Source organism: Lissotriton vulgaris, chromosome 6, assembly GCF_964263255.1.
Source record: "Lissotriton vulgaris chromosome 6, aLisVul1.2, whole genome shotgun sequence".
In the NCBI taxonomy this organism is placed as follows: Eukaryota; Metazoa; Chordata; class Amphibia; order Caudata; family Salamandridae; genus Lissotriton; species Lissotriton vulgaris.
The window spans coordinates 728381620-728669977 of NC_141694.1; the positions used below are offsets into that span (position 1 = coordinate 728381620).

Sequence of the window (288358 nt, forward strand, 5' to 3'; positions counted from 1 at the left end):
AAAACCTATCAATGTTATTAAACACTTCTCTCAACGGGTGATATCCGATGTAATAGGGTGAAATCTTTCCAATGCTTCAAGTAATACACGTATTTGAAATTTGAATGCCCGCTATCATATTTTAACATGTTTCATGCACAATTTGGATGCCAAACAGATGTCTCGGTTCGTGCACGGGATCTTTAGAGCCTTCGCTTGGCTCCCCCTGCTAATTTGTTGGCTTATTTCCTAATTATGCAGCGAATTGTGCCAAATTCAATTAAAATAAATATATAAGACATGGAGAATAAAACGCCAACAAACATGGCGTTTAACAATGGCAGAAGTATGTAGAGCGATCACTCTACAGTTGTAGCATCTTATTTATGTCCTGGGCATGCGCTGCTTTGCCTGAAAAAAAAAAGTGACGCACGCAAAAGAATCCTGGTAGGTACATACATGATAAGCGGAAGTGACGTAGTGCGAGGGGTGGGGGAAGGGGAACTGACATTACGGGAAATCGAAAGCTAAGGGAAATAGTAAACAGCAGGGGCTGCGAGCTTCGGGGGAGTGAGTACCCGTGGGAGCTGCGACCTTAGGACGGCATCACAAGGCGTTACCGGAGCAGCAGCACGATGGGGGCGGCGTTGGGACTATGCTCGGCCGCCAGCTGGGTAAGAAGGGTGTTCGGTACAGCGACGGATGGTCTGTAAAGGGTGCTGCATTGACGCAACTCTGTCTTACCCCCGCAACGATCTAGCCAGTGGTATCCATTCTCTCACCCTTGTACATAGATATACTCGCATGTATATGAAGGTTTCCTTTGTGCGGACGGCAAGCAGAGCTGTATCATAAGTGTTTGTTTTGTTTTTGTTCCTGAAAAGGCGGGGCCTGATGACTGCATCTGAGTGTCATGAAGACACTGCAGGACAGCTGCGGCTTGCGCGGCCTTGTGAACATCAGTTAACGACTCCGTGGCCGCAGTGACAAAGCAGTTGCCACATGAGAGCAAAGTCAGCTGCGTGTTTTAGTTGAGCAAGAGCCCCGCAGGCGGATCTTGCCGTCTGCCGTGATTATTATTTACTACTATTGTACATTCTTTGGCTCACCCACCAGTGCTATGACTTTTGCCCTGAAGGGAGCCTGCACAGCAGTCAGTGCCATACAGTGGCACCTCGAGCTGTTGGGCTATAACTTGTTCACTTTGTTCAGTTGCCCAAGGTCAAGCCCGCAATATTACCGTCGCTCTGTCCTCATTGTAGGCGGTTCCTAATCAGGGTCAGACTGGGATTGAAGATAGGTCCGGGCACCAAAATAAAACTGGCCCTGTTAGCGATTCAGATGGACAAAAAGTGCCCCCCGTTTGCAAATCTGGGCACTTTTGAACTTTAAAAGACATGCTGTATAAGTAGGGTGACCAAGTGGCTTGGGTGCAAATTCAGGACAGTGAGTTTAAAAATTCAGGACAAAGGGTCAAAATTCTGGACAAAATTCAGGAAAGAAGGTCAGAATTCAGGACACCAATTTGGGACAAAAGGTACATTTTACATCAGAGGAGGTCGCACAATATTACATAGGTAAATTGACAACCAGCACAAGTCAAAATAAGTTTATATTAGTTTGATAGAACCTTGCACTGCATAGGTTGTGTGCCTGAGTGAAACTTAAATACCTGTGTTTTCATATTGGATGCACCTGGGTAACATGCGTCAAAATGAAACCTCTACCCACCCCAGAGCTTGGCCCCTGGTAAGGTGACAGGAGCCCATAAACAAAAGCAGTTTGCCATGCTCTGGTAGGAGAAGACCCAGCAAATGCTATCACTGGGACATTATCATTCTGTATGTGATCATTAGGCCAATTTACAGAATGATAATGGGCTAATAGCAGCCTGTGCCAGGTCGGGAAGGGGCTGCTGCAGGCCACTGATCACAGCAGGAGCCGAGCTGGCCCCTGCAGTGAGAGTTATAGGAATCTGACTGCTTGTAGGGGGCAGCTCACTCTAAAGTCTAAAATTACAGACAAAAGGCGTCCGTGGAAGAATTGTTAATGGACAAGAAGCCCAAATTAAGGGCAGTCCGTGAAATTTACGGATGGTTGGTCACCCTATGTATAAGTGTTTCACAGGGTAAAGAGGACTGCGTGGATTTCAGCTTGCTGCTGTAATCCATGTTTGCTTTAATATGAGAGACATCAACGTTAAAAACCGACCCAACAGACCACAAACAACCTAAGAACCGTCCCACACATTAATATGTCATACCAGCTCTCCGGGTACTGCCTGACTGCCGCTATAGGCAGCGCTGGCCTTGGGTATCGGCGAGCTGGGCCCATATTCCGCAGGGTCGCAACAGGGATATCCCTGACTTAATTTCATGCAAACAGCAGGGCATCTGTCCCACTTGGTCTCAATCGCTTCCCGTTAAAGACTTATAATCAGTCCCAAATGTAACTAAGCCCAATTGTTAGCATCCCATTAACCCCCTGCCCTCCTCTCATCTTCCTCACACTTCACAACAAACAGTAATTTTCCCGGTCAGTCGGATTTAGGGCTGGTCCTGTAGGCCAGTCCAAACCTTTTCAAATTCACTTATTCTCTCTGCTCCGAAATCATACCTGTCATTTCTTCTTAGGTTTTGAGGGTCCAATTGCCACCTTAAGGGAAGTCTTTTGTTGCAAACCTTTAAATGCAAATTTGTAGGGTTACTTGTGACCTCATTTATTTGTCAAGTGGCATACATTAAAACTTTGACATCATAGGAAAGAAAATACTGAAAGACAAAAATGCTGATATTGATTAAAAAAGAAATAAAAACTATTCAGGATAAATAATGCAGTCACAGGAAGTAGCTTCATAACCCTATTTAGTCTCTCACTTTAATGGGAACACGTCCCGATTTCATTCCAATCTGAAGTACAGCATTTGGCGTACTTTATAGACAAGTAAGCATACAATATGAATGTGAGTTCACATATAAACCAAACCTTGTCTCTTGATTCTTAATTTGAGAGTCGTTCAGAGGACGATTTATTGGACGCTTTTGATGTGGGTAACCCTCTTATCATGGAAGACAAGGTTTTGTTTGGGAGAGCAAATTGGCAGAAGGATGTTGTTAGTACCCTAATCTGTCACATACAGTCCCTTAAAATCCTGATGTCAGTGATGCCGCAATGTGACATTCAAGTGTGGTCTGCCTACTGGAGGACCGTGATTGCTTTGAACCTCAGCAGAATATCCAATCTATCCATAATGAGATGGTGTAATTTGTTGGTGTATCCCTTTGAAGGAAATTGGGACAGACCAGTTATTGAGCCCTTTATTTGGGTCAGTTGATGGCTATTTGTTATGATCCATCATTAATTCACCTCACAAGAGCACACTTGGATTTACAATATTGAGGTCTGAATATTTTGGTATTTCCCTATTTGTTCTTGATGGAGGTAACACTTTTTAGGTTGAGCATAGGCAGTGCATGCACTGTCTATTCGAGACATGCAGTATCCACTCTGTGGGCTTACAGTCTGTCCGCCCATTGTCTTTTCATTTGTCTCTTCGATTATCCTTCTAAAATGCTTGCTTGCTAGTGTTTAATCCCTCCTATTTAGGTCTTGCGCCTTGCGTTGCACTGTGCAGCAGTGCTTCGCGCAGCGCGAGGCATTTTGTAATCGAAAAATGGGGTTTCAGCAGTCACCTAGGACTCGCTCGTGTGTGTGCTTTTCCGTTTGTGGGCAGCTATTGGCCTCTGCGTGAGTCTTTTAATGAAAGACTGCACGCAATAGGCCACAGGCGGGCGCATTGCTCCACCCATGGCCTATTGGTGTCTATTACCTGCTTGGTGCGCGTAATAGACACCAATAGGCCATGTGGTCACGTGTGTTGCAGTGGCGCGCACGTGCACCACTCCTTTCTTTTGATTCTGACCTCCGTGGTTTCCTTTTCGTTTCTTTTGATTCTGACCTCCGTGGCTGCCTGTTTCCTTTTACTGTGTCCTACCTTTTAACTTATAATACTTATATAATACTTATTAATACTTATAATACCTTTTAACTTATAATACTTTTAACTTAGGCACCCCTCCCATTCCTTCCCCTTCAGTTAAAACGCTGGGCATTACTCTTAATCACCAACTCACCTTACATTCACATATTAGTTCAGTTGTTTCCTCTTGTTTCTTTTCCCTACGGACTATTAGGAAAATTTCCCGTTTTTTTTCTGTGTCAGCACTTAAACTGATCGTCATGGCCATGGTACTGTCAAAAATTGATTATGGGAACATCGTCTTCAATGGTGCCCCCGCATACGCCCTTCACCGTCTACAGCTGGTCCAGAACCAGGCAGCCCGCCTGGTTTATGGCCTGGCTAAGTCACACCATTCCACCCCCCTTTTAAAAAACCTTCACTGGCTCCCTATCAAGCAACGGGCTCTGTTCAAATTAGGATGCCTTACATTTCAAGCCCGAGCGGGCACAGCTCCGGCATTTATCAACTCTGCCGTTACAAACTATTGCCCGCCGAGAGCCCTTCGTTCCTCTTCTTTGGGCCTGCTAGTAGTACCCCGTTTTAAAAAGAAAAGAGCCGGTGGTCAGAAATTCACAGTTCTGGCCCCCACTTTTTGGAACGCCCTTCCCCCTTCAATTAGACTCCTACCATCCTATATGGAATATCGTAGGGCCTTAAAAACCCTCTTGTTCCAGCAAGCATTTACTGGTTAGCCGCGTCCCCCGTTTGTTTGTTTTTACCACTGTAGCTCCCAGCGCCAAGAAACTGCTTTAGTATACGAGCGCTCTATAAATGTTTTTAAATTCAAATTTATAGCGGGCAAATTGAAGGTTTAGTGTTTGCTTCCTGCCGCAATGTCATATTCACTGCTGAAGCCACACAGGAGGCGGCTCACAGCATTTGCAGTGCAATACCACTTGTAGTAGTCAAAATACCAGCTATTGACATTGCAAATGCAAATTTTTATTTAATTTCAAAGTATGCCGGTATTAGCATAAACAAAGAAATTATTTTCATGAGGATAAGGGTGCAGTAACACAGGCTGTCCCTAGGTGTACCTGGTCCTGCACCCTTTCCTTCGTGAAAGAAAATTCTTTGCCTACTGCTGGCATACTTTGAAAAAAATGGAGGGTGTATATATGACACAATCTCCATAGGGGATGTCCCACCCGCTGCTCATTTTGATTTCTTCTAAATAGGCTCACAGTGTATTAGAAATTGGATCCGTCACATGTCTCTCTGTTTTTCGCTCAAATAAATTATTTTCATGAAGAAAAGGGTGCAGTAACACAGGCTGTCCCTAGGTGTCCCTGGTCCTGCACCCTTTCCTTCGTGAAAGAAATGTCTTTGCCTACTGCTGGCATACTTTGAAATGGAGGGTCAATTCTGCCTCACACTATCCCGTGCACAAGCTGCTGCTGCCCTCCTCCTGTTGCCCAATGGCTTCGCTCTTACTGCGCATGTGCCATGTTGCAAGTTTTTCAGAGCTGGGGCGACTTCAGCCCTAGTTTGAATCGTCGGCAGTGCTTTAAAGGGGCCGGTACTCGCCGGTACTGAGTACCGGCACTTTTTATTTTTACTCAGCCGAGTACCGGCACTTCTCCACTGTACCGGTACTCAGGTTCTGACTGATAACGTGGGCACTGACTGGTGCCCAAGGGCTAGCCGATTGACGGTTTTTGGCAGCATGTTGGCCCTGAAATCTGTAATATTGTGTTGTGACAACTGACAGGCTGCCTGATGGGGCCTGAACGGCCAATTAGAGGCCTGACGCTGGTCCGTTGTTAGTGCCTTATAAGAATGCTGGTACAAAGGGCCATTTTCACCAATTGGCCTCCCAGTGGGGTCTGATTGTCTTTCTCCTCTCTCAGTTTCCCCTGCATATCCACCTCACTCCGCCCACCTGCTGGGACATTGAGTCCATGATGGGCTGGGACGTGGTGGTAGTGGGCTCCCTGGCACTCAGGTGAGGTGGGAGGTGAAATGACTTCCCCATGGGAGGCCAGTATTGTTCTTCTCCCTGACCGCTACCCTGCTGGACTCTGCATGCGCTGGGGACCCTGCAGTATTCACTGTCTGCCACTGGAAGCTCTACGGCCCTGGGACTTTCTGCCGAGGTGAGAGGAGAGAACATGGGGGTGAGTGAAGGTGAAGAGTGAGAGGGAAGGAGCAGAGAGTTTAAAGTAGGAAAAGGTAGAAAGGCAGAAGGGGCAAGCGCAGACAAAGATATGTAAGAGGTCCAGATGGTTCTGGAAAGAGGTAGAGAGGCGTGGAGAGGGCAGATTAGAAATAGGAGTAAAATATTTTGAACACAAAAAAAAAGAAATATAAGGAGTGATGGTAGAGAGTGATAGGATACAAAAGGGGACAGAATTAGCTACAAACGGGAGAGAGGTGAGTGTGGGAGGGATCGCTAGGTTTGAGATGTGAAGACAGATAGTGTGTGTTTGAGACGAACAGAATCGGGATGTATTTGAAAAGAAATGCAAGGAATGCTTTTTTGTGTGTGCACTCTTGTATATATAAGGATTACGCCAGATGCAAGCAAGTACTAACATTTAGAATTATTATTTTAAGAAGCTGTAAATATTACAAAACAAGGAAATATGAACATTTGACGTTTGGCCTTCATTTTGTGAAATCAGTTAACACATTTTGTTTAGATTGATACATTTCTCATGTTTTGCTCTGTCCCGCAACCAATGTAAGTGCCAGAGTGTCTCTCGCCCTAGAGCCTATTGATTATTAGCCTGAAAGTGCTAAAAGTACTGTTGATGGCTTCGCACATTCAGGGTTTTAGCTATTAATCTGCACATATGGAAAGTTTGAGACCACTATCCAGGAAATGAAATGGCAAAATTAATAGTCAATAGAAGTGTTTTTGTATCATGTCTCGCTCCGCCTCTAACCCCGCCCACTACCCACGCCTCTAGCTCAATTTAATGAGTACCTGCACTTATTTTTTCCCTTTTAAAGCACTGATCGTCGGTCAGAATGCAATGCCACTCCTCCTGCCTCACGTATTCCACCCTCGCTGACTGACTGCCTCTTGGGCGCTTCAGGCTGCAGCCTGTGAATCCCAAGAGTGCGTGTCAATCAGGTTCACCTTTCTTCCCAGCTCGTCACATCATTGGGTGGATCAGGAAGCCTCACTGATCCCACCCTACTGTGACGAGTTGGGAAAGGGCGGCAGCAGTAGACGCAGAAGTTAGTGACGGTGCTGGAAACAATGGGGAGCAAACAATGTTTGCTAAATGAGAAGAGAGTAATGTAGGGTGACCAGAATTTTAAAGCCCAAAACCGGGACATTTCACAAAAATAGAAGAAGGACTACAATGTTACTTCAAGCGATGAGAGCGCTCCTCAGCAGAGAATTACAGAACAGGTAGTAAGAACATATATAAAACGCCATTTTTTTAACCGCATCGATGCGGCGCATATTTCCGCTGTGCGCTAACGCTAAACGGAAACCTATGCGTTCATGACGAGCTCAGCTCGTCATGAGCGTACGAGAGGTGTACCTCATGACGAGCTGAGCTCGTCATGAGCGTTGAAGGGGTTAAACCCAGTAGCTTGCCTGTTAATTAAATTGCTTTCTTGAAACAACTGCTAACTATCTCTGCTTTGTAAAACATAAGAAACACCTCACAACGTTTTCAGTCGACCTCTTTAAAAACCGGGACATGAGCTACATTTCTTGAAATTTGCCGGGACAGCTGGTTAAAAACTGGGACCGTCCTGGCAAAACAGGGACGCCTGGTCACCCTAGAGTAATGCTACTGCATGTTCAGCTGAGGTCCGTACAGCGAGTTTGTCTCCAGTTCTCTGTAAAACCTGAGCAGTCTCTAAAAACGGAGGTGTTTTTTTTGTCATCCTCGGTGTCCGGTTGTGTATATTTCGCCTGCAGCTAAAGGTGGCTTGGGGGAAGGCAGGGCGACTCTTGGTGAGAACAGAGTTGGACGTGGGAAAATTCTTCTGAATTAATCAATTGCTTCAAGTTTTTTATGTTTTTTAGGCAGCAGCACACGTGGAATACAGAATTGATTCTGTATCACATCTGTGTTTTTCATATGCACCACGTACATGTCTTGAAAAGTGCATTGCTTTTTAGTACGTGACCTTTGCTTCCCACTAGTACGAATTAAGAATATAGAACTGGTGAGCAGTATTCTATATTTACTGCTGTGTTCCAAACCATTCACATTCCAATTCAACACGCAGTGACAGACTTTATTTGTTTAAGTTTTCGGCTTGAAAGCTGTAAATGTGAGGCAGATCTGAAGGACCTTTAGTTGTATGGAATGTGCTGCCAGTAGCAGTTACCTAGAAAAACATTTATTGGCCTGGAGTAGAAATATAAAAGTCTGTTAAATACTGCATTTTTTTCAGTACTAACAAAAGTAAATTTCGAAACGTTGGGCATTATCCTCGTAATTTTTTTTTTTTAAGTGACATTGTTCCCCACATTTCTATTTTTTAATACTGTAAGTAGTTCAAGGTAAATATTGGTTGCTATATTACCCTGGTTTCTTTGGTGACCAGAAACATTATACAGATTGTAACAATGCTTTAATCTAACAGTGGCTGAGAGTGCACATGATGGCTTTCTATTGTAGAAATGCAACTAAAGGACAAACGAATGTCCCCAAGAGTGCTGTGTTTGACTACTGACACATTAATGCTCTAGTGGGTGGATGAGGGGGGTGTTGGGTGGGGGTTGTGTTTGTGCACTTTTTATGGATCCTGCTGAACTGGATGCCTCTCTCTCATACTTAATCATACAGATGTAGCGTGCATGTTTCATTTTCACAGAATCATGCACACTTTAATAGTTACATCTAAATTTAATTCCATACTCTCTTACGGGTGTTTACCTGATGGACTAGCCTGGAAATAGCAGGCGGCGGACAGAGGCTACAGAGTGTTTCATCTAAGAGCAGTGGGATTGTTTTCATTCTCAAATTTAGCCAAAGAATTGGCAGCTCACTATCTGCTGCCCTTGACCTGCAGCTGACATGTCCTTGGGGATGAATTAATTACACCTTTTAAGCACAGATTAGGCAGATGTATGGGTGTTATAACTTAAAGCAGAACATTGTTATCATTAGCTCAAGTAGAACAGCGCAAGAAACAGTTAATTTACATGAATTACGATTCTGTTGCCAATCATATTAGGCCTAGCCATTTTGGCTTACGTTTTAAATAGTTTGCATTTAATGTTAAAATTGTTCTATGTCTGATGTGCAGCTTGCACATGAAAAGTTTACATTAATTTATGTTACAGATGAGAGGTAACTACATTGAACGTCTGTTCTTTAGAACATTGCTAAACCCAACTCAGCCTGATCCCATTATGCTAGTATGGCACATGTGTTATTTGCTTTGTTTAGCCATTGCAAGATAGTTTTTTCAGCGGCACTCCTTCCCTGGAGTCTAGGTCTGAGAGCTCATCACGGAGAAGGTGCATCATGGTGAGAGAAGTGTGAGGATGTAGGTAAAGAGTGGGAGATGTGGAAAGAGAGATTGATGGAGGCATAAGGCAGATGCCTTGACATAGATATAAGTGGACAGCAAAAGATGGGAAAGGAGAGAAAGAAGTGGAAATAAGGATGAGAACCGAGCTAAAAAATAATTGTAAGGAAGCTTTGGACATCCGAGAAACACAGGCGAATTTATAGCTAGTCACTGGTTCAATTGATTTTTTGCTTTAACTTTGAATTTTGGTACTCATATTTTGCATTTAAATTTCAAATAATTGAATACAAAGGAAAGAGGTCTGGATGAGCTACTTTCTGGTCACATCAAGCAATTTGAGAGTGAAAAGGTTAGAAATAAAGGGAAGGTCTTTGAAGGAAGAGGCAGCAAGCAGAAGAGAAGGATAGTGATGGAGATAAAGCAGGAGAAGGAGAGTAGAGAAGGAATAAAGGCACATATAGAAAAACCAGGAGAAATGAATGCATTGAGGGAAGGGAGACAGAAAAACAAAATGGGACTAGATGGAGGCAAAGTGCAGAAGAATACAAGTGTTACAGGTGATACTGGATAACATGAACTCTTTTAGGAAAGATGAAGGGAGGGACGAGAGAGGACATGTAAATGACAAACATGAGGGCGGGATGGGAAATTATACAGATTAGGCAAACAAAGATGAGCAGTTTCTTTATACAGTGTTCTGTTACCTATGGGTCTGCCGCATGTAACTATAAGTAAAATAAAGGAAGGCTAGTGAAGTGAAGGCTACAGAGAGGATAAAAGATATGAAGGACGAGGAGATGGAATTAGATAACTGTGTGGAGGGTTATAGAAAAAGGAAGAGAGTCATGAAGGGAAGAAAGGAAATAATAGCGCATAGAGGGCACGAAAGAAAGGATTTTATTCACAAAAATATATTGTGCTAAAGAAATATCATTGCCAGGATATTACCTGCCAAAATATACTTTGGGTAAGAATATATAGATAAATATACTATCCTTAATTCTAAACCTATATGCTTTGAGACACCCACACAAAGTCCTATGGTGACAGATGCACCTGCATACTACATTCGCTTACACAGTCTGTCGGACCTGCAATTAGCCTCACCACTTTGAATATTCACCAGCCGCCACTGGTGCTCGCACCAATCACTACATGAGGCGCACACTCCTCTGCAGGATGCACCAGCGCCGCTTTAGAGGCGGCTCTGGACAGCACCAGCTTTAGGGGGCAGCCCGTAGTGTCAGCTCGGGGTGTCTGCTGTAACTAGGTGGCAACACTGTTATCAGCTCTGCGGGCTATCTCACCATAACTGAGAGTGATTGTATAAAGGTAAGAATTCTGCCACCTACTACGGGGTGCACCGCACTGCCCTCTGTGCTGCTGCACGTTGTGTTGCAGTCCATATCATTTGTTTTCTACCAGTAGGTGCCTCGGTCATTCGGATACCGGGACTCCTAGGCCTTAGCTGTGCAGCTGTCTGTTTGTGCCCTACTGCCTCTGCCTGTATTTGTTGTGTTGCTCTCTGCGTGCGACGTGCTGCTATCTATATTTGTTGTGTTGCACTCTGTGTGAGTTGCCTGTATTTGTTGTATTGCTCTCTGTGTGCGCCCTGCAGCTGTCTGTATGTTCCTTGTTGCTGTCTGTATTTGCTGTGTTGCTCTCTGCGTGCTGCTATCTATATTTGTTGTGTTGCACTCTGTGTGTGAGTTGCCTGTATTTGTTGTATTGCTCTGTGTGTGTGTGTGTGTGTGACCTGCTGCTATCTGTATTTGTTGTTTTGCTATCTGTATGTGTCCTGCTGGTGTCTGCATGTGGCTTGCTGTTGCCTGTATTTGTTATGTTTTCTGTGTGTGCATGACACCTGTCTGTATATGTCTAGCTGTTTGAATCTCTTGTGTTGCTCTCTGTGTGTGCCCTAATGTTATCTGCATTTGCCTTGCTGCCACATATTTTTGCTGTGCTACTCTGTTTGTGCCCTGCAGCAGTCAATATTTTTTTGTGTGTATGTTCGCTGTTGCGGACTGTATGTGCCCTGCTGACTGTAGTTGTTGTGTGGCTGTCTCTGTGAGTCCTTCTGCTACCTTTCTTTTGTTGTGTTACTGTCTGTATGTCCTCCTCTACTGTCTGTGTGCACCCTGCTGCTGCCTGTATTTGTCTTGCTACTGTCTGTAGTGGCCTGCTGCTAACTGTATTTGTTGTGTTTCTGTCTGTGTGCGTTCCACTGGCATTTATCTCTTTTTGTGGTTATGCTGTCTGCATCTGCCTTGATGCTGTCTGTGTGAGCTCAGCTGCTGCTTATATCTGCCATTCTGCTGTCTTAATCTGCCTGGTTTGATCAGCCCTGGTGTTACTCGTGTCTGGCTTGATGCTGCCTCCATGGGATCTATGCACTCTCTGCTGTATATATCTGCTCTACACCATTCTTACATGGCTTTTGGACAGCCTACCACCGCCTTGCGTCTGGGTTGCATCCCTTTTTTTTTTTTTTTAACGCAGCCTGACACAAAATGGATTTCGTGATTTACTAAACCATACAAAGCTCAATTTGCGGGGCTTAGTGAAAAAAAAGTACCTGCTTAATGGGGAAAAAAGTACTACGTCCATAGCTCTGCCTTAAATTACCTTTCATTGCGGAGGCATTCCATCAGTGGAGCATGGACGTTCCTTTTCGCCCACCCATGAATTTTGACGCAGACCCAGATTTACTAGAGTTTGTAAACCTGCCTTTGCGCAAAAATGGTGCGCCTACGCGAGGCTAGCGTAGCAAAGGGAAACCTCTTTATTTCTCCTTGTCGTCTCTTTGTACATGTGCTGCATTTTGCGGTACAAAAGGGGGTGGTAAGGACGGAGCATCTGAACCAATCAAACACTCACACCCAGTCAAAAGATCTGGGTTTAATTCATCACTGTTCTTTAGCCCACTCCGCCACCCCAGTTCAGACATGGCTATATGCAAATCAGTCTGACCCTGTGCCTCATGGGAACAGTCCAGCCCAAACTGCCAAGCCATGCCTTCCCTGGACCGGAAACAAGCTTCCGAGGACCGGTTTCTGGCATTCCAGCCGTCTTCAGCCCGGCTTGCTTGAATCCAGTGGCAAAGTGAGCAAGAGACTCACGTCTGAGCATACCCTGCCACACTTATGGCGGCCAAAAGCGGTACAAAAGGGGGTGGTAATGGACGGAGCATCTGAACCAATCAAACACTCACACCCAGTCAAAAGATCTGGGTTTAATCCATCACCCTTCTTTAGCCCACTCTGCCACCCCAGTTCAGACATGGCTATATGCAAATCAGTCTGACCCTGTGCCTCGTGGGAACAGTCCAGCCCGAACTGGCAAGCCATGCCTTCCCTGGACCGGAAACAAGCTTCCGACTGGGTGTGAGTGTTTGATTGATTCAGATGCTCCGTCCATCACCACCCTCTTTTGTACCGCTTTTGACCGCCATAAGTGTGGCAGGGTATGCTCAGACGTGAGTCCCTTGCTCACTTTGCTACTGGATTCAAGCAAGCCGGGCTGAAGACGGCTGGAATGCCAGAAACCGGTCCTCGGAAGCTTGTTTCCGGTCAAGGGAAGACATGGCTTGGCAGTTCGGGCTGGACTGAGGTACAGGGTCAGACTGATTTGCATATAGCCATGTCTGAACTGGGGTGGCAGAGTGGGCTAAAGAACGGTGATGGATTAAACCCAGATCTTTTGACTGGGTGTGAGTGTTTGATTGATTCAGATGCTCCGTCCATTACCACCCCCTTTTGTACCGCATTTTGCAGCACACATACAAAGAGGAATACGTGTCTAAAATAGTTTTTGTGCAGGAAGGATCTGCACAAAAACTATTCTGACCACATAGCAGGCACCCTTGCATCATGGTGCAAGGGTGCCTACATTGTCGCTATGCTCCCACAAGTGCGCCTATGCAAGGAGACCACAGAAGTGTGACATACCATTTGTAGATATGTCGCATTTCTGCTCTCTTCCTTTCACGCAACACAGTGCAGCAAGTTCCAGTTCTGCATGTCGTTGATCAAGGTAGGCCATTGTATGCTTCTCTCAAACCCACACCCTCCGGCTCCCCGTCACTTTTGTACCATGCACTTTTGTCCACCCAGCGCTATTTTATTGTCAAAAGCACCAACAATCTACTCTTACTCTGCACCCACACTTTTGTAAAGCAAAGGAAAAAAAACACTCTGGCAAAGGCAAGACCTATTAGCTTTGCCAATGCTTGTTTCTTATTATGGAGAAAGGGGAATTATTGCATACGGTGCCTATATGTAATGTTAGGGGCTTTGTGATTTCAAACCATACAAAATATTTTTCTTTCCCACTGCCGAGTCTTCTAAACTGCATACTCCAAATTGTCATGTGGGGCCAAATGTGCTTGCTGGTATTGGCTTTCATCATTTTTTTTTAAAGTAGATAATGATGAAGTAGCAGCTGCGCTCGTATTGTGAAATGGATTTTTCTTTCCATCAGGACGATTACTTTGATTGCAGCACTGATGTTTGCTTCTCTTTTCGGCAGCACCCTACCACTTAAAATAACCAATTTCAGAGCATAAAAAAGCAAGTATGACATACGCGACTGAGCTCTTTGCACAGTCCCTGCACCCATGTAGCATGCTGAAAAACAAGGCACTGACTCCAGCCCATCCATCGCCTATCGCGTGGGATCTCCAGTTTTTAAGTACATATGCCTGTACTGCGAGGGCTGGCTCAAACTGGATGTAGAATATCATTTTTTTAATGTGGCTTTAATATGAATGTTTAATTTTTAATCTCCATTAATTTTTTGATTTACGGTGTTTAACGCCACTTCCTCTTCTTTATTTCTAGTGTAAGTCCTGGCCGTCTCAGCGTAGATGCATAGGCACACAACATGTTATATTTTAGTTCTTCTTGCACAAACTAGTTGCTTGCTAGACTGTGGTGCAGCTCTGAAAAATGAAGTGCTGAGGCCCAAGGTATTTCACATGGGTACACTGCAGCTGGAAAAAGCCCATGTCACTTTAAGCCTGAGTTTGATAATGTTTGCATATATATAATAATTATTTAAATGCTTCATAAATGATTTTTGCTTAAAAATAGACAAACCGCTTCACCATGTGGTGGATTCTCGTAACTCTGTGCCCGTGATTAGCAAAAAGTGCATAGTACGGGCACAAAGTAAGCGCTACACTAGGTAGCTCAGATTAAAGGCATAGTGTTAGACCTGACACCCTTGGCGTGGTTTTCCCCCATCTTTTTGCCTCTGCCTCCTGTATTTTTGATGCTGTGCTGGATTTCGTTTTTGCTGGTTTAGATGCTTTGGACACTCTGCCACTGCTGATCAGTGCCAGAGTGTAAGTGCTCCCTATGTAAATTGTCATACTGATTGGGTATACTTGATTGGCATATTTGTATCACCATGAAGTCCCTAGTAAAGTGCACTGTGTGTGCCAGGGCTGGTGATGACAGATGCTACTAGTGGGCCTGCAGCGCAGATTGCGCCACCCACACAAGTAGCCCTAAAATGGTGTCTCAGGCCTGCCAGCGCAGGGCCTGTGTGCAGTCAGTGGACTGCTATGTCCGCCTGGCCAGTGTTCCCATAGGAACAAGATGGGACATAAGTGATTGATATCCCTGTACTCAGAATTTAATAACACATCTTTTAGGAAGGGTGGTTTTTAAATTCTGTGTTTGAGAATAGTACTTTTAGAAAGTGGCTGTTCTCTTGTCTAACCTTTCTGTGTGCCTGGGACTGTTTGTGGATTGACTGTCTGGGTTGAGGGTGACGGGGCTGCAGAGCCCCCAGGGGGTTATCTGAGTCAGCCCGTGGATGAAAGGCTGCATCTGCTGCCAAGGAAGTGGGAGGAGATAGCACCTGGGAGTGACTAGGGCTGTGCCTGCCTGACCACAATGCTGGCTCCACCTCCCGCTGGGCGACTGTCACCTCTGTCCCTGATACTGAAAGAAAGAAGGAAGCCAGGAAACCCCCAGAGCCCCAGCAACACCCAGAACTGGTTTAGACCGGGCTCAGGGCCCACTTGCACAAAGACTTCAAAGGACTTCAAAGACTTTTTGGGGTATAAGAGAAGGACCCCTGACAACAGAAAATCAGATTCTACAATCAAGAGGAACCTCTGCTGGAAGAAGGACTGCTGGAGAACTGAAGGAAGATTGCCTTGCTGTGTGCTTTAAGGGCTGACCTGTTCTGCTGTTTCAACTAAAAGCTGAGGAGAAGAAAGGGACTCCCCGTGTGCTGTGACCCTGCCTGCTTGAAACTACAGATACTTTGCTTTGTGCTGTGTCTCCTGAACTGAATCTCCAAGGGCCTGAGAAGAGCCGGCCTCCTGTCTGGGAACCCAGGGTCAAAAGGTTCCCCTGTAACTGAACTACGCCAGAAAGATCGGGCTCTGACTACTGCTGAGAGCGTGGCTTGCAATTGTGGCCGTGGAGGAAGATCGGTGTGCTCATCGGCACATTTATAGCGAGGGTCGGAGGTCTGTGGTGCCTCCCCTCGTGAATCCTGCTCTAGCACAGTTGTAAGGCCGAGAGGGCGGTTTTCCCGTGACCTGCGCCCTCCAAACTCATCTGCCGCCTGATCACCGCTGCTGCCCGGGGCCAAGAATATCCCCAGAAGTTGCCGTTCGTGAACGGAGGCTGCCGCGGCGAAGATTGGAGCCGCCGCGCTCTCATTGGCTGGAGGAGCCGAGCCCCCTCACTGACGCCGCGACGGGATTGGCCCGTGTGCCGCAGCGTCATAGTCTTTGCCGTGTTGTGGTTGGCTGGCGGACGGAGCGTCATCGCAGGCCTACCTCGGGAGCCGCACTGCCATTGGCTGACTCCCGGGTGTGCAGAGAGGCTCGCCCCGAACGCCGTGACAGGATTGGTCCCAGTCATCGGGACCTCTGGAGGTGCTGCACGATCACCGCCGGGACCGGGGAAGAGTGACCCGACCTCGCCAAGGGAATTCCTGAAGTGCCCCCAGCCCCCGGCCTGCCTGTCTCTGCTCGGAGCGCCGAGCTAGCTCCCCGCCGCTCCCCGAAGGACTGAGAGCGGGCGGAGGGCTGCTGAGACCGGCCGGGGCTGGGAGCAAGTGTGCTCTACTCGGCGCGGCGCGCCTGAGGCCATCGAGAGTGTGAGGCAGTGCCGCTCAAGAGAAAGGAGTCCCCAGTGGATCTGGTGAGGCGCGCTTGCAGCGCTTGGGGCCCATTGCTTTGCGGGCTGATTCTGGCTGATCACACATCCCTGGCATAGTTTGGTTTGCTTGTTTTTAGAGCCACGAGGAGCTAAATCAATAGTATTATTTTTAATACTGGTTTTCAGAGAGACTTGAGACTATTTTTATTTTTAATAAGAACTTCCTAACAAGTGCAACCATAAGATTAAGTGCAACATTTACCTGAAGAAGAAATTAATGTATATTGTTGATTCTTACTGCTACAACCTAGATAAAGATATATTTTTATAAATATACTTACCTGTGTGGTCTCAGTTTGTGGTGGATTGGGGATCAATGTTTGTGTTAAGTGCAACTATTATACACATTGCCTTGGGGATAAGCCTGCCTGCTCGCGCCAAGCTACCTAGAGGGAGAGCGGAGGTTATCTACTGTGTGTATTCCTTCACCCTGACTAGAAGGAAGGGTCCCTACTTGGTCTAAGGTACTTACCTCTGCCAATTAGAGACCCACAGATCTAACACATAGATTTTTGGATCGTCCAGCAAAATTGCACTTTGGTTACTCTCCCCTATTAGCTTGGCTAGCTTGGCACTGAGAAGTCAGCCTTACCACAGAGGCAGTATTGTGAAAACATAAATTCAGAGGGGTAAAAATAAATATACCCAACAAACTTAAGATATATGTTTTGTTTGTTTTCTCTAAACCTTGGAGAAAAAAAGTGAAGTGTGGGGCCAGCAACTTTTGTATGTACATGTGATTTCTAGTAGTGGCATTCCCACATGAATTATGACAAAGCCAATGATAGGAAACATCATGAGGCTACTTGACTGCAATCTACTATTACAGCCTGAAGTGATTGCCACCATTTCCCCATGTTACCCAATGGGAAAAGCAGACCTCGTAGGTAGTGAAAACACGCATGGGTATTCCTCACTACCTGGGCAGGGGACACACACGTGTACCGGACTTGCCTTTCACCTATCACTCAATTCACCCCTTAAAGCATAACTTTGGGGAACTCAGGTGGCAGTGAAAGGTACTCACAGGAAGGCTAGTGACTGAAACAGGCCAGTCTGAGTAAACACGCAATTGCACATTAACCTGCAAAGGCAGGCTGAACATGTATTTAAAAGCACTATCAGTGCAAAGTGCCCACCAGCCTGCAGTGGCAGGCTGGGCACATATTTTGGAGTACCACTGGTGCAAAGCGTCTACCAGCCTATAATGGCAGGGTGGACCCAGATCTTAAAACATCGTAGGTGCAAGTGTGTGCACCCACCGGCTGGCCATGGCAGACCTGACCAATGTTTTAGAAACCCTTAGGTTTCTAAAACCACTTCCTATTGTGTTTAGGAAGGGCACGTGCTCACTTTCACACTGCACTTACATTGGGAAAGAGCCTCCGCCCCTAAGGCCCTAACGAGAATCTGCCATAGGTATGTGGTGGTTTTTAAAACATTTTTTTTACAGATCACTCACCAGTATGACACTTGAACCAATCAAGTAAACAGCCTATCCTGATGTGCAGGAAGGAAGTGCGCACTTTCCCGCTGCAGTACAGTGGAAAAGTGGCTAGAGTCCAAAGTTTAGGAAAAGAGAGTTGGCAAAAACCAGGGGGACCACAAGTTTTGGGGGAAATCCCCCTAAGAAGGGCCATGTCCAACAGCGACATTCAGGTTTGGCCCTCCAGTAGTCCAAGGTTTTAATTTAATAGATTTATCTCTGTTATAGACAATATTACTTAGTTGAGGCCACATACAGATGATACATTATATATTTCACCTTTCGACAAGGCGAAAGAGAGCAATTCCTGCTGGGACCTTCCAATATCCTGGTCAGTTTGCAACCATACTCTAAGGTATTCTTTCTTTAGATATTTTCTATTTAGAGTACAACACTAGTACAGTATGTGCAAATGAGGTAACCATGTCCATGATAATTGAGATTAGTTTCTTTGAGCGTTTGACGAGATTATATACTAAGTACAGAACAAATCCAATGAGGGAATAATGTTAACAATAATTAAGCAACTTTTTTCACAAATAGGTAGAATTGATGTATTTGTAGATGTAAGCCTTAAGACAAATTAGATTAATTCCTGCCAACTTCAAATAATCATAAATTTGCAATTTGGATTTTTTAATTAATATTAACCCCTTCCGTGCTCCCGTCGGCCAACGGGAGGACTCCCTCCCTGGTGTTGCGAACGACCGTTGGCCGTCACAACCCCGCCCACCCTTTAGAACGCCCGCACCACGGCGGAATTGCTGCTGCGGTTAAGGTGTTAATATTGGTATTTATACAAGTTTGTAACGTCATGTGAGTTAACTAAAAGGATTAAAGGTTTGAATGTCTCCCAATTTCCAGAAACTTTGTAGACCAATTGATAAGATCATGGAGATTTAAAAGAAACACCCAGTAATTATACTGATATTTATGCACAGTGAACATAACATTGTTTTATGTTTATATATAAGGATTATAATATTTTAGTATTTTATGTGATTTTCATGTATTATGATCATCACAATGGGGTCTTGTGTCGAAGAAATGTGCAATAATGATTTTAAAGTTGTGTTTTCATTATTTGTATTTTGTAACCCTTAAGAAGTCTTAGTTAAGGGACAAAACGCTTTGGCTACAGGGAATTTTTTTTAAAAAAGCAGAAGATATAAATAAATGAAATTCTGATGAAAAAACGAAAAGGAGTCTGTGCCCTACATAATAATTTTGCTCCACTGTGAGGTTTATATAATGAATTGAATGTGGTGGGTGCTGATTGATTTTTGCAAAAATCAGATTACTTGGTGATATTCAAATGTATTTTTGCTGAAAGCCGATTTCCACACATTATTCCACATCGTGCTTTAGTAATATATTTATTAAAAGTGAAAGTTTTTAAATATGAACTGAGAAACATTCTGGCCCCTGCCCTGATAACAGTGCTGTTAGTGAACACTTCAGGGGTCATGCGTACACTGTATGTGGACTAGATTTTAATTATACATGGAGCAAATGTTTTAAATCTGTTAAACAAACGAGATTTTTTGTACAGCGGATGTGCTGAACTCCCTTATTTAAAGTACTTGTATGTGATAATGAAGAAAAAGGCTACTCGGTGAAATAAAATCTTTGCCTAGGGTCCCACAATTTGAGACAAGTTTATTGGTCAAGCACATTACAGTTAGAGCCAGTAGATTATTCAAGTCAACAGACCTGCAGGTCTGGTAAATTCTTTCTGATTTTTCTGGGTGATGTCCACTCACCCTGCTGGGAGACTGGCAGGCCTGCTTGTGACCAAGGCTAGGGGCTAAAAAGTCTTGCAGAGCTTCTCCTCACCCAGCCCAACTGGCTGCTTGACAGGTGACAACTTTGGGGGCCTTAAGCTCCCCTTCTTATAGTCCATTTCTGGGACCAAATGAGATTTTGGGTCTGAGTCATTGAAGCGTGTGTTATTTTCCAGCATTAAATATGATTTAGGGTCCGAGTCATTTAAGTTTGTGTTAGGGGTCTTCTTCCTATTGAAGTGCCCACTCCACTGCCTCCAGAAAGCGGTCTGTGTCAGCAGGATGGACTCCAAATCTGATAGCTCCACAGCACAGGCCATGCGAGTGACTAAAGGTTCACACCTAGATGTCGGCCACAGTGATATGCAAATCAATAGTTTGCCACTGGATTCCAGCCATACACTTCATGATTCTCTAATAAGCCCTATCTCCTTCCTGAGATGTGCCCCGGCCTATTTTCAGTGGCATTTTCTGAATCGGAGCACCCTTTAAACAGTTCTAAAGAGCCTGGCCCTTACTCCCCCCCCCAGTGGGTGTCCCACCCAACTCGCAGGAATGCAGCAATCCACAAATACGTCTAGGGTTCCTATTCTACCTCCTCATGCTCCTCCAGTCAGCCCTGGGTTTCTTAAAGAGGAACCCAGAATGTTCTGTTTATTGTACCATTCACAGGCATACAACACCAGGTGTGCTTCACAATGCTACATACTAACATGATGAAGGCCAAGGGTGAGTTGAGCACCTATCAAAATAACTTTACATGAGTGACCCTGTAGGCTTCCCTCCAGTGACACGGGTCAAAAGACCTGTTAATTTCTACTGATCCTACACAGTATGCTGCCACCACAGCGCTCATGCTAGTTAACTCCAGGCAAAAGCAGTAGCCTTTCATCACTGTGAGGGCAGCACTTTGGGTGCTCCTCCCGCTCCAACAAGACCGCAGTCCATGAGACAGACCTATGTTATGGGGCCATGCATGATCGTTGTTCGCCCATGACAACAAAAATCAGCACCAGGAACCCAGACATCATGGCAGCTGGAGCTTTCAGGGCAGGGCAAGGTGTACGTCCATTACCGAGGGACTTTTCCTTTCCTAACAATGCTTAAAGAGGTTGTAACGTTTCAGACTTCGTAAACTTGATTTAGAAATGTATAACCCAGATACAAAGTTTAAGTTAAAAACAGTTCTTGCATTACCTTTGACTCATCTGTGAATGTAGTTTAAAACTCCTCTCTCCAATAGAATTTCCTTCATTTGCATACTTTTAGTCTTCCTTGAACCATTTTATTCCTGCTTATGGGTGTGCAGTACATCTCCCTAATTCTCAAATCCATGTTTTGGATTGCAAATATGATTTTCTTCCATCTTCATTAAATTTGCCAGGAAAATAAATGAAAAAGTAAACCGCTTGACTTATAGATGATGTGGATATTTGAGTGGTGTAAATATATATATTTTTATTTTTATTCTAGATCCCTTGTTTATGTGGAAGTGCACCATGTTTGCTGTCTCGCTGCTGCCCAAGTGGGAACAATTCCACAGTGACCAGGCTTATCTATGCCTTCTTCCTCCTCCTTGGGGTTGCAGTCGCCTGTGTGATGCTCATACCTGGAATGGAGGCACAGCTAATGAAGGTCTGCTTTGCTTTTAGTTTATCAGCAGTTTTAGTTCAGATTTACAAGGCAATGTAAATATCTTCATGTGTTGTACTGTGAAGCGCTCCCCATTAACCTACAAATTTTGCATTTAGGGAAAACCTAAAAACTCTGTTGCACGGCTAGGAAATACAAGAGGACATACATTGAGCCTGAAATTTACCATGTGATGTGGAAGACGATCCCCCCCCCAACTCGCTTCTCTAAGTTCCCATTTGATGACGTAGCCCGAAATGGTGTGGCACCAAAGAGCTCACCTTTCAAACTCAGACCATCCCTGTATTGTATTTAAATCTTTGAAACTGCTTCCTATTGTTTCAGTCTGCTCATGGATCCCTATGCACGTGCTCTGAATCACATTTTGCCTTAATAGCTCACACTTAATGATTTGTGGCTAGGACTAAATAAAAGTACTTTCTATTTTGTAAATCAGTTTCTCGGACACTAGCTGGACAGTTATCAGTTCGAGGGATTGAGCAGTTGAGTGTGCTACTTCTTCAAGTACTTTTAGCCACTCTACGCATTTTAAATATGGCTGGATCCGTCCCGTAAAATGGGATCAGGGTGTTGGAAAATCGAGCAGTATGGTTTGTCGTTGTCTCCTACAGAGGTAAGGGGTCACTAAGCAAAATATCTAATGTGAGCACAACCTAAGCACTATAACATTATCTTGACCAGTCCTTCTGTAGCTTTAAATAAGCTAGGTAATCAAACAATCAGGTGGCAACCTTAAGTTCTTGTGGCTTTTTTTTTCTTAAAAGACGGCAGTCTTGAGCTGGCAACAAAATAACGCAAATGTGTTTAGTAATTAGACCGAAGACGAGAAGCAAATCCAAGCTGAATTCAGACCACAAGTATTCTAATATTGGAGAGACAGTTGTTGCAATTTTTCCAGTAACATCAACTGCCAGACTCTAACAAACCATTCATCTCTGAGTGGAATCATTGGCACACCCCACTTATTTAATAACAATTGTTGGGAAAGCTAGTAATAAGATCGTTGCCATTCTGACCGTGATGGTATGCAATGGATACTTAGTCGTGCAGGGAATGCCCAAGAGTACATACACCCGATCCCTTGGAATGCTAAAGCCTACCACATTTACTCTGTGGAAATGGTTTACGGTTGACAGGGCATACTAGAGTTCCTGGGCACCAGTTTTGTCAATTGGGATATTTATCTCTTATGTCCTAAGTCATGATGACTGATAGAGCCAAAGCTGAGCAACAAGTATATCCTTTAAACAAAGAGACCTGTCGTAAAAAAAATATAGTCACAAATTGAGTACAGACTAATCATAACTGAATCTGCAGCTTAAGTACTAATGGGTAACTTTGCCGTAATCTCTAGTCACAGAACAGCATGACTAATGAATATTAGTCAGGCAAGTTCCCACTTATGATCCTCCTGTGTTCGCTGTAAATGCCAAGATGGTGAACAGCAGACCACCATGTCTGTGTTTGCATTCTCAAATATAAAGCATTTTTAAAGTAGCCCATTTTCTTTGAAGAAACCCCACGTACTTTAAAAAACAAATAAAAAAAAAAACTCCTGTTTGGGAACACATTGGCAGAAGCAAGGTCCCCAGGTCGCATGCCTAGCTGCCTTTCAGCCCCCTTTCCTCCCACAACCATCCCTACCTCCCAAGTAGCCAGACACAATTTCCAAAGGGGTTGCTTTCCAATTTCGACAGCTTCCTTTTTACGTATGGGTTGCCACCTCTTTTAAGGTATCCATCACTTTTCAGTGGATTTGACTGCAGATGTCGTCCAAGCATTTACACACATCATTGCAGATTGCAATTAAAAGACAACCCTGTTGCGCTTCTTCTAAGTGGAATTCAGAAAAAATATTAAATTCTTTTTGCAATTTGGAAAGGCTTTACTGAATTTTAAAATGGGTTTAGTAGACCTTTTGTGGTCCCAAATCTTACGATTTTATTGAATCACAATGTATGCGATAGCAAAATAGATTTGTACATCTGGTCCCTTATACTCATGATAGGAAAGTAGGGGGCTCCGCTTACTCAGGGAAGTAGTGAGAGGGTTAGTGACTTGGGCCTCAGCAATATAGCATTGGTAAGTCTTTTGCATGAATTATCTGTATCATAAATGGAAGTATTTTCCATTTGACCTACAAGGTTAAATAAAGTTTGCATTAGTTAAACTATAAGCTGGTCATAGCGTATTGGAAAGAAGAAAGATTTGCACTCATCAAAAAATGCTTTCTAGTCTGCTGTCCTTGATTTTTGAGGATATGTTGCTGAACAGCATGCAATGAAAACGTCTGTTTGTAAAAGAACTAGTTAAAATGCTGTTACATTTAAAACATACCATCTTCATTACTTCATTAAAAAATATACTGTTTTATTCGGGGCACTTCCCATGTATAGCGGTTGAGCGTAGTGTTGGATTCCTGATGGTACAATAACCTGTCTGAAGTATCTGATGGACTGCTAGTATACATAAACTGTCCTACCTTTTAACACTCCGAGGCCCTACTTGGTGCCTTTCTAGTTGTTCACAATTGTTTTTAGTTTGTTGAAAAGAGTGCCTCCTGTCTTTTTTCCCAGATTCCTGGCTTTTGTGATGGTGGGCTTGGGACCTCTCTTCCTGGAGTTAGCGGCCATGTGAACTGCGACGTTCTGGTGGGCTACAAAGCAGTGTATCGTGTGTGCTTTGGTATGGCTATGTTCTTCCTTCTGTTTGCCTTAGTCATGATCAAGGTGAAGAGCAGCCAAGATCCCAGAGCTTCAGTGCATAATGGGTAAGCAACAATTCATGGATGTATAAGAATGCTTGGTGTCCCATATTTTCTGCCTGTGTATTTGGTGTCAATTAATAAGCAGTTGGTTGTGGTGGGTTTACATTGTTCTATAGCTGCCCAAATGTTACCACTACTACTTCATTTTACCAGCAGCCTTTGTAAAACTCTTGTTGTGTCCTCCTGCCGTGGCAGGTCAACGGACTCTAGAAGACACTAAAAGGACATGCTTAGGGGACAGAGGCCATTTTTAGGTCTCATCTACAGCCTGCATTTAGCCATCTGTTGTCAAAGGCCTATTGTGGAGCATACTAAAAATTACAGTGGGCTTCAGGTGAGCCCATTGCTTATCATTGGTTGGCTTTCTTGTCAATCTCAAGTGCTACCTTCATACTCAATGTCTTTTCGCTCTTTTCTAGTATCTGTCCATTCTCTGGTGCACAGCTTTGTTACCATTGATTTGATTGAATGACTTGTCTCTTCACACCTGAAATTCTGGAACTACTTTTTAGGTCTCATCCAAACTGTGCTGTGCATGTGTCTTCTGGAAAACGTATTGTTATCTTGCAGTGGGCTAAGACCCTACCCATTGTTTACTATTGTTTGGCTTACATGTCACTCTTGTTTTTTTCTTCCTATTTGATATCTGTGTCTCCTTTCCTTTCTCTCTTTGTGTTTGTCCCACCCTGGAGCATGCCAGCATTACTATGCCCTTCTACATTTTCTGGTGCTACTTTTTTCTTTGTGTAAGCATTCTATGAGAGTACACGTGTTTTACAGCTGTCTGTGCTCTATGTTCCTTTCTCTCACCTGTGTGCTCCTCTGTACCCTTGTGTTGCCTTTTTGCAGAAGAGCTCTCTCTCCCTTAACTCTTTCTCCCATTAATTCTTCCACCCGCTTCCCCGTGTTGCTTCTGCCCCCGCCCGCGTCTTAATGTTGGTTCACCCACCATTTTTTCCCCTTTTTCAGTGAACAATTCAACTCTGATCGGTAACTAAAAAACACAACGAAAAGTTCCTGTGTCATTTTGTAGGTGTTTTGCATGAGCCTATAAAGTCCTGCTGCCATCCACTTTAAAAGTTTTTCAGTTTTTTTAGCCATATGGCACAGCATCAGGAATCCTGGGCCACATGGCTTAAAACAATTGGGAAACTGTTAAGTCCCAAAGTCGAGACATATTAGATTTGCCAATGCTAATTTTTTGGGAATTCAACATTCCATGTGAGCTCAGGTGTTTTATTGCTCTCTCCCTATGTGTTGCTTCCTCCCTCTCCCATATCCACCAACTCTCCTTGTTGTTCTCCAATTCCCCAGCTCATGTATTGCTTCTCTCTGCTTTGGCGTTTTAGTACTTGTTCACTTCTTCCAGATTCACTTTATTATTCTGCTTTTTAGGTCTCGTACTAGCGAAGGCTGCTCTTGCGCAGTCTCGCTCCGAGACTTTATGTCTACAGTGTGGGGGCTTGAACCCGCCCCTCTTCTCCATTGGCTGGCTTCCTAAACAGAGGCTAGCCATTGGAGGAGAGGGGCGCCACTCCGTTGAAGACGGGATTCGGGGGTGTGTTTTTTACTTTCTTTCTGTTTTCTTTCTCTCCTCTTCCCATTGGCTGGAATTTTACATTCCAGCCAATGGGAAGAGGAGAGAACAAAAACCACGCCCGAATCCGAAAATGTCTGGGCTTTTCGGAAGCCATTTTTGCTGGACCGCCGCCGGAAGGAGTAGAGAAGCTGCCGAGTCCTCCGGTGAGTGTGCTTGCTTTCCGGCCCCCTCGTTGTGCTTGCTTTCCGGCCCCCTCGTTGTTTTCCTTCCCTCAGCTGCTCCCTAATCCCTCCCCCCTCCCCGCCGTTCCTGCCATTTGGTATCAGGGGCCAATTCTATCACGCCAGTAGTGTTTCCATTCCACCCCCGCTCTCGGTATGGCCCTCCCCCGGAACTCGCAAGAACACTTTCTGGTTGTTTCCACTTTAAACATTTTATATTTTGCCACCCGCGTTCAAAACTCCAAATCTGATTTCGAGCACAAACCACCAAGAATGGACACGAGACAGCGGAAACCAAAGCTGCAGAGCAGCCTGTGGAAGGTGTGGAAATCGAGCTGACACTCCTAGAGGCCAACTGCGCCAGCAGGCTCCATAAAGACACAGGGGTTCTTCTCCTTCAGTGAACGGAATGTTAAATGGGCTTTTTATTAAATTTCCTTGGGTGCTTGTGAGGGTCTGGGTGGTGGGTTACATTGCTCTAGGTATGCGTTATTTGCCTTGTTTATACTGACCGTGATCCGTGCTGGCTGGACGCCGGCAGCAACAGCCTCAACTGACAGGTAACCTGACACCGGCCGGCTGCCCTTCGGAGGCCGGTCTGCTTTCCAAACCGAGTCCTTGGAGACCGGAACGACGGAGCCCCGGTGCCGACGGCCCACGGTCTGCTGCCTCGAGGAGCTGGACCGGACCGAGGAACCCAGGAGCCGGACCCTTCGTGCCCTTGGAGTTCCGAGTCCCGTCTCCATTTTCCAAAACTCCTCGCGTCCTTTTCTACTCTTTTTTTTAAACTTTTTTTGTGTATTTCCATAGTTACGTGGCTGTTTTTCGAGACTTCGAATTGTTAGTCCAACTCTTCAGAAGGAGCAAAAGGAGATGATCGGATTTAAAAACACACCTGCAAAGAATTCGTTTTCGCTCGGATTCCAGCTAAGTGGAGCCTTTTTATGTTGTTTGTTTGCTTTTTCTATTGTTTTATTTATTTTTTAAGTGTACTTTATCTCTGCCGGTGTGTCTCGCACTCTGGTAAGATGTTCCCCTTAAATAACCCAATGGCTCTGGTGGTGTCGAACCCAGAAGGATGAACGTCTGAGCCCAGATTCGAGCTAGTAAGTGACCTTTATGTTCCTCCGATTAGTGCAGCGGGAGCACTGACCGGCCGAGCAGTCCCTACTACGGGATCAACTTCCTTCAGAGTGTAGCTCAGTGAAGACCGGTCCTACAAAGAGTGGGAGGAAGGCGGTGCTCCTGGGAAGGCAGTCCGCGGGCCGGAAGTTTTGGAAGGGCAGGGCCCGGGGAGCGCTCGTGTGCTTGTAGGTGTGTGACACACGGAAGTGGAGCACCTTTCGGAGCGGCTGGGAGTCGGACTTCAAAGCTCGCCCGCTTGCTCGGCGCTGAGCTTGTGCACATCTACCCTGACTGACTGCAGAGGGATTGTGGCAGGGTTGCGGGTTTCTGCTTTGATTTTGACCCTGGGTGGGCGCCGGCTTGCAAGCGGGAAGGCAGTCGATGCTGTGATTTAAACCTTTGCCACGCGTGCTCATAAAGGGGGCGAAGTGCTGTAAGCGAAGGGGGCGCCCTCGTTTCCAAGACCGAACATTGCAGATCTGAAAGACCGAAATTACCAGAACTGATACCTGTGTCAAGTGCTCAGTCCTTGTGGCTGTCTGGCCAACATGGAGGCCAGCAGTGACCCCCAGACAGTAAGGACCCACCTGCCCCATAGACCTTTAAGAAGTTCTCCATGAAAAACCTTTTTGGCCGGAACCCTCACACACCCTCTCACCCACCCTCACCCTCACCCACCCTCACCCTCACACCCCCTCACCCTCACACCCCCTCACCCTCACACCCCCTCACACCCCCTCACCCTCACACACCCTCACCCTCACCCCCCCTCACCCTCACACCCCCTCACCCTCACACCCCCTCACTCTCACCCCCCCTCACCCTCATACACCCTCACCCCCTCACCCTCTCACGCTCACACCCCCTCACCCACCCCCACACACACCCTCACACCTTCACTCACCCTCACCCACCCCCTCACACCCCCTCACCCACCCCCTCACACACCCTCACCCTCACACACCCCCTCACCCTCACACACCCCCTCACTCACCCCCCCTCACCCCCCCTCACCCCCCTCACCCTCCTTCACCCTCACCCCTGTCACCTTCACCCCATCACCCTCTCACCCACCCTCACCCACTCCCTCACCTCACCCACCCACCCCCCTCTCACCCCCCTCACCCCCACATACTCTCACACACCTTCAGACCCCCACACCCTCACACACCCCAAACACCCTCACACACCCCACACACCCTCAGACCCCCACACCCTCACCCACCCCCTCGCATCCCCTCACCCTCACATCCCCTCCCCCTCCCTCCCCCTCACACACCCTCTCACTCACCCTCTCACCCTCACCCCCCTCACCCCCTCACCCCCCTCACCTTCACCCCCAACACCCTCACCCTCACACACCCTCTCTAACTTAGCAGCATGTATTACTGCAATGGGGACAACTGTAACCAAACTGACAACGCCAAGTTAGGAGACCCTGGATGCAAAATGCTTAACTGGCTTTCTCTGAACCATGCATGGTTGCTCTACACGATCCACTGGTCGGTCAGTAGGAAGTTGGTGTGGAGAGCTTGGACTGGGTGTCTTATTCTCAGGGTGATGATATGCTGAGCCTTAAAGTCCTTTTCATGTTAATGCCACACGTATCCACTGCTTCAATGGAGAGGTGATACGGGGCACAAGTTTTCCATTGGCCCTGATTTTGCAGTGAAACTCCGCCCAAAATACTTATAAAGGCGGCTGTGTGTTAAGTGTAAGTTATTTGTGGGGCTCTGTGTGTGTGTGTGTGGGGGGGGGGGGGGAGCTCAGTGTGTGTGTGGCTCTGTGTGTGTGTGTGTGTGTGTGTGTGGGGGGGGCTCTGTGGCTCTGTGTGTGTGTGTGGGGGGGGGCTCTGTGAGTGTGTGGGGCTCTGTGAGTGTGTGGGGCTCTCTGAGTGTGTGGGGCTCTGTGAGTATGTGTGGCTGTGTGTGGGGGGGCTCTGCGTGTGTGTGGGGCTCTGCGTGTGTGTGGGGCTCTGCGTGTGTGTGGGGCTCTGCGTGTGTGTGGGGCTCTGCGTGTGTGGGGGGCTCTGCGTGTGTGGGGGGCTGTGTGTGTGTGGGGGGCTGTGTGTGTGTGGGGGGCTGTGTGTGTGTGGGGGGCTGTGTGGTGGGGGGCTGTGTGTGGGGGGCTGTGTGTGGGGGGGCTGTGTGTGTGTGGGGGGGGCTCTCTGTGTGTGTGTGGGGCTCTGCGTGTGTGTGTGGCTATGCGTGTGTGTGTGGGGGGCTTTGTGTGTGTGGGGGGCTTTGTGTGTGTGGGGGGGCTGTGTGTGGGGTGGGCTGTGTGTGTGGGGGGCTGTGTGTGTGGGGGGCTGTGTGTGTGGGGGGCTGTGTGTGTGGGGGGCTTTGTGTGTGTGGGGGGGCTGTGTGTGGGGTGGGCTGTGTGTGTGGGGGGCTGTGTGTGTGGGGGGCTGTGTGTGTGGCTCTCTGTGTGTGTGGGGGGCTCTCTGTGTGTGTGGGGCTCTGCGTGTGTGTGGGGCTCTGCGTGTGTGTGGGGCTCTGCGTGTGTGTGTGGCTCTGCGTGTGTGTGTGGCTCTGCGTGTGTGGGGGGCTGTGTGTGTGGGGGGGGGGCTGTGTGTGTGGGGGGCTGTGTGTGTGTGGGGCTGTGTGTGTGTGTATGGGGCTCTCTGTGTGTGTGTGGCTCTGTGTGTGTGTGGGGGGGGGTCTCTGTGTGTGTGGGGGCTCTGTGTGTGCGGGGGCTCTGTGTGTGTCTCTCTGTGTGTATGGGGGCTCTGTGTGTGTGTGTGGGTGGGGGGCTCTGTGTGGGGCTCTGTGTCTGTGTGTGGGGCTCTGTGTCTGTGTGTGTGGCTCTGTGTGTGTGTGTGGAGCGCTGTGTGTGTGTGTGTGGAGCGCTGTGTGTGTGTGTGTGTGTGGGGCGCTGTGTGTGTGTGGGGCGATGTGTGTGTGTGGGGCGCTGTGTGTGTGTGGGGCGCTGTGTGTGTGTGGGGCGCTGTGTGTGTGTGGGGCGCTGTGTGTGTGTGGGGCGCTGTGTGTGTGTTGGGTGCTGTGTGTGTGTTGGGTGCGGGGCGCTGTGTGTGTGTGAAGCGCTGTGTGTGTGTGTGTGGAGCGCTGTGTGTGTGTGTGTGGAGCGCTGTGTGTGTGTGTGTGTGTGGGGCGCTGTGTGTGTGTGGGGCGCTGTGTGTGTGTGGGGCGCTGTGTGTGTGTGTGGGGCGCTGTGTGTGTGTGGGGCGCTGTGTGTGTGTGGGGCGCTGTGTGTGTGTGGGGCGCTGTGTGTGTGTTGGGTGCTGTGTGTGTGTTGGGTGCGGGGCGCTGTGTGTGTGTGGGGCGCTGTGTGTGTGTTGGGTGCTGTGTGTGTGTGTTGGGTGCTGTGTGTGTGTGTTGGGTGCTGTGTGTGTGTGTTGGGTGCTGTGTGTGTGTGTTGGGTGCTGTGTGTGTCTGTGTGTGTGTGGCTGTGTGTGTGTGGCTGTGTGTGTGTGGCTGTGTGTGTGTGGGGCGCTGTCTGTGTGTGGGGCGCTGTCTGTGTGTGGCTCTGTCGGTGTGTGTGGAGCGCTGTGTGTGTGTGTGTGGCTCTGTGTGTGTGTGTGTGGCTCTGTGTGTGTGTGTGTGGCGCTGTGTGTGTGTGTGGGGCGCTGTGTGTGTGTGTGTGGGGCGCTGTGTGTGTGTGTGTGGCTCTGTCTGTGTGTGGCTCTGTGTGTGTGTGTAGCTCTGTGTGTGTGGGTGTGTGTGTGTGGCTCTGTGTGTATGTGTGGCTGTGTGTGTGTGTGTGTGTGTGTGGCTCTCTGTGTGTGGCTCGATCTGTGTGTGTGTGTGTGTTGGGCTCTGTGGGTAGATTTTTTTTGTAGGTGGGTCTGTGTAAGGGTGGCTCTTTGGTGTGTAGGTGGCTCTGTATGGGTGGCTCTGTGTGGGTGGCTCTGTGTGAATGGCTCTGTGTGAAAGGCTCTGTGTGAGTGGCTCTGTATGAGTGGCTCTGTATGTGTGTGTGGGTGCAAATGCAATAGGTCTCACATTTGCGAGACATTAAGCTATTGGCATTCTAAATGACAATGCCATTTATTTATGCTTTAAAAACAAAAACATAAATAAAAATGTCATGAGCAATGCCAATAGCTCTAACTTTAACAATGCCAAGACCATTGCATTGTAAATGCTTGTTTATATTGTTGCTGTGTGTGTGTGTGTGTGTGGGGCGCTGTGTGTGTGTGGGGCGCTGTGTGTGTGTGGGGCGCTGTGTGTGTGTGGGGCGCTGTGTGTGTGTGGGGCGCTGTGTGTGTGTGGGGCGCTGTGTGTGTGTGGGGCGCTGTGTGTGTGTGGGGCGCTGTGTGTGTGTGGGGCGCTGTGTGTGTGTGGGGCGCTGTGTGTGTGTGGGGCGCTGTGTGTGTGTGTTGGGTGCTGTGTGTGTGTTGGGTGCGGGGCGCTGTGTGTGTGTGGGGCGCTGTGTGTGTGTTGGGTGCTGTGTGTGTGTTGGGTGCTGTGTGTGTGTGTTGGGTGCTGTGTGTGTGTGTTGGGTGCTGTGTGTGTCTGTGTGTGTGTGTGTGGCTGTGTGTGTGTGGCTGTGTGTGGCTGTGTGTGTGTGGGGCGCTGTCTGTGTGTGGGGCGCTGTCTGTGTGTGGCTCTGTCGGTGTGTGTGGAGCGCTGTGTGTGTGTGTGTGGCTCTGTGTGTGTGTGTGTGTGTGGAGCGCTGTGTGTGTGTGTGGGGCGCTGTGTGTGTGTGTGTGGGGCGCTGTGTGTGTGTGTGTGGCTCTGTCTGTGTGTGGCTCTGTGTGTGTGTGTAGCTCTGTGTGTGTGGGTGTGTGTGTGTGGCTCTGTGTGTATGTGTGGCTGTGTGTGTGTGTGTGTGTGTGTGGCTCTCTGTGTGTGGCTCGATCTGTGTGTGTGTGTGTGTGTGTGTTGGGCTCTGTGGGTAGATTTTTTTTTTTGTAGGTGGGTCTGTGTAAGGGTGGCTCTTTGGTGTGTAGGTGGCTCTGTATGGGTGGCTCTGTGTGGGTGGCTCTGTGTGAATGGCTCTGTGTGAGTGGCTCTGTGTGAGTGGCTCTGTATGAGTGGCTCTGTATGTGTGTGTGGGTGCAAATGCAATAGGTCTCACATTTGCGAGACATTAAGCTATTGGCATTCTAAATGACAATGCCATTTATTTATGTTTTAAAAACAAAAACATAAATAAAAATGTCATGAGCAATGCCAATAGCTCTAACTTTAACAATGCCAAGACCATTGCATTGTAAATGCTTGTTTATATTGTTGCTGCCATCTGACGCTCTTCTGTAGCAGTTGCATTGCGGGCCATCTTTCTTTGTGTTACAGCTTGTTTTGACTCCATTATAGCGCAGATAATGGTGGGGCTCATCTGTGTTTCTTTGGAGTTAGTGGCGCCACACAAATATCTTGCTAACTCATGTATAATTTCCATTTCTTCCAGATAATGCGGCCACTTGATTACAAGTTAATTTTCTAGTGTTTAGAATACTAATCCATTAATTATGCTCAGTGATCAATTATTGATATAGTCTTTTGTGATGTCACTTTTACAGTAGCCAATGCATTTATTTTTGTGTTACTGCTGTTTTTTTCAGAACTTGGTTTGAACTCAAGGCTTGGCTATAATGTTTTTTCCCCACTTTTTTCTTTCGTTCTTTATTTTTTTTCTTCTCTTTTTTTAAATTTTATTTACCTTTTTCGTGTTCCTGCTGACACTTTAGTTTTATCACTTGATGGAAGGGCATGGTGTTTCATTTTAATTCGTTTTTTGTTTCTCTTTTGGCATGATCCTGTTGGCTTGTGGTTTTTGAGCATAAAATGGGAGCCCATAAGAGATAATTTAGTTCAATTTGTGTATAACCGTTATTGCTTGACTTTTAGCACTTTAGAAGCATGTTGGATCATTTCAATATTTTTTTGTTCTGGTTTAGTCATGTGACTGCTCCCATTTTACATGCTTCTATTGCTGATAAATGTACTGCTTGACTATGCTTTGGTTTGAAAGTGTTTTAAAATGGAACTGTATTGTCTGGGTATTGTTATAATTTAACATTACTTCTGTGTATGCATATCAAGTACATTGTAATGGCAAATTGCAATTTTCTTAAGAATAACTCAACAGATAAAAACACGTTCATCAATACACAATGGCGCTGACGCTGTTTCAGAAAGCATGACAATGCAAAATTCTCCTCCCATGAATTGAACGGACACAAATATTACCACCACATTCTACTCGGGTCTATGTTTTGTTGTTACCTTCTTAGCTCCTCTTCTCCCCCCCCCCACTCAGTGCTGAACTTTTTTAAATCATTTTTTTAATATTTTCTGGAATGGCAGTGCCTGCTGTTGCCAGACAGTTACGTAAGCATCAATAGAGAGAGGCTTAGGCTTTGCCCACATGTTGATATCCAGGAGTACATGTTTTGATAGAGCAGAAGTTGTGTGCTTCCACAAAAAAAGAGTTTATACTTTAACACTGTGCTCATATTGTTTATTTATTCAGCTGCCTGAGTTTTAACTTTCAGGGACACTGACATGATATTATAATGCTATTCAAGTGTATTGGATAACTAGATAAGTTGTATTTTTTTATCTGGCAGCTGTAGCGATGGGAAGAGGGCAGCCAATAACCTACATGGATGTTTAGGTCTGGCCTGACAGTGCATTTGTCACATGACATCATAACCCACATCGATATTATTCTACAGTCCTTTGCTTCAGATAAATACAGATCAATTCACATGATATTTCCAGATAAAGTTTACCATATAACATTCTTTTAAATACATATCTATCGGCATAGTCAATGGTTGTTTTTTATGTTTGGGTAGTTAATGCAAAAGCTTGCATCAGCTTTTTATCTACATAATCTATATAGGCCAAATTGGCGTCCTTGTTTTCCCATATTTCTTGGGTTTGAAAGGTACCTAGTGTCTATAGATTTCCTTTAATGTTGGAGGGTTAGGAGGAGGGTGGTTGAGAAAATGACCAAAACCTTTAAAGATTATTTTTTAAAGAAATTGGGGTGGGGTCGGAGGGGGGGGGGGAACACTGTAGTGCAAGAAAGCATAGGTTTTTTTCTAAAAATTATCCCCGCAAAAGGGATTGAAGGGCTAGGATCACTAGCCCAAAAAAAATAAGTAGAGCTGTAAAAATCGTAAAAGAATGTTCGATGAAGTGTGGCTGTAGATACACATGCTCTGCATACTCCTGCCATCCAGTGTTGGGTCCAACGTGCACAGGTTGTTTTTCTTCAAATAGGTCTCAAGTCACAAGTTAAAGTGACTCCTCCTGTCAATGATATTGTGTGCATGGGCATCGGCTCCATTGTTAGATATTTTTTTCCGCCATTGGGTTTGGACCTGTTTTGTGCTCTGGTTTAAGATCACTTTCGGGCTCCCTTCGTTTGTTGTTCACTTCTGAATTAATTGGTATTGTTTTTCAGCTTGTGGTGTAGGATGTGCAAAGGATTTGCTTTGGTGGCTAACAAGCCGCGATTGGGTCAGAGGCAGACCCCTCTTCTTTCCCGAACCAGATCTCACAGTAGTGACAGATGCGTCGCTCCTGGGATGGGTGGCACTCTGGGAGAGGTGAAGATCAGAGGACTTTGGTCTCCGGTGAAATCCAGACTCCACATGAACCTGCGCAGAGGAATCTGATTGGCATTGAAAGCCTTTCTACACTCCATGAAGATAAGGCTGGTACAAGTGCTCATAGACGACACCAACGCTTTGTGAAACTACAACAAACATGGCAGGGTGAGGCCGTGGACCCTTGTGTCAATAGGCCCTGCGTCTCTGGACATGGCTGAAACAGCAGGGCATTCCATGGTGATTGAACACCTGGCAAGGTTTCTGAATACCAGGGCGGACTAATTCAGTCGTCTATGCCTAGCGGATCACGAATGGCATCTCCACCCAGAGGTGATGCAAGGTCTCTTTCAGCAGTAGGGAGCGCCTTGGTTAAATGTGTTCGCCTCAGCCAAGAACGTGCAATGTCAGCAGTTTGGCACCTGGAAGTTCCAAGACTGCTTTCGCTCGGCGACGGTTTTCATCTCCAGTGGAGCTCAGGCCTCCTGTATGTTATGTTAGTATGAATTTGTAGAGCGCACGTTCACCCCAGGGTTTCTTGGCGCTGTGTGCCGCTGGGGAACCCGTCCTGGCTTTCCCTGTGAGATGGTCCCTATTGGGCATCCCCAAGGTGAAGCCAGGCATCCCCGACAGCGAGGGGGCAGTTGTGGAGATTAAGCAAGCTATTGCCCAGAGTTGCAGCGTGGGACCCATGGTTAGAGAGGCACCGAGGCGAGATTTATCGAGCCCGCTGACATTGGTTCCGTACCCTGCCGCGTCAGGAATTGAACCCTGGTCCCAGGTCGACCTCTGCTTCTGGGTCTGCCGCCTCTAACCGGTGAGCCACACTTCTCCACACTATGCCTTTCCACTCATACCACTCTTGCCCAGAGCTCTCAAGAAGATCAGGAACGACCGAGCCCATGTCATCCTTGAGGTTCCGGACTGGGCACAGAGAGTCTAATATCCTGAGCTACTTTTGCATGGCCATCAATACTCCCTGATCAGGCTGCCTGAGCAACCCTCTTTGTTTATGTCCCCTATTGTAAATAGATTTTTGAAGGGCCTTGTACATATTTTCCCCCTTGCCTCAGCAGGACCTTAATTTGTCCTCACATTCTAGATGTATGCTCCTTTCAAGTCTCTTCACAATTGTACCCTCCGGAGGCTCACGATTAAAACTGCCTTCCTTGTGGCAATCATATCTTTTTTTTTTTTTGTCCTCATACATGCCATCAGACTTGATAAACTCTAGATGGGGTCCCTCTGTGCCTTCCACACAAACAAAATCGATGGCCGTCCTGGGTATATCTGTGTCTGGCAAACAGAGTTCACCCAGAGGAAGGGCTGTCTCCTGGTCCCACTCCCGTTCTCTTGACTGAACAAGAGGCAACAAACCTCTGGCATAATCATAGGACTGGTGTTATTTTATCCTCCAAGTCTCCCCATGCCTTATCGCAGCTAGATTCATCGCAGGCCATATCAGACTGACTTGTCGTGATAATATTTTTAAGACCGTCCATAAATGTGGGTGGGGCCTCTGATTTACATGCCCTGCAGATTTCCCTCCTGGCAATAACTATTATATAGAATAGCAATTTTGCGGAGGAAGAATTTATGCAATGATCCGATGAGAGTCCGAAGAAGACCAGAGTAGTGGTAAGTTCAATTGGTCTTAATAGAACCTCCTCCAGGAAGATACATACCCTGGCCCAGTATACAACATGCTTTGGACACCCCATGAACATGTGTTGATCATCCACAGCCTGATCTTTACATCTGGGGCAATAGTATAACCTTGTGCTCATCTTGGACAGTTTTCCCGGTGTCCAATACACTCTGTAGGTGGTATAGAAATGATTCCTCCTGAGATTTGCTTGCTTAAACACTGTCTGAGACAAAGTTTAGGAATCGCACCAGATTTTCCAAATTTCCTCCCTGTTTTCTGTGAGAACCGGGCCCCAAAGATTTTCCAGCTCTGAGTCCAAACAGGCCCCTGCTTCTATAAAAGCTTTATACCAGAAGGAAACCTCCCGTTTCAATGAGCCCACTCTACAGCTAGAATAAGAAAGCATAGTGTCTTCTTCGTTACCCCATGATTGTGTTGCCCACCAACCAGAAAGCTGATACAACTCAAACCTCGTTAAAGTCCCATTAGTAAGATTAGAGAGGGACTCCCAACTCATAAGCTGTGAACTTTTACATAAATCTCCCTACAGTCCTACCTGCTAGTTTGAGTGGCTGGGACAGTTGGTCTAACAAACAATCAGGGGTCCCGGGGGAATCCCAAATCGGGGCTTGTAAGGTATAAAATGGAATCCCCAGTATTCTCTTAATATGTCCCCAGTTTTTAACAGCAGCCAACAATATCTTCAGTCGGACCTTCTTGCAAAATTTGGGGTCCCCAATCTTATAAAGAAAGAATTCCTGTCCTTGTGGTATATCATATAACATTGCCCTAAATACCATGACCTGCGCAGATTAATCTAGTTTATTTGCCAGAAATCTAAAATTCTTAAAATGGAAGGCCTAACAGTAGGATAGTGGGACAGGTAAGGCTAAACCTCCAATCTTCAGCCCACTCCTTACCTTCTTCCATGCTATCCTGGGTCTTTTTGTTGCCCATATAAAAGAACCAATCTTCCCTTGAAGACTGGCAATATCTTTAGCGTTAAAGGATAATGGTATTGTGTAGAACAGAGAGGTTATTTTCGGAAGTATTGTAATTTTTATAAGATTAACTCTCCCATAAATATTCAATGGCAGGCTCCCCCATTTTAGTAATAGTTTACAGACTTCCTTCGATACTTTCTGCCAACTAATCTTTGGTATATCCATCAATTTCTGGGTTATATGAATCCCTAAATATCTCATCTGATCTTTAGCTCCCTGTATGACATTTATATTATTCCACCATATTACCTCGGTTTTTTCCTTGTTAATCCTGTATCCTAATATTTTACCAAATTCCTCAGCTAGTTCAAATAACCGTGGTATTGCCGTAATATGAGTTGAGGTATAAAGAAGGAGATCATCTGCATATAGCGCTGTTTTAAGCTCCAAATCTGCCAAATTAAAAGGTGAAATGCCATGATCCGTTCTGAGTGCGCACACAAAGGGTTAAATGTAAACATTGAACAATAGAGGGGACAAAGAGCAGCCCTGCCTAGTGCCTCAAAATAATGCTAAACCACCCTGCAAGGACACCATTAACTAGAACTTTCGCCTTGGGGTTCAGGTACAAGGATTTAACGGCTCCGATGAAGTTTAATGGGAAGCCAAACTTATTCATAGTTTCCCATAAGTACTCCCAATTAACCTGATTGAACGCCTTAGCGGCATTGATTGCATTGATGGTAAGTGGCAACTTCCTCTCCTCCGCGAAATCAATTGCGCCGATCGCCTGAAAAGTGAGCTCGTTAAGCTGCCTCCCTGGTATGAACCCTCTCTGATCGGGGTGTTTGATTGTTTTAATGATTTTAGCCAACCTGGTGGCCAATATCCCTGAGAAGATCTTCAAGTCCGCATTTAAAAGTGAAATCGACCTATAAGATTCTATTTTTTGAGGGTCTTTATTTTGTTTATGTATTAGTGTTACCGTCGCTTCCAACCAAGATGAAGGGATACTTTTCCCTTGTGTGAATAATTTATTGAAAAGTTTTTTCAATATTGGCACCACCTTCTCTAAAAGGCTATGATAGACTTCAGTTGGTAGACCGTCGGGGCCAGCGACTTTGCCCCTACTTATTTTCCTCAACTGGTCCCTAATCTCCCCTTCCGATATGTTGGAAGCTAGATAAACCTTGTCCGATTCAGACAATTGGGGTAGATCTCTACTATCTAGCCAGGCCCTAACGTCACCTTGTCTATGGGTAGTATCATCTTGGTAAAGACCTTGACTCTTCTCTGATTTTATCATCATCTGATAACACAACATCTGACTCCCTCTGTATCAAGCTCTTAATGTTATTTCTTACCCTTTCTGTTCATGATTTCCAAGCCAGGAGGGAGCCGCATTTTTCCCCATAAGCGAAGTTCTGTAATTTACTTGCCTCCCACTGGTCCTTCATGGTCTTATCTGTCCTTGCGTTAAACTCAGCCTGTAAACTCACCAGCTCCTTCTCCAACTGAGGATTAAGCCCCATGGCTGATAAGACCGCTTGTTGCAATTCCAACTCCATCTCCTTGATATTATTAAGGGCCTCTAATTCTATTTCCTTACTGGCCTTCCTTTTATGGATCATCATGGAGCTCAACACCCCCCTTAAGTAGGCTTTGAAGGTTTCCCAATCCATCTGCTCAGTGGAGGTGCCAATATTAAAGCTAAAAAAAAAATCAGCTGATCTTTCATTCAACTCCACCTTCACCCTTTCGTCTAACAGCAAGGTCCTTTCAAAGGTCCACTTTTTCTCTGTATTTTTCATCCCGAGACTAAGGATCAACACCACAGCAGAATGATCTGAAATAATTTCTGGGATGTGACTAACGGACCCTACCTCTGTGACCAGACCCCGATCCACTAAAAAATAATGGATCCTTGAATACTGCTTATACTTTTTACTATAAAACGAGAATTCTCTAGCAGTATCGTTTTTTACTCTCCAGATATCCGACAAGTTATATTCCTTCATAACATTCCTGAGCACTTGAAATGTTCTAGTTGGTGCGCTATATCTTGCTTTAGAGGTCCGATCTAATTGTTTATTGAGTACTAATTTGAAATCTCCACCCAATATAACTGGGGCTGACTTATGCAACAAGCTAATCTGAAGTTTCAGGAGCGGACCGGAGTGGTCTTTATTAGGCCCATAATACACAGCACAGGTGATCAGTGAACCCCATAAGGACAAAGTTGCCACCAGCCATCTCCCTGACTGATCGGTGTCGCACTTCTCTATCTTGATCCCTTATTTGCCCTTACCACTATTGCGACCCCTCTCATGCACCCTCTCTGTCTGGAGCATACCACTTCCTGTACCCAACCGACTCTACTAAAGACTTGCTTGCATTCAGTAGCTTCCAGATGGGTTTCTTGTAGCAAAATAACATGTGCTTCACTTTCCCTAAGAATTCACAAACCCTGGAAAGCTTCTTTTCTTCCACCTAGTCCGTTAACATTCCAGGAGAGGAATTTTATACTGGGTGACCCAATCATTTCCTAATAAAACATATCCTGACCGTATGTATCTTCCATCTAGAACTGAACAAGCAAAAAAAAAACCTTTTTTAACCTTGTATGAGGACAATTTTCCAAATTCCCCCCTCCCCTCAGGAACCCACCCTTAATTTAGGTGTTAGAGCCGCCTTTTAGGAACCCTCCTTAGGCGGCACAGCATCTTCTCTCATTGTAATAGAAAAGAAATACACCCTTCTGGCCTGCTGGAGCTCGCCAGGATAATTGAATCGAATGTGATTTCCCGTTTCAAAATGACGCTCATTTTGGGCTAATGTTGATATATGCGAGACTATCATCCCACCATATACAAAGTAAGCCTTATGGTTTTAGTATTATTCACAATTCTCAAATCATGATTATGTTTGTTTGAATTTTCTTTTAAATGATACAAAGCCATCGTGTCTATAAGGAACCCATGAAAATAAGTACGTTTAACAATGGCCGCCAAAGTTTCCTTGGGCATAATGTACTTCCTTTATGTTTATTACACACTGTGATCGGTTTGTTTGTACTTAAAAACTGTTCCTCACTCTGATAAGGTTAAACGTGTGAACAAGGCATTTCGGTGCTGAAACGCGTAGCGTGACTTTGGAAATAAACCTTCACCAGCTGTACCTTTCTGAGTGCGTGTGATACTTACTACGGTAAAACTTGCAATTAATTGAATTTACTCGGCGGTGGGGGCCGCCGGGTCCGACACGCCACCTGACTACGGGAATTGGATCCCAGGAATCAACCCTCTTGCAGTACTTATATATATATATATATATATATATATATATATATATATATATATATATATATATCTCTGAAGGTCACTGAACCACGGACCTTTCAGCGCAGTGGGAGATAAATGAAAACGAAACAGCGCTTTCACCTCAGTCCATTTGGATTTCACTTTTTAAAGAAAAAGACTGTGCTCCAAACTGCATCCACATGGATAAAAAACATTCAATTTCGCTGTAATGCAAACTACGGGTTCCAGCATGCCTGGTAATGAACTCACCTGCGCAAGTCACGTGGTTATAATAGAAGCATGCAGGCAATGGAGCCCGAGCGAAGCAACCAGTGGGAACACAGACATCCTCTTAGGAAGAAGCCTTCGGGCTTTGAAACGCGTTAGGAAAGGAACTTTGCTTATGTGGTGAAACCTGGCTGGTTTTGAAAATTAAAGCTTTTCAAGCACTCCTCTGCGTGGGCGTCCTTGCTGCAAGGCAACTCTTTGATTGATTTTACTCGGCAGCCTGGCCGAGAAGGATGCCCTGCCATGGAAGTATGAAGCTGAAGGTCACTGAACCACGGACCTTTCAGCGCAGCGGGAGATAAATGAAAACGAACCGGCGCTTTCACCTCAGTCCATTTGGATTTCACTTTTAAAAGAAAAAGACTGTGCTCCAAACTGCACCCACATGGGTAAAAAACATTCAATATCGCTGTAATGCAAACTACGGGTTCCAGCATGCCCGGTAATGAACTCACCTGCGCAAGTCACGTGGTTATAATAGAAGCATGCAGGCAATGGAGCCCGAGCGAAGCAACCAGTGGGAACACAGACATCCTCTGATGAAGAAGCCTTCGGGCTTTAAAACCCGTTAGGAAAGTAACTTTGCTTATGTGGTGAAACCTGGCTGGTTTTGAAAATTAAAGCTTTTCAAGCGCTCCTCTGCGTGGGCGTCCTTGCTGCAAGGCAACTCTTTGATTGATATATATATATATATATATATATATACATATATATATAACTGGCCACGGCATCCGGGGACTTCAGAGAAAGAAAGCGGCAAAAACACTTGAGAAATGGAACTTTCCCTGTCCGCTTTCTATTGCTGTAACATCCAGCCAATGGGAGTCCTCGGAAGGACTTATGAAAAAGCCCCGCGAAAGATCATCACTTTGAAGCACACACAAGACACCCGGCACTGAGGAAGGCAACCGCCGAAACGTGTCTGCCAGGGACAGAGAACTGTGTGCACAACGCGTTATTGATGCTGTAACTTGGAGGCATTAAATTATTGTTGAGCAACCCCAGCATGTGTCGGACCCGTTCTTAACCAGGGCGGGATTGGAGGAGTATGGAAGCAGAGGCCGGCTAGGCATTTCCGACACGCCCCTCGGTCAGGAGCTCCACGTATGCCGGCAATTTTTCTGGATTTGGTGCACGGACTGCACAACATGGCGCCCCCCCAACCTGGACTGTCGGTAAAGGTATCCGGGAGAGGGAGCAGATGGTCTGCTGACGGGGTTGCCTGGCAACGATGCAATCCGCCAAGCAGATTCCGCTAAGTTAAAGGAGCGCCACATTTGAGAACATTATTGTATGCCAGGGTAGGTCAATGTACCTCACTTTGGACTCTTATGGCATGTTCCAGGTAGCGGGAACTGGCCACGGCATCCGGGGACTTCAGAGAAAGAAAGCGGCAAAAACCCTCGAGAAATGGAACTTTCCCTGTCCGCTTTCTATTGCTGTAACATCCAGCCAAAGGGAGTCCTTGGCTGGACTTATGAAAAAGCCCCGCGAAAGATCATCACTTTGAAGCGCACACAAGACACCCGGAGGAATGAATATATATATATATATATATATATATATATATATATATATATATATATATATATATATTTACCTTTATACTTTCCTCTTTCCTTCTCCCTCATCTCCCTCTATCTCTTCCTCCCTCTATTTTAGTCCTCTAGCGTATCATTTCAAAACATTTCATCCCACCTCCTTTCTCCTACCCTGTCTTCCCCTTCTCCTCCTTTATAGAGTACTCTACACTACATATCCTCTACCCTCTCATCTGGGACAAAAGGTCATCAACATCTTCCGGTTGACTGCAATTATACAATTGAGCAGGTGTAGCCGTATCCGCTACCCCGACAGAACCCACTACAGAACCCACAACCTGCTCCATGATTTTAAAATATGTCTTGAGAGATGGAGTATTCTTTTGAAGAGGTGGAATTACCTTAGGGCCTTTTAATTTTTTGATGTCTCCAGGCTTTTTCTTTCTTTTATATGGAGTTAATGGTGTCAGACCTTCCCCCTCCAGACAGTCCAGACCTCCCGGGGACCTCAACTCTTGTTGAGATCTCAGTTGACATCTATTTCTGTTTCTCCTAGAGGGTGATGACGGTAACTCACTCAAGTGGCCCAGCGTACTTGGCACAATAGGACCTTTGCTGCATTTCCCTTTAGACACAAAGGCCGACCGTGAACTAGGCTTCTCCACCCTTCCTGAATGCTGTACAACGGGCGCTGTCCTTCCTCCCCCTCCCGCCCCCCCCACTCGAGGGATTAACTAAATGAGCCACAGCAAACTCCAGATCCATACACTCCAATGTCAGCTCCCCCACTACTCGGAAGCTCCTTGCATCATTCCCTGACGTTCTTTTTCTGTTTCTGTTTGTATGCGCTATGCGCTGTGCCGCCTCACTGAGCTCCTGCGACCGGTGTCAGCCTGCCGCCGCCATGTTCCTCCCCTTGTGGCAATCACATCTGTCCGAAGGGTGAGTAAGCTGCTGGCTTTATCATCCTAGTCTCCCTTTTTTCTTAGTTTACCCTGACAAACTGGTGCTTTACACTAGTGCCTCTTTCTTGCCAAAAGTGGTCACACTATTTCATGTTGGCCAATCAGTCACCTTGCCTACCTTCTATTCTCCTCCACATCCTTACAAATAATAGGAGCCACTCCACCATCTGGACTCAAAAAGAGCACTGACATTCTTTTTGACTGCACACGAGAGTGCCAGGTGGACGACCAACACTTTGAGGGGTGTGTTGGTGCAAAGAAAGGTAGGGTAGTGCAGAGGTTTCCAACAAACAATGGTTATTAGACTAAATCTGGCACCCTACAGCCTTTCATTTCACACTCTTTGTACAGCACTTCAGACAGGTCACTTTACAAAACCCTGGAAGTCTGCAGTCTGAGAAAGAAAAGTAATTGTAAGAAGACATAAACTCAGCTTGCCAGAACGAACGTGTAGGCCCTAAATATAGCTCACCCTGCTAAAATCTGACTCTCCATAATGGGCAAATAGATTTCTCGGGCATTTGTGTTAACTATCTATCATCAAATAGTTGTTGCTAGGTAGAATGCTGAGGTAGAGGTAGAAATGGTAATGCATCGAGAACTGTGTGTGTGAGATCAGTTGAAAGTGAGAACACAATGATGTGCAAGTGAGAGTATATTAAAAAAGTAATTGAAAGAGCGAAAAGAATTGGCTGAATCAAAACAGCTTCTCCGTCCAGATACTATGTTCACCAATTTCGGTAGAGAAACTGCATGAGAAAAAAAAGACCAAAAATGACATCAACTACAACGCACATAATTAAGCAAACTAAAATACAATTACAATGACAAAACTGTCATTGTAATTGTATTTTAGTTTGCTTAATCATGTATATATTTTCCCTTTCCTTGGGTGAGGGAGGTGGGGTGACCACGGCTCAATCACCCTCGCCCCACCCCCCACCCCCCAGTGAAGGGAAAATGTGAACAATTAATTATTTCCTCCACCCGCCTACCATAAGCCCCGAACACCCCACCTACGGGTGAACGACTACATCAACCAAACACATTTCTGTTTTTTGCACATATTTTGTTTTGGAAAAGCTGCAGGGCCCCCGTCAGCCTAAAAAAAACAATTGTCTAAAAGGAAAAATATTTGTGGGTGTCTCGCAAAAAAAAGCACTTTTTCACCATGTTAGTCCCTGCCACTCAGGGGGAACTACTTTGTATCAGGATGTACTCCTTGTGAAAGTGAAGAATACCATCACTCACAGGCTGAATATACCTATAGATGAAGTGGACACCACAAAACAACAATAGGTGAGCAGAGCTGGTAATTTCTATTCCCAGCCGCGAACCATGAGCAGGAATCAATGGTAGAGGCATACCATTGAACACGAGGGGGGAGGGGGGGGAACTATCTCCTTTCTAGTGGTGTCCCATATGGAGGGACCCTAGAATTATGCTGCAGAGGAGGACCAAATTAGCAATGTTTGATCCATATGAGATTGAAACATTTTTTTCATTTCCTGTGTACTTCGATTTGAAACATTTCTTTCATTTCCTTTGTACTTCGATTGATGATTGCGCCATACTTGGTTTTGCCACTAATTCTCTCCCTGGCCTCTAATTCTCCCCCAAACCGCAAGAGGGAAACATTTTAAAAACTTTTATACCCCCTGACAGTGTTAACCCATGTCCCAAGGAGCCGACACATTCCCCGTCCCAACCGAGACATGGTGTATCTAAATCAATGACTTTTCCATGCCCATAAGCTTTCCATTGGCTGCAACCATTTTGCAGTCTCACCATTTGGCAAGGAATGCATAAGTGATGCCTCTTCAGATTTTTAGCCCTGCCCAAGCGACCGCCCCAACCACTGTTGGAGGGGTCATTATAGGCATTGTTTCAGGACTACTTTAAAAAAAAATCTCCACCCCGAATGCAAAAGGGAGAAGGCGCAGGCCTCCTTCCACCTGGCTCCCACCCTAATGCGGCATTGATTACAGTTACCATTGATCTGAAGCTCCTGACCCTCCCTCTACACAGACTTCATACAAAAAGACTTGTCGATTCTGCCCGACACTAATTAAAATATCTTGCAGAAGCGATGCTGCCCCCTGCACTGGCCAGCTGAGCTCAGAAGGCTAGAGAACCGTAGCCAGCTCCCTTCTGCACCCTCTTGTTTCCTTTCAAAAGCTGCATAGGAGGTACCGCAGCCCATGAGGTCACTTTTCCTATTGCAGAAACCGGCTCAGCTCTCAAGGGTGTAGGTCTAAAGTGCAACCTTTCGATGAGTGTACACTGAAGCATCATCCTCCAAACAGATAAGGTAATCCTGACGTAGGCAGCTTTTTATTGTGCCAACAGACTACCCTTTCAAGGCCAACAATTTCCTCTTCCTCAAATAATGAGGACACAGCCGCCTACTCCAATATAGAATGGGATGTGTTCAAGAGAATTATGTATTTAGACCTCTAACAGTGTTAAGAAAACACTGATGAGGGAGGTTTTAGACATGGAGGCTCATCAGCTGCACAAACAGTTTTTAAACATGGCCATGGAGGTGCAAGAAATTAAAGTGACAATAGATCAACTTGCAAGGGGAAATCGCCAGGGATAGATGGACTCTTCCAGAAATTTTTATGCCACCTATCCATCCTGACTAGTGCCCTTGCTTCACAAGATGCCTTCTGAGGCATTTAATATGGGTCTGCTCCCAGACTCTACCAGGTAGGCTGCTATTGTGATTCTCCCAAAAGGACCGGGATTCATTGACTGTCCGATCATACCACTCACTATCCCTGCTAAATACCGAAAATAGAATATTGGGGAAGATTTTAAATCAACTGACTAATCCCTTATTTATCCGGGCTACTACATCCAGACGAGTTTGGATTTTTCCCGGGTCCAACTTACATTTGAATATCAGACCATGGTCTTTGGACATCCACTGGGGCCAGCAGTGGTCTCCTTGGTCATAGAAAAGGCCTTCAACACCCTCATGTGGCCCTACATGTTCAAAGTGCTTTTCACGGGGGGAATCTATGGTAACCTTTTGAAATGGATACAGCTGGTATATACCAAACCACTCGCCAGGTGAGACATTCACGGATAGTGGCCAGTTGTGCGGGGGCAACCTCGGGCATATCCCCTGTCGTCCATTCTTTGTGCTGGCCCTCGAGCCAGTGGCGAGCCTTCTGAGATTTAAATGCCCGATATGCAGCATGGTACGCAGATGATTTAAATGCCCGATCTGCAGCATGGTACGCAGATGATGTGGTACTGTTTGTCTGAGATCTATCAGGACTCCGAGTCAACTGTGAGAATTCTGGTATGCTCTCACTTAAAAGCAAGTGCCTAGCAGACGTCCCCTTTCCCCAGGAGACTCTCTTAAATGGGTGCCCACCACGTTTAAATATTTAGGTGTCCAAATCTACCACATGGATAATGATCTGAAGGGTCCCGCTTGGGTAAAAGTGTGTTCAAGATCTGTCAATTCATTCCTTTGTGGTACAATCTCCCACTCTCCCGCTCTCTCCTCTCTGGAGAGTGACTACCACAAAAATGATAACTCTCCCCCGACTACTAAATCCCTTTATGAACTTACCTTAAAGCCTTTTACTGTGAACTATCGTCCATACATTGAAACCTGATCTGGGGAACTACACGCAGATGTCTGATAATAGACGAAGTGATGTGCCCACTGGCTGAGGGTGGAATGGTGGTTTTTAATCTAGAGTCCTATTACATGGCAGCTCAGCTAGTGTGGCTGGCAAGGTGGCTGGTGGTAGAGACAGGGTCTGAAAGAGTAGACAGAAGTCACATCTTGGGGAAAGGAAACTTTCTGGGAGTGCTGCTGCACAACGGCAAAAAAAAAAATGCCCTTATCCCTGCACACTTGGGGCTGTCCAGGCCTGTTGGGACGCCTACATCAGAGCACTGGTAGTAAGCACACTATACTCCCCAAATTTCCCGATCTGGGGGCCCCCACAAATAGCGACGGAATCCACTAGCCCCGTCATATAAACATGCACCAGGCAGAGATCACCACGATTAGTAACCTTTCTCCGAGGGTAAATTCATTGCTTTTGACCGCCTGGTGGAAGACTATGGCCTGCATAGGACAATTACTGACCTGTTATGAAGTACAGAAAGTGATTGACACGTGGGAAAATGTCTTACTGGAACAAACGAAGTTGGCGGTCTTGACTACTATTTTGACGCACATATATACAAACACCCCTATACTCAGTTTTAATGTTATAAATTCCCTTTCCACCCAAAAACCTACACCCACCCCAAACCTTAAAAATTCCCTTTCCACCCAAAAACCTATACCCTCCCTAAACCCTAAAAATTCCCTTTCCACCCAAAAACCTACACCCACCCTAAAAATACCCTTGCATTCCCAAAAAGCCATACCTACCCTAAAATTAACCTTGCCACCCAAAAACCCATACCCACCCTAAAAATACCCTTGCAATCCCAAAAGCCTATACCCACCTTAAATCCTAAAACTACCCTTGCCACCCAAAAACCATACCCAACCTAACTTAAAAATACCCTTGCCACCCAAAAACCAATACCCACCTATAACTTAAAAAATACTCTTGGCACCTGATAACCCATACCCACCCTAAAATTATCCTTGCCACCCGAAAACCCATACTCACCGAAAACCCTAAAATTCGCCTTGCCACCCAGAAATTAACGCCCACCCTAAACCCTAAAAATGCCCTTGCCACCCAAAAAACCCATGCTCACCCTAAACCCTTACAAATACACTTGCCACCATATATATGTGTGTGTGTGTGTGTGTGTGTTGGGTGTGTGTGTGTGATATATATATATATATATATAGTGTGTGTGTCATGTGATCAAGTCCCCTGTGTATGACGAAACGTGTCATGGCTGCTGCTGCATCGCAAAAGGGTTACCATTAAAAATTGCAGCTGATTTTAGCCCATGTGGTCCACGTTCTTTCTTTCACGCTGGATGTGAAATATGGGGGAGAGTTAACTGATATATATATATATATATATATATATATATATATATATATATATATATATATATATATATATATATATATATATATATATATATATATATATATATATATATATATATATATATATATATATATATATATATTACCTACTGGCGATAGCCAGTAGGTATATATAGTTAGGATTTTTTTCCTATGGGATTTCTGAAAATTCTATGTCTAATAACTTTGGCGTTTGTGGACGGAATTGGCTGAAATTTTCAGGAAAATGGCACATTTTGTTTCTGAGCAGTCCCTGAAAATTTGGGGGGGTTTCGTCAATGGGGGGCCGAGAAAAAAGGGGGGGGTCCCAAAACACGTTTTTCCCATTCATTTTTCCATAGGGCGGTTGGACTCACTTTTAGCTCGAACGCCTGAATGGATTTACATGAAACTTGGCAAAATTGTAGATATGGTTTGCCCGACGTGCCTTTGCTATGTCTCAATATATGTGCTCCAGTGGATTTTGAGAAATTAACGTTTTAAAAAATATATATATCTGTGACAGCGCTCCGGTTAGCGCCCCGGTTCGCGTACCGGGCGCGTCACGGAACTTCGCGAAGCGAAGCTGATTGGCTCTCCGGTGTCTGTCAACATTCTAAACAGTCCGGAGCGGCCGCCATCTTGTCTCTCGGTAGGATCGAGAGACAAGATGTGGTGAAAAACGAAGGGGGAAATGAAGGAAAGGGGGCAAGGTAGACCCCTCCTGACCCCCTAGGATTGATGAGGGGGATATTAAAGTGCCCCGCGGGGCAAAAAATAAAAAAAAGCTAACCGGCAGCGTAACGGGAGTCCGCCATCTTGTGTTTTTGGAGCGTCCGGTTTGCGTACCGGGTAGCGTCCCGGTAAGCGTAACAAGGGGAAAACCAAGAGAAACAGTAAAAAAAAATTTAAGGGAATAGATTTCCACCAAACTTGGCAAAATTGTAGGGACTGTTTTGTTTGATGTGCCTTTGCAAGGCCTCAAGATATGTGCACGTGTGGATTTTGTCTAATTAAGGTTAAAAAAAATATATATATCTGTAAGCGTGCTCCGGCGCGCTTACGTTACGGGTTTTGTTTGCGCTGCAGAGCCGATACGTCACGGTTATGAGACGCGTCATGAGGCGTCTCACGTGGCTACGTGAAACGTCACGTAATAAAGAATATATTTTTCTGCTATAGATATTAGCTTTTAAAAAACCAATGAAATTCACTGAAAAAACCATAGGTTATAGACCATATATAGTTAGGAATTTGCATTTACAAAACCTTGAAAATTCACTGAAAAAACCATAGGTTAGAGACCATATATAGTTAGCTGGACATTTTATTGATATAAAACCAATGAAATTCCATATATAGTTAGTTGCACTAACTATATATTTCGCGCATCCGCATTCCAATGCTGATGATGTCACATATTACATCATTCATGACAGGGTCAGTGACATCACTGATGACATCACTGATGACATCTCAAATGACATCACTGATGACATCACTGATGACATCTCATTTAACATCAATGATCACACCACTGATGATATACTTCATGTGATAATACAATGCACCTCCTTACACTCTAATATAACCACTGTTACACCTAGTGTAAAATACAGAGTATAATTTTTGAAACCATTGACACACGAATACCATTTACTACATACGCACTCACTAATTCCTACGTCTACACACACATTCCCCCATACAATCACTTGTACATACAGTCACTCTTCATTACAACACTATCATATGCACTCCTACACCTATGCAGACACTCACACACTGCCACTCATCCATGGAGTTACTCACACACCTAGTCAGTCCTGTAAAGAATCAATCACACTTTGATTTCTTCATCTATACAGTTAAACACAGAACAGCTTACATTTTCACAGATATACTAACACATACTTACTCACTTATACAATCAAATCTTTCATCCATACTCTTATACATCCACTCATTCTTCAATATGTAAAACATATTTAAACTTTACAAAAACACACAGACACTGGATGATGTCATCAGTGATGTCATCAGTGATGTCACTGACATGTCATGAATGATGTAATATGTGACATCATCGGCATTGGATTGCGGATGCGCGAAATATATAGTTAGTGCAACTAACTATATATGGAATTTCATTGGTTTTATATCAATAAAATGTCCAGCTAACTATATATGGTCTCTAACCTATGTTTTTTTCAGTGAATATATATATATATATATAACGTTATACTTATCTTTCATACTTACCAAAATACCTACATTTAAAGGTTAAGGCATTCGTGGTAAAGGCATACACGTAAAAACAATCTTTGTAAAAACATTTGTGGAAAAAACGTTGTCGTTGTTCTGCCTTCGTTGTAAAGGAATCTCTTTGTCCAGCCTTCGTTGTAAAGGCTGATTCCCCTGAAAAAGAGTGGGTACGTGTCCTGGAATAAAGTACAATTTTGCAGTAATCCCAGGATCAAATGCACACTACTCCACTATTTACTTTGCACCTGCCTGTCACCGGTGAGACTTGCAAAAATGTGCTCGGGGCTTTCATCAAGCCGTCAAAATGCCAAGTCGCCTCGGTGGATTTCTTCCATGTGGTATGAGGCTATCCACACATATGCAATTTCCTGGACCTGATTAAGTGGAGAAGTGCAGAAATCAATGACCATACACAAACAGATGGGACAAGGGACACTACTCAGAGTGAGATGCACTGCAAGCGAAATTCGCGAGATGCACCCCTGAACAGACAGATGATATGACCCACATCTACCATATCGTAGGTCAGGAGGACACAAGGCCATGGCAGAAGAACGTAGCATACCCCACGTGGACCCATACACCCAAACCTATATCGCGCACTGGTCTAAAACGCATGGTTAAATGGCATCTCAAGCGCGACAGGCCTATCATAGGGCCACAGAAGTCACTAGCATACCAATAGGACGGCTGACATGGGAAATGGGATTGATCATAGCACAAGAAAGAAAAAATGTGTTGCTGGATGGGACTGTACACAATCTATGCCCAATAACAATACTACGAGTTGCATGTTCCTTTGTTACCGTTAAACTCTTAATTGCTGTGAATAGTAAATAAATAGATGCCAATATTATGTGCAATACAGACATTTGAATGTATAAATCACTTTTGTACGGTATGATAAATATGACTAAATCTAATAAAGGGTATTCTAAAAAAAAGGCTACAAAACTTCACTCTATTGAAATGGAAATGCTTGCTAACAGCGCAGTGTCACAGACACAAGGAATTTGACTACCGTTCAAAAGTAAAATCCAATTTTTACTTTCTATAAAGTAAATCCGAGTCGTCTGGGTCCTACCCTAAGAACCCATTCTCCTTTTGTATATTTTTTAAATTTAAAGATACACGTTCTTCCATCTTAAAACAGTAAATTGCTGTGGTCTTGTGACTTATACAGGTGGTGGGAGATACAGGTACTCGTATCACATTAGGCAGGAGCTGCCCATTTTGGTTTTTAATTTTTTACCTATGCTGGCCAGTATCGGTAACCAGCATTGGCAAAGCCAAAACGACAGTTAATGCCTTTCAAAGGCGAGACTTATTTGCTTCGCCAGTGGTCAATGTTATTTTAATTTGCATCGTCATTTTGTAGGACCATGCATTCCTAATTCACATCATGGTCCTGAAAATTCTGTATACCTTCTAGATTACCTTTCCTCCTCATTGTGACTTTCCTTTCATGAAATCGTCTCCATTGTTCAGTTATTCTACGCTCCTTTACCTCCTGGTGCGCTAGAAACGCACACTTTGTTATTGCAGAATAGGTATAGATATCAGATGCTCTTGGATATCTAGTTAGGATTATCGGGACAGGAGATCGATGCTGTAATCCAACGTAAGGAAGCAAAAGGGTGTATGTAGAAAAATTGTTTTTTGAGGCCATACACGTTACTGTTACAGCAAGGTGTGTAAATTGACAACGTCTTATTTACTGAGAAGAAAGAATCCATTACTACTCCTTTGTTCCGTTTATTGAAAAAAATCAGTACTATTTTTCACAAAGTAGTATTTCATGTAAAACCATTCAGAACAGAAATCCTCAGGCTGAGCAGCCAGTTCGCCTTTCCCAACACACCAGGATTCTATTCACCCACCTTGCATAATGGTTCTTACCATGATGTGACGTCAGCTAATTCATAGATGTATCGTATAGGAAGCTTCATTTGTGATTATGAAAAGTGGTTTGCAGGATGAAACACCGTATTTTGTTAGAAACTTTGAGCACATATTAAATCTTGCTCATGTTTTTAACCACTGACTGTTGAGAAGATATTGAAGCTTCCATATAGCTGAGGTAGATTGTGTGTTGTAATGCAGAGACTTGTGGATTGGTGCAATAAAAATATGCATGGGCACTAACATTTTGCACCCAACCCCCAAAACCAATACAGCCTTGTCATCACTGTAATGTGTAACTGGTTCTCTTTCCTTTTTCTTTTTCTAGATTCTGGTTCTTTAAGTTTGCTGCAGCAGTTGCAATTACAGTTGGTGCCTTTTTCATCCCAGATGGACCCTTCACTACTGGTCAGTTGAAATGGGTGGCTTGTTCTCATTTAATGATTTTCTTTATCCTCCTTAAATAAGTCTTCATGCCAGGATGGTGTCATCTGTCTAGGGCTGGGCATTTACCAAGCCTACAAGAAGAAAACAACCATTTACAATGCAATGGTCTCGTCTTTGTTAAAGTTAGAGCTATTGGCATTGCAAATTGCATTTTTTTCATTTTTTTTAAAAAAAACATAAATAAATGGTATTGTCATTTACAATGGCAACGGGTGAGCATTAGAGAGTAGTAGAGAGTATTAGCAGACACAGAGCCACACACACACACACAAACACAGCCCCCCCACACACACAGAGAGCCCCCCAAACACACACAGAGAGCCCCCCAAACACACACAGAGAGCCCCCCACACACACAGAGAGCCCCCCACACACACAGAGAGCCCCCCACACACACAGAGAGCCCCCCACACACACAGAGAGCCCCCCACACACACAGAGAGCCCCCCACACACACAGAGAGCCCCCCACACACACAGAGAGCCCAACACACACACAGAGAGCCCAACACACACACAGAGAGCCCCCCACACACACACTCACAGAGCCCAACACACACACACTCACAGAGCCCAACACACACACACACTCACAGAGCCCAACACACACACACACACACACAGAGCCCAACACACACACACAGAGCCCAACACACACACACACACACACACACACACACACAGAGCCCAACACACACACACAGAGCCCAACACACACACACAGAGCCCAACACACACATACACAGAGCCCAACACACACATACACAGAGCCCAACACACACATACACAGAGCCCAACACACACACACAGAGCCCAACACACACACACACAGAGCCCAACACACACACACACGCGCTCTAGTGCTCCGTTTGGAGACCAGGTGAGGCTGTACTTAAAGCTCACCCCCCGCGCGCGGCGGTGACGCGCAGCGGTGGCGCCTGACTCGCGCCTGACTCGCGCCTGACTCGCGCCTGACTCGCGCCTGACTCGCGCCTGACTCGCGCCTGACTCGCGCCTGACTCGCGCCTGACTCGCGCCTGACTCGCGCCGGAGTCAAGCCAGAGTCAAGCCAGAGTCCTGCCCGTCTGCGCCCGTCAGCGTCCCGGAGGCGAACGGGGCGGCGGGTTGGGCTCAGCTACAGGGCACTTGTACTCCTGGGCCACCCATGCTCCGATATACTCCTGAGGAGCTTCGCTCACTTCATAATCTAGCTGGCGGCTGCTGCACTGTCTATCCCGGTCGCCACAGAGGTAAGTCATGCTGCCCTGGCTGTGGCTGGCGCCCCAACCGCGCTTTATCATCGTCTCTCAACAAAAAGATTGATAGTGTTGAGTATCTCTGCATGCTGTTAAATACTAGATCTGCGTGCAGACACGCACAAGACATTTTTGAGCTCCTTGATATGGAAAAGCCACTTTGTCTTATGCTTACTGAGACGTGGTTGGGAGAATTTTCAAATCCTGATGTTGCCATGGCTATTCCGCCTGATTATAATATCTTCAGGAAGGACAGAGCTAAGGGAAGGGGTGGTGGAGTGGCACTGGTGGTGAAGAAAGGCACGCCATGTGCTATCCTGCCAGTGGATGATATCCGCGGCTCCGAGACCCTTGCTTTTTCTATCACTCTGGCTCCTCACCAATCCGTTAAAGGATTATTAGTATACAGACCGCCTGGCCCACCTGGAACCTTTTTTGAAGACCTTGATTCGGTTTTGCTGGGACTGGCCCTGAAAGCAGAATATTGTATAGTAGCCAGGGATTTCAACTTCCGTATGGATGATCCGTCGGACCCGGACGCTATCAAACTATTGGAGGCTACGGCCCCGCTGGGCCTGATCCCCTACCTTCAGGGGCCTACGCACGACAAGGGACATACTCTTGACCAGGTCTTCTCGACATCTCTTCTCGAGGTGAAAGAGATTATCCCGGTGCTATGGTCAGACCATCGGCTTGCCAAATTCTCGATTAGAGGCACAGCTAAATCGTCTACTTTTGTGTCCCAGCAGCAGGGACGAGTCCCTAGGGCATACCATCGAGTGACCCCTGCGATGCTGGCCCAGGCCGCCCTGGATCACCCTTGCCCCCTCTCAGGCGACCTGGAGAAGGATTTGGAGTCTTTGCAAGCATGGCTTTTAGATAGGCTGAACGATCTTGCCCCGGTGTTGGCCCCCGCTTAACTTCTAAACGGGTTTCGGCTCCCTGGTTCACCGCAGCACTGTCGGCTACGCGGCAGCAGTGTAAGGCAGCCGAAAGAGCCTGGCGTACACAATACGACTCTGTGGCTAGGCTGACCTATAAGACGGCGGTTAAGGCCTATCACCGGGACATTCGCCTTGGAAAAAAAGCCTACCTTGCAGGGAGGATAGAAGCCGCCTCCAACTCCTGTAAGGAGATTTTCACCATAGTGAGAGAATTCATGGCTCCGCGGTCCAATACATCTGAAGAGATGCCCTCTGAATCCTGGGCTTCTGATCTTGCTAACTTTTTTACTAGCAAGATTAAACTTATACAGGACTCTTTTCCACCGGTGGCTCCTGCGGGGCTGACCAACCCCGAGGATGACATGTACCCTCTGGCCCCGCCCGGTCCGACGTTGGCTGTGTTTCCACCTATCTCAGCCCCTGCTTCCTTAGCGCTTATGGGCAATCTCAAATCTGGGTCGCCTCTGGACCCTTGCCCGGCCAAATTTTTGGCAAAAGTCGCGGAAGTGATAAATCCGCTGGCGAATCCTCTCCTGAATCTCTCGCTGAGCCAGGGAGTGGTTCCGCAGGCCTGGAAGCAGGCAATGGTCATCCCTTTGCTTAAGAAGCCTGGTCTCGACCCGAAGGCCCCAGTCAACTATAGGCCTATCTCTCTGTTGCCGGCTCTCACGAAAATTTTGGAGAAGCATGTTCAGACGGTGCTCTCCAATTTTCTGGAAACACACGAGATTCTCCATGCCACCCAATCCGGCTTCCGCCCAAATCTCAGCACAGAGACCGCGCTCCTAGAGGTTTCAGAAACCATTAAAGGGGTTCTGGACACTGGGGGCAAAGCCATGCTGGTGATGTTGGACTTGTCGGCGGCTTTCGACACCGTCCCCCATGACGGCCTTCTCGCAAGACTCTATGAGATTGGCCTACGGGGGACGGTGCTCAGCTGGTTTTCTTCCTTCGTAGCGGGCCGCCGGCAAACGGGCTGGGCCTCCCCAGATTCCGCCGTGATGCCGCCTCTGGGAGTCGGGGTTCCACAGGGCTCTATACTGAGCCCGACCCTTTTTAACATCTTCATGACCCCTTTGGCGGCGCTGGCGGAGTCGTTCGGGGCCCAGATCGTATCCTACGCACACGACACCCAGCTCCTCTTCTCTTGTAAGAGAGGAGGAGACTTTGATGGGGAGAGTATCCGGGATTGCCTTGGGGCTGTTTTCAAATGGTTCCAACTGAACAGCCTCAAGTGCAATTCCGATAAGTCCGAGGTACTCTTCTTTGGGTGCGCTACGGAGCCAGACTGGCAAGCTTGGTGGCCCATTAACATGTTCCCTCCGTCTTGCTCATCCCAAACTGCTAAGAACTTGGGGGTCAAGATGGACAAGGGTCTGACGTTGAAATCCCAGATCCTTGGTGTGACGGGCACTTGCTTCGGCCTCCTTAAGATGCTGCGGAGGTTTTTACCTCTTTTGTCTGAGGAGCATAGGAAGCTGACTGTGCAGGCTCTGATCGGCTCTAGGTTAGATTATTCCAACGTTCTTTACCTGGGCCTGCCAGAGTACCTGCTACAGCGGCTCCAAGTCGTGCAGAACGCTGCCGCGAGGGCCATTTTCGGTCTGAACAGACGAGCCAGTGCTGCGGGCCTGCTGCAGACGTTGCACTGGCTTCCCATCCGCAAACGGATTGCTTTTAAGGCATTAACTTTGGCCTATAAAGCTCTCCATGCGGTGGGAGCGAAGTACCTCCAAAAGAGACTTGCCTTTTATCATCCGGCTCGCTCTCTGAGGTCAGAATCTCTGTTCCTGGCGGCTGTCCCGCGAGTGAAGAGAGCCCGCATGGGAGGCCGCTCCTTTGGACTGCTGGCGCCACAGTTGTGGAACTCATTGCCGCTCACACTCCGGGGAGCCACCAGCCTACTTGCATTTAGGAAAGGCCTCAAAACCTGGCTGTTTACCCAGTAGGCCGTCCCGCTGTTCTCTCTTTCTGTATCCCTCCCTCTTTTTTTACTGTGTTATGTTATTGTGCTGTAGGTCTCCTTATTTAAAGCGTCGGGACACTCTTTTTGAGTAGCCGTGCGCTATACAAAAATAAATATAACATAACATAACATAACAGAGCCCAACACACACACACACACAGAGCCCAACACACACACACAGAGCCCAACACACACACACAGAGCCCCCCCACACACACAGAGCCCCCCCACACACACACACAGCCACAAACACACACATAGATGCCTATCATAAACGTGTAATGTTTCTAATCTCCTAGACTGTTGTAGCCATAAAGCTACTGACCTCGAAGTCTAACCTCTCAAGAGCCACATTGTCGTCCAAGATGGCCGAGTGTTTTCTGAGTGATGGACAGAATTGGAGATAAAATAAGAGAAAACATCTGTGGAGGAGAGCATGACATTTGTATCAGATGAAGGCCCCACGGATGTCCAACTCGAGCAGCTGCAGGAGAGTGTGTTCGTCCCCTGTAGTGCTAGACATCAGGTGTGGAGTGGGAGCAGGTGCTGCCCACCCCTGCAAGAATCCTAAACCTTCTTGTGATTTGTTGGGCCGGGACATCGTCATAGTTCCCAAGCGGCGTCACGCCATGCGATACCTTTAAACAGGCTTGGCTTTTTATGCTGACAACACATTGCGTTTTCGGACTCGTAGTTTCAAGTTTAGCAATATGGGCTCATAAATCCATTGTGCTGAGAACTCTTGGTTAAATAAGGCCTGGTTGCTGCTGGTCTGAAGGTATAACTGAAAGGTGCCCCCTCAGGAAAGTGGCTTTTGGCAGTCCATACTTTGTAGCCAACTAGCAATGAGTGTGCTGGAACCTGTAGGCCTGTATTTACTATGAAAATCCTGACCCTGGCATAGCAGCTGAGTTTCTTAGGCCCCATGAGTTAGTAGTTAGTCCAGGCCCGCTTTTTTCTTAGAATTCTGTGACTTGTATTCCTGGTTTGACGCTGCGTTTAAGATGACTGCAAGTCCCACAATTCGAAAAAATAGCACAGGACCGACCCATCTAGTCACACATGGATTTGGGAAACTTGGCAGCTGTGAAAAGGCCTCACAATAGTGACAATGAGGAATAGGCTTGTATGACTGTGTTGAAAAGTTACACTAAATATTGCGGCGAGAGTCACCTATTTACCTGCACTTCACAAGACTATTGTTTAACAATACAAAAGTAAAAAAATCTTTTGACACTCAACTTGGAGTGGTCCACCACAAAGGCCACTTGAACAGTTATACAGATACACAAAACCAAGGAGTATCATATATTCAGAAATATATTTTCAAAAGGCCCGATGTAGGCACAGTTCATGTTCAAAGAAAAACTCTTCAGAGCAGGCTTTGCTTCTTCTTGTTTAATTTTTATTCGTTCTTATTTTCTTCAATCCAAAACAGTCACTTCAAAGGTTGATCATGTATATTATTTTACAGCATTACAGCCTACGCGTTTCGTCCTCACAGGGACATCATCAGGGCTGTAAAAAGTGAAAGAAAGAAAAGGAAACTATAACTAACTGTTATTCATGAACAAAAAATCCACTTTTATTTCTAGCTTGCTTGCTGGAAAGGTTTCTAATACATAAATCATTCCCCAATAGTTTCCCAGCCGCTAACTGTTAACACTCTATAACCATTATCAGAGTGAGCCTGCCTATTTGACATTCTACTCAACAGATAAATAAATCAATTGAAACATATGACAGAACTCTATGTACATACATTCAACAACAAAAAATATGTTATATGCCTGTTCCTTGCATTGTTGCCATGTGCAAAAGAGAATTAATTAATTCTCAAGTATGGCCAGTGTGGCTGTGACCCCCATCTGGAATGTTAAAAAATAATACAAAAATGCTCACCTCAAATTAAGTGAGAATTTGTTTATCATGAAACTCTTCCTTAAAAATTAAGTGATTGATACCGGATGCGACTGTAGGGGTCTCCAGTAACGATAGCTTTTAAATATCTTGTGTCAAAAAATCTAAGAGAACACAAAAGGAGATTCTATTTTATACTAGGGTAGGTTAGTTTTAGTTATTGACAAAAGTTAAGTTTCCAATTCAGGAGAGATGACAATATAACACTCTCTGATGCCAAAAGTAACTTAAGCAGTTACTTAAACCACCTAGTAACAAAGAATTCCAATGCATCCAAATTTACCCAAGGGCCCCAAAAGAACTATTATACATAAATCCTGCCAGTCAAAATTCTTTCCACGATGTCCATCCCTTGCTTTGGTAATGTCCAATATGTGATTAATCTTTCTAAAAGCAAAAGACAAGGTTTCCCATTTGTGAAAACCATACACCGTCTATAGCACCTAGCCCTAGAGCGTAAAGAAAATCTCTAGCGATAACCTACCTCCGTCTGTAAATATCGGGTTTCACTTGCATCCGTACTCCATGACGACCCGCCTGGTAAAGAGTCGACAATGGATGGACTGTTAACAGCGTTATTTAAATCATTCTGGAACCAATGGGCGTATAGCTAATTTCGCGCCAAAGCGCAGCAAGATCATTGCTCAAGGTTCCCTATAACGTCCGCATGTTGCGTTACCTATTAGAGAGGAAGAAAAAACTTGTTCCGCTATGTCTAGAACGGAAATCCATGCAGTGTTTCTGGTTTAGTCTTTATCCAATGCAGCCTTATTATATAGTAGATAGCTGGTCTGTCCATTTTGTTCTCTCCAAGGTCCGCATATTACGTTGCGTCCTTAAGCCTTGGAGAACGGTCCCGCCGTACACAGGGCGGAAATCCAGGTAGTATTTCCGGTGTTTGGTATTGTACACCAATCCACATTAAGCGTTGCGTTTGGATAGCAACTGGTCGTGACTTAAAACGGAAGTTAGAAATAGTATCCGGTTTCTAGCGCACTCGTAATGATTGGCTCTAACCAAGTTGCACGTTGGCCAATCCATAACTAAAAATGTTTCTTTAGCAATATTAAAAGTAAAGCATGTAATACACCTTGCTCGAGGAAACAATTTGTTACTAGTTTTAAAAAACTAAACTTAAAAATCCACTTTAACCTGTTTTATTGCATGCTCATATATTCTTTATAAAGACCAGCAATCAGTGATTGATATGCATCGCAAGTCTGAACGAAAATCACTATTATTTACACGGACACAAAGTAGTGCTTACGTTAGGTGTCCTAGATTCCCATCACTAGAAGCATCCCAAATGGGGGGTAGCCCAACTGGCTTACAAACCTTAATACAGATGTACCCAACCACCTAATTAGTACGTTCAACCATATATAAAATATACAATATCAAAGTGACAAAGTCGCTTTTAGTGTTGAAGTTAATATTTAAGGAATAGAATTATTGAAATTCAAGAATTGAAGTAAAAGCGAGTATCCTTTAGTAAGTTTTTCATCTTTAAACAGTGTATGAACCATATATATCTTATTATATATTCATCTGTTATTCACTGAAACATCCTAATTATTAATATGTTGCCCATCTCGTCTCTAAACCCTTTGGAGTTGGATACATGTTTTCTTCAAATTTACATTTACCAATGTTGCATTGTAAAGAGATCGCCCTTTTACCACAGTTCATAAGAAAAGAAGTGGGGGTCATCTTATAACTGATAAGTGCATTTATTAAAGACTGCTTGATAGTCCTATAGAAAGTAATGCATTTCTGAATCGCTGTTTAACCCTTCTTTCACGCTTCTGCAGCGACTAATCCATCTCACTTCCTCTTTCCTGATACTTAATTCCCAGTCTCCCCCTCTTGCACTGGGTTCAATTTTTTGGAGACCATGGAACCTGAAATCTTTTTGTCCCTCATGACATTTTTTTATATGAACAAAGATTGGTGATTCAACATCTTCATTTAGAATCGCCCTTCTATGCTCCTGCATGCGAATCTTTAGAGCCCTCTTGGTGCTCCCTATGTATACTTTATTGCATGCGCAGATCAATGCATAAACTACTCCTGTAGTATTACAGTTAATGAACTGTTTGATTTGATACATTCGAGTGCTGTTGTATCGAAATTCCTTAATCTTATTGAGTCCCCAAGGACACATGTTGCACCCACCACATGTGAAAAATCCATTAGGGGTGACAGGCATCCAGTTTGGTCTAGAATGTTTGATAGGCTGAACATAATTTCTTGTAATGAGATTACTAATACTGGGGCTACGTCTGTATACAATTTTTGGAATTGCTCCAATCTCTCCCAATAAACCTGGTACACCCATTGGCAAATGCCAATTCTTTTTCAAAATCCTAAAAATTTTGTTTTTATCAGTGTTATATGTTGTTACAAATGCCACGGGCCTCTTTAGTTTTTTATCTTTAAGTTTAGGTGCTAATGTAGTTTGTCTATTTAACTGACCTACTTTCTTAGATGCAGAGTCTAGCAATTTTTTGGAATAACCACGATTTTTTAATCTGTTCCTGAGCTTTTTAATTTCAAATTCGAAATCATCATCGTTAGTACAGTTTCTTCTGATTCTAACCATTTCACCAAATGGTATGCCCTTGATAACTGATTCTGGATGTGAACTGTCTGCCCTCAAAATAGAATTGGTTGCGGTCTCTTTTCTGAAAAGTTTACTACCAATGGAATCTCCCACTACAAAGAGTTCTACGTCTAAGTATTCAATCTTTTCATGTTGAAAATTCATAGTTAGTGTTACATTAAACAAATTGTCATTCAGGAAGGTTAGATACTCCTCCATCTGCTGCTTGCTACCTCTCCACAAAATTAAAATGTCGTCTATAAAACGACCCCAGAAAAGAATATTGTCGGTCCAATTGGCGGCTCTCCGGTTGAAAAGGTGCCTCCGATGCCGACCTCACTTGTATGTGTCTAGTCGGCACCTTCAGCTAGTCCTGTTTTAGGCAACAGCCTTTTATATACTGAGATGTTTGAGTGAATACGTACACATTTAAAAATAAACCTACAAGTCCCAGAATGCAGTTCTGATCCAGATAAATTCAGGGCTGGTCAAAGGGGTTGCCAGATGACGTCACATCAACCCAGGCGGCAGCTCTGCTCACTGGTGGTTATTGAGTCGACCCTTGAAGGATGAAAGGGAAGCCTCCATGTGACGTCACGTGCAACGCGCTGACTCTTGACCTAGCACCAGGCCCGTTGCGTTCTTTCTGCGCCCACATCATTTGTAATCCTGGAGAATGCAAATGAAACTGCTTGTCCCAGAGTGCGCGTGCCAGGATTTAGTGATCGTATCCCACGTGACTCCTGGCGACTCGTCACACCTGGGTCACCTCGTCAGGACTGAAACTAGTGACATGCCAGGAATGCGGCGCGCTGAGCACCTTCTCCGGCATCGCTCTTTAATGACATCTGACGCGGCCTCGCGCGCGGTGATAAAGCGCCTCTTTCGACGTCCTGCGTGAGAGTAATTGATCCGCTGCCAGCTTTAGGAACGCGATCCTTTCCGCCACACCCTGCGCTCCTCTGAAGCCTCGAGAGGGATGTGTGGAGGGCCCGACTCACCTTTCTGCTTTCCCGCCCCTGGGACGGCGCCCGGTACAACTGTCCTTTGGAAGGGTGCGGTAATCTTATCACTGGAGGTGTTGACTTACTCTCGAGACACCATGACGTTTTAAACGAGACCCTTTGCAGTGACTGCTGAGTGACCCGTATGTCATGCTTGACACACACTACTGGAACTTCATTTTCAGAGGACTGCGCTGATATCTGAGATTTGGGCCCGCAATTATGTTGAAAACAAAACGACAAGTCCCAGAATGCAACATTCTGTCACCTAAAACCCAGGAGTGACTGATTGCAGCTCATATGACATGCCACTGTTTGGCGCAGTTGGTAAGTGCTTTTTGGGGGATGTGAAATATTATCTACACAGGCCTCTGAAACCCTTATCCCAAACCTAGCGAACGCATCCTACAGTCTGCCCTTTCCTTTCTGGGACTTCCAGCCCTGCATTCGTTGTATGTTCATTCAGGATTGCATTTACAAGGGCTTCAGAAACCCTCTATGGGGTAAGAGACACTGTATAGAAGCGACTACCGCAAGAATACATTGAAAAAAAAAGGCTGTTGCAGTGAACAAAATCTTTCTCCGAGGTCATGCAGAAATGCCTCGGAGAAAGGCCCGTCATTTTCCGACTGGAGGGCGTGTTTTTCTTTCTCTCCTCTTCCCATTGGCTGGAATGTAAAATTCCAGCCAATGGGAAGAGGAGAGCAAGAACATGAAAAAACACGCCCCCGAATCTGAAAAAGACGGGTCTTAAACAGACAGACGGCCCTCTTCTCCAATGGCTGGCCTCCGTTTAGGAAGCCAGCCAATGGAGAAGAGGGGCTGGTTTAAGCCCCTACTCTAGAAAACATAAAATCACGCCAGCGAGACTGCGCAAGCACAGCCTACGCAGGCCGAGACCTAAACAATCCAAATCGACATATAAATAAAGAGGGAAGGCTTCATTAATGGATGCACAATCATGAGACAATGGTTTCGGACACTATCCAACTTAATCTGCAGAGTCCTACATTCACTGACCTGTTGAGTGTTCAAATAATAACGCTTGCCTCTTGCCATGTAGGCCATTGCCAAGTAGCAGAGGAAGTTTTCTCTTTCCAGCTTTCTGAACTCTACTATCCTTTAACTTTCGTGTTCCACTTAGGCAGCCTTCCCTGTTTTTACCCTATGTGTGCCAGTGAACGGTCGGTGTGCCTTGCAGCCAAGGCCGTGAGTGCCAAAGACATGTGACAACTCACTAAGTAAGCAAGTGAGTGAGCTACCATAATCACTGGTATTTGTGACACCACAGATTTGTTTGCAGATGAAAACAAAAAGGTGCATTTCACTATATTTTAGCTGCATGAAAGAAATTGATAGCTGCAAGTTTGCTTAGACGACTATTATTTTGAAAACGTTACCACCCTATGACACCACTTAAAATTAATGAGCTATTTCATTGAAATGACTACCATTGTTCTGCATGTTGTTTGGCAACAGCTGACTTTCTCCATATGTTTGTTCGATGTCCAGTAATTGTAAAGAGTTGGCTTGTGGCCCTTTTGAACTTTACTTTTTTGACTCCATAGTGAACATTACTTGACTGAGCACCAACATTTTGAAAGTTGTTAAATGCAGAAGCATTTATTTACACGTTAACTGAAGTAAACTTAAAGAAGCGTAGGTGTCCTGCACACCTTATCTTTAAAAACACCTTTGTGTTTAAAGATGATATGCAACAAGTAAGCAAACGTATGACAAGCCTCTTTAAAACTGTATATGTATTTCTCTAAAGTCTGAACTTTATTAGAAGTGATAGTTTTCAAGCATAAACGTAAAAACCTTGATACCTCCCCTCTGCCCTGACGACCACGCCATTAGTGAACAAAGAGGCAAGGAAGTTGTCGCATACACACTCTATGGTGCCTACATTGTTAATGTACATAAAACAACATTATAGTCTATTAAATGAAACTCGAAGTTTTTGTACAGTGCATATCCTGAACTTATGTAATTCAAGGTGCTCTCCTATGTAATAATGAAGAGAAAGGAGACCAGGGGAAATAAAATAATTGCCTAGGATCACACGATTTGGTCAAGCGGGGAATCTGGGATTGTTCCCAGGTTTGGTTTTCTGGTTTCTCAAAGTGCAAATCAGTCTCTATAGATGGGTATCTTTCTCTCTCCTTTTACATCAGAAGTTAATGCTTGGTGCATAAGGTTAGAGCGTGGGTGGCAGACAGAACCCACATGAAAGCCCAGCTTGTTTTGGGCTTGAGAACCCAAGAGAACCTTGAGGTAAGCCAGAGCCAGGCATCTGGCTCCTGCTTGGTTCGATCCTTTAGTGCCTCCCTGACCTCTGTCACATAAAGAGAATTTAGGAGTCCAAGGCATAGGAACAAAATGAGTTGGTCATGCTCAAAAGATTCGGTAAAACAGGAGTACTAACACTATACTGCAGTGCCCTTTCTTTCAAGGTCCATAACTTTCTCACTACACCACATTTTGGTGAGTGGACTATGAGACTGGGTATTCTCGCCCTAGTGGGTAAGTGCAAATTGCTGGGTGTAATAAAAAGCAACAACTGGGTTGCGAGAGAGTCTGATGGTGAGACTCTAGGGACTACTTTCATCCAATAAATACCACTGAGTTGTGGAACTGTCCCAGACTTTTAATACAGAGTTCACAGCCAGTGTATTTTGGCAAAGTGGTAAAGCCACTATTAAATGTCGTCTCCTAGTGCCATGACTAAAACGTTCCTACTGTACCACAAGTAGCAGTGGAGATTGGGTATTTGGGTTGCCCACCTCCATGACTTGCACACCTTGTTGATTGGTACTTTTTCAAGCATTGTTTATCACAGACACTACATATTAACTGAGCCTGGTTCTAAGTACTCCTTATGTTTGCAGATAAGAGACTAAAGGTATACACAGACTGTGAGGCCTAAGATTATATTTAATTTCAGTACTTCCTTTGTATGCTTGACATCCCAACGCTAGTGATAACAAGCAGAGAAGGCTTAATCAATGTAATCAATGTCTAAAGACTAGTGGCTTATTTTAGAGGGCAGTGTGACATGAAACCCTTAAAAGAACTACTTGACTCTCAATTCTAAAAATGCACATGCTTTGCTACTCCTATGCCCACCGAACACATGCCCTCCCCCTCCCCACACACACACCTTCCAACCCTCACTGCGGTGGCATTGGTGCAGCCCCTGGTCACACCATAGATTGTAGTTTTTGGCCTTTGGGAAAATATTTGCAACTACCCATTGTGTAAAGCATTAATGTGAGATGGCTTTTATTTGCAGCCATATATGTGAATCTCTCCTTCAGCCTGTTGATATACTAATGTACCCAGTGCTTGTAGTGATGTTACAAAGGTTTGGAGCCTCTGAAAAGGGACTTGGCACAGACATGTAAGTAGAAATCCTTTCCAAGAGCCCTGGCCTACGTGATTAAGGGGTTGCTTAAAACATGACCACTAGAATCCTGTGCTTCACCCAATATGCCTCCTCTCTTGTATTTGGGTGCCTCTCTTAGTTTTCTGATACTGTATCAAGGCATATTGCACATTACCCAAAACAAGACCGACTTATTGGTTTAGTACTGTTCGATAAATGAGTAAAAATATTAATGGTGCAAATAATTACAATGGAAAATGTTTAAATGCTGAAAATATGACACTGTGAATTAAACATTAGTAAGGTCTGTGGAAGGGGTAGTGATCCTTGGAGTATTCAGTCACTCCCGTTCTCTCCTTCACACCACTTCCATTCGTAATCGCTCACCTGTAGGATACATTTGCCTTTTACCTCCCCACATCTTTCTGAAGTCCTCCATCTGCATATCTAACACATCATCACCTTCACATCTGTGTTTTCACTCTGTCCTCATGCATGCACTTCGTGATGTCACTTCTTATTCATTCTCCATCTGTAAAGTCAGCATTTTCTTTTACTATAATGCAGTCAATATTTCAAAGCTGTGCATATCTCCTTCACACACTTTCACATAAAATGGTAACTACGTTTTGACCGTGTGTGACTGTTGCTCTTTGCTGAAAGGCCATGCATTACTTTGGCATGACATTTTAACACCTGACCCAGTAACAGGCACAATTCGCTCTGCCATCAGGTTCATTTCCAGAGCTCTCAGTTGTGCCCTGGCAGGAACACCCATCCAAACCTAGGTATCTGCATACTTTCTGGAAGTGACTCACTTAACAGTATGCGCTATGCAAAGCTCAAATGTTGTTTGAAAACCAACTATGGGAATGCAACAAATGGAGAAAAACAACTATTCTTAGTCAATGTAAGATGAGGTAAAGCAGACATTTTAAAAGGGTCTGCATCACTGACATTTAAAATTTTGAGGTTTTTTTAAACCATTGTTGAAAATTCGATCAGTCGTTGTGCTTGTAAAGTTAAGAACGTAAATATAAGGCCAGGTAGAGAGCTGTTTCGAAGTTCGTTTTTAATTACTGTTGGTTCTTCACACTAGTAGGAACAGTCCACTTAAAGAACTGAATATGGCTATCACCTTTTCGAATAAACAAGTATCACCAGGCAATATTGAAAGCATCCAAAGGAGATGAAACGGTGTTAAGTGCATTAAGATAAATACACTTTACTTCAGGCGGATAGCAGGTGGCATTGCAAATAGATGCCTGCTCCCATAGTCACACTTCTATGAATGGCCCCCATGAAAGTTGTTGTGGAGATAAAGAGCTGCTCACTGGATTTCCTTCTCCTCCAATGTGTGCACCATGAGAAAGCCTCCTTTAGCACCACTTCTTCTTTTAGAAGGAAAAAAGCTAAGGAGGTCTTCCTCTTGCCACTCTTGCAGAGACCTTGCATACTGGGAAACTGTATGGTGCGTGCATGCACAGGTAGGTACCCTTCAGGGAACATAGCTCATAGGTAAGATAATCCAAATGTGCTTAGAAGTGCACTTTCGGGCCATGACCTTTTTAGGGTTCTTTCTAAAGTTATGCTCAGTATGGCTCTGCGCTTAAAGATCATGTTTGTTGTAATTTGATTAATTTCAACTGTGAAGTTGCCTCTTGTTCTTAATGGAGTTTTTTGGTTTTCAGTGTGGTTCTATGTGGGAATGTCCGGTGCCTTCTGCTTCATCCTCATTCAGTTGGTCTTGCTCATTGACTTTGCCCACTCCTGGAACGAGGCTTGGGTCGAGAAAATGGAGGAAGGAAATTCAAGATGCTGGTATGCAGGTAAGAACTCTCTCTTCATCATAAGGGTCTTCCAGATTGATGTTATAAACAGTGATTTAGAGATGATTGCTGAACTTGGGTTACTCCAGTATTGGAGTATCCCGGTACCATAATTAGTAATACAATATTAAAGATAGAGCATGAAGGCCCTCATCCCTTCAATATTGCAATTTATCATAGTCTATTTAAAAAAGAGACCAAACTTATACTTTAGCCAATCAGGCTGCTTTTGCCCTTTAGAACACTCCTGAGAGAAGCTCCAGTCCCTCAGATTTTCTTCTGCATGTCCTGCTAGGGAGGCTCAACTCTGCTCACTTATTTCTTATTTTTTAAAGAGAATAATTCCAATATTTTGGTACTGTGGAAGTATTTACCTTCTGCCCACAGTGTTTTCAGCCATATAAATCTGACTTAATTTTTACCATCATGTCAGACAACGAGAAGAAAAATCTCTTCGTAGCTTGCAATACCTGCTGTAAAAAGAGATTACACTCTGAAGACCCGCACTAAGACTGCATTTATTACTTCTACTCGAATCATTTCGCCAAGGACTGTACGGTATGCCATACCTTTTCAACCACAACTTTGAAGGATAGAGAAGGAAGGTTGCTTATCTAGCTTTAAAAGCTCAAAACTAGAAAAGAGTCAGTATGGGTCTCTGATAGTGAGGACTCCTCTTCGTTCTCTAGATGATCCCATAAGAGGGAATGACCTCCCCATTCCTGACCCTCCTCTGAGCAGCCTAGAAAAGCCTTAAAAAAGACCACTCATAGGCCACAAATCTAATTCTTCTTTGAAGAAAGACACTTTCTACCTCCTAAAAGAAGGCTAAAAGGCCATAATCTGAGCTGCCTACTCCACCTCCTAAGATCAGTCACTCATTCAAAAAGCCTTCCTACGGTCTGCCTGCCGACAGATTGTTGATGAGCACCCTACAATCGATGAGACATCATCGTCCGCGCGATCGACGATGAAAACGTATACGTCCATTATCGACGACCGGTACAAGCACTACATTGTGTCCACGCCTCCTCCTCGATAACTACATCAACAGCATTTATGAGCCGGTATCTATTGCCTAGCTGAAGATTTCGCTGATCTCATAGTTGGCAACACCGTTGAAGGCTACTCTGTCTACGCCGATAACCCCGCTGACTGTGATAACGTCGACAACTACACTGCCAACGGTTGATAAGATGTTAGCGACACCGTTGCCGGTCTCAGCGATGTCAGGAAAAAATGGCAAAACATCACAAAAACATGTTTAACCCCTGAACACACCTCTCCAACAAGGTGACACACCTAATTCCAGCTCATCTCTTGGAGGATGAAGACTTGGATGATGACGGGCCGTTTGAGGTCGCACGCAGTCCCTCCGAGTTGCTTGTGAAATGCCAAGAAGAAGAGGAGGACTTTGATGAGGAATATGAACAGCACTATTATTCTTCCCATGACCAGTAACAGCAGACATTCCAGGAGGACATGGTTTGTCTGGTTGCTGACTTGCAGTTCATGCTTTCAGATTATACAAAGTGATTTCCATCAACTACAGCTACTTCATCAAAGGCATCCACGCCTTCAGATGGATTATCCTTTCAGTGCAAGACTTACAGTTTTGAGACCAGCCCTACTTTGTCCACAACCAGGTTGACTCCCCAGACGATTTAGAATATAAGCTTATTAGTCCTAATTGTTACTCATTGGTCAAACATTACGCTGACATTTTTGATCTTAGTCATGAACACGCTCCAGACATTTTGTTTCTCATAGATACCTGGTTGACCCAGGTCTCTGTGGCTAAACCTGCCCTAGTGCTTCCCCCCCGTCTAGCATCTGAAGAACTTCAACAGTACTAGTGGCAGAGGAGGTGGCATGGCAGTGATATACAGAGAGAGCTAGCTATGTAGATTCACTCTTTTTATCATCCCTGGCTGCGAAAGCGCCCTTTTCAAAATGTCTTAGAACAGCAATTTTACCCTATAAGGAATCTTAATCTATCATCCTCCCGGACCATCTAAGGCCTTTAGGGAGGCGCTAATCAATCTCACTGCCTTACTCTCTATTAATCAGATAATTTTAACATCTTGGGAGATCTTAATCTCCATTTGGAAGACTGCCAAGAGAGTGACATTGTCAATGTTATTGACCATCTCTTTGTGTGTCAGTTAATTCTCACACAGCCAGTCACCTCCTAGACCGTGTATTTTCTAATTCTGCTCCATGAGAGTAGCAGCCACTCTCCCCATGCCCTGGATTGATCATTTTATGACTTTGATGTCCATTCACTTCCTCTGAGGCAGACACCTGGTCTGGACCCAATCATCAAAAACCCATGGCACAAGCTTGATTTCCAAACATTTGAGGATTTTATTTAGACTCTGCCTTCAGTTGGCCCCTACTGTAGAGGCAGCAAAAAAACTCTCTACAATCTTGGCTGACTTCAACCTTTTGACACTTTCATTCCTGATAGACCGGTCCGAGGTAGAAAAGAGTACGCAGCCCCCTGGTTTAACGAAACCCTGTTCTCTACTGGAAAACATTGTAAGCCCTTAGAATGCCGTTGAGAAAATCTAAGGACCCTTCTCTAAAAACACAAAACAGCTATTAAGTCCTACCATAAACAGATTTGAATATCCAGGACAGACTATTTTGCAAATAAAATAAAGAGCAGCAACAGCCCTGCAAAATACATTTTTAACCTTTTTAAACAGTCTTACAAAACCAGTACTTTCAGCAGACTTCTCTTAAGCCTCCAATGCTCATTGCAAGAAGCTAGCAGAGTATTGTACTGGCAAGAATTCTGAATTTTTCCCCCAATGCTACTTCCATGTGATCAGATGGCTTCATTAGCACTGCCCCGCCCTTGCTCAATTTTCTATCCCCTCTGCGTTTGTTTGAGCTACATATTCTATGTAGCCAAGGTAAATCAGGCTCACCTGCGGACCCATTTAATCCAGATGTGTTCCTCAAACTTCAAGAGTTTCTGCTCCCACCCTGCCTAGGACTGATAAATCTCCCTTCGGCCTCAGCATCTGTACCTGATCCCTGGAAACATGCCAAGGTCATCCCCTCCTGAATAAACCTTATTTGAAGGCTTCAGAACCTGAACATTTTCGTCCCACCTCTCTCCTGCCTTTTCTCGCTAAGGTGGCAGATAAACATATCAATGTCATTCTAAGTAAGTTCCTAGAAGAGAACCAGATTGTGGACACCTCTCAGAATGGCTTTAGGCTGATGCATACCACAGAATCTGCACTTCTTGAGGTTACGGAACAACTCTGTTGCACCTTAGATTAAGGCAGATCCGCTGCTCTGATTCTGCTCTACTTAAGCGCTGTGTTTGATACGGTGTCTCATAAAAACCTGCTTCAGTGCATACAGGATATTGGCATTAGCAGATCTGCACTGTCTTGGTTTGCGTCTTCCATTCAGAGCAATCTTTCCAGGTTATCCCCCTTACAGTTTCCAATTGCATAATCTGCATCACAGCATTCCCCAGGGCTCGCCTCTGAGCCCTACTTTGTTTAATATTTATATTCAACCTTTGGCTCAGGTCGTGAAATCCCTGGGGCTTGAGCTGGTGTGTTTGCCTACAACACCTAGCTCATGCTCTACGTCTCTGACAACCAGAGGTCAGACCTGGGCAGTTTTCAAAGGGGAAGGCTTGTTGTTGCAGCGTGGTTGGATACCAACTGCTTACATCTGAACTCGAGCAAAACTGAAATTCTCCTATTAAGAAAATATATCTACTCTTGGAGCGATAACTGGTGGCTCCCCTCACTTGGGTCCCCCCTCAACCTTAAGAGTACTGTACAAAATCTAGTTAGATAACACCTTAACTTTTTAAGTGCAGGCGAAATTGGTGGCAGGCACAAGTTTTGGGCTTTTGTGAACTCTCAAGCCTATTCTTGGATTTTTCGACCCTTCCACCCGTCAAATCATCATTCATGCCGCAATTTCATCTCGGTTAGACTATTGCAATATTCTATACTTGGGAGTCAACAAGTCAGTGGTTAGAAGATTCCAGCAGGCTCAAAATGCCACAGCTAGACTGCTGTTTTCCCTTCCAAAATTGTGCCCTGCCTCTGGTCTCCTTCGTAAACTGCATTGGTTCCCTGTGGGGAAGCGTCTGCACTTCAAGACCCTGTGTTCCGCACATAGGATTTTGCTTTCCCAGGGGGCCCCCATTTTGTTTAACCTGCTATCCATTTATCATCCTTCACCCCACCCAAGTTCAGCCAACCTTAACATGGCTACTGTCCCTCGTGCCAAAAGAGCAAGAGCGGGAGGCCACTCGTTTTGTGGAAAAGCCCCAGCTCTCAGCAAAGCCCTTCTCCCTTCTATCAGGAACATCCAGAACCACTTGTAATTCAGGAAGACTCTAAAGAACAGACTTTTCTCCTCTTAGAATTTTTTCTTCTTGTGGGTATCCTCTTCTCTGGTCGTTACTGCAGTTTTTTAGGTCTCGCCTACACAGCGCGCATGCGCTGCATAGGAGGACCTTTAGCCGTCGTTCTGCTCTTTTTCAAAGCACATACTTGCGCTTGTGGCGGCATCCACCTTGCAGGAGGGATCAGGGGCGCGCCACAAGCAGGAGTATGTCCTTTGAAAAAGAGCAGACTGCGCGGCACGCACACACGCAAACAGCTGCTGCTTCTTAGCGCAATCGCCTTCACTTTCGCGGCCGCGCCGATTTCATGGCATTGCAGCAAATGCTCGTTTATTTATGCTGTTTGCATGCCCTGGCCTATGTGAACCTACACATGAACACATGAAACTGCTTACCTGTGTAATTGCTGTTAGACCAACTACATTATTGCATGCTTGCAAAGCAGCAACAAAGTAGTTATTCCTGCGGTCGAGCATTTGTTTAAAATAATTGTGTAAATAGAAAGCTACACTTTGGTGAAATAAATATAACTCGATTCACTGTTCATCTATCAGGTTCACTGAATTTGCACTTGTTATGAATAAACCACATTTTATATATTATAGTGGTATGCTAGCTCAAGACAGCTGGGTAATACAACTGGACATTTACGTATGCTCATGTGATGTGAACTTTTTTAAATTAAACACGCAATATGACCTGTCACAATGTGTTTAGATATTTGTAATACTCCATTTAATTCTGGAATATCTATATAAATTTTTCTTGAAATTTCATGGTTAATTTCAGTGTAAATATACATGTAGGTAGCCGATGGGAGACTCGTTCTTATGCCCACGCACACAAATCCAGCATTGTAAAGCAAGCCCCGGGGACACGCTGTCAACCCGTGCAACATACCGAGTTATATTCAAAAGGAATTCCTCCAATCGGCATTATCACAGGGCGGGTTAAATATGCAGGTGACCCGGCTCGTCTTCCAATCATGAAGGGAAGTCTGTGTAATCGTTTCAAAAGCTTCCAATCAGAAGTCCGCTTTCATTATCTCCTATGCTTTCATGGCAGCTAACCAATCCACTGCTTCAGCCCTCCTGAGTTTTTTTAATGGCTTCCGCGGGTAAGTGAAGAAGGTGATCTGTGGGAGTGAATGGAGGAGACCCTGTTGCGTTTAGTACTTGGGCTAAGAAGCGACTATTGGTGTTGTCAGGAGCGGGCGTGGAGAACTCGCAGAGTTAACCGGGAGTTCTGACCCGCTCCGGCAGCCTTCCAGGAGACCTGACCCGGTCATGCTGCTTGGTGCCTTCTCATCATCGGATTGTTGAACTCGTGAGTATATCGTTGTCTATTGGTGTATGTTATAGTGATGGCGAATATTTCGGTTTTCTAGCTCCGGCAGTGGTAAACTCAGTTCAGGGTTTTGCTTTGTACTCTGGGACTTGTAGTTCTTGCTATAATAGAATAAGCAGGTCAACTTGCATAAAGCAAAAGCTGGACTGGGTAAGCGGTTCAGACATGGGCCTGCAGAAACCCGAAGTCTGCATTCATTTAGTGCACATCCCTTGTCGTTCTATAGCTTCTTAGCGATACCCTAAACTATGTCCTGTGCATGCACACTTTTGTGAAAACATTAGAGGCGTTATGGGCGTAACCCGAGGCTTTTCATTCACCCATTGTTGAAGTGGACATCAGAATCTCGTAGGACTGACATGTATGCAAAGTAAGCTTTAGCAACAAGTTTGCCATCACAAGTGCTCCTCTTTAGAAAGTTTAGCCGTGCATGTGACCGATCAATCCAAGTCTGGCTTTGCATGCTGGGACTTGAAGGCCCTTTATTATCCTAACAAGAAATGTAAAACGAAGTCCTCTAGAAAACTAAAGCCTGGAACTGGTTCATTGCCTTACGAAAGCTTGCTCCATTGGAAAGCAGTCATGGTGCACTATCGGTGTCTTCTTCCAACATAGCAGACTGTGGTTCTCCCACCTGCGCAGTGGTATCGTTCCATATCTCCGTCTCATTTAGTTTTAAACACGGAGACTGTGAGTTGTGCCTGCTCCGCTACAACAGTCAAATGGTGCATTATAAATGTGGACAACTGTATCAGGCCACTTAAATGAAATACTTCGCTGTAGGACTGGTGTTAACAAAGACATTACAATGTTACTAAAGTTATATGTATTCCAGGCAACCGTTTTCATCCATTGGTCTATTTTTGTCATTCACATTTTGTTTCACCCACCACATCATGGGATGATGGATGAGCCACCTTCACTGTGAGTGAAAATATTTTTCCCTTTCAATAGGAGCACACATACAAAATAGCTCCCTGTGCCGGGGGCTGTGATTTGTGTTTGATTGAGGTGCCAAGAAGTTTACCCTACAATACAGTTTGCAAAAAACATCTCAAAATGAGCATTGACAGCACCAACTTTCTGGAGGCCAACGTAGACCTATTGGTTTTGCCAATGCGTGTTGGTGGTGGGTTAAGCAAAAAGTTTAACTTCGGCTTTTTTTTTCTAGAAGCATTTTCTTTTAATTTGCCCTTCAAATCAGTACAAAGTTCCTTAAAACAGCCTAATGTGTTTTGTGGAATAAGGTCTTTGTTTACTTCAAGTTGTAATAAAGTGCAAAGCTTTTATGAACAATAGTGAACGTTGAAAGGGACACCAGTGAGCTGACAAGGTGATGGTTTTATGTTCCAGAAGGGTGAATGATCAATGTAATTCCTGTTGGAGCTCTTGATGGCAGTACTACTTGATACTTATTAGGAGTGGCAAGGAGTCTCCTATACTTCAGAAACAAAAGATGGGAGCAACTGACAGCCTAGTTGGCCATTTACACAACAGATTATTGTGATAAATGTTTTTTGTTAAACCGTTTTTATTGCAGAACCAAATGCACAGCACCTCAATCAGGAATATTGTCATCAGCGCGGAGTCCTCGCCCCCTTGTCCATGTATCTGCATGTTATACACAGCCATTCAGCAGATTATTGTTATTCATCTACTAGATTAATACAAAAGCGTGTGGTCTGCGGGTGCAGTTTAAAGTCCATAGTTGACCTGTAAAGCGCACAGCCATTAAACTTTCAAATTTTCCATTGTCAGCATACTAATGTTCAAGAATGGTTTACAGCAATGAACCGGAAATGTTTCAACCCTCAACCTGCACAGGTACCTTTGATTCTATGTTGGCAGTCACTGCGTTAAGGATTGAATCTCTCCACAAAAAACCCTTAAACCACCTGGACCAGTAGTTGCGCTGGAAAAATCCAGCTATGTCTCTTAGAACCAATACTTCCATTTTGGCAATGGTCCTATCCCGTCTCGATGGCGGCAAGGCTTTGCTTGCTGCCATTCACAACAGCCACCTAGCACTACTAGAAATGTCCTCCATGTGACTCATCAAGGGCTTGAAGAAGTAATCTCATATTGTGCATATGCTTCAGTTACTCATCTTGCTCCCTTTGCCAGCCATATTACCTGCTGAATATTTTTTAAATTCTTCAGAGCAGTTGCCTCCACTGCATCCCCACCTGACTGACCAGATCAAGATATGGTAAATGAGAAAGCAACATAGCCAGCCTTGAACCCACAAGGAATGAAACTAGGAAGTAATAGACCAAAAACTGTCTATCTCCATGCTATACGCCTCCTATCTGATCCATCAGACAAACATCCTGCCACCCACCCCCCTTTTAAGGAAGCAGCTGAAAATTCATCTCTTTACGAATACACCTAGTCTCTGGTAGCTAACACTGCCCCCACATAGGAGTCATTAGAATAGAGCCCCCACTTTTTGGGAGGTTACCCCTCCCATCATTTGCTTTTGGAGCCTTTGACTTGTACAACACTCTACTTCGTACAGCTGATTTAGCATGTTAAAATCAATGCATACTTGTGTTGACGCATATAATTGGAGCTTGCAATACAATTGATGGTCTAACTTCCTCATGAACACCTGAAGGTAGAAGCAGTAGGTGGGTGGCATAATGGGGTTGCTTCTTGTTAGGGCTAGCAACCATGTGACTTGTTTCTGTACTTGGGGAAGGCCCATGTTTCTTCTATTGTTGGAGTTTGCCTCAGTGGAATATAATCTGAAGTCAGCGATTACTCTAATTGAGGCTTCTTGCAGCTCCTTTTAAATTTAATCTAACATGTAGAAATTATAAACCATACCTTATTTCTAGATCATCAGATTTCCTTAAGGAAATATTTCATCTTAAAATGAATTCACATCACACCTTCTTTGTCATGTTATACAAATCCATCTTTATTCATTTACTGAAAAGACAGCCAGCCATCACTTGTTTTGAGGGAACAAAGCCTCCTCAGGGTTTTGTTTTGGTGGATCCTAGCAACGGGCACCTGGGTGGAATCACACTCCTAGCCTTCATCTCCTTGCAACCCAGTCCCAGCTCCATCGGCAAGTCTCGGCCAGTGTTTAGACTGTTTTCGCCCAGGCGGAACATGATGTGAATGAATTTTGAGGTTAAGTATAACCATAAGGAAATCTGATGAGATAGAATTAAGGCATACTCTATACCTCCTTCGGTGTAGGATTCAACTTGAATGTGACCCTGGGGCTGGTCATGGGTCCCTAACCCCGAATCTTTCCAGGTGCCAGCCTGCCAAGTCTGACATTTCGCATATCTGAGGCAAATATTTCATCTTTTTTTTTCTTTCTTTTTTTTATGATCTTCTGATTCTCGTGCTCTTAATTTTCTAATGTATTTAGTAAATAGAATACCAACATGTCATAAAAACAGGGCTGAAACCTAATCTGGGAAAGCTCGGATCGCCACAATTATTGGTCTTCTGCATGTTATCGCTTTCATTCGAGTCCTTATTCCCCTTTGATTAGGGAGAAATATTGTTAACAGTTGTTGTTTTTTTAAAAATGTAAGTTCTACCGGCGTTTGGGCACTATTTGGGTAAGTGCACCGAATGGTTACTTGTTTCGAAACGTACCATCCCTTAGAATCTGGGCAGGTATAAACACACACTGTGTACGCTTATAGGTACGTGGTGTGGAACAGGCGCCCTTTTGGTTGCAAATGATAGCCTCTGTCTCTTACATACCACAGGGCGTGCCACTACAGTTATAAATGCTGTAAGTAAGTAGTCGGTCATAGAACTTAAACTATTGTGTATTAGGAGCGTTTGCGCAAAATATGTAATTTTTATGTTTTGCTTGGGCTGTGCTTGTGAAATCTCTTTTGTTTTAATATATCTTAAAAGGGGACTAATATCAGTTCCCCCAGCCGAATTACTGTGTTCATTCGCTTTTTTGCAGAACTTTTTTTAATAACTTCCCCTGGCTGCATGCATTTACTATACTTCTACTAAAGCTGTTCACATTGTTTAAGGCCCATTCACTGTTAAGATAAGATCTTTTTCCATGGAAAAGGCAGACCGCTTCTAACAGTATGCTGGAATGTTTGCTTTTTAGGTCTCGCTGAAGCAATGCATAAGCATTGTTTTCGGCGAGATTATAGTAAGCTGATTTCAAAACTCTACCCACTGCGGATCCCATACAGTTCATGCGAGAGCCAGGCGCGTGCACAGCAATTCGCTTCCCCAACCCCTCCCACAAAGCAAGACAAGAACATCAAAGCCATTTGCCAGCAGCCACTTCACACGCTCCGCAGGTCATAAACAGGACCATCTGCTCGTGCCCAGCCCCCTCCCAGCGCTGCCTTTTCCCACATGTAGGAGACAAGGAAAACACGTTTTCTTACGACTTAAACCAGACCAGACATTTACAAACGTTACTTTCAATTAATGCACCTCTTTAAGGCAATTGACTAATTTAGCCAAATAAATGCAATTTATGCCAGACACAATCGTTGCCCCTCCATATTCATCTTCTAGTTATTGATGACACTTTTTTATAGCTGATAATTATGTACTTTTGACAAAAATGTCCAACTTGCAATCACTGGTTTTGCCTGATCTTGGTATTCGTTTTACCCAGCAGGCTATTCCTTCTTGTCGTTCTGGTGCTTCTTCACTTTTCACTCACCCTCACACTCTCACCCTCACAATGCTCTCACACCCCCACACACCCCCTCACCCTCACACCCCTCACCCCCCTCGCCCTCACACCCCCTTCACCCTCACACCCCCCATCACCTTCACACATACCCTCACAACCCTCTCACCCTCACACCCCCTCACCCACACAGCCTCACCCCCCTCACCCTCGCCCCCTCACACCCCCTCACCCTCACACACACACCCTCACCCCCCTCTCAACCCTCTCACCCTCACCCCCCTCACACCCCCTCACCCGCACACCCCCTCACCCTCACACCCACTCACCCTCAAACACACCCCCTCTCAACCCTCTCACCCTCACTCACCCTCACCCCCTCACACCCCCACCCCCTCACATCCCCTCACCCCCTCACACACACCCTCACACACCCCCACCCCCTCACATCCCCTCACCCCCTCACACACACCCTCACACACCCCCTCACCCTCACACACCCTCACCCCCTCACACCCCCACACACTCTCAGACCCCACACCCCCTCACCCCCCCTGCCACTCACACCATCACAACCCTCTCACTCAACCTCACCCCTTCACACACCCTCACACCGTCACCCTCACACACCCTCACACCCCCTGCCCCTCACCCCCCACCCCCTCACCCCCCACCCCCTCACCTCCCACCCCCTCACACCCCCACACACCCCACGACCCCACACACCCCACGACCCCACACACCCCACGACCCCACACACCCCACGACCCCACACACCCTCAGACCCCACACACCCTCAGACCCCACACACCCTCAGACCCCACACACACCCTCACACCCCCTCTCTCACACCCCCTCACCCTCACACCCCCTCACCCTCCCTCACCCTTACACCCCCTCACTCACCCTCACACACCCTCTCACCCTCACACACCCTCTCACCCTCACACACCCTCTCACCCTCACACACCCTCTCACCCTCACACACCCTCTCACCCTCACACACCCCACACACCCCCGCACACCCTCACACACCCCCGCACACCCCCACACACCCTCACACACCCCCACACACCCTCACACACCCCCACTCACCCTCACACACCCTCACTCACCCTCACACACCCTCACCCTCACTCACCCTCACACACCCTCTCACCTTCACACCCTCTCACCTTCACACCCTCACACCCCCTCACCCTCACACCCCCTCACCCTCACACCCCCTCACGCCTCACACTGCTGCATGCCTCACACTGTTGCACGCCTCACACTGTTGCATGCTGCACTGCTGCATTACTCCTACTGCTGCCCACCTCACACTGCTGCCTGCCTCACACTGCTGCACACTGCTGCATTACTCGCACTGCTGCATGCTGCACGCCACACACTGCTGCACGCCTCACACTGCTGCGCGCCTCACACTGCTGCACGCCTCACACTGCTGCACGCCTCACACTGCTGCACGCCACACACTGCTGCACGCCACACACTGCTGCACGCCACACACTGCTGCACGCCTCACACTGCTGCACGCCTAACACTGCTGCACGCCTCATAACGCTGCACCACGCCTCACACTGCTGCACGCCTCACACTGCTGCACGCCTCACACTGCTGCACGCCTCACACTGCTGCACGCCTCACACTGCTGCTCGCTGCACACTGCTGCCTTACGCGCACTGCTGCATGCCGCACACTGCCGCACGCCTCACACTGCTGAACACCTCACACTGTTGCACACTGCTGCATTACTCACACTGCTGCATTACTCACACTGCTGCACGCCACACACTGCTGCACGCCTCACACTGCTGCACGCCTCACACTGCTGCACGCCTCACACTGCTGCACGCCTCACACTGCTGCTCGCTGCACACTGCTGCATGCTGCACACTGCTGCCTTACGCGCACTGCTGCATGCCGCATGCCTCACACTGCTGAACACCTCACACTGTTGCACACTGCTGCATTACTCACTGCTGCACGCCACACACTGCTGCACGCCACACACTGCTGCACGCCACACACTGCTGCACGCCACACACTGCTGCACGCCACACACTGCAGCACGCCTCACTGCAGCACGCCTCACTGCAGCACGCCTCACTGCTGCACGCCTCACTGCTGCACGCCACACGCTGCTGCACGCCTCACGCTGCTGCATTACTCACACTGCTGCATTACTCACACTGCTGCATTACTCACACTGCTGCATTACTCACACTGCTGCATTACTCACACTGCTGCATTACTCACACTGCTGCATTACTCACACTCCTGCTGCACGCCATACACTGCTGCACGCCACACACTGCTGCACGCCTCACAATGCTGCACGCCTCACACTGCTGCACACCTCACACTGTTGCATGCTGCACTGCTGCATTACTCCTACTGCTGCCCACCTCACACTGCTGCCTGCCTCACACTGCTGCACACTGCTGCATTACTCGCACTGCTGCATGCTGCACGCCACACACTGCTGCACACCACACACTGCTGCACACCACACACTGCTGCACGCCTCACACTGCTGCACGCCTCACACTGCTGCACGCCACACACTGCTGCACACCTCACACTGTTGCACGCCACACACTGTTGCATGCTGCACTGCTGCATTCCTCCTACTGCTGCCCACCTCACACTGCTGCCTGCCTCACACTGCTGCACACTGCTGCATTACTCGCACTGCTGCATGCTGCACGCCACACACTGCTGCACACCACACACTGCTGCACGCCTCACACTGCTGCACGCCTCACACTGCTGCACACCTCACACTGCTGCACGCCTCGCACTGCTGCACGCCTCACACTGCTGCACGCCTCACACTGCTGCACGCCTCACACTGCTGCTCGCTGCACACTGCTGCATGCTGCACACTGCTGCCTTACGCGCACTGCTGCATGCCGCACACTGCCGCACGCCTCACACTGCTGAACACCTCACACTGTTGCACACTGCTGCATTACTCACACTGCTGCACGCCACACACTGCTGCACGCCACACACTGCTGCACGCCTCACACTGCTGCACGCCTCACACTGCTGCATGCCTCACACTGCTGCCTTACGCGCACTACTGCATGGCGCACACTGCCGCACCCCTCACACTGCTGAACACCTCACAATGTTGCACACTGCTGCATTACTCACACTGCTGCACGCCACACACTGCTGCACGCCACACACTGCTGCACGCCACACACTGCTGCACGCCACACACTGCTGCACGCACTGCATAACGTCACAAACTGCTGCACGCCTCACTGCTGCACGCCACACACTGCTGCACGCCACACACTGCTGCACGCCTCACTGCTGCACGCCTCACGCTGCTGCACGCCTCACGCTGCTGCACGCCTCACGCTGCTGCACGCCTCACGCTGCTGCACGCCTCACGCTGCTGCATTACTCACACTCCTGCATTACTCACACTCCTGCATGCCACACGCTGCTGCACGCCACACGCTGCTGCACGCCACACGCTGCTGCACGCCACACACTGCTGCACGCCACACACTGCTGCACGCCACACACTGCTGCACGCCTCACAATGCTGCACGCCTCACAATGCTGCACGCCTCACACTGCTGCACGCCTCACACTGCTGCACGCCTCACTGCTGCACTCTGCATACTGCTGCACGCCTCACACTGCTGCACGCCTCACACTGCTGCACGCCTCACACTGCTGCACGCCACACACTGCTGCACGCCACACACTGCTTCATTACTCACTGCTGCATGCTGCACATTACCACACAACTCACACTCCTGCATGCTTCACACTCCTGCACGCCACACACTCCTGCACGCCACACACTGCTACACGCCACACACTGCTGCACGCCACACACTGCTGCACGCCACACACTGCTGCACGCCACAAACTGCTGCACGCCACACACTGCTGCACACCTCACACTGCTGCACGCCTCACACTGCTGCACGCCTCACACTGCTGCACGCCTCACACTGCTGCACGCCTCACACTGCTGCACGCCACACACTGCTGCCTTACTCATACTACTGCATGCTACACACTGCTGCACGCCACACACTGCTGCACGCCACACACTGCTGCACGCCACACACTGCTGCACGCCACACACTGCTGCACTCCACACACTGCTGCACGCCACACACTGCTGCACGCCACACACTGCTGCACGCCACACACTGCTGCACGCCTCACACTGCTGCACGCCTCACACTGTTGCACGCCTCACACTGCTGCAAGCTGCACACTGCTGCACGCTGCACACTGCTGCATGCTGCACACTGCTGCATTACTCACTGTGCTGCACACTGCTGCATTACTCACACTGTTGCAGGCCTCACACTGCTGCACGCCCCACACTGTTGCACGCCCCACACTGCTGCACGCCCCACACTGCTGCACGCCGCACACTGCTGCACGCCGCACACTGCTGCACACTACACGCTGCACACTGCTGCATGCTGCACACTGCTGCATCACTCACACTGCTGCATGCTGCACACTGCTGCATTACTCACACTGCTGCACGCTGTACACTGCTGCATTACTCACACTGCTGCACGCCACACACTGCTGCACGCCACACACTGCTGCACGCCACACACTGCTGCACGCCTCACACTGCTGCACGCCGCACACTGCTGCACGCCGCACACTGCTGCACGCCGCACACTGCTGCACGCCGCACACTGCTGCACGCCGCACACTGCTGCACGCCTCGCACTGCTGCACGCCTCACACTGCTGCATGCCTCACACTGCTGCACACTACACGTTGCACACTGCTGCATGCTGCACACTGCTGCATCACTCACACTGCTGCATGCTGCACACTGCTGCACGCCGCACACTGCTGCACGCCGCACACTGCTGCACGCCGCACACTGCTGCACGCCGCACACTGCTGCACGCCGCACACTGCTGCACGCCTCGCACTGCTGCACGCCTCACACTGCTGCATGCCTCACACTGCTGCACACTACACGCTGCACACTGCTGCATGCTGCACACTGCTGCATCACTCACACTGCTGCATGCTGCACACTGCTGCATTACTCACACTGCTGCACGCTGTACACTGCTGCATTACTCACACTGCTGCACGCCGCACACTGCTGCACGCCACACACTGCTGCACGCCACACACTGCTGCACGCCACACACTGCTGCACGCCACACACTGCTGCACGCCACAAACTGCTGCACGCCACACACTGCTGCACGCCTCACACTGCTGCACGCCTCACACTGCTGCACGCCTCACACTGCTGCACGCCTCACACTGCTGCACGCCTCACACTGCTGCACGCCACACACTGCTGCACGCCACACACTGCTGCACGCCGCACACTGCTGCACGCCACACACTGCTGCACGCCACACACTGCTGCACGCCACACACTGCTGCACGCCACACACTGCTGCACGCCACACACTGCTGCACGCCACACACTGCTGCACGCCACACACTGCTGCACGCCACACACTGCTGCACGCCTCACACTGTTGCACGCCTCACACTGCTGCAAGCTGCACACTGCTGCACGCTGCACACTGCTGCATGCTGCACACTGCTGCATTACTCACTGTGCTGCACACTGCTGCATTACTCACACTGTTGCACGCCTCACACTGCTGCACGCCCCACACTGTTGCACGCCCCACACTGTTGCACGCCCCACACTGCTGCACGCCGCACACTGCTGCACGCCGCACACTGCTGCACGCCGCACACTGCTGCACGCCGCACACTGCTGCACACTACACGCTGCACACTGCTGCATGCTGCACACTGCTGCATCACTCACACTGCTGCATGCTGCACACTGCTGCATTACTCACACTGCTGCACGCTGTACACTGCTGCATTACTCACACTGCTGCACGCCACGCACTGCTGCACGCCACACACTGCTGCACGCCACACACTGCTGCATGCCTCACACTGCTGCACGCCGCACACTGCTGCACGCCGCACACTGCTGCACGCCGCACACTGCTGCAAGCTGCACACTGCTGCACGCTGCACACTGCTGCATGCTGCACACTGCTGCATTACTCACTGTGCTGCACACTGCTGCATTACTCACACTGTTGCACGCCTCACACTGCTGCACGCCCCACACTGCTGCACGCCCCACACTGCTGCACGCCCCACACTGTTGCACGCCCCACACTGCTGCACGCCGCACACTGCTGCACGCCGCACACTGCTGCACGCCGCACACTGCTGCACGCCGCACACTGCTGCACACTACACGCTGCACACTGCTGCATGCTGCACACTGCTGCATCACTCACACTGCTGCATGCTGCACATTGCTGCATTACTCACACTGCTGCACGCTGTACACTGCTGCATTACTCACACTGCTGCACGCCACACACTGCTGCACGCCACACACTGCTGCACGCCACACACTGCTGCACGCCTCACACTGCTGCACGCCGCACACTGCTGCACGCCGCACACTGCTGCACGCCGCACACTGCTGCACGCCGCACACTGCTGCACGCCGCACACTGCTGCACGCCTCGCACTGCTGCACGCCTCACACTGCTGCATGCCTCACACTGCTGCACACTACACGCTGCACACTGCTGCATGCTGCACACTGCTGCATCACTCACACTGCTGCATGCTGCACACTGCTGCATTACTCACACTGCTGCACGCTGTACACTGCTGCATTACTCACACTGCTGCACGCCGCACACTGCTGCACGCCTCACACTGCTGCACGCCACACACTGCTGCACGCCTCACACTGCTGCACGCCTCACACTGCTGCACGCCTCACACTGCTTAATGCCACACAACACCACTACATCACTCTAGGACACCACCATATCACTCTAGGACACCACCATATCACTCTAGGACACCACCATATCACTCTAGGACACCACCATATCACTCTAGCACACCACCTTCTCACTCTGGGACCCCACCTTATCACTCTGGGACCCCACCTTATCACTCTGGGACCCCACCTTATCACTCTGGGACACCACCATATCACTCTGGGACACCACCATCACTCTGGGACACCACCATCCCTCTGGGACACCACCACATCCCTCTGGGACACCACCACATCCCTCTGGGACACCACCACATCCCTCTGGGACACCACCACATCCCTCTGGGACACCACCACATCACTCTGGGACACCACCACATCACTCTGGGACACCACCACATCACTCTGGGACACCACCACATCACTCTGGGACACCACCACATCACTGCCCTTGCTTGCTACCAACAGGCATTCTCATAGCCAATAGGACTCGCATTAGGAAAGTGAAAGCTATTGGCTTTTGCCTAGATGCATCAACCTATTTAGGAAGTGCAAACGGTGCGAATCGCAAAATTCGGCCGTTTGCACTTCCTAAATAGGTGTCTGGGATGCATCAAGCATTTTTGGAAAATCGCTATTTTTAGCGAATTCCAAAAATGCGATTGCTTTTAAGGAATCTCAAATTTGCGATTCCTTAAAAGCAATGCATGATTATTTTTAAAATTGCAATTTCGCAAATAGGGGGTGCAAATTACCACGAGGTTGAACCTCGTGGTAATTCGCAAAAATGTGTCAAAATGCCCAAAGATGCATTTTAAAACACTGCCATGTTACAGACACACATGTCCTTAGGACATGTGTGTGTGTAACATGCACTTTAAAATACATTTCAGGGGTGCAGGGGGGGTTTCTTTGGACCCCCCCCTGCACCCATGGAATGCATTAACATTTTGTGAGTTCCAAATTGCGAATTCGCAATTCCCATTGATTCCTATGGGCCTTTTGGCCCATAGGAATCAATGGGAATTGCGAAATCGCAATTTGAAACTCGCAATTTTATTGCGATTCGGTAAAAATTGTGATTTTTACCGAATCTCAATAAAATTGCGAAATAAATAATGCATTGCCATTTGCGATTCCTTATTTGCGATTCCTTATTTTTCGCAAATAAGGAATCGCAAATGAAAACGTTGATGCATCTACCGGTTTGTGAATAACAATGCTGTTAGAAATGGGATCCCTGGCTGGCCAGGGCTTGCGCTAAAGTCAGTCAGAGACCACCACTCCTAAGTCAGGGCAAGGGAGTGACACGCCAAGATAACCCCTACTCACCCTCTAGGTAACGTGGCGCGAGCAGCAAGGCTAAACTTGGAGGCGATGTGAGTTAAGTATTTGCGCACGCACCCCAGCAACAACACCCAAGGCCCACCACAAAGGAAACTCCACACAAGGTTATATATAAAAATAGCCTTTGTATTACACCAAAACACATTAGATAAAACACACACTTTACAATGTGCCAACAGGCACGGGCAGAATTTACAAGGGATATGTACAAGACAGGGCCACCTTGACCACTGTCAGGAATCCGCACTTTTAGAACTTAGAATACAATACTTGTAGGCCTAGAACTTAAACATAGAGCCTAACGGACAGTACCTCCCGACCTGGTTGCAGGGATAATGCGAGTGACCTCCTCAGTAAACTTGAGCGGGCGGCCCAGCGAAGCGGCACGACTCAGGGGAGAGTGGTGCGGCTCGAGGCTTGGACGGGCTGCCGTGCACGAGTTGCCGAGGGGAATGAGCGAGGCACATTTCAGCGAGGCCCCAGGGGCCCAAGAGAGATCAGACAAGTCCCAGCAATTTGTCAGGGCAGGCACAATAGAGTCCACTGGTCCTGGGACTCTGGTCAGGGGGCGAGCTCAGTATAAAGCCCTTGGAATATCACTTAGCACATGACAGAAAATCACTGTAGCACAAAACAAGTAACTACTGGTAATCAGGTAAGTACTCCCTACGCAATCCTAACCACCTTAGGAACAGGTCACGCAGGGAACCAGGACCTCACTAGCACCACCTATACTAGCAAGAACAACCAACTAAATATCACCATACATTTAGGGGTATAGACCTGGGGACAAAACACATGATGTATCAACAATACATTCAGCGGTGTAAGGAACACATGACGCATCAACACACGTTCAGCGGTGTAAGGAACAAAGCACATGATGCATCAACAACACATTCAGCGGTGCAGGACAACCCAATAGCGCAAAAATCACATTAGCCACCACCTGTGGCAGTCCCTAGGCCAACTGGCCTCTCCAGGGCTAGGACGCCCTGTGTCCAAAGTCAGGGTCCTAAACGTGGCAGTGGCCCACAAAGTGCTGGGCAACTGTGGAGCAATGCTGGTGGGGACAACGTTGTAGCCTCTCAGGCTCTGAACAATTACACTGTCCCCCTGAGCCTCTCAGGGCTCTAAACAATTGTGGCACCAACGTTGGCGTCCCCCCTCTGGGGACTCGAAATGAATAAATGCCCCCTTGAGCCTCTCTGGGCTCGTGAAACACAGATGCAGCCTCACTGGGCTGTGGGGGTCCCTCACGGGGGACCCGGAACACTGGGAGTGCCTCAAGCCTCTCTTAGGCTGGGGCACAAATGCGGGCATGTTGGAGTCCCCCTCCTGGGGGACTCGAAGCACAAGGAAATGCCCCCTTTGCCCTCTTAGGGCTTTAAACAATAACTGGCTGCCTAGAGCCTCGCAGGCTCTCAATAATCACAGGCGCGAGGTCGTGCTGCTTGGGGGGGGGGGGGGGGTGGACACCGACAATGTGTCCCGGCGCCCCTCCCTCTGACACTGCCAAACTCACCGGGTCTCTGGCGGGCGGGGGCTCGTCCTCGGCGCGGCTCCTCTGCTGTGTCTCCCAGGGACACTCCTAGGCTTCCCCAGACCGGGGGAAGCAGAAGGGAGACTCGCCGGTCCTGCCCTCGTCCGGGCGTCTTGTGCCTGTCTTCCGGGTCGCGGCTGCAGCCAATAGCAGCGCGGCCCTGGGAGACTGGAGGCGGGACTTCCGGGTCGCCTTAGGCAGCGCAGCGGCCCGGCCGGGTCTCTCGGGCTGCGGCGGCGATTTCCACGGGGCAATGCCGGGTGGGCACCGGCTTCAATTACCATAAAGCGCGGTGGGCACACGCTCGAAAGGCGGCAATGTCCCTGGCAGGGTGGGCACCTGCCAGAGGACTCGAAAAGCGGCAAGGAGCGGGGCAAACGCCGGGTGGGCACCGGCTTCAAAACAACAATAAAGCGAGGTGGGCACTCGCTCGGCAAAAACAGCGGCAACCTCTGGGCCAATGCCGGGTGGGCACCGGCTTCCAAGAATACAGCGCTCCCAAGCGCTTTAACAGCTGATCAAGCGCTCCCAAGCGCTATAGGTAAACATCCAGCACTTCCAGGCGCTATAAGGGCAAGACACAGCGCTCCACAGCGCTAGGGCAAAGAACAAGCGCTCCCAGGAGCTTTAGGGCATTCCACAGTCCAGCAAAAGTCCATTAGGAGTCCAGGGGCTGGGCAGGGCCCAGGGAGGCAAGCCTTCCCCCGGGCCGCAGCAGCAGCATGCCCCTGGTCAGATTCAAGTTGGGAACAAGAACATCTTCATGGGGTCACAGCCCCTCTTTTATACACCTTTCCCTTTGTCTGTAGGTGCAGGGTGGGGGCATAACCAGTCGCAGCTGGTCTGTGAGCACTGTTGATGACTCAACCACCCCTTTCATTCATCAGGCAGGCTAGGGTCATCAGTCGCACCACAGGGGGCGGAGCCAGCATTGTGTGGGGGAAACCCAGCCTCATTCAGGACACAGGCGCAGCCCCTCCCTCACATCAGCATGCTAATCTCTCCATTCACCACCGGGGCAGACCCACACAGACTTCCTGGAGCCTGGCATCCCAGCCAGCTCCAGCCAATCACACGCCAGCACCTTCACAGCACATACACAGCCATGTCTAGAAGTGGCGCTTCCGCACAAGACACATACACGCCGCACATACCATTGCGCAGCATTCACTCTCACGAGTTCGCACATACCAAACTTGACCATGCACGCCTCAAGCATCAGGAACTACCAGGGACACAGACATTCCCCATGCATTCCTATGGGAGAGCCGGCCAATCTCACACACGCACTCAGGGAGAGCACGCACTTTACACTGCGCCATAGTGTCAAAGTGCGCAAAGACCAGAAATCACTAGGCAAAAAGTTCAGGGGTGAACCTGCCAAAAGGGCCAAGTCCAACAAATGCTATTAATTTATATATTTTCAAAGCCAACACATATTAAAAGAAATTGTAATTTACAATACCAATAGCTCACACTATCCTAATGCGAGACCTATTGCATTGCAAATGCTTGTATTTAAAGGTTGCCGTACTTTTAGGTTGAGCCTACTAGACAGCGCATGTCTATTGTGAGGCATATTATAGCTTACCAAGAACATGGAGGGGCTTGGAAGCCACACATTAGTTGCCATTGGTTAAATTTCACTCTGGGACCCCAACACATCTCTCTGGGACACCACCACATCTCTCTGGGACACCACCACATCACTCTGGGACACCACCACATCACTCTGGGACACCACCACATCACTCTGGGACACCACCACATCACTCTGGGACATCACCACATCACTCTGGGACACCACCATATCACTCTGGGACACCACCATATCACTCTGGGACACCACCATATCACTCTGGGACACCACCATATCACTCTGGGACACCACCATGTCACTCTGGGACACCACCATGTCACTCTGGGACACCACCATGTCACTCTGGGACACCACCACGTCACTCTGGGACACCACCACGTCACTCTGGGACACCACCACGTCACTCTGGGACACCCCCACGTCACTCTGGGACACCCCCACGTCACTCTGGGACACCCCCACGTCACTCTGGGACACCACCACGTCACTCTGGGACACCACCACGTCACTCGGGGACACCACCACGTCACTCGGGGACACCACCACATCCCTCGGGGGCACCACCACATCCCTCGGGGGCACCACCACATCCCTCGGGGACACCACCACATCACTCTGGGACACCACCACATCACTCTAAAAAAAACACCACCACATCACTTAGTCCAACCACACCACCACATCACTCTGGGACACCACCACATCACTCTGGGACACCACCACACCACTCTGGGACACCACCACACCACTCTGGGACACCACCACATCACGTAGCCCAACCACATCATCACTCAGCACCACAACAGCATCACTCGGCACCACAACAGCACTGCCCTTGCTTGCTACCAACAAGCATTCTCATAGCCAATAGGACTCGCATTAGGAAAGTGAAAGCTATTGGCTTTGTGAATAACAATGCTATTAATTTATATATTTTCAAAGCCAACACATATTTAAAAAAAAATGTCATTTACAATACCAATAGCTCACACTTTCCTAATGCGAGGCCTATTGCATTGCAAATGCTTGTATTTAAATGTTGCCGTATGTTTAGGTTGAGCCTACTAGACAGCACATGTCTATTGTGAGGCATATTATAGCTTACCAAGAACATAGAGGGGCTTGGAACCTACACATTGGTTGCCATTGGTTAACTTTCCTGTCTCACTCATTTGCCTGCTACTGATTCATGACCCATGTTAGACGGACCGGGAGGGTCGGCCGAGGTTACGGGGAGAGGTCTCCAGGGAGAGCCGTCTCCAACGACTGTACAGATAAGCAACTTCCCCCCCACAGACGGACACCACACAAGGTTGAAGGTTAACGAGACTTTATATGCAATTCTTAGGTTACGATGATGGATACAAGGAGGTCTGGACTCAGGGGTCCCCTCGGTTCTAGTCTCTGGTTTAGGAAAGGGGTAGCGGGACAGTCTTTGTTACCAACGAGTGGAAAATAGCTCTCAATCCTCGAGCTCGGCGTTCTAGATGATCGGGCCGCGGCGGCGCCAGGCAGGTCCCGAGATGGACGAAGGAAAACGACGGTCCGCGGCGGAGCCTGCAGGTCCCGGTGAAGATGGCGGTTACAACGGTCCGCGGCCACGCCAGCAGGTCCCGACGACGATGAAGGTGATGAAGATTACGACGGCTGCGGCAGCGCCAACAGGCAGGACGATGGTGCACAAGACAGAGCTACGGCAGCGCCAGTAGTCCGTCCAGGATGAGTTCCTCTTTACGTCTCTCGACTCCAAGATACAACTGCCTTCCTGCTCTGGAGCTGCCCCAGTTATAGGGCTGGCGTGCTTTGATGTCCGGACCCTCGCACTTGGAGGTCGGGAGGTCCGGGATGAGGGAGTCCAGACACCCAGCAGGGGGGTGGAGCCAGCGCCCGGGGAGGCGATGGGCGAGCGGCACTTGGTGGGGGAGAGCCATCGGCACCTCTTTCTCCCATTGACTTGCCAAGTAGCCCGCTCACCTCCTGGGTGGAGGGTGGTGCCGGAATGTCTGAGGCCGGCCCAGGCCCAGGGTTGAGGTCGATCGGGGGCCAGGCGGCCTCGTGGTGGAGTGTCCAAGATGGCGCCCCAGGCTGGGCACGTGGGCCGGCAGTGGATTGGACCCACGAGGTCGACATGCTCGAGGGCAGGGGTCCCTGAGGGGACGGGGGACGTGCAATGGTGGTGTGTGGTACTTGCGGGACTGGACTCAGGCCTGGTTGGGCCGGGGGAGAGCGGCCCTTCATGTGGCCTGTCCAACATGCGTCCCCCCCAGCTGAAGGCGGGGAGAGTTACCCATCCTCTTGGGGACTCTCCTCGTCGAGGCGGAAAAACCGGGACAGGCCATCCGCGTTGGCGTGATCTGGCCCAGGCCGGTGTTCGACTGTGAAGTCCATACCTTGCAAGGAGATGGACCAGCGTAGCAACTTTGGGTTCTCCCCCCGCATATGCATCAGCCACTGCAGGGGTCGGTGGTCGGTCTGCACCCGAAAGTGGGTGCCAAAAAGGTAGGGCCGGAGCTTCTTGAGGGCCCATACCACAGCGAAGGCTTCCCTCTCTATGGTGCTCCAGCGTTGCTCCCGTGGTAGGAGTCTCCGGCTGATGAAGGCCACCGGTTGATCAAGGCCTTCGGTATTCACTTGAGACAGGACTGCCCCAATGCCCTGGTCGGAGGCGTCCGTCTGGACGACGAACTCCCGGCTGTAGTCTGGGGCCTGGAGCACAGGGGCGGAACACATGGCGGCCTTCAATTGTTCAAATGCAGTTTGACACTCTGGGGTCCAGGTGACTTTCTTGGGCTGGTTCTTTGACGTGAGTTCTGTGAGGGGCCCCACTATGGTACCATAGTCTTTCACGAACCTTCGGTAATAGCCCGTGAGGCCCAGGAAGGCTCGTACCTCGGTTTGGGTGATGGGGGGCTGCCAAGCCTGGATGGCGGCAATTTTCAGCTGTAGAGGGGCCACTAGGCCGCTTCCCACCTGGTGTCCGAGGTAGGTTACAGACCCTTGCCCAATTTGACACTTGCTGGCCTTGATCGTGAGGCCAGCTCGCTGAAGGGCTTGCAGCACTGCTCGGAGGTGGTGGAGGTGCTCGGTCCAATGGTGGCTGTATACAGCGATGTCGTCTAGGTAGGCGGCGCTGAATCCTTCGAGCCCCGCCAGGACCTGATTGACGAGCCGTTGGAATGTTGCTGGGGCATTCTTCATGCCGAAGGGCATGACCGTGAAATGGTAATGGCCATCGGGGGTGGAGAAGGCAGAACGTTCTTGCGCCCGGGGTGTGAGGCCGATCTGCCAATAGCCTGCTGTCAGGTCGAAGATGCTGAGGTAGCGGGCAGCTCCCATTCGGTCGACTAGTTCATCTGCCCGGGGGATGGGATGCGCGTCTGTTCTGGTGACCGCATTCAAGCCCCGGTAGTCGACGCAGAACCGGAGTTCTGGTGTGGTGCCGGGGGCAGCTGCTTTGGGGACCAGTACGACAGGGCTGGCCCAGGGACTGTCTGAGGGCTCGATGACCCCGAGCGTGAGCATCTTGGCTATTTCTTCCTGGATGCAGGCCCGTACCCGGTCTGGCACGCGGTAGGCCCGGTGGCGGATAGGGGGGCTGTCCCCGGTGTCCACATCGTGCACACACCAGGAAGTGACACCTGGGGTGAGGGAGAACAGGCTGGCGAACTGTGATAGGAGGGCTTGACACTCTTGGCGTTGTTCTCTGGTGAGGGCCTCTGAGAGCTGGACCCCATCCACGGAGCCGTCTTGCTCTTGAGTCCGTAGGAGGTCAGGGAGAGGCTCGGAGTCTTCTTCAACCCCAGTGTCTGTGGCCATCAGGAGGCTGAGCTCTGTTCGCACAAAGTGGGGCTTTATTCTGTTAGCGTGGAGGACCCGGAGAGGGTTCCGGGAGGATTCCATGTCGATGAGATAGGTGGCAGGACCCTTGCGCTCTATTACTTTGAAGGGCCCCGTCCATTTGTCTTGTAGGGCGCATGGCTCAGTGGGGGACATCACCCATACCTGTTGGCCAGGTTCGAATTCAATGGATGAGGCATTCTGGTCATACCATTTTTTCATGTCCTCTTGACTGGCCTCTAGGTTGGCCTTCGCTAGTTCTCTGAACCGCCGGGTCTGGTTGCGGAGGGTGAGGAGGTACCGGAAGACATCTGGAGGGTTCTTTAACGGAGGCATCTCCCAGCCTTCTTTGACGAGACTGAGCGGCCCTCGCACTGGGTGTCCATATAGCAGTTCAAACGGGCTGAAGCCCAGGGATTTCTGGGGGACCTCTCGATACGCGAAGAGGAGGCACGGCAGCAGCACATCCCACTGGCGACGGAGGGGCTCTTCCAACCCCCCGATCATTCCCTTTAGCGTGCGGTTGAACCGCTCAACGAGTCCGTTCCCTTGAGGGTGATAGGGGGTTGTGAATCGGTAGGTAACCCCGCACTGTTGCCAGAGGGACTTCATGTATTTGGAAATAAAGTTCGTGCCTCTGTCGCTGACGACTTCTCGGGGGAAGCCCACACGGGAGAAGATCCCCATCAGGGCCCGGCCGACTACCGGGGCTGTCACAGTTCGCAGGGGAACAGCCTCAGGGTAGCGGGTGGCGTGGTCCACTAGCACCAAGATGAATCGATGGCCTTGTTTTGTGCGTGGGTCCAAGGGCCCCACAATGTCTATTCCGACTCTCTCAAACGGGGTAGTGACCACGGGAAAAGGTTGCAGGGGGGCCTTTAGTTTGCGGCCGCTCTTTCCACTGGCTTGGCACGTGGGGCAAGATCGGCAATGCTGGTGCACATCGTTCCTCATTTTGGGCCAGAAGAAGTGGGTCACTAGGCGACTGTAGGTTTTATCTTGTCCCAGATGTCCTGCCAGGGGGACATCGTGGGCCAGGTTTAACAGGAAGTCTCTGAAACGGAGGGGTACCACTAGTACTCGGTTGCTCCCCAGCTCGGCGATTCTTTGCTCGCTGTACAGCAGATCATTGTCCCAGTAGACCCAATGAGTTCCGGAGGTATCCCCTGCGCTTTGGGCGAGCGCTTGCTGGCGGAGTCCCTCGAGGGAGGGACAGGTCTTCTGTTCTTGGCGAAATTGTTCTTGCGTGGGCCCCCCTTCTTGAGGCCACTGGTCGAGGTTAGCGAGGTCGGTAGGTTGAGCTGGTTCGGAGGGAATGTTACGGTCGGTGTTTTCGGCTGGGGCGACCGGAGGCGGTGGCGCCGGCCATTCGGGTTCTTCTGGCCGGTGGTTGGCACGGGCGGCCATGGAACGGGTGGTGACGCACGCCCAGTCCGGGACGCCCAACATCCCCAGGTGTTCCTTTCGCTCCACGGCGGCCCACTGAGAGCTTTCCAGGTCATTGCCCAGGAGGCAGTCTACGGGGGCATCGTCTCGGACCGTTACTTTCAACATGCCGGAGACCCCCCCCCATTCGAAGGGGACGCAGGCCATCCGACACAGGCTTTCCGAGTTATCGGCTGATCGTACAGGGCAGAGAATGTTCGGTAGATACTGTTCTGGGGCCACCAGGTGACAGCGGACGGCTGTTACACTGGCCCCGGTGTCACGAAGGGCTTCGGCCTGGCGTCCATTGATGCTCACCCATTGGCTGTACTTCTGGGTGTTAGCGGGTAGGGGGACCCGCGGGACCATGTCTTTCCCCCCTAAGCAGGCTAGAGTCATGGCGGCTGGCTCCCACTCTTGATGCTCTTGTTCGTATTCTTCCTGTTCCTCGGAGATCTGTTCTTCCCCTAGGGCTGCAGCGGCCACTTGGCGGGGTCTTGGGCTCTGGTACTGCGGGCAGTTTGGGTCGTTCGCATAGTGGCCGACTCGTTGACATCGGTGACACGTGACATTGGCTCTGTACCCTGGTCGCGCTGGGGTGCTGCCCCGGTTGGCCGGGGGGGTGGTGTTGGTAGCGGGGGCGACCGGGGCGTTGTCTCTTCCTCGCCCTTGGCCCCCTCCTCCTCCTCTGGGTCGGTGCTGACCATTGTTGTTCCGGTTCTGTTCGTAGGACCCATTCCGGCCCACTCTGGTGATCTCCCACCAGTCAGCTTCGGCTGCGAGCTGCCGGGGATCCGTTAACTTGCTGTCGAGGAGGTGCTGGCGGAGTTCAATGAAGCAATTGTTCGACAGATGCTCCCATACCATCAGATTAAATAGTTGCTCGTAGGTCGTGACGTTGCTTCCTCGGATCCAGCCCTCGAAGGCTCGGCTAAAGTATGTTACATAGTCCACCCAAGTTGTACCCGGGATGCGGGTGCAGTCTCGGAACCTCTGACGGTACATCTCGGGCGTGAGACCATAGCGGGTGAGGAGTGCCGCTTTCATATGGTCGTAGGAGGTCATCTGGTGGTCCGGGAGCTGTAGCAGGGTGTCGCGGCCCTCATTGAGGAATCTTCCCCAGAGACCGGCTCCCCAGTCGCTTCTATCGATCCGGTGTGCAGTCATAGCGATTTCATAGGCTTTAAACCATTGCTGGATGTCGTCCTCTCTGAAATATTCTCGGACAACATCCTTGGGGATGTGTACCTTTTTGTCTGTGGCCCCGGAGGTGGGGGGTCGCTCGGGCACCCCTGCTTCTTTATTCTGCTTGCGTAGGTTGATCTCGGCTAGGTTCCGTTCGTGTTCGTACGCTAGTTTCTTTTCCTCGAGCTCCCTTTGTCTCTGTTTCTCCTCTCTTTCTTCTCGGAGACGCAGGTGCTCTAAGTTGATTTTTTGTTCGGCCAACTTAAGTTCAACGTCCATTTTGAGTCGGGCCATTTCTAGTTCGTGTAGTCGGGTCCTTTCTCTTTCCTGGATCTCGTCTTGCGAGAGACCCGTTCTTTGCCCTTCAGGGGCCGTGGTCGTTTTTTCTACGGTGCTTTGATCAGGGGTTCCGGCAGCCCCGGTCTCTGCCCAAGATTCTAGGGCATGCTTAAAATCGTCCTTGGTACTCAGTCCGGTGGTAGCGATACCCAGTTCGATGCAGAATTGTTTTAGTTCACGATGGTTGTACTCCTCCAATTTCTCCATTTGGAATTTCTCGGTTGATCCGCTCTCTTTCGTGGTCATTGTGACTTCGTCGTGGGGTGAGCTACTCTCTGTACGTTTATGCGGTGATTCGGATCGCGCCGCTGGCCACCAATGTTAGACGGACCGGGAGGGTCGGCCGAGGTTACGGGGAGAGGTCTCCAGGGAGAGCCGTCTCCAACGACTGTACAGATAAGCAACTTCCCCCCCACAGACGGACACCACACAAGGTTGAAGGTTAACGAGACTTTATATGCAATTCTTAGGTTACGATGATGGATACAAGGAGGTCTGGACTCAGGGGTCCCCTCGGTTCTAGTCTCTGGTTTAGGAAAGGGGTAGCGGGACAGTCTTTGTTACCAACGAGTGGAAAATAGCTCTCAATCCTCGAGCTCGGCGTTCTAGATGATCGGGCCGCGGCGGCGCCAGGCAGGTCCCGAGATGGACGAAGGAAAACGACGGTCCGCGGCGGAGCCTGCAGGTCCCGGTGAAGATGGCGGTTACAACGGTCCGCGGCCACGCCAGCAGGTCCCGACGACGATGAAGGTGATGAAGATTACGACGGCTGCGGCAGCGCCAACAGGCAGGACGATGGTGCACAAGACAGAGCTACGGCAGCGCCAGTAGTCCGTCCAGGATGAGTTCCTCTTTACGTCTCTCGACTCCAAGATACAACTGCCTTCCTGCTCTGGAGCTGCCCCAGTTATAGGGCTGGCGTGCTTTGATGTCCGGACCCTCGCACTTGGAGGTCGGGAGGTCCGGGATGAGGGAGTCCAGACACCCAGCAGGGGGGTGGAGCCAGCGCCCGGGGAGGCGATGGGCGAGCGGCACTTGGTGGGGGAGAGCCATCGGCACCTCTTTCTCCCATTGACTTGCCAAGTAGCCCGCTCACCTCCTGGGTGGAGGGTGGTGCCGGAATGTCTGAGGCCGGCCCAGGCCCAGGGTTGAGGTCGATCGGGGGCCAGGCGGCCTCGTGGTGGAGTGTCCAAGATGGCGCCCCAGGCTGGGCGCGTGGGCCGGCAGTGGATTGGACCCACGAGGTCGACATGCTCGAGGGCAGGGGTCCCTGAGGGGACGGGGGACGTGCAATGGTGGTGTGTGGTACTTGCGGGACTGGACTCAGGCCTGGTTGGGCCGGGGGAGAGCGGCCCTTCATGTGGCCTGTCCAACAACCCAGCTTGTCAATCCTGTGTTTGTCCTTCCCATGCAGTGCTGCCTCTTTGCCATCTCGTTAATTGGCTGTCATCTCTGCTTCTTTTGCTTGCTTTTCAAGCACTACTCTTTTGTGTCTCCCTAATGTAGTTCTCTCCCACTGCACTCCATGTTGCTCTGTTGCCTGAGTGTTTCTCCTTTGCTCCCTCTCTTGTGTTCACCCGTGTGCTTCTCCCCATTGTTTTCCTGTGTTGCTAGCCCCATCACCTGTGGCCTCTGTGTTGCTTTCACCAAACCCTTGTATTGCTTTGGTGTCCCTCCCCTTGTTGCTTCTGTGCCCCTCTCGCCTTGACTTATTGCTTTAGCAACACCCCCACTATCCCCATTGTTGCTCCCGTGTGCCCCCGCCCTCTCCTGTATTGTCCCTGCATCCCTCCCGCTTAAAATAAAAACACACTTTTGTGCGTATTGTTTTTTTTTCATTGATCCAACTTGTATTGGTAACCAAAAGGGAAAAAGAAACCACCAGTTTTATTTGTTCGTGACTGCATGGTGCTTGTAGCTTGTGCTTGTAGCTTCAAAATTATTTGGGTGGGTAATTCTTTTTTTTTTTTTTTTTTAATACTTCAGTCATGCTGCTCAACATTGCAGATGCTCAGCAGCGTGGTTAGAAATCTTTGGCAAAGCCCATAGGTCCCAATAGTGAGGCGTCCTACTAGGTCTGCTGGTGCTTTTTAGGTCCAGCCTGGGCAGCGCATGCGCTACCCTGCTGGGCATGCTGTATTTGGTATATGGGCTATCGGGGACTTTGGGCATGCCCACCGCTTTTGGTTGGTTTGTTGGCTTGCTTTTTTAAATTCCCTTTCTCTGGTTGGTTAATATTGCTCATCTGTCCTGCCTTTCCAGTGGACATAGCCAACTGTTTCTTTAGGTTGACCAACTCTGGTCATCTCTTCACTCATGAGCTCTCCCCCACCATCCTAGTGCAAATGCAGCGTCCGTCCATGTCATTATCTGAAAGGAGAATATTTAGGCTCTTTTCTACAGGACACTGGCCTGCTGTTAAACATCATGGGATCCTGAGGTTACTCAGCTTATAGTTTGTCACTGTTTTATGTTGATCACATATTCCGACTGTTATTTTGTTCACCAGTACTGTTTACTTTTTCACTCTGAACACATTCATTATTTTTGCTGGTGCAGTCTGGTTGTGAAGTTCCTGTACAAGAAGATGACATTTTTTTTTTTGAGATGGCAGTAATGAGTTGCTCACCTTATACTAACCCCACCCAAAAGAAGGCACAGGTTTACTTTTCTGTTAAATTTTCAGTTTCAGATTCTTGTTTTAGGACAAGCCTGGGCAGCGCATGCGCTGATGTGCAATGCATGATGGATTTAGGTAGGGACTTGAAGCTCCGCCCACTCCCCACCCATATTTTTTATTGGCTTGTCATTCTCCAGCTGTAAACTGTTCCTGCACATTAGTCAATAGGTTTAGTACTGCCTTGTCTCATTTTGTAACCTCCCATTGCTACATCCCTTGTCACGTGTGTTGTTACTCGGTAGGGTTTAATTACAGGCTCCGCGCACTACTTTCTCAAATAGCTTTGTACTGCCTACTATTGCAGGCAGGACACGCTCTCTCCTAACGCTTAAAAAAAATATTTATAGCACAAACGTATTTGCAATGCAATTGGTCAAGTATTTGCGAGATTTTAAGCTATTGGCATAGTAAATGACAATGCCTTTTATTTATCGTTTTTAAAAACACATAAGTAAAAGGCATTGTAATTTACAATGCAGATAGCTCAAACTCTCGTAAATGTGAGACCTATTGCATTGCAAATGCTTGTTATCATTTAGTTGTGTAAAGCAGATTATGTAGCCTTACAACCTTCGTGACATTTCCTGTTCATGCCTCAGTGCCTTTCTTTGAACTTTGTAGGCATTATTAGATTACTTGTTTTCAACTTAATCTCTTTTGCTCATAATGCTCAAATTCTAAATGTTGTAATAAACAGTGCACGTTAAAAATAAAGTTAATATACAAGAGCTATACTATATGTTCCTACTAAACATGCAGCTACTAGTGCTGTTACATTGCAGATAACAGGGTTATGATTTGAATGGTGCCGCAGGTGCAGTGGCACCGTGCCCAAAAGTTGTTGAACGCCTCTAAACACATAACATTGATATATTTGACTATTAAACAGGGAGTCACAAGTGCAATTATCTAGCAAGTGCTAGGGTCATGATTTGAATGGTGCCGCAGGTGCAGTGGCACCGGGGCCAAAAGCTCTAGCACCCCAATAAACACAGAATATTGCTAAACTTTATTACTGAACACAGTCACAAGTGCAGTTATCTAGCTGGCACTAGGACCATGATTTCAAGGGTGGTGCAGTGGTACTGAGTCCAAAAGTTGTCGGAACTCCTCTAAACACAATATTGCTAATACATGAATTCTATTTCCTACTTTATTTTTCTAAATTTTGCTATTGCTTACCCATACAATACTACTAGTAACAGCACAATATATTGCCTTTTTGTACATAGTCATAACACTTTAACAGACTTTCTGTAACTTATATTGTACAACTACTCAGCAAGCTGCAACTTACAACAACAAGCATTGGCATAGACAATAGGTCTCGCAACAGTTGATGTTGTTACACCAAGGATATTGTGCTGCATAACTAAATACTTATAAGGTCCCAAAGGCGAGACCTATTGGCTGCGCCAATGCTTGTTTACTTCAGGACCGTTACTGGGGCAGCTGTGCGCTTTATACATTTTATAACATAACAAATTGCTGCATTCAGGTTTAGCTCATGCATCCATTGGGAGTTCACCTGGCGGTCATTTATTGATTCAGACCATCACCCACGTCACCCTTATTATGGTCCTCCAGAATATTCAAACAGTTCCTCAAAGGCTTTTCTTAGGGTCTTCCCTCCAGTCAGACCTCCACTTCCATCTTGGCATTTGAACATGGTACTATCACAGCTCATGAAGCACCCATTTAAGCCCATTCACAGAGTGAGTTTAAATTATCTGTCCTGGAAGGTTGATCTACTTGTGGCCCTGACGTCTGCCAGACGTGTCCGTGAGATTTAAGCCCTCAATATTCAAGAACCCTTCCTACAATTTAGAGAGGACAGGATAATTCTATGTACAAACCCGAAGTTTATCCCTAAAGTCCCTTCAGACTTCCACTTCAATGAGCTGCTGATTTTGAAGACCTTCTTTCCAAACCCTTCAACGCAGGCTGAAAGGGATCTTCACTCTTTGAACATCAAGAGGTGCATCAAGTTCTACATAGACCGGGCCAAGACCTTTTGTAAGTCTAACCAGTTGTTGTTGGGTGCAGCACACCATGGAAGAGGCAACCCCATTCCAAACAGAGCATAGCTAAATGGACATCTGCTGCAATTCACTTCTGTCATCAAGCAGCAGGAAAACCATTACACACTTCTGTGCATGCTCACTCTTCAAGGACTGTTTCAACCTCAACAGTACTGTTTGCAGGTGTGCCTCCATAGAATATTTGTAGAGCTGCTACCTGGAAGAATAAGCATACCTTTACGCAACACTACTGCCTGGATTTGACTCCTCAAGGGAATGTAGCAGTAGGCCAAGCAGTTCCAAGATATCTTTTCCTGTAAAGGTGAGCTACCTCTTTTTTTCCCACCAACATATTACTAGTTCACACATTGCCTATTATATAATATGTTTTCTTACTTTACATCAAACTGAAATGTTTTCATATGTTCAACGAGATATTATAAGAAATGTTCATGGTTATGTCTTCGTTTAGTCTATGTAACCGGAATATCTCTATAGAATTGCATTCTTAACAACTCTCAGTTTAATGTGCCTCACTACTGCTTTATACTCCGATTCAAGCATGTGAATCTATGAAAGTTTTGATACTGGAGTAGAAAAATAAGTTACTTACCTGGAACTGTAGTTCTCCAGTATTGGAATCTTTCATAGAATCGCATGCAACCCACCATCCTCCCCTGAGAGGTTCACCTTTCCGTCCTTTAAGTGGTTCTCTGGCACTCGTGCTATAGAAAATCTGAGGGACTGGAGCTTCTGTCAGGAGTGTTTCTAGAGGACAAAGCAGCCTTACTGGCTGAAGTATAAGTTTGGTGTCTTTTTTTTATTTTTATAATAGACTATAATAGGTTGCAAAATTGAATGGTCTTTATTCTCTATCTTTAACATTGTATTACTATTATATGGTACCAAGAACTCCCATCTCGACGACGGGGAATTCAAGCATGTGCATCTATGAAACATTCTGATAGTGGAGAACTACAGTTACAGGTAAGTAACTTATTTTCTTACGTAACTTATTTTTTTTATGGGAAGCACTTGGATATATGATAAATAAGTCATTTGCTGTGCTGGGGACCATTTATACGGAAGGAATGTGCTCTCTGCATATTATTCAGAACAGTAGAGTGGATATCCTGCGCAAGTCTCACCCACAAATGTCAGTTTATCCGGCTGACACATGTTACATAATCATAGAAAGTAGATTATGGGGGCTATAGGAATAGCAACCAAAAATATAAATTATTGACATAAAAAAACTACTTAGTCTAATATTCTAAAGGTTACTTAATATTAGCAAATTATCATATCCATAATTGGAATTGACAGTGACACAAATTATATGTCAATCATTAATCAATGTCTAAGGGTCCAAATGCCCAAATTCCGAAGTACGGAGTCTGAAAAAAGATGAAATTGACATAGCTTTAGCCACGTGTTTCGCGGAATAAACGCTTCTTCAGGGCTCATTAACATTTTATGTGCTGTATATTGATTTTACTGATGCCCATTGTATTATGCACTTGACCATCATTCCTTTAGGGCCTAATAGCCTTGTAAGTTCCTCAATTATGAATGTTGCTAATTTCTCATTATTCACGATTGTTCCCAACTCCTGTAATTTTTTAAAAAGTTGATAATGAAAAAATATCCAGCTACATCAAGAACTGGGTGAGAGGTTCATAATAGGACAGTGTATCTTGGATAGTGTAGCGTCGCATTGCGATACTTGAAACATTCTGGGGTCACAGAGACCAAAAGTATAAAGTGACTTGAAAGAGGTACACACTGGATAGTGATTCTATCAGTGGGGGATCATTGTTCATATTTTGGGGGGCGATAATACCAAAATAGTCCAGACAGGGACTCTAAATCTTCTGGTGCTTGCACTGACATCCCTGCATCTTATAGATTGGTGCTTCAGTCAGAGAGCAAATGTTGATGCCTCTCGGCCATTCTTGTAACAAAGGTGACATAACCAATGTCTAGCTCTGTTGTGTTTAGCCAATAGAAAAGGCTTATTAACATTGTTGCCCCTGTACCAAGTTCATACTCTCTGACTAAGCCTGATAAGGCCATTTTAAGGTTCACAACCACGGGAAACCCAGCTTCCGGCAATAGGGTACATAACACCCCTTCCAAATATTTCTAAATGACTGGGCATGACCATAAAATATGTAAGAAATCTAAATACTGCTAGCACTTTGGCGAAGCCCCACGCTGCATCTCCCACAAAATCAGGAAAGTCTCAAACGCCACTGTCTTGTGTCAAATGCACCTTAGCTGAGTTTGAGAAAGCAGCTCTGTTGAGAGAGCTGAAATGTGGGTGTCTCGTTGTAGGAACTGGGGCAGGGGGCTTCAAATTAGCCAAGTCTTTTTTTATGTATTTTGCATGGTCAGTAATGTGGGACCTCTACTGCCTAAAACGTTTTCTGTAGTTCTTTTCAAATGATGTAGTGCACCCCTCTGATTTACATTTTGAAAACCTTGTCTCATCACTTCAGAAGTCTTACTAAAAATGGTGTAATATTTTCAGTATTTCAACCCAATTAAGCCTAAAGAAAAAATAGTTTGCCATGTTTGCGATTGTATGCTTAGTGTCTACAAAGTGTTGTTTTTAACCCCTTCCCTGCTCGGCACATTCCCCTGCTGTGCTGGGGGGAGGGGGGGGCACGCAGCTCTCCCATGCTCATGAGGAGCTCAGCTCGTCATGAGCTACAGTGCTCCTGTGCTCATGACGAGCTCAGCTCGTCACAGTCGCACCCGTTTCTTTAGAACGCTCAGCACAGCAGGGAAATTTGCCCAGCGTGCGAGCATTCTAAAGGCCATGACGAGCTCAGCTCGTCATGAGCACCGGAGCACTGTAGCTCATGACGAGCTGAGGTCGTCATGAGCATGCAAGGGGTTAAAAGTGTCTGTTACTTTTGTATGATCATGTTTTCAATTGGGACTCCAAAGTGAGATTGGTTTGCATATCATGTAGCCGTATTTGAGCTTGTAATATTTAATGGTAATGTTACATTCGATTGCCCCTGTATTGCCAAATGACTTGCTACATTTTGCTACATTTTGAAATCTATTTTGTTTTATGTGTGGCATTTAAAAAAGCTAGCGTTTGTGTTGAGGTGTTTTTAACCTGTTGAAAATTAATGCTTGCGTTTTTATTTTTACAGCACTGCTATCTGCAACAGGCATTAACTATATCCTGTCACTGATTGCTGTAGTCCTCTTTTATGTATACTACACTCACCCTGAAGGCTGCTCTGAAAATAAAGCTTTTATTAGCGTCAACATGCTGCTGTGTATCGGGGCCTCCATCTTGTCAATTCTGCCTAAAATCCAGGTATGATTGCCTCATATTCAAGGTACAATCGCCACAACATTTTGTTGATGTTTTCCTTTTTATGTGGCTGATTCTTGAACAATCAAACGATTTTCAAAACCGAATACTCCTAAAATTGATATAGATTACCAATCTGTAGGTTGGTTATTTTCAAGCCCCCATTCATTCAGCAGTAATCTTAAACATTCATGCAAGTTGTAGATTTTCAAGAGTTCCACAAGATCTATTCCTGTCAACTACTAAGTCTGGGTTGGAGAAGGTCATTAAGTACCCTTTAGTCTTTCAAATGGAAAACCTTTTCTGCTAAAGGAGAGATCCATCTTTTCACACTGCCGTGAATAATTGTGTTCCTTTCTCTGAGAAAGTGCCTCTTTTTGCATGGTTAACCCCTACTTTTTGCCTGGTTTTGATGTGGTTCCAATTGTAGTGTACAGTTTCCCTGCCAGCCAGGTCCCTTCTGCCAGTGCTTCTTCCCTAAAACATATCTCCAAATGGTACTTCTGCCCCATGTAAGTCCCTAGTAAGTGATACCCTGGCTACCTAGGGCCTGGGTGCTAAAGAGGTTCCCCTGCCCCGCCCCCCCCCCCCCCCCCCCCCCATTGGGACCATGCCACTGCCCTTGCAGCTTTCATGCCCCTGTGAGGGAGAAAATGACAAAGTCAGCATGCCTGTATTTTGCTCCACATGAGCAGAGATTGTAGTGCCCCTTTACTGACTACCCTGTCCTGATGAAGACCCCGATGTAAGGCTATAATTACGCCTACAAGTGTAGCGTGGGGTCGAAACGTCGACGGCTACTTTCATATTTTGTTCTGTTGGCACTCCCCCACGAGTCTGAATATCACAGCGCCAACAGAAACAGTTTAATTTCGTTGGGATATGTTATAATCCTAATAATTTTTTGGCTCAGAGATCTGAAGCCACAAAACCGTATTGCATTCAGAAATTACTTTGCAATAGATGATTTGTCACCAACTCTACTCTCTCACTGTCCTTTCCCTCACAGCATCACGCTATCCCACTTTCCCTCCCTTTTCGGGGCACTTTTATATACTAAATAACGTAGCCCATGCATTGTGATTGATTGACATTGCGTGTTATGAGATTTGATTTTTGTATAATAAATTTGAGCAAATGTTTCAACTTCTACTGGGACCCTTCTTTTCCAAACCATGGGTGCCATGCTAGCCAGCACTGCCTGAAGGTATAGGTAAGTCACCCCTCTAGCAGGTCTCGCAGACCTAAGGGTGCACTATACCACAGGAGAGGGCATATCTGCATGAACAGATCTCCCCCTACAATATTGGAGTCCATTCCATAATATGGTAAGTGCCAGTGAAGCCATAAAGAGTACATGGGCTGGAAACTGGACCGCTAGAGTTCCCCAGCACCATGGTGGCTTCACTGAGCACAGGAGTGTTTGGTACCAACCTACTTCTCTTAATAAATCCACACTGATGAAAGTGTGTGATTTATTGTCCCATATACCCAGACGGCACCTCAAAGGTGCCCCCTGAAAACCCACAAACACTGGTGTGGTCTCTGACCGGCTGTAGGCAGCCAGCCAGCCACCACCAGATATGTTGCTGAACCCCTGTGTAGAGAGCCCAGGCTCTCTGGGATCAGATACAATGCACATCATGGGCAGAGGTGTCCCACCTCCCCCCCAAGGATGGGCCAGTGCTCTAAGGGGGATGCTTCAAAGGCCTGCCGCCTATGTAATGTGATCCCCAGCCTCTGCTGCTAGCAGCAGGTTGCAGCTCCTGGTTTACACCCCCACTTTGGGCAGGAAAACTCAGGAGAATAGGAGGTATGCCCACCTCTGCCATCTCCACCCCTAAAGTGGAGGAGGTGAGGTGAAACACATCTTTCAGTCCCCTCCATCTTGAAGATGGAGAGACCACCCCCAATCAATGCTAGGTCTATGCTGCCTCCCAAAGGAGGGTGGCATTACAAAGGGTTTAGTCATACCAGGGAAGGTTTCCATTGGCCCTACCTGCTACTCTCCTAAAACGCCCCTAAATCTAGTATTTAGGTGGCTCTCCCAGACCTAGAAACTAGATCTGCGATGACCTAAGAAGCAAGAAGACGTCCCTGCAGAGAAGACTGCCTTGGCTCCAGCCCTGCCGGCCTGTCTCCAGCTTCTGCGAACCTGCGATCTGTCTTGCACCCAGCGATCTCTGAAAATCCTGGGAGGACTGCTGCCTTTGAGAAAGACTCCAGTCTCTCGGACAGCAGACTTGTCCAGAAGAAACCGACTCCAAGGTCTCTGGATCCTGGTGGAACCACAATCCATGCCCACTCCGCAGTTGACGTCCAGGGACTGAGTCTGAGTGGCTCACCAGTGCAGTGAAGTCTCCCCAGGAATCCTGACCTTGTGTCCAGCGTTTGTGATCTCCATGGCGGTGCCTGCCGTGTGAATCCAGACGCTCCCTGACCGATTCTAGTATGAAGACTCCGATGTCAAAAGGCACCCTTGCACCCGAAGCCCCTGGGTCTTGGTGTGCTGAACCGACTGTGACCCTACGACCTCCTACATTTCTACTTAGCCCTGTTGACGTTGGTCTCCCTCCTGCAATCTCCAGTGCCACACCTGCAACCTGTTTGCCAAAGGAAGAATCCCTATTGAAAAGCATTGAGTGCCCAATGTCGAAATTGCTCCCTGCACCCGGCCGCCCCTGTGCCACTGGTGGTGTATGTTTGGAGCTGCTTTGTGCCCCAGTGCATATACTAATCCCCAAAGCTTGGCCCCTGCAACCGATCTACTTACCTGCAAGCAGTGTGGCTCCAGGCACCCCAGTCGCCATTGAAAAGCATTGGGCCACACTCCGATTTTAACCTCTGCACCCAGCTGACCCGGAGCCGCTGGTGGTGCAGTTTTCGTCCTCACCTGATCCTTGCCCCTTGCTGGCTGACGGCCCCGAAAACTGGAATTGTAAGTGCATTACTTACATGTTTAACCGCAATATTGTTTTCCCTATAGGATAACATTGAACTGTGCTGAAATGTTTGTGTCAATTTTTTACAGTGAAAAGTATTAGTTCGAGGCATATGAGCTGCAGATCATACACTTGGCAATAGATCGCCACCTGGTGTTGGGCTCGGATGATTGCAGGTTGTTGTCTTCTTGGAAGAATTCTTTGTAGTCACGAGATAGGTGACTCCTCCCTTGGACAATACTGCGCATGGTTATCGACTCCATCCTCAGATTGTTTTTTTCCGCCACTGGTTTCGGATGAAAGTTTTCCGCTCTGGATAGAAAAGACTTTTTCAGCAACTTCGAAGCGTGAAACTTTATATAAACAATTTTCGCCATCGAATAGACTTTTCGACATCACCAGCTACATTCCGGTGCGTCAACCCGGGCCGTTGGGCCTATCGGCGCCGTGCGGCCTACGCCTCATGGAAAGAACTCCATTCAAGAGATACCCGGTATGTCGAGCAAATTTCCCTCAAAGCGACCATCGCGAGGTCTGCAACCTCTGTCTATCGCCGGAACACGACGAGTCGACCTGCACAACCTGTGCCTCCTTCCGATCGAAGAAGACCATTCGGGATCGGAGTGCCCGTCGACACGAGATGAAGAGATCAGCGCCAGCACCGGAGGCCATCTTTGAGGGGGAGATTGTCGGAGAGGACGTCTCCGGGGACGAGGATCCACTCGAAGATATCTGAGGACGAGGCTTCACTCGTCGCCGAGGAAGACTCGCCTGATCTCCGGATCATATCAGGGGCAGAGGACTCGGACGACTCGGTTCCATCTCGACAATCCGTGAGTACCCCTGCCCCTGCACAACATACACTACCCAAGACAAAGTTAACGGTCGGCACTCCGCCCATGGGGCCAAGTCGAGACTGAAATTTACCCTCAGACGCCCCGCCTTCAGGCTCGGCTCCGAGGAAAAAGACTACGCCTTCCGGTGCTTCAGCACTGAAAAAGCCACATGTGCCAATTCCAGCTCCTCCATCGGCACCGAAACATCCTTCGAAGGACTCTTCGACACCAAAGCCAAAACGCCCTTCGGTGCCCAAAGACAAAGACCCTTCGGCACCCGAATCATCGGTGCCGAAGCCAAAGACTGTACCGGATCCGAAAGCTTCGACTCCGAAACCTTCCGGTTCCAAAAATAAAGTTGGAAAGACAGATTCCGGTGCTGCAGGCCCAACGAAACCGGTCTCCACGCCGAAATCGCCAACATCGGTACCAAAGACTCCAAGGCCTGATACAGACATGCCTAAACCCTCTGACAAGCCTACCAAGCCAAAACCACCTTCGGCACCGAAGATTTTGCCACAGGACTCGATAACTCCTCCTAAAGCAAAAAACACTAAACAACCTCTATCGGCACCGAAAAAATCAACGCCGAAGAAGATTGTACATGAGGAAGAACTGTTTAGACCAGATCCTAAACAGAAAACGGTCTATATCAATCCAAAGACTGGACATGTGGAAGCAATTCCTCACAAGAAAAGACCAGCAGACACACCACTTCCACGTGTGGTTCCTGCCAAGAAGAAGGATTGTGCAATTTCTCCAATGCACACTTACTCTCCTTCACCTTCTTCCTCTCCTATCCCTCCTTATATTGAACCTATAACTTCTCCTGTTCATTCTCCTGCATCATCACACCACACTGACGAGGAGTATGATCTAGGTGGGGGGAATGACGTACCAGAGCCACATGCATACCCTTTAGATGAGGATGTCAATCCAGAATATCCTAAGGATGACGACATATACAGTTTTCCACCACATAATGTGCCAGACATTCCTGATCCTCAGTACTACCCAACAAAACCTTCCCCTCCAGAAGATAGTATTGGGTTTAATCATCTTTTAAATAGAGCTGCCCTTTACCATGGATTCTCAATGCTCTCTGATGCCATTGAGGAGGATTTTTTACTAGATACATTTGAGCAGTCACAAAGAGCTACACAAATACTACCCATGATCAAAGGAGTCATTAAACATGCTCCAGACATATTTAAAGACCCGGTACGATGTAGGGTGTTAAATCCCAGAATAGAAAAAAAGTATAGACCAGCACCATCGGATCCAGTCTATATTAAGGGACATCTGCCACTAAACTCTTTGGTGGTGTCTAATGCACGTAAAAGAGCCAATTCCCAGACCTCTGGTGATGCACCCCACCTGACAAAGAATCTAAAATCATTGATGCGTCAGGGAAACGGATTGCTGCGCAGGCCACAAACATATGGCGCATAGCAAACACACAAGCCTTACTCTCACGCTATAACAGGGCTCACTACGAGCAGCTAGAAAAACTAATGGAGCACCTCCCAGATCAATATAAGGATCAAGCAGCAGAGCTCTTACAAGAAGGCAAATTAATATCCAATGCCTCAATTAAATGTGCACTAGATGTAGCTGACACAGCATCCAGAGCAGTCAATACTAGTGTTATACTCAGACGTCCTGCATGGTTACGCATTTCAGGTTTTAAACAAGAAGTACAGACTACCATCTTGAACCAGCCCTTCAATCAGAACCAGTTGTTTGGGCCGAAGTAGACCACACACTAGAAAAGATGAAGAAAGACACGGACACAGCTAAGTCTATGGGTGCATTACAATCCACGCAGACTAGAAGTTTTTTTTCGCCGCTCCTTTTATCGAGGAGGCTCCAAGCAGACCGGTCCAGATACAACATCATCTTTTAAGACGCACACACAGACCTCCTCTAACAAAGGCTATTTTAGAGGAGGATACAGAGGCAACAATAATAAGGGAAGAGGTAGAGGTAATAACAACAACCGCTCCTCTTCCACTCCCAAAGAGTGACTTTCCTCTGCCTCCCCAACAGCATTCCACTCCTGTGGGGGGCAGATTATCACAGTTACTACCTGTCTGGAATTCCATCACAACAGACAGGTGGGTAAGACAGATTATCCAACATGGCTACTGCCTAGAACTCACAGCAACCCCCCCAAACATACCACCCAGGCAGCGTCCAATGTCCACAGAACATATTACTCTGCTTCAACAGGAAGTTCTAGCACTTCTACAAAAGGATGCTATTCAAGTAGTTCCTTTAGAGGAAAGGGGAACAGGAGTTTACTCCCTGTACTTCCTAATTCCCAAGAAGGACGGGACATTAAGACCAATTCTCGATCTCAGGCCCCTCAACCATTACATACAATCTGATCATTTTCACATGATTACTTTACAACAAGTACTTCCACTACTACAGCAGGGGGACTTCCTTTCAACACTAGACCTAAAGGACGCCTATTTTCATGTTCATATACATCCTGCGCACAGGAATTATCTAAGGTTTGTCATGCAAGGACAGCGCTATCAGTTCAAAGTCCTTCCATTCGGGGTCACAACAGCACCACAAGTGTTTACAAAGTGCTTAGCAATAGTAGCAGCACATCTCAGAAGACAACAGATACATGTCTTCCCTTACCTCGATGATTGGCTCATAAAAGCAAAATCGTTCAACCAGTGTGTACAACACACAAAACAAACAATTCAAACATTGCACGACTTAGGGTTTACAATAAAATACACCAAGTCTCACCTAGAGCCTTTGCACGTTCATCAATATCTAGGAACTACCATAGACACATCTACAGCTCTAGCGTATCCCAGTCAAGCCAGGATACAGAGCATTCAGACCTTAGTCTCCCTCTTTCAACATCAGCACTCTCTCCAAGCCAGAGTGTTCATGAGATTAATAGGCATGATGGCGTCTTGCATCTTAATAGATCCTCACGCAAGATTGCAAATGCGCCCATTACAAGAATGTCTAACACAACAGTGGAATCAGGCTCAAGGTCAGCTCACAGACCTGGTGTTGGTAGACAGCCGTACATATCGCTCTCTGCAATGGTGGAACATCAAAAACTTGACAAAGGGACGGCCGTCCCTAGATCCTGTTCCACAGATAGTGCTCACGACAGATGCATCCCTCACAGGATGGGGAGCTCATCTCTTGCATTATACCACACAAGGCCAATGGAACAATCAACAAGGACAGTTCCATATCAACCATCTAGAGCTGCTAGCAATTTTCCTAGCACTCAAAACGTTTCAGGTACAAGTACGAAACAAAGCTGTCCTAATCCAGACGGACAATAGGACAGCCATGTATTATATACAAAAACAGGGGGGGACACACTCTCTGCAACTGTCCCAGCTTGCACAGAACATTTGGAGATGGGCCATTCCTCAATTCATACACCCGACAGTAGAACACCTTCCAGGAATTCACAATCAGATAGCAGATCTGTTGAGTCGTCAGTCACAACAGATTCACAAATGGGAGATACACCCACAAGTTCTTCAACCATTCTTCCAAATGTAGGGGCATCCACAGATAGATCAGTTTGCCACCCACGAGAATGCAAAATGGCCAACCTTCGCCACCATGGTTTCACACCCACGGTCGGAGGGGAATGCAATATGGATGAACTGGTCAAGCAGATTTGCGTACGCTTTTCCGCCTCTCCCACTCATTCCACTAGTAGTACGCAAGCTCAGACAACAGTCTCTCAAACTAATACTAGTGGCTCCCACATGGGCACGTCAGCCGTGGATCACTACACTACTAGATCTCTCACTGGTTCCACATCAGAAATTACGGCTCACGCCATCCCTGTTAACACAGAACCATGGACAAATAAGACACCCAGAACTAAGCCAACTGATTTTGGCGATCTGGCTCCTGAAGTCGTAGAGTTCAGTTACTTAAACCTACCACCAGACTGTATGTACATAATTAAAGAAGCTAGAAGACCCACTACCAGAGCATGTTATGCGGCTAAGTGGAAAAGATTTGCAATATACTGTAACAATAATCATATTGATCCACTGTATGTTTCCATCCAAAATATTATTTGCTACCTTCTACATCTACAGAGGTCCAATTTGGCTTATTCTTCCATACGCCTGCATCTATCAGCAATTGCAGCCTATTTACAAAATAGGCAACATCTATCTCTCTTTAGAGTACCTGCGATAAAAGCATTTATGGAAGGATTAAAACGAATAATCCCACCTAGGTTACCTCCTGCTCGAGTATGGAACCTAAATGTGGTCCTTACAAGACTTATGGGACCCCCTTTCAAGCCTTTACATAAGTGTGAATTGCAATTCCTAACATGGAAATCTGCTTTCCTTGTTGCCATCACCTCTCTAAGAAGAGTTAGTGAAATAAAAGCATTCACAATAGAAGAACCATTTTTTCAGATACATCCTAACAAAGTGGTTCTTAGGCCCAATCCGAAATTCCTACCAAAAGTTATTACTCCTTTTCACCTTAACCAATCAGAAGAGCTACCAGTGTTTTTTCAAAAACCGGACTCTAGTGCAGAAAGGGCTTTACATACCTTAGATGTTAGAAGAGCTCTGTTATACTACACAGACAGGACTAAATCCTTCAGAAAGACAAAACAACTATTTGTATCTTTCTCTCCACCACACTAGGGCAATCCCATCTCTAAAGGAGGAATTGCCAGATGGATTGTAAAGTGTATTCAAATATGCTATCAAAAAGCTAAACTAACACTAACGGTTCCTCCTAGAGCGCACTCCACTCGCAAACTAGGAGCCTCTATGACTTTCTTAGGAAATATACCACTAGAAGACATATGCTAGGCAGCAACATGGTCTACAATACACACCTTCACTAAACACTATTGTGTTGATGTGCAAGCCAAGCAGCAAGCTGCAGTAGGCCAAGCTGTCCTTAAAACACTATTTCAGTATGCTGCAACGGATGCAAGCGACCACTGCTAGGGGAGACACTGCTGCACAATCGATGCTGTGTACGATCTGCAGCTCATATGCCTCGAACGGAAAATGCTACTTACCAGTATGCATATGTTCTTGGCATGTAAAGCTGCAGAATCGTACACGCCCTCCCGCCTCCCCGGGACTTGTATCCGTTCCAGTACTCATCTTACTTAGATGCACATGCATGTATATCCTTTCTCTTTACTTCTACTAACTCCGTCATTTCCCATCATGGCGAAAAACAATCTGAGGATGGAGTCGATGACCATGCGCAGTATTGTCCAAAAGAGGAGTCCCCTATCTCGTGACTACAAAGACTTCTTCCAAGAATACAACAACCTGCAATCATCAGAGCCCAACACCAGGTGGTGTTCTATTGCTAAGTGTACGATTCTTCAGCTCTACCTGCCAAGAACAGATGCATACTGGTAAGTAGCATTTTCCTTATTTAAAAATGTACTTGCCTTATTGCGAAGATCTTGGTCTTAAAATAAATCACAAACAAAATAGATTTATTTTTTATTTTTAATTGGTCTGGATCTCCTTCTTGAGTTGTGTGTGCATAATTGGTCAGTGTTGTGCAATAAATATCTTGTACTCCTCTATGTTAAGCCTAAGGCTGCTCACTAACACTAATAGAGCCCTTTGTGTTTTTGTTTTTTTAAACAAATTTTATTAGTCAAGTTGCATAAAGAATGCATGACTCTGCACACCAGAGTCTACTGCAGTATCACGTCGCATAGTTAACTGACAGCAATTAACCATTTTGTGGAGTAAACTAAACCAGCAATACCATGAGTATCAGAAAGAGTAACATCCCCCCCAACCCCAACCGTCCCCCCTCCCACCACCCAGATTGCGCTGCACCACCAAGCCCCATGCACACCAAGCACATACACTCCCCTGACCACCCTCCCCTCCCCCTGAGCCTGGCCCGCCCGCCTCATCCACTCCCTCAATCCAATTCAACATCATCTGGTTCGACCGGTGGCTCCAGCCACAGGCCCCTATAGTCAGGCCACCGCTTCCAAACTTTGTAATGCTTACGCGGGCGTCCCCGTGCCATAAAGATAGACTGCTCCAGCCCCATGTTGAAATCCAACCTGTTTTTCCAGGCAGCCACAGACGGCGCACGTGTATTCTTCCACATCCGGGCAATATCACGTTTCGCCAATGTGAGGCCCAGCAGGAGAAGGTTCAGTTTATAAATGTGGCCCCTGATCCTCTCCATCACATGTAATAAAGCTAGCTGGGGCGTACGTGGGGCTTCAGACAGGCAAGCAAAGATACTTCTCCAGAACCGGTCTAATGATAAGCATTGCCAATCAGAATGTAAAAAGTTGCCCTCAGCCCCGCGACACCTCAGGCACTCTGGGGACGCAACCAACCCCTCCCGGCACAACCGCACCCGGGTAAAGTAGATGCTGTGAAGATATTTAAATTGGATGAGGCGGAAGCGAACAGCTATCGCCGCCCCACAAGGTGCGGCGAGGGCTTCCCTCCAGTCCTCCTCCTCCAGAGCCCCCGCATCCCCCTCCCAGGCCTCTGGTAGTTTCCCCAGGGGAGTCGCGCTGTGTGTGACCGATGTCTGGTAAATTCTCGATATCTTTTTGGTTTCTAGGTCGCCCATGAAAACTTTCGCTTCCAATGGACTGAACTGGGGAATAGAGTCCAGACCCTCCAGGCTGGGGGCGAGTGCGTGTCGGAGCTGGAGGTATCGAAAAAATTGTGACTGGGGCATGCCAAACTCCACCTGAATGTCACGAAACGACTTGAGGGAATCATTACTACCAACATCCCCCAAGGTGGAGACGCCGATGGCATCCCAACCCCGGAAGCCCTGCAGAGCCGCCAAAGCAGGAAGGCGTCCATTGTGCCACAGGGGGGTCTCCTCCTTGAGAGTGTTCCACCACCCCATACGCCTCAGGGCTTGTCACCAAATACGGAAGACTATCGCCGTCACCGGCGGCAATGCGCCACGCAACTCAGCGGAATAGAGAATGGTATGAAGAGTGGAATGCCCCATCAGGTGTCACTCCACAGCATATGCCGGGTACCCCCTGTCCCCGTACCACCACTTGTTGAGGACCAATAGATGTGCGGCTTGATAGTAAGACAGGATATCCGAGGTCGCTAGCCCTCCGCAGTATGTAGAGAGGAAGCACGTCCGCAATGCAACACGCACCGCTCCCCCCCCCCCCCCCCCCCCCACACCCCCCAAAGGAACCGCACCAAGGTCGAGTTGAACAGCCAGAACCATTTGGGTGCGATCGGGTATGGGTGATTCTGCAGTTGATAGAGCAGGCGTGGGAGTGCAACCATTTTGAATATGGCAGAGCGGCCATAGATTGCCAGTGGCATACAGGACCAAATTTTAAGGTCTGCCTGAACATGTTCCCAGACTGGCACTACATTCCGCTCCCAGGATACCGCCGGTACATCAGAGAGAAAAACGCCCAGGTATTTGAGGCCTCCTACCGCCTCCTGCAGCGTGGAAGCCCAGGCACGCACCCACCCCATCTCGGGCTCCCAGGACCCATAGCGTAGATTTACAAGGGTTCATGTAGAGCCCAGACGTCTCCCCAAAGATCCGCATGATCTCCAGAATCCGCGGCCCGACGTATTCAAGGCGGTTAAAAAGAAGAGGACGTCGTCTGCGTCGAGCGCAATCCTATCTGAAGGACCCGCTGCCCACTCAAAAACCTTCAATTGTGCACCAATGCGCGCCCATGCCGCAAGCGGCTCCATAGCCAGGGCGAATAGGTAGGGCGACAGGGGGCACCCCTGTCTGGTGCCACGGTGGATGGAGAACTCAGACGACACTGCACCCGCCACTCGGACCGACGCCGCCAAGTCAGTGTACAGCAGCCGCACATAAACAAAAACCGGGGGTCGAGATTAAGCCGGCGAATGAAGGCAAATAGATAGACCCAGCTCAGGGAGTCTAATGCTCTGTCCATATCTGCCAGCAAGAGCGCCGCCTGTACCCCCATCTGCCGGACGACTGCTACGGCCACGTGGGCCCTCCGTATGTTATGCCTTGTTGCCCTCTGGGGCATGAACCCTGCGTGGTCCGGGTGAACCAACTCAGGGATGTGCAGCAGAAGGCGGTTAGCCAGGGCCTTGGCCAGAACCTTCGCCTCCACGTTGAGGAGAGAAATGGGGCGGTAGGAGGCATGTCGCCCCGGAGTCCGGCCCGGCTTATGAAATACCACTACTTCTGCATGGCGCCAATCTGGAGGGAGACAGCCAATCTCCCTAGCCTCCTCCACCGCCGCCCGATAATAAGAGGCCAACTGTAGACTGTAGCGACGATGAAACTCTGCGGGAAACCTGTTGGGGCCTGGGGCCTTCCCTACATTGAGCTCTCCCAGGGCTGTACTCAATTCCTCCACTGATAACGGGAGCTCAAGCCGCTGGCGCGCATCGTCAGACACTGCTTTGGGTGGGAGATCCGCGATAAACATGTCGACTGTCTTCTCGGGGAGGCAATCCCGCGACGCTTATAGATCCGCATAGTAGGCGGCAAAGCTTCCCGCTATGTCCCCGGGGTCTGTTAAAAGCGTCCCATTCGCATCCAGCACCCTAGGAAGGGCCTGTGCATGAAAAACTCCCTGGCAGAGCCGATGTAGCATTTTTCTCGACTTGTCGCCCCACTGGCAGATTCTGCTCCATGTCGCCAGCCAGACCCGGCGGACCTCATCTAACAGAGCGGCGTACGACTGCTGAGCGTATAGTAGTTGCCGCACCACCCGGCCCCCGCTTGCCCCTTGACTGCGGTGCTCAAGTGACGCCACCTCAGCCTCTACCCTGACCAGCTCCTCCTGAGGTTTTCGACGAGCCGCCGTACACCACGCTATGTCCACCCCACGAAAAGTGGTCTTCAGTGCCTCCCAGAGCATGACTGCACTAGAGACCGAATCGTCATTGGCGTGAAAATAATCTGCGATCACCTCTCGCATATGTCTCACATAGTCGGCATTTTGCAAATGCCACACCGCCAAGCGCCAGTGAAAGGGCTGTCGCCCCCTCCCTAGCTGCAGCTCCACAAAGACCGGAGAGGGGTCTGACAGCCCTCTGGGGAGAATCCCAGCAGCCGCCACCGTCGACACCCTCGTCCTAGGGGCAAAAACGTAGTCAAGCCTGGAAAATGAGTTGTGCACTGCGGATAGAAAGGTATACTCCCTCTTGTCACCGTGTAGGTGTCGCCAAGTGTCCACCCAATCCAGCCCGGCAACCAGGGAACGTAATCTTGTGGGGTGTGTTCTTCCCGACCCCCCTCCCACACTACTCCTGCCACTGTCCAGATCTATAACATCGTTCCAATCCCCTCCCACTATCGAGGCCACATCTGGCATGTCTGCCCATATCGAAGTCAACCATTCAACCAAGGACCACTGGAGAGGGGGAGGGGCATACACACAACCCAGCACAATGGGATACTCCCCAATTGTACCCCTAAGGAACACATAGCGCTCCTGCGGGTCTAATCACTGTTGTGAGTGCACATATGGGACCCTACGGTGGATTAATACCGCTACTCCCCTGGAGCCCTGTGTAAACCCGGCATGAAACACTTGCTGAAAACCATAGCGTTGTATGCAAAGGACCTTGGAGCCCATCACATGGGTTTCTTGCAGCAGGAGGACATCAGCCCCGGCCCGCATGGCTTGGCGCAGGACAGCGTTGTGTAAAAATAAAACAATTGATAATATAACCAGGGAAAAACAGTATGAAAAGCACAACAACCAATTAAAAAGTACAAAATTAGATTTATTCTTAAATGTACATCTTCATATTAAAAAACAATCAATGCAAAATCATGTGAACCAAATGTTTATAAAAAACAATCAATCATATATAAATAATATATTCGTAACACATTTACACAAAAAGTATATATAATAAAATAGTGGCGAACAATATAAAACATCAACGCGCGTTTCGGCGTTATCAACAGAACGCCTTCATCAGGAGCCACAATAAATCTGTAAAACATATATAAAATAAATTAGAAACATAAAGGAGTCATATGAAACTCCCATTATTCAATAAACATTACATATACATATTGCTGTGGCGCAGGACAGCTCCACGTTTAATCTTATCCAAGATCCCCCGTACGTTCCAGATCACCACCCGCAGGGCACCCATTGAAGCCCGAACATCAACCGCCCAACTAGCCATCAGGCCCCTTGCATGGCATAGTATGGACAGGAGGACCCGGAAGAGCGTGTGCGTGCATTAATGGACCCAGTGTATAAGCGCAACCCAAAGCCCCAACAAAACCCCAACCCCGCAACAAACCCCCCACCTCATACCTCAAAAACACTGAAGTACCTGTCGCGGTGGGATCAACGCCATACCCCCAACAGGGAGGCACAGCCTGTACCCACCAATGGATCCCCAGCTCACAGCCCATAACCCCCAGGCACCCGCCATCACACACCACAAAGGTCGGGGTGCTCAACTGGGCTCCTGCTAGCTTCTCCCTGACGGTATCACAAGCCCAGTTCAGGACAATCCGGTAACTGTCAATTGAGACTCTGCCCCACTTATGGCTCTAAAGTCTGTTCTCCCAGGGCCGGCCCCTCTCAGGAGGCTGCACCACTGGACTGCGAGCGCCTCCTGGACCTCGACTGCCGCTCCCTGCTCCTCCGCCAACCACCGGGACCCTCTTGGGCCGCATCTCTCACAGAGTGTTCAGAGTCTCTTCTCGGTGGGATATGAGGCCTCACCTTCACTGTCTCATCCGTCCATCGGAAGACCTCTTCGGGACTGTCAAAGGAGCGGGTGCGCGATTGAAAGACCACCGAAGGCGCGCAGGAAACAGCAGAGCATAGGGAAGTTTGAGCGCCCTCAGCTTCGCCTTAGCAGCCATGAATGATTGACGTTGCTGTTGAACTTGCCGCGTGTAGTCGGGAAAGATCAGGATAAGAGCGTTGTTATATAGCAGCGGATCTTTGGCCCGGGCCTATTTCAAGATCACGTCCCTGTCCATATAATTTAGTAACTTGGCAATGACAGGCCGCAGGCGGGCCCCCATAAGGTTTCTGCATGAGTTCTCGATGGGCCCACTCCACTCCACTACAAAACACCTAGACAGGAACTCGGGCGGAAGCCAGCCCTCCATCCAAGTGGTGAGGAAACGCTCCATGTTCCCCTCCTCACATCCCTCCAGAAACCCAACAAAGCGGAGATTATTGCGTCGGGCCCGTCCCTCCGCGTCCTCTGCCCCAAGTACCAGGCCCCTCTGGACAGTTTCCGCCGCCACCACCTTCCGCTTGAGTTCCGTGACATCGTCTTCCACACCCGATATGCGGATCTCGGCCTCGGAGATGCGGGACACTTCGTTGCGTAGGTCCTGATGCAACAACATGACGTCCGCCCCTACAGCTCCTATCTTTGTGTCAAGCATGTCCCTGGCCTGGGTGGTGGCGGCCAGGAGGGCCGCATTGTCCGCCACCATCCCCTGCTGACCCCCGATTCCGCTCCGGGACCAGTGAATTTGTATATAAGTTCAAGTTCAGGAATTTATATAGCGTACTACTCACCCGGAGTGTCTCAAGGCGCTTGAGGGAGGGTGGGTGCGTTACATATCGAATAGCCAGCATTTAGTTGTTTTCTGAAGGAGAGGTGGTTCTGTGTAAGTCGGAGGTGAGTGGGGAGGGAATTCCAGGTTTTGGCTGCTAAGTAGGAGAAGGATCTTCCTCCCATGATGGATCTGTGGATGCGTGGAATTGCGGCGAGGGCTTGATTGGATGAGCGTAGTTGGCGGGTGGGAGTCTAGAAGGACAGTCGTGTGTTGAGGCATTCGGGTCCTAAGACGTAGAGGGCCTTGTGTGCGTGGGTGAGGAGGCGGAACGTTATTCTCTTGTTGACGGGGAGCCAGTGGAGATCCTTCAGGTGACCGGAAATGTGAGCCTGACTGGGAATGTCCAGTATGAGTCTGGCTGAGGCGTTTTGGATGCGCTTGAGTTTTTTTCGTAGTTTGGCTGTGGTCCCGGCGTAAAGGGTATTTCCATAATCCAGTCGGCTGGTGACCAGTGCGTGGGTGACTGTCTTTCTTGTTTCGGTGGGGATCCAGCGGAAGATTTTTTTGAGCATGCGTAGGATGTTGAAGCAGGAAGATGAGACGGCGTTGACTTGTCTAGTCATCGAGAGGGAGAAGTCTAGGATGAAGCCAAGGTTACAAGCGTGATCTGTAGGTATGGGTGCTGTACCCAGGGCCGGTGGCCACCATGAGTCTTCCCAGGCAGAGGGGGATGCTCCTAGGATGAGGACTTCAGTTTTGTCCGAGTTTAGTTTTAAACGGCTGTTCTTCATCCATTCGGCTACTTCTTTCATTCCTTCGTGTAGATTGGTTTTGGCGGTGTTTGGGTCTTTGGTGAGGGAGAGGATCAGCTGGGTGTCGTCTGCGTAGGAGATGATGTTGAGGTTGTGTTGGCGCGCGATGGATGCGAGGGGACTCATGTATACGTTGAAGAGGGTGGGGCTGAGTGAAGATCCTTGTGGTACGCCGCAGATGCCTTCGGTGGCCTCTGATTTGAATGGGGGAGGCGGACTCTCTGGGTTCTTCCGGCGAGGAACGAGATGATCCAGTCCAAAGCTTTACCTTGTATTCCGATGTTTTTGAGGCGTTGAATGAGGGTGCTGTGGCATACTGTGTCGAAGGCGGCGGAGAGGTCGAGAAGGATGAGGGCAACTGTTTCTCCGTTGTCCAGTAGCGTTCGGATGTCGTCTGTAGCTGCGATGAGGGCGGTTTCGGTGCTGTGTTTGGCGCGGAAGCTGGACTGAGAAGGTTCGAGGGAATTGTTGGATTCCAAGAAGGCGGCGAGCTGATTATTGACGGCTTTCTCAATGACTTTGGCAGGGAATGGGAGGAGTGAGATGGGGCGGTAGTTCTTAAGTTCACAGGGGTTTGCTGTGGGTTTTTTCAGAAGGGCGCTGAGTTCGGCATGTTTCCAGCTTTCAGGGAAGGTAGCGGAGTTGAAGGAGCAGTTGATGACATCGCGAAGATGGGGTGCGATGATGGAGTCTGCTTTGTTGAATATGTGGTGGGGACATGGGTCAGTTGGCAATCCTGAGTGAATGGAGTCAACAGGCGGGATGGTATCTTCAGTGGTGATTGGGTTCCAGGCGAGAAGGTTGTGAGAGTGCTGTTTTGGTTCGGAGGTGGGTGGAGTGGGCTGTTCGTCGGACTGGTTTTCAAAGCTATTATGAATGTCGGCGATTTTGTTGTGGAAGAAAGAGGATAAAGAGTCGCAGAGGTTTTGAGAGGGAGTGATGTCGTTGGTGCCGGCGGTGGGGTTGGTAAATTCTTTGACGATGTTGAATAGTTCTTTGCTGTTATGGGCGTTTTTGTCGAGTCGATCTTTGAATGCAGATTTCTTGGTGGATCGGATCAATTGGTGGTGTTTGCGGGTGGCGTTCTTGAAGGAGGTTTGGTTGGCGGTAGTTGGGTTTTTTCTCCAGGTTTTTTCGAGAGTGCGACATAATTTCTTGGATTTCTTAAGGTCGTCGTTGAACCAGGGGGCCTTTTTGCTACCTTGTTTGATCTGGTGGTTTTTCAGGGGTGCTAATTCGTCAGCGCAGTGGGTGATCCATTGTGTGAGTTTGGTGGCAGCTTGGTTTGGGTCCGCTGATGCGGCAGGAGGGTTTTGGTTGAGCGATGTGAAGAGTTGGTCGGTGGTGATTTTGTTCCAGTTTCTTCGAGGAATAGGTTGAGGGGGTTGTGGGTCGTGGTCTTTTTATAGTTGAAGTGAACGCAGTGGTGGTCCGTCCAATGAAGAGATGTGGTGTGGTCGAAGGAGATGTGTTTGCTGGAGGTGAAGATAGGGTCGAGCGTGTGTCCGGCAAGGTGGGTGGGGGTGTCAACAAGTTGTTTGAGTCCGAGATTGGCCATGTTGTCCAGAAGGGTGGTGGTGTTGTTGTCGTTGATCTTTTCCAGGTGGAAGTTGAGGTCTCCCAGTAGAATGTAGTTCTCAGAGGTGAGGGCATGTGGGCTGATGAAGTCTGTGATGTCTTCGGTGAATTGTGTGCGGGTTCCTGGTGGTCTGTAGATGAGGGTGCCTCTGAGTGTGGTCCTGGGGTCGGTGTGGATCTGGAAGTGGAGGTGTTCGGCGCTCAAGAGGTTATCGTCGGAGTTGGTCGTGATTTTGATGGTATTCTTATGGACGATGGCGATGCCTCCTCCTGTTTGGTTGATGCGGTCTTTTCGGATGATCTTGTAGGTGTCCGGGATGGCTATGGCGATGTCGGGTGCTGATGAGGTGTTCATCCAGCTTTCTATAAGGAAGGCGACGTCCGGCGATGCAGTGTCGAGTAGGTCCCAGAGTTCCATGGCATGTTTGTGGATCGAGCGAGTGTTCAGCAGGATGCACTTCAGGTGGTTGGAGTTGGAGCTGTGTTTGGAGGTGGAGGAATCGGTGTGAGTCCTTGTGCAGGCGAATTTGCAGGAGTGGCAGGCGAATGGTCCATGGGTGTATCCTGGGGTGGCTGTGAAGCATTGTCGTGTGCGTCCGGGGTTGAGGGCGAGAAGGGAAGCGGCGTTGTACGTTAGGCGGGTTGCGAGGGTATTGCGTGGCCACCTCTGTCTCTGTTCTTGGCCTCTTCACTGGCTCGCAGGCCCGGTCCAGCTCTCCCCGGACAAGAATGGGCTCTGTACCAATCGCACAGCCTTGCTCAGGGCCCATGTGCCTCCCGGGTGTATCAGCTGGTCCACGCTGCCCGGCCAAGGCCGAGCCCCTGCCGCACACCGACAGCCACTCTCACAAGTCCTGTCTTTCACAAGCAGCCTGTGGCATGCCCTGGGAAACATGTCTCAATGCGGGCCAGCAACCCAACCACTAGGGCCCGCCTCGCAGCCCAGCAGCGCCGCCAGTATCCTGCCCTCACCGCTGCTCCAGAGGCCTCACCAGGCCCAGACAGTGTCCTTGAAGCGGGTGCCCCGGACCGCGCCCCCAACTCGCCGCCAACACAGTCCGTGGGGGGGGGAACCGGGCCGCACCAATCAACAGCTCACAGGCCCAGCACAGATGGCTCTCACCCACAGGGAGGGGCCGCACAGCCTGCCACGGTCTCAGGGGCCTCGCTCGGCCCGGCCAGATCTCCACACGCCTCCAATGCCAGCCGGGGGGGGAGGGGGGCCCTCTACTCCACGTGCGCTGCCACCAGCAGACCCCCACGGGGCCCACCAGACTCCCTAGTCAGTTGGGAGGGGCGAGATCACCAGATGTTGGCCCCCCGCGGCTCGACAGCGCCGCCGATCCCCGCAGCCACCCCCCAGGGGAGAAACTCTCGGGAGCTAGGCCTGCCGCCCCTCTCGCCGGCCGCCTGGTCCCACTCACCTCGCCGGCTCTTTCAGATCTCCCAGACCGCCGGGCCTCTCCGCAGCTCTCCCGAGCAGACTGTGGGTCCCCCAGAGCTCGGAACCACCGGACGACTAGCTGGCCCCTCGGCCCCACTTCGGAGCACATACCAACTGCCGGAGCATCTAGCAACCCGGTCCGGCACCGCACTTCACTCCAGGGCAGCCGCAGCCTCGCGGCCACGCTCTCTCAGGGCCATCATTCATCCCCAGGCCGCGCAGCCGCCTCCACCAGATCACCGCTCCACGGCGGTCCCCGCTGCCAGGAAGGGTGGCGATCGACGGGGGAGCCAAAGTCGCACGCAGGGTGCTAGTGTTACAGGCTTAGCAATACCAGATTGCCATGATAAATGGTGGCTATTCGGCGGGCTGGACGGAGCCGGCTCAGAACACATCCGCCATGTTTGGCTACCAAGCCACCGAGCACTTTGTGTTTTACATTGAGCCCTGTACACTTTTTGGGAACTCCTGGACTCTGTGCACGGTATAACCACGTAATGGTAATTCCATATACAGAGCCAGCTTCACACACTTTCCCATTTTTATCCTTTTTAACTGTTATCCTGATGGTGTTTTTGAGTTGATTTACAATTGTTTCCAGGTTGGAAATGATTATCTAAAAAGTTTGTGAATACCCACTATGTTCATGTTTTTGTTGTTCTGCCCCAGCTGAATTTACAACCTCTGAATGCACATCAGTTGGGAGTTCATCTGCAAATGTAAATCCCAGCAGATCTAGATTCTAAGTTTTAGGACATGAGATGTTGCACCTGCTGTTTTTTTTTCTCTTTTATTTTTCCACTTCTCTGTTAACCATGGTTAGTGAAAGCAAGTTTAAAATCTGGCTCCTTCTGTTTAGATCTTGAAGCATTACAATGTGTTTCTCTCTTTCTCTTCTCCCTGTCCTATTTCTCCTCATTCCTGTAATTAGGAGTCACAACCACGATCAGGATTATTGCAGTCTTCGGTGATCACAATTTACACAATGTATTTGACTTGGTCCGCTATGACCAATGAACCAGGTATGTTTACAATTTAAGTTGGCTACATTTTATTTTTCAAAATGGTATATTCTTGCTGCAGTAAACGTAATTTCACTGCTAAGTTTACTCAAAACCCTGTTAAGATACAGTGGTAGCTGCAGACCCTCCTGGAAATCAAATGTGTAAAAGGAATAAATAGAAAGACAGCACAGCCATAAAACACTGTTTTAAACAAAGAGTTATGTGCACTTTTCACATAATTCTGGACATTGTGTTTCTGCACCATGCTGGCGGACAGATTGTAAATAAAGTTGAAAAAAATCATGTCAGATGCATGAAAACGACACAACTTTTCGGGGAAAAGAAGCCACGTTCTTAGTGATGACACTTCTTTGTTTTGGAATAAAAGACTTAGGAGAGAATTGAGAATATGTTTCACTTATCTTTCTGGACAGATGAAATGGCCGATAAGTCTACATTCCATGACTTGTGCTGAAAGACCGATTTTTTCATTGGCTCAGATAAAACACCCATCATCTTGGATAGCACTACATTGGCTGATGGACAGCATTTGCAAAGCTTGTACACCCTTCAGGGTCTCTTGGTACTGATCCTAACAAAATAAATTCCAATATCGAAGAAGTCCTCCGCTTTATCGAAGGTTATAAGTGAAGATGAGTCTAATGTCCAGTGGCAATGCTTGCTAAATCATAGGAGCTGTACCGAAAATGATAGACCTTTCTGCGTTGTGAGATTGAGATTGCGATTGAGATTGCGTTGTACAATCAGGTGTACTTTACATTAAGTTCTTAATTCGAGATGTGAAAAAAAGGGGGGAAGATCCCTTGGTGGACACCACTAAAAGTCAATACTACGCTGTATTGATAACACCAAAGTTAGCCCATATATTAGCAATGGTCTCTAACACTATATACTGCACAAACAAAGAATTCTATAAATCACTTTTTTTTAATTATTATTTTTCTGTTAAGAACACATCATAAATATTGCAGATCATAAAAACAACAAATTGTAATTTCATTAAAAACATACACAATATCATCACCATCATATTTCATAAATCTATTGCAGGCAAAGAAAATTATCAGACGACAACTTATTTTCACGCTATAGCATAAAAAAACGAAGAAGGGGAGAGACAGACACTTCTATTTGTCATATAAATGCACATCAGGAAACCCAATATTCAAAAAGAACTAATCCTAGACCCGCTTAGTTTATCTTGTCTGCAGGATAGACTTTGTGCCTTGATTGTGCGAATGTAGGCGTCAACGCGTTTCAATGGCTTTTAACAATAATCTGCCATCTTTTTCAAGACAGAATGATGGGTCTCTCCTGCTATAGGGCACTGGTTGGTTGCCAATAAAAAGAATTCCTGTAGATAAACCTATTTACATGAGTATTTTGCATAAATGCCACATTCGTGTTGTCTTTTATCTTTAACATTTCAGTTATTTCTCTGAATGCCTAAATACTATCCAAGTGCATTCACAAGAAATCCTTAGTACACCTCTTTAGGATCCAATAGTTGGTTTTACCAATAGCGTGTTATATTCTGAGAGAAGCAATAATAGTTGTCATGTATACACATATAAAATCATACTTCTCCAATTCTAATATATGGGCTTCTAGGATCATACTCGAAAATCCCTACATGCTCCTTTTAAGGATTGTGCATGTAAATGTCTCAGCCTGATTCACCACCCCCCTTAGAAGTTACACAATGAATGCTTTGATTCATATCATAGATACTATTTATAGAGGGATTTGGTTTCTTAATTTTTACTTTATTGCATATTGCTTTTTTGCATTTTTCCTGATTCTCTTGTTTTTGTTTATATAACCATCGTGTCTATACGTTGGTTCTGTAACATAAATGTATTCTGTTGTTACTGTTTTGTGTTTATTTAATTGTAGCCATTTTAATTGTGCTACATTTTGGGCTTTATCAGACAATTACTTCAATCTCTTATAGTTTTTCGGAAATTACTTCTGTTCGGCAAACACTTCCCATCTGCGGTGTCCTTTCGTATTATATAGAGGGAAATATAGAGTTTGGACTTTATCTCATCCCTAAATGGACATCTCTTTATAGATTGTCCTAGCCATAAGGTATTGCTAGTATACCTACTTTAAAAACAACCCCGTTTGGTCTCTTTCTCTTCGCAAGAAGGCGGGGAGCTGCACCGGCGGGTGAACCTTACTTCTACTTATGGAGTTGCTGCCCTGTTTCTCTCCTCTAGGGGGTGAAGAGAATGGGACGCTGATCGTTATAGGCATATAAATATACTCGCAGGTAGATCTATAGTTTAGAAATGTCCCTTACCAAAGTCCATACACCATTCAGATCCTTGGTGTGAAATTAACCTTCTGTCCCTTGTTGGTTTTACTTCTGTATTAAAATTAAATATACAGAAACAATGTTAGTATTCTATCTATTACCCCAGATTTCTGCTTCTGACCTACTCATATTTGGGCAGAATTACTATCTATCCTCCTTACCTCAAAAGTACTGGGACCGCTCTTTTTCACACCAAAGTAGTCTGTCACCGAGTCGTCTGCAACCAAAAAAACAGCTCTAAACCTTCCGTTTTTGGTTGCCTATTTAAACCGTTCTTACCTTCTTCGACATATGCCAATTGATTTTAGTAAATGGGTAATTAGTATATGACTGACTTAGGCACTTAAATCAGGCAGTGAACACAATCTTGGAAGTAATGTTGTATGTTAGCAGAAGAAAATATAATGCTTCGAAGGCAAATGGCCTGCAGTGCTGCAATCCAAATATTTTTGGAACTGATTCAGGATGGTCTCGGGAATGTAGACATGAAGAGCGCTATACAGGAGTGCACTTGGGAACTACTACAATGAAGCCAGTTAGTGGCCAGATTTCACAACATCAGTAGACATCCTCTTCTGATATGGTAGCTTTTTCAGGTTACTTAAGGACTTGGCACGGCTGTTTCCTCCCCCAATAAATCCAAATGGGGAGGGAATGGATGTGCATGTTTGTCTGATGATGAAGGATGTCGATGGGGAAAGTATATTGATCTCTCCACTAGCAATTACCTTTTTTGAAAACACACTAAAAATCATGTCACTAGCAAATTAAAAAAACTATTTCCTAAGGGGACCTATCCTGTGTGTAACATTGACTGCTAGATCAAATTATGGAAGAACATCTGCAAGAATTTCTGCCATAGGAAAAAAGAAGCTAAAGTTAAAATGTCAGTGTTCTGATCTAGATACAGTTAGCTTGAAGACTTAAAAAGACCAAGTGGGAGGATGGCAGGACTTTTTCAGAATACATACATGACCAACTGATCAAATGAACATCTCCTTTTCAGTTAGGTCCATGGATGCAAGCTTCTTACATGTTGTATTTATTTCTCTGGCAGCAAGGCCCATTTTGTGATCCTAGATGTTTCACACACTGCTTGATCTCTCTCTGTGATGCCATCTATACCACTCCTTCGGCTACACCATTTTAAAATGTGTAAAGAAAGCAATTACTTTATTTTTACATTTAATTCAACCTCTTTTTAAAATAAACCTGGGTTTTTCAAACTTTAGTTTGAAGATTTCTTCATGTTGCTTTGAAGTGATGATCGCTCGAATATGTCTGACTAATTACTGAGGTTAAAGGCAGTTGAAATAACCTGCATTTGCCATTCAAGCTCTTTCGATCTCTACTCCTTGTCCTGGGTTTGTGAAAGAGGAACATTTGCAAGATTGCATTTGATGCAATTGAAGTGTTTTAAAGTCTTAAGTATGATGATATTTTATCACTGTGAAGTTAATTTTTACAATGTTTTTATTATTTTCGAAACAGTATTGCAATGGTTTTAAGTAACTATGCAAATAAATAAATTCAGTATTTGATGCAGTAGAGCTGACCTGCTGGTTCCTCTGCTGAAGCACGGTTCCGTGACGGAACAGTGTTCACATTTTATGAGTCTCTTGTTTTGAGGGTGAATATTTTAGAATTAAAGTAATAAATGCATAATTTTTAGTTATGTTCTTCTCACAGCCACGTCATCTATGAAATGGAGAGGCATATTGGCGTTCCTGCTACTTCGCCTGTCTTGATTAATCCAACCACCATATTTGTAAGACGTTGATTTCTGACTTAAGGCCCCAGCCATTTTCCTAGCGGTACACAACTGCACCGTTTCTCAGTCATCCGGACGGGCTACTAATCTTTACGCTATAAATCCATATATGTAGGCTTTCTTGTCATATTTCTCTTCTCTTGGAACACTGGTGCTTATACTCTTTTCCTTTATATAACTGTTCTCTGTGAGGCGAGTCTGTTTTGCTGCTAAGAATGTGTATTTCTGTGTTAAACTACTGGTGTTGGTATTATGCCGTTTCTGTGCGAATAGCACATATAGTGCTGCTGCCGTTACTGTGTTTCTTCTGTGTGTATTTTTGTAAAGGTAAAGGACATTCTTCATTGTACACAAAAGCCAAAATGTTTATTTTTGTGAAACCTTGTTTTACGTGCATTTTACAGGCTTAGGAGCTGTTCCTTCACTCAAATGCCTCTTAAAAGGCAAAGAGCTTTTTTAGGTCTCGGGACGAAGCTGCGAAGCAGCTTCCGGTCAGAGAATTAATGTCCTCTAGTGGGGCTTCAGAACCCGCCCCCCTGCTCTGTCTCTCCACCATTGGCTGGCTTCCTAAAAGGAGGCCAGCCATTGGAGGAGAGAGCCGTCCCTCCAAAGAAGCTCCGTCTTTTTCGGATTCGGGGGCGTGATTTTTTGCATTCTTTAGCCCTGTGACGTCGTCTGTCACTCAGGGCGCAAAAAACACGCCCCCGAATCTGAAAATGGCGGCGCTTTTCTTCATGCCATTTCGCAATGACCGCCGCCCCAAGAAGTCGCCGAGTCCTCGCCTCTGCTGCTGCCACTGAGACAGGTTTGGTTTTCCATGTACTGAGAAGTTGTCGCATGTGTGTGCAACCACCATCGCTCATAAATGCACACGCGTCTGACACTTCCACACCCGACGCTCGAGCAGTGCCTTCGCAGCAAACACTCGCTCCCCGACAGACGAGCTCCATGCCCGCCCCGTTCCCTACACCCGTCGGTGGCACAGGCAGCCCATAATACTCTCGTGACGTAACTGTCTTTGCCAGCGCCGTTGCTAAGGTCTGGGCTCCGTGCACAGCTTTACATTTTGTGTGTTTTCTTTCTCCTACCTGCTCACTCTTGTCCGGGACAAGACTGGAGGGGGGAGGTGAGTGGGACAAGTTCTCCCGCTCACCCCCCCAACCCCCCCATCCCATTTTCCAACACACCCTCAATTGAAAGCGGCAGGTGGGCAGGGGCCAGATTTGCTTTCGCCCAGGGCGCTCTCTTTGCAAACTCCATCTCTGAAAGTGTCGACGTACATAAAAGTCCAGGGAGTTCCTTCCCTGGAAGACACACCTCCCCCCAACAGAAGCATATTTATTTGCACAGAAAGCTCATCTGAGGCACATCTTTTTAAAGATTTTTTTGCGTGACACTCCTGCGTTACTTTCTGTTTCCAGGGGGAGAGTCTCCTCGTGACGTCACCGGTGTTGGTGGTTACTGCCCCCCCCAGCACGTGCCCGCCTATCTACGTCTGTTTGTGGCTTGTAGTCCCAGCAACCGCCCAATCTCCTCAACTGGTTCCTCTCACACACGGTGTTGACACAACAACCCTCGGGAGTTATCTGGGCATCTCGGCTTCGCTTGGAGGGAGTGGCGACCCGGGGCTCCCGGCTGGCGAGCGCCCTCCCTAGGGCCCAGGCGGCGGGAGGAGGGGTGCCCCGTCTCCTGCACGTTGTCACTTCACACACACACGGCCATGAAAACAATGCATCGGCAGTGACGCCATGTTCGAGTCATGTCTCCCAAGATCGCGTTCTTTTAACCCTCAGTTGACCCTCAGGTTCTTTCCCTCTCTTGGGCCTTGTATTTCTCAGAGAGGAGTTCCAGTTGCCCAGTGAACAAATGGCTCCCACTGGATGACGTTGCACCACATGCAGTGATGAACATTGGATTTGAGTTATATTGTGCAAATTCATCTACAAATTAAAACCAATGTCTTGTCACCAAACAACAAATGCAAGGTAAAATCACTGAACAACATTAAAAAAATGTTTCCAAGGTAAAAGAGGCTTGGGCAGGAGTTCCATCCCAGATTGACCAATCTTAAATTCTTTAGGTATCTTTAAAAAAAACGACTTTGTAAAATTTAAAACACAATAGGTTCTGCTCTTTAATACCCCTCCCTGCCCACCTCTTTTCAAATTCTACATGTTCATAAACAGCAATGCTCTGAACAGACTTGTTATCTTTGATGTGAACATTTTCTGTTGTAAAGCGCTCTGATGCCTTCAGGTCGAGCTAGCGCTATATAAAAAGCTCAAATAAATAAAGTAGCTTTACGTCATGAGGCATCTCTTTGCTACGCGGTTCACATCCTTAAGTACACAGTAGTCAATGCTCAAAGCTATAAGTGGCAGCGAAGAGGTCTGCCGGCCACCTTGTTCTCTCTGCTTATACCCTTGCAGCAGGGGTGTCCAAATAGGGAACCAGAGGGCCATATCTATGACAGATTTTCAGGCTATACATATAAAGAGAACTACATACAGGGAAATTCAAGTGAACTAATTTACATAGTCAGAGGTAGTGGGTACAATTGTAGGTAGGCTTCCAAGACCGTTTCAATCAGCCCTCCTGGGCCCGCATTGGACACCCCCGCCTTCAGGTCCAGTGGTCTCCAGACATACGCGTCCACAAAACTATCACTCTGGATGGGATGGGTGAAAGAGACTATGCCTTCTCAAAGGGACTGTGCTGCCTCCCTTCTTACTGTGTGTTAGTTGTACAACAGTCTCTGCAGTAGCAGCTAAACCCGCTGGGCTATCTTGTGGCCACAGAATGCATGGAGTGCGGCTCAGTGGACCTACTGGTGACACTCCAACAGGTATACTATAACCAGATGAAATCTAGGCTTTTCAGGACTCAGTTTCCCACTTCCAGCTCTAGAGCCTAGACCCAAAATTGAGATGGCGATTTAAAAGGCAACATTCTGAGAGGACTATTTTGAAATTGTATATCAAAAGTGAGACTTATTGCCACATTTATTTAATAACTAAAAGGGACAACTGGTAGGAGCATCTGCAACCCCCCCCCCCCCCCAAGCAGTTTATTTGTTTTTAAAGTTCATTAGGCATTCAAACACATTTTGACAAGCAGAGGTGTAGCGATCCATAGTGCAGCAAGTGCAGTGGCACCAGGGTCCAGGGCTGTGAGGGTCACACCGCTTCACAATTATGGATGCTTTTACTTCTCGGCACGGGATCAGAGGGCTCATTTTCCATGGTTCCAGTGGGCCCTATGGCACCCTTGCTACTCCGCTGTTGACAAGCCCATGATTGTTATGTTAAGTTGTGTTATGCAGATTCGTAGAGTGCAGTATCACCTGGGACGATATCCTGGCGCTGAGCAGCTGCGAGTCTAGACACACCTGGAGCCTTGTGGGACTACTCGAAAAGCCAGGTCTTCAGCTTCTTGCAGAGTGCAGAGTGCAGCAGAGTGCAGCAGAGTGCAGCAGAGTGCAGAGTGCTGCAGATTCAGAGTGCAGATTTAGAGTGCAGAGTGCAGAATGCGAGTGCAGAATGCAGATTCAGAGTGCAGAGTGCGGCTCTGTGTGGGTGTAAAATGCAATAGGTCATGCATTTGCGAGCGATTAAGCTATTGGCATTGTAAATGACAAGGCCATTTATTTAACGATTACGCTATCGGCAATGTAAATGACAAGGCCATTTATTTAACGATTACGCTATCGGCAATGTAAATGACAAGGCCATTTATTTAACGATTACGCTATCGGCAATGTAAATGACAAGGCCATTTATTTAACGATTACGCTATCGGCAATGTAAATGACAAGGCCATTTATTTAACGATTACGCTATCGGCAATGTAAATGACAAGGCCATTTTTTTTTTTTTTTTTTTAAAACACCCCAAAAAAAATGTCATGAGCAATGAATGCCAATAGCTCTACCTTTAATATTGCCGAGACCATTGCATTGTAAATGCTTGTTTATAATGTGTTTCAGCTTCGGTTTCTAATCAGGAAGCATTGTTTTCTTGTTTAATATCAGTGAAACGTTTTTCAGTTGTTAAAGCACATGTTACATGCTCCAGTCACCCTACATCTTTGTTGAATGAAAAGGTCTCAAACTCTAGTCCATGGCATTTATCAGCAGTTTTCTGCACTTTTGGGGTAATATATGGCCAAAACCTGGATTTATCTGAACGCCCTTATGAATACCTTCTCTCACATAGTTAAGTCTGTAGTACTTGAAAGATATCCTTCACTCTCATTGGAATTCATGCTCAATCTCTGTACCATACTTGTTGAAAGGGGTCTTAAGATTTTGTCTGTTTAGAGCTGCGTTTTTGGGAATGCCATTGAACCACTTGTCACCTAATGGGAAGCCTCTTAGATAGTATAAGTTAGAGGCCTTGATGGACACCTCTATCCACCCATGAATGAAACATTACTAGAGACCTTCCGTAAGTAAGAAATTTTCATCCAAGAGTGTTTAAGAGAAGAAGTTGTGCTGCTGGAGATGAGCCCGACCATGGGGCACCTATGGTGCACCCCCTACGGTCCTGAAGATTTGATAGCTTAGGACTTTGAAGCCCCCATCGATCTTTGCTGTTTGTGCAACTCTGGAGATACCAGAGCTGTGTTTTTTGGGAGGGTGTCTTAATAATTGTTGGTTGGGCCTGTCTTCGGCAATATAGAAATCTTCCTAGCAGAAGAGGCTATTTCCACTGGCAAATTCCAAATCTAAAGAGCACACTACTAATTGTAAATGCTAGTTCCATCTTGTATATCGGGAAGGCTACAAACCTTAGTCTGCTGTAAGCTCTAAAAGTGTCTGGAACTGACATGCAATATACATTACCTGAACAGACCTCAAAGGAGAACAGAAAGAGGTATTTGGTTGTTTAAAACATTTTTTTAACTTGCGGGACTACGAGGAAAAAGAATGAGTGAGGGACTTCTCCCCTTGTTGACCGTTACAGGAGCATTCCTAAAAGAGAACATCTGTGATGTAGATGTTATAAAGAATAGACAAACCATCTCAGTGATTCTCAATTTGACAAACTGTTGAAATCTGATGGACCTAAAGGGAAGGTACTACGATTGGAGATGGGGAAGCCACGTCGACTTGCCGAATTAACTGGAGACATGGTTGGTATAGACAGTGGAACTGCTGCTGGAAATGATCGGGAAGGATCCGTACATGTGGTTTCTGAAGAGCAGCACAACTGTGAGCTTTGAAAGGGACAGCAGGCCCTGGTTCTGGCAGTCGAAGCATTGATTGATGAAATTACTGATGGTAGCCTGTTCCAATATCAAAATTACAATTCGAAATTCCTGGTTACACATCTTCCCTGTTGTATACCAAATTCTACACCTCTTCTGTGTTGTATACAACATTTTAGAGTGGAGTAGGAGCAATGTATTAAAAAACGAATTTGCCATGTAGGGCGCAAGGTAAAATCTCATTCCCTGTAGAGGTGAGCATCAATTTGGGAAATGAGTAGTACCTCTTTTGGAACAGATAGTCCTCAGCAGTTACCAGCATTTGACGAGGAAGGAAACTATTACCATCCAGCCCCTTCCCCAGATGCAGAGAGTCTTAATATAGCTGACACAGCAACAAGAAGAATCACCCTTATCTGCCCTCAGAGTTTAAAACTGCTACATGGGATAAGAGTAACTCAAGATTATGTCTTTCTCTTGAGTATTTCCTGAAGAAGTCCAGCGGGCCCTGTATACACCATTTCTGCACAATGTGACCCTATAGTCACCATTATAGTCACAATATACCCTGTAACATCTATTCCTCCCTTCTTCTACTGCCCCTACACAACTTTAATGCTCCAGCACCTTTTCTAGTCATGCAACACAGTAAGCATTACTCTGCAAAATTGAGTTTTTCTTTATTTCGGTACACATCAGTTATTCACCCAGTTCACACAGATCTTTTTAGACAGCAGTTTTTCTGGAGCATACCAGAACTTTGCACTGGTCTGCTGTTGCTGCTTCACATCAAGACAGAAACAACCAATCCAGAGAGGATTCCAGTGAACTGGAACCTCTTCCTCTGTGTAATGAACATCTTGCGAAATGTTGATTGCTTCACGTTGGAAGAGCAGTTTGAGATCAATCCCACTTGATAAAAGAGGAGCAAATCTCACCATGATATTTGAAGTAAATCCTTTACCCTTACTTGGCGGAGAGACACGTTGTGGACTTCACGAGGAAAGTGCAGGAGGAGTCCTGCCGACCCACGCCACGCCGGATAGCACCATCTTCAGCGACCGCCATCACCAGGCACGCCACCGCCGCTCCGGGACTCCAAATCCCGGCAGCCTTTGCGGCGGCAGCACGTTCCCTGACGCACGATTAAGGCGCCAGGAGGGGCTATAAAAGCAGCAAGATCTCGGTGGAGCGGTGGGAGTCAAACCTTTACCCTTACTTGGCGGAGAGACACGTTGCGGACTTCACGAGGAAAGTGCAGGAGGAGTCCCGCCGACCCACGCCACGCCGGATAGCACCATCTTCAGCGACCGCCATCACCAGGCACGCCACCGCCGCTCCGGGACTCCAAATCCCGGCAGCCTTTGCGGCGGCGGCGCGTTCCCTGACGCGCGATTAAGGCGCCAGGAGGGGCTATAAAAGCAGCAAGCCCTCGGTGGAGCGGTGGGAGTCAAACCTTTACCCTTACTTGGCGGAGAGACACGTTGCGGACTTCATGAGGAAAGTGCAGGAGGAGTCCTGCCGACCCACGCCACGCCGGATAGCACCATCTTCAGCGACCGCCATCACCAGGCACGCCACCGCCGCTCCGGGACTCCAAATCCCGGCAGCCTTTGCGGCGGCGGCGCGTTCCCTGACGCGCGATTAAGGCGCCAGGAGGGGCTATAAAAGCAGCAAGCCCTCAGCTCTGCGGGACGCGAGTGGGACGCCCGGGGCTAAGCCCGGGCAAAGGGCGGGCCCTCTGTGGCCCTCAGAGGCCTGAGGAGGCCGGGCTGGGCCACCCCTCTAAAGTCTTCTAAGGCACTGCGCATATCAGGTATTTAATCGTGACTTAACTTAGTCAAATCCATCCATCGCCGTCGCACCCTTTATCATTAGACTATGAGGAAGACTGTTAAGAAGCCCAAGATGCCCACATTAAGATCAAGCACAAAACCCAAAGTGGATCCTCCTCCACCATTACCAACTCTAACTGCTATCGATAAGATGCTTAAACAAACTATAGGGGCGGTATCCAATGCCATCGCAAACACGGAGAGAAGGCTGTCTCTACCACCCGTGACTATCGTCCAAGACACCCAGGAAGCTCTTATCAATTTATCTGCAGTTTCCCTAGACTCAGCAGATGACCCTGACACCAGCCTGGCCATTACCCCCTCTTCTTTCGTCGATCTCCCATGTGCCCAGGCGCCCGCCGAAATTAGCAGGGAGCGAACGGATCCACAAACAAACAACAACAAGAGGAAACTAAATACCACGGAAAAATTTTGCCCAAGGAAGGCTTTAAATGCGGAGGTAAAAAAGGCCCAACTAAAACTAGAAATCACAATCTGGTGACGCCTATAAATCCATCTACACCAGGAATACCCTGTTGGATCACCAACATGGTGGCTGACCTTAAAACGGACCTTGAACACTCCATCACTGTGCTGATAAAACCTCTTATAGCCAAGATTGACAGACTAACATCACTTGTAAACAACAAGGGCGTTGGCCTTAAAGGCCAACCAGCACAAGAGGGTGCCTTAACAAAACAGAATGAGGCCATACCTAAAAGACCAACCAAAGATAAGGCCACCCCAATATCTGACACGGTAGCAAACAACCCCACCAGAGTCACACAAAAAAGTATCAAAGATACACAAAAGGTCGTTACCACACCGAACACAGGCAAAATCAATAAACAAACAATTACTGAAACTAACAAACTACCCCTTGGACCCCCTCAAATATCTCAAGGAAATAACGTTCAAACTCCCAAAGCGACTTCTAAGACTAATCCGACTCCATCTGCAACTACTAAAGAAAATAAAACAGCAACCCGCTTCAGGACAATTAACCTCCCGCCTGAAGCTTTACCCTTCGTAGTTGTTTTAACAGGAGTCCCACCTTTAAGAGAGGGCAAAAGGGAAACACAAGTAGAGTTAAAAAACAAATGTGCACAGTGGCTACAAATACACAGACCACTACCCCCCAACATTCACGGGGAGATTCTCTCAGTAAGAAGGGGGGAGTGGATTGGTAAAGGCACAAAGACTATAGCAGGGGACATAATCACGGTAAACTTTAGAGACATTGCAGCAGTCAATTTTATCTGTAATGACCCCCCCCCCCCCAGCTATACCCACTCACAAATTCATCCGGTACACCTATCCTACTTTTACCCATTTGCACCTCATAGACCCATGCAGAGCAATAGACCACCGACGATCAGAATGCCCCAAATGGATTCCCAATACAGACTACCCCAGTGGCAAAGGCCATATCATGTGACCCCAAACTACGACCCTTTCCTAATGCAGCACGCACATTGGAACAGGTTTAGCGTACTTGAAGAGGTCGACTGACAGGGACGGGAAAAACAACCCTCCAATTACGCAAGGCTGAAGGAGGCAAGTCCACTCATAACAGGAAGGAGTACGGGGGCGGGAAATAGATCAGAACCCGCGCCCAGCAAAGGAGGTAGCAATAAGTCGCCGAACAGAAGTAGGGGAAAAGGCGACTTGATAAAATCCCCAAAACACAGGTCAACCATCAAACAGAGTAGATCAGCTATCCTTTGCAGCTCACAACCTAGCCTCGACATATCATCTAAAGTGGAAAAACAGGCAGTGCCCCCATCAAGAGACCTAATAGGAACTCTAAAGGAAAACACTTATGAAAACTTACAAGTTGTATCCTGGAATATAGCAGGATTAGCGGCCAAATTTGAATCCCAAGAATGGCTTAGCTATATAAATAAATTCCAAATTATATGCCTGCAAGAAACATGGGTCACCGAACTAAACGACTATAGCCTAGAGGGCTACAAAAGTTTCTCTGTTCCGGCCAAAAAGGTATCCTCGGGGAGAGCCAGTGGGGGACTTGTAATATACGTCAACCTAGACATCCAGGGCACCTGGTCAAACATTAACTGGGTCTCACACAACCTCCAAGTACTAAGGTTCGTCTCCACAAGACTAAACTTTTTTCTAGTCAACTGGTATAACGCTCCTGGCATGATGGAAAAGGGAACAGCCGTAAACGAGCTGGACGCCTGCCTAGAAAATTTGAACTCCTCAAATAAGACACCAAACCCCCGAAGTTTAATACTTACGGGGATTTTAACTGCCACCTTTGTGAAAACTAAAACCCTTTAATAAAGACTGGTCGAGATGCACCATAATGAAAGGCCCACATTTCACTCACTCAAAAGAGGGATGGGACCTGGAGAGACTAATGAAAAGGCATAACCTGATTCAAACACTAGATCTTGTTGTGCTGGGCGAAAAAGGAGAATTAACCCCAACATACAAAGGAAGAGGTTGCCACTCTTACATTGACTATATTGTGGAATTCTCTCCCTTTGTACTTACGCTCGGAAGCGAGCCTTCTTAGGTTTCGTAAACTTTTAAAAACCTATCTATTCACTGTCTAGTTCTGGTGTTTTTAGTGGCAGTGTCTCCTTCTGGATCAGCGCGGGGATGCCCAAGGGTAACCAGGCGCTATATAAAATTCATTAATAATAATTCTAGTCTCGCCCATATTAAAAAGAAATATTAGTAAAATTATGATAGATACAAGCATCTTTAGTGACCATAATCCGGTTATTATCACAACAGAAGGCTTTGATTTTAATCTGGGCTCTAAGAGATCCGACACCATAGAAAAAGCAGTGGACCAAGGAAGAAGAATTAAATGGGCCAGGATCGACGGGGATAGATTTTATAAAAGACTGATAGCAGAGGGCTCAGAAGCAATAAACATATGCCTTGACCCAAGCGTGGATGGAGCTTTGGTGGTCAAGGCATTTGAAGAAATTGCGTCACACGTAAACAATTTCTTAAAGACTACTGGGACTAATAAAGTGCCCTCAAATCCACGTTGGTTTGACTCGATCTGTACCAAGGCGCTTAAAAAACTGAAAGTCAGCCTCCATGCCAAACCAAGGGATAAGATCATGGTCGCACAGAAAAGAGCCGAATACAAAAAAGCTCTGAAGAAACGTAAACAAAGCTTACAAAATCAAGCCTGGGAGGACCTAAGGGACGCTGCTGAAAGGAAAGACTCTGCAAGTTTCTGGAAAGTTATTAACTCCTCATGTTTCCAGGACCAAGGGGCACCAAAAATAACGAATATCATCTTGCCGGAACAATGGCAGAACCACTTTCAGAGTCTATACAACCACTCAAGCTATTCAACCCAGGGGGACGTACCAAGGAGTTTTCAGCCGGCTAAATTGGACTTCTCCCTGAAAGAAGTCGAAATGGGAATAGCAGGGCTCAGTAAAAATAAAGCACCCGGCCCGGATGGAATTCCACCTGACTTATTCCTAAGTAAACCCGAGCTATGGGCCCCGCTACTCACCAGGGTTTTGAACGAGGCAGTGGTGGCAGGACTGCCTCGTTCCTGGTCAACAGCGACCATAGTTCCTATTTACAAAAAAGGGAATCGTGACGACCCTCAATGCTACCGACCCATTTCACTCATTGATGTGACTGCAAAAGTATTGGGGCGAGTCATTTTACAGCGGTTACAAGATTGGGCTGAGGAGCACCAGGTCCTCTCGGAATTCCAATATGGCTTCAGGGAGGGTAGATCCACCACCGACCAATGCCTGAACTTATATCTTCTGACAGCTAAATATACCATCGCTGGGAAGGGGTCCATTTATATGGGGTTTATGGACCTTTCAGCGGCTTTTGACCGCGTAAACAGAAGAAAGCTCTGGTCCATGCTGTTAAATTTAGGAGTGGATCAACCGCTAGTTGATACCCTGCAAAACCTCCACTGGAATACAACCGCAAGCGTGAGGTACAACCAAGAGGGAAAAAAGACCGATCCCTTTGCTTGCACCAGTGGAGTAAGGCAGGGATGTATCCTCGCGCCCTTCCTTTTTTCCATATATATCAATTCGCTGGAAAAAGACCTCCTCAAACTAAAGGTGGACTCACCCCAAATTGGTCATCGTGCAGTGCCTGTATTACTACACGCCGATGACGCGGTATTGCTTGCCAGAACCCCTCTAGGATTACAAAAACTGATCGGCTTTGTCAGGTTCATGGACAAATTGGACCTAGCGACAAACTTGGAAAAATCCTATATTATGTCATCAGGGCAACTGACAAAAGGGAATTTTATCTACCACATTGGGTCACACAAGATAGACCAGGTCAAGACCTTTTCATACCTGGGGGTACTGTTCGATAACCACCTCAACTTCAAACCTCTGGTAGAGAAGCATTCAATGAAACTGGCAGCATCAGTAGGAGCCATCATGGGGTACGGTCAAAGACTAGGAAGATGGTCTCCAGAGCAAATACTGAACCTGTACAGGTCAATTTGCTGTGCGAAGGTATCCTATGGGGCAGAAGTGTGGGGCTTCATGGATAACAAAGCACAGCAAATACAGACAGAAGAAAATAAATTCTTGAAGAATTCTGAAAGTGCCCCAGAGTGTACCGGCTTACATCATCCATGAGGAAGTGGGAGAACCCTTCATAGAAGACCGGATTAAAATTAAACCTCTCCTGGCATGGGTCAAAGTATGGACCAACCCCGAGGCGGCCTTAACAAGACAAATTATATTGGATTGCCTCAAACGAGATAAAGGTCACGACATACCCTGGTTGAAGTACGTCAAGAACTCACTAGCAGAGATTGATTGTATAAACTTCTTCACATCCCCAGACTCTCTAACCATCGAGAGTAAAGCTTTGGTGAAAAAACTTTTTCCTGTACGGCTTCAGACATTAAGGGCTGAGAAAGAAAGTCACAAATCCACTATCCTATCTTACAGTGAACTCACAGCGAAGCAAGGAATGGAACCTTATCTGAGGGTCATGTATAATGCTCAGGACCGCTATGTCATGACCCGTTTTAGATTGAACATGCTCCACCATCTTTTTGCGGTTCCGGCTGGGTTCACTCATACAGTGGCAGAGAAGGGTACCTGCGGCTGCGACCACAGGTCTCCGCAGGATACCCTTCACTTTGTTTTATTGTGCCCATTTTATACTGTACCAAGACGTAAGTTTCTGGTGGGGATTTTGAAAGACTTAAAGTTTAAACAAGCAAAATTGGCCCTGAAGTTCCTACAGGAAGCTGTAGACGCTTATACTCTTTTCTGCACTATAAACTTTATCCGGATGGCACTACGGCTGAGGAACACCAGAGAATCTGGACTCTAACATTACCTGACCCCTTGGATAATTAACTCCTGCTCCCCTAGCTTAATGAATTATGGTGTTAGAAAATTTTAACTTTTATAACTTTTTAATGGAAACTCACTTTTTTAAAATATTTTTTGTGTGTATATTGTATATGTGCTTTTATGGTGTCTTTTTAAGAACCGAATAAAGATAACAAATTGAAATTGAAGTAAGCGATTTCTATTCATGGCCTTGTCTAGTGAGTGTTAACTTGTAACTTGAAGCCAGATGAGGAGAAAGTCGTTCTTAGACCCTGGTACTATTTATCTTTGAGTTGTAAAAATGTGTTTTCAGATAAACAAAACTAGAAGAAACTGAATAGTGTTAAAACAGTGAAAATCCAATGATTTTTAAATCCTTTTGGCCTCCACAAAAAACTTTCTTTCCACAGGATTCAGAATTAATGTAAGCAAACATTGTTTCAGATGGTGTTTTTTCTTTCTATTCCTTCCAGAGTTATTTGGTTCATATTTAGTCCTGTGGGTGCTGGGGAATAGTTAGTTATCTAAGAGAGGAGTGATTTTCTTTTTTTTGTTATGTTTTTAAGCACACATGATTTAGTTTCTTGCAACAATTCAGACTTCATTAAAGTTTGTGATGTACGTTCATTCTTGTAATTAGGTACTGAAATTGTTGCATAACAAATAATGTTGTATTTACAAATTGTGCTTTCTTCCAAAAGATAGGACATGTAACCCAAGTTTGCTGAGCATCATCGGATACAACCGTACAAGTACTGCTCCAGGACAGGCTCAAGTTGTGCAATGGTGGGATGCACAAGGAATTGTGGGACTGGTTCTGTTCTTGCTTTGTGTTCTCTACTCCAGGTGAGCCTGTGTTTCTGGACTGCCCTTTTAATAAGAAGGTACAGCCCTTTTTTGTGTATTCAGTCCTTGCTGATTGAAAATGGGTGAACCACCTGTAGAAGTTGTGATCTGTCAGAAGAAGAAAAATGACAGAGAATAAGGAATATATTTAACGGTCTTCTGTCCATTGAGGATGTCAAGCTAACAGGGTCCTAGTTCATAGTTTTTAGGGCATGGTCCTTTTTTTAAATCTTGTTTGGAGAGTGAGCATATTCTACCAGAGAGCATTCTACATACAAACTAATATTTTAAAAAAATGACCTAAACAGCAAAAACTAAGAATAGTCTATTTACCTGCAGATTCTACATCTTGTGGTGCCTTCATGGGTGATGGACTTGATCTAAGTAGCATAAACAAGTAAATGCCAAATGAACACATTACTTCTGTTGGGTAATATTTTTGACTATTTTCCTGCAGATTTACCATCATCCTTTACATTCATGGGCATTATACTTGATATTAATCAGTTTACTCCAAGCAGTAAGTGTTAAGTGGCTGAACAATTACCCTAGTTGTCCACTCCACCCCTATGTGGTCAGATGCCTTCACAAAGGTGCCAACTAGAACCAACAAGGTTAGAACTGCATGATATTCCCATTCAACTGGGATAATCCATGGTTAAATATGAGTCTCCAGCATAAGAACATTACCCAGTTATTGACCGTTCCTCTTGTGGATTCACTATCTTTAGAAACATTCTACTAGCAGCAAGTCCCATCAGAGGTGCCTTAGTTGTACAGCAAATAGAAGACTTAAGGGCCCTAGTCTTAATGGCAGATATGCATGTGACTGCACTGTTGTTTCAAGAGGACTGTATGTTATTCCTGCATGTAATTGCTGGCTTTTCTGTGTACATGTTCTGTTTTAAAACATAATAAACAGAATTTGAGTTAAAAAAAAGAAAAACTAATGGTCTTGCAACAATAAAAAAATGCTTTTGCACCACACAGTCCAATCCAGTAGAGCCGAAGTAGCCACACTTCTTCCTAGTGGAAAGATTGCGGTTACATCCTGGGGAATGACAAGCTCATAGCAAAGCTTTATGTAGAGGATGATCAACTAGATCTAATTTGCATTGCAACTGCTCTCCCATTTTTCATTTAGAAAAGACACAAGACAACAACTAGCTATCCACATGATATTCCTTCTTCAGCAAGTGAAACTCTAAAACCACCTTTAGAAAAATGGTCTAACTTGTAATGACACTGTATCATGGTGTAAAGGAGATGTGCATGCAACAATTGTAATTTACCACTGAATTAGTGCCCCCACGCCCCCATACTGCTTTTACCTTTCGGATCTTTCTCAGGCATGATATATGGGTTCCAATGAAACTGCATTCATAAATGACTGAACAAATTAAGGACCCAATTGAGAGAAACACACTCATGGAGTTAGGCAATACTTAGTAAGTTTTGCACAAAGCCTAGGGATAAAAGATCTTCAAAGGTTGAAATGGCGACTATGTAACACTTCTCTGTGCCAAGTTCCATGTCATATTTTGGTACAAAAGGTCCAAATTCTCCTCCACTCATAACCATAAACACACTTGGTATCACAGTGCCTAGCTTCAAGGTGAAGCACCTTTTTGGAGAGAGTCGCACACCTAAATGCCTCTCAGCCTCTATGAAATCACAGATAAGGTATTTATTTTGGAACAGTCATTGCGCACTTAGGAGTGGGCAAACCAATACTCCCCAGCTCTTTTAGCAGAGCATCCCCACCCACCTTCCTGCAAAGGAAACATAAAATGATAATAACTTGCACTTATTATTATTTTATGTTTTTGCTTCTAGCACTGCTTGAAAGCAGTTTGGATGTAGCGGAGGAGCTGTCACTGAAATACAGAGCGGCTGCTTCAAAGTCGCTCCTTGTTTCACTGTGCAGGCGGCAAGCAACCTGCACTTCCAGGAGGGGTGCAGGATACCCTTGCAGGCAGTTGCAGTCAGTGACTGCACCCGCCTGCAAGGCAATGACTGAGAGGTCTCTTGGATCCCTTGTCTCCCCTCTAGAGGGCTGCCTTTAGGAGGCGCTCTGAAAGTGTGCCCCTGTTTTTGGGAGCACTTTCGGTTTGCCTCCTAAAGGCATGTTTGCCTCTGCATTCATGTTCATAATACGGCGCAGAGGAAAAGTGATTCCCTCATTTGCATGGGACCACACCTCCATGCAAATGAGAGAACAGCCTCATGTGTACCAACGCTATCAGTATTACAGAAGGGGCAGCACAAGCATCTGCGGCCCGCATGCCCGTAGCACCCCCGGTTCACTCTCTGTAAAAGTGCCCCTGGTGTATTGTACATGGAGGCAAGACAAGCAACTCCGTCCAAGAGACATCTTGCATCACATGTGCCTATATAACCAGGCTCTTGCTGCAGAGCTGAAAGAACCCTCCACCCCTCTATTATTGATATGGCGGTGTGCAATTTTTGCATGCACTGTGGGTAGGAAGGAGGAGTGGATGCTAAGGGGACAGTGAATTTCTTTAAGCCTGAAGCGGATTTGGCAGTAACACCACTGTGGACTCATCCAACTGCTAATAGAGAAGTATCTGTGGGCTTTACAGCAGAGGTGGAAAGTATCTATGATCACTATCACCTGAAGTGGGGGTGCAGATACCAAAACCTGCCCCTAATGAATTGGCTTACAGAACCCAACACAGCACTTCGTCACATAGTTATTACGAGACTGGCTTGACAGCTGGCACTTCCCACACTTCAGCAAGCCCCCTACGTTGCTGGCTGTAGTAAAATGCAGAGACATGACTCCAAGATGGAGAGGCAGCACAAACCTTGTAGACACACTCTAGTCTGAAAAAGGCAGACTAGCCATTCAATTGCTGGTGGCTAGTGGAGAAAAGTTTGCCATGTGCTGGTTGACAATCCCAACTCATGTACAGTAGGACACAGTCCCAGCAAAGATGGTCATAGGTATTTAATAGAGAGTTTACTTTGAACAGCCAATCTAGCTGAGGGTAAAGGTGGATTACCAGCCAGGTAAGAGTTGCCACCTGTACCTTGTTAAAAAACAATACTGTGCAGAGGGAAGGTTGAAAGGAAATGAAACAGATTGAAAATTATTTTCCCTCACTATGAACCTGAAGATCTTTCAGTGACAGGCTGCACATGGACATGGACGTAGTTGTGATGAAGGTTCAAGGACACCAACTACTCTGTATATTATAAATCCAGAAGCACACAAGCAAGACACAATACCTCTTAATTACCTTTGCCTAGGAATGTGTTTACGAATTGTACACTATCTGAAAATGTCTACCCTTGAATAAAATCATGCTGTAGCAACCAAAGTCATGGCCTTTATTTAGTAAGACCAGTATTTTTGCCAGTTTTTGGACCAAGGTGAAGATTTCTTTGAAGGGGACCTCCAAGTGGTAACAGTTGTAAGAAAATTGAAATTTTGGTACTAGAAGTTTCTTTTTTTTTAGGAAGGGAAAAACGATTTACGAGTCTGCAGGACACCATCGTCCAAGGTCACTCTCGTCCAATTCTCCATAGTGTAAGAGAATCATCCCCACTACTAGTAAATGGTAGGAGGGAAAGCAATCTACATCAAAGTGGCTTAATTGCAGGCGTTTAGAGGAGAGTTGTTGTCTTCCTCTACTCATGTGTCTTCCTATTACAAGCTTGAAAGCATGAGGTTGGGACAACTGCTGCGTTGCTTGGCACCAGCGCTATCTACTATACACCCTAAACCTATTGTACAACTGGTGAAAGGATCTGGCATGTCATGAAAAGCTATGTGCCTCAGCTGTCAGCCAGGCCTGGGTGAACTTCTCCAACCGCTCGGCCTAAGTTTAAAAAACTTTCTCACATCAGTGTCCTTGTCCTCCGGGGCACCTGGGCTTAGCCTGAAACCCTTTCAAGAGCATTCACACCCATGGAGCAGAGTGAAGGGTAGAACATGTGGCATGTTTGGAGCAGCTCTACTGGTATGTAAATATCAAAACTCCTCTACAGAGACAAATTGGGTGAAAGGATGGCCATTTTAAAACCAGGAGGCTGTGTTAATTGCATATGTGGTCAAACTCACTGGTACTTAAATATTTATTTCCCAGCTGATATATATTTACATATTTTATTTCATCACTTTGTTTGGGGATCAGAGGTTGGAGCCTCAGTGCAGCTACAGAGTTTGGCCTAGCATTAGCCACAAACACCTTAAAGACCATGCTCTTTGGCGCAGCATTTGCTTTTCAGAATGCAGAATCGGATGGATCCAGAGGTGGCTCCCTGCTCGTGAACAGTCCAGGCTTAGGAGGGCTTTTGACAAAAGCTAAAATATGCTCCACCACTGCCTTATCAAAAACATGCCACTATCCAGCTTCACAGTAGAACACCACACAGTCTTGGTGAACGCACTTAGTCTAGTCTCTGCCATGATGAGTGGAATGTAAAGAGTTTCTTCTGTATTAATCCCTACTTTAGCAAATTCTGCCAAATCATTTGTGGCTGTCCAGGAGCTAGAAAATCCACCTCTGTTAGTTATTGAATCTGCTGGCTTTTTTCAATTGTGTTGATGAGGCTGTTTTGGTATCTAAATGTGGAAAGGGTTTGGAACTGTTTTCTTTCTAACTGGATACTTGCAGTTGCCCTCCTATGTCCATAGATGCCCCCAGCCGCGGCCGGTACAGGTAAGAGTGGTGGGCCTGGATGAGGAGGGGTTTCGACGGACGATGACCAGGGCAAATTAATTATTTATTTCATTTTCCCTGGTCATCGTCCGTCGAAATCCGCCCTCACCCGACTCCACCTCTCTTACCTGCACGGGCCATGGCTGCCAACCCCCCCAAAAATAAAACATTTTTGTGAAGCACTTGGTAACATAGTGCCAGGTCTCCAATTTCCTGACAATCTGTAGTTTGTAGCTTTTTTCCTTAAGATTGTCATGCATGTTCAGAACAGGCACTGGTTCTGGTGCTCTTAAGTGAGTTGCAGTGTCGGCCGCCTCAACAAAGACCTTAAATATCTTGGGACTGTAGCCAGAGGGTCTCCCACTGAAGGTGAAGCCAAACTTGATTAATAAAACTGCACTGTGTTCAACAAAGAAGTGTATGAGGCCACAAGAGCTGACATGAAAACTATAAAAGTAGGTTTCATTCTCAAATACTCAATCACATGTATTGAAAAAGAGAAAATAGTTTATTTTATGAACTCAGTGTAGTTCTCTTTGTGAAGTTTAAAAATGATTTATATTTCTATGTTATATATGTATTGTATTAAATTGAAATAAATGCTATCAATAGATTATTAGTTATCAATAGATAATTATCAATAGATTAATTCAAAAACTCAAAGACAGTTTATGCAGATCAGAACTTGGGGTTAATGTTTGCAACTGGTAGCACACACTCTAACTCGTATTGTTAGTTTGTAATTATTTTGAAACAGCCAAAGCCTCTTTGATTGCACAAAAGTAAAGCCCGTCTTGATGGAGTTACACGTGTCTAAATGTGTTGCCACATGTTAGAATTTAGATTTCTGGTTGGCTAAGGCTTGCGCCAAAGCCAGGCAGAAACCACCACTCTAGTCAGGGCAAGGGAGTTACACGGCAAGATAACCCCTGCTCACCCCCTTGGTAGCTTGGCACGGGCAGTCAGGCTTATCCCGGAGGCAATGTGTAAAGCATTTGCACACCCACACAGCAACAACCTCCCAGGCACACTACAAAAGGAACTCCACACAAGGTTATATATAAATATCTTTTGTATTCTTAAAACACATCAGATGGTAATCACACAATATACATTGTGCCAACTGGCAGGGGCAATATTCACATGGGATTATTTACACAGGACAGGGCCACGTGGGCCACTGTCAGGATCAGCACTTAGTAGAAATAACACTTAGAGTAACTGTAGCACCAAATAACAATTATAGAACACAACCAGTAACCACTGGTAAAAGGTTGGTACACACTACGCAATACTAATCACCATAGGCATAGATCACGCAGGGAAACATAAACTCACTAGTATAAACTATACTAGGCAAAACAACCTCCTAAGCATGAAACACAGTTAGAGTTATCACAGGCATAAAGGCATTGCACGTTACGCATAAATCACATTAGGCCTAACCAGTATAAATACAGTAGGCAATCTCCTCACTAGTCTAAACACATTAGACCCTACCTCCTAAGTATAACTGACATTTAGGGGCGTAGATCACAGTGAAGTACAATCTCACTAACACAAACCTCCATAGGTAAAACCATCTCTAGAGGTAGCAACACAGGGTGCGTAAAACATACTAGATGCATTACATTTCCTAGCACCACATTTAAAGCACACATCAATTTCATTAGGGCCTTGCGCCCTATACCTCTCCAAGTCCCCCTGGCCAACTGGCCATCAAGAAGGGGCTCAAATGCCCTGTGTCCAGAATGTCAGGGCGCGCTGCTTTCGCAGCGCCAGTCAGGGGTGCGCCACCGGCGCAAACCTAAACGTTGCAGCTGCCCACTACTTGCTGGGCAGCGGAGGACAAGAACCGGGCCTAAATGCTGCAGCTGGCACTAAGTGCTGCGCAGCTGTGGAGACCAAAGTAAGGGTGAAGGGAGTGCATCTCACTCCTGGGTTCACCAAGAACATGTCCCCTGAAAGAAAAGCCTAAACGGTGCAGCTGCCTCCTACTTGCTGGGCAGCTGTAAATCAAATCTGCGTTATGGGCTCTCACTGGCCCTCAGGAACAACTGCGCCACAGGTTTGGAGCCCTCTAGGCTCTTAGAACAAATAATGAGCATTTTGGAGCCCTCTAGGCTCTGCCAACCAACATGCGCCATGGTGGAGCCCTCTAGGCTCTAAAAGGAATAATGCGCCAAACGGTGGAGCCACACGGGGCTCAGTGACTAAATAAGCTACCTCTGGGGGCCATCTGGCTCCGAAAACAACTGGGGCCTCGTTGGAGCCCTCTGGCTCGAGACATGACTAGTAAGACGTTGGGGCGGCCCGCTGCCATCCGGGGCCGCTCTACATGCCGCCAACATTCAAATAATGGGAAAGAACTCGGGCCCCCCAGGAATGGGCCTGCTGCCTTCGTGGTCACCAGTGCCCCCTAAAGATCAGGGAGCCTCGTGGGAGCGGCCCGCTGCCAACCGGGGCCGCTCAGACTGGGTGCCTTGACCCAGCCCCAACACCATGAGCCATTACTCACCGGCTCTCGTGTGGTGCTGCTCCGGTCCTTGGCGACGGCAGCTCTTCTCTGGCGGGGCTCCTGTGGACTCCCGGGAGTTCCGCACCGCCCGCCTCTTCACCCGGTCCCCCATCTTGGGACCGGGGTCGTCGCCGGCACTTAAGGAGGCGGGGTGGGCACCCGACCTCCTCGCTCCCGCACAACTTCCTTCTCTCGCGCTAGGGCTACCCAATCCCAGCGCGGCAGGCGGAACTTCACTTCTAAACCGGAAGTCCCGCCCACCGTCAGGCACTATGGTGCCTGACTTCCTGTTTTCGCCGTGGGCCGCGGCGGTGAATCCCGGGGGCAACAACGAGGGGTAGGCACCCTCGAAAATGAAAAGGCACAGCGGGGTGGGCACCCGCTCTTGAGGTAAGACAGATGCGGGCAAAGTCGCGCGATGGGCACCCGCGCACTTAAATAATTATATAAGCGGGGTGGCACCCGCAATAAGCAAAATAAAGTGCAGGGAATCCCCACGAAGGGGATTGCAGCCCGACGCTGCGAGGCCAAGGCAGGAGCGCATCCTTCTTGGCAACCAACAGCGCTCTGCCCAAAAATGAAAGTAAAGCGCTCACGAGGTGCTGGGGGCCCAGAAACCACCCAGCCCCCAAGGAAATGACCCCTACAACAAAAAGGGTCCAAAGAGGTTTTCCAGCATCCAGGGGCTGGGCAGGGCCCAGGGAGGCAAGCCTTCCCCTGGGCCCCAGCAGCAGCACGCCCCTGGTAGATTCGAGTTGAGCACAAGAACACCTTTCATGGGGTCACATCCCCTTTTTATACACACAAACCCTTTGTTTAACAGGGTGCAGGCAACAGGAGAACCAGCTACAACTGGTTCAGAGGAACTCCTGAACACTTTGTTTTGCTCAGCCCCTCTCTCCCTTTCACTGGCCAGGCTAGGTACATCAGACGCACCACAGGGGGTGGAGCCAGCATTGTGGAGGGAAGGCCCAGCCCTATTCAGCGCCCAGGTGCACTCCTCCCTCCTATCAACATGCAGATCTCTCCACTCACCACCGGGGCAGACCAATCCTGACTCCTGGAACCAGGCACACCAGCCAGCTCCAGCCAATCACAAGCCAGACAGTCAATTCACATTCACTGCACAGACATGCCAACTTCTAGAAGTGGCACTTCCACTCTAGACACAATAAATCCGCGCACATCATTGCGCAGCATTTAAGCACACGAGTTCGCACATACCAAACTCGACCCTGCACTCCCCACACATCAGGAACTACCATGAACACAGATATCCCCATGCATTCCTATAGGAGGGCAGGCCACTCACACCATACATACACAGAGCACACACACTTTACACTGGACCACAGTGAAAAAGTGCGCAGAGGCCTAAAATCACCAACACTAGGTTATGGAAACAGGCTAGGCAAATGCAAAAAGTTTCGGGGTGAACTTGCCAAAAGGGCCAAGTCCAACACCACATTATTGTGAATTAATCATTGAAGCATGTGCAGTGCTTGCAGCATAGTTCAATACTAAACTGAATCCTGACTGGCTTGCTTTACTTGTAGTCAGATTGGGCTTCCAAATTGTGCATTTCAAACAGTGAGATTAGGTGAATTCTGATAATAACTTTATTGACTAGCTTCCTCTTCTGCCATTTTTCTGACACAGACCAGCTTTATCCACTGTAGATACCAGGCTAGTCTCACGATCTTGTGCATACATTATGGTTGATTGCATTTAAATGACATTCTTAGGGCACTGATGTTTATATCTGCATCTGTCGCAGCCTAAAGGTCTTACCTGGCTTGTGAAAAATTGGTTTGTTTGAAACACTGAAGCGCTGAGAGACTATTACCATGTCATCTTTCACAATTCTTTCTGGAGTTTTACAGTATTCGTAACTCCTGCAAGTCATCAAGGATGATTCACTAGTACCCCTTGAACAGTTGTCTCAATGTAGAAATATATGGTGAGTATTCGTGATTCTAGACATGTGCTTGTGCTGTGTACACAGCAGGGCATTTTTCATGTACGTTGCCTGTTGACTCCTTGCACACGGCAAATGGTGCCGCTCGTGTAGGAGATTGGACCTTGTGCTGCTGCCTGCGCTCTTTGAAGTATCCAGGAGGACCTGCCCAGGGAGTAGAGTGCTCGTGACCAGGAGGACGGGACTGCGAGGACCAACAGGCTGTGCGTGCAACACCTAGCACACCTGCCGCCTCTTCCCGTGTCTCCGCCTCCCGCCCAGCGCTTCAAAGACTCCTCGCGGCCCCCGCTCCGCGGGTGCCGCTCGTGTAGGAGATTGGACCTTGTGCTGCTGCCTGCGCTCTTTGAAGTATCCAGGAGGACCTGCCCAGGGAGTAGAGTGCTCGTGACCAGGAGGACGGGACTGCGAGGACCAACAGGCTGTGCGTGCAACACCTAGCACACCTGCCGCCTCTTCCCGTGTCTCCGCCTCCCGCCCAGCGCTTCAAAGACTCCTCGCGGCCCCCGCTCCGCGGGTGCCGCTCGTGTAGGAGATTGGACCTTGTGCTGCTGCCTGCGCTCTTTGAAGTATCCAGGAGGACCTGCCCAGGGAGTAGAGTGCTCGTGACCAGGAGGACGGGACCGCGAGGACCAACAGGCTGTGCGTGCAACACCTAGCACACCTGCCGCCTCTTCCCGTGTCTCCGCCTCCCGCCCAGCGCTTCAAAGACTCCTCGCGGCCCCCGCTCCGCGGGTGCCGCTCGTGTAGGAGATTGGACCTTGTGCTGCTGCCTGCGCTCTTTGAAGTATCCAGGAGGACCTGCCCAGGGAGTAGAGTGCTCGTGACCAGGAGGACGGGACTGCGAGGACCAACAGGCTGTGCGTGCAACACCTAGCACACCTGCCGCCTCTTCCCGTGTCTCCGCCTCCTCTTCTACTGCTGGTATAAGTACTGTTGCACAACGCGTTAGCGGGACGCGTGTGCGGGACATCGCCCGGGACAAAGCCCGGACTAAGGGCGGACCCTCTGAGACCCTCCGAGAACCGAGGAGACCGGACTGGACATATAATCCTGGTATTTATCCTGTGACATTTTGTTTTTAGATTGTTGTGTCTCTGTGCCCTTGGATTTCACGTAGTGCTTTATTATTCGTGGCAGATATGTCTGAAAAACAGGGAACCCTGTTAAACAAAACTCTTGATGATTATTTTTCTAAAGCTTCCCCAGACATGCCTTTGGAAATAGTCTTGGCAGAGCGTCGTGCAGAGCGTCGTGCAGAGCGTCGCCGCTCTGTGGAAAGCTTAAAAAGTCGGCTATTGTCGCCAGTATCTACACCTCTCGCGAATATCAATGTAAACTCCCAGCCAGCTGACGTCATAGTCCACACAATGGACAGCCAACATGTGGTATCAGTAGTTAGTACCCCCTGTATAACTAACTCTCCCCAACTGGATACGATTGGCCTTGAGGGCATTACACATACGAGTACCCCTAATGCCCCAAGACCGTCCACGCCTAAACCATCTAAAGTAGTGCATAGTAGAGCTAAGAAACCGTCGTTAGTTTCAAGGGTACATGGGCCACCCCCATGTAAAAAACGACGGAAAGGTGGGGCTCAAGTTCAATCAAAATTAAGTCACTCAGATTTTGGGAAAAAGGCCAAAGGCCCTGCTGTCAGCACCATCATTACACCTGTTATTACACCTGTTGACAATGAAGGGCCTATTACAATTGCCTCTCTGCCACCTACTGCTGTGGCCATAGACACGGAGGATATTATGGAAGTCTCTATGCAGTCTAAGGCGCCTATTATAGCCTGCGATTCTGCTACTTTAGATTCCATAGAAAACTTAATTAAAACCTACTCTGCATCTATCTTGGAGAGGTTGCTCGAAGTAGAATCTAGACTAAGCTCACTTGAACATGCACTGGGAAACAAGGGTGAACTGGTTGTAAAAACACCAAACATAATAAAGCACATAACTTCTAACGTGACCAAGCCCAGCATAGTTGCCCCAGTTCCATCAGCTAGTCTTACACCGTTGGTGAACCCCCCTAATTTGGTGCCCAAAGGGAACACTATAACAACTGTCCAATTAATCCCACCGCCAAAAAATCTACAAAACAAATCTGCTCCTAAGTCAGCTACCGTCACAACCAACTCATCCAATGAAGTAGCTAGCATTCGAAATGAAAATCATCGGATGGAAGCAAGGGGACAAAAGCCAGGATGGGGAAGGCCCAAATCGATTCCAAACCCAGAATTACCACCAGAGGCAGTGCCCTTTGTGGTAGTTCTAACGGGGGTTCCAGTGCTACCAAATAACAAAAGGGAGGGCTTTGCACAACTCAAAAATAAGATCATGCATTGGCTAGGTCTATATAGGCCCATAGCACCTCATATAAATGGAGAAATTGTGCATGTCCGCCGCCTCCAATGGTTGGGAAGTCGATTGAAAAATATTGAGGGAGATGTGGTGGTTGTAAATTTCAGGGATCCCAATGCAGTACAATTTGTACTAAATTGGCCCCCGGGAATTACAAATAATTGCATAATACCCAGGCCATTGACATATTTCTACCCTAGGTCTGTGGTTTTTTCCTCTCAGCAACAACTAGCCTCCCATGTAACACCCCAAACTACATCCTGCACTTATCCTCCAGTTATGCAGAGGGCTGGTAACACACAACAAATGATGCAACCACTTATTAGACCCAATCCCATGGAGCCCTTTTATCCCCCAAATCCTCCACCTGCACTTGGAACTTTTGGTTGGAACTATGTCCCGCAAAGGCAAAATAACCCCAACAGAAGAATGGACCACCTAAAGCCCTTTACCCCTTTAGAAACCTTTAACAGATTTGACATTTTCAACGGTCTAGATGACTGTGATTGATGCCAGCAGTCTAAGGGGTTGGATGGAAATGAATTGTTGACTGTTAAACTGTTGGGGGGGGGGGGGGGAATAGGGAGTGAACCCTGTATTCAAAGAACTGATGTTACCACTATTGAAACTATTTTTCCGGAGGATGCAATCGTATTACCTGTGTTGGTCCCCATAACTGGGGACAGCTTAACAATAAGGGGAGGTGTTTTACCACAAAATGATTTGTCTTTAGAATCTGATGTAACCAGCCAAGAATGTCATATCATAGTGCCTGAGGTGGTGGGAGATGTATTGACGCAACCAACTCAGGAACCATGGCAAACTATCAAATTGGTTTCCTGGAATATAGCCGGGATTACAAAAAACCTAAGGGACCCGGAATGGTCAAGTTTCATTGATACCTTTGATTTCTGTATGATGCAAGAGACCTGGTCAGTTGAAATTACTCACAGGCTAGGCTATAAATCCTATGGTATCAGTGCGATCCCCTCCAGAAGTGGAAGACCCTCGGGAGGGTTGTTGATTTGGGTAAAGGTTAATTTAAAAGTGAATATAGAAGTTGTGGACACCAATTCCCCTGATATACTAATCTTGAAAATTAATGCTTCCAGAGGGAAAAAATTTATTTGGTGAACGTCTACAACAGACCAATTCCTAAATCAAAAGAATCTCCCTTACTAACCCATTTAGATCTCCTACTGGGTAATTTAGACACTAGAGAGAATTACGTGATCATGGCAGGGGATTTTAATTGTAATTTTGAGCCTGTTGTGGGGTTCAGTGATATCTTTTTAGAAGAAGACGAGGCAAATGGTATCCCTGTATTAGATAATATTAAAACAGTTAAATGCTGCCCCCAGGCCCTCCAATTGAACAGGCTATGTGCGGAATATTGCACTAGAGCATGTAATGGGCGGTTACCTTCAGATGCCAAGAAAAAGTCTACCTTCTTTAGAGGGAACTATAAAAGCAACATAGATTTCATCATTGCCTCGGTGCCATCTTGGGAATTCCTCCTTGACATGGAGGTAATAGAAAGACTAGAAAGCGACCATTTCCCTCTAGCTCTCCAGATCAAGGACTCCCTATTAGGGGATTCAGTTTTTCCTTTGACTAGAGAAGCAACCAATTGTGACCAAAATGAGATACATATTAGCAACAATAGACGTTCCCTCAAATGGTCACTAATATTGGATAATGGTGAAATTATTGTTGAAATCTATAAGCTTTTTGCTAGCATCTTTGAAGGATATTTACATAACAGCCCAAAGGAGGGGAGTGGTGGTCTTTTCACGAAATTACACCAAAAATTTTTTGACGCCTTAAAACCCCTAGTCACTAAGATGCCCAAGAAGGGGCAGCAAAAATTACAAAATGTGCCCCATAGTAAACCCTGGTATAACAGGGACTGCAGGGAGTCCAAGAGGGCACTTTTAACCGCAATAAAATCAAAGGATCGTTTAGACATTCTGTCAGCCAGGAATAATTACAAACTGGTCCAAAGAATATGTAAAATGGCATGGGAAGAAGCAAAATGGGCAGATCTCCTGCATGCAGCAAAAACTAGAGATAACATAGCGTTCTGGAGGCTGATAGCTAATGGAAACCATCAAGGCAGAGTGGTCAAGGACGTCTACCTAGACGAACAGACATGGGTAAACCACTTTTCTAACCTTTATAAGGAATATGAGGCACCCATTTTAGATAGAACTCTAAGCAAGGCTATCCCGGGGGATACCCTGGATTTTACTTTAGGTGAGACAGAACTGGCAATAACCCAGATTAAGTCGGGTAAAGCCCCTGGGCTAGACAAGATTCCGGGAGACCTATACAAGCATGAAGTAGAAATTTGGGCTCCATACATTAACCATCTGTGCAACGAGCTATCCCGGAGTCTAGAATTCCCAGAGAGCTGGAAGGGGGCTGAAATAGTTTTAATATATAAGAAAGGCGACAGGATGGATCCCTCAAATTATCGCCCAATAAGCCTTATGGATATTTTACAAAAAATCTATTCTAGACATATCCAATTCCGAGTTAATGATTGGTTGGAGGAAAAGGCAATCTTGTCTAGATATCAAGCGGGATTTAGAGCCAAAGTGAGTACCATTGATCAAATTTTTCGCTTTTGCTGCCTTTATTGGAAGTATATCAAGATCAAAAAGGGACAACTATATGTCGCGTTCGTCGACTTAAGGGCGGCGTTCGATTTAGTCCCACGTAATTTACTGTGGGAAACATTAAGCCTAGTAGGGATGCCACCCACCCTGATAGCACAAATAAAAGAACTCCATAGAGGCAATTTTGCCAGAGTACGATGGGGCCCTAAAGGCGAACTAACTCCAAAAATCCCAATTGAACGTGGTGTGCGCCAGGGGTGTGTACTGGCCCCCACTTTGTTCTCGCTATTTGTAAATGACATCCCTACATACTTGGAGGGATGTAAAAATGATTCCCCTAAGCTGAATGGCGAAAAAGTTACTTCCCTATTGTTTGCGGACGATACTATTTTAATCTCCCAGACAAAAAAAGGTCTCCAAGCCCTTTTAAATTCCTTTAATGACTATTGTATCAAGAAAGGATTGGAGATAAATGGGAAGAAAACAAAATGTATGGTCTTAAATCCAACTAAAACTGATAAGGGCTGCCTAACTTTGAATGGACTAAAATTGGAATCAGTCCCACACTTTGGATATTTAGGCGTAACCCTGGATTCCAATTTTACTTGGAAAGCCCAATTGGAAAAATGCAAGATGATGTTTAACCAGAACGTAAAACCCATTCTTAGGGAGCAGGGCAAAAGTACAAGCAAGGCCGTGTCCCCTGCAGTTGAACTTTTTAAATTTAAGGTCCAACCTGCAGTGCTATATGGCTCGGAAATTTGGGGCCCAGGGTCTAAAGATACCTTTAGGGTCTTGGACAATAACTTCTTGCGAAGTTTGGTCAGAGTCCCTAGAAGTACTCCGTTGGTCCCACTCCAGCTCGACCTAAACTTTCGTAGAACGGACCATCATATCATTCTACGTCCTTTACTGTTATGGATTAGGTTGTGGTGTGTACCCGAGCTGAAAGCATATAAGGATGGGTTAGTAGAAATTATGGAGCTTGACATCTTTAAGGTGATACCCTGGTTTAAACATATTAAATTCTGGCTTACCTTATTAGGTTTGTCACATTACTGGGAACATCCTGATTCACTTTCGTCCCAATCAAAAACCATGGTAAAAAAGTGTTTTTGGTCGTACATTATGGAAATGATCAAAAACGCTTCTTCAAATGGGTCACTCGTAACAAGGTTTCTTACCTTTAAAGATGACCCATCCTTCGAGACCTTCCTTGATGAAATAGAACCACCCTTAGCAAAGACCCTATTCATGAAGTTCAGATATGGAAATCTTCAGATTGGTTCTACACTAGTCCGTTGGTCTGGTGGTGTAAACTCGGAGAATTATGTAGAAGATGAACTGTGTACCATATGTGGATGTAACCAAAAAGAAAACGAATCACATATCCTCTTCTTCTGCCCAGCATATGTCCAGGCTAGAAAAAGATGGATTAAACCTATATGTTTAACATTAGGTGTAAGATCGTGTTCCCAGGCTTTAAGGATTCTTTTGTCTAATACCAGCCAACCTATTGTATTTAGCGTAAGCAGATTTTTGCACAGTATTTTTTTCCTAAGAAGAAAGATGGGCTATAAACTGTAAAATGTGGTTATGTTAAAAGCGCTGTCCAGTATTAATTGAGGGTTAATTAATGAAATTCTATCCATGTTGCCCATAAATGTTCTCACCAAGTATTAGGTATGCTTTGAACATCTTGACTCAACTGTATGTAATCTTAATATCGACATGAAAATTGATTGTTTTTATTTAGCACGCTGTGCATTTTTAAAAGAAATGTTTTATTATATTGATGTATTTGTTCTTTTATGGTATTCATGCCGAAATAAAGATTGGAAGAAGAAGAAGAATAAGTTGTGTGCAGTCCTAAATCATTGGTTCCCCAGATTGTATTTGTCCTTCTGTGGACATGACATCATGCACCAATTTTAAAATCAAAATAGTAAAAGAGGGTGGGGTGAACAGCTGAATGTAAGTTTGACCTATTCTAGCTTGCCAGGATAATGGAGCTGCTGTTTGATCTAGGCTTGTGGGGATAAGCATTGAATGTCTAACTTCTAACACTGTTGATTCTGAAGTGTGATCTTCCCTCCCTTCTTGTTACACAGCATCCGTACTTCAACAAACAGCCAGGTGAATAAATTGACCCTAACTAGTGACGAGGCTACATTAATAGAAGATGGTGTGAGTAGGAACGATGGTTCGCTGGATGATGGTGATGAGGCCCACCGAGCTGTGGATAATGAAAAGGATGGTGTGACTTACAGTTATTCCTTCTTTCACTTCATGCTGTTCTTGGCATCACTCTACATCATGATGACCCTCACCAACTGGTACAGGTATGTGTTTGACATTCCCATGTGTCCTGTCCTCCAGTAGAGTTGGTACAAGTGTACTGGCAAAGTGACATATGTTTATGAATGGTACAGAGTGATACATACGTAGGTAGGTTTTATCACAGCTACTTGCCAATAGTGTCCAGAAGTGTTGTTGCGTTTATGTGCTATCCAGTTTCTGGTTGCAACAAACTACTTGCCCATTTATTTGTCTTGTATTTTGCACTTTTAAGTACTCTACAATGAAACGTTATGATTGTGCGTGTGAGATATATTTTTTAATACAGTGAGTATGTTGTCTGCCTTCTTTCATTAAAGATGCAGTTGGCTAACAGTGGACTAGAGCTGCCTGAACATTCATACATGCATGGGTCTGGCCCTTCAACAGTTTATTCAAAATTAAAATGTGTAGGTTTTATCTTAACCTGCACCTTTTCCAGAATATTCATTTATATGGCTAATAGAACTAAAACATGTTGGCTTTGACCTAGCATTGTTGTAGGAAAGAAAATAATGCCCTGTGAAAGATAAACATTACATGGGTGGACATTAAGGTGAGACCAAAGCAATTTGTGAGTGATTCACCACTATTCTATTGGTCACAACAGCTAAAATAGTGTTATAGGCTGTGCAGCTGTAGATAAATATGTTTTGATTACTCCTCCCATCTTGAGCTCAAACATTGTTTTTCTTCGAAAAAGCTTTGAGCCACGAGATGCCGTGAGATTCCTCCCTTAGCGAACACTGCGCATGGACACAGACTTCACTTTTTTTTCTGCCTGCTAAACTACTGCTCCGAGACCAACGCATTTGCTTGTGGCGACTTTGGGCCTGTTTCAGTTCTTTGGTTCTGGTGAAATCGAACAATAAAGTTGTGCTATTTGAACTTCGAACACAGACTAACTGTTCAGCCAGTTACATGGTGCATAGCACTCCCTCTTTTCAGTACTGAAGAGAATGTCCGCAGATGTAGGGTACTCCTTTCTGATTGTGTCCCCATTTTCAATAACCCTGAGTCAATCACCATGAGGTCTGTAAACTCTTGTCTGTGAGTAAGGGAAGGTGAGATCCACCAGGAACCCAGTTCCTGTATCTTCATGCGCTTTGGGGGAAAAAAGTGCTCCCTTCGGAGTCTACACCGGCAGGTCCACTCACAAAGAGTCAGCAAGGTCCATCAGAACCACTCCAAGCCACTGACGTGTAGCATGCTTCATCAATGAGACCTACACCCGGGACATCTTATATTACCAAGCAGGCTCAACCTCATTTTTGGAGGGGACTCCTTGATGTTGCTCACAGTGAAAGATCTGAATTTTAAAATGGCATGCAGGTAACCTAATGTTCGAGGCATATGTGGCTGTAGATATACATGCTTTGCATAGGCCTAACATCTGGTGTTGGGTCCGTATGTTTGCAAGTTGTTTTTTTTCGCAGAAGTCTTTCGAGTCACAAGGTAAGATGACTTCTCATTTTGATTTTGGTAATAGTGCGCATGAGCATCAACTCCATTGTCGGATTGTTTTCTTTCCGCCATCGAGTTCAGACGTGTATTACAGCACTCCGGTTCAAAACTGTTTTCGGAATCCTTTTGTTGCATATTCCACTTCACCCTTGTCTGTTTTGTTCCTAATGCTTTTTCCATCCTGCGCGGTTATCAAAATTTGGAAGACTTTCCATAATCGGTTCAAAAGACTCCAACGACGGACTTCGGGCTTAGCCTATTTGGTCTAATTTACACTTATTACCAACTCCATCCATGCTAATCTGCTGATGGAACTGACTCTGTTTTAGTTCTGCGCTTGGTGCCTTTTCAGATACCCACACTCCGACCTGCATAAAGTCTGAAACCTGTGATTGTTCCCCAGGTACAAACAAGGAGATTGTGAGGCCTGCTGGTCATTTCGATCCAAGAAGACCTTGCAGGATCGTCGGGCTCGACACCGCAAAATGCAGAGACAGACCATCGCGCACACACCCAATATCTTCTGCCAACAAGATATCGAACAGGAAAAGGAAGATCTGGAAGCTTCAGCTGCCGAAGAAGGAGCCTTTTCTGTTCCAGATTCTGACTCCGACCTAGAGAGCGATCTGGAGTTGAATGATCTTCCGCCTGGTCAAAGTGCAGTGAGTACCTAAAGCCCTCACCTCCATACACAAAAATCTTCAATTCCTCTAAAAGAAAAGGCTTCCGGTCACCACTGCCATCTGGCCATTGTAAGCACTGAGAATCTGCTTTGGCTGCCAAGCCCTCTGGTTCGCCACCGAAATCACAGGCTTCTCACCAAGCCGAGTAACACCTTCTCGGCTTCCACCGCATCGGTTCTGAAAATGAAACCAAGTTGAGCTCTAAAACCTTAAGCACGGAAATAGAAATCGGCTCCGTCAACAGCCCCAGAACCGATTTTGAGACAACGCAAGAACAACTCAATCCCAAACAGAAAAGGGTCCATATACACCCAGAGACTGGCCGCATTGTCACAGAATCTGCCTTAATAACTTCTGCTATGAGAAAAACCTCTTCCCAAGAACATATTCACATTCCAGTACCTTTAAAAAGGAAGAAAAAAGACAAAAGACAGTTATCAGTCACCTGTACCTTGTCCCTCCTCTTTCTCCAGCTCATATACCTACATCTCGTTTAAATGTACCTTCAGTACCTCATTCTCCACACAATCCTTTAAACGTCACTCCTCGGGGTTCTCCACATACAGACACAGATGCAGATGTGGGGTATTATGACAACTATGGAGCACCCCAGGATTACGACCCTCCATGGACACAGACTGTGAGAAAGTGCCCTCTTTCTGCATGGTTGCCCCCACTTTTTAGGTCTCGGACCTAAAGGCTGCGCTTGCGCAGTCTGGGGTCGGAGATTTAATGACCCTTGGTAGCGCTTTGGAACCCGCCTCCCTACCCTGTCTCTCCTCCATTGGCTGGCTTTTTAAACGGAGGCCAGCCATTGGAGGAGAGAGCCGTCCCTCCAAAGAAGCTCCGTCTTTTTCGGATTTGGGGGCGTAAGTTTTGCTGTTCTTTAGACAGTGACATCGTCCGTCACTCAGGACAGCAAAACCACGCCCCCGATTCCAAAAATGTCAGAAGCCTGCAGCCGCCATTTTCTTTCTCCCGCAGTGAAGGTGAGCCTCGAGCCTCTGCCCCAGTTTGTGCCGTTTTTAGTGCTCCTGCACCTCTGTTTGTGCCGTTGTTCTAGCTTTCCTTTATTTATTTAATTCACCGGGAGCCGGCCGTCTCTTCAGCGTTGGGCTTTCCGCGAGAGGGCCTCGCTGGGGGCAGTCCTGCAGCGAGCGGCAGAGGCAGGGGGCTCCTTCGCCTCTCTCCGCTTCGATAACCTGGCCCTGCGCGCACTGCCGGTTTTGTGTTTTTATTGGAAAGTTTATCCGAGCGCTCAGAAGTGTGACTTGACTTCTAGGAGCAGCCGAGCATCTGTTGGTGGCTTTACCCCCACACAGGGCAGGACTCCTTTTACCCTCTCTTCTTGCCTCATTTTAACTGATCCCGGCGCTGCCGCCGACGCAGCCATGATCTTCGACAAGGTGAAGCGGTTCGTGCTGACCCTGGACTGCTCCCCGCCAGTCTTCAGCGGCGGAGACACCGTGACGGGCCGGGTGCTGCTGGAGCTGGAGGCCGAGGCCAAGTTGGAGTCCATCAAACTGCACGCCCAGGGCCTGGCCCGGGTCCACTGGGACCGAGTCCCGCAGCGCCGGCTCCAGCACCACCTACACTCAGAACTACTGCGACGAGGTGGGCTACCTGGAGCACCGGCAGGGCCTGCTGCAGACAGGTGAGCCCACGCTGCGCCAGACAGCAAGCACCTAGAAGCCGTTCTCTCTGCAGCGCTATGCTACTAAAGTTTCACTAAGTGCTAGAAGTAAACTGCGCGGTTGGTACACCTCTTACCCAAAGCACTTAGAGAAAGCGAAACAAGACGTGGTGCATAAAAGCACTTAGAAAAGCGAAACAAAACGTGCTGCATAAAAACAACGTGCAGTTTTATTTACCCTCATTAATCCTTTCACCCTGCTGCAGGCATGAGATGGGAAGGGGTTTATTATGTACAGGGGACAGATCATGTTTTGGGATTGGAAGTGCATTGATGTGATTCACTTTGTGGTACTGTGCTGTTCATTCATCTGTTCATCCTGAGCTACCCGAGGTTTTAACTCCTTTTACGCATGAAGCGCATAAAGACGATTCAGTTCGAAGCGCTATGAAGGATACATATGTTATCTGTTCATCCACCTGCAGACTGGGCTCTGCGTAAAGGGAAGCAGTGTGCAGTCATTTTCTTACAACTAGGAGGTGCCTAATTCGCAGTTTTCTTATCAGAAGAGGAAGGTAGCGGTTTCCGGGGGGTGGGGGTGTTCATGACGGTGACCTGTAGAGCCAGGGTCATGACCTTGCACGGGTCTGTGCAGCGCACCTAGAAAAGCCCAGCTTCGCCTTAATTCTCTTCCCATCAACGTCATTAACTAGCTCAGTGGGTTAATGCATTCACTGCAGAGAGGTGTGTACAACCTGCCGGTCGCAGTTATGAATTTTAAGGTTAACTCAACATTTCATCATTTAAAAGGCGATGAAATCAGTATCCATTCTTCGAGGATTAGTGGCCTAGTTACAGCGCAGAGAAGCCCTAGACCTAGAGTGTAGCCACCTCCTGTAGGAGGACAGAATTTATTAAACTATTGGGACGGGGTCTATACTTCCGTGCGCAGCCTCTTTGTGTTTCTTTATTCGCATTTGTAAAGCGCCAACCACCATTATCAAGGCACTTTGAGCACATGTTCTATTCGGGCGCCCTTAATTTCAGGTCTGGGAAAGCCATCAGACTGCAGGAAGTTTGGTTGACAGGGTGTGTTTGGTTTTGTGTTGTTGCAACATTTGTTCTTTGTTTAGAGTTGATGGAAGTGTGTGTGTGTGGGGGTGGGGAGGGGGGGGTTAGCTTAGTTAACGTCACCAGAACACTGCGTTTTAAATTCTGAGGTGTCCTTTCAACATTAATAATACACCTCCAAGGAGCAAAACAGAGCGTTGCACAGAACATATTGTTGCAGCCGAGGCTTCCAAACGCATGGGGTTGTACATGGAACAGCTGCTGCGCGGTACCCGCTCGAGACCACATCACAAAAACAGGATGTGGTGGGCGGGGCCGGGTCACTGCTGGACAGCACACTAAGCAGTTTCATTTTTTGATATTTACTTTTTGAGGCACCATGAGTTTAACTTGCCAGAACCCCTTGCAGTTCTTGTTTTTGGGGAGGTTTAAACGATGAACTGGCCACAGTTGATCTGGGGATACCCGAGATCTCTGCAGAAGGCACTGAACCCCACTCCAGGCTGCCGTGTTTGGCACTTTGAATCTGACAGCCACGCTTCAGTTGTTTTTGTTCGACTGTACAAAGCTGTCTGGCATGACACTGCTCTCTTTAAATATAAATATGCATTTTTCTGAAGAGGAATTTGAGACTGTGGAGATTTTAAGGGCTCTAGATTTGGGAAGATCAGGAAACTGGCTTGCCCAAGATCACACAGTTTGTTCAAGTGGCGCTTCCGAAATTTCGCCAGGTATCACCTGGTTCCACAAATGTATCCAAATGTCACATCTTTCCCCTGCTTCTCTCGTGAGGCTTGTTTACCCAGACACACGGCCTATCCTCGCCTGAACCCCCAGATGCTCTGTCTTGCCATGTGCGACTGTCACATGCGAGCGGCCTTGCGTTCTTTCACAGGGTGACCGGCTTCTATTTATGGGAACGTTAAGTGCCGCTAACACCCCTGACAAGCAGACCCCCTGAACATAAGACGTCCAGGCTGGGCATAAGAAACGGGGGCAGGGAAGGGTTACGCTGGGATGGGTATTTGTGTGACGAGGTCCTGGCCCCAGTCCGTCCTTGAAGAAACACAGAGACGGAGGGCAGCTGGCATTTGAGGATTCTCAAGGTTTAATTGAAGGTTGGCAGGGCTGGAGCAGAGTCATGCACAGACTGGCACACCAGTTATTTATAGTGCTTAGAAACCATGCTGGTGGCACTAAGTGCTGGTCCTAGCAACCTTTAACCAAACCGCATGTTTGATTGCAAATGTGGGTTTTGCCACATTTTCCGCATAATTATTTTTAATCACTTTTGTTGAGAAAATTCTTTAATTGCATGGGCAGGGTGCCTCAAAACACGAGAGCCACGAGACGGCAAGCAGTGGGCAACTGTACACCAAACAATGGTTATGCGCTTCAGCACGTGCGTCTGTGCACGTAACACGCACACAGGTGCATCAAATAGTCTATCCAAGACCAGCCAATATCAAGTATAAACCATAAACTGCGTAAAGGAGCATCTGTTATTTACAGCGCTTAGAAAACAGCACAAGTGTGGTATATAGTGCTATGCAAAACAAGGAGTTATAATTCTCTCTAAATGCATTGGTCTACTCCAAACGTACAGGCCACTCTGCGAGATAACCGACCTCTAAACCAATGCAAAAATACCAGCCACCCACCAATCCTAGAACCGAGGCGAAGCTATTGGCAATGTAAATGACAATGCCATTTATTGATGATTTAAAAAAAAAAAAAAAATGTCATGAGCAATGCCAATAGCTCTACCTTTAATGATGCCGAGACCATTGCATTGTAAATGCTTGTTGCTGAACTGCTGATGTGCTTTGACTGAGTGTGCCCTGGGCTCCTGCCAATGAGGTACGCACGGCTTATGTTCCTTTCCTAAAACAGCATTGGAGACTAAATCCAATTGGCACTCTCTGGCCACAGGTCAGTCCCTGGTAATTGGTACCACAGGTCTCCAGGGCACTGTAACCAGGGAAGGCCTCTAAGGGCTGCAGCACTTATTGTGCGGCCCTAAGAAGCCCTGTCCACTTTACACTGGCACACTGCCTTTGCAGGCTGCGTGTTTTGGTGCAGAACAAAGTGAAGTCAACTTGGCACACATCCCTGTGTGCCATGCCTACAACCCACTGCCCTGGCATAGATCAGTCACCCCTCTAGCTGGGTGCTCTTTATCAGTGGTGAGGGTACAGGTGCATGAGCCCTGTACCCCTACAGTGTCTTAGTCAATTCTTACACATTGTAAGTGCAGTGCTGCCATTAATAGTATATGGTGCTGGGATTATGTCATTACGGACTCCACTGTACCATAATGGCTGCACTGAAACTCAGAAGTTTGGTATCAAACTTATCAGCAAATTAAACCCACACTGGTACCAGTGTGGGATTTAATGAAAATGATTTAATGAAAAATGCACACCTGAAACACGACCTACCACTAGTGTCCAGGCAGAGTGGCTGCTTTCAGCTGCCATCACCAGACATGTTTCTGGGCCCCTGGGTCGAGAGCCTGCTGCTCTCGGGGGACTGAAACAATGCACATACTGGGACGAGGTGCCAAGCTCCTCCCCCAGGATGGGCAGGGTCCACGAAGGGGAAGCTTCAAAGGCTTGCCACCTTTTTGAGCTTACCCGGGCCTTTTGCTGCTTCCAGCAACTGGCCACTCCCAGTTCTGACCCCCACTTTGGGCGGGGGAACCAGCAGGAAAACCAAGTGAAGAAAGGAGGTGTGCCTACCTCTGCCAACCCCACCCCTCAGCTGGGGGAGGCGAGGTGAAGCACAACTCTCATTCCCCGCCATCCCTCAGATGAGAGGACCCAGCCAACCAGGATAGGCTTATGTCTCCCTCCCACTGGAGGGTGGCATATTAGGGAAGGGACCCATTTGTCCCAACTTTTTACCTACCTTTAACTCCCCTAAATATAGTATTTAGGGGCACCCCTGAACCTTGCTTCCTCAGACAAGAAACTACAAGAAGAAAAGAAGGACCGAACAGCTGTACCGAAGCGAAGACGAGGAGAACGCCCACTGACTTGTCCCCAGTCCTACCAGCCTAACCCCACCTCAAACCTGCAGAAGCGAAACTCCGGTGTGTCATGCAGCCAGCAGCCTCAAGAACCTCGAGGCCCTGCCTTCAATAGAAAAGACTGTCTCATTTGAACACAGGATTTGTTCACCAACAGATTCCAGCTCTGGCAAGATCCGCGAGTCTGCACCCCTCGCACATGGCCCAGTTAAAGTGGCCCAACACCACAAGGAGGTCTCCCCGGCAATTCTGACCTGAAATCCAGTGATCCCTGACCTGCCTCAAGCGTCCCCCCCCCCCAACGGCGACCAGTAGCTGGTAAGAAGATCCGACCCTAAAAGGCACCCATGCACCCGACGCCCCATGGTCTTGGGTGGCCCAACCGACGGTGCCTAACCAACCCTCAGTATCCCAACTTACTTCTCCAAGTGGTAGTCACACCCAGAAGATCTTCGTCCCCGAGTCTGCAGTGTGTTTGCAAACTGGAGACTCCCCATTGAAAGCTACCCCAAAACAGCATCCTGCACCCGGCCGCCCCAGTGCCGCTGAGGGTATACCTTTTTTTCTGGCTTGAACCCCCATTTGCCTTGAGCTTAATTCCAGGAGCTGTGCTCCCACAACCCTGTGTCCTGCACATAAGCAGCCACCAACCGGAGGCCCCCTATCCCACATTGGATAACATTGGGCCTCAGCACTCTACACCCAGCTGCTCTAGTGCTGCTGAGGGTGTAACAAGAGTGCATCTTTGACCCTGGGGGACCCCTGAGTCTACCCCCAGAATACCAACTCCCACAACCGACTACTTACCTTTGAACCTATAACCCTATTTTTCTCCATAGGATAACATTGACTGTTTTTCTGTGAACAGTTTCTAAGTGTGGAGTTGGAAAATCTATAAAAGCCTCTAAATCTGTAACAAAATAACCAAAACGATTTTACTTACCTGTTTACAGGAAATGTCCCAGTGCAGTATCCAGGCATACTGCACTGTGTAAGAAAAGTAATCTGTAAAGTAATGTACTTGACATTATATTGAAAAGCCAGTACAAAGTATATGTACAATATCTCAAAGCATTGCATGTCTAGTTGTTCTACTGTAATCAAACCAAAAGTATATATATATATAACTGCAATACAAACTGGTTATAAACTGTATTATTACTGCAAAGTACTAATCACTTACCTGTGCCAGGCTTTCTTAGTTCTAGGAAATAAAATAACTAAAAGAATATTTTTATACAAAACCAATTGGTCTGAAGTTCTGTCTGTGCGATATCATTTGCTGATTGAATGTGTACGACAAATGCTTAACACTACCCTCTGATAAAGCCTTACTGCTCTACTACACTACCACAAACCGAGAGTAAGGTGCTATCTACTTTTACCTCTGCCTCCCTTTGGGGTTCCACTGGACTCTGTGCACACTATACTTCACTTTGGTATAGTATATACAGAGCCAGCTTCCTACCCAGACCCAGACCTATATTCTGCTAAACCCTCACCCCCTGATGATTCTTCCTCATATCAGGAGCTGATAGCTAGGGCAGCAGAATGTTGTGTGGTCACATTACGTAAAGAATCTATAGAGGAAGCTTATTTATTCAAGACACTAGGAACTACACATAAAACATCTCAGCCCCTTCCAATGTTAAAAGACATGATTCATCATGCAGAGGATATTTTTAAAGACCATGCACAGGCACGCATCATTACACATGGGGGGATAAAAAATATAAACCTGCATCCTCTGACTCCGTTTATATTAGAGGTCAGCTTCCACCAGCCTCACTAGTTGTGTCAAATGCCCGAGAAAGAGCAAATTCACAAACTACAGCAGACGCACCACCTCCAGGTACCTCAGGCAAACCAGTCACCGCACTATCTGCCAGTCATTGGCGTACTGCAAATAGACATGGACTATTGGCCAGGTATGCAAAGCGCACTGGGATGAGATGGAGGAACTACTCCAGTATCTCCCAGAAGAGCATAAGAAAAAGGGACAAACAAGAGTTAGTGCTGGAAGGGAACTTTATTTCCAACTCCTCCATCAGCGGTGTACTAGACATTGCTGCTACTACCACCAGAGGTATTAATACTAGTGTCCTCCTATGGAGGCATGTCTGGCTGCTTATCTCTGGTTTTAACGTCCCTTTTGATAAGGAGCATCTCTTCAGCCATCAAGTGGATGAGGCCTTAGAAAGGTTTTAAAAAAAGATACAAAAGTTGCTACATCAATGAGGAGCACTTCAAACACCCACCAATAGAGATTCCTATTGTCGCACCTCATATAGCGGAGGGTTCCAAAACCACATCCTCAGATGCCTCCACATCTTCATATAGGCCACAAAATAAAATCTTCTCCATCAAGAGGTTATTTAAGGGGCCATTACAGGGGTACCAACTCCAAAGGACGGGACAGAGGTACACAAACCTGTGCCTCCCCATCCGGTAACAAGCAGTAACTCACTCAATATTCCCTCCGATCATCCTACACCTGTTGGGGGTCGACTACCGCAGTTTCTTCCCACCTGGCAGTCAATTACATCCGACAGGTGGGTGTTGGGCATTATCGAACATGATTATTGCCTGGAGCTTATCAGTAATTCTCCCAGTATTCCACCTTGCACCCACAACTCTCTCTGGAACATCAATAACTGCTCAAACAGGAAGTTCAAGTTCCATTACTCAAAGGGTCAGGGATTTACTCCCTGTACTTTCTAGTTAACAAAAAGGACATCTCTTCACGGCCTATTTTGGATCTCAGGCCTTTAAACTACTACATACTCTCATAACACTTGTATATGGCCACACTTCAACAAGTGGTTCCACTTCTTCGGCAAGGATACATCATGTCAGCACTAGATTTAACCACATAGCTGCTGTGGGGATTTTTGCGCTGTGCTGCAAATTGCCATTTTGCTGTTTCCATGACGAGCTCAGCTCGTCATCAGCACACGACACCCGTGGGTGATGACGAGCTGAGCTCGTCATCAGCAGCGAAAGGGTTAAAGGATGCACACCTTCACATCCATGTTCATCCAGCACCTTGCAAATATCTGATTTGACATAGCAGGGAAACATCAATCTAAAGTCCTTCCATTCTGAGTCCTTCCTGCACCCAGGGTGTTCACCAAATGTTTAGCAGTAATAGCAGCGCACTTAAGAAGATAAAACATTCATGTCTTCTCATATCTGGATGATTGGCTTATCAAAGCCAAAACACACCTCCTGTGTCGTTAACACACCCAATTTACCATAAATCTTCTACATCCGCTGGGATTCACTATCAATACTTAAAAATCCTATCTTCAACCTTCACAGCTGCAACCATATTGAGGAGCTATGCTCAATACTCCAGTATGTCTAGCCTATCGAAATGCAGCCAGGATTAAAAACAAAAATCCAAATGCTGCTACCACAATCAATACTTAACATACCAAATGTTCATGCGTCTTCTAGGGATGATGGCATCATTTATTACCATAGTGCCTCATGCAAAACTAAATATGCGTCCTCTACAGGAATGTTTAACACGACAATGGACTCAATCACAGGGTAGACTCAACAATCTAGTATTGGTAGACCCCAGTGGTCATCGCTCTCTGCAGTGGTGGAACTCACAAAACCTGTTAAAAGGGTGGCCATTTATCTACCCTGTTCCACAGGTCGTGCTAACAGCAGACACATCCCCAACATGGTGGGGTGCTAATCTACAAGATCTAACAGTTCAGAGTCACTGGGACATCAAACACCAGAATCTCCACATCAACTACCTAGAACTTCAAGCTGTTCACCTAGCATTGAAAAAATTTCTACCTCACCTTATAGGCAAGGTTGTCCTAGTTCGGCCGTACCGTATGAAAACCATGTTCTAGATAAAGAAGCAGCAGGGTCACACTATAGGTATCATGCCTGTTAGACCTGGCATCTTTTGGCGTGTTTCCCTGTCTTTTTTTCTTCTTTTGTGATACTCTGGTTATTGTTGTTGCTGGTTTAGTGTTCTACACACTTCAATACTGCTGATCAGTACTACGTGCAAGTGCTCCTACTGTAAATTGTGTTGATGGATTGGTGTTTCCATGATTGGGATATTTGATTTACTAGTAAGTCCCTGGTACGGTGCACTGTGCATGCACAGGGACTGTAAATCAAATGCTACTAGTGGGCTTGCAGCACTGGTTGTGCCACACACACACAAGTAGCCTTTCAAATGTGTCTCAGACCTGCCACTGCAGTGTCTGCATGCAGTTTTCACTGCCATGTCAACCTGGCAAGTGCATCCACTTGCCTGGCCCAAACCTTCCCTTTTCGTACATGTAAGGCACCCCTCAGGTAGTGCCAAGGTACCACCCTGGGCAGGGTGCAGTGAATATGAAAGGTAGGACATGTACTGGTGTGTGTGACCTGTCCTGATAGTGAAATACTGCTAAGTTTGTTTTCACTATTGAAAGGATAGCTGTCCCATAGGCTAACATGGGAGGTGCTCTGTAACATCTTACAAGCATAACTTTGGGACAAGATAGAAAAGTGGAGTTTGGGCTTCCTAAACTCCGAATTTAAAGATAAATATTTTAGTAAAGAGTATTTTCATGTTGTGTGTTTGAAAATGCCTCTTTTAGAAAGTGAGGAAAACAGGGGGGTTACCGTCCAAAAGAGACACCAGGTATGGACGTGTGAATACAATTAGGAAAAAAAGAACAACTTGGCTGTGGGTTTATGAACTGCTATTTAATTAGGCGGACAAAAGCTAAGACTGTTCAGTTCTTAAGCTTTAAGTATTAAAATCACATTCTTTTATCATGTTAGACACATTTTTGAAAACATTTTATTCATGTCTGAGTTGAATACACTCTCAATACACAACAACTGTGATACATATAAGGTGCTTAAAAACAAGTTTAATGTGATATAAAAACTAGACAATCACTAGTAGCATTTGATTTACAGGCCCTGTGCATGCACAGGTCACTGTACCAGGGCACCGCAACGCCTGGTCACCCTGAAGCCAAAACCCGCCACCGAGCTGCTGCTTTGCACGTGACCTGTGGGCACTGCACTCCGCAACTGGACACATCGTACCACCGCCAACCTTGATGCCACTGCCTGCATTGTGGTTTTGGGGCACTGCTCTGAAGTTACATGACTCGCTGCTCCGTCCCACACTGCAGCATTGGCCTACACACGCCGGCACCATCAACTCCAGTTGGCCAGACGATGACAGCGCCTCAGCAACAATGCGCTGCCTGTACCTTGACTTTTCAGCACCGCGATGATCACTGTCCCTCTTCGCACCGACGCCCTGGTCTCACCGCCGCTGGAAGCTGTTACCAAGCCGCTGCTTGCACCACAACCTGAGGGCACTGCACCGCTGCACTTCACACCCCAGCCGTGACACCAGCGCTCTTGACTTCAACCGCACAGAGTTGGATCTGCAACACGTGTGACTTCAAGGGCTCGACGACTCCTGAACCGACCTCCATAACCAACCCCTATTGATGCTGGCTCTTCAGAGCTCATCACAAGGTCACCAACGTCTGCATCTCTAAAGGTAGTGTTTGCGGGTCTTCCCGACACCGTAGCTGACCTGCAGTGCCGCCGTCAGCCAGGACTGTTGGATTTATTTGTTCACAGCGCCGTGATAGCCCCGGACAGAATTATTGACTTCAAGGAACTGTTTTTTTAAAGCCTATTTTTGCTTTATGAGTATTTTAAATAACTGTATGTTAGATTTTTATAGTTGTGGTCTTGTTTTGCACAGATAAATATTGGCTATTTTTCTAAAACTGGTGTGGTGTCCTTTTGTAGTGTTTTCACTGTATTACTGCTGGTTATGTGCACATGCTTTACACATTCGGAGATCAGCCTGACTCCTCACGCCAAGCTACCAAGGGGTTTAGCAGGGGTTATTCTACAATTGTAACTTCCTTATCCTGACTAGGAAGAAGGGTCCCTACTTGGATAGGGTAACAACCTGCCAACTAGAGACCCCCATTTCTAACAATGCCTCTCTCAGATCACTTGGCGTTGGGCAATACATCAAAAAATCCATCTCTTAGCGTAACACCTTCCAGGCACGTACAATGGCTTAGCCGCTCTCCACAGCAGGATGCAGCAACAAGTCCACAAGTGGGAACTCCACTCCCAAGTCTTCCTCCCATATTTCCACAAATGGGGGTTTCGACAAATAGATCTCTTTGCGACAGTACAGAACGCAAAATGCCCAAACTTCGCCTCCAGGTTCCCGCACCCTCTATCCAAAGGCAATGCTCCATGGATGAATTGGTCAGGAACATTTGCCTATGCTTTTCCGCCTCTCCCTCTTCTTCCATTCCTAGTTTGGAAACCAAGACAAATGTCTCTCACCCTCATGCTAGTGGCTCCTACACAGGCTCATCCACCATGGTTCACCACACTACTCAAGCTCTTAGTAGTTGCACATGAGAAGCTTCACCTCAATCCAAATTTTCTCTCAGAACCATTGAGAAATCAGACACCCAAAGGAGCTAAACCTGGCATTTAGCTCCTGAAGTCCTAGAGTTTTGATAGCTAACTCTGCCAGCAGAGTGCATGATTGTTCTTAAGGAAGCACATTAAAAAAATTGATCCATTCATTGCATCTATACAAAAAAATATTTGTCACCTCTTGCATTTACAACGCTCAGATCTTGCTTACACTTCTTTACATCTCCATCTAGCACCAGTAGCTTCCTATCTTAAAGCAGACAACTCGTATCTTTATTCAGAGTGCCTGTAATTAAAGCTTTCATGAAAAGCCTCGAGAGTGATACCACCAAGGATTCCACCTGCACATACGTGGATATCAATATTGTTCTAACAAGACTTATGTGTTTTGAACCATTACTTAATTGCTCCCTCCAATTCGTTTTTTGGAAGTTTGCTTTCTTAATTGTTGTCACCTCACTTAAGGGCGTATTGGTGAGCTGCAGACACTAATTTTACAAGAACGTTTTTTCCTGATTCATAAAGATAGGGTGGTTCTTCGAACCAACCCAAAATTCCTGTCAAAGGTAGTATCCTCAATTCACATTAATCAATCGGTTGAGGTACCTGTTTTCTTTTCAAAACAAGATTTTGCAGCTGAAAGACCTCTTCATACATTAGATGTTAAAAGAGCATTAATGTATTATATTGATAGGACAAAAGATTTTCGGAAAACAAAACAACTTTTTGTTGCATTCACTTTACCTCCTAAAAGGAATCCTATTCCTAAATCAAGCATTTCTAGATTGGTTGTTAAATGTATTGAAACATGCTATGCCAAAGCCAAAAGGGCTTTGTCTATACCTCCTAGAGCACACTCTAATTGTAAAATAGGGGCATCTATAGCTTTCTTAGGAACTATTCCAATAGCTGACATTCGTAAAGCAGCTACATGGTTTACACTGCACACATTTTCCAAACACTATTGTGTGGATGTTTTAGCATGCCAACAAGCTAATGTAGGGCCGGTGGTGCTCTGTACACTTTTTCAAACAAATGCAACATCCACTGGTTAGTCACCACTTTTTGGAGGGCACTACCATACAGTCAATGCAAAGAATGTGTATCTTAAGCCACACATGCCTCGAACGGATTATGTTATTTACCCTGTAAGCCTTTGTTCTTGACATGTGGTATTGTAGATTCACATGCGCCCACCCTCCTCCCTGGACACCTATGGCCATTGCAGTCGTAATCTATATTTCACTTGCATGGACATCTCTTTACTACACTAATGTATACTCAAATTCCACCCTCTTGTGGGAAAACAATCAAACAATGGAGTCAATGCCTGTGTGCACTATGACCAAAAGGAGGAGTCATCTTACCTTGTGACTTGAAAGACTTCCACGAAGAAAAACAATTTGCAAACATCCAGTCCCAACAATAGATGGCAGGAGTAGGCAAAACATGTGAATCTACAGCACTACGTGCCAAGAACAGATGTTTTCTGGATAAGTGAAATAATACATTTGTGGCTTATGTGGGCTGCAGATGCACATGCTTGCACACTCCTGCCATCTGGTGTTGAGCTCGGACTCGACAACTTACTTTTTTCCTTGAAAAAGTATGTTCGAGGCATATGAGCTGAAGATTACACACTATGCATAGATCACCACCTAGTGTTGGGCCCGGATGTTTGCAGTTTGTTTTTGTCCTCAAAAGTCTTTGGAAGTCACGAGATAGGTGACTCCTCCTTTGGACCATAGTGCGCATGGGCATCGGCTCCATCCCCAGATTGTTTTTTCCGCCACCGGGCTCGGATGTGTTTCCTGTGCTCCGTGTTGGAACGAATTTTCCTTCGGCACGCAATCCTCACCTACTCCGACGGTATTGTTTCGAACGCGTTTCCAATCGACGTTACTTTCCAACTCCGTATTCTTCGATTCCGGTCGTCGACGAGGCCTTCGGTCCTAACAAGGCCTCATCTTCCAGCTCATAGAAAGGACGCCATTTAAAAGACGTCCTCAATGTGGGTCGAAGTTTTCCCACACCGATCTCCATGAGGTGTGCAACCTTTGCCTCTCACCGGAGCACGAGGCCAGAGACTGTTCGGTGTGTGCCTCTTTCCGCTCCAAGAAGACAATTCTGGACCGACGAGCTCGAAGAAAAATGGCTCGCTCGTCAGCTTCCATCCCGGACAACATCTTCGAAGAGGGCGTCGACGTCCCAGAGCAACTGCACGAACATGGCGTCGACAGCAACATGAGGTTGACCTACATACTGAAACAGTAGACGAAGACTTCCTTTTGGATACCTTTGATAACACACAAAGGTCATCCTCAACTTTACCTATGCTTAAAGGAGTTATTAAGCACACAACAGAGGTCTTCAAAGATCCAGTTAGGGCTCAAATCATCAACCCCCGAATCGAAAAGAAATATAAAGCTGCCCCTTCTGATCCTGCATACATTAAAGGCCCTCCACCATTAGAATCTCTTGTAGTCTCCAACGCATGCAAGAGAGCAAATTCACAGACATCAGGCGAGGCTCCCCCCCCCAGATAAAGAGTCTAAGCTCCTTGACGCATCAGGTAAAAGAACAGCGTCACAGGCTGCAAACATCTGGCATATTGCAAATACCCAAGCATTACTTGCAAGATACGATAGAGCACATTATGATGAATTAGAATCCATCATGCAGCACCTTCCAGACAGATATAAAAATAGGGCAAATTAGCTTATACAAGAGGGTAAAAATATCACTAATACCTCTATTTGCTGTTCTCTAGATGCAGCTGATACCGCTTCAAGGGCAATTAATACCAGTGTCCTTTTACGTAGACAAGCGTGGCTACGCATTTCAGGTTTTAAACCTGAGGTACAAAGTGCCATCCTCAACCAGCCCTTTGATTAGCGACACTTATTTGGGCCTAATGTGGACGCTTCTCTTGAAAAAAGATACAAACACAGCAAAATCTATGGGTACCTTGCAGTCGCAAGCTCACAGACGTTCTTTTCATTGCTCATTTTACAGAAGCACCAAATCAGATTCTCCCTCTACCTCTTACAAAGCCCCTACCCAATCCACTTATGGCAGAGGCTACCAAAGAGGAGGTTACAAGGGTAACAATAACAAAGGCAGAGGCAAAACTAATAACTCCCGCTCTGCCTCCACTCCCCCCCCCCCGCCCCCCCCCCCCCCCCAATGACTTTCCCCCGCATCCCTCACCACATTCTACTCCAGTTGGTCGAAGACTACGACAATTCCTTCCTGCCTGGATCAACATCACATCAGACAGGTGGGTGAGACAAATAATTCAGTCAGGTTACTGTCTAGAACGAACATCTACCCCCCTAACATACCACCCAGACAGCTACCAATGTCACAAGAACATTTAGTTGTATTAAGACGAGATAATATCTCTCCTACAAAAAAGTGCAATATAATTAGTTCCATTACATCAACAAAACAAAGGAGTGTACTCCCTGTACTTTCTCATCCCAAAAAATACAGATCTCTCAGGCCTATTCTAGACCTAAAACCGTTAAACCTGTACATACAATCAGACCACTTCCACATGGTCACACTTCAGCAGGTCCTTCCTCTTCTGTTACAAAACAACTTCCTTGCTACCCTAGATCTCAAGGACGCCTATTTCTACATTCCTATTCACACAGCTCACAGAAAGTATCTCAGATTTATACTAGACGGTCAGCATTATCAATTCAAAGTACTCCAGTTCAGAGTCCCAACAGCACCAAGAGTGTTCACCAAGTGCCTAGCAGTAGTAGCAGCACACTTGCGAAGACAACACATTCATGTCTTCCCATATCTAGATGACTGGCTCATAAAAGCCAGTTCACACAGTCCGTGCGTACAACATACTCACACCACCATCCAATTGCTTCACGACTTGGAATTCACAATAAACCACACCAAGTCTCACCTACAACCGTCCCACGTACAACAATATCTAGGTGCCACAATAAACACCTCAAAAGGGCTCGCTTATCCATGTCCGGACAGAATAACAAATATGCAAGCCCTACTAACAGAATTCTAACCGCAACACTCTCTTCCTGCTCGAGTGTTCATGCAACTCATAGGGATGATGGCCTCTTGCATAGTCATAGTACCTCATGCAAGGCTACAAATGTGTCCTATTCAAGAGTGCTTAGCACAACAATGGAACCAGGCTCAAGGTCAGTTAACAGACCTAGTGTTGGTAGACAGTCGAACTCACCGCTCTCTGCAATGGTGGAACACCAAAAACCTTTCCAAAGGTCGACCGTTCCTAGAGCCAGTCCATCAAATAGTCATAACAATGGACGCATTGCTCTCCGGCTGGGAAGCGCACCTACTGCAGCACACCATGCAGGGCAGGTGGACGCCGCAAGAAAAGTTACTCCACATCAATCACTTGGAGTAACTAGCCATATTTTTTTTTTTTTTTTTGGTGTAAGATTTTTATTGACAATTGCCATCAAAATAACATCAGTACATCTGGTCAGTCGTATACTTTACAGGATAATGCAATGGTTCGTACTGTCACACAGCTATTCAGCCGACAACCCTCCGGTCCGGCAGCGACTGTTCGAAATGATGTGAAATGCAATCAGGATACAGTAAATGAATAAATAAAATCTTACTTTTTCTTTTCCATTTTTCTTGTTTTTGTGTAGAAATTGAACAGAACAAAACTCGATGGCTCATCTGTGATATATAGTCACAAAGTGGGAAACAATGTCAGTGGAGTGCGCCGATCCCAATTTCCCAGGTAGATACCCTTCCCCCCTCAAGCACCGAACAAAGCCTAAATCCCCGTTAGAAAATGAACACCCCCCGTCCACCCCCAGAATTCCCCCCCCCGATTCAATCGACCAGTTCCTCCTCATCCTCCGAGTCGTCGTCTTCATCCTCCGGCAGCGGTTCACATATGTCTCCCCTGTACCTATTCCATGCCTCCCACACCTTGTTCCATTTTTTTGGGTTACCTCTCATTTTATACACAGTTCGTTCAGTTAACATCAATTTGTCCATACTCCTGCACCATAATGCTAATGTAGGCACCTCCGATATCCCCCATCTCTGCGCCGTGTCGCGCTTGGCCACCATTGTTCCGATAGTAACCCACTGCTGTTGTCTGAGATTAAGGTCAGTTCCCTCCCAAACATTCAGTAGGCATAGGCGTGGCTCCGGTGTTAGGGAAGTGTCAAGGGCCTGGGAGATTGTTCTCATGACCTGTTGCCAGTACCTCCTTATGGACGGGCAATCCCACAGTGTATGCAGTAATGTTCCTTCCTCCCCACATCCCCTGAGACAGTATGGGGTTTCAGCCCTATGCATTTTATGAAGAGTAGTCCTTGTGTAATACACTCTATGTAGTATTTTTAGTTGTATAAGCCTAAATCGGGCCGAGACCCCCGCCTCCCTTGGTGACGCCATAGCAGCATTCCAATCCGTCTCGTCCATAGCTCCCAATTCAGTTTCCCATTTCTCTCTCAAATGCTGTAAGGGGTCCGGGAGGTTGTTCAACAGTTTGCGGTATGTGAGTGATGTGGCACGTGTTTGCATAAAGTCTGTAAGAAGCCGGTCTTCTAGGCGTGACGATTCTGGGACGGTGGACCCCGGTTCTAGTACTGCCAGCAAAGCGTGCCTTATCTGGATGTACCTATAGATTTCAGTGGGGCCCAGTGCGTATTGTTGTTGCAGTTGCGAAAAAGGAAGTACCCCTGTGGACGTCCAAAGATCTCCCACCGTTGAAATGCCGATATTGTCCCATTGGGTAAACCCCTTACTGGACCTGAGGCAGCCCAACTTTTTAGTGTCCCAAAGTGAAGTCAGCTTTGTAATGATCCCATTCCACTTTAACCGTGTGAGCGCCCTGTACCATAAAGTAACTGTGTGCTTGGTTGGGCCAATCAGCCCCTTAAGGAGACTCTGGTTATACAACGGGGCCAACAAACTATGCGTTCCCAGTTGGGCCCTATCTGCCAAATATGCCGGGTCATCGTGTGGTGTGTGGATCCATTGATTAATCACTTTGAGTTGGGATGCCCAATAATAAAGTTGTATATTCGGTAATGCTATTCCCCCATCATACCACCCGCGGTTAAGTTTAACGTGGGCAATTCTCGGTGGCTGTTCACCCCACAACAGGGTAGTCACTACTGCGGTGACTTTACGAAAGTAGGAGGGCGGGATCACATCTGGGGTGTTTTCCAGAGCATATAGGAGGCGCGGTAGTGCCATCATTTTAAATAAGGCAGCGCGCCCCAGCAGTGTAAGAGGCAAGGCTGTCCAGTGTCGGACATCTGCTTTCAGGCGAAGGAGTGGGGGTGCCAGGTTCCGATCGTAGAACACGTTCGGGTCACCGGAGACATGTATGCCCAAGTATTTAAAGGAGACATCAGTCACCACCAGAGGACACTGTTCAGGAAGGATTGGTACAGGGCCTTTCAGGACGTAAAGGACCGACTTTGTCCAGTTATTTGTATATCCGGAGGTCGATCCATGTTTATCACAAAGTTCCAACAATATCGGGACACTCGACTCAGGGTCAGATAAGTAGACCAACATATCGTCAGCATACAGGGATACTCTGTCCTCCCAGGCATCACCCCACTTAATACCTCTCAGCAGCGGTGTGTTCCTAATAACAATAGCGAGTGGTTCTAGGACCAGCGCGAATAATAGAGGGGACAAGGGACAGCCCTGACGTGTTCTACGCGCCAGAGGGATCGCTCGAGAGATGTGGCCATTGGCCGCCACATGGGCAACCGGGTCCGTGTAGAGGCGTCTAATTCAGGATAAAAATTTGGGTCCAAAGCCCATCCGGGTCAGAACTGCAAACAGGTATTGCCACTCTACCATATCGAAAGCCATTCTGGCGTCCAACGACAAAATGGCCGCCGGCCCCTTCAGCAAATGTGCTCGAGCCAAGGCTCCATGCACCCTGCGGAGATTTAACGCAGTGCTCCTATGTGGCATGAAGCCTGACTGGTCCGAGTGGATCAGGTGTGGTAGGTGCGGGGTCAGTCTATTCGCAATCAGTTTCGCCAAAATCTTCGCCTCTGCATTGAGGAGCGAGATTGGGCGATACGACGTACAATCCGCGGGAGGCTTGCCCGGTTTCGGGATGGCTACTATAGTCGCTAAACGCTGGTCCAAAGGCAGTGTCCCGGTTTCTCGGCAGTCCTCGAACATAGCCAACAACGGTAGGCCCAAGGTATCTGTCATTGCTTGAAACCATTCGATCGGTATCCCGTTAGGGCCCAACGCTTTACCCGTATGTAGTGCACCTATCGCCACACGGAGCTCCTCCACCGTGAGGTCCGCTTCCAGTTCAGACACTGCCTCTGGCGACAACGTCTCTACTTCTACCTCTTGGAGTGCTAACTCTGCCGCCTCTGCCGTGACTACCACCCTCGGGGTATAGACTGCCTGAAAGTGGTCCGCTAAGAGGTCAACAATTTTGGAGGGGCGTGTGTGGCACGTCCCTTCCGGGTCCTGCAATTGTAAAATGTGCCTACTGCCGTCTTTTTTTCCTGTCCAGCCAGGCCAACAATTTGTTGGCTTTATCGCCTATATCGTAAACCCTATGCGCTGTTGCCTCTATATTCTCTAACGTCCGTCGTTTAAGAAGGTCGTCATGCTGCTGTTGGCAGAGGTGTAGTGTGTGTTGAGTGTCCTCCGACGGTACTGCCATATGGGCCGCATTTGCCTGTTCCAACTTCAGATCTAACTCTAGTAGTTCCTGTTTCTACTTGCGTTTATGGTCGGTAATGGCCGCGATCGCCTGGCCTCTCAACACCGTCTTGTATGCTTCCCACAGTGTCGTCGGGGAAGACACCGTGCCGGCGTTTTCTTGGAAATAATGCTTAGTAGTTGTTTTCAGGGTTTTTCGGACCGGAGGAAGTTTAAGATAACCAGGGTAGATGGGATAGATTCGCTTGCGTGCTGTTACTGTGCAGGACAAACTGACGGTCAGGGGGGAATGATCCGATATACCCCGGGGCCTAATCTGCACGTCGTTAATCGTGAGTCTGCCACCCCCCAGTGTAAGGAAGTAGTCAATACGGGATAGGCAGTCGTGTGTGGCTGAGTAGTAAGAGTAATGCCGATCTGTGGGGTGGACCTGCCGCCATATATCGACCAATCCCTGTGCCTCCAAAAAGTCCCAGAATTTTGTTGGGCCTGTGCTGAGTGTGCGAACCGGGAATCTATCTTGTTCAGTATTGGCCAATGCATTGAAGTCTCCGCCCACCAGCAGGTCCCCATCCGGGAGTTCTAGAAGAAATTTGCCCAGGTCCGGAAGTGCCAATGAATGTAGCGCTGGCGGGATGTAGACAGACACCACATTAATGGGCACACCTTCCCACTGCCCACATACTGCCGCAAAGCGGCCATGTTTGTCCGTTTTGGTAGACTGTTGTATGAATCAAGATGTCTTTTTCACCCAAATACCTGTCCCTCGGGACCCTGAAGTGAAATCCGAGTGTGCAACCATGTGGTAACCTCGTCTATCTAAAGCTCTGGTAGCTGCACCCACTAAGTGTGTTTCCTGAAGCAGGGCAATGTCGCAGTTCAACCTCCTGATACACTGGAGAACCAGCCCTCTCTTCACTTTGTCCCCCAACCCCCGGACATTCCATGACATTATTTGTAGCGGCGGCACAGGCCCCATCTCAGGATCAGTTGTTATGTTGTTTGGTCGTGGTTGGTCCGCCATCGTGTGGACGTGTATGTAAATTGGGATTCCATGGGATAGGACAGAACTGTGGTCGATGGAGGTCTCCCCCCCCCCCCCCCATGTGTATCTAATCACATGTTGGAGTCTTTGTAGTGCTAGAAGATCAGTAGTGGTACACCCGGTGTATGAAATGCGGCACCGTGTGACTATGAGAAACATCCAGATGATCAATAGAGCCAAACAATACAAACTAACAAACCGTTGAAACCCCCCCGTTCCCCGAACTCCCACCCGCCCTGCTTCCCTGCTACACGGACTCAAAACTGTCCGCCACCCCAATTTAGCAGAGTGCTTAGACCCGCCCCAAGAAAAACACACAGTTGCTTGCTCGTTGGGGGTGAGGAGTACTCCGGAATTAGCGACCCCTCATACCCTCTGCAGAGGCCCTCGGCCCAGTGTCCATGGCGGTTCCGGCCACAGTCCCAAACAAGAATGTCTCCTACCTGTCGAGTGTTCATATGTCTACCTCCTGGTTTGCATCGACATTGTCTCTCACTGGCGAGCTTCTGCCTCTGTTCATATCAGCGTCTCCAGCGTCGTCCCGGTCGTTCGAATGTTGGCCATTTTTAGTCCGTCCAGGGCGGCGAGATTGGGAGGCAGGACGCCAGCCGTCCAGCCAGTCTCGTGCAGTCTCTGGGTTGTCGAAAAACCAGGTCCTGTTCTCCGCCACCACCCGGAGCTTGGCCGGAAAGATCATAGAATATTGAATTTCTCGTCTCCTGAGTTCCTTTTTAACGTCCAGGAAAGTTTTCCGCCGCCTGGCCACCTCCGCCGTGTAGTCCGGGAAGAACGCCACTGTAGAGTTCAGAATTTTCACAGGTGGTGAGACCCGTGCCGCTTGAAGGATGACGTCCCGGTCGCGGAAATTAAACAGTCTCGCTAGGATCGGTCTGGGTGAAGCCCCTGGTTTAGGCTGACCGCCCGGGACTCTGTGTGCCCTTTCGACTGAAAAGAAGGTCGACAGTCCTTTAGGTTGAAGGTGTGTTTTAATGAGGTCTTCCACGTACAGATCCATTGCTCTCGTGCCTTCCGACTCCGGAACACCAAGAATACGTACATTATTTCGTCTGGAGCGTCCTTCTTGGTCGTCCAGCTTGTCTTTTAGGATTTTGTTCTCCGCCATTACCGCCTCCATGGCCGTCTGTAGTTCCGACACATCCTCAACCAGCGATTTCGTGACCAATTCCAATGAACCTACTTTCTCGGCCATTTTGTGAAGATCCGATCGGATGAGGGTTATTTCGGTCGAGATGGAGCCCACCGTCGTCTGGACCTGCGTGAGAGCCTTCATAACATCATCCAGCGTCGCCTTCTTTGTCCCCACAGGTTCACCTGTTTTTGTGGAGGAATGCCGTCCATCCGCTGGAGGGGAAGCGGTTTTGTCGTTAGTGTATCGTTTGATACGCGTCTGAGACGTACCACCTTTAGCACCTTTCCCAGCCATATTGCGGTCGCGGGAAGTATACAGTTCTTCGGAGCGAGGGAGCACAAGGATCAGTCGCCGCTACAACGCGGCCCACAGTCCGATCCAAAGAGAAGCTCCCATAGCAATGGGGGTATACGCCCCGATGGTCGTAACGGAGCAGACGGTCTGCGCCTTTCCGGCAGAATACTATTTCCTTGGTATTCCAGAGAATCCTCGGGCACCTCCTTCTACGACCCACTTTCAATTATGGCATACGTTCCGTCCCAAGATAGAGACCTTGCTCGCTGGTCGTGTCGCGGGTTGTTTCTCCAGTCCCGATCACTTCCGGTCTGGGGCAGCCGAACAGACCGCACTTCCGGTCGGCTTCACTCGCCACTGGATTCCCCGGAGTCAGGCCTGTGTTTCGATCGATTCAGCACTCAACGATAACTCCGTCATCCGGCCTCCGATTTCCGTCCGGGTACTTGCTGCCAGTTCCGCCCGGTCTCGGGCGTTTGGTGCCTCCGTCTGAGGTGAGATTCAGCCACGGATTAATGTACGGATAGTTGGAGAGGCCGCTTCCCTGCCGGAGCTAGTCCTCTATGCTGCCGCCATGTTCGGCCGCTAGCCACGCCCCCTCCAACTAGCCATATTTTCAGCACTAAAAGCATTTCAAAAACAAATATCAAGCAAAACTGTCCTAGTCCGCACAGACAACATGACAGCTATGTATTACATCAACAAATAAGGGGGGGGACATTCTCTGAAACTCTCTGTTAGCACAGCAGATTTGGAGATGGGCCATTCCACAAAGGATTTTTCTCTTAGCCCAACATGTTCCAAGAGTACAAAACTCCATAGCGGATCTGTTAAGCCGATTCACGATTGGAACTTCACCCACAGGTTCTCCAATGATTCTTTCAGATGTGGGGACAACCTCCGATAGACCTCTTCGCTACCCACGAAAACGCATAATGCCCAAGCTTCGCCGCCAGATATCCACACCCGCTGTCCAAGGACAATGCGATATGGATGATCTGGTCCGGCAAATTTGCGTACACTTTTCCACCTCTCCCTCTTCTTCCCTTAGTGGTACGCAAACTACAACAGCATTAACTGACACTCATTCTAGTAGCCCCAACTTGGGCAAGACAACCATGGTACACCACACTACTGTAACTTTCTGTGGTACCACACCAAAAGCTATACCTGTCTCCAAGCTTACTAACCCAGAACCATGGAGAGATCAGACACCCGGACCCAGCTCAGCTCAACCTGGCAATCTGGCTCCTGAAGTCAAGAAGCTAGACGTCCCACCACTAGGACATGTTATGCAGCCAAATGGAAACGTTTCGTAAAATACTGTCAAAACAACCAAACCAACCCTTTAGATGTGTCTATTCAACACATCATAGGATACTTATTACACCTTCAAAAATGTAACTTAGCGTACACATCTATTAAGCTGCACCTTGCTGCCATTGCAGCATACCTACAAAATAGACTACATCTATCACTTTTTAGAGTACCTGCCATAAAGGCTTTTATGGAGGGCCTCAAAAGAATAATTCCACCCAGAACACCACCTTCACCAGTGTGGAATTTAAATATTGTTCTCACAAGTTTAATGGGACCTCCATTTGAGCCTTTACATAAATGTAAACTGCAATTCTTAACTTAGAAAGTTGCTTTCCTAGTAGCCATTACTTCTCTCAGAAGAGTTAGTGAGATACAATCATTCACCATTCAAGAACCTTTTCTGCAAATGCACCACAGTAAGGTGGTTCTACGAACTAATCCTAAATTCCTTCCAAAAGTTATTTCGCCTTTTCACCTCAATCAATCTGTAGAGCTGCCTGTGTTCTTCTCACAGCCACAAACAGTTGCAGAAAGAGCTCTTCACACATTAGATGTCAAAAGAGCATTACTTTACTATATCGAAAGAACACAACCTTTTCGCAAAACAAAACAACTTTTTGTGTATTTTTCACCACCACACAAAGGCAACCCTATTTCAAAATCAGGAATAGCTAGGTGGATTGTTAAATGCATACAGATTTGTTACCACAAAGCTAAACGTACGCTAGCTGTTCCTCCCAAAGCCCATTCTTCAAGAAAGATAGGGGCTTCTATGGCATTTTTGGGGAACATCCCCCTAGATGACATATGCAAAGCAGCTACATGGTCTACAACGCACACTTTCACAAAACACTATTGTGTAGATGTGCAAACTAAACAACAAGCTACTGTGGGCCAGGCAGTACTCAAAACACTGTTTCAAACTACTGCAACAGACACAGGTGGTCGCCGCTAAGGATGGGTACTGCTATACAATCTATGCATAGTGTGTAATTTGCAGCTCATATGCCTCGAACGTAAAATGCTACTTACCAGTATGCATCTGTTCTTTGCATGTAGAGCTGCAGAGTTACACACGCCCACCCGCCTACTTTTATCTGTTCCAGTATTATCTTAATTAGATACCGCTTACATGAGCATCCTTCCTGTTTCCTACAAAGCTCCATGATTTCCCTGCTGGCGAAAAACAATCTGGGGATGCAGCTGATGCCCATGCGCACCATGGTCCAAAGGAGGAGTCACCTATCTTGTGACTTCCAAAGACTTTTCAGGACAAAAACAAACTGCAAACATCCGGGCCCAGCACTAGGTGGTGATCTATGCATAGTGTGTAACTCTGCAGCTCTACATGCCAAGAACAGATGCATACTGGTAAGTAGCATTTTCTTTATTGACAAAAGGTCGAGTCTCCTCGTCGAGAGAATGCGCATGTTCAATGGCTCTATTGTTAGATATATTTTTTTTCGCCATCGGGTTAGGACGGATTGTGCCGGAGCTATGTGCATCCTGTATGCATTGGGAAGCGCAGTTGACTGCGTTTTCTGTTTGGGGAGTCCAACTCTTTGTCGTGATCGCCAGCCGTCGGATTCAAGTTTTCACTGACCATTACGTTCGGGTCGACTTCAACATGAGGGCCCTCTTCCAAGTTCCGCTGAGAAGATTGTGCTCCTGGTTTTTGAAGAGAAAAAAATATACTTTTTAGGAAGTGTCATAGATTCAGGGCAAAATATACATACTCTGACAAACACGCTGTCTGCAACCTCTGCTTGTCGCCAGAGCACAACGAGCAGGACTGTGCAGCCTGTTCAAGAATAAGAAAACCTTACGCTCTAGATGCCTAGCTCATATCATGGTGATGCTGGCGGAGGAGCAGCAGCTAGAAAACGACGAAGAGTATCTTCCTGTAAAGGGGTGGGGGGGGGCGCCATCTTGTGCAGTCCGCATTATGTCGCTCTCGATGATTCCAGCCAACATGAGGCGGAAGACTGCAGTGAGTCGGTGATGTCGGCTGTGGAACTTCTGGAAGGTCAGACAGCATCGGGTTCGGGCCCTTGACGAAGACCACGCCAATGGTCGTGAGTACCCAAGTCCCCAGAACCCCACACATACCAAAAGACTACCCCCAGAGCCCTCCAACCATCGTCTTGGTGCACCACAGCCTTTGAGTTCTGGCTGACACTGAGAGCGTGCCGTGGAGCCAAACAGGATAAGACTGTGCTCGATCCTGATCGAGCCCCAGCCCACAAGGATAGACCTATACAGGACACAGAGCCCTCGCAGAAGCATTTAGTACTGACAAAGCCTTTGACATTTGCACAGCCTGTTGCACCAACAAAACCTTCGATGTGCTCCATCAGGGTCAACAAAGCCGTTGGAGCTGACCAACTGTATGACATCGACGCTGCATACCCAGTCGAGGCCGAGCCATAGATTGAATCCGAAGAGATGTTGGAGCCGAGACATATGTCCACTTCAAAGAAACCATTGGCATCCCACACTCTAGTAGAGCACATGAAGTAAAAGACTGATTAGGACACGGGCCCAAGAAAAGTAAAACAACATCCACTGAGGATATGGAGGGGAATTTTTTGAGAACCTTCAAGACCTGATGGTTAAAAAATGTTCTCTGGAGGTAAGACATTTGCATGATAGGGCCCACAAATGGAAAAGGCTGGACATTAAAATATAACAGGCTCTTCCAAAGAATTGTATGGAGCATATAGCCACTAGTCTTATGCCACTTGATACTACACCACCTCCACAACCTGCCGTTCAGATAAAGCAGACACAAGGAGCGCTAGTCATTTTACTCATGGCACAGATTCACAGGGAGCCCCTTCCTAAAGCCCATTCCTCCTACCATCGTGTCATTCAGCGTGCTGCTGAATAGATGTGGAATTGGGAGAGTAAGAAACCAACTTCTTCGTCGAGACAATCTCCATGACGGAACGCTTCGTTCAATACTAACAAGTAATAGTGTCAGTGTTGAAATCTTCACAGAGATATGCGAAGACCTGGTAAAATCTAGGGTACTAACACCACGCATTGAACGGAAATACAAGCCTTCCCCTACTGACCCACTTTATATCAGGGGACACGCGACAGCTCACTCCCTGATTGTACCAACTACAAGGAAGAGGGCAGCTTCCCAGAGTACTGGAGATGCACTTCCTCCTGATGAGGAAAGCAAGTGCAGAGATGCAGCAGGAAAGCGGGTTGCAGTGGGTTATGCCACTCATTGACGCACAGTCAATTCCACTAGTTTGCTATGGGGTAGTAAGATGGCCACTTGGGATGACATGGAAGAGTTGTTGCAACACCTCCCAGAGCAGTACAAAAGGAGAGAAGAGGTAGCCACTGAGGGTAGGCAAATTTCAAATGCAACTACTACCCAGATAGTGCAGACACTGCAGCCAGAGGGATAAACTCTTCAGTCCTTCTGGGTATACATGTATGTTAACGCATCTCTGGGTTCAAACCTGAAGTGCAACAACACCTGCTTAATGTCCCATTTGATGGTGAACATCTCTTTGGCCCTGAGGTAAATTCCCACTTAAAGAACATAAACAAGCATTTACAATGCAATGGTCTCTGCATCATTAAAGGTAGAGCTATTGGCATTGCTCATGACATTTTTTTTTTTAATCATAAATAAATGGCATTGTATATATATATAGTTGAGCTTTGACGGAGGAACACAAGGGAAGCTTTGGTGTCCTAAGCTACTCTTCTGCTATTGCAAAAGTCAACCCCACCCCTTGACCACATAAAACACTTGCATTGAAACTACACACCTCCAGCCCTATTTGTCCTACACCAACTGACACTAACACACCTCCATTCTCCTAGCATGAACAGTGTTTGGAACTAAACTGCATAGCGACGCAACTGCTGCTGAGTAACCAGTCTGCTATAATTGAAGTTCGAGGTGTGTCCCCCAGGTGGCCAGAACTCCACAGGAGGAAAATATTGCTTGGTTTGTATAAGCATAGGTTTATATTTCTTGACCTCTCAGACCAGTGGAGGAACCCAAAGACCTATTCAAATTAAATGTGCTCGAGATCTATCTACACTCACCCTCTACTGGCAGTATCCCTCCATGGCATTCCACAAGAAGAGTTTGAGCCCGAGCATTCGTCTGCCCCAGTTCCGATTCAAGCCAAAGATAAGCTGTTGCAGTTTACCTGTGGGCTAAATTCACTTCAATTCAATTACTTTTGGATTTGACTTTTCTTTTTTTTACTAACTGTTTTTAACAATTTTTTTATAATCTGCTTTCTTTTATTGCCGATCGCTATTTGTATTTGTTTGTATTAACTGCACAAAAAAGCACTACTACTACTACTACTACTGAGGGCTAAATGTACATCAGCTCAAAATGAAATAACATACCGAACTGTTTTACTTAACTTGTTGAAAAGGAAGGAGCAATTCCCACTGATCGTTATTAGCAATTAAAATAGAAATGAATCATCCATGCTCAGCCAAAGTGAGTAACACTGACACCAAGTGGCCTTAACACCTCATGGCACAACAATTTGGTTTAACATGTTACATATTCACCCCCATAGTGTTTTGCCCCACACAACGCACTGCGTCCGGCACCCTAAAAACATTTCAGTGACACTAGTAAATCTTCACAAGTCCGCTTGTTTAAAATTCACTTTTTACTCCAAAGTGCAAAGTGCTATTGGTTGATTCTTCACAGTTCGATCTAGCACATACTCGAGCTGAAGGTATCGGAGCGCCTTACATGAGCACCCCTTACATTATACCAGGACTTACGCACAGATAGATTTAACGAATTTAAGAAGGGCAGAGTTGCACTTCCAATGCAAACACTCTTTGCGGATGCGGGCGGCGATGTCCTAATTGAATAGTGACCACCCCATCTGCTGCCCCACACACCATGTTGTTCCCCACTGTCCCCTGCCAATGACTAATTCATGAGTCGAGTGCCTCCACTAAACCCGCAAGCGATGTAGCCCATCGCCTTGCACTGGTGAGCGCCACACCACTTCTCTCAAAGGTGACCATACCCTGGACCCACCGACAGGCCACTTCATCGCCCGCTCTGTGTCTGTCCCACAGGCACTCCTGTGTGCCACCAACTTCTGCTGTTTTCTCAATTTGGGGGGGGGGGGGGCACCGAGTAACCCATGTCCGCCTCACCTACACAATACCCGCACCGGTGGGTGAATGTCCCTAACTGCAACTGCGGGCACAAAAAGTCACCATGTGGCGTTGGCAACAGTGTCAAGAGGAACAGCTATCCTGTACCCGAAGCACGCCGAGGATGCCGTACATGCATACGCGGAAGCCGGAGTTCCCAGTGCAAGTACGGGACCGCCCATGCAAGAAATCTCCAACCCACCGCATGATCAACCAGGCTCTGGCTCAGTGTGCGCATGTGCTCGTGCAACGCACGCAGCACCATCACAGATCATCCACCTGATGGCTGATGCCATGACACATAGGGACCATCCACTAGCGTGTCCATCCCAAGGCAGTGGAAAAAAATCCATTGGAGGCCATACCGAATGAGTAGCCCGTGACACAAGAAAACATGCTAAACTGCTCAAGTCCCCTGCTGAGAGGCACAGGGAGATCTCCGTCCGAACGAACCATGACGCAATGGAATCCACTTGGTTGCATGAGCGCCTCAGCTCCCATGCACCCTACTCTCAGCGTGGAAAGGTTCAGATGTTGGATACATCAGCAGGTGGGCTGGTCGGCAACACTCCGGAGGATGCAGCCACCGCACCCAAATGGACGAAGGGACCCAATAGTCCTCACAAACTCCTTCATAAACAATCCCTAGGAAGGGAGCTGCACAAGGAAAACTTTGCATGCAGCTGGGGGAGCTGCACCAGCACCGGAGGCAGAGGAACACACTGGAGCGTGGGCATCGAGTTCCAGGCAGGGGATACAGCAGCGCTACCTGCTGTGGCAAGGAATCATCACGGCGCCCTGCAGAAACACTGCATCTTTATAATGGAAAGTGCAGCAGAAATGCACTATTCACTTGCAGGACACCCAGGCCTCAGGCACTTGTTACCGCGGGTGCCACGTGCACCCCTGTGGTTTGCATGGTGAGCACGCACCGCCCTCAAGACCATGAGGGCACCGCCATTTAAATCGCTTGCCCACTACGCATCCCATGGACCGTGGGTACCGCCCTGGGAGGACGGCCATGGCGGTGCTTATGGCGAGACTATTGCTGCCTCTCCGCCCAAGCATTCAGCACCACCTCTAATCCCCTTGTGAACACCCTGAGGAAGTCTTGCCACCCCCCTTCCCCAAAGCACCACCCAATGCACCCAAATGCACCACTATCAAAATAAACGCACGCCATCTCACATATGGGTTCATAGGATTTGAAAGCACCGCCAATAAAAACCTGATTCAAACTACGCACACCGCTGAAAGGCCGGGCCTCGCAGAGAGCACCTCTCCCCAAGTGTGTAAAATGCTAATGGCGGGCAACCTAAACTGGATGTAGGTGCCCCGTCAACATGATATACCCACAAAATACATCCGCCAGAAATCGCGTTACAGGACCTCCAACACAACAAACATTGCAAGCGACTTCTACGCTCAGGATGAACCTAGCTGACATAATGGCTGATAGCTGCGCCACTGCAATGTAGCACATATTTCATTATTATACGGTTTCAGTTGCTAGCGCTTCAAAGCCTGCGCCTGCAGCTCCTGAACACTTTACAAAATAAGTTTTATGGGGACACCAACAAAGTGAACTCTAAACTCATGTTGCTATTATCCGGTGCAAAGGAGGAGGGCAGAGAGAGGGGGGAGGCGAGCGGAGCCGAGCAGCTCCTAAAAGCAGCAGGGAAGGGAGGCGGGCAGCTCCGAAAGCACCACCATGTTTCTCCGAGGCAAGGAGACAATGCCTCAGAGAAACGCACGGCCATTTTCGGATTCGGGGCGTGTTTTGCTGTGCTGAGTGACGGACGACGTCACTGTCTAAAGAACAGCAAAAATTACTCCCCCAAATCCGAAAAGGACGGGGCTACATCGGAGTGACGGATCTCTCCTCCAATGGCTGGCCTCCTTTTAGGAAGCCAGCCAATGGAGAAGAGACTGGGCAAGGAGGCGGGATCTACTGAGCTACTGAGAGACATTAATTCTCCTGACCGGAAGCTGCTTCGCAGCTTAACGGTCCAGAGACCTAAAAAGGATACAGAAACGGCAAAATTTAGGGGGCACTGCAATCCACTACTCCATTTCAGCAGTCCTTCGTAGATAACAAAGGTGAGGGGCTTCCAATACAACCACCTCTGACACAGACCAATCAAAAGCAGCAGCATACATTTCAACAGCAATGGGGTAAAAGTTACTATAGAGGAGGCTTTAAGGGGAGTAACCAGAAGGGCAGAGGTAGGGGAACTCAGGAAGGGAGCCGCCACCTCAAAGCAATGACTTACCACACATTCCCTCTGGAGACACAACCCTCATCTGGAGAAAACTGCTGCAATTTTACCATTTATGACCAGAAATAATATCTGACCAGTGGGTACTGTCCATCATCTGTCATCGATACTGCCTGGGCCTGACCACCGACTCCCCTAACATTCCTCCATTAAAACAGACCCTCAGCCACTTCCTCGTCTCAAAGAGGAAGTAAAAGGATGCTTGTATAAAGGTGCCATAGAGCCTGCTCCACACAGGCATCACAGCAAGGGAGTATATTCCTTATACTTTTTAAGCCCCCTAAACAGACGGGATGTTTAGGCCGATACTGGACCTACGCCCTCTCAATCTTTACATTCTATCTGAATACCTAAACATGATGACACTACAGGATGCTGCCATTATCAGTTCAAAGTGTCGCAATTTGGGATGACGACAGCACCAAGAGTGTTTACCAAATGCCTAGCCATGTTTGCAGCCCATTTGAGAAGACTTAACACCTTGGGTGCTAAGCTGATCCCCCTCCTGTTCTGATATTCACTGAATCCCCTTTTACATGACGAGCTCAGCTCGTCATGAGCACACGAGAGGTGTACCTCATGACGAGCTGAGCTCGTCATGAGCATCGAAGGGGTTAACATTAATGTCTTCCCGTGTCTCTACGATTAGCTGATTAAGAGTTCGAGACCGAGTTGCCTGCATGATACGTGGGCCACCGTCAATCTTACACAGATTGGGGTTCACAATAAATGCCACCAAATCATATTTACAGCCTCTTCAGATACAGCCCTGTCTAGGAGCAATCTCTATTCAGCCTTAGCATACCCCGATGCCCAGAGGATCCTCAATCTCCAGAACGAACTGGCTCTTTTTCAACCCCATCATCATCTGCCTGTCAGAACAGTGATGTGCCCTTTGGGCATAATGGCCTCCTTTATAGCAATAGTTCATGACCAGCTCCACATTTGCCCCCTATAGGTGTGACTAGCATCTCAGTGGTCACAAGCGGTGTTAGTTTAGAGGATCTATGGCCAGATGTACGACCATGACAATTGGGGACTCACAAATTGCGCTTGATTGCGAGTCCCAAAATGCCATGTACAACAGTGTCTGAGACACTGTTTGTGATTCCTAATTGGGTTGCAAATTGCTGCCTCATGAATATATTTGAGGCACTCGCTGTGAGAAGTTGGCCTGGCATATGCTGTCCACAATTCTAGTGGGCACCTTGCACCAGTCCAAACGACCCTTATTGATGGTAGTTTAAGACAACCTTTATAGAAAGCTATCCTAGTGGTAGCTGTGGAAAGCTGCCTTCAGGCTAAGTCTTGAAGGAATGTAAAGCAGCTTGTTTTACCAGTCTATAATCTTGTAAATGACCAAATGAAAGGAGAACGACACCAGGTATATATATAAAATATATGTATTTATTCTAAACACATCCCTCTAGTCTCTTTAGGAGGCTAGAGGCAAAAGTACATTCAGTAAACTTAATTAGCACACAGTAAATTAGCACAATATACGTTGAGGCCTAGGGGCGTACCAAACCATATATTAAGAAAGTGGTATAAGAACCACAATTGACATAGAGACAAGGCCTAGAGCCTTTAGAACAGCTGGGGCCACCAGGAACCACCCAAGGTAGTGACACAGGGGACCCACGGGGGACGACTGCAATGTCTAAACACAGCCGCGAATCACCATTGACTTCTATGGGGAAAGATGCGGTTGGAATTTTAAAGATAAAGGACACTTAGAAGAGGACTTGGAGCAAACCCCTTTAGAACTAGGAGGTTCTAGAGTCAACACCCACAGGAGCACAGGGTGCATTGGTGTCTTTTCGTGTTGGGTTTTGTCGTCGATTTCAATGGCGATCTGCTGCAAAGTGCTGCTGGCGTCCAAGTGGAAAGAGTCCGGGCGGATCCAAGCCTGGATCGGAGATGTGAAGAACCTGAAAGCAGAGGGGACAGAGTCTGGGTCATTTGCCAGTGACCAGGAAGGCGATGAGCGAATGCCCACCGATGTCGGGCAATTTCAGGTGAAGGTGAAGCTTGACTCTTCAGCCACGAGGACCAGGAGGCGTCGAGGACGACCAGGTGCTGGATTGGAGCTGTCCCACGAAGGATGTGGAGTGTTGCGGTGTTGGTTTCAGGAATAGACCCAACAAGCCTTGGCAACAGCAACCCACACAGAAAGCAAAGATTGGCTTTGGTACAGACCAGCCAGGTCTGAGGGACTCACCACGTGGTGGGGAGTCAGGGCACGTCGGGAGCAACTAGGAAAGCCCAAAGGAAAGTAGAGTTACCTTCTAGGGGACCCACCAGTCGACGGACCAGGGATCGCGAAGTGGCCTCAAGCAGAAGTGCTAGAAGCGGCTCACTGAACACTCGTGGAGTGTAGGCCCACTATCTTCGGTGCCAATGGTGCTCTGGGCTTGGACTACAAATAGCCTAATGCACAACTTCGGGGAAGCTTGGGAAGTCGATGCACTTGCAAATGTGTACGGTGTCCAGGAGTTTCGGTTCCACGTCACTCATGAGGGCTGCGAGTCTCAGCTTTGCTGGCATCTCGTGTCGGCCTATGAGAAGCCTGGAAGTATGTGTCCTGAGTCGCAAATACTACGACGTCCCACAGGAGCTTTGGAAATGCAGACCGGCAAGATGCTTCTTTGGTGCCTGTTTGAGCAGGGGAGTCACTCCTTGACCCCAAGGGAGATTCTTCAGTCCTCTAGTCAATATAGTGTGTCGAAGTTCCAGGATTCAGCTTCAGAGTTTCGTCCAGGTATAATCTAAAGTCCTAAGGACTGGGGTCCCTTACTTATACTAAGAAAAGGGGTTGAACATACTCTGGGGACCCACCTATGGGAGGGTCAGGAAAGAGGGGTGGTTACACCCATTTCCTTTGTCCAATTTCGCACCAGAGTGCCTCTGCAACCGGTTTGAACTGGGGTATGCACAGGGACACCAAGTGTGCCCCCAGCACTGTCTGAAAAGCATTCTCTGAATGCACCCACCCAGCCTCAAAACACTAAAGCCCGTCTGGGAGGTGGTAACACCTCCCTGTGATAGGAAACCTATTGTTCAGGCCTCCCCTGCCGGAGTTTCGTCCAGCAGCAGGAGGTCAGACCCTGTCTGTGGCTGCAGCATCCATTGTGTGATGCTAGAGTTCTTTTAAACTATTACCGGTTAGGTCAGTGTGTACAGGTCTCTCCCTCTAGAAGGGTGGAATTCTACCCCCGCCGCCAGGACTGGCGGGGGGGGGTAGGATTCCAAAGTGTTTGACACCAAACATGACATGTTTCCATGCAGCCATTCCAAAGTTAGCATTTACTGCGATGTTATAAAGCACTTAAGAGTATATAGTCTGGCTGCATCACAGACTGGCCCCAGAGAATAGGTTCCGCAAGCTGCAGAGGGGCCCAGCTCCTGCATGGGCACCCTCTCACACAAAACCAAGCACTCTGCCTTCAGGATTGATAAGGCCGGGCATAGAAGTGACTGATAGGTTTATATGTGTCAGTCATTTAAAGATAGATATAGGTAACCTATATCTTAGTATGGGGTGCATGCACCAACTTACCCAGGCTGCAGTAGCAGACCTGTGGTGCCATTTTGGAACAAACTGCGAAGCGTGGCTAGGTTAAACACTGCGCAAACCAATATAAAGTAATATATAACAAAATTTCAAAAGTCAATGCTCCAGGGGACAAGAAGGCAACGGCCACCCAGGTGCCAGAAGAGCTCCTCTGTGATAAACGCAGAGGACCGAATTAAAACAAAGTATTGTCCCTGAGCAACTAAATGTAAATGTTTTTGTACTTGTATAGCGCACAGCTACCCGCAGTGGGTTTCCCGGCGCTTGTACGAATACCGCAAGGGAACCCTTCCTGGCTTTCCCTGTGAAGTGCCCACTCCTGGGCACCCCCATGGTGCAGACCAGGCATCCCTCGTGTTGTGGGGGCCGTTGTGGAGACTAAGCAAGCTATTGCCCAGAGTTGCAGCGTGGGACCCATGATCAGAATAGGCACTGAGGCGAGAATATCCGGTCAGGGGAATGAATGTGCCCGAGACCCACCGGGGCAGGAATTGAACCCTGGTCCCTGGCCAGAGCTCTGCATCAAGGTCTGCCTGCTCTAACCATTGAGCCACACTTCTCCACAGAGAGCCTAATAATGGAGTTCAGTTATATCATCAGTCCAAAAAAGCATCCAGATATGGTAGTTCACATTAATAATTCCTTTATTTTTTTGTTTTCTATTCTTTGTCACAAGTACAGGAATTTGAAGCAATGTTTTTCAATAAAGATCCTGTGTCCTAGTCATCATACAATTGTAGCCAAACGACCAACAGCCGACACGTGTTTCGTCTCGGGGAAATCACCCGACGACTTCATCAGGGCAAATACATATTCTTTTGGAAATATCGTCACCACATTTCAGGTAGGGCCTGTTTGTGGTCCCATATAATGTGGGTCTAGTAAATGGAGGGATTCCCTTCCTTTTACAGCAATCCAAACTCTACAGATTATAAGAACGGATTTCTTAAAGAGGGACTAGGAATCTCAGGTCCAAAAAGTGTAAGGTCATATAGGTTCGAGATCAGGAGAGTACTCCCGCCGTCATCATCGCTGTCAGTAGTAAGTAAAAAAGGCTTCCCAGGGGTGGCATAATACATGCTTCAGCCGCTGGTAGGCCTCTGGGGTACCTATGTCTTTGGTACCTAGCCAAGTACATTTGTAGCCAAGGAAGTCTCTGAGTCAATCCAACGCATCAAGGAGAAGGCTACTGCGGTCGGGACAAAGAAAGCCCCAACACCGAAGCTGGTCGGAAACGTTCAGACCGCGTCGACGCAGACCAAATTCGGCTTGCCACCCTCAGTACGTCCGAAGATGTTTGAACCAAAAAGAGGTATCGGCGCCATCAAGAGTGTCGACGGAAATAGAGGCTTCAGAAGAGCCTGAAGAACAGGAGTCGAGGCAATTCATCGACTCGGAAACAGGTAGACTCTCCATATATAAAAGGAAAATAATTCCAGAGACACCCATGGAGTCATATAAGATTCCCTTGAAAAAGAAGAGGGTTTCAACAACGTCACCAACTCTTGTGGAACCCCTCCATTCCTATGGACAAGAACCTCAGAATTTTTCACCCACATACTCAGATGTGGATGCAGGGGATGACGAACATGAAGATGACCCTTATCATGTGGACACTGATCCCAATAATCAAACCCAACCATGGGCAGACCCGGCTGACCCAAGGGCTCCGCAGTCTGACCCTGACACTCATGTGTACAATGTGAAAACATCTCCTACTGAGGACACTCCTGCCTTTAACGCCCTTATTGAAAGAGCAGCCAGTAATCATGGCGTCGAGCTACATGCTGACCCTGTGGAGGAAGACTTTCTGGTCAACACATTTTCCACTTCAGAAAGAACAGTCAAGACTCTGCCCATGCTAAAAGGGGTCCTTAAGCGTGCTGGTGACATTTTTAAGGACACCACTAGAGCCAGGATGTTAAACCCAAGGATTGAAAAGAAATATAGACCGGCACCTGGGGACCCTACTTATATAAGGGGGCAGTTGCCATTGGACTCATTAGTGGTTTCTAATGCACGCAAGAGAGCAAACTCCCAGACTACAGGTGATGCTCCTCCTCCTGACAAAGAATCAAAAGTTCTGGAAACTTCAGGAAAAAGGGTGGCTGCGCAGGCGGCTAAAATTTGGCGCATTGCCAACACTCAGGCACTCTTAGCCAGATATGACAGGTCCCATTAGGATACCTTTGAGACACTGTTGCAACACCTGCCAGATCAGTACAAGGAGGGTGCAGAACTACTAATCCAAGAAGGGAAGCTTTTAACCAATGCCTCCATCAAGTGCGCGTTAGACGCAGCTGACACTGCAGCCAGGGCCATCAACACTAGTGTTATGTTAAGGAGACATGCCTGGTTGAGAATCTCTGGATTCAAACCAGAAATACAAACTTCTATCCTCAATCAGCCAGTTAACCCAGACTACTTATTTGGACCTGAGGTTGACACCACCCTTGAAAAAATTAAAAAAGACACAGAGACTGCAAAGTCTATGGGGGCACTGCAATCACAGCACTTTCGGGGTGGCTCCTTTCGTCGCTCCAATACTAGGGGCCCTTCAAGAGGCCAATCCACGCAACAAACACCGTACAATAAAGGAAGTACACAATCCACCTACAATAAGAACAACCGGGGTAGATATCGTGGAAACAACATCAAGGGCAGAGGCAGAGGAAACAACAGTTCCAGATCCTCTGCCAATAGCAAACAGTGACGCTCTGTCACTGCCCCCCGACCATATAACACCTGTCGGGGGGAGACTACAGCAGTTCCTGCCAGTCCAGAAATCCATCACCACAGACAGGTGGGTAAGGGACATTGTCCAGTACGGGTATTGTCTGGAATTAACATCCACTCCACCCAACATACCACCAAGACACCGTCCTATGTCCGCAGAGCACTTGCACTTATTGCAGCAGGAGGTCGTCAGCATGCTGCAAAAAGGGGCCATAGAGCTCGTGCCTGTACAAGAACAAGGCTCGGGGGTGTACTCCCTGTACTTTCTAATACCCAAAAAGGACGGGTCTCTCAGACCTATACTGGACCTCAGGCCTCTAAACAGTTACATTCTGTCAGAGCATTTTCATATGCTCACCCTACAGCAGGTCCTGCCGTTACTCAGTCAGGGAGACTTCCTCGCAACACTGGATCTAAAAGATGCGTATTTCCATATACCCATACACCATCACACAGACAGTATCTCAGGTTCACTATTCAAAATCAACATTATCAGTTTAAAGTACTCCCTTTCGGAGTAACAATGGCACCCAGAGTGTTCACAAAGTGCCTGGCGACGGTAGCAGCAAACCTAAGGAGACAGCACATCCATGTCTACCCTTATCTGGACGATTGGCTTATTCAAGCAAAGACGGCCCAGCAGTGTGCCAGCCACATGTCTCAAACCATTCGTCGTCTTCACAGTCTGGGATTCTTGCTGAATTATCCAAAGTCACATCTTCAGCCCGCCCACGTGCGACAGTACCTGGGCGCGACAATAAACACTCTGGCAGCCAAAGCTCAGCCAAATTCAGCGAGATTAGACAGCATGCAATTGCTGATACAGAAATTCAGACCTCAACACTCGCTTCCAGCAAAAGTGTTCATGCAGTTGATAGGCATGATGGCCTCCTGCATCTTCATAGTCCCGCACGCAAGACTACATATGCGTCCGCTTCAGGAGTGCGTAGCACGTCAGTGGAATCAGGCTCAAGGACAATTAAAAGACCTAGTGTTGGTGAGCGGTCGGGCATACAACTCTCTGCATTGGTGGAACCCACTAAACCTTTGCAAGGGCCGACCGTTCCAGGAGCCTGTGCCCCAAATTATACGGACGACTAACGCGTCTCTCCAGGGATGGGGAGCTCATGTACTCCACTACAGAGTCCAGGGACTATGAACAGCACAGCAAAAGAAGATGCACATCAATCTTCTAGAATTGATGGCAATCTTCATGGCAATGAAGGCTTTCAAAGTACACCTGTGCAACAATGTCGTGTTGATCCGGACGGACAACATGACTGCCATGTACTACATACAGAAGCAGGGAGGAACACACTCTCCACAGTTGTCTCATCTGGCTCAGAGCATGTGGAAGTGGGCCATTCAGAGGAACATCTTCCTCATGGCGGAACACCTCCCGGGCAAAGACAACCAGATGGCGGATCTGCTCAGCAGACACAGCCACCAGATGCACGAGTGGGAGATACACCCATCAGTACTCCAACCGTACTTCCAGCAGTGGGGTCATCCACAGATAGACCTGTTCGCCACAAGGGAAAACGCAAAATGCCAAAGCTTCGCCAGCAGGTTCCCACACCCACAGTCGCAGGGCAATGCGATATGGATGAACTGGTCAGGCAAATTTGCGAACGCTTTTGCCCCAGCACCTCTAATACCGCTAGTGGCATGCAAACTGAGGCAACACTCGATGACACTCATCCTGGTTGCTCCAATGTGGGCACGCCAACCATGGTACACCACGTTTCTAGAACTAGCCGTGGTACCGCATCAAAGGCTGCACCTCACGCCCAGGCTTTTGACGCAGAGCCATGGAGACATTCAGCATCCAGATCCGCAACAGCTCAACCTGGCGATCTGGCTCCTGAAGTCTTAGAATTTGGCTACCTCAACTTGCCGCCTGAATGTATGAATATCATCAAGGAGGCAAGGCGGCCCACAACTAGAGCATGCTATGCGGCTAAATGGAAAAGGTTTGTCATATATTGTAACAACAATGACATTAACCCACTGGATGCATCTATTCAAAACATTATCTGTTATTTGCTGCACTTATACAGATGTAATCTAGCGTACAGTTCCATTCGTATACATTTATCCGCAATAGCAGCTTATCTTCAAAACAGGCAGCACCTCTCACTATTCAGAGTGCCTGGCATTAAAGCTTTTCTGGAAGGACTTAAGAGTGATCCCTCCCAGACACCCACCTTCACCAGTCTGGAACCTGAATGTGGTCCTCACCAGATTGATGGGACCACCTTTTGAACCTCTACACTCTTGTGAGATTCAATTTCTGACCTGGAAAGTTGCTTTCCTAGTAGCCATTACTTCACTAAGGAGAGTTAGTGAACTCCAGGCACTAACCATTCAAGAGCCATTCATACAGGTCCACGCAAATAGTTGTACTACGCACCAACCCTACATTTATGCCTAAGGTGATTTCGCAGTTCCACATGAATCAGACCATAAAACTGCCAGTTTTCTTTCCTAATCCAGAAAATGTCGCGGAGAGATCCCTACACACGTTAGATGACAAACGGGCTCTAATGTACTATATAGGAAGAACAAAGGATTTCAGAAAAACAAAACAGCTTTTTGTTGCTTTTTCTCCACAACACAAAGGCAACCCCATTTCCAAGTCAGGGATAGCCAGGTGGATCGTTAAGTGTATACAGATTTGCTATGCTAAGGCTAAACGTACACTAACCATTCCACCAAAAGCACACTCCACACGTAAGTTAGGAGCGTCCATGGCTTTCCTAGGGAATATTCCTTTAGAAGAGATATGTAAGGCAGTCACATGGTCCACCACACATACATTTACGAAACACTACTGCGTAGATGTGCATTCTAAACAGCAGGCAGCTGTAGGACAGGCTGTTCTCAAAACTCTTTTTCAGACTGCTGCAGCTGGCACGGGCAGCCGCCGCTAACAGGAGGGACTGCTATGTAATCTATGCACAGATATGAATTCAGCAGCCCACATGCCTCGAACCGAATATGCTACTTACCAGTATGCATTTTTTTTTGGCATGTAGGGCTGCTGACATTCATATCGCCCACCCTCCTCCCCGGCACCTGTAGCAGCTGTAGCATTCAGTATTACTATGTAGCATGGACATCACTCACTGTATTACACTCCATCTCTGCCACAATGGCGAAAAACAATCTGAGGATGGAGGGGATGCCCATGCGCACTGTAGTCCAGGGGAGGAGCCACCTATCTCGTGATACTTCAAAGACTCTTCCAGGACAACAATGTGCAATCATCCGGACCCAACACTAGGCGGCGATCTATGCACAGATATGAATGTCAGCAGCCCTACATGCCAAGAACAGATGCATACTGGTAAATAGCATATTCAGTACCATATACTAGGGACTCACAAGGGTAACCCAGTAACCAGTCTGGAGTGTACCTAAAGTACATGCAATCATTTTAGAGAGGAAGCAGCTAGGCTGGGGTCCTGGATAGCAGGGCCCCAGCCAGACTAAAGTCGAGAAACCGTGAAACACCAGCAAAAAGTGGGGGTAACCATAGTAAGCAGATCCTACTCTCCTACACTTGCAATTTGCTTCCCTCATTGGGAATGGCTGGTCCTCCCAGGGATGGTGGCCTGCTGGGCTCAGCAGACCTCCATGTCTGGGACTTCTAAATAAAGCAGTTTTTTTTTTTTTTTTTTTAAAGGCAAGATGCATTTAAAGAAAAGAAAAAATAATTAAAGGTTTTTTTTGTTTCATTTTTTAAGGGCAGGTGGTGGACCCTGGGACCACTGCCTGCCCCTAAAAAATATTCCCCCTGCATTTGCAAAGGGAAAGTGGTCCCCTAGGGACCCCTTCCTATTTTCAAGTGCATTACCACCCTCTTGAAGAGGGTGGTAAATTGCAAGTGTTTTGCAACCGCAGTTGCGGTCGCAAAACATTTATACATAGGGTAGAGAGTCGCTATTGGCAAGGGATGCCCTTGAAACGCCCCTTCCTAATAGCGAGTTGCAATTCCTATTTAGCGAGTCATGAATAAATTGCAACTTGCTAAATAGGAATTGTACATTGCCCTATTCATTTTTGCATGCACAAATGGGTCGCTAACCTGTTTGCCTGTGCACTTTAGGGTCATGCATCTGGCCCCTAGTGTTGGTTGTGCCCAGGGTCTATCAGTCATTGCAGTGGTGAGGCTCAGTGAATCTCCTCAAGGGAAGACATTTTTGGGACTGGATCCCACAAGTGACTGTCGCCACAGATGCATCACTCATTGGGTGGTGTGCACATATGGAGGACATAACAGTTCAGGGTTCTTGGACCGGTATCAACAAACGCTAAACATCAATGTCCTGAAGCTCATAGCGATTCAGATGGCTCTAAAAGCCTTCATCCCCAATATAACCGGGAAGATCATTCTTCTCCGAATGGACAGCATAATGGAATGGAATGGAATGAGGATTTATATAGCGCGATGGCTACCCGGAGGCGTCCCAGCGCTGTTAACAGACTGAAGGGTTGTGCTATAGGGGTGGGAGTGCAGGAGGCAGAGGAACCGGTTAAGTGAAGGATTTATTGATGGCAGTGTGTTACATTCCAAAACAAGAAGGAACACACTCAATAGAGTTCTCACAGGACTTTTGGCACTGGGCTATCCGTCATCACAAATGCCTCTCCCAGGAGTGGACAATTCGGTGGGGGATCTGCTAAGCAGGACGCAACAACAAGTCCACGAGTGGGATCTCCACCCCAAATCCTCCACCTCTACTTCCAGTGGCGGGGGATGCTGGACATGGATCTGTTTGCCACAGAAGAACATGCAAAATGTCAACATTTCTCCTCCAGGCACCACAATCCATTGTCCATGGGCAATGCTCTTTGGATTAATTGGTCAGGGATATTTACATATTCTTTTCCACCTCTCCACTCAATCCATATCTGGTCAGGAAACTCAGACAGACATCTCTCAAGATTATTCTAGTAGCTCCCACCTGAACGCAACAAACCTGGTTCACAATGCTTCTAGAGTTGTCCCTTGTAATTCACGAGAATCTCCCCAATATACTAGACCTTCTCACTCACACCAAGTGCAGATTCAGGCACCCAAACAACTCAAACTGGCAATCTGGCTCCTAAAGTTGTAGAGTGTGGATACTTGCAATTGCCTCAAGAGTGTATGGACTTTCTACGGAAGGCAAGACATCCAACCACAGATGCTTGTTACGCAACTAAATGGAAACTCTTTGTACACTACTGTATAGCCTAGCACATAGACCCTTGGGTGCCTATTGTACTGGAGATGGTATGTGTGAGAAAGTGAATCTTTTGTTATGGTTAGCCCCTAATTGTTTCCTTGTTTTGGTGTGGTTTTCACTGTAGTGCACAGGGTCCCCACCGAAATGGTCCCCTGTGCCAGTGCTTCTTCCCTAAGACATACCCCCAATTGATACTTCTGCCCTCCTGTAAGTGCTTTGTAAATGGTACCCTAGCACCTATGGCCTGGGAGCTAAAGGGGGCACTTTGAGTTTTACATTGAGCCCTGTATACTTTTAGAGAACCCCTGAACTCTGTGCACGGTATAATCACCTAGTGGCATACCATATACAGAGCCAGCTTCCTACAACTGGTTAACTGTTAAAAGATGGCGGATGTGCCACGTGAGCAACTGTGAACTGTTAAAGAAGATGTCTTGTTTCCTTTAATTGCTACTTATTTCTTTTGTTGCCCAAACTAAAAGTGGACAGACACTTTGCGGCCTCTTTACAACGTATTTGTTAGAAAACAGTTTGAAAATATATTGTGTTTGGTGCAGAATCAAGAAGTTAGTGGCTTCAAGTTCAAGATCCCCTTTGATACTCTGATCTGGTGAAAGCACTTTTTTCAAATAAGCGTGTGCTAATTTATCAATCTTTCCCCCCCCCCCCCCCCCCCCCCCCCCCCCCGATTTCGCTGTTTAATTATTTGGTTCTACTCACTGGGCAGGTATAATGTGGGAGAAATGACTATCTTTAATTTCCATGAGAACGTGATAGTTAGAAGAGGTTTTTGTTGTACTTAAATTGAATTTCTTTCTTTTTTTTGTTTTTGTTTAGTCCTGACTCGACCTACGAGACAATGGTCAGCAAGTGGCCTGCTGTGTGGGTGAAGATCTCTTCCTCATGGGTCTGCATTGTGCTTTACGTATGGACTCTTGTGGCTCCATTAGTTCTCACCAACCGCGAATTCGACTAGCGGCACTTCCGCACCTTAAGACTTCAGTTTTCTCTTCAGCTCTCGTTTGAAAATGAACAACAGTATTTCAGAGTTTAAACATATTAATGTATATATGTGTGGTTATCAAGAAGTAGAATCTTGTATTTGCATGAATATTAGGTCATATTGCTTTGCGAGTGTCTTGAAGCTATAAATGATGAGAATTGCCAGAGATGCAGGACCTGGCAACATACCCATCAGTAGTATCTTGTGAAGGAACACACACTTAACTCAAAAGCATGTCTTCAAACTGGGCAACTGATTGATTACTAAGTATTAGTGCAAAAGACAAACCTTAATTGTGGTAGGATGCAATGTTAACTAGGTGAAAATGCCTTATCAAATGTGCCCTTTGTTGGGGAGGCACAGTAGAACTGTGAGTTTTGAACTATTTATTGTGGATGCATACATTCAAACAGGGCCTGTTTGAGTATTTCCAAATGTGGTTGTGTCATTGTGGGTAATGCTGGAAACTTGAGCCAACGCTACACCTGAAGGCCTGTATTCGTATTTCATTGGGTGTGTTTTGTACTCTGCTTGTAGGGCTACAACAGTACTGGTTTCAACACCTTTTCTGACTTTTCAGATATTGCTTATAGACATTTGGCAGGTGGAGATATGTGTTGAAAACAGTTTGTTCTTTTTCCATCTGTTAATCTAAGACGCTGAAAGAGAAATGGTTTTATCTCAATAGGTCATGGTATGCATTTGTTTTCAATTTGTCCAAGATATTTGGGAATCTATGAATTGGTGTAATTTATCTCTGTGCATTATCGCTCAGGCAATTGCATTTTCTGGAAGGCTTTGAGTGATCTGCATATACTTCAGCCAGGTTATTGTACACGTTCTGTTGCATATAGATACCAATTACTAAAAATATTCTGCTCTGATTTATGTGTGGTATTACTGCCACTGTGTTGTCCTGTGAAAATGTTTCCTCATTTTTTTTGTTTCCTAAATTATTTGTTTCCTTTGTTCCCTTTGTTGTTTCGTTCCCCCTTTTTTCTTTGCTTTTCTTCCTTCACGTTTTATCATTCTTATTTTTTTCTTTTTCTTTTTTAACCACTTTTTTCTGTTTTCGGTTATTTGGTTCGACATAATTCTGGAAACCTCACTGGAAGTGATGTTTTTTATTAGAACTGTAGGACGTTTTATATAATTTATATATTGTGTACTAACAGTTATGTTTCTGTTTTACAGCTGGCATACTATATGTGTGTGTATAGTGAATAATACAACTGCTTTAGTTGGTACCATGAAGTGGCTTGATTTTTTACTTGGTCCGCTTCTCTTTGTATATTCAGTATAATGTCTGTGTTTTCCCCAATTAAGGAGAAATTGACTGGTTGAGGTTGCCAATTGAATGTATTTACTAGTTCGAAGTTTTGAAGAGCTACAAGGCTTGGAAAGTTAGAGAGGATTCTGGCATGTGACATGGTGTGCAAGAGTTGGAGGTAAATGCATAGGTTTTCTTTTAAATGAATGGGGGTAGATTGCCATCTAAATGCATTTACTGCAACATAACATACCTGCACATCTGCTTATTTAGTTAGCAAAAAGTACGTACTTTAGATAGCTAGAAATCACACATCATATTCCTCAATATAAAAAGAATGCATTAAATTAAATGTTTTGTTTTATTTTAAATCGTAGGAAAAAATGAACCAAGCTGTGTGTTATTTTAATTAAACAATGGGGTGCTATCTGCTACTTAACTGGAGTACATAGCATTTGCTGTTTCTTTGTCCTGTTATTTGTCCATTTTTGCAGTTAATTGTGTAGTTACCTCACAAGTATGACCTGCAGCAGTTCTGTTTTTCTCCTCTATGTTTGTATGGCCGATACCTTCAATTTAATGTAACCAACTTTGTCTATTTTAAGGAGCCTTTTTGACTATGCTTAACATACTTGCTGGAAGATATTAAGATTACTGATAAGTTAATACAAAGGAACAACTCTTGCTTTTCAAAAGTATGCAAGGAGAAGTAATGAAAGCTGATAACCGCAGGTTGTAAATAATTGATCTGCTACCAACTAATAAACTTAAATATATACGGAATTGTTTTTCTCATTGTTTGTGCCCCAGGACACTAACAGTACACACGCACGTAGAACAGATACACTTATGGAGGTGTGATAAATATATTTTTTAATATGTTATCGATAGTGAATGCAAATTAAAACCCTGGTACTGGTCATTAATATTGTCCATGTTCAATTGGATTTTTGGTCTGAAACTTCAGTACACCTGTTATCATCCCAATGTGAATATCACATTGAGCTGCTGCAGCCTATACAAAAAATGTCTGTGCACTTACATCATTATTAATAACAGGGGGTACCCGGTAAACCAAACGGCATCTGGGTAAAATAAGTAAATTACGAAAAAGTGATGCCAAGGTGATTTCTTCAAGAAACTTAATTATGAGGACAAAAACTATTAATTATCTGCATCGTCACACCATAAATTGTATGATATATATCAATCATCTAATTAACGTTCATCCAATGGTTACTATCAGCAATTGCACAAAAATATATATATATATTAAATAAGGAAAAAACACAACAAAACAAAAATTCGATTTGTCAATTTTTTTTTTAAAGTTCCTTTTTCATTTTATGCATTATTAATACAAATCAGTCAACAACACAATATTCAATCTTGTGAGGAATGACGTGTTCGAATCCAAAAACCAAATATTTTATTCTAGATCCAAGCGGTCCAAATGTCCTATTGTTGTGGACCCTAAATCCAAGGGTTGTGTGAGAAGCCCAATGTTATTTTTTACAAGGAAATATGGCAATGTCTTTTCTTAGCCTGATTTCCTTTTCGAACACTAAAATAGCAAGGAGCATAAGAAACTAAACAAGTTTTTTGTAGCTTCAAAACTAAAGGATGCTCCTAGGGAATATATCCACACAATCTCCAAATCAAAGCAGGTGTCGAAATTAATAATAACTGTCGACGCGTTTCGGCCTTTCAAACAGTATTAGGCCTCATCAGGACAAAGGGCAACAAAGTTTCATTTAAATGATCCAAAGGAATATTATCCAATTACTAAAACCAATTTGGGATATGGTCGTCCAGTTTAGGGGAACGGGCCAGAGTCTCCAACTGCTCGGCATCATACACGCCGAGCAGTTGGAGACTCTGGCCCGTTCCCCTAAACTGATGTGGGTTTATACTCCCTGCGGTTGCCGGTGATTGGATCACAGGCTTGAGATTATAATGAAATCTGAATACGCACAGTGGTACACAATATAGGAATTTCTTCCTGGCTTGAGTGACATTTCCTAATATATCCGCAGTACTGGACGACCATATCCCAAATTGGTTTTTGTAATTGGATAATATTCCTTTGGATCATTTAAATGAAACTTTGTTGCCCTTTGTCCTGATGAGGCCTAATACTGTTTGAAAGGCCGAAACGTGTCGACAGTTATTATTAATTTCGACACCTGCTTTGATTTGGAGATTGTGTGGATATATTCCCTAGGAGCATCATTTGGTTTTGAAGCTACAAAAAACTTGTTTAGTTTCTTATGCTCCTTGCTATTTTGGTGTTCGAAAAGGAAATCAGGCTAAGAAAAGACATTGCCATTTTTCCTTGTAAAAATAACATTGGGCTTCTCACACAACCCTTGGATTTAGGGTCCACAACAATAGGACATTTGGACCGCTTGGATCTAGAATAAAATATTTGGTTTTTGGATTCAAACAAGTCATTCCTCACAAGATTGAATATTGTGTTGTTGACTGATTTGTATTAATAATGCATAAAATGAAAAAGGAACTTTTTAAAAAAAATAATTGACATCGAATTTTTGTTTTGTTGTGTTTTTTCCTTATTTAATATATATATATATTTTTGTGCAATTGCTGATAGTAACCATTGGATGAACGTTAATTAGATGATAGATATATATCATACAATTTATGGTGTGACGAGACAGATAATTAATAGTTTTTGTCCTCATAATTAAGTTTCTTGAAGAAATCATCTGTGCACTTACATCAACACAGTTGATGGTAACATTCTCATTAAAATGCTGAAGGGTGTGAGTCTTACACTTTCCAGGTGAGACACCCTCAGAAGTCATAACACCGAAACAGCCACCCTGATATCTCAAGAGTTCAAGTATAGGCACCCTTTCACTGCACAGGTCTCACTTGATAGTGCAGCTGTTTGCAATCTGTATTATTGCCAATTCTTTAAAATAAACATACAGTGGGCTTTCACACCACCCAGTAAAGTATTTCTCGCTCACCTCATGCTGTTGGCTGATTGTGTATATCCCCCCCTCTCCAGGAAGTGCTTCCATTGCAATGAAAGAGGGACTATTTCACATCTACAAAATATAAGTGTACTCCGTGTGTAGCATCAATTTTTTTTATCTCCTGTATGCGTTCTATACAGAAAGTACTTCTTTTTGTTACCTATTGAGAAACATTGACAGTGCCAATATGTCTGGTTTCGAGCATGCTAAACAGCATTTGTTTTTGCCTGTGTTACAATCATTAACACAATAAGACCACATCTAAATGCTTTTGATAGCCCACTCACTAATTCAAACAGGAACATTGCTGTTCGCACATACCATTTAGTCTGTTCTTCCCTACAGCCATGCCTAGTCAGCTACATTTATTTATCATGTTCTATCATTATTATGTGATATAAAAGTCCTTTTACTTCATTTATTTTATTTTTAAAGTTACAATTGGCTTTTTTCTTGGTCTTGACCTCTTTTTCCTGTCTGCCCCTTCCTTTAGTTGTTTGTTTCACCTCCTAGCACTATGACGGGGGTTCCCAAACTTTTTCGACCCGCGGCTCCCTTGACCCATTGGCCATTGCCCGAGGCTCCCCACTGTTACTTTTTTTGGAGGGTGGGTGGTATGTAAACACGGCCTCGGGAGCACTTGCATTTTTCTTCCTGAAAATAATTGGAATGAAGTTCATGAAGTTATTATATTCGTATATGCAGGGTGGTTCGTATTACTTAGGTGGCACCTCTACTAAAATGTTCCTATTTACACTTCTTTGCCCGTGCCTTTTTCAACGCACCCTCTCAAACTTTTTTATCCCACTTACAATGCTAGATACCACCACTATGTATGTAGTCCCGATTGCCAAAGTGTTTCCGCGCTTGAATATTTGCATGCACTTTGCATTTCTACCAATGTCATTAGTGCCTATCTCAGCAGGGTGACTCATGATTTGTTAAACCACTTACATCTTTATTTTTGCTGTCTCCTCCCTGAAATTGGCTCCAAATCAATGCAAGTAAAATAAATTCCTCCGATTTATTTTTTAAACGTCCCTCTTTCTTGCTTCCAAATGTTGGCATTATGTTGTATATGGTGTTTTACTCCCCTGTGCTCAAGGAGAGAGCTGGCCTGTCTGGAAATGTGTGTGTACTGAAAATATGTGTACTAGAAGTACCTATGGTTCAAGTAGAAATGTCAATACTTAGGGGCCAATTAAGATGTTGGTCAGAAAGGCTCCGAACGGGAATCCAATTTGGAACCTATATTTCCAACCGAATCAGATACGTTTCCAACCAACCAATTACGATGCTGGGGAACCTCTCAGGCTGTCCGATTCGGTTCCGGCCAGCATTCGGAAAGCCTGAGTCGTTCGGAGCTGAATCGTACAGCCTTATGGACACTGTTTCCAACTGAGCGATTACGATGACCGATTCGGACAGCCGGTCTTAATTGGTTTGCCCAACAAAAAAATGCTGCGGAATCTGACTTTAGAGGCCCGTAACAGGACTCCCTTCATCCGTAGGCCTCCGGTTGGGGCCTGTGGAGGTTCCCATGGGACCCCTCTTTCCAACCGTACACAGTGTGGCAGGCACAAAGAGGTGCCCGCCACATGGTGCAAGGTTTTCCCCAACCACTCCTTTTTTTCAATGCGAGCCTGTGTTTTAGTTTAGAACACAGGCTCCCATTGAAGTCAATGCAGTCCAACCGAACGATGTTGGGAAGCATCGTAATTGGTCGGTCGGACTCTCAGAACCCGATTGGGTCAGAAACCATTCCAAACCCGATTCGGTTGGAAGAGTTTCTGACCGACATCGTAATCGGCCCCTTAGTGTGTTTAATAGACAGGACAACTGTACTTTCCTGATAACTTGCATTGGTGTAAAATGCATTTGGAAAAACACAAAACTATTAAAGAGGCTAACAAAATACATCAGGCATCTTGCCCTTACTTTGAGAGTGTTGGAACGTGGGGATCCAGTGAATTATGGAAATCATCTCCCTCGACATGCCATCAATTAGGCACTACGTTTACAGCTTTAGGAAAGTCACTTACAAAACATCAACAACATGTGTTTCAGTCTAATTAGTTTAACTGAAGCCATCAGACCCTTCAGCATTAAATGCATTCACATGCTTGGTGTGCAGCTCCCCTGGCTGGGTTTAACGGCTCCCCAGGGAGCCACGACCCACAGTTCGGGAACCACTGCATTAGGATGTCCAAGGGGGTAGTTTGTGCTTTATAAATGCATTCTAATATCTCTCCCACTTTCCCAACACCCCTTCAACTCGAGCTGCTACCACAGCCGCAAGAACTACTGCAATAAAAGCTACCACGGCAGGGGCCACAAGAGCAGGGCAGTGACAACAGCTTCTATCACAATTGTAACCATAGCATAAACCACAGTAGCAGCCACGGGTGTACCCACTGCACAGTATAGGCTCCTGCAAACATGAGTGGGACCACAGCGTGAAGCATTGCAGTGACCAAAGTTTTCATTGCACACCTAAAAGGTGATGGGAGGCTGCTTGAACTAAGTTTACCCCTGGCAATCGCTTGGGTTTTCATTCCAACCCATCATTCTTTTTCTCACTATACCACCTCAGTTTGGACCTAGCCGTATGCAGATCAGCCCTGACCCTGCTCCTCATGGTACTAGTCCAGCCAGAACTGCCAAGCCATGTCCTCCCTGAACCAGAATACAAGCAACCCAGGACTGGTGTTGCTCTAGTTATGGGCTCATCAGCCTGGTAATGCTTGGTTCCAATGATTCTGTGAGTATGGGACCCACGTCTGAGCATACCCATGACACTTAGGCCGCTACATGAAACACATAAAAGGTGATGGGAGGCTGCTTGCAATAAGTCTAACCACTGGAAATTTCTCTGGATAGCACTCCAACCCACCATTCTTTTGCTCACCATGCCACCTCAGTTTGGACCCAGCCATATGCAAATCTGTCTTGACCCTACTTCTCATGGGAATAGTCCTGAGTGATTACCAATGGCTGGGATTAATTCAAGCGTTTCATCTATCACTGTTTTTCATACTTATTGTGTCGCCCTAAGTTATGTTATGTTAATTTGGATTTGTTAAGCGCTTAATACCAGAAGGTCTCTAAGCGCTGTAAGTAGATGGGCGAAGGTTCCAGGTAGATTAGCAGGGCGATTGTGTCCAAGCATCTGTGAACAGGATGGTTTTTAGTTGTTTCCTGAAGGGAAGAAGGCGGCTTTCCGCACGGAGGTCGTTCGGCAGTTTGTTCCAGAGAGTGGGTATATAGCAAGAGAAGACTCGTCCTCCTTTGGTGGCGTAGTTGAAGCGAGGGCATTTTAAAAGGCAGTCCATGGAGGACCTAAGAGAATGGCAGGGTTTATATTTCTGAAGATGTTGTTTAATATATACAGGGGCCTGGCCGTAAATAGCTCTGTGAAAGATGCAAAGGCCTTTAAATGTGGCTCTTCGTTTGAGAGGCAGCCAGTGGAGGCGTTGAAGGAGGGGTGATGCTCGCGTGTGCCTCTGGAGTTTGAAGATGAGTCTGGCGGCATCGTTCATTACTATTTGCAATCTGCTCACTAAGGAGTCCGGCAGTCCAATATATAATGAGATGGCATAATCAAGACTGGCTAGGATCATGACTGATACCACTGTTCTCATGGTGGAGAATGATAGGATGGGGGAGAGTTTCCTCAGCAGTATGAGTAGGCCGACACAGGTGCCAACCACCGTAGAAACTTGATTGGCCATTGTAAGTTTAGCGTTAATTTTGATTCCCAGACTTTTAACTACTGGGGATGATGCTGGGGAGTCGCCCAGCTCCTGGGGCCAGAAGAGGGAGTTCCAGGGGTTAAGAGCATCCGTCATGGCTAGAACCTCCTGTTTTGTCTGGGTAACCTTCAGTGAGTTGGAGGTCATCCAGTTGACAGTAAAACAGAGTACCTCTTGAGCCCGGGAGTAGGTTTGAGGCGAATTTTCAATTTGCAAGATGAGTGTCGTCAGCATAGTTGTATACTTGACACTCTATGTCCGCAAAGGCATTGATTAGCGGTCTGAGGTATATATTAAACAAGAGCGGTGATAGTGCTGACCCCTGCGGAACTCCACAAGAAATTGGTCCGCTCTCAGAGACCCAGTCATTCATCTGAATTCGCTGGGTGCGGTCCGTCAAACTAAGTGATCCATTGTAGGGCAGATCCCCCCAATTCCCATGGATCAAAGTCTTTCCAGGAGTATGGCGTGGAACGCTGCCGACAGGTCAAGGAGGATTAGCACGCAGGGTTTCTTGTTGTCCACAGTAAGCCTGATATCGCCAAGCACCGACAACATCACTAATTCCGTGCTATAGTGAGCCCGGAAACCAGCCTGCCTGTCTCCTAGGAGGTGGTGCTCCCCAAACACCTAGATAGATTTTGCAGGACATGTTGTTCTAGAATTTTCGCAAGAAAGGAGAGTAGGGAAATGGGCCTATATTTTTTCATGTTGGATAGATCCGCCCAGGCTTTCTTTAGAAGGGGGATAATTCTGGCTTCTTTAAAGTGGGTTGGAACCTCCCCAGACTCCAGTGAGCGGTTCAGTAGGCCAAGAACTTCCTCCTCAATTTCCGGGAAAGCAAGGTTAAAAATAAAAGTAGGGCAAGGGTCGGCCGGGATGCCAGATTTGACCTTCTTGGCCAAGCGCCGTAGGGTTTTTAAGTCAAGGATTTGGAAAGACGAGAGAATTTCTGCTTTCCTTTCTGGAAAGACCACCTCACCATTGGGGGTTGCTTAAGAGGGGAGTTGTCAATTTCAGACAGAATGTCCTGAATCTTTTTTGAGAAATAGGATAAGAAAAGATCGCATTGTTCTTGATTGGGTGGTGCTGACGGTGATTGTTTTTGACTTAGTTCTTTCACAACTCTGAACATTTCTTTTTGGGTGTTAGTGGCCACTAAAATTCTATTTTCATAGTAATCAGCCTTCTTGCTCAAGAGTGCTTTTTTGTACAAGGTGATATTGGCTCTGTACTCTACTAGAGCTTGGGATAATAATTTTTCCGCCATCGTCGTTCATGGTGGCAAAGCGCGCGTTTTAATGTCCCAAGTTATTCCGTGAACCATGGGGCGCCTTTGCCTTTACTGTTAATTTGTATGCTCTATTCTGGGGCAATTTTGTCAATGGCAGCGCGGAGCCGGCTGGATGTGGCTTCGGACCACAATGTGGGTATCTTCCTAGACAGTCAAATAGCTAAACGTTCATATTAAATTCATCTTTCAAAAGCAACAGATGTATAATGTCAAGCAAGAGAGAATTATGTAAAAAAGATCTATTTCATTAAAAAATGAGAGAATAAAAACAGTCAATTCAACAGATAATTTTTGATACAAATTATACAATATATCAAAATCACAATTTAAAATGAGAAAATGTTTTTATCTAATCCAATAAGTAGTAGTGTGGCGGGATTAAGAATATTTCCGACGCACGTTTCGGTGCTATAACAGGGCCTTCTTCTGGGAATCGAGCCACAGATTCCTAAAGATAATGGAAACATGATCTATATTAAAATATCTATACAAGCTTGACGAGCACAACAATTTGTGCAACAACAACGTCAACAGTGCTGCAAATTGAATGACAATAAAGAAAAAGCACATAACATGTAATGCCTTCAAGTACATTAATAACATAACATGACTATCTTACATAACCGATATCTAGAGTATATGGAATATACATATTTAAATATAAAACTCCAGAAATCAGAATAAAAAATTATAATTAGACAATGTCCAAACAAATGAATACGGAAAGAACACCTAAAGTATAACCAATAATAAATACCTAACAGACGTGACAAAAGTGAAAAGGATATACATGGTGTATGTGAAATACCGAAATGGTGAACCAGAATAAAGAAGAAGAAGAGGAATCTATTCTCAAGGAGTGCCGAATGATAGTACCCGGACATCTTAAGTGCATGAATTATAATTCACACTGTGAAGATAGTAAGAGAGGCATATGATCTATAATACCTGTATTTAGAGGGACCCACAGTCTATGGGATGTGGGACTGATGATTCTTATCTATGTGGGAACCTTTTAAAATGCTGAAATAAGTAAGAGGAATTTCATTAATTATATAGCTCTCTTCCTGTATATGAATGACTAAATGGATGGTCGGTGTATTGATGCTAACCTTCTAGTTAAGAGAGTTTTAGATACTTCGTTTTAATATAACTTCAATGGTCTTGATAAATAGATCCTTTAGATGAGGGTCTATGCTACTATTTTTAATAATGCAGGAACATTTCACGGAGATATAAGCTTTGGTAGCTCTGTGAAGTAAATAGTAACAGGGAGGTAGATATTAATAAAATTCCTTAGTCGCTAACTGAGAGCATACGTTCTAATGCGCAAATAACACGAAAGGCCACAGTTGACATTATTGAATATAATGGGCCTTTCATCAAGACTTATTTTAATGTTAGACAAAAATGTCAATAAAAAGTGTTACCTTAAGTGGTCTATATGAGGGTTCAAAATAGGGAACACCTTCTATTTCATAATAAATTCTTGAGGCCAAAGATATGAAGAATCATTAGTGATTACGCTCCTGTAGATGAAAAGAACACATGCTTCAATTATATAGACAATGGTGCATTCTGGCCTAAAAAGCGTCTAATATATATACTATTGTGGAATATATTCATAGCATAAGGGATCTACATGATAACTATGAAATCGCTTATGTGGGCATATTGTGGCTTATCTAACAGAGTAGCTGCATGACCACATATCTAAATATTTCTAAATGACTTGAGTAGGCCTATTAGCGCTCTTCTAAGGGGGTAGATGTTGTGCATGTATTACCTCTACATCTGTGAATGTGGTAAACTAGTTATGTAATTAATCATGTTTGCTGTCTCAGGCTTTTTAAGTGGACATTCTCGGGGGGTGCTTATTAGTGAGGGACCATCTAGTTTAGACCACTTACGGACGTGTTTCCAATCCGAGGGGGGTGGAGCCTGACATTTGGTGAGGGGGAGTAATAGATTGATACAGAAGTGGTCAGACCATGCGCAGGGGCTGATGTCCATAAGCCTCATGAGGGGGACGAAGTCCAGACAAGGTCTAGAATGTGTCCTCGCTCATGTGTGGGGTTGGTAACTAGCTGGGAGAGCCCCAGATTAGTGAAAGTCTCCTCTAATTGTCGGGCTTGAGCCTCGTTGGGTAGTTGATCCCAGTGAAGGTTAAAATCTCCCACCACCAGAAGTTGTTGGAAGCGAGAGCGTAGATTAACTACATATTCGGTCAGGAGATCTGTAAAATGTGGGGAGCATTAAGGCGGCCGATACACCAAAGTAATTGTTGTACTAGACGAGTGATGGCAGACTTTGACAGTCAGCGTGTCAGCCCCAGCTAGGGATTCACCTGACACTCTTTCCAGATTTAGATACTTCTTAAAGAGGAACGCCACCCCTCCTCCTCCTCTTTTCCCTGCTGGCCGATTCTGCCAGATGGCATCAAAGCCATCAGGCAGGGCGGCCATTAATGTGGGGCCAGAGTTTTCGTCCAGCCATGTTTCTGACAGGGCTAGTATGTCTGGGGCCTCGTCTTGTTGGAGCGTGAGGATTTCAATGGCGTGTTTTTGTAAAGAGCAAGTGTTCAGGATGGAAAGTTTCAGTGCTTCGGCGCCATTGTGAGGCGGGTGGCCACGAGGGTGAGCTAAGATGGGGGCAGATGTCTCTCCCTGCAGAGGGATAAAGAGACCTTCTCTCCTGAGTGTCATTGTAGTATCAGTGTTTAAAGGGCAGAGTTTGTTCCAGGATATAAGTTCAGTGCTTGTGTAAGTCTGCAGTTGGCCAGGGGTGCTGGCCCCTGGTCCCGGTCGGACGCAGACAGGCTTGCCCCTGGCACGCCCGCTGCGCCCGTCGGCTCCAGCATGCGTTTTTTTTCTGCCCCGTGGCTCCTTCCTGCCAATCAGCCCTGCTGTGCAGCAGCTGACACTGTCACAGTCGCTAGACCTCGTGAGAGCGTGTGTGGGAGGAGAGCAGGACCGGTCAGGAAGGGCGGCAGTAAGTAGCGTGGCAGTTACACACGTATTAAAGAACACACAAACTTTTAAAAATGGTTTCCTTAGTTAAAAAGGGTTAAAAAGCAGAGCTTGTAACTTCGCATGCACTATCTGGGCTAGCGCGTCTTACTTAGCGAGACAGGTATACCTAGAAATGGGTTCCATGCACTGTGTCACTGGAACCTAGCTGTACCCAGCTGTGAGCCCATAATTATGGTTTGCTTGTTATCTGGTTCAGGGATGACCTGGTTGGACAGTTCGGGCTGGACTGTCCTTCCTGGAGCAGGGTCACATATAGCTGGGTCCAAACTGATGTGGCATGGTGTGCAAAATAACGATAGATTGTAATGCGGCCTGAGTGATTACCAGTGGCTGGGATTAATTTAAGCATTCTATCTTTCACTGTTTTGTATACTCAAAGTTGAATTGCTGCAGCTGCCAGCATAGCAGGTACCGCCTGTAGGAAGCTGCCTCTTTATATGATATATCAAAATGAGATATATTGTGTAAAGAGTGCAGGGGTTCCCTTATAAGTGGACAGAGGTTTTTCCTAGCAATTCCAATGTGCTCTTCAAGGCGGTAGTATGGCCGAGCAGCATTAGGCTTATCTTAGAGGAGTGCAAGACATTTGCAAATACACACAATGGTCAGTAACTGAGACACACAACTCAATAAGGAGAACCACACCAAGTTATAAAAATAACACATATATTTATGTTTGAGGCATATGAGCTGCAGATTGCACACTGTGCATAGATCGCCACCTAGTGTTGGGCCCAGATGTTTGCAGTTTGTTTTTGTCCTGAAAAGTTCTTTGGAAGTCACAAGATGGGTGACCCCTCCTCTGGACCATACTGCGCATGGACATCGGCTCCATCCTCAGATTGTTTATTTCCGTCATCGGGCTCGGATGTGTTTCCAGCGCCCCAGTTTGGAACAGATTTTCATTCGGCGTGCAGTCCTCACCCAGTTCGACGGTATTGTTCCGATCGCGGTCCCCATCGACGCAACTCTTCACAACTTCGAAGTCTTCGATTCCAGTCATTGACGAAGGCCTTCGGGCCTACCTAGGCCTTACTTTCTGGCTCATGGAAAGGACGCCATTCGAGATGTCTCCTCGATGTACATCGAAATTTTCCCACACCGATCTACATGAGGTGTGCAACATTTGCCTCTCACCGGAGCACAAGGCCAAAGACTGTTCCGCTTGTGCCTCCTTCCGCTCCAAGAAGACGATTCGGGACCGAAGAACAATGGCTCGCTCATCAGCATCGATCCCGAACGACATCTTTCAAGAGTGCGTCAACGTGCCAGAACAGGAGCGAGCCGAAATAAGCACCAGCTCCTCCGATGTTGAGGACATCACTCCAGGTTGTAAGTAAGAACGTCGACATCGACCCTTCCTCGACACCCTCCAAAAAGGCTTCGGTCACACCCTCACCTTCGGGCCTGGGTACACATCGAGAGACTGCTTCTCACGCCCTGTCCTTGGGCTCGGCAAAGAAGACTACTAAGCCTTCAGGCGGCTCGGGCTCGAGTCAGCCTCTTCCCGGTGTCGATCCTACACCGAAAAAAGAAGCCATCTTACTTATCCACGTCGACCGCTGCTTCAACACACAAGCACTCAGCGCCGAAGACTGGCACCGGCTCATCTACGTCAAAACCGCACTCTGAGCCGAGTAAACATCGACCTAAAGGTCTCGACTCTCACGCTTCAGAACAGAAAAAACCCATGGAACCGAAAAACACACGTTCCAGTTAAAGACAAAGGTCCCAGTTCTAAGCCAAAAGACTCTAGACCAGCTACCGAATCGGTGCCGAAAAAACCTCCGGTACCGAGACCTTCCACATTGGAGGACATACCATCCAGAGAAGAGCCTTCCCTACCAGATCCTACTCAAACAAGCATTTGCAATGCAATAGGTCTCGCATTGGCAAAGATTGAGCTATTGGTATTGTAAATGACACATTTTTTATTCATGTGTTGGTTTTGAAAATAGCGAAATTAATAGCTTTGTCATTTACAATGCCAATAGTTTTAACTTTCATAAATGTGACACCTATAGCATTTGTAATGCAATATGTGTTGTATTTACATGACATAGATGTATTGCCATTGCAAATAACAATGGCTTTTTATTTTTTTAACAATTAATACTTAAAAGTTATTGTAATAGCTTAAACTTTTGTAAATAACTTTTGTGAAGAATATGTTCAGTGTATTTTATTGTGACAAAAATCCAAGAACAGAAGTGAAATATTAACATCTTTTTGTGACATTTGTAATGAAGCTTGAAACATTGAGAGAACATATTTGAACCAGTTGTTGAATGGTTGCACAGATTGATGCTGTGGTGGCGCTGAGTGATGTGGTGGCAGCGAGTGATGCTGTGGCGTTCAGTGATGCTGTGTTAGCGCATAGTGATGTTGTGGTGCCCTTGAGTGATGCTGTGGTGATGGTATAGATAGAGTGAGTGCAATAGATAGAGTAATGGCGATATATAGAGTGATGGTGATATATAGAGTGAGTGCGATAGATAGACAGATAGAGTGAGGGCGATGGACAGATAGCTAGAGAGAGGGTGATAGATAGCTAGACAGATAGCTAGTGTGAGGGTGATAGATAGAGTGAGGGCTATCGATAGATAGACCGATAGCTAGAGTGAGGTTGATAGATAGATAGTGAGGGCGATAGACAGATAGCTAGAGTGAGGGCGATAGATAGACAGATAGCTAGAGTGAGGGTGATAGATAGAGTGATGGCTATAGATAGACAGATAGCTAGAGTGAGGGCAATAGATAGATAGACAGATAGCTAGAGTGAGGGTGATAGAGTGAGGGCTATAGATAGATAGAGTGAGGGTGATAGATAAAGTGAGGCTGATAGAGTGAGGGCGATAGAAAGACAGATAGCTAGAGTGAGGGTGATAGAGTGAGGGCTATAGATAGATAGCAAGAGTGAGGGCGATAGATAGATAGACAGATAGCTAGAGTGAGGTTGATAGATAGATAGATAGAGTGAGGGCGATAGATGGATAGAGTGAGGGCTATAGATAGATAGAGGGCTATAGATAGAGTGAGGGCGATCGATAGATAGATAGAGTGAGGGCGATAGATAAAGTGAGGGTGATAGAGAGGGCGATAGAGTGAGGGCGATAGATAGACAGATAGCTAGAGTGAGGGTAATAGAGTGAGGGCTATAGATAGAGTGAGGGCGATAGATAGACAGATAGCTAGAGTGGGTGATAGATAGAGTGAGTGCGATAGACAGATAGCTAGAGTGAGGGTGATAGATAGCTAGAGTGAGGGTGATAAGTAGAGTGAGGGCGATAGATAGAGTGAGGGCGATAGGGTGATAGAGTGAGGGCGATAGGGTGATAGAGTGAGGGCGATAGAGTGAGGGCGATAGATAGATAGTGAGGGCGATAGATAGAGTGAGGGTGATAGAGAGTGAGGGTGATAGAGAGTGAGGGTGATAGAGAGTGAGGGTGATAGAGAGTGAGGGTGATAGAGAGTGAGGGTGATAGATAGAGTGAGGGTGATAGATAGAGTGAGGGTGATAGATAGAGTGAGGGCGATAGATAGAGTGAGGGCGATAGATAGAGTGAGGGCGATGGAGTGAGGGCGATGGAGTGAGGGCGATGGAGTGAGGGCGATGGAGTGAGGGCGATGGAGTGAGGGCGATAGAGTGAGGGCGATAGATAGAGTGAGGGCGATAGATAGAGTGAGGGCGATAGATAGAGTGAGGGCGATAGAGTGAGGGAGATGGATAGATAGAGTGAGGTTGATGGATAGATAGTGAGGGCGATAGAGTAAGGGCGATAGAGTGAGGGCAATAGAGTGAGGGCGATAGAGTGAGGGCGATAGAGTGAGGGCGATGGATAGATAGAGTGAGGTTGATGGATAGATAGAGTGAGGTTGATGGATAGATAGTGAGGGCGATAGAGTGAGGGCGATAGAGTGAGGGCGATGGATAGATAGAGTGAGGTTGATGGATAGATAGAGTGAGGTTGATGGATAGATAGAGTGAGGTTGATGGATAGATAGTGAGGGCGATAGAGTGAGGGCGATAGAGTGAGGGCAATAGAGTGAGGGCGATAGATAGAGTGAGGGCGATAGAGTGAGGGCGATGGATAGATAGAGTGAGGTTGATGGATAGATAGAGTGAGGTTGATGGATAGATAGTGAGGGCGATAGACAGATAGCTAGAGTGAGGGCGATAGATAGACAGATAGCTAGAGTGAGGGTGATAGATAGATAGTGAGGGCGATAGACAGATAGTGAGGGCGATAGACAGATAGCTAGAGTGAGGGCGATAGATAGACAGATAGCTAGAGTGAGGGTGATAGATAGAGTGATGGCTATAGATAGACAGATAGCTAGAGTGAGGGCAATAGATAGATAGACAGATAGCTAGAGTGAGGGTGATAGAGTGAGGGCTATAGATAGATAGAGTGAGGGTGATAGATAAAGTGAGGCTGATAGAGTGAGGGCGATAGAAAGACAGATAGCTAGAGTGAGGGTGATAGAGTGAGGGCTATAGATAGATAGCAAGAGTGAGGGCGATAGATAGATAGATAGAGTGAGGGCGATAGATGGATAGAGTGAGGGCTATAGATAGATAGAGGGCTATAGATAGAATGAGGGCGATCGATAGATAGAGTGAGGGCGATAGATAAAGTGAGGGTGATAGAGAGGGCGATAGAGTGAGGGCGATAGATAGACAGATAGCTAGAGTGAGGGTAATAGAGTGAGGGCTATAGATAGAGTGAGGGCGATAGATAGACAGATAGCTAGAGTGGGTGATAGATAGAGTGAGTGCGATAGACAGATAGCTAGAGTGAGGGTGATAGATAGCTAGAGTGAGGGTGATAAGTAGAGTGAGGGGGATAGATAGAGTGAGGGCGATAGGGTGATAGAGTGAGGGCGATAGATAGATAGAGTGAGGGCGATAGAGTGAGGGCGATAGATGGATAGTGAGGGCGATAGATAGAGTGAGGGTGATAGAGAGTGAGGGTGATAGTGAGGGTGATAGAGAGTGAGGGTGATAGAGAGTGAGGGTGATAGATAGAGTGAGGGTGATAGATAGAGTGAGGGTGATAGATAGAGTGAGGGTGATAGATAGAGTGAGGGTGATAGATAGAGTGAGGGCGATAGATAGAGTGAGGGCGATAGATAGAGTGAGGGCGATAGATAGAGTGAGGGCGATAGATAGAGTGAGGGCGATAGATAGAGTGAGGGCGATAGAGTGAGGGCGATAGATAGAGTGAGGGCGATAGAGTGAGGGCGATAGAGTGAGGGCGATAGAGTGAGGGCGATAGATAGAGTGAGGGCGATAGAGTGAGGGCGATAGATAGAGTGAGGGCGATAGAGTGAGGGCGATGGATAGATAGAGTGAGGTTGATGGATAGATAGAGTGAGGTTGATGGATAGATAGAGTGAGGTTGATGGATAGATAGTGAGGGCGATAGAGTGAGGGCGATGGATAGATAGAGTGAGGTTGATGGATAGATAGAGTGAGGTTGATGGATAGATAGAGTGAGGTTGATGGATAGATAGAGTGAGGTTGATGAATAGATAGAGTGAGGTTGATGAATAGATAGTGAGGGCGATAGATAGAGTGAGGGCGATAGATAGAGTGAGGGCGATGGATAGATAGAGTGAGGGTGATGGATAGATAGAGTGAGGTTGATGGATAGATAGAGTGAGGTTGATGAATAGATAGAGTGAGGGCGATAGATAGAGAGAGGGCGATAGATAGAGTGAGGGCGATAGATAGAGTGAGGGCGATAGATAGAGTGAGGGCGATAGATAGAGTGAGGGCGATAGATAGAGTGAGGGTGATAGATAAAGTGAGGGCGATAGATAGATAGAGTGAGGGCGATAGATAGATAGAGTGAGGGCGATAGATAGATAGAGTGAGGGAGATAGATAGATAGATAGAGTGAGGGAGATAGATAGATAGATAGAGTGAGGGAGATAGATAGATAGATAGATAGAGTGAGGGAGATAGATAGATAGAGTGCGGGAGATAGATAGAGTGCGGGAGATAGATAGAGTGCGGGAGATAGATAGAGTGCGGGAGATAGATAGAGTGCGGGAGATAGATAGAGTGCGGGAGATAGATAGAGTGCGGGAGATAGATAGAGTGCGGGAGATAGATAGAGTGCGGGAGATAGATAGAGTGCGGGAGATAGATAGAGTGCGGGCGATAGATAGAGTGAGGGCGATAGATAGAGTGAGGGCGATAGATAGAGTGAGGGCGATAGATAGAGTGAGGGCGATAGATAGAGTGAGGGCGATAGATAGAGTGAGGGCGATAGATAGAGTGAGGGCGATAGATAGAGTGAGGGAGATAGATAGATAGATAGAGTGAGGGAGATAGATAGATAGATAGAGTGAGGGAGATAGATAGATAGAGTGAGGGCGATAGATAGAGTGAGGGCGATAGAGTGAGGGCGATGGATAGATAGAGTGAGGTTGATGGATAGATAGAGTGAGGTTGATGGATAGATAGAGTGAGGTTGATGAATAGATAGAGTGAGGGCGATAGATAGAGAGAGGGCGATAGATAGAGAGAGGGCGATAGATAGAGAGAGGGCGATAGATAGAGAGAGGGCGATAGATAGAGTGAGGGCGATAGATAGAGTGAGGGCGATAGATAGAGTGAGGGCGATAGATAGAGTGAGGGCGATAGATAGAGTGAGGGCGATAGGTAGAGTGAGGGCGATAGGTAGAGTGAGGGCGATAGGTAGAGTGAGGGCGATAGGTAGAGTGAGGGCGATAGATAGATAGAGTGAGGGCGATGGATAGATAGAGTGAGGGCGATGGATAGATAGAGTGAGGGCGATGGATAGATAGAGTGAGGGCGATGGAGAGAGTGAGGGCGATGGATAGATAGAGTGAGGGCGATGGAGAGAGTGAGGGCGATGGAGAGAGTGAGGGCGATGGATAGATAGAGTGAGGGCGATGGAGAGAGTGAGGGCGATGGATAGATAGAGTGAGGGCGATGGAGAGAGTGAGGGCGATGGATAGATAGAGTGAGGGCAATAGATAGAGTGAGGGCGATAGATAGAGTGAGGGCGATAGATAGATAGAGTGAGGGAGATAGATAGATAGAGTGAGGGAGATAGATAGATAGAGTGAGGGAGATAGATAGATAGATAGAGTGAGGGAGATAGATAGATAGATAGAGTGAGGGAGATAGATAGATAGAGTGAGGGCGATAGATAGAGTGAGGGTGATAGAGTGAGGGCGATGGATAGATAGAGTGAGGTTGATGGATAGATAGAGTGAGGTTGATGGATAGATAGAGTGAGGTTGATGAATAGATAGAGTGAGGGCGATAGATAGAGAGAGGGCGATAGATAGAGAGAGGGCGATAGATAGAGAGAGGGCGATAGATAGAGAGAGGGCGATAGATAGAGTGAGGGCGATAGATAGAGTGAGGGCGATAGATAGAGTGAGGGCGATAGATAGAGTGAGGGCGATAGATAGAGTGAGGGCGATAGATAGAGTGAGGGCGATAGATAGAGTGAGGGCGATAGGTAGAGTGAGGGCGATAGGTAGAGTGAGGGCGATAGGTAGAGTGAGGGCGATAGGTAGAGTGAGGGCGATAGGTAGAGTGAGGGCGATAGGTAGAGTGAGGGCGATAGGTAGAGTGAGGGCGATGGATAGATAGAGTGAGGGCGATGGATAGATAGAGTGAGGGCGATGGATAGATAGAGTGAGGGCGATGGATAGATAGAGTGAGGGCGATGGATAGATAGAGTGAGGGCGATGGATAGATAGAGTGAGGGCGATGGAGAGAGTGAGGGCGATGGAGAGAGTGAGGGCGATGGATAGATAGAGTGAGGGCGATGGATAGATAGAGTGAGGGTGATAAAGTGAGGTCGATAGATAGAGAGTGAGGGCGATGGAGAGAGTGAGGGCGATGGATAGATAGAGTGAGGTTGATGAATAGATAGAGTGAGGGCGATAGAGTGAGGGCGATAGAGTGAGGGCGATAGAGTGAGGGCGATAGATAGAGTGAGGGCGATAGATAGAGTGAGGGCGATAGATAGAGTGAGGGCGATAGATAGAGTGAGGGCGATAGATAGAGTGAGGGCGATAGATAGATAGAGTGAGGGCGATAGATAGATAGAGTGAGGGCGATAGATAGAGTGAGGGCGATAGAGTGAGGGCGATGGATAGATAGAGTGAGGTTGATGGATAGATAGAGTGAGGTTGATGGATAGATAGAGTGAGGGCGATGGATAGATAGAGTGAGGGCGATGGATAGATAGAGTGAGGGCGATGGATAGATAGAGTGAGGGAGATGGAGAGAGTGAGGGCGATGGATAGATAGAGTGAGGGCGATGGAGAGAGTGAGGGCGATGGATAGATAGAGTGAGGTTGATGAATAGATAGAGTGAGGGCGATAGATAGAGTGAGGGCGATAGATAGAGTGAGGGCGATAGATAGAGTGAGGGCGATAGATAGATAGAGTGAGGGCGATAGATAGATAGAGTGAGGGCGATAGATAGATAGAGTGAGGGCGATAGATAGATAGAGTGAGGGCGATAGATAGATAGAGTGAGGGAGATAGATAGATAGAGTGAGGGAGATAGATAGATAGATAGAGTGAGGGAGATAGATAGAGTGAGGGCGATAGAGTGAGGGCGATAGAGTGAGGGCGATGGATAGATAGAGTGAGGTTGATGGATAGATAGAGTGAGGTTGATGAATAGATAGAGTGAGGGCGATAGATAGAGAGAGGGCGATAGATAGAGAGAGGGCGATAGATAGAGTGAGGGCGATAGATAGAGTGAGGGCGATAGATAGAGTGAGGGCGATAGATAGAGTGAGGGCGATAGGTAGAGTGAGGGCGATAGGTAGAGTGAGGGCGATAGGTAGAGTGAGGGCGATAGGTAGAGTGAGGGCGATAGGTAGAGTGAGGGCGATAGGTAGAGTGAGGGCGATAGGTAGAGTGAGGGCGATGGATAGATAGAGTGAGGGCGATGGATAGATAGAGTGAGGGCGATGGATAGATAGAGTGAGGGCGATGGAGAGAGTGAGGGCGATGGAGAGAGTGAGGGCGATGGAGAGAGTGAGGGCGATGGAGAGAGTGAGGGCGATGGATAGATAGAGTGAGGGCGATGGATAGATAGAGTGAGGGTGATAAAGTGAGGTCGATAGATAGAGAGTGAGGGCGATAGATAGAGTGAGGGAGATAGATAGAATCCACATGAAAACTCAGCTTGTTATGGGCTGAAGTTCCAACAGGACTTTGAGCTGAGCCAGAGCCATGCCTCAATACAACATTTATATGCGTGATACCCTTGATCACAAGGTGGAATGTGGTTAGTTTTAAAGCCAGTACTAGCTGCTGGTATTACATCTGACATTGAACCACTTGCTAGCTACAAATAAGGGTATTACGCTGTTTCCATAGCTACTTGGCACTCCACTATTCACCGCATAAGTATGAGACATTTGGCATGTGCTCCACTATGGTAACTGACATGTAGGCCAGGATTCCTGCTAGCAATTTTGACTGTGACAAAATAAAAACATTGCCAACAGATCAAATATGTTTTTAAATCATGTCGGTGCTGTTTTGAGAGTTGGACTCAGTAGGGTGCCTGCTCAGCATGAATGAGGACTCTGCTGGCAGTGGGCAGTTCCAGGGTGCCTGGAAAGCGCAGTACTGATTCCTCAAACCCAATTTTACCAGAAAGTCAGGTCACAGATTCCCCCCTCTGTGCCCCTCCTCTCAAATCCTTTTGCAGTGAGTGTGGTAATCACATCAGACTCCCCCTCCTCTCCATGCACAGCCTCCTGCAGTGAGTGCGGTAATCACAACAGACTGTGTGCTCTCCGCCTCTCCTGCTCGGCTGGCTGCTTCTCTTCCTCCCCTCCCCCACCCCCGGTAGCAGGCATCCCCTGCCCTGGTAGGTTTCCTCTGAGAGCCCCCACCTGCCCTCCCCTGGGTCCTGTCTCTGCAGAAGAGAGCAGGTGCCTCCTGCTGCTATTCACAGAGGCTTGGATATGAATATGCATGTTCTGGGGTTAACCCTTGACGCGCCCAGGTGCACCCCTCTCTAGAGATGCATCCAAACAGGGCTGGGAGATGTGGAGAGACAGTGACGCACAGCGCACCTACCGTAGCGCTCAAAGCCGCCAAGTGCTGCTTCTAGGCACGTCTCTCTTGATAGACCGTAAGGGGGAGGGTCATGAAGTTGAGCCCGATTCTAATGTAGTGCTGCAAAGACAGCTTTAATGCGCATGAAAGAAGGACATGGGGGCTGGATGAAGAAGAAACCAGAGCAAAGGAGAAAGAAACATCAACAGAAGTCCTGTGTCATGCTCTTGGTACACATTTAGCGCTGCATGCTGTACGGATACTTAACGGCACTAGCTGCTTTAATGCATTGTTTTTATTGCAAACATTGAAACAAGAAGCAATGAATTCAGGCAGAAGGCAAATGGGAGGACAAAATCCATATAACGCAGCATAACGAAAGTAGCCTCACATGGTGGATGATAGAACATTTTTTGCAGGCTTACCATTAATGCGACCAGAACCCCAAGTTTTAATAATTACAGATGCCTCCTTTATAGGATGGGTAGCACACCTTTAGGGACAGCTTATGAGCGGACATTAGAACAAATCGAAACAAGAGGCTAAGGAATTATCCTGCGGCTTCCTCCTGTGGGCGAAAACCGGAAGTTCGGGAGCATCATGCCTCGTGGGGCAGGACTTCTGCATTCTGCGGGAAGCGCGCACCCACGGAGTGGCTGGCCCAGAGGATCAGTGGTGACGTGGGGCTCCCATGCCTGAGGGAGAGCCCCGCGGTGGCTGCAGAAGTCCTGAGCCTTTAGCAGCGACAAAAGAGCCCGGTGAGTGGGGCTTAGTTGTACCAGGGGGCTGGTGCGTGTGTTTTTTATTTTGGGATTGAGTAAGTGTGCACTGGCTGGGGCGGCTGCTACGTGTGTTCGAGCGAGTTCACAAGTTGCGTGCACTGGCTGGGAGGAGTGTGTGTGCGCGCCTGTGTGTGCGTGTGTGTTAGTTAAAATAATGCTATTGTAGGAGGCTGACTTGCCTCGGAAGCGGGACAGGAGATGTGCACGCACGTGGCTGTACGTGCGCGTACACCTGCTGAAATCGACGAAAGCTCTGCGCGTGCCCATCTCCTGTCCCACTTGCAAGGCAATTCCCTAACAATAGAGCTCGCTGCCGACAGCAGTGCTTCGCACTGCTTACGCCAGGCTCGACCTAAAAACTCTCATAAAGGATCCTAAGACTGGACAACTGTCTCTTAGTTCTAAGAAGAGACCATTAGAGGCACCTGCACCTCTTACTCCTCCTCCAAAGAAGAGAGACATTGCAACCTCTCCATTAGGGGCCCTTCTTCACTTCCCCACACTCTTCCACCTCCTCCACCACATCATTCTCCTACACCATTCCCTCATCCAGATGATGATGTAGATGATGACACAGGTGGGGGTGCTTATGAGCCTGTAGGGAACAATAGTCACCCTCAGTCACCTAATCCATGGGATGATTATAACACCCCTGATGTGCCTTACATCCCTCAAGACGATGTATATCCCTGCAGGCCTCACCCCCCCCCCCCCCCAACCCCGAGGACACTATAGGTTTTAACCTACTAGTCCAGAAGGCTGCCCAGTACCATGGGGTAGATTTACACACTGACACTGTGGAGGAAGATTTCTTATTGGACACATTTGATAATACACAAAGGTCCACTGCTATTCTGCCGATGCTTAAGGGGGTCATTCAGACCCCCCAGGATATAGCGGCATGGATTAGCAAATTTAGCGGCACAAATATAGAAATTTAGCGGCACAAGTATGGCAATTTAGCGGCATTTGTGCTGCACTTTATTTTACGATAATCATTCATTTTCAGCCTTATATCAATGGAAACCTCCCCGCCCCACCGCTCTTACCTGCACGGGCTCCGGCTGCTGAATAGTAATTCAGAATTCCATCCTAAAACATAGTGCCTCAAGAATTAGGTTTATTTATGTGCCAGTGACATATACGCAAAATGTTAGCCAAGTAAAAGATAACCACCACAAGTTGCAAAAACAAATATTACAAAAATAAATAGATCACACTTTTAGCGTTATTTGTTTTAATTTGGTCATCTGGTAGTTTTAATTGGTTGTTCTCTTGCTTTTTTTATTTTGAGTTTAATCATAGGTAATTTTCTACGTCTGCACAATGTTTTATTTTGGAAATATCCTATTGTGGGCACTAGATACCATACCACAGCATCTAAACTAATGCCTTCTAAAAAACATACTGACGATGAAGAATGCACTAATTTCAGGACTATTAAAAAAACATCCCTTAATCTTGCTAAAGCTAACATCTGGGCAATAGTGCCAATAATAAAATCAATTAAATCACTACAAGAGTACACTTTTTTGCATTTTGTCATACTTAGGTAAGAACAAGAAGTCATTGTTAAACTGGATGTCTACAGAGGATGGGGACCATCTTTCTCTAACATGCACAGGAAGCAAACTAAAAAAATACAAAATATTCAGAAAGACGCTTCCAAGAATCGTAATTGGACCTATTATGCTTTTTCTCACCTCTCTAATGCCTGCTTCTGCTACCCCCCTAGTATCGAAATATTCTACCAATCTGGTTCTAAAATGCAGCTTTGTTTTTTAGCGTGTGTTTCATTTTTCGGTATACTTATCGCTATTTGGCTTCTGCACATTTTCTGGCACAAATGGTTTATTCCTAGCAGGACAGAGGTCTAGAATCAAAGGACATGAAGGAACGATTTTAGTTCTTTTCATGCCCCTTACCTAGCGCACTGAACCTCTGCCTCTGGTAACAGATCTCTTCCAGATCTCTTCCACAGGCAGAAGCTTTATCAGCCGCAAGGTGTGAGATTCCCTTGGAGCAATGTCCAGTCATCGTTTTCCAGCACCGTTCTAAAGCAACATGCTGACTGTACGGGTGAGACCTGATCGTCTTGGCTATGACCTCTCCCTGTGCTCACGAGCTGGAATCTTCTTTTTTAACACTTTCCCAATAATACGAACGCTCGGAGCACTCGTAGCCTTTACAGAGTTTGCCGGTGAAGCACTACTTTAATTTTCTCTCGACTTTCTTTCAACTACGTTAAGGAAGCAGGCAGCTATTACGGCCGTGCAGCGCCACCTACACGTCGTAGTGACGTGTGCGCGTACGGCCAATCAAGTGACACCATTATTTTGTCTGTCTGCTGAAGGCAGTTTTTAGCGGCCAAAAAGGTAAATTTCGCGGTCATCGCGCTAGATCGTTGATTTCGCGATTATTTCGCGCATCGCTAAATCGTGAAATGCTGGAGGGTCTGATTAAGCACGCGACAGAGGTCATTAAAGATCCCGCCAGAGCGTGCGTTCTCAACCCCCGCATTGAGAAAAAGTACAAAGCTGCCCCTACTGATCCAGCTTACATTAGAGGCCCGGCACCTTTAGATTCCTTGGTAGTTTCTAACGCACATAAACGTGCCAATTCACAAACATCAGGTGAGGCCTCACCACCTGACAAGGAGTCTAAGCTCCTTGACGCCTCCAGTAAACGAACAGCGTCACAGGCAGCTAACATCTGGCACATTGTCAATACCCAAGCGTTGTTGGCAAGCTATGACAGGGCACATTATGATGAACTGGAGTCCATAATGCAGCATCTACCAGACAAGTATAAAAATAGGGCCAATAAACTCATACAAGAAGGTAAAAATATTACTAATACTTCTATTCGTTGTGCCCTAGATGCTGCAGATACTGCCTCAAGGGCAATCAATACCAGCACATTTCTGGGTAGACATGCCTGGCTACGTATTTCAGGTTTTAAATCTGAGGTACAAAAGTCCATCCTCAATCAGCCATTTGATGAGTCACATTTATTTGGCCGTAATGTCGATGTGTCTTTAGAGAAAATGAAAAAAGACACCAACATGGCAAAATCTATGGGAGCCTTGCAGCTGCAAGCTCCCAGACATTCTTTTCGTCGCTCATCATTCAGAGGCAACACAATAGGCCTCCCAAAGGCCCTCCACTTCCTACAAGATCCCTAGCCAATCCACATTCACTAAGGGCTACCAGAGAGGGGGTTACAGGGGTAACACAGCAAAGGCAGAGGCAAAACAAACAACTCCCGCTCTTCCTCCACCTCTACCCAATGACTTTCCTCCGCTTCCACCCCAACATTCCACTCCTGTGGGGAAAAGACTGCAACAATTCCTTCCTGCCTGGATCAACATCACATCAGACAGGTGGGTGCGACAAATTATTCCGTCAGGTTACTGTCTAGAACTAACATCTACCCCCCCAAACATACCACCCAAACAGCGTCCAATGTCACAAGAACATCTATCACTATTAAAGCAAGAAGTAATATCTTTTTTCTTTTCTTTTTCAGTTCAAGTTTATTGATACCAAGCAAAATAAACAAATGACAACAATGCATCAAAATAGAATAAATGTACATGAAAGCAATAAAGAATGCAATGTAGAAATATAATGAAATGGAATCAATAAACATAGATTGTAAAACAAGAGAAAAAAAAGAAAAAGGGGACAGAGGAGACCAAAAACGGGGGGAAGTAATCTTTGCTAGAAAAAAGTGCTATAGAACCAGTTCTTCTGCACCAACAAAACAAGGGGGTTTAATCCCTATACTTTATTATCCCAAAGAAGGACGGCTCTCTAAGGCCTATTCTGGACCTCAGACCGCTAAACATATACATCCAGTCAGACCATTTTCACATGGTCACACTCCAACAAGTCCTTCCTCCCCTTTTACAAAACGACTTCTTTGCTACTCTAGATCTCAAGGACGCATACTTCCACATTCCCATTCACAAAGCTCACAGGAAGTATCTCAGATTTGTAATCGACGGGCAGCACTATCAATTCAAAGTACTCCCATTCGGAGTCACCACAGCAAAATGAGTATTCACCAAGTGCCTAGCAGTAGTGGCAGCACATTTACGAAGACAGCACATCCACGTCCCGTATCTCGACGACTGGTTCATAAAAGCCAGCTCATACAACCAGTGTGTAGAACACACTCATGCCACAAATCAACTGCTCCACAACTTGGGGTTCACAATAAACCACACCAAGTCTCATCTGCAACCATCCAAAGTACAACGGTACCTCGGTGCCGCAATAAACACCACAACAGCGCTAGCTTATCCTACTCCAGTAAGGATAGCCAGCATGCAAACTCTTCTCACAAAGTTTCAGCCACAACACTCCCTTCCAGCACGAGTGTTTATGCAGCTTATAGGGATGATGGCCTCTTGCATTTTCATAGTGCCCCATGCAAGACTTCAAATGCGTCCTCTCCAAGAGTGCTTATCACGTCAATGGCATCAGGCTCAAGGTCCATTAACAGACCTAGTGTTGGTAGGCGGTCAGACTCCTCACTCTCTGCAGTGGTGGAACACCAAAAACCCTTTCCAAGGGACGACCGTTCCTAGAGCCAGTTCCTCAAATAATCTTGACAGCGGGCGCATCACTCTCCAGCTGGGGGGCCCACCTACTGCAACACACCACACAAGGCAGGTGGACTCCGCAACAAAAGTTACTCCACATCAATCATCTGGAGTTACTAGCTATATTCCTAGCACTGAAAGCTTTCCAACAGCACATATCAAAGAAAGCTGTGTTAGTCCACATGGACAACATGACAGCGATGTATTACATACAGAAACAGGGCGGAACACACTCCCTGCAACTCTCTCAGCTAGCACAGAACATATGGCGGTGGGCTATACCTCAAAACATATTCCTCTTAGCCCAGCATGTCCCAGGAGTTCAAAATACCATAGCAGACCTCTTAAGTCGTCAGACACAACAGATCCACGAGTGGGAACTTCATCCGAAAGTTCTTCAACCATTCTTTCAGATGTGGGGACAACCTCAGATAGACCTCTTTGCCACCCACGAAAACGCGAAATGCCCAAGCTTCGCCGCCAGATATCCGCACCCACTGTCCAAAGGCAATGCGATATGGATCAACTGGTCAAACAAATTTGCGTACGCTTTTCCACCTCTACCACTCATGCCACTAGAAGTACGCAAACTACAGCTGCATTCTCTGACCCTCATTCTAGTTGCTCCAACGTGGGCCAGACAGCCGTCGTACACCACACTGCTACAACTATCCGTAGTGCCACACCAAAAACTATACCTGTCTCCACGCCTTTTAACACAGAACCGTGGAGAGATCAGGCATTCGGACCCAGCTCAGCTTAACCTTGCGATCTGGCTCCTGAAATCCTAGAATCTGGATATATTAACCTTCCTCCAGACTGCATGAACGTTTTAAAAGAAGCTAGATGTCTAACCACTAGAGCACGCTTTGCAGCTAAGTGGAAACGTTTTGTAATATATTGTCACAACAACAATATTAATCCTTTAGACGTGTCTATTCAACACATCATAGGATATTTACTGCACCTCCAAAGATGTAACTTAGCCTACTCGTCTATTAGACTACATCTTGCAGCCATAGCAGCATATCTTCAAAACAGACCGCATCTATCTCTCTTCAGAGTGCCTGCTATTAAAGCCTTTATGGAAGGCCTTAAGAGAATAATTCCTCCCAGAGTACCACCTTCACCAGTGTGGAATTTGAACATTGTTCTCACACGGCTAATGGGACCTCCCTTCAAACCTTTACATAAATGTGAACTACAATTTTTAACATGGAAGGTTGCGTTACTAGTAGGTATTACTTCTCTACGGAGAGTTAGTGAACTACAAGCACTAACCATTCAAGAATCTTTCTTGCAAATGCATCAGAATAAGGTCGTTCTCCGTACTAATCCAAAATTCCTACCCAAGGTCATTTCTCCCTTCCACCTCGATCAATCTATGGAACTGCCAGTTTTCTTCTCGCAGTCACAAACAGTAGCAGAAAGAACTCTTCATACCCTAGATGTCAAAAGAGCATTGCTATACTACATTGAGAGAACACAACCTTTTCGTAAAATCAAACAACTTTTTGTGTCTTTCTCACCACCACACAAGGGTAATACTATATCAAAATCTTGGATAGCTAGATGGATTGTCAAATGCATACAAATTTGCTACCACAAAGCTAAACAAACGTTATCTGTTCCTCCTAAAGCCCATTCTACAAGAAAAATAGGGGCTTCAATGGCATTTTTCGGTAACATTCCCCTAGATGACATCTGCAGTGCAGCTACATGGTCTACACCGCACACCTTCACAAAACACTGGGGCATATTACCAAGGGCCATTATCGTCGCTTTAGCTGGACTTTTTCCCGCTAAAGCAGCGATAATTTTATCGCCCTATTACCAAGCTGTCGCTAACACCAGTTAGCGACAGCTAGTAGGCGATATCGATCATCTTGGGGCCCACTTTGCATGTCAGCGGTAATTATCGCTAATGACGTGCAAAGTGGGCGTGCCAAGATGTTAGCGACTGGAAACAGTCGCTAATATCGCTATCTCCTATTACCAACAATGGCTTCGTTTTGGAAATATTCGCGCTAAGCGCGAATATCTCCAAAAGCTAACGCCTGCCCTGACCAGTTCTTAGCCATGTTATCCAATGAGAGGTGGATAACATGGCTAAGAGCATTGTCACGGTAATTCCTGAATATCGCTGTATTGACAGCGACATTCACGCATTTTGCCGGTTTTTTATCGCTTCTGAGATAAACCTTGATAATAGCAAGGTATCTCAGCGATAAAAACAGGTGAAGGGCGGCGTTAGGAATATTCCCGCTAAGCCAACATAGCGAAAATAATCGCTAGTTGTTTTTAATATCCCCCACTATTGTGTAGATGTGCAAACCAAGCAACAAGCTAATGTGGGCCAGGATGTTCTCAAAACATTATTTCAAACTACTGCAACAGATAGGGGTGGTCGCCGCTAACGGTGGGTACTGCTATACAATCTATGCACAGTGTGCAATCTGCAGCTCATATGCCTCGGCGGAAAATGCTATTTACCAGTATGCATCTGTTCTTGGCATGTAGAGCAGCAGAGTTGCACACGCCCACCCGCCTCCCCGGCAACCCTTGTCTGTTCCAGTATTATCTTAATTAGATACAGTTTACATGGACACCCTTATTTTTCTTGCAAAGCTCCATCATTTCCCTAATGGCGAAAAACAATCTGAGGATGGAGCCGATGTCCATGCGCAGTATGGTCCAGAGGAGGAGTCACCCATCTCGTGACTTCCAAAGAACTTTTCAGGACAAAAACAAACTGCAAACATCCGGGCCCAACACTAGGTGGCGATCTATGCACAGTGTGCAACTCTGCAGCTCTACATGCCAAGAACAGATGCATACTGGTAAGCAGCACTTTCCATATGTTTAGGCAACAGAGGCAAATTTGTTCAGGTAAGTACGTTTTTCAATAGAAATAATTTTGAGTTCAAAAATTCGACTGCAATTTTTAGAAGCTGCAATGTTATCCTATGGATGGAAAAGCAAATGAGGCATTTGTGTATAGTACAGTGACTTACAGGGCCAATCTGCAGGAGTTAAGGTGAGTGCTGGGCAAGGTATGAGGCAGCACCAGCAGAACACCACTGGCGACCCTATGGTGCCCGGTTGCAGGGGTACAAAACCGCATTGTGTGCCCAGTGTTACTCTATGGGGATCAGTCTTCACAAAAAGAGGCCTGTGTGCAGAGGCTGTAGGCGATGTTGGATATTTCACGTGGGGCAAAACCATGGTGAACTCGGTCTCTGGCTGGCTGGACAACCACAAAGACACTGTTGTACCACTTCAACTTAGGCTTGGAGCGACGGGTGCAGTGATGTCTTCAGGGTTCGGGCTTCTGGGGTCAGGATATCCTCTCAGGAGTCTTTAAATGCCTGCAGGGGAGCAGGTCCACTACTTCTCGGGAGTTCTTGGTTCCTGGGTTAAGTGCTGGCTGGTCTCCTGGGCTTTCGGGACTTGGCAGCTGCAGGACAAGTTGTCTTTTGGTGCAATTGTAGAAATCAGCAGGCAGGCCGGCAGGGTTGGTGCCAAGTCAGTTAGTTGCTGGATCTTCTGTTCTTGCTGTTGCAACTCTTCATGTCTGTCTTCTTCTTTCAGGTCGGCGGAATCTGAGTTTCTGGTGCCAGGGGCTCCCCTAAATACTGAGTTTAGGGGCGTTAGGGGAGTGCAAGTTGGTGGCCAATGGACAACTGACCCCTGGTGTCACTACACCCCTATATGACCACTTCCTGTGGGAAGTGGGCATAACCCTGTCCCAGAGTTCCCAAGTGTGTCAGCACAACGATGGTCAAGAAAAGGTGGATCCACATCAGGTTAGGCCCACCTTTGGGGTGGTATTAGTCTGGGGATGGGCATACATACATAGTAGCTGATTTCCCGATCGTCCAGGTGACAAATGGTTTTGAACAAAGGAGGATAGGCTGCCTTCTGTAAGGGGAGCCAGATTTGCATTTCAAAGGCGGTGTATTCTTTAAATCCCTCCGGCCTAGGAGTGCTAATCAGTAGGTCATCCTGAGGGGTGGGCGTGTGAAAATCCTCATCCAGTGTAGGCTTTGTTTCTCACCTCCTGAGAGCAAAGGCCCTTAACCTGGGAGGGAAGACGTCTGTCTCGGTTGCAGGCTGGCGAGACCAGTCAACCAACACACCTGAAGCTGGTAAGTTCCCCGAGTGCCTATATTAATAAATCCAACACAAGAATCGATGTGGGTTTATTTATATGAGATGTTTGATACCAAACATCCCTATTTTCAGTGAAGCCATCATGTAGCTGGGGAACTCGTTTTCACCATGTCCAGCACGTCTTCTTAAATGGCTTCCCTGTTCACTTGTACTGGCAGTAATGGAACTGACCAGCACAGGGGCATATCTGCTCGTGCAGGTATGCCCTCACATGTAATAATAAGAAGCCTGACGTAGGGATGTAATGCCTGCTGTAGGGGTGACTTACAAACACTACATGCAGTGTTAAGGGGCATGGTACAAAGGGATGTGTCATATCGGGTTTTCAATTTTGTCTGCACCAAAACACGCTGCCTGTGATGGCAGCCCTGCAGGCGTTTGGTGAGGGGTCTCTTAAGGTGGCGCCTTTCATGGTACTGCCTTTGGGAACCCTCTTTAGTACATCTAGCCCTAGTTGACAAGGATGCCATTTACTAGGGACAGAGGGTGCTAAAGGTATTGCCAATTGGGGAAACAATTGTACAGTTTCAGGGAAAGAACACTGGTACTGGGGACCTGGTTAGCAGGAACCCAGTACACTTCAGTCAAAGTTGCATCAAGTACCAGGCAAAAGTGTTTGGGGAGTGGGGGCTGGTACTACAAAAAAAACTCAGCTTCCTAAACCACTGTAGTGAAAAGCAGATAGTACAGTAGCATGGACAGCAGCAGCTATAATCCCAACAGAGGCTGCAGCAGCAACCACAGCTGCCAACTCACCCACAACAGGTGTCCACATGGTAGTGAGAACATCAGGGGAAGCTTAGCCAGCAAGACGAGGGCAACCGCATTGACTGAACTGTAACATAGGAGGGGCAACATGACCACAATTTGAACCACTGAGAAACATAAAATGACGAGTGGAATGCTTAAATTAGCCTCGGTCCCTAATAGTTACAAAAACTGCACTTCATCAATAAAACGACGCTCGCGCCTCCCAGCTCAAAACACTTGTCAACCAGTGGTGCCGGTGTCGAGCTGTAGTTGTCCAAAACAACCAACAACATTGTAGTTAGAGGTGTGTGAGCCATTGAAAGCTCGAGCCAGGCTCTGGCTCAGCGCGCAGTTCTCTTGGACCCGCAAGCCCAAAATTAGCCCAGCTTTGATGTGACTTCTACCTGGCACCCTCACGTGACCATTATGCGGTGTAGCTAGAGGGGTGCGGGGGCGGTCTGTCCCGGGCGGCACTATTTTTGAGGCGGCTGCGGCGGCCTTAATAATTTATTTGGTAACGAACACAGTTGCCCCCAAATAAATTATAAAGGCAGCCGTGGCCGCAAGGGACCGCCAGTGCCACGGCCGCCCGTGGCCCGTCCAGGCATGATAACACTGCCTTCATGTTACTGATGTCAGCATGGTTACTTGTTATGCAGTCCGTCATGATAAATCAATTTTGCAGACGCAGATTTAATAATTTTGTCCGAGGCTCTTGTAGCTGAGCTGGGGCAAGGCAAGCTGGAACTGCGCAGATGCAGGATGAAGGTTTCTGGAAAGGTGCGACACAAGGAAGAGCAATTTTAAAGTGCGCACTCCTCGCTGCCTAGAAATAAAACTGGCTGGCCATATTCTGCCCTGTCTTTGTGTTTGAAACAGAACATTATCGGCGTGAGTGAGACCCTTGCTGCTTGCTTGAAGACTTCAATATTTGGCAAAGCAAAGGCTCAGGCACATGGGTCAGGCAGTCGTGACTATGATGGTTCTGCAGAATATGGAAAAGGTAGGTCTGTGTCTGTGTGTGTGTTTGTTCCCTGATTTTAAAAAAACACAAAATGATTGTGAGGGGGTGCAAGAGGGAGCCCGGGATCTTTCCTATCATTCACTTTTTTACATTTACACCGGCAGTTTGTCTGAGTAGCATCATTTTAGGGGAATGTTTAATTCCAATCCATGTTATAAAAATGTATATACACACTCACCTGTTGAAATGATAAATCTCTTAATATTATATACCAAATATAGAAATCCAATGTACTATGTAGTTTCCTAAAGGGAACATCGTAACAGACACAAAGCCATTTATACCATTTTCCAAGAGGTAAAAGATATTTAAATCAGATTCTTTTAGTTCTACTTCTTCTACGTTTCGATCCCACAACAATAACAAATTTAAAATGCATTACAGCTTTTATTTAAAAGAAGTAGTTGCACAGTTGAGGCTGTCTTTTTAGCTTACAACAGTGATTCCGTGGTTTGTGACCCAGAGACAACAGAATGTGTTGCTAGTGCTTAATCAGATGTGGGGGTTGCCAGGTGAAGCCCACAACCATCAGCACTGATTTTAGGGGACCAACATTTAATTTACCTCAACAAACTTTGAACCAGAGCCTCGGAGAGGAAAAACACAGAAGGGAGAAAGAACGAGGAAGAGAAAAACAATGACAAAGAGAGAGTAAGGAAGAAAAGTAACTTGTACAAGTGAGATGTGGAGGCAGGGAGTGTCTGGTGGGCATTAAAGAGGCTTGAGGTAGAATCAAGAGTTGCAGTCTTTGTATTTAGTATCCCAACGTTCCATGACTCCGGCTGAGTTTGTCTGAGGTAAAGTTTGAGCCCTGGCACTTATTCTTTTACAAATTAAGCACTGGAGGCGGTGTGTGTTTGTAATAGACTTTTCGGCACCTAATGGGAACTAATGAGTAATGTGTATTTTCTATTTCTGTACCCTTCCTCTAAAGGTGCTAACTCGGGTATAACTAATGAGCACAAGTGAGAGGCTAATGCACCCAACATGCAAGAAAAGTGTCAGAGGAGGTGTTTTGATAAATTATCTAATTATTTTAATCTCTAATGTAACTTGTATGAGACGCTGTTGAAGAGCATTCTATCGCCTGGTGATCACATGTTCCACCATTCTATGGCAGGACGGAGGCTCCGATTATGCTTTCTCTATTTCTTTACTGAAAAAACACAGCAGCCAATCAGCACACAGTAAAGAAAAAATGAACTACAATACCCATGATACCTGGGCAACCATAGAGTACACAACAGTATATAAAGGGTCATAGAGGTCACAACTTCCTCTTTCTTTGCTGCTTCGCAGCCAGTTAAGTGCACTTTCTACTTATTGCTGTTTATTCTGTGCATGTTATATTGTTCTTGAGCTTACTGTTTATATCACCTCTGTGTCGGCTCGTTGTTTGCCCTTCCCGCTTTCTAACGCGTCAGCTGCTCATTTCTTCGGAATTTTTCATTGCCGGTTTACTGTTATTGTCGGCTTTGTTTTGGGGAGCGTGTGTCACCTCCCCTGTGCAAGTGCGCTTTGTCCGCGCCTGTTCTTTTCTGTGGAGCGGGAGTTTGGGGAAACGGGAGACGCGCGCTGAGCTCGCGCATCTCTCCTCTCGACAGGCGGCTGTTTGCTCATGCGCGAAGCCTTTGTTTACTTTTGCCTCACGGTCCGACGCTTCTCTTGGTCGGCTCCTTTCTACAGAGTGCAATTTTGACGGCTGTGTTACAGCTCGCGCCCACAAGCCTGTTGCTGGTTTCCTGCTACGCCCTCTGACAGGATAGTTGGGGGTTGTAAAATTGTGCATAGGCATTGCCTAGAGTGGCTTATTTTGTTGAGCAAGCCCTCCCTCCACGCTTGAATTATTTTTTATGCTGTCAGGTTCTCTCCTGCATTGTGTTTGGCTTGCTTTGGGGTTCCACTCCCACTGAATTGGCCTTGGCTGTTGATAACTCTCTTCTTCCTCGTGTGGGCACTTATATTGGCAGTTTTTGTCGCCATGGGAGACTACTATGACGCGGAAGGATACTATTATGAAGATGAAGAGCCCTCAGGCTCCATTGATGACATGATGGGTCAGGCCTTATTCCAAGCCATTGCCCCTTTAAAGCGTCACTTGTCCGAATATGCTGCGCAACAGGGTTTGTTGCCGCAAGCTTCTGGATGCGCTAAGAAGTCTCCAAAGAACCCTCATCATTCAGATTTTGTAAAACTGGCAAAGACACTTTCTTGTACGCCACCTCCCAAAAAATCCGCCAAGTCTGGCCACTCTTCTCCAGTTACTGATTCAGATGGGGACACTTCGTCCTCTTCATCCTCTGAGCCCTCGCGTCCTCCTCCTTCCAAGAAGGCGCGTAAGGAACATTATGTTGATGCCCCTTCCATTCCACAGTTGTTAACTTTTGCCCCGACCGATATTGTCCATCCCAATTCTTCGTCCTGGTTGCCCTCCCCAGAGGTGGCAGACTACGTTCAATGTCACATACGCCAGCCCTTTGAGAAGGATGTGCGTGCTCGTTTGCGTTCAGAGTGTCCACGTCCGGACCTCGCTGACAAGCTTGCAGAGACCCCTGAGGTGGACCCCACCATGGTCACTTATATGAAAAAATATTCTAAAGACCCCAACAAGAGTTTAGATAGATCTTGGTGGTCCTGCCAGGACAAGGTGCTGGATCTTCTGGGTCCTCTAACAAAAATCCTTGACTTGGGCTATCGGGCCAAGGAGTCCGGCGCCCTCATTGATCCGGATGAATTGGTGGGTTGGTCACAACGAGCCGTTTGCATCTTGGGGAATGCCAACTGTGCCCTTTCCTCTGAGCGCCGTCGCTCAATATTGTTGAAATTGGACCCCAAACTCACTGATTTGGCTTCTTCTGAGTCGGGGCCTCAGGCACAGGGTTTGTTGTTTGGTTCCCCATTCCTTAAGGAGCTCACCAAGTTTGTGTCCACCTTTAGTGGACTTGGACAAGGCCCGATCGAATCTGCGTCGGGCCTTTTGCCCAGTTTTTGGCAGGGCCGGACGACGGGGATGCTCGTTCGGCCGTGGTTCAGATCAACAACCTCAGCGAGGTTCCAAGTCCCAAAGAGGTGGTCAGGATTTCAACACCAACAAGTTCAATTTCTACCCCTCTTGGAAGGGCAGGGGACAGTACAGGAAAGGCGGTTACAACGGCAACCAGGTGTTGGATTCCACTGGCCCAAACACTGCAGGAACGATGTATGACCAAATACACTACCCTGACTCAAATGTCACTCATGAGGTAGAAAACCATGAGGAGACACTCGAGCCCAGGACAGGGGACAGGAAAAACAAAACAAAGGGAAGGGACGTCAAAAGGCTTCACCCCAAGCTGGACTGGACAACGATACTCGACCACCACCTCCACGCCTCTGTACCTATGGAACAATATACACACAATTACTCCTGAGTCCAATTCCTTTGTGTACCCCTTTTCCACCCTGTCCCACAACCACACTCCACCATGTATTGAAACACGCCCTCCTTACTTGTGACTTATACAGGATCAGCCTCGGGAGGTCTCGGCAGCACGGAGGACTAAAAAACTCCACAGTTGTAGGAGCTTCCAGATCCAGGAAGGGGTCACGATAAGGGAGCCTGCACTCAGGGACTTTACAGTTATAATGCGGGAAGCAGGGGGAAAAAGCCGTAGGACTTAGGCAAAAAAAAAACAAGAGATTGTCCACGTAAGTGAATTCCGTCAAAAATGGGTAGGGTATTACCAAAACAAACAAATCACTCTTCCGGGATCAGCAGCGTTCTTCGTTGTTTCCAGCGCGGCAGAAAGTGCCCAAGCGGCACACAAAGAGGCGGACTGCTACAACAAATGCGGAAGCAGAGGGCGCTGCTCGGAGTCCAGCAGCGATCTTTCAGGTACCCCGGCTGCAGTCTCTCACCACGCATACAAGCGCTTCCTCTTTTCTTCCGATATCCGAGGGGACTGGAGCCCCAGTTTACCCTCGATATTCAAAAACCTAACTGCACAAAGTGTTCCAGGGGCAAAAGTGCAAAATGCAAGCAAACAGAAAAAACGCAAAACGAAGCAACAGCAAGAAGGAGGGGACAGGGGCAAAAATAGAACCAAAGCAAAACAAGCATTAGAAATGCAATAGGTCTCGCAGCATTAGAGTTAGTGCTTTTAGAATTGTTAATGGTTTTTTTTGTAAATCTTTAGCATGAGGTTGAGGGTGAGTGAGGGTGGGTGAGGGTGAGTGAGGGTGAGTGAGGGTGAGGGTGGGTGAGTGTGAGTGAGGGTGAGTGGGGGTGAGTGTGGGTGAGTGTGGGTGAGGGTGAGGGATTGAGGGTGAGGGGTTGAGGGTGAGTGAGGGTGAGGGGTTGAGGGTGAGTGAGGGTGAGGGGTTGAGGGTGAATGAGGGTGAGGGAGGGTGAGGGGTTGAGGGTGAGGGGTTGAGGGTGAGTGGGGGTGAGTGAGGGTGAGGGGTTGAGGGTGAGTGAGGGTGAAGGTGAGTGAGGGTGAAGGTGAGTGAGGGTGAGGGTGAGTGAGGGTGAGTGAGGGTGAGGGGTTGAGGGTGGGTGAGGGTGAGTGAGGGTGAGTGTGAGTGAGGGTGAGTGAGGGTGAGGGTGAGGGGTTGAGGGTGATTGAGGGTGAGGCGTTGAGGGTGAGTGAGGGTGAGGGGTTGAGGGTGAGTGAAGGTGAGGGTGAGGGTGAGTGAGGGTGAGGGGTTGAGGGTGAGTGAGGGTGGGTGAGGGGTTGAGGGTGAGTGAGGATGAGTGAGAGTGAGGGTGAGTGAGGGGTTGAGGGTGAGGGGTTGAGGGTGAGTGAGGGTGAGGGGTTGAGGGTGAGTGAGGGTGAGGTGTTGAGGGTGAGTGAGGGTGAGGTGTTGAGGGTGAGTGAGGGTGAGGGTGAGGGTGAGGGGTTGAGGGTGAGTGAGGGTGAGGGTAGGTGAGGGGTTGAGGGTGAGTGAGGGTGAGTGAGGGGTTGAGGGTGAGTGAGGGTGAGTGAGGGTGTGGGTGAGTGTGGGTGAGGGTGAGTGTGGGTGAGGGTGAGTGAGGGTGAGGGGTTGAGGGTGAGTGAGGGTGAGGGTGAGTGAGGGTGAGGGTGAGTGAGGGGTTGAGGGTGAGTGAGGGTGAGTGTGGGTGAGGGTGAGTGAGGGTGAGGGTGAGTGAGCTACATCTAATGACTTCAGAGGACTGCTTTTAGACTGTTTAAATTACAACCATTGTCGATAGTAAGTACTATTGACCCTGATAACACCCTAATATATGTCCAAAGTCACAGTTTGGTAGGACAGGGCCAGACCAATGTATATGTTTCTATCCCAACAAACACATTTAAGCCACACGGCAGTCTTAGACCTCTATTCATACACACATTCTCCAACACACACGAAAATAGTTACACGCACACACAAACATCCTAACATACATGACTTTGGAATCAGTTAAAAGTACATACACTTGCACACCCACATTGAAGCCCATAGCATAGCAGGACACAGTATGTATAAAATAGATATTTGTGAAAACACTGGCAGATATACACTGTACATAATAAAATATTACAATCTTTAAGTACCGAGTACCTTCGAAACGTGAAGTTATTTCTAAATGCACATGTATACGTGTAATAATGTGCAATTTGATACACTAAACAACCTCCCAATTTACATGAAACATGTTTGGTGCACCTGGTATTTTAACGCTTAATAAGCAGAACATTTAGCCAGCATCCAAAAAAAGAATTACAATCATGAAAATCAAAAACAGGATGACGTGAACTAATAACTTCCAACCATATATATATGCAGAAATGATTAACAAAAGTAAATAATGTGGTAGCAGAGAACTGAACATAATTAGATATCCTAAGGTACAGGATAAAGCACTGTAAACAATATATTTTTAATTAGTGCAAAAAAATTCTGGACCAGCCATGCTTTGACAGCTATAAAACCTATCCCTGCAGATTAACTGAAAAAATCCGCAGCCAGCATGAAAAGCTGTGTATTATTTTAATGTCACACCCCAGAAACATCTCCTCAATAAACACGACTTTTCAAACCCAAATAGACAAGCCTGGGGTAGAAAAACAAACAGCTTGCAGAGATTAAGGCACCTTTTGTGCTTTTGCATGAGCATTTCTTCTCGCAGACTAAATTAAGCGCGTCTGTGCGTTTCATAGGAAGGAACATTTAGCACTGAATGGAAAAAATGTTCTATCACACAAGAAATCCGTGCAGCTGTGCGGAACGTGGTCCAGATGGTAAAAGACTAGAAAGCAGCCGAGTGACAGACAGTAGGCCTTTTCCATTGCGGAGGTCAAGGCCGCAGCCTCGAGGGGTAGCCCTGGGCTTTGCACCGTCCAAGATGGGCGCCCACACCACCAAACATTCTACGTTGACTATTGCAGATGCGGCGACTGTGCACAGTAATATCTCATAGGGTGCTACGGCCATAGAGGCCAGGCCGCGACTGGCTCGCGGACGACTGCGTGTTGAAGCCCTTCTAGGAACCATTGACCAGAGAGACTGCGCGGGTCAAATGGCGCGTGAAAAACAAGGCGCACCCATAGACACTGAAAACACACAACACCAGCTGTCACGGCAGACTGAAACACCCCTCTAACGCACGCTGGTTAATAAAACGAGGCACAACACCGAGGAATATTGACCAGATCACTAATAAGATTGGAGCGCCAATTGATTTTGAACCAAATCAATAGGAGATTAACACAATATTTGTAAAGCAGTGGAATGTGGTGGGGACGTGGCGCAAACATGCGGGTGATCTTTTCAATACCTCTGAGCAGTCGATCGAACAAGGGCCTTACAGTATGGCGCGTGCCTCCGGGCGCACAGACCCTGTCAGATACCTCCAGTGTCACAGGGAGACCCTGAAGCTGCGACAAGCTTTGTATGCGAAGGAATACTGGGCGCATCTTTCCATTTCTGAAAACAATGATCAATTAAAAAAATAAAAAATAAAAATAAACAGGACGGACGGAGGAGAGGGGAGGGGGGAGGAGAAATGCGACACGGCGGGAAGGGGAGGGGGCGGAGCGGGGGTGTGGGAGGAGTGCGGGAGGAGTGCGGGAACAGACGGGAGGGGAGGAGAGTAGGAGGAGGAGTAGGGGAGGCAAGGCCTAGCGGCCGTGCAATCAAGAAGTGAGGGGGCGGGAGAGTAGGCAAGGCAGGCGGCTGGGGCCATGTGCACGCGCTTTTAAGCTCAATGCGCATGCGCATTGAGCTTAAAAGTCACGGGCACTGCAAGGAATCGCCACGATTCCTTGCAAGTTGGATAAAGAGTAGATGAGCCCCCATAGTCTCGCTTGCTCGATGCGCATGCGCATCGACAGGCGAGACCTAAAAAGGGAATGTTTCTAACAAGGGAACACGAGCCCGTGAACCCAACTTGAGCTAAGAGCTTAGCTACAACAACCCAGCACCTGGAACCCAAAGCTAAAAGATACCAAGCACTGAATCAGGGGAGGGGCGGTCCTTTATTCCCCTCAGGGCCGATCATGTGATGGTGGAGTATGGCCTTGGAAAACAGACTAGACCTATTCCCTAACAGTATCCCCCCCCAACGATCCTCCCCACAGGACGGGGCTTAGAGGGGTGTTGTCTATGGAACAAACGAACCAACCGTGGTGCATGCACACTTCCGGCTGGTTCCCATGTCCGATCCTCAGGTGCATACCCCTTCCAATCCACAAGGTAGAAGAGTCAACCTCTCCTCCGCCTGGAATCCACAATAGCCTGAACCTCAAACTCCTCTTCCCCGTGTATTAACAAGGGAGGGGGTGGAGGCAGAACCTGGGTTGATGGTATATATGGCTTCAACAGTGATGTATGAAACACAGGATGGACCTTATAATCATCAGGCAAAACAAGCTTCATGGCAACGGGATTAATCACCTGCGTTATGGCAAACGGCCCCACAAACCTAGGCTGCAATTTACGAGATCCCTCCAACCTAAGGTTGTGCGAAGCTAGCCACACCTGGTCACCCACCTTGTAAGATGGAGCAGGGACTCGATGTTTATCTGCCTGAGCCTTCATGGTGACTTTGGTTGCCTGTAACTGTTCTCGTGCTCTATCCCATATTCCACCCAAGGACCTACAGATCTCGTCTATGGCTGGCACATGCCCTATGGGTTGCATGGCTAACGCCCTCGGATGATAACCCAATGAACAAAAGAAAGGAGTCATACCCAATGCGGAATGCAGACTGTTATTGTAGGCAAATTCCGCAATAGGAAGAGCCACCATCCAATCACAGGACAAAGATGAAACAAGACACCTCAAAAACTGCTCCATTGTCTGGTTAGTCCGTTCAGTCTGCCCATCTGATTGCGGGTGGTATGCTGACGATAAACGTACTTCTATTTTAAGCACAGAGCACAATTCAGTCCAAAAATGGGACACAAACTGTGCTCCCCTGTCAGAAACAATCGCAGATGGCAACCCATGGAACCTAACTACTGATGACATAAACACCAAAGCCATTTCCCTGGCAGTAGGGATCTTGGGTAACGGGATAAAATGCGCCATTTTTGTGGACAGATCTACTACCACCAGTATGGCGGTATGCCCTGACACAGAAGGTAGATCCGTCACAAAATCCATACTTATGGTGTGCCAAGGAGCAGGAGGGACCTCTAAGGGTTGCAACAGACCAGATGGCTTGCTATGGGTAGGTTTGCTAGTGGCACAGACGGGACACACTGCCACGTAACACTGTATATCCTTAATCAGCGAGTCCCACCCAAACCATCGCAAACACATCTCTCTCGTCTTTTGCATCCCCGGATGTGCTACCAGCGAGGAGGAATGACACCACTCCAAAACCATCTTCCTCAAAGCAGGGGGAACAAACAAACATTTCCCATGATACAACAACCCATCCTGCACCAACACCTGGGGTAGAGCCATCCAAGGGGCCAAATCCAACTGTCGTAATTGTCCTTTTACCAGGGAGGGGAAGTCCTCAGAGTGTGTAACCCCTACAATCCTCTCTTCACTGATCATAGGTCTGTCCTCTTTTACTCGTCCCTCCTCCCTACCTTCCACATGTATCCGGGAAAGGGCATCAGATTTTATCTGCTGTGCGGCGGGTCGATAAGTAATGACGAAGTCATACTCGTTAAAAAATAAGACCCATCGCATTTGGCGGGGTGTTAACGCCCGTGCAGACCGAAAGAATTCCAGATTCTTATTCTTATTCTTATGATCAGTATATATCGTGACCGTATGTCTAGCGCCCCAAAGATAATGACGCCACTCTTCAAACGACAATTTCACCGCCAACAACTCCCTCTCAGCCACCGTGTAATTACGCTCCGCAGGCAACAAGGTCTTAGAGAAAAAGGCAATGGGGTGCATCTGACCCGTTTCGGCATCCCTTTGGGACAACACCCCTCCCACCGCACACAAGGAGGCATCTGTTTCCACAAAAAACGGTAAGGCAGTATCAGGATGCACGGGGCTGATGTAAAGGCCCCTAGCAAAAGACGAAAAGCATTCTGGACTTCAGTAGACCAAACAAAGGGAACCCCCTTCCTCAGCAATCGGGTCATGAGAGCCACGATATCGGAGAAATGGGGAATAAAACGCCGATAAAAATTGGCGAACCCCAAAAGGGCCTGGATCTGCTTGACAGTGGATGGTATAGGCCAGGTGACAATAGCCTCTATCTTTCTAGGGTCCATTTGAATGCCCTCCGCTGTGATGATAAACCCCAGGAATTCTACCTTCTGGGTGCCAAACTGGCACTTATCCAGTTTGGCGTACAGATGATGGTCCTGTAACGTCTGTAACACCTTTGAGATGTGTTCTTGGTGCTCAGCCCCCGTCTCCGAGAAAATCAATGTTTTGTCTAGATAGACGATAACACTTCTATCCAGGTACTCCCGGAGAACCTCGTTAATGAAGTACTGGAAGGCCGCTGGCGCGTTGCATAAGCCAAACGGCATCACGCAATACTCGAATAGGCCGTATTTGGTCTTGAACGCTGTCTTCCACTCATCCCCGGGTCGGACTCGAATGAGATGATAAGCACCCCGCAAATCCAATTTGGTAAATATGGTTGCTTTGCGGAGCTGGTCCAACAACACGGGGATGAGTGGAAGAGGGTACCTATTCTTCACAGTAGCCTTGTTCAGGGCCCTGTAGTCCACACACGCTCTCAATGTCCCCTCCTTCTTCGGAATGAAAAAGATCGCTGAGGACACAGGCGAACAGGAGGGACGAATAAAACCCATCCTCAACATCTCCTCCAAGTACTCTTTGAGATGTAACTCTTCAGGTTCTGAGAGCGCATATATGCGACATGAAGGTAGAGGGACACCAGGTATTAAATCGATTTTACAGTCAAAAGACCGGTGAGGAGGGAGACCCTGCGCCTGAACCTTATCAAAGACACCCCGAAAGGCAGAATACTGTACCGGAACTGTCACCGCCTCCACCCCTGCACAAGACAAAGGAGGAATCCGTTTACTGGCCTCCTTGTAACAATGTGTGAGGCAATGCTTGGAATCCAGAGTCACCAAACGCTGCACCCAATCAATCTTAAGGTTATGTTCCTGGAGCCATGGGACTCCTAAAACTAAACCAAAAGAAGGGGCGTCAATAAGGTCAAAGACCACTGACTCCGAGTGACCATTCTCACACAACAACGTCAATGGTTTTGTCTGGCGAGTGAGGGAACCTGAAGTTAATTCTGTCCCATCGATGGCTCTCACAGGTTCTGGCTGTCTTTTATACTGACATGGAACCTCTAAATTGTCCGCCAACGAGATGTCAATAAAATTCCCAGTTGCCCCGGAATCTAGCAAAACAGACACGGGCACACGGTTCCTCCCCGACAGCAGGAGATGTGCCGGAATAATAAAATGCCTTAGCACCTGATCTATTACACCCAGAACATCATAGGTCCCCACTGCTCCTCGACCCATAGCTGGGCTACGGTCCACCTGAACACACGCCACCTTTTTACCGAACGCCAGACCTGAGGGTTTAACCGGACACTCTCGAGCAAAGTGGCCACCTTGTCCACAATACAAACATAAATTCAACTCCCGCCGCCTCCTTTTCTCTTCCATGGTTAACGGGCCTCTCACTCCCCCTATCTCCATGGGCTCAGGAGCGGGCTTATGGTCACCAGAGGATTTTGCTTCCGGTTTCATATAACTCCACCTGGGCACCTGAACCCGACTACGGTCACCACGTCTCTCAGATAACCTATGGTTTAACTTCACCACCAGATCTATAAAGGCAGCACAGTCGTCTGGAGGATCAACCACCTGAGATACCACATCTTTTAGTTCGTCACACAAACCCTGATAAAACAAGGAGGTTCTTTTGTCTGTTGGCCAGTGTGTCTCTGACACCAACCTATTGAATGTTGAGACATAGGTTAGCAAATCCTGTCTACCCTGTCTTAACTTTAGGAGCTCCGCGTCACTTGCCTGCATGAAAGCATGTTTTGCAAACAGGCCTCTCATTAATTACTTAAACGCTAGATAGTCGTGCAATACCGGATCATCACTATCCACAAGAGGGATAGCCCACTAAGCCACAGTGCCAGCCAAATACGAGATAGTAAAAGCCACTTTAGCCTTATCATCCGGAAAAGCAGTCGGCCTGCACATAAAATGCAGTTGACATTGAGTCATAAAGGTCCCATACTTATTACTGTCTCCCATAAACCTCTCAGGAGGGGCCAAGGGGACAGGAACAGGCGTTGTAACTGTAACCGCTACAGGGGCTCCCCCCTCCGCTCTCTGACCCGTCCCACCTCCGTACTGAAAAGTGGCTGGCTGTATGACAGGACCATGTCCCCTTTCTCTCAACTGTTCTCTGGCCTTCACGGCCCCGAGTTCCTGTTTCAGTCCTGCATTCTCCTGCTGTAAATCCTGCACCTGAGCCTGTAAGGCAGCTACAGCCCCCACTATGTCCTGCAAAGTAGGCACCCGTTCGGCTCCCCCCAAGGGACCACCCAAATCCTCGTCCATACCTCGTCCAGGCGGTGTATTTAATCGTGGGCTTGGTATTCTGTTGGATTCCACTGGCCCAAACACTGCAGGAACGATGTATGACCAAATCCACTACACTGACTCAAATGTCACTCATGAGGTAGAAAACCATGAGGAGACACTCGAGCCCAGGACAGGGAACAGGAAAAACAAAACAAAGGAAAGGGACGTCAAAAGGCTTCACCCCAAGCTGGACTGGACAACGATACTCGACCACCACCTCCACGCCTCTGTACCTATGGAACAATATACACACAATTACTCCTGAGTCCAATTCCTTTGTGTACCCCTTTTCCACCCTGTCCCACAACCACACTCCACCATGTATTGAAACACGCCCTCCTTACTTGTGACTTATACAGGATCAGCCTTGGGAGGTCTCGGCAGCACGGAGGACTAAAAAACTCCACAGTTGTAGGAGCTTCCAGATCCAGGAAGGGGTCACGATAAGGGAGCCTGCACTCAGGGACTTTACAGTTATAATGCGGGAAGCAGGGGGAAAAAGCCGTAGGACTTAGGCAAAAAAAAAACAAGAGATTGTCCACGTAAGTGAATTCCGTCAAAAATGGGTAGGGTATTACCAAAACAAACAAATCACTCTTCCGGGATCAGCAGCGTTCTTCGTTGTTTCCAGCGCGGCAGAAAGTGCCCAAGCGGCACACAAAGAGGCGGACTGCTACAACAAATGCGGAAGCAGAGGGCGCTGCTCGGAGTCCAGCAGCGATCTTTCAGGTACCCCGGCTGCAGTCTCTCACCACGCATACAAGCGCTTCCTCTTTTCTTCCGATATCCGAGGGGACTGGAGCCCCAGTTTACCCTCGATATTCAAAAACCTAACTGCACAAAGTGTTCCAGGGGCAAAAGTGCAAAATGCAAGCAAACAGAAAAAACGCAAAACAAAGCAACAGCAAGAAGGAGGGGACAGGGGCAAAAATAGAACCAAAGCAAAAAAAGGGAATGTTTCTAACAAGGGAACACGAGCCCGTGAACCCAACTTGAGCTAAGAGCTTAGCTACAACAACCCAGCACCTGGAACCCAAAGCTAAAAGATACCAAGCACTGAATCAGGGGAGGGGCGGTCCTTTATTCCCCTCAGGGCCGATCATGTGATGGTGGAGTATGGCCTTGGAAAACAGACTAGACCTATTCCCTAACAGTATCCCCCCCAACGATCCTCCCCACAGGACGGGGCTTAGAGGGGTGTTGTCTATGGAACAAACGAACCAACCGTGGTGCATGCACACTTCCGGCTGGTTCCCATGTCCGATCCTCAGGTGCATACCCCTTCCAATCCACAAGGTAGAAGAGTCGACCTCTCCTCCGCCTGGAATCCACAATAGCCTGAACCTCAAACTCCTCTTCCCCGTGTATTAACAAGGGAGGGGGTGGAGGCAGAACCTGGGTTGATGGTATATATGGCTTCAACAGTGATGTATGAAACACAGGATGGACCTTATAATCATCAGGCAAAACAAGCTTCATGGCAACGGGATTAATCACCTGCGTTATGGCAAACGGCCCCACAAACCTAGGCTGCAATTTACGAGATCCCTCCAACCTAAGGTTGTGCGAAGCTAGCCACACCTGGTCACCCACCTTGTAAGATGGAGCAGGGACTCGATGTTTATCTGCCTGAGCCTTCATGGTGACTTTGGTTGCCTGTAACTGTTCTCGTGCTCTATCCCATATTCCACCCAAGGACCTACAGATCTCGTCTATGGCTGGCACATGCCCAGTGGGTTGGATGGCTAACGCCCTGGGATGATAACCCAATGAACAAAAGAAAGGAGTCATACCCAATGCGGAATGCAGACTGTTATTGTAGGCAAATTCCGCAATAGGAAGAGCCACCATCCAATCACAGGACAAAGATGAAACAAGACACCTCAAAAACTGCTCCATTGTCTGGTTAGTCCGTTCAGTCTGCCCATCTGATTGCGGGTGGTATGCTGACGATAAACGTACTTCTATTTTAAGCACAGAGCACAATTCAGTCCAAAAATGGGACACAAACTGTGCTCCCCTGTCAGAAACAATCGCAGATGGCAACCCATGGAACCTAACTACTGATGACATAAACACCAAAGCCATTTCCCTGGCAGTAGGGATCTTGGGTAACGGGATAAAATGCGCCATTTTTGTGGACAGATCTACTACCACCAGTATGGCGGTATGCCCTGACACAGAAGGTAGATCCGTCACATAATCCATACTTATGGTGTGCCAAGGAGCAGGAGGGACCTCTAAGGGTTGCAACAGACCAGATGGCTTGCTATGGGTAGGTTTGCTAGTGGCACAGACGGGACACACTGCCACGTAACACTGTATATCCTTAATCAGCGAGTCCCACCCAAACCATCGCAAACACATCTCTCTCGTCTTTTGCATCCCCGGATGTGCTACCAGCGAGGAGGAATGACACCACTCCAAAACCATCTTCCTCAAAGCAGGGGGGAACAAACAAACATTTCCCATGATACAACAACCCATCCTGCACCAACACCTGGGGTAGAGCCATCCAAGGGGCCAAATCCAACTGTCGTAATTGTCCTTTTACCAGGGAGGGGAAGTCCTCAGAGTGTGTAACCCCTACAATCCTCTCTTCACTGATCATAGGTCTGTCCTCTTTTACTCGTCCCTCCTCCCTACCTTCCACATGTATCCGGGAAAGGGCATCAGATTTTTTCTGCTGTGTGGCGGGTCGATAAGTAATGACGAAGTCATACTCGTTAAAAAATAAGACCCATCGCATTTGGCGGGGTGTTAACGCCCGTGCAGACCGAAAGAATTCCAGATTCTTATGATCAGTATATATCGTGACCGTATGTCTAGCGCCCCAAAGATAATGACGCCACTCTTCAAACGACAATTTCACCGCCAACAACTCCCTCTCAGCCACCGTGTAATTACGCTCCGCAGGCAACAAGGTCTTAGAGAAAAAGGCAATGGGGTGCATCTGACCCGTTTCGGCATCCCTTTGGGACAACACCCCTCCCACCGCACACAAGGAGGCATCCGTTTCCACAAAAAACGGTAAGGCAGTATCAGGATGCACCAAAACGGGGGCTGATGTAAAGGCCCCTAGCAAAAGACGAAAAGCATTTTGGACTTCAGTAGACCAAACAAAGGGAACCCCCTTCCTCAGCAATCGGGTCATGAGAGCCACGATATCGGAGAAATGGGGAATAAAACGCCGATAAAAATTGGCGAACCCCAAAAGGGCCTGGATCTGCTTGACAGTGGATGGTATAGGCCAGGTGACAATAGCCTCTATCTTTCTAGGGTCCATTTGAATGCCCTCCGCTGTGATGATAAACCCCAGGAATTCTACCTTCTGGGTGCCAAACTGGCACTTATCCAGTTTGGCGTACAGATGATGGTCCTGTAACGTCTGTAACACCTTTGAGATGTGTTCTTGGTGCTCAGCCCCCGTCTCCGAGAAAATCAATATATCGTCTAGATAGACGATAACACTTCTATCCAGGTACTCCCGGAGAACCTCGTTAATGAAGTACTGGAAGGCCGCTGGCGCGTTGCATAAGCCAAACGGCATCACGCAATACTCGAATAGGCCGTATTTGGTCTTGAACGCTGTCTTCCACTCATCCCCGGGTCGGACTCGAATGAGATGATAAGCACCCCGCAAATCCAATTTGGTAAATATGGTTGCTTTGCGGAGCTGGTCCAACAACACGGGGATGAGTGGAAGAGGGTACCTATTCTTCACAGTAGCCTTGTTCAGGGCCCTGTAGTCCACACACGCTCTCAATGTCCCCTCCTTCTTCGGAATGAAAAAGATCGCTGAGGACACAGGCGAACAGGAGGGACGAATAAAACCCATCCTCAACATCTCCTCCAAGTACTCTTTGAGATGTAACTCTTCAGGTTCTGAGAGCGCATATATGCGACATGAAGGTAGAGGGACACCAGGTATTAAATCGATTTTACAGTCAAAAGACCGGTGAGGAGGGAGACCCTGCGCCTGAACCTTATCAAAGACACCCCGAAAGGCAGAATACTGTACCGGAACTGTCACCGCCTCCACCCCTGCACAAGACAAAGGAGGAATCCGTTCACTGGCCTCCTTGTAACAATGTGTGAGGCAATGCTTGGAATCCAGAGTCACCAAACGCTGCACCCAATCAATCTTAAGGTTATGTTCCTGGAGCCATGGGACTCCTAAAACTAAACCAAAAGAAGGGGCGTCAATAAGGTCAAAGACCACTGACTCCGAGTGACCATTCTCACACAACAACGTCAATGGTTTTGTCTGGCGAGTGAGGGAACCTGAAGTTAATTCTGTCCCATCGATGGCTCTCACAGGTTCTGGCTGTCTTTTATACTGACATGGAACCTCTAACTTGTCCGCCAACGAGATGTCAATAAAATTCCCAGTTGCCCCGGAATCTAGCAAAACAGACACGGGCACACGGTTCCTCCCCGACAGCAGGAGATGTGCCGGAATAATAAAATGCCTTGGCACCTGATCTATTACACCCAGAACATCATAGGTCCCCACTGCTCCTCGACCCATAGCTGGACTACGGTCCACCTGAACACACGCCACCTTTTTACCGAACGCCAGACCTGAGGGTTTAACCGGACACTCTCGAGCAAAGTGGCCACCTTGTCCACAATACAAACATAAATTCAACTCCCGCCGCCTCCTTTTCTCTTCCATGGTTAACGGGCCTCTCACTCCCCCTATCTCCATGGGCTCAGGAGCGGGCTTATGGTCACCAGAGGATTTTGCTTCCGGTTTCGTATAACTCCACCTGGGCACCTGAACCCGACTACGGTCACCACGTCTCTCAGATAACCTATGGTTTAACTTCACCACCAGATCTATAAAGGCAGCACAGTCGTCTGGAGGATCAACCACCTGAGATACCGCATCTTTTAGTTCATCACACAAACCCTGATAAAACAAGGAGGTTCTTTTGTCTGTTGGCCAGTGTGTCTCTGACACCAACCTATTGAATGTTGAGACATAGGTTAGCAAATCCTGTCTACCCTGTCTTAACTTTAGGAGCTCCGCGTCACTTGCCTGCATGAAAGCATGTTTTGCAAACAGGCCTCTCATTAATTACTTAAACGCTAGATAGTCGTGCAATACCGGATCATCACTATCCACAAGAGGGATAGCCCACTAAGCCGCAGTGCCAGCCAAATACGAGATAGTAAAAGCCACTTTAGCCTTATCATCCGGAAAAGCGGTCGGCCTGCACATAAAATGCAGTTGACATTGAGTCATAAAGGTCCCATACTTATTACTGTCTCCCATAAACCTCTCAGGAGGGGCCAAGGGGGCAGGAACAGGCGTCGTAACTGTAACCGCTACAGGGGCTCCCCCCTCCGCTCTCTGACCCGTCCCACCTCCGTACTGAAAAGTGGCTGGCTGTATGACAGGACCATGTCCCCTTTCTCTCAACTGTTCTCTGGCCTTCACGGCCCCGAGTTCCTGTTTCAGTCCTGCATTCTCCTGCTGTAAATCCTGCACCTGAGCCTGTAAGGCAGCTACAGCCCCCACTATGTCCTGCAAAGTAGGCACCCGTTCGGCTCCCCCCAAGGGACCACCCAAATCCTCGTCCATACCTCGTCCAGGCGGTGTATTTAATCGTGGGCTTGGTATTCTGTTGGATTCCACTGGCCCAAACACTGCAGGAACGATGTATGACCAAATCCACTACACTGACTCAAATGTCACTCATGAGGTAGAAAACCATGAGGAGACACTCGAGCCCAGGACAGGGAACAGGAAAAACAAAACAAAGGAAAGGGACGTCAAAAGGCTTCACCCCAAGCTGGACTGGACAACGATACTCGACCACCACCTCCACGCCTCTGTACCTATGGAACAATATACACACAATTACTCCTGAGTCCAATTCCTTTGTGTACCCCTTTTCCACCCTGTCCCACAACCACACTCCACCATGTATTGAAACACGCCCTCCTTACTTGTGACTTATACAGGATCAGCCTCGGGAGGTCTCGGCAGCACGGAGGACTAAAAAACTCCACAGTTGTAGGAGCTTCCAGATCCAGGAAGGGGTCACGATAAGGGAGCCTGCACTCAGGGACTTCACAGTTATAATGCGGGAAGCAGGGGGAAAAAGCCGTAGGACTTAGGCAAAAAACCCCCAAGAGATTGTCCACGTAAGTGAATTCCGTCAAAAATGGGTAGGGTATCACCAAAACAAACAAATCCCTCTTCCGGGATCAGCAACGTTCTTCGTTGTTTCCAGCGCGGCAGAAAGTGCCCAAGCGGCACACAAAGAGGCGGACTGCTACAACAAATGCGGAAGCAGAGGGCGCTGCTCGGAGTCCAGCAGCGATCTTTCAGGTACCCCGGCTGCAGTCTCTCACCACGCATACAAGCGCTTCCTCTTTTCTTCCGATATCCGAGGGGACTGGAGCCCCAGTTTACCCTCGATATTCAAAAACGTAACTGCACAAAGTGTTCCAGGGGCAAAAGTGCAAAATGCAAGCAAACAGAAAAAACGCAAAACGAAGCAACAGCAAGAAGGAGGGGACAGGGGCAAAAATAGAACCAAAGCAAAAAAAGGGAATGTTTCTAACAAGGGAACACGAGCCTGTGAACCCAACTCGAACTAAGAGCTTAGCTACAACAACCCAGCACCTGGAACCCAAAGCTAAAAGATACCAAGCACTGAATCAGGGGAGGGGCGGTCCTTTATTCCCCTCAGGGCCGATCATGTGATGGTGGAGTATGGCCATGGAAAACAGACTAGACCTATTCCCTAACACCAGGGAGGACGCCCGGATTCCTCAAACTCAGGTGAGCTTGATTCTCGCATCAAATGTGGTTTTAGGGGGCAGGATACAGTTTTTTCTCCCAAATTGGCGTTTAATCTCAAACGATGCCTGGGTGTTGGAGACGGTGCAGGGTTACAAAATAGAATTTTACAGTCACCCTCCCCAACATCATCGTCCTCTTCCTCTTGTTTTTCCCAACAAGATCAGGACTTGATTTCCGAGGAGGTCGCTTCTCTTCTGGCAAAAGGAGCCATAGTCTCCATGACACCTCATCTGAAGGGATTAGTCAGCAATGTGTTTCTCGTCAAGAAAAAGGGAGGAGGTTCACGTTTAGTCCTCAACCTAAAGGAGTTCAACGGCGGAGTGGTGTACCATCATTTCAAGATGTAAGGCATCCATCTTCTGAGAGACCTGCTTCAGGAGGGCGACTGGATGGTCCGCCAGGATCTGAAGGATGCTTATCTGTCGGTACCAATTTACGGCCCTCATCGTCGCTACCTTCAGTTCCAATGGCTCGAATCCTGGTACGAGTACAAGGTTCTTTTGTTCGGCCTCTCCGTGGTGCTTCACAAAGCTTCTTCGTCCAGTGATGGAGTCTTTACGGTCGCGCGGGATTCGACTGATAGTTTACCTGGAGGATGTTCTCCATCTGGCGCAATGCCCTCTTCTGTTGCAGACTCATTTACGTTGGTCCATAGATCTGTTACAATCTCTAGGGTTTCTTGTGAACCCTCAGAAGTACGACTTCACTCTGTCTCAATCGATGGACTTCCTTGGGTTTCGGATAGATTCGGTCTCCTGTCAACTCCACTTGCCCAGTCAGAAAATCAGGTCCATCAAGAGGGACTTGAGATTGGTCTTATCGGGACAGACCGTCTCCTTGAGATCGGTGGCTCGAATAGTAGGTCTTCTGTCCTCTTCGATTCAGGCGATCTTTCCAGGTCCGTTGCATTACCGTGCTCTTCAGCGTCTGAAAATCAGGCACCTGCAGAAGGGTCTGCGGTATTCGGATCACGTACCTTTGACGGCGGATGCCTGAGCGGAGATGTTGTGGTGGCTGGACCACATGGAATCTTGGAACGGCCGTGCGCTGTTCGGAAAGACACTGGATGTGGTGATCAAATCCGATGCCAGCCGTTGGGGTTGGGGAGCCCGGTGCGGTCCGGTGGACATGGGGGGCAGATGGTCCCAGGAGGAGTTGGCTCTTCATATCAATTGTTTGGAGCTTCTAGCGGGCTTCTTTGCGATTCATTGTCTGTCCCCTCAGCGGACAAATTGTTGCATTCTCTTACGAATGGACAACGTCTCGGCGGTGCGTTATGTCAACAAGCTGGGGGGGCACCAGATCCAAACTTCTGGCGGAGATTGCGAAAGATTTTTGGTATCTTTGTCTGCAAAGTCGGATCATAGTTATTGCAGAATACCTACCGGGCCGTGACAATCGGATTGCGGATTGGAACTCTTGTCATCTGAGGGATTACAGCGATTGGAGGCTTCACCCTCGAATTTTTCGGGTGTTGTCCAAAATCTGGGGGCGTTGTCACCTCGACCTGTTTGCCTCTCGCCTCAACGCGCAGGTTCCCCAGTTTTACAGTTGGCATCCGGATCCGGAGGCCTTGGCCATGGATGCGTTTCTCCAGTCTTGGCCTCCTCTCCTGTGCTATGCTTTTCCACCGCTCGTAATGATTCCCCGGGTTCTGGCCCGCGCGAGACAATTTCTCTCGGAGATCATTCTGATCACTCCTCTTTGGAGGGCTCAGGCTTGGTTTCCGGTTCTTCTGGAGATGAGCTGCTCGACGCCGCTCCTTCTCTCCCACGTGTGGAACCTGTTGCTGGATCCTCTTCGCGAACCTCACCCCCTGGTTCTGTCGGGTCAGCTCCGTCTGGTAGAGTGGAGGATTTTGGGGGACGCCGCCCGAGCGTTATGAGTCAGCTTGGAAACGATGGTGTGATTGGTGCTCACAGCGGTCGTTGGATCCCGCTACAGCAGATCTCGCTCTGATTATCAATTTTCTGGCCTCCATGGCCTCCTCTGGACTTGCTTATAGAATGGTTAACAATTTTCGTTCTGCGATTTCCGCGGGTCATGTCCAAATCGATGGCAAACCCGCAGGGGAACATCCCTTGATATCTTAACTGTTGAGGGGCATCCGGATGGTTAAACCTCCTTGTCCTAAGTATGTTGCCTTGTGGGATGTGTCAGTTGTTTTGCACTTCCTGGATTCCTGGCCTTCAAATGCTTTGCTTTCCCGCAAACAACTTTCGGCCAAGCTAACTATGTTATTATGTTTGGTTTCCTGCAAACGGGTTTCGGATGTTCAGGCCTTGGACCTTGCAGGTCATACCTTCTCCCCGGAAGGCGTCACTTTTGTTGTCTTGAGACGGACTAAATGCAATACGTCTACCGTCTCTTATCCTTCTTTTCCCCACAACCCTCAACTGTGTGTGGTCCAATGCATCAAGGATTACGAGGTAAGCACTGCACCTTTTCGACTTGATTTACAAGGTCAATTGTTGATTGCTTTGCAAAAGCCTTTCAAGCCTGTCACTCCGGCTACGCTAGCCCGCTGGTTGCGTTGGCTCATGCTGGAGGCTGGTATTGATGTTTCCCTCTTTGGTGCCCATGCAACATGGGGGGCCATGGCTTCCAAAGCTTTTTCCTTGGGTGTCGGTCTTCAAGATATCATGAAGGCCGCTGACTGGTCTTCTGAATCTGTGTTCAAGACTTCTATTTGAAACTAATTGTAGATGTTGCTTCAGTGGTGGTGGCTAAGCTTTGAACAAGCATAATCGGAGCCTCCGTCCTGCCATAGAATAAAAAATTTGCTAACATTCGTGCCAAGAATTTTCAATTCTATTAACGACAGGAGGCGAGGATTATCCCACCTTTGTTTTCTAACTGTTGATTGCATTTGTTTTGTACAGTTATATGCCATGTTTTCTAACTGTTCTATGCAATGTATCCCGCCCTATCATGGTTTCTGTGTTTTATTCCATTATGGGTTTGGGTATTACGACTCTGTTTTACTCCTTTCAGGCTCAGACCTTAAACGAAGTTTGTATTTGTCTTCTCCAGTTGCTGGTCTTGGTTCGTCCCAGAGGACTTCGGATGTTGCCTCTTCACTTCGGCCTGTGGACGACCTTTCAGCGTGACGTTCTTCGTGGATCCTTTGGGTTTGTCTTCTATCACTTTTGACTTTTACCTGATTGACTGTTATGGACAAAAGAGAGGAGGTTGTGACCTCTATGACCCTTTATATACTGTTGTGTACTCTATGGTTGCCCAGGTATCATGGGTATTGTAGTTCATTTTTTCTTTACTGTGTGCTGATTGACTGCTGTGTTTTTTCTGTAAAGAAATAGAGAAAGCATAATCCTCTCCTCCTGTCCTTAATAGAATTGAAAATTATTGGCACGAATGTTAGCAAATTTTTAATTCTTTGGCTGAGGGCCAGATGGGGGCTGCTGAATGATCCCCGGAAACAATGCAGCCCATTCCGGAAGTGCTTTTCCAGCTCGTTAATCTGAGTCGGCATAATCTGATGACGGTTTAATTGGCGACATAGCCCTGTTTGCAAAGGTCTGTGTGAATTGTGACGTGTTTTGCGGCTACTATAAAGCAGCTGTTCATTTCTCCGCAATGATAGCTTGTTTTCGCAATATATTTTTTTTACCGTTTTCCTGCATAAGATGTGGGTGTTTTGCAAGCACGTCTTTGTGAAAAAAGCTTTGTTTCTAAGCCATACTGCTCATCGAGGGGCGGCAATCTGAGGGATAGCCCCGGGTGCCACAAGCTCTAGCTACGCCCCCAAAAAGGATCGACAAATATACACCAATTTAGTGGCTGATTTGTGAAACCTGAGAACCTGGCATTAATCTCTGCTTCCCTGCGGTAACAAACTGTGTGAATTAAGGCAATTATTTAATTTTACTTTTAATAAAACCTCTCAGTCCAGTGATGTAACGTGCCTTGTTAATGCCAACCCGCCTGCTTGTTAAAGGAATGTGCTGTCTTAATTTTAAATAAATTTTATCATATTTTATGTGATGTTCGTTGCATAATTTACATGGCAAACGTTTCCAGGGCTCGGCTCATACATGGCTTCTTAGAGCCGAGCTTGACCGTTGGCTGGGCTCTGGCTCTGGATAGTTGTAATTTGTTTGGCTCGCCCACCTCTAATTGTAGTTCAGAGCCTATATATATCCCTTGATTTCATGGGTTTTCATACCGCAAATGCTTCCCAAAGCAAAGGGTACTCCAACGGCAAAATATTTATTAAATACTCCAGACTTTATTGAAACAAAAACTTTAAAATAAAATGTTGCAAATATAGCAATCCAAATATACATTAAAAATACCTCCAGCAGGCCCGCAGGTCTCACAAGCTAGTACAAATGCAAACAAAATAATGCCCTTCAGAGATCAGTTTAAATGCATCCCTGGCAAAGTTATTATTCGAATTACACTTAATCTCTCATACATTCAGTATTAGAAGTTCAGAATTTCAAAGCAATTCGATAGTTAATCTCACGTCTTTCCTCTCTTCTTGGTTTACTTAAAGAGACCTGTTGCGTCATATTGTTTGTTAAATGTAAAAATAAGTAAAAATCAGTACGAGCAATTTCACAAGACTTCCTTAAGTCTATAGCGCCATCTAACGGATAGCTATGAAACCTATCACTGAAATAGGCCATGCAAACCTTTTGTCATTGGTTTTCAACACAGAATAATCAAATTCAGGCTCGTAGCACTCTTCATTGTGCTGTAGCACAGGAAACCCGATAAGCCCCATCTTTTAGTAAGGATTTCTTTTGGTTTTATATTTAACAAATAAATCCAAATCCCTTCCATTAGTCTTAAGGAATATACTCCATCACCCCTTCTAGTGTTTGTGGTAGGTAGTCTGTTCCGAAGAATCTACATCCATCTATGATTTTCTAAAAAGGGGTCCCTCTGCCCTAACCGAGATTTTTATTTTCATTTGTTCCAATATGTTCGGCTGTGCGTGTTTTTACATTTCTGATGGTGCTCCCAATATATTGCTTGACACAAGGACATACTATAAAATACACTAAAATGTGTTAAACAATTATAAACGTACGCATTTCATCTTCCTGTGCTTTCTTATTCGTATTTCCAAAATATTTTGTGGAACTCGCATGGAAGCTTTTGTGCAAGGGAAGGAAGCCATGCTCTCCTGATATTGGAATCTTAACATACGTTGAACATGGTTTGGCTTTCAAATTTGGTACATTGTTTTAGATATAAGTTATTCAGGGATAATCAGGCACTAGTAAAATGCTGTCTTGAGTTAATAAGTGGCAATGTCTATTGATCACTTTACTAATCTGTCATGGTCTGTGTTGTATTCCAGTACTAGGCACATTTCACCTTATTCTAAGTGTTTGGATTTGGGTGAGGGTTCAAAAAGGACATTCTCCATATACAAGGATATTTCTTTTTGTGATTCAGCTATTACATTTTTTTGGTTTGTATCCACATTTGATATTTTTATATATCATATTTTGTGATTTTTCCAGAAAATGGCCCTTTGAGCTACAATTTCTCTATGCCTTTAAAAAAATCACCAACAAGAATGCTTGGTTAATTTATGGGGATAGCAAGAAGATTTTATTTATTTATTTTATTTTACATATTTTACATGGAGAATAAAATGTAAGCAGTGTGTTTTCTGCAAATATACTCCTCTATTTTAACATTTATCTCAATTACTGTATCCGAAAATATTTTCTTAGTTTACTTTTTTTTTTACATCAAATCTTATTTGGTATTTTCACCGGTACATTCTGGCCCTGGGGTCCAATTACTTTATGCATTACAACAGCATAGCTGGTACAAGAGAAGAAATTGAACCGTTACAACTTACTTTGGCCCAGGTAGTACACCCCACCCCAAACCATGTAAAGCCAATCGAATGTCCAGTGGAATCATAGGAAGACACAAAACTCACATGCATAAGTACCTCTGTATATGGTCCAACATGACCAAATTTGTCGGCAACCCCGTGCCTTGTACTCTGCGATTTCCATCCCCATGCATCTATCCATGGTGCATTCCCCCCCACCCCCACGGACGGTGGCAAAGTCCCCCTCCAATGTTGAGCAATGTCTCGCTTAGCTAGCGTTACTCCAAGAAAAAGAAGATGTTGCTTATATCAGTTATCCCCCGATTCCCTCCGTGCTGTGTAATACAAATAGTTTGGGGGAAAAGGCTGGCTACAGCACTAAAACTTGTTCCAGGCAGGACGCCACTCTTTGCCAGAAGGGCAGAAGCACCTTGCAACTCCACACTGTGTGTAGTAAAGTTGCCTCTTCGTCCCCGCAATAGAGACAGTTGGGGGACAGGATCACCCCATTTTGCCACAGCTTGGACCTGGTGTAGTACACCCTGTGTAGATGCTTAAATTGAATGAGGCGATACTGGGTTGCAATAGCAGCTTCACAAGGGCTTGCCAGAGCTTCGGCCCAATCGTCGTTGGTGAGATCTGGGATATCACCCTCCCTGGTCACCCGCAATGTATCTAATGTGGTGCGGTTATGGGTGATTAGCGTTTGGTAAACCTGCCAAATCTTGTATAAGCCTAGGTCTCCCATCAGTAAACGTCCCTCCAGTGGGTGGAAGTCCGGCAGGGAGTGTATGTATGGCATCAGTGCATGCCTGAGTTGGAGGTATCTGTAGAATTGACTACGGTGTAGCTGGAATTCTGTTTGTAATTGTTGGAAGAACTTGAGTACAGCCCCGCACATTACATCACCAAGTGTCGAGATCCCAATGTTGTCCCAAGCCCTGAACCCGGGTAGTTTGGCAACCTGGTGTAGGTAAGTGCCATGCCAGAGTTGAGTTGTTTGCATCATTCACCTGCCCATCTTTCTAGTTGAATGCCGCCATAGTCCTAGGACTACATTACACGCTGATGGCAGGTGATCCAGATTTGACCGGGAATATAGGATGTCGAGCAAGGTTTGAGGGTCCATTGCTCATCTTTCGGCCGCGAAAGCGGGATCTGTCTGCACGCTGTACGTCCGCTGGTTAATGTTGAGTAGGTGAGAGGCAGTGTAGTAGGCATAAATGTCAGCTGCGGCGATCCCTCAGCAATAAGTAGATTGGATGCATGTCCGAAGAGCCACCCAAACTGCGTCTCCACCCAACAGCAACTGATTCAGGGAGAGTGTTGATTTGCCGGAACCATGAAGGGGGGGGGGATGTTGTGGGAAGTTTTGAACTTGGTATAGTATTCACAGGAGGAAGACCATCTTAAGGATGGCTGATCTCCCATATAATGATAAGGGCAGAGGTGTCCATGCTTTGATCTCTCTGAGTTTTGGCACGATCGGGGCAACATTATGCGACAATTAGACCGTCGAGCGCAAGGAAATAAATACCCCTAGGTACCAGAACCCCTCTGTAGTGTGTGTGAGTTGCAAGGACCATGTGCCCATCCCCTGATCCCCACAGACCGGAAATAACATGGACTTCGCTAGAGCAGTTTTAAGCCCAGTGATTTCTACGAATACTCGCAGGATACGTGGGCCAGAAAACCAGAGGTCTATGAAAAACAACAGGATGTCGTCCGCATACAATGTGATTCTATCTGATGTGTCTGCAGGCCAGTCGGATCCCAGCACCAGGGGATCTCTCCTTACCCATGTTGCCATGCGCTCGATCGCTAAAGCAAAGAGTAAGGGGGAGAGTGGACACCCTTGTCTCGTACCCCGGGCAATGGGGAATCGTTCCGAGTGCGTCCCTGACACCCGCACTGAAGCCGAAAGACCCGTATATAGCAGGCGGACATACGAAAGGAAACATGGGCTGAAGTTGAGTGTTTGCAAGAGGAGAAAGAAATACTTCCAGCTAAGGGAGTTGAAGGGCTTATCAATGTCCTCAAGTAGAAGGGCAGCAAGGTGGCCAATGTCGGCGGCATTAGCGTTGGCTTTATGCACCAGACAGATGTTATGTCGTGTGGATCTATGCGACATGAAGCCCGCTTGGACGGGTGGACAAGCTCATGGATGTACGTGCGCAGCCAGTCCCCTAGTACCTTACCTATCAGTTTAGGCTTCAAGTTTAAGAGCGAGATCGAGTGATATGAGGAGGGCTCCTCTGTCGGGCGACCTGGCTTGTGGAACACTACTATCTTGACGGGTCGCCAATCTGGGGGAAGGATACACTACTGAAGGGTTTCATGGAGTGCCCCAAAGAGATGTGGGCCCAGGAGGGCCACATGGGATCGTAGAAAGTCGCTCTGGAACCCATTGGGGCCCGGAGCTTTACCCGGTTAGTAGGCACAAAAGTGCTTTGGTCTCGAGTAATGTCGTCCTGTTTCATATATAGTATGGAGTTATAGGATGCGAACACTTGAGCAACTGTGGAAGGTGCAGTACACAGAGTCCCCTCTGAGTTACGTAGCGCCTAACAGAGACAGTGCAGCCTTTTACTGAATTTGTCCCCCCACTGATTTATTCTGGATTGGGCCGCCTGCCAGTTGTGCTGAGCTTAGTTTATGAGCAGTTGCTTTAGCTGCTGTGGCGCAAGGACGAGATCGCTGGTGGCATTGGGTCGGGTGCCGACTGTGACCTCGGTCTCTCGTGCTCTTTGGAATGTCTCAAGCTCCACCACCTCTGCCTGGTGGTGATGGCACGGTGACTGATATCTACTCCATGTATTGCAGGCTTAAGTCCCCCGCCCCCCGCTCTAAAGTACGGAACTAGAGGGGGCAGTGTCTGCGTTGGAGTCTAAGTAGTCTACAATGGATTGCCTAATGATGGGGTGATAGGCCGGGGCATTCAAGTGCCAAGGCGACATAAGCCATCCGAAAGAGGATGAGCAAGGCCCTATATGTAGCTTCAGCATTACCGGGAGTTATCTGAGAGCCCCCTAGGCGGGATGGAAACTCTGATAACTCTGTGCATGTATGTCTTAGTTTACTTTTACACCGATTGTTATATGGATTGTTCGATAAACGAGAAAGAGTATAGGAAGCTGGCTTTATATATGAGGAGTCAAAATGAGATATCTTGTGTGAAGAGTTCAGGGGTTCCCTTATAAGTGGACAAGGACTTGCTCTAGCAATCACAAGGTTCTCTTGTAGGGAGTAGTGTGGGCAAGCAGCCTTAGGTTTAGCTTAGAAGAGTGCAATACATCTATCTACAAATACACACAATAGTCAATACATTAGACACACTTCTCAATAAGAAGATCCACCCCAATTTCTAAAAATAACTTTTAACTTTATATTTGTTTAGGCACCAGAAGCAATTCATTCAGGTAAGTACTTTTTCAATGGAAATTCTATTGAGTTCAAAAAGTCAACAGAGCAATTATTAGAAACTACAATGTTATCTTATGGTAGATACAGCAAATGCGGCATTCAGGTATGGTATAGCGACATATGGGACCAATTTCCAGGAGTTAAGTTGAATGATGGGCAAGGTCCAAAGCAGCACCAGCATAACAACATCAGCAGCATTTGGGCAGCCAGGTGCAGGGGAGCAAAACAGCTTCCGGTGCCCAATGCTACTGTTTGGCGATCAGTCTTAGTGTAAAAAGGCTGTAGCTTCAGACTGGGAGGCCAGTTGGGCTCAACTAATAGGGGGGCTTAGGCCTGCGATTCTCTGGGACATAGGGATACAGTTGGTCCTATTATCCACTGCCCAGGAGCGATGGGTGCAGAAGTGTCCTTAGGCATCTAAGGGCATATCAGCAAGACCTCGTTAAAATTATCGCCATTTTAGCGGCAGTAAACTGCCGCTAAAGCGGCAATAATGGGCTTGCTAATATGCGTTATAGAATTCCAATAGAATCCCAGGTTAGATGCTGCTAAAACAGCGATAATTTTAACGAGGTTCTTGCTAATATGCCCCAGGTTTTTCTTATCAGGAGCAGTCATGGTAGAGGGGGCCTGCATGCAGAGGCTGCAGGCATCACCTGAGAGTTCACTGGGAGTGATACTACAGTGTACTCGGTCTCTGGAGGGCTCGGGGACCACAGTGACACCATGCGCCCACTTCAGCTTGGGCTTGGAGCGACAGGTGCAGTGGTGTCTCCAAGCTTCGGGTTTCTGTGCTCACAAAGTCCTCTCTGGAGTCTTTGGATGCCTGCAAGATGCAGGGAAGCAGGCCACTATTTCTCTGACAGTCTTAGTTCCTGGGTGAAGTGCTGGCAGGTCTCCAAAGCTGTGTGGACTCAGCAGCTGCAGGACAAGTCATCTTTTGGTGCAATTGTTGCAGTCTGCTAGTTCTGCTGTTCTGGTGCCAGGGGCTCCTCTAAATACTGAATTTAGGGGTCTTATGGGAGTGTATGGTGATAGCCAATGGGGTACTGACCTCTGGGGGTCACTACGCACCCATATGACCACTGCCTGTGGGAAGTGGGCAAAAACCTGTCCTAGAGTTCCTACGTGTGCCAACACTAAGATGGCCACTTGTTAAAGGTTGTACCCACATCTGGGTAGGCAATCTTAGGGGTAGTACTAGCCTGGGGGTGGGCACGTCTACCTGACTAGATAATTTCCCATCTGTCCCAGTGCCAAAGTCCCCCGGACAAATGTTGGTCGGCCTCCATTCCTGTGAGGGGAGCCAGATTCGCATTTTAAAGGCAGGAGCTTCTTTGAAGCTCACCTGCTTAAGCGCAATAATCAGTAGGTCATCCTAGGGGAGGTGGTGTGGACACTCTCATCCCATGCAGGCTTTGTTTCTGAACTCCAGGGGAAAAGGCCCACTCCTGGGAGGTCAGAAATCTGTCTCGGTGGGAGGCTGGCAGAGACCAGTCAACCAGGGGGCACCTCTAAGGTGCCCTCTGGGCTGCATGTATTAATAAACCCAACACTGGAATCAGTGTGGGTTTACCAATATGAGATGCTTTATACCAGGCATTCTTATTTTCAGGGAAGCCATCATGTAGCTGAGGAACTTGTTTTCACCAGTGTCCAACACATGTTCTAAAATGGCTTCCCTGTCCACTTGCACTGGCAGCAATGGAACTGACCAGCACAGGCATATCTGTTCATCCAGGTGTGCCCTCACATGTAATGTTAAGCACCCTGCCTTAGGGCTGTAATGCTTGTTGTAGTGGTGACTTACAAATACTACAAGCAGTGTTGGGGAACATGGCACACAGGGATGTATGTCATGTTGAGTTTTCCCTTTTGTCTTCAACAAAATACGCAGACTGCAGTGGGGGTCCCTTAGGGTGGCACAATTCATACTGCAGCCCTTGGGGGACCCATCTTTAGTGCCTCAGGCCCTAGGTACCAGGGGTACCATTTACTAGAGACTTGCAGAAGGTGCTAAAGGTATTGCATAGTGGGCAAACAATTGTACATTTTTGGGGAAAGAAATCTTGAACTGGGTACCTGGTTAGCAGGAGCCAGTACACTTCCAGTCTAAATCACATCATGTACCAGGCAAAAAGACGGGGTGACCATGTGAAAAAGGGGGACTTTCTTACAAAGAGCACCATATCAAATAGTGTTCCCTTAATTCTTTCAAAATCTGTGCATAGAAGCCCAACAGGTTATCAAGTGGAACATGGGGCGTGGCTAACGTAACAACAATGGTGGACGTGTTTCCCTGAGGCTCTGAACGTGGGCCCATAACTCGCCTCACATCCACGCTGGTGGGGCTAAGAAAAATGCCCAGAAGTCTGTTGCAGACACCCCTCCAGACTCAGAAGCTGCACAGGTAACACTGGAGTGCCGGAGAAGGGCGATCCGACCAAGAACACCTATTGCTCATCCCGGGATGCCTGATCTCAAGATGGTGGCCGCAGGCAACAGTGCCAGCAGACAGACGACCAGCATCTAACGGTCACTGCCCCGACTCGCAGTGACCCTTGCACTGCGGGGGCACCTGCTGACAGGGACCCTAAAGAGTCCGGAACTAACTCATGTTTAAACAGTCCGGGTATGTGGAATCCACATCCACGGCGACACATGGACCTACATCAAAATGGCGGCAATGGCTGCTCTCTAGCACCGGGGTGGGAGGAAGGAGATCCGACCCCCAAGGGGGAGCAGAGTGGGCGCGCTGCGGGAGGTACAGCAGCTGACACCGTGACAAGCTATACCGAAGGAGAACAGCAGGCCAACTGGAGATCTGTAAGTCAGGACCCCCTTAATCTCACAAGGGCAAAAATTCAACCAAACCATAAACTGGGGGGGGTCCCACAGAGGATTGAGCCACTGGAGTGGAGGGTGGACCCTCCCGTACCCTTCCCCGGACCGGCTGCTGCAAAGATCATGCCTAACTGAGGGTAGGTCCTTCTCTCTCCCCCTGTCCCTGATCATAGCGGAGGTGACCGGAGCTGCAAGCCATGCGTCCCTAACGGGGTTGGACACTTACACCAGCCAGATACAGGGGCCAGAGAAGAGCGACTGCTGCACCAGTGCCACCCCGAACCCCCAAACCTCCATACGTGTAAAAGATACCTGAGCTCTGATGCGGACTGTGGGGAGAGGGCTGGGGGCGACGCCACCCCCCTAACTCGCTCCCTCCTTTCTGCAAGGGGTAATAGTGCGACACCTAAAGGCGACCTTTTGGGAAGAAGCCAGTTTATGGCCTGCAGTCCTCGAAGGGGACCAATACACCCCTACATCAACAAAAGGCACGAGGGGAAGCATACGCACTGCGCCACATAAGAGGTGGACTATCTCCTGGTTGTCCCTCTACCCGAAGGAAGACCGAAACCTCAAGCAGGCACTGGAGAATTGACCCATTCCCAGCCTACACATAGACACCAGAAACAATGTCAAGGACCAAGTACACTCCATAAACTAGGACAAAGACACGGGCCGCGTGCCCAAAATCAGTGGCACCCGTTAGTAAACATGCGGAGACCGCGCACCAACATGGGGCCTCAACAACCCCACCCAATTCGAAACAAGTCCCTAAACTTGGAAGACCAAGGCACGACAGCGGTACCCTCTGACACAGCCTTAATGTCAGACAAGCTGGGCAGAGTATTAGCGGCCATTGAACACTCGAGGGTCACTATGGAGGACCGCTTCGGAGCACTAGCCACAGACCTAAACCTCCTTTGAGATGATCATCGTAAACTTGCAGACAAAGTATCAGATGGAGAAAAGACCCTCTTGACGCTTCAACCTCTGGCAAAAGTGCAGCAGGACACACTACAAGACCTTCAGGCCCGGATCAACCTACTGGAGGGGAAGACAGGCGACTTGAAGGGGCGATCTAGACCGAGTAACCTCCGGGTGTTGAACCTACTTGAGGGGGTGAGGGGATCATCTCCAGTCAACTACATAGAAGCTTGGCTCAAGTCGTTTACACCAGCCTCAGTACTGACCACCTTCTTTTCTGTCGAAAGGGCGCACCGGGTGCCGGCGAGACAGCCATCCCCTGTGCTCCTCCGCATGACCACTGCTGGTCAAACTTCTCCACTTCCGGGACAGAGGCGTAATATTGGGGCCCTCCGGAAGCAATGGCCCTATCACAGTGGAAGAAAAGCATGTGATACTTTTCCTCGATTATTCAAGGGCAGTACAGCACCAAAGATCGTCTTTCCTGGAAGTAAAACGACTACTCTGTCAAGAAGGTGTACAATACTCATTATTATTCCCAGCCCGCCTCAAAATAATACACAAAGAGACAAAAACTTTTTTCACAGACCCAAAAGAAGCTATGAACTGGGTGGAACTACATCTGCAGGTCACCCCGTGCCTCAGCGACAATCGGAAATCTCAAGCACATGTGCCCCGGAACAAACACAGGCAGGGAAAGAACATCCAACAGCAAACTTGATCCCAATAACATGAAAACATTATGAAATTCCCAGATCTGGAACAAATAATAGCGGGACTATGGAAGGCCCTCCAGGCGGCTGTAGAATTTGGAGCAAGCTCAATAGTTTCCAATGAGGATGAAGCCCCACACATCTTCATGCCCGAGGAAGACCCCATAGACTCGAGCCCCTCGAGTGCGGACTCAGTAAAACCCCACTTAATCACCCCACAAACAGCAGACACACTTATCTGAAGGACGTAGTTAAGCATCCTCACATACTCTTCGCACACCACCCGGCACTATGGCACCTCAATTGTTCCGGCTGATCTATCTCACTTTTGCGACAAAGCAAAGTTACCGCTAATTGGGACTACACTGACAACTATGCTGGTTAACCGGGCCTCGCACTTACGCGCTAACCACCCCATCATAACACGTTAGAGCATTCATACCAGAACACCTTTGGATGGGCTGCCTGTTGCAACAGATCCCCAGCCATGGGTCTTATCCATGTTACAGTTTTATAGTTCCTCCCACCCTATTCTACCCCAATATCTATCCACAAATAATGGGCAGTCACAAAGAACAACCTTCATAGGGCAATCACGGGGAACGGGCTCTCCCTACTCTGAGACTCCAACTCCTTTTCCACCCCTCAACTTGAATAACATCCCCCCCATGATATCTGCAACAGACATTATTAAATTCCTCATGCAAAACATTCGAGGGATACACAAGGCACAGAAACACTATGCAATATAGGCGTATATCAAGCATCAGCAGGCACAGATCGCACTACTCCAAGAGATGCACCTCACCATAGGGAAACTAAACCGACTCAAAAAACCGTTGGCGGGGGACATCCGGGCCACTACACATGTTCGCGTTGGGAACATTGGTATGGCTCAGACCAGGGATCGCCTTCCAGGAAACTTGCAGGGCCGTAGACCCGGAGGGACGATATGCTCTGCTAGAGGGGCTATTAGATGGCCTGCAGATACTAATAGGAAGCACATATGCACCCAACACTGAACAGAACAAATTCTGGGAGACCCTGTTGAGTGTTCTCGCTCAATTCACAACCTCACCATGGGTCCTTGGAGGGGCCTACAACTGCATATTGGATATGTCCTTGGATAGGTCCCATCCCCCCACCTTAACCTCTCCAACACATGCACAGACAGCACGCTTCCGTGCATGGACGAACCAATGGTCACTGCTGGACGCCTGGAGACATCTAACCCAACAACCAGGCTCTACTCCTTTCACTCCATTCAACATAATTTAAGAGTCCGACTTGACAGCTTCTGATGCTCTCCAGCAATCATTTCCATAATCCAAAATGCAGATTACTTAGGCCGGGTGCTATCAGATCACAATGCGCATGACCGGACCCTTAGATGGCGACCCTCCTTAATACCAATCCCAATTTGGCGACTGCCCAGAGATTGCCTTGAGGACCCGGTATCCCGACATGAGCAAAAAAAAGCATACGAAATTACTTTGCGGAAAACGCACACACAGCCTCCTCTAGGTTACTAAAATGGGACGCCTTTAAGGTAGCCATGAGGGGGGCTTACATACGGCAAATCACGGAAGTGTGGGCGGCACTGGAACTTACCATACGAGTGACGGAAGAAACACTAGCAGACATGATAAAAGGTGCAGCTGCAAATAAAATATTCCCAGCGCAACTGGCGGAAGCCAAGACTGCATACACGGAGGCCATCGCGGACCTATGCAGATACAACAAGGATACATAAGGAGGTTGATAGAGCAGGAGCACTATTGGCATGGTTAATCCGACAAGACACAGATACACAACCAATCACTAGATTAACCAACTCCACAGGGACCACTATATACACACGAGCAGAGATCCTGCAGGCCTTTCACGAATATTACACTGACATATACAGAGTTCCGACAGTCGACAACTTGGAAGAAATAGACAAATTCCTTAACCCCCTTACCATGCCAAAGCTCACCTCATCCAACAGAGTCTCGCTGGACAAGCAGATCACAGTGGCAGACATCAAGAATGAGATCCAAACTATTGCACAAAATAATGCCCCATGTCACGATGGCCTACCACTAGAATACTACAGCACATTCTCCCCACAGCTAGCCCCAAAGCTAGAAACCATGCGCAAATCCATATTAGTATCATTCCTAAAGCCAGTCCATGACCCCCTGCTATAAGCGTCCTACAGGCCCATTATATTATTATCAACAGACTGCAAGATCCTTGGTATGGTCCTAGCGGACCGCTACACAGGAATACTCCCCAATCTGATACACCCCGATCAATGCAGGTTTGTACCCAGAAGAAACACCTCACAATATATCCGCAGACTGTTCCACATCTAAGAAAAAACAAAAAACATTTCCCCAACGCTGCATGCTTAATCTTAGATCTTGAGAAAGCATTCGACACCCTGACATGGCCATATCTCTCGCACATGCCAGGGCTGCCAACTGCCCCCCATCCTTTTTGCCCTTGCGATAGAGCCGTTGGCAATCAGTCTCCGAGAGGAGGGAAAGAACTGGGGTATCCCACCAGCCAGTACTACACACAGCGTATTCTTATACTCCTATGACCTACTGATTTATATATATATATATATATATATATATATATATATATATATATATATATATATATATATATATATAGCTATCAAAGCTGCCACGACTTCCTTCGTTTTTCAAAAGAGTCAAGCACTCCGAGGAATTTCCAAAACGCGTCTGTTTGGTGGAGTTGTTTGCTGAATAAAGATTTAGTACGCTACCCCCTTGGAGCGCTTGACTCTTTTGAAAAACGAAGGAAGTCGTGGAAGCTTTGATTGATACGTGGGGCACCACCACGGAAAGCACCCGCCTGTGAGTGCCTTGGCTTTTTGGTGCAGTTGGAGCGATATATATATATATATATATATATATATATATATATATATATATATATATATACACACACACACACACACACACAGGATATCACAATGAATCTCACTCCCCTATGGACCATGCTGGACGACTTTGCGCAAATAGCTGGACTGAAAGTTAACTGGGCAAAATCCACCATATACCCTCTTAGCCCAGACCTACCCCCACAAGAGATCCATATGGGTTCAGTCTGAATTGCCTGGAGCGAGGGAACCACACAATACCTGGGAATCAGACTCTATCATACCACTGAGGACCTATACGAGGCAAACCTCCATAGAGCGCTGATAAGCCTGCGCACCCAAGTTAACTTCTGGCGAACCTTACCACTAGCTCCAATATGAAGAATAGCCCTGGTAAAGATGTTAATGGTGCCCTGCCTCCTCTATCACTTTGCGAATATACCGGTCATCCCCCATACTCCTTCCGAGAACTCAACTCTCTATTGGTCTCCCTAATATGGGGCTCAGGGCGCCGGAAGGTAGCCTTACAAATACTACAACTACCAGTGGACCGGAGGGGACTTGGCGCACCATCCTTCGAAGCATACTTCCTTGCAGCACAACGCCAATGGCTTTCACGTTGGACAGAAGGACGCAATCTGGAGGAGATTGGTACAGACGCAGGACTCCTGACAATACACCACCTACTCCTACCAGGCACCCAACCAGACCCGGCCCACCCCATTCAAGTGACGATTGCCAGATCATGTGTTACGTTTTCACCGAATATCCGGCAACACACCACTATATTCCTTGTTATTGCCACTGGCGGGCTTGCCCCAAGACACAGTCATTACACCACCCGAATCATGCAGACATAGACAGAACACTCCCTATTGGAGATGGAGTCCCTATTTGCAGAGGCCCAGCTCTTCCCATTTGACCGCTTGACATAGGATACCTGACTACCAAGAGGGCAATTCCTCCTACATAGGCAACTGGTGTTGGATTGCAAACAAACTTGGGATCTATCTAGGGGGGAACCCGCAAGGCGCCCAGTTCTCCATGCTATCTTATCATGGGCACAGGGCGCCACCTCTTCACATGGATCTACAACGCTATCTGAGAACTCACCAACAAACCACTCACACAACTCAGGCTGAAATGGGAGGAGGAATTCGGGTGCACGACAAAGAGTGGCAAGCCGCCATAGAGCACCCCAAAAAGATATTGGGTAACCTGTGATTTAAAAACATACAATTCAATATATTACATCGAACATATTTAACACCAGCAAAACGTCCAACACTTCTACCCCACAACACAATTTCTATGCCCACGATGCCAGCTCCCTGGCACAACATTCCAACACATGTTTTGGAATTGCCCCACACTGCTACCCTATTAGGACGCAGTACACAAAACAAGAAACCACTGGACTTATGGACATGGACACATGGGAGGCTAGTGCGCTAGGGATATCCCGACGTGAAAAGATCGTAAAATAGAGAGACGATTTACATTGTTAGCCCTCCTCTTAGCAAAACGATGCATAGCAGTGCAGTGGGGAGCACCCGCAGAACCCCCACTGGCGACATTCAAAGGGGCAGTAATAAAATGGGGCACAGCAGAAGAAGATGCGATTAGCCAGGAGGAGATATGTGGTATAAGACGTCGCCATATCTTCATGGAGTGAACAACGCTCTTCCAAAGTTTCCAACAACAGGAGGCACCCACCCCCTCACCCACGGAACCACCTGGCACAAACAAGACAACGGGCCCGAACCCAGTGACCATAAACACTAACGAGCCCCCACCCGCTACTCTCCCACAAACCCACCCACACAGAAACCCGAAGAGAGTCCCCATGACAATGCACACTCGCACGTTATAAAATTTTAAAAACATGCCCCGCACATCAGCCAATACGGATGCGCGCACACACATGCCCATACAATATCCCTACCCCAACCACTTGGCCTCAGTTAAATCCCTGGTTAGATAAGAATGCCCACACGTTCCACTCATCACAGACTGGGCCGTTACTGATGTAGTGTAGTTCCTATTGACCCTTCATGCAGGACCTGCGCTGTTTACAGATAACATATACTGTGGGTCTGGTGGTAGACTGACTCTCTACACCCTCACCGAATATGTTGGCCTATGTTTTGCATTAGCTAGCTTGCAGTGCCACTAGTATCTCCTATTATCAGAGAGATTTGGTTTTTGGCAACTTCAGAACACAACAAATCCTGATTCCTCAGACTTGTGTAAACAATATACTATTTTTTACCCAGTCACTTGTGCCGCTTGTTTTGCTCTCAGAGAGCTACACAGAAGAAACAGTCGGGCCTGTTTACAATAGGAATTTATTGTACCGTTGTTCTTCTCATGTAAAACAATTGTGCTGCTACAACTGGGACACAGTAGCAGAGATATAGAACCAGCAGTACAGTGAATAATAAAGAATAGTATTGTTCTACCATTTTGCAATAGTCATGAACACATATAAAAATATAAAATGCCTTTATAAAATAAAGTGCGTACTCCCGAAGATGCCTGTCTAACTATACCTAAATGTAACTAGTATGTCTTTAGGTGCGAAAAGAGCCTAAGAGTCCAAGAGCCAAGAATCCCGCTAGGATTTAGTCGAACTTCCATATCTAAATAGCGAGCGAGTGGGACTTCGTCCTGGACTTGAGTTGGACACCCCGCCAGGGGCAGTCAGACCACTGTCAGCTGGAACGATTGCATGTCGGAGCCGCAGCGTCTCTGGTCAGTGTGTCGGCCTTGAAGTCTCGGTTCCCTCCTGACTACTGACGGCAAGAGGTGCTGTATTTATACAGTCTACGTGCGTATGTTACCCATTTTTCAGAATGAGGATGACATTGGGGATTAAACCTGTGCGTCAATGGTAGAGGTGAAGCGTACCTCCTGTAGGGTGTACTCACAAATTATTCATATGTGCTAAGGATGACGTCTTAGTAATATCGATTGGGAAAAGCCCACCCTCTGCATGGAACTAGGTGAAAGGTTTAGTCCATAAAAGGCTGCAGTCCTTATAAGGCGTTATGTCCCTATATGCAATCTGTCCTTATTTGGAGTTATGTCCTTATAAGGCTCGTTCATATGAAATGACGGGGAGATGATGGAGGGAAAGTGTACGATGTTCCCTGGACCTATATCAGGGTACCGATATGAAATATAACACCCACTCCACCTAATACTTAACAATAATAATACACATTTTAGATACACATTTATAACGGTGCCAGTGCATAAAATTATCAAGCATTCATTCAAAATGTTTCTAAAAACATTAAAAATCATTTAAAATCAGTTCAAAAAAGAGGAAAAATGGTCTTTGTGAAGTTTGACATTGTAGTAAAGTTCCGTAAATCACAGTTCTAAAGGAGTTTGATCACACAAGTTGAACTACTACAAGCGTACTTAGAAGGCCATGCTTTGTTATCGAAAGTGTCAATTTGAAAAAAGTTATTTTGAGGAAAAAGGGGAAAGAAAAACTAAATTTGTTCCCAGCACACGGTGAGCCAGATTCAGATTATATGTCCTGGCTGGGAGAGATAACATTGTCGCTGCCTGCTGCCATAGTGGACAAACATTGTAGTACCTTGCATAGCACGTCAAGAGCGCATAGATGAAACTCAGTGCTGTAAACAGCTGTTGGAGAGGCAGCCGGTGCTGTAGTCGATACCTCAGTGCCAAGGGTGGCAGTGCAACCCAACTCAGTTAAGGGCACCTGCAGATCCTCGAGGAATGCATGTGTTAAGATGGGAATACGTTGGGGACAGAAACGAGCATGGGACCGCAGTGGTTCCAGCCTAGAGTTTAAGTCCGCTGGCGTCTGTTAGAGGTGTCAGACAGATGTCCAACTCGCATTCTCCTCCGCAAAACAGGCATCAGAAAACAGGTACGATGCAGTCTTCGAAGACTGGTCTGAATGACAGGAACCAAGAAGCACTTAGTTCTCGAAGGCGAGGTGCACCCAGAAGTTGTACCATGCGCTCATGGTAATACCTTTCCAGGAGAGCTTTTGCAATCTTGCTGGTGGATGGTCCGTTCATTGCGTAGCAGGTAAACGACAATCAGGGTTCCAGCGATAGCAAGCCGGATCAGAGGTAGACCCCCGAAAATGCTTCCAAATACGGAGTGTATAAAGTTAGGATTAACTCAGAGGATGGTCTGGAAGGTGTTAAGGAATCCTGACCCTATGGTCTTAAATAGGTGTACAATACCACTCTTATCTAACATATTAACGATACGACCCCTCATTTCTATGAAATGTCAGCGGCAGTTAGTACGCATTAGTGTCTATATCTCTGTTGAGGTCCTTGCAACTTGAATGTCAAAGGTTTCTCGAGCGGAGGTTAACAGCACGGTTTGCTGTAAAAGCTTGGCTTTCATTCTGCTCAAAGCATCAAACTGTATAAACGAAACATTCAGTGAAGGCCATACTGGCACCTCCCTGACTGTATTTGTCGGAGGAAACAATACTTGCATACAGCAAGTAACCCTGGTATTCTCGATGACCAGATAGGCAATGCCCGGGAGCATCCCTCAACTTCCTTGATCGCTCAGCATCAAGTAACTCCCATTCGAAAGTAACTCGAACTCTGGCGTGATCACAGCAGATGGAGTTCCTTTCATGTGGCAAGTCAGATTTCAAACTGAACCATTACAGGCCCTTGTAAAATAATATCTTGGCAAGTGAGAGAACCACTTTAAGCGCTCTTGCAGTTTGTACCACTAAGAAACACTTCTCGTACCCCATTCCAGCATCAAAATCTATATGGTAAATCCCAGGATTTCCTAATGTATCCTTTACCTAACTTTTCATATTTCCTGCCTGCCTGCCTTTGCTCAGGGCAATAGTGAAACTGAAAGATAGTAACCAAGAGAGTGATTTGGCCGTGGATTAGCCACTCAGTGGATGGTAATTCGGCCACTGTGAATGGTAGCCTTTCCAGTTTTTCAATTTGCAGCATTGTATATTTTGCTCCCCTTTGTACTATTTCTATCTGTGTATCAGTTAGATTGTATTCTGAAAACAGAGATGTACTGTTTATAAAACGCCAAGGCACAAAGCCTGTACGCAAAGATTGCAGCGTCCAGCTCAATAACATAATAGAAGGTAACTGTGATTAGCCGTGTTCTAATATGGCTAAATCCTGTTCCAGTATGTCAATAGCAGAAGATACAATCGTGCCCAATGAACATACTCTGGAGGTCAAAGTTGTTAACCCATTATCCACCACAGCTAATGCTTTTTCTAAGTTTATACAGTCTATTTCCCGTATTCTCTCTGCAGCTTCTTGTTGGGAAATTTTCCAGATTTTATTATAGGCAGCATAAATGCCTGCATATATGAAACGTGTTTGACGTTGTTTCCTAGGTCCTAGTAAAAAGTCCCTAAGATCCATGTCTTGTGAGAGTAAAGATAAGTGTTGTTTCACTTCTGCAAGTGTTGAGGTTTCCAGCCAATCTAGGCACAACTTCCCAACACTATAGGATGTTACTACCCCTGGATGTTCTCTCTGTACATATCGTGGGTCTGGCCTATACATACTGAGTCCCTCGGTGTTGTGCAGGAACCGTTTATGACATGTGTTTATGTCTAAGGGCCAAACCACCCACTCCTTCCAATTTGGGTCTGATCTATTGTACTTTAGTACGTCATCAACTGTTGCCTCTTCCTTTGTAGAAGATCTCTGCCACCCCTGTGTTGGTGTAGGAAGCTTTGGAGTGTTCAGGTCCTTTATCTTGGCTATTCCAAGACAGGAAGTCTGTTGCACAGTATCATTTAAAAAGATCTTATGCTGTGGAATGAGGCATGCTCTAAATAGTGCCTCTGTACCCTGGACTTGCCAGTCCCTTGAACCCCAAATCGATTTTGAGTCAAGTTTGTCTTTCCATAGGTTGAAACCCTGTTCAGACAATTGGGCCAAAAAGGAAGCAGAGTAAATCTGTTTAGTGTTTGTCAACATAATTTTCAGTGCTTATGTTGGTACAACCTTATAATAAAATGAGGCTGGGTCTGTAGTATTAAACCCTGAAAAGTATGTAAATTTCTGTGCAATATTTGTGCACTACTTTTCGGTGATGTTTGGCAATGTTCCCACTGATGGTACTCAAAAACATTCCTAGCCGAAATGGATTTGTGCAGGAAATGAGGACCATAATGTTGGTAACAGTACAATTTGTCATAGTCTGAAGAACCCTCTAACATTTCATTATTAGATAATGCAGCAGTTTTCCCTAAATCGGACATCATGCTATTTACTGTTTCAGTGTCCCAATCATCAGAAAATATACTGGAGGTAATGAAATCACTTATTGAGATTTTAAATACATGATTAATTTTTAAAAGTTCGGTCTGGCGGAAAATGCTGAAATCAACCGTGTCCAATACTATACTTCACTGATGACAAGTCTCTTTGTTCATGATGTGATGATGGATAAAACAATATCCCAGAAATTACCCAGAGTTCAATCCAAGGGGATACCAGGTAGAAAAAGAAAAAAAGTTCTTTAATTCTTGCTTGAATGGTGTTTTGGCTGGCGTAATTTCCGGCTTACTTGAATCCAGAGAAAACGTATCAAAGTTAATTAAATAGCCAGAAGCTGTTTGATCAATTGTAGGAATTGCATCGGGATTAGTTGAAATGTTATTTTGCTCTCGACGAGGCATGTTGATGTAGACGTCTGTATTTGGTCTAATTGCAACTTGTGAATTGTTCTGATTTTCATTTTTATCTTATCACGTCAGGCCACAGTTTTGGCAGATACAGCGTGATTCTTGAAGGGGCACTACCCGCTTTTGGAAGACGCTAGGAGGCCGTTGCTGTCCCTTCAAGAATCACGCTGTATCTGCCAAAACTGTGGCCTGACGTGATCAACTTCCCACCGCTTCTCTCGTTATCCTAACCAAAAACCCTCAGAGTAGAAGAACTTTTTCAGCGATTGCGGGATGGTATCCATGGTGCCTTCCAAATGACATTGGATAACCTTACGGAATAACCTTAGCAGCACTGGAAGAACTTTGTACACCCAGCTGCATTGATTCTTAATCATCCTGTTTAGCCAATCTGGCAACAGGACTAGGTTGCCTCCCCTTCTTGTCCTGAAGAAGACTCACCGTGAGGTTGTAAACTACCCTTGCAGCACTAGTCGAGTCGAAACGTCGACGCCTCTCCACTTCACAGACCTGTACCGCTTTTCCCCTATCTGGTGCATGAATTTGCATTACATGCAGGATATATGAACTTACAGACTACATGTATAGTTTAGACAAGCGTGTATTGGACAGGCCTTGTATGACTGGATAAGAGTACCAGTTTATTAAAGTATCCAACTTATTTTTTGTATCTTTTTCTTTTTGATATATACTTTTCTAATTCACCACTACCTTCTTTTTCCTTCTTATCTTTTGGCAACCGTTTTACATGCTATGAAATGTGTATAAATTTGTATAAATAAACTAAACAAAAGTATTGCAATTAATTGCCTTGGCATTCCTTCTATTGTGGTCACTGTTTGTATACAGGTACTCCGTAAATTGTGTTTTGAGTACAGAAGCTCCTTAACAACCATTTTGGATATGAATTATCAGTATTGTAGCGTATTCACAATACCTAATCTTTGCCCATATAATTAATTTATCTCTTTAAATTATTGGTTACGGACCGCTATTGTACTCCCGTATTGCACCCAGGTCCGGTTGACTTTTGGGTTACCCCGTTAATTGTAACGGCAGTAAGAGAATAAGCCCATAGTATCCATCTTGGATGTAACGCTTTCGCATTTGGGATGCTGGCCTTTGTAACTGCTTCTAAAGCTGGTACTGGAGTTACGACAATAATGCGCTTCCCCTGACCCAGTGCTCTTCCTCTTGCTACAGCAGTCTGAACGGCTGTATGTATTTTTTCAGTTGAGGTGAAACACATTTCTGCATTTGTGTACAGGTGTGATTTATAAACGATTGGTACAGTTTCTTGTTCATTAAAGGTCAAATAAGTGTACACGCGTTGACCCGCAATTCTTCGGATCACTAAGTGGCGTACACTTACACATGTTTGTAAGTGTTTGGAAGCAATCATGTCTTCCTGGAGTAAACAAATAATATTAGTATGTTCTTGTGTCCAATCTCTTTTTATGAAGTCATAGAAAGGTTTTACTCTTTGTGCGTAATCTAAAATGTATGTCCTGCCGAAATTTAGGAATCCTAGTATTGATTGGAAATTTTTTAATGGTTTTGGAGGCTGGATCAGCGCACACTTTTCTAAAAAGTTAGCTGCTAGACTTTTGCCTTCACCTGGCAGCTCATTTCCCAAAAATAGGACCTTGAGGTGGGCTATTTTTTATTTTTAAAGGTAAATTTGTAGCCCTCTCTGGCAAATCCCATAATAATGGTGCTTACCCTGGTCAAGTGCCTCTCTAAGTCGTCATCTGTCAGATAAGTATCATCCACATAGGACAACCCTTCTTCATCACATTTTTGAAGTAACTCTGTTACTCTTGCTGAAAATACACCGGGGCTATTCTTATACCCTTGTGCTAGTCGACAAAATTGTTGTCGAGACCCTAACGCACTGAATGCGGTCACATTTTATTTTTTATTTTATTTTTGGAGTTTTCTATAGCACTAGCCAGACCCGGAGGTACTTGCTTTCAGGCGCTATATTTTGGCAGAAAAATTAATTTGAGATATCAGGTGTGGTTTTGTATTTTTTGCGCACAATGTTATTCATTAATGCGGCACAATGTGCATTTTGGACAGCAAATGTCTGTGCATGAGTTTAAATGTCTGTAATCTAAAACTAGACGATGTGTATTGTCAGGTTTAGCGACAGGAAACAAAGGATTGTTCATTGGAGAGGTACATTTTTCAATTACCCCCTTGTATTCAAGTTGATCTAAGATCTCCCTGACCTGTTTTTAGGTCTCGTGACCTACAATGGTCGCAAGCGCATTGAGGGAGCGAGAATTCAAGTAGCCAAAATCATCGTCAAACCAAGGGCTTTCTGCTGCGGTTTTCTTGAAGTTCACGTGAATCATGTGAGCACACAAGCACGAGCATTCACGGCCAGCCCAGCACATCAAAGGGCTTCTCCTCCCCTAATTATTCATGGCCGGCCGCAGGCCGGCCGTACTTTCAGTACTTGTACCACTCGTGTTCTTCTCTCCCTTGTTTTTTAATGCATCGCATGACTGTTCTCACATTGCCCTCACGTAAAGCGCATTTTGTTTAATTCAGATATCTGTTGCTTCAACCCGACTTTCAGTTTCCCAGCCGCTCACAGCACATCAAAGGGCTTCGCCCAGCGTGCGCTCTGCATTCGCAGTTTCACAGAGCATTCGGAAAGTATTCGTTTCACTATCCTGTTATGTTCGAATAAACTTGAGGCTGGAATGTCTTCGTTTTTTACCACACACGTGTTGGGGATCGTATACTTCCATAATCCTCTGCAGCGAAAGCCAAAATCCTTAAATGCAAATTTTTTATACACCGTACAGTTTAACTTTCAGAGTTCTCTACGTTTTTAATAACTTAAGTTGCTACCACTAGTGATATTGAAGACCGCATCTTGTAATTGGTGCAGCAGCATCGTCCACAGCGTTTGTTTGTTTGTCCGCCCTCTCGAGATCTCCCTCTAATTCTGTTCCTCCTCCTCTGGTTGCAACTTGGTGTGGTGAACGAAGACGAGACTCCTTGCATTTGGCATCGTCCACACCGTTTGTTTGTTTGTTTGTCCGCCCTCTCGAGATCTCCCTCTAATTAAACAGCCCTTCTTTCTGTAGTGGCTGTACTTTTTCCCCCGCCCGACGTGTCGCATGCAAGCCCAGCCTCTGCACCCTCTGCACTGCCACGCCTGTGCAAATTATTCTGATGACTCAGCTTAGCTGCAGGAAACCAGAAGCGACCGAACGGGGCAAAATGAAGAAAACCTAATAATCATTAAAGAAAACGCAGATCCTTAGTGGTGAAAACATAAATAAGACGTAGATGTTACATTCCTGACTTTACGAAATCGCGACAGCCTTTATAGAAGGTTCCTAAGAACGCAAACATGATATTCATATAAATAATAAAAGTCCACAACTACCTTCAAGATTATTTGAAACGCTTCCAATTTTTTTTTTTACTTCTAAAATTCTAACATTAGAATGTTTTAATGGTTTACAACTGGCACATTAACAAACTTATTTATATGTGGTGACATATAACAGACATTTGGTTCATTTCTCTTCCTCCCACACCTCACGGACATCTGTTCATTTCTCCTCCCCCTCCCCAGCCAGCTTCCCCCAGGCCCCTGCTGCTTCACACCCTCATTGCCGCTCGGCCCCCTCCCCTGCCCGCCGTGTCGCATTTCTCCTCCCCCCTCCCCTTCTCTGCCTTCCCTCCGTCTTGTTTGCTTTGTATTCTGCGACCTGGTAGTCTTATTTTGATTATAAAACTAGAACACCAAATCACACAATGCCGAGCAAATAAAACTGGACTGCCTATGTATTTGAGAGCTCTCCAAATGTTCACAGCCGAAGCCCGAGGGTGTAATTAGTTTCCTGCAGTAGAATATATCATGCAACATGCTGTATTTCTCTATGATGTTTCCGAAGTACCCGAATACATTCAGGTACTGATACAGAAGCCCCCTTTAAATTGACACAAATTATACATATTGTCTCAAAGTAACACCGTATTACGGCGAAACCCCAAGAAATTGATAGAAATTATCACCGTTCACTTTTAAAAGTGAAACATTGGGAACTCGAAACTGGCAATACATGAGTGTCCGCTGGGGGGCAATTAGGGAAGTTAGAGTGGTGTGGTGCTTGTTCCTTTAACTGCGCGAGCCGAGTCTGGAACGCTGGCCCCAAGCCCAGCCTCTGCACTCCCACGCCTGTGCAAATTATTCTGATGACTCAGCTTAGCTGCAGGAAACCAGAAGCGACCGAACGGGGCAAAATGAAGAAAACCTAATAATCATTAAAGAAAACGCAGATCCTTAGTGGTGAAAACATAAATAAGACGTAGATGTTACATTCCTGACTTTACGAAATCGCGACAGCCTTTATAGAAGGTTCCTAAGAATGCAAAAATGATATTCATATAAATAATAAAAGTCCACAACTACCTTCAAGATTATTTGAAACGCTACCAATTTTTTTTTTTACTTCTAAAATTCTAACATTAGAATGTTTTAATTGTTTACAACAACGCGTCGTTATAAAGATTTGCGCTGTAAACGCATGCGTTGAAAAGAGTGCTATTCACTCAATGTCTGAGGTTGTGTGAAGTCAGAACATCAGCTGGTTTTGAACAGGAGAGCCGTCCCATGGCTTTTACAGGCGAAGCAAGAATGGACCCCAGTTGGTGCAAACGTTGTCCAAATTTGGATACTACAAAATAACCTACACCAGAGCACCAAATGACCTATCCAGATGTTCCAAAAGGGTCCAGATTCAATCAACTGATTAATAGCAGAACTTTGGCTGGTCAGGTCATCTTCTCTAGAAAATCACACAGATCACACAGCCGCACCTACACTGACACTCACACACACTCACCCTCACACACCCTCAGCCTCATAACACCTCACACACACACACCGTCACCATAACACCCTCTACCTCATACAAAGGCAACCGCACACACCTTCATCCTCACAACACCACACACCATCGGAATACACACACCATCCCCCTCACACCACCTCACACACACTCACCCTCACACACAATTACACTCAAAGACCCTTACACACCCTCAATAACAGTCTCAAAAATCACACACACTAACACACTTACACACCCTATCAGCATCACACATCATATCACAATCAATCACCCTTTTCAAACTCACTCACACTCTCTCACATTACACAAATGTCACAAAAAGACGTTAATATTTCACTTCTGTTCTTTTATTTTCCTCACAATAAAATACACTGAACATAATCTTCACAAAAGGTATTTACAACAGTTTAAGCTATTGCCATTATAAATTACAAAAACTTTTATTTAAGTATTAATTATTTAAAAACCATTGTTATTTGTAATATCAATACATCTAAGTCACGTAAATACAAAACATTTGCATTAGAAATACTATGAGTGTCACATTTGCAAAAGTTAAAAGTATTGGCATTGTAAATAACAAAACTATTAATTTCGCGATTTTCAAAACCAACACAAATATAAAATGTGTCATTTACAAAACCAATAGCTCCAACTTTTCTACTGCGAGACCTATTGGCAACGCCAGTGCTTGTTTAGCTTCTTGCTTTATTGGATCTTGCCTCTGAGCATTAGGTGAAACTTTTAAAGGGATCACTTGGTAGGTTGACTTCTCATCCCATCCTGCATGATTTTTGTACAGTGCCGGATCTTGGGCTACTGCCCACTCCTGTGCATATGTATGTTTAAGGTGAACAGGAACATGGTTGGAAAATGCAGGAAAAATTATACTTTCTCCCCTGGGGCACTCCATTACGAATGCAGGCGGCCAATCTTGTTCCGCTAACAGGATGTCATAACCAGATGATAAGTTCTTCCAAAAAAGAACTTTTACTTTCCTGGGCTTGTCCCCTCCATCCGGAGTGTTATTTCATATAACTTATGTGGGACGCTCACCCTGGTGTCTCCACCATGATGTAATCATTCAACTCCGCGGAGTTGAATGAAATTCCTTTACCAGAAATTCCTTCAGGTTCAGACGAGCTATTGTTACTTCCGCTGCACTGTCTAGCATCGTCAGAGCCCATTCCCTGTTCAGAAGTTGTGTCCTCAGAATTCTGGGCATGTCTGATTTTCAGACCAGCAACTTTCTTTTTCTTAATTTGAGGTTTTGGATTTTGCTTATCTTCCTTTTTAGAAGTAAAGTCTTAGTGCGCTGCTTGTCTCAGGACTGTGTGCGATCCTCTCTATTTTCTGACCGTCCTTCTCTTTCGGAGCTTTTCTTCGAGCCCTGAAAGGAACAATAGGAATTAGTATCAGTATCTTGATACCTGTCAGGTTTCCTAATGTTATCCCTATTCCTAAGGTTGTACCTCTTTTCAGAGGGCTCCTATGGAGGAGACCTACCTTGGGACTGAGATCTCTTGTCTTTAGAGTTTTCTTTTTTATTATCCTAATTCTTTTTAGAAGAAGTAGGTATCTGCTTAGAAGTGTTCTTTTCGGGACTGCCCTGTAGTTGAGGTTTTAAAGCTCTTCCCCCCAAACTATCTCTGCCTAATTCTGCATATGCAGTTTCAATTATTTTGGGTCGTTCATTCACCTGTTCTAATGGAGAGAACTCCCTGTAGGTGTTGGCGGATTGAAACTATTGCTGCTTCCCCTTTAATATTAGCTAGTATTACGGCTAATACCTGTTCATAGTTATTTAATAACTTCTTCCCTAAGTTTAGTGCAGGTTCTGCTCAGTACTCATTTTGTATTTGTCTTAATGCATCTGGTATTACTGCTAATGAAGGAATACCATGAGTTTTGGTTTATATGGCAGCAAAGATTGTACCCCAAGAGGTGCAATCCTCTAACTGTGGTGTAATCCCCGCGGGCAAGCAGATTGTTAACATTCTGTGTTTATCAAATGGTGTTGAATTTGGGAATACTGCTTCTAACTGGGTTATTTTCTGAGCTAACCAGAAAGGAATTTGTTCACGTTTTGCGGGCATTTTGCCCATTACCACGTGTAATGTTTGTGGAGTAATTTTAGTACCTGAGCACTGTGTAGGAGCTACAGTACGTGTAATCACTGTTGGTTGGACCGTGAGTGTCCTTAACAGGAAGTGTCTCATGTTTCTGTAGAGTTTTAACAACTCTTTGTGTTGAACAAGCAGTTCATCACCTGGCATTGTGTCAATGTCTGGATGTGGTGCATATGTCGCTAATGGATGTACGGCATTACAACGCGGGCTTTTACACCGCGTGCCATTACACTGCTGTTTTTACAACGCAAGTTGTTACAACAACTTGCGCTGTAAGGGCTGGATAGTGGAATAGATAAATTTTCTATTCCAACTCCAACCCATGTTACAGTAGGGAAGGTGTTGGAATAGAAAATTAACTATTCCCTATCCAATAGCGCCCTCCAGCGCAAGTCGTTGTAACGACTTGCGTTGTAAAGGCAGCGTCGTAATAGAAGCGCGGGGTAATGCCCGCGTTGTTAAGGATGTTTCCCGTCGCTAATATCAGCCATGTTGCTCCTGGTCTTCCTAAAGGACCAAGCCTTTCTCTTGTATGGGGTAGAGCGCCATTAAACCAGAAAATATGTTCCTGGTTTGTAAGCGGAATCTCAATCTCCTCAAACGGATTGTAGACCCCTGGAACTTCTTCATGTTTATAATAATGAAACTTTTTTGTTATGGCATTCGCTGGGAATGTAATCCATGAGTAGAATACCTCTGTTTTGAAATCTTTGTGTGCCTCTATCACGAATATTACTACACCTCCTCTAGGTGCTAACCCATGGTTGAGTAGTCTGTCAGAGTATGTCTTACATTGGGTGCAATCTATATTGCATCGGTATCTTCCTCACCCTCTGAGTGAGTAAGTACCTGGTCTATTGGGTTTCAATAAATCAATCATAACATTTGTAAAGCGCACAACTCAACCGTGAGGGTCTCAAGGTACTGGGGGAAGGGGTATTGCTAAACCTCGAATAGCCAGGTCTTGAGTAGCTTCCTGAAGGTAAGTAGGTCCTGGGTCTGTAGTAGGAGATGGGGAGGGTGTTCCAGGTTTTGGCGGCGAGGTGGGAGAACGATCTGCTGCCGGTGGTTGCTCTTCGGATCCGGGTGACGGTGGTAAGGGCGAGGTCGGAAGAGCGGAGCTGGCGGTTGGGGTCTAGAAGGTGAGTC

General features: G+C 46.8%; 1 protein-coding gene across 1 annotated transcript; it reads left to right on the plus strand.

Annotated features, from left to right (window-relative positions):
• The first annotated feature begins 450 nt into the window (after positions 1-450).
• SERINC1 (serine incorporator 1) lies at positions 451-206338 on the plus strand. Its single transcript, XM_086926718.1, has 10 exons — positions 451-653; positions 21382-21543; positions 24138-24331; positions 52931-53010; positions 67820-67957; positions 104298-104467; positions 124528-124618; positions 141793-141937; positions 158220-158450; positions 204120-206338. The coding sequence occupies exons 1-10, from the start codon at positions 615-617 to the stop codon at positions 204256-204258; spliced, it is 1389 nt and encodes a 462-aa protein (XP_086782844.1). The 5' UTR covers positions 451-614; the 3' UTR covers positions 204259-206338.
• Positions 206339-288358: the final 82020 nt, after the last annotated feature.

Bases quoted from the DNA above. Each gene is read 5' to 3' on its own strand.
- SERINC1 (XM_086926718.1), top strand. From the start codon at position 615: ATGGGGGCGGCGTTGGGACTATGCTCGGCCGCCAGCTGG. The intron at 67,958-104,297 runs GTAAGAACTCTC...TTATTTTTACAG, and splicing joins TTCAAGATGCTGGTATGCAG to CACTGCTATCTGCAACAGGC. The intron at 158,451-204,119 runs GTATGTGTTTGA...GTTTTTGTTTAG, and splicing joins ACCCTCACCAACTGGTACAG to TCCTGACTCGACCTACGAGA.